Below are 288,358 nucleotides of genomic sequence, written 5' to 3'. Positions count from 1 at the left end.
TAAAGAAGGTAGAGGTGCAAAATTATTTCATGAAAGCCAATTACAATCTACCTTAAAGGAAAATCATAGCTAGTGACCATAACATTGAGGGCTGACCTACTAATGACAACCTCCGAAATACAAATACTTTGCAGATAAAAAAAAAGTACAAATTGGGCATTTTCCAGAATTTTTTACATGTATTTATTGTACTATAAAATGTACTTTTATATAAATGGAAACAAAAGAGCAATTGTGATTTCTCAGAAAGTGACAACTTCTCATTCCCTTACCACCGTAATGCTAGTGAAACCTTAGTTGAGGTAAATACATGTGCAGCAGAGGTAAGTATAAAATGCACTTACCTCCACAGTAGTGATGTCCCGAACTGTTCGCTGGCTAATAGTTCCCGGCGAACATCGCTTGTTCGCGTTCGCCACAGATGGCGAACACATGCGCTGTTCGGTCCGCCCCCTATTCGTCATCATTGAGTAAACTTTGACCCTGTACCTCACAGTCAGCAGACACATTCCAGCCAATCAGCAGCAGACCCTCCCTCCCAGACCCTCCCACCTCCTGGACAGCATCCATTTTACATTCATTGTGAAGCTGAGAGTAGGGACAGTGTAGCTGCTGCTGATTTGATAGGGAAATTGATAGCTAGGCTAGTGTATTCAGTGTCCACTACAGTCCTGAAGGACTCATCTGAGCTCTGCTGTAAGGGCAGCACCCCAAAAAGCCCTTTTTAGGGCTAGAACATCAGTCTGCTTTTTTTTTTCTGTGTAATGTAATTGCAGTTGCCTGCCTGCCAGCCTGTGTGTCAGGCTCACAGCATATACTGTGCCCACTTGCCCAGTGCCACCACTCACTCACTGGTGTCCCAATAGCTTGCATTTAAAAAAAAACTAAACTTTTTGGACTGTAATATAATAGCAGTCAGTTTCCTTCACGAGTGTGCGTTTCAGGGCCTGCCCAGTGCCACCACTCACTCATATCTGGTGTCCCAATAGCTTGCATTTAAAAAAAAAAACTTTTTGGACTGTAATATAATACCAGTCAGTTTCCTTCACGAGTGTGCGTTTCAGGGCCTGCCAAGGCACAGTGTCACACCAGTGCCACTCATATCTATTGTCACAGTAGCTTGCACGCATAGTACCACTAATCGAAAAAAAATGACAGGCAGAGGCAGGCCACCCCGCAGGGGCTGTCGTGGTCGTGGGGCTGTGATTCCCTTTGGCCCTAGAATAATGCTCAGTGTTCAGAGGCCACGTACCCTGAACTTGAAAAGTTCTGAGGACATAGTTGACTGGCTAACACAGGACACCCAATCTTCTACAGCTTCCGCTCGGAACCTTGACGCACCATCCTCCTCCAGCTTAGCTCCGGGCACCTCTCAAGTTACCTCTCGCCCGCCTGCCACCACCACCAACACTAGCACCACAGCCGCTTCACTTGATCTGTCAGAGGAGTTATTTACACATCAGTTGGAAGAGATGAGTGATGCGCAACCATTATTGCCAGATTATGTAGATAACATGGATATGTCTCAGTCAGGCAGCATTACACACGTACGGTGTGATGATGATGATGTTGTACCCGCTGCTGCTTCCTTTGCTGAGTTGTCAGATACAAGTGAAGCGGTTGATGATGACAATGCGTCCGTGGATGTCACGTGGGTGCCCGCTAGAAGAGAAGAAGAACAGGGGGAAAGTTCAGATGGGGAGACAAAGAGGAGGAGACGAGTTGGAAGCAGGGGGAGGTCGTCGCAAGGAGCTAGTGGCACAGTCAGACAGCATGCATCGGCACCCGGGGTCAGCCAGACAGCATGCCAATCAACGCATGCTGTTGCCACCACCAGAATGCCGTCATTGCAGAGCTCAGCAGTGTGGCATTTTTTTTGTGTGTCTGCCTTTTGACAACAGCGATGCCATTTGCAACCTGTGCCAAAAGAAACTGAGTCGTGGGAAGTCCAACACCCACCTAGGTACAACTGCTTTGCGAAGGCCTATGGGATCACAAACGCCTATGGGATCAACAAATGACTACAAGCAGCACACAAACTCAAAGCCGCCATCCTCCTCCTGGTCCAGCATCTTCAGCCACGTTAACCACTGCTGTCCTCCTTGCCCCCTCTCAACCATCCGCCCCTCCGTCTCTCGCCTTGAGCAGTTCCTGCTCATCTGCCCACAGTCAGGTGTCTGTCAAGGACATGTTTGAGCGTAAGAAGCCAATGTCACAAAGTCACCCCTTGCCCGGCGTCTGACAGCTGGCTTGACTGAACTCTTAGCCCGCCAGCTTTTACCATACAAGCTGGTAGAGTCTGAGGCGTTCAAAACATTTGTAGCTATTGGGACACCGCAGTGGAAGGTACCCGGCCCAAATTTCTTTGCACAAAAGGCAATCCCCAACTTGTACTCGATTGTGCAAAAGGAAGTAATGGCATGTCTGGCACACAGTGTTGGGGCAAGGGTCCATCTGACCACTGATACCTGGTCTGCAAAGCATGGTCAGGGCAGGTATATCACCTACACTGCACATTGGGTAAACCTGCTGACGGCTGCCAAGCATGGAATGCGTGGCTCTGTAGAGGAGTTGGTGACACCACCACGACTTGCAGGCAGGCCTGCTGCCACCTCCTCTACTCCTCCTACTCCATCCTCTTCCATAACCTCCTCGGCTGAGTCCTCTTCTGCTGCTGCGTCTTGCTCCACATCAACGGCACCCCCCCAGCTCCCCAGGTACTGTTCCACATCCCGGATACGGCAGTGTCACGCCGTCTTGGGGTTGACTTGCCTGAAAGCAGAGAGTCACACCGGACCAGCACTCCTGTCCGCCTTGAACGCACAGGTGCTAAAAAAAATTATGCTTCCTTGGGTATTTCTTCCAAAGTGCAATTTACTATCACATAAGCAATGTTTCCCAAAATAGAAAGGCTTGTGGAGAACCCGGTGCTAAATCATTCATTGACAACCTGATTCTGGATAAGGGTTTCATGCATAGCAAAGCAACTACTTCAATGTGATCTATTGAAAGTCATCCTTTGAACATCCTTTCCTGCTTCTCCTTGGAAAGGTCTGGTTGTCGGATGGGGTTAAAAGTGGGATCCCCATTGAAGGAGCTTTCCTTGTTTGTCTACCTGGCTGTGGGGCCCCTTGACCTGGAGGCTGGCAGTCTAATTTGTATCTGGTGCTGGAAAGTCCCTAGTACTTGGATCCTGTCATCTTGAAAGATCTGCAAGGGAGAGGGAGGGAGGAAAGCTTAGGAGAACTGGCCTTGATATTGACACACGTCCCATGGGGCAACTTGACCTAGAAGGTGACAGTGCTGTTTGAAAAGAGTGCATAACAGACCCAGGCCATAGGTCTTTAACTGTTGAAAGCCCAGCTGTAGAAGGGGATTAATGCAATCAAGGAAAGTGGTGGTCTAACTGTGGTGCTCTTTCCCTGGGCAGAGCTCAAACGTGTTTACTGGTATGGCTGGTAGTGCTACACTGGCACAGATATGAATCATTTTCCCATCCTATGCTACCAAGCATGACTGGTTGACTATTCCGCAATGTGGAGGCTTTCTTTTCTAGAAATTACTCACTTTTTCTTGATAAAAACTCCTCAGTGAGGGGAAACATTGCTTGCTTAAGTATTACTTGCTATTTTGTTTCCTTCATTTTGGTTCTAAAGATATGGCCACAGTATTAGTGCAACAAGGATGTACTTGATCCATTTATAGTTGACATACAGCTGCCAAAGAAATGGAGCGCAAATGGCATTACCAAGTCACCATGCAAGGTAAATCACCCTGTGTTAGCTAGGTCTTAGAGACCCATGGAATAAGTGACTCAGTCATAGAGAAGTTGTAGACATATGTGAGAGAGATAATCCCTGCCAGCTGCATCGAACGAATCAAATGCTTGTTAATCTATGTTCAAAACCATTAGTTTGTCCATAGATTAAAAGGAATTTGGTTCGTTCAACGTAGCTGAAAGCAATTTTTTGCAGAAGTCTGATAATTATTAATTATACACAGATGGAAAGGACAGCAGTCAGTGGCCACTGCTAGGAGTCAAAGACGGTATTGTTAGTGAATGCATATGAGAGAGTAGTGGGAACTTTCTGGGCCACGTTTCTTTTTTCTAAGATAGGCCTTAGGATATTGAGTTTATACATGGATAGTTTATACATGGATGTGGGAGGAATAACAGTTACTGTTCTGACCCAGCTGGTGTCAACTAAGACTTTTTATGACAGGGATGAGTCTAAATGACTAGTGAGAATAGAAAAAAAAAACTCCTAAAAGAAGAGATTAGCTAAATATTAAAAAATAGTAAACGACTTTATTAAGTACTAAAGAAGGAACACAGTGTGCAATTAAACATAACCAATGTGTGAAAGTGAACATTTAAGCTCCGACACACATATATGCCAAGTAAGCTGTGGGGAGCATGCCCGGTTAGTAGTCACCGTTTACCTATGGGAATTTTCACACACCGGGTAGGGTGAAGCCTGGTTTATGGTTCCTGGTATCCAGCAACGCTAAGGTGCACAGCATGCCTCTCTTCACTGACCATTCTGTGTCTGACTTTCCTATTCAATTCTACCACCTTCATACGTGTGTGTGATTTCAACTTTAAAATGAACAGAGTAATTTTCCACATCAAATAAACTGAAAAAATAACATAATATTTAAAATGTATGTATACCTTCTTTGGGGGGGGGGGGGAAGCACCAACAATATATCACTTGTCAATCATTAAAGTTAACATTTAAGAGCTTTATAATGAAACGAGACTCAAAATATATATTTTCCTTTCCTGTTGCACCATCTAGTGGCAAAAAGTGAAGTTATTCCCAAGCAAAAAAATTAATAAAAATAAGACAAGTTGTCTAAGAAAACTGATCTATTTCTATTGAATTGGTTTATTGATTAATAGTTGATCAGTTTTATGAATTAAATCAAGTAAAAAAAAAAAGAAGTGCAAGTGATTAATAAAATTAAATTATTCAATCAAGTGCTTATGCTACAGTGTATAATGTATATAATAACCCCCTCATCTAAGAGTGAAGAAAGCAAGCGGGATAGGAGACAGATTCCTTTTAAATCATTTTGTAGAGACATTTGTCAGATGCCCCTGGAATTGATTATATTACTTGTATCACTATTTGGTTGTTTTGGTCATTTGCCCTATATAACAGTGTTGAACTACCCAGTGATTTATTTATTAACTTGTGACCTGGAGGTAAATTGATATAAATTGAAACAATGTCTTATTATCTATGAAATACACATGTAATTGAAATGTAGATACTATTAAAAAACACACATACATTTCACTGTTTAGTGACTGAATCCCGAAGGCCAGGATGGATAGATAAATAAAACTTAAAAGAAAGATTGTGAACCAAATGGTTTTGGGTAATCTGTACAAGCCATCTGAGATAGGTAGCAGGATCAGGTTTGTTAAAGATATTAAATATATGTGTTTACTTTTCAAGCAGGATACAGTTTAATTGAGAATGTGTGCACCCATATTTGCAAGAAGAGAAACTTGTGACAGTTGTGGGGGGTTTGTGAGAATCTGGATATTAAAACACAACCAAAAGGCGAGAACATGTTATAAGAACTATATTGCCCATTCTTTCCTAAACTAAAACTCTCATACCTGGTAACACATAACAAGGCCATTTACTATAGAGAAAATTCATAGTGAAGTCAAAGATAATTTCAAATTTAAGTCCAGAGCAGCTGAACTGAAGGCAAAGCTGACTTACAGAATTTTTCTAATTCATCTATTTTGACATTAAATTTCAGATTCATTTTGTATTCTCTTTGAAATCAAACTAAAAACTTTGTCGTGGTTCACTGGCCTTTAGAACACTACTTAAAGTGGCTCTGTAAAGATGCCCGATGGTGATGTCACCACTTGGGGATTGGTAGCCCAAAGGTTACAGCAGTGTTGCGTTATACTTACCTCTAGCTGTTCCCCATGTGCACCGCCATCTTTGTTTTTCAGCTTCTGGCACTTATCCGCCAGTAGCCCACATCAGTGCAGTACTTTTGCATAGGTATGACGTCAATGGAGAATCCCACAGGAGACTCTATAGATATTGTCTTGCGATGAGCGAGATTATGCCTTATTCTCACAGCCGTCACAAGTGATGGCTAGGGGAAGTCAAAAAACTTTGACTGTGCAGGTTTTAACTTTATGATTTATTTTTTTCTGGGTGGCAGAGCCACTTTAAAACATTCCCAGTTTGAATACAATTGTGTGGTTTGATGCATACTCTCTTCGGAAGAAGTGTATCAGGGTCACACGTATGTACATAGTATGTTACCAAATTTGCAGCTTGTTAGCAAAACATGTTTCACTTCATAATTCAGGTGGTCCTTGTTGTAGTGGTTAAAGTGCCAGGACTGCTCTTGCACACTGCCAGAGAAATTTGTCAAACCATTTTAGAACAGTTTGACAACTTACTTGATCCCACTGGGCACCCATGGATGCAGCAGGATAATCCAATTAGCTCCTCCAAGCTAAGCAGGGCCATCCAGGGTCATGGTCATTGGCTGAGAGCATAATCTAGTCCTGTATTGGATGTAGTTAGCTCACTGAAGACATCCAAACATGTGGAGAGAAATCTGATGTGGCGCAGGCACCTGTAAGAGCATGATAAATTGTCAAACTACTCCAAACCAGATTGACAAATTAGTCCAGGAGGATGCCAGGGCACTTCTGATTGCATACCCACTACAGTAGTTATGGTGCTCGGAGTGTTCCTTAAAGAGACACTATAGGCATAGGGGTCCCTGCCCCCCTTAGTCCTGCAAGGTAAAACATTGCAGTGTTAGAGAAACTGCAATAATTACATTGCAGGACTAAGACTGATTCTAGTGACTGTATATCAGGCAGTCACTAGAGGACCTTCCTGGATTGTAACTTTGACTCCGGTAAACAATGCTGGACATCCTCACACTCTGCATGAGGACATCCAGCATCAGTGAAAACACCTTAGGAGATCATTGAGGCAATGCTTTCATATGCGGAGGATTTATTTGCCCTGCTCTTTATCTGGTCACATGGAGACTCCTCACAGTCTGAAGGGCTGGACTGCTCAAGTACCAGCCCAGAGTAGATTTCCCTCACAGGCCAAGTTGACCAGATCCTGAGTAAAAGGATGGAGAATTTCTAATGTATCAGAACATTGTCATACATTACTATGGCTATGATCTGTTCCCCGGCACCAGCCAGAAAGAGCTCCAGTCCCCCCAATCACAGCCTCTTTTCCCCACCCAGCACCTGTGTGTCTCTTCCCCCTCTTTGTGGTCTCTTACTTTGCATGCCTACTTGCCTCCTGTTGTAGCATTACCTCATGGACCATGGTAGAGGGCTTTCTTTATACCCTACCTGGTCTAACAGGAAGGTGCTCACTACTTCCAGCAAGTAGCTTCCTATAAGACCAGATAGAGGATAAAAAAAAAGATACTCTACTGCAGTTGATGAGGTCACGCTATATGGAGTGAGTGGCAGTACGGGGAGGTCTGTGTGCCTCCTCAGGCCGGTTCCCCGGAAATTCCACTCCTTGGGTTGGTGCGTCCCAAGGCGGCCGTCTGTTTTGCCTGACGGTAGTGCCAGCCCTGCTGACAGTCAGGGAGGTGTAACAGTATTTTATTATAAAAATGCAGATTTCGAAAGAATGTGATATTTTTATAAAATGAAAAAAAAGAACAAACTCTACCAACATAAAGCATTTAAGAAAGTGCTTTATGTGTTTGGATACTTCTATTAACTGATATTTAGATCTTTGCAGTTCATGCGCCTTAATGCACTTAAATATTATCTATCTCTCTTTATGGATGAAATATAAATAACAAGCAAAGAAATAAGTGAGGTATTTACTCCACAATGAATTAGGTGAACAGAAAAACATATTGCATATTTCAAGCAAAAATAGCCAGAGTGAGAACATTTTTACAATTCTTCTAATAATGCATTTCAATTCTTTTATTCACCCCAACCAACTGTTTAGTAAAAAAAAAAAAAGAAAAAAAGTGAGAAACAATATTAAACATTTTAGAGTATAACATAAAAAGACATATCACAAGAGCTTAATAATGTCACATTTATATTTAATGCAGTAGTGAGCAAAATAACATATCAACAAGGCAGTGTACTCTCTAAGTATGACACAGCCCATCCAATCCCTTATCATATTACTCTTTTAAAGTTGTGTTTTAATGTGTTTATTCACAGCACACAGCTGAGTTGCATATGTTAGTTTATCTATGTGTTCTATTACTATGAATGAGATGAGGTCCAGTTAGGGTGTGCTGGTAAAGAAGAATTTAAGTTAATGCTTGCTTAGAGTTAGTATGGTTCAAAAGAATAAAAACAGATTCATAAGGACGGTCTATAATAAACTGTCATGTTTTACAGCTACTTGTTTCTATGGCAGGAGTAGTCAGGCAACTGTCAACACTCCAGATGTTATAAACTACATTTCCCATAATCCTCTTACAGTCATGATGCTGGTAAAGCATCGGTGGAGATTTAGTCCACTCCAACATCTGGAGTGATGATGGTTGCCACTACTGCTCTACGGTTTTTGAGATTTTAAGAAAGGTTTGTTTTTAGGGTCAGTCCTTGGGGTGGTGTTAGTGTTAGAAGCGTTCATATTTGGCTGTTTGGCGCAGACTCAAATGTGTAGTTTTTTAGACATCAATCGAATTGGGTGGTTGGAGGTGATTAGGGAGCAGTCAGATATGAATTCCCTGCCCAGTCCCTTCGTTAAGTCTTGGTTTTGAGGAGATACAGCACGGTGTAGATAGAAACATAATAACATGATGCCCCTGAGTTCTGACTGAGATTATATAAAGATACTGGGCAGGGAGCTTGAAGCAATAGCTCCACATCTGTGGCCCACCATCCATTTTTATTGGTCCTTTCAAATGCAGCCTCTTGGTTCCAAAATTACCTCCTAGCAGAGTAATCCTAGACAATTATGCAAACCTCTCTGGGATTTAAGTGGTAATCTGCCTGGGATCATTAAATGCTTTGGACACCCACAGAAAGAGAATGGTATACGGCATTGTATGCCTGATTGTGGAATGAAATATAAGTCTAATACTCTTTTGGGCTAATGGGATGTCTGGGAAAAGATTTCAACAGAGTCGAAGATTTCGGGGTGGAGTTATCTTTTGTCCATTATGTACCTTGTGTTCTTTAGTTTGTGGTGGGACTGGAAGGTTGAAATATGCTTTTCACCTATTTTATTCAGTGGGTGAGGAATAAAGGGTATCAGTTTGCATTCTAGTCTGTGCAACCACTTTATGAAATAACTACTCCATTCCAAGCCCTAGTGTATGTTCCAGTGTGTACCCTCATTAAATCCATAGAGCTTTGAATCCCCCAACATGCCACAGAAGACCAAAGAAAAGTGCGGTCTTACTTGCACTTTTCCACCCTATTGTTGATGTAGCAAAGCTCTAGTCCTGACAAGGAACTCTGGAACAAGGCGCTGTGTAGGGAATAGCTCTATCCCTCTACAGTAACTGGACGACACACAGTTATGTGAGTACAATTTAGCTGCCACACTCTGCCTTCTATGCACAGACCCCCAGCATGGGGTCTCCATTCAAGACAACACAAACCCCTCCCAGGCAGCCCTGTGTCTGGGAGATAAATGAGTCAAATACTGATAACGCAATTATCTCGAAATTACAGGGATCCATGCATCAAATACATAAAGCACCCCAAAAATGCAATCAGAATACACAGGAACCCCACACATATTATATCCCCTGAATAGCCCTGATCTGAGCGCCCAAGTTGTTTAAATAGCGCTCAGATCCATTAGGTAGAACGGAACCGCCATTCAATTCATCACTTGATGACAAGATGAATGCAGCATGCTATCAGAAAATACTGGCAGACAATTTGTATTATTCTGCGCGAAGGCTGCACATGGGATGCTCCAGCATGACAACGACCCTAAGCACAAGACCAAGTTGACCCTCCACTGATTACAACAGAAAAAGGTGAAGGTTTTGAAGTGGCCATCACAGTCTCCTGACCTTAATATCACCGAGACACTCTGAGAAGATCTCAAAGGTGCAGTTCATGCATGATGACCAATGACTTTGCATGACCTGGAGGCATTTTGCCAGGACGAATGGACAACTATACAACCAGCAAGAATTAGGGGCCTCATAGACAACTGCACGCTGTCATTGATGCTAAAGGGGGCAATACACAGTATTAATAACTATGGGTATGCAGACTTGGTACATATATTACCAATTCTCCAAGAGTATGCAAACTTGGACAATATATGTAAGGCTAACTAACACAACATTTCATGAATTTCCTTTGGATAGGTCATCTCATGGTATAAAAGACAGCACATTCTACCTCACCTTTCTTAAGCTCTGGAGTTACAACCCCATGTAAAGTTGTGGTCAGGCAGAAGTGTTCTAACAGAGTTCCTGGCATCAACAACCTGTTTTGGGGCATAACATAATTGAGAGGCACAGTTAGTTACATAGTCATTGTTTCCTAAATCCTGTTTCTAGCAGGTAAAATTATCTGATTATGTATAATACAAATGTAATTTACTGTACTTTACTGTCTGGGATCTTTGCACTTTATCTCTCTCGCCAGTTCCGTGAAAGCTTGCTTACTACCAATACAAGTCACCTTCTCCATAAATGTCCTGTTAGCCATGTCAGTTCTATGCTTATTAAATTACATTGCTCATACACTAGATGGCAGTGTTGCACAACCCTCATTTACCCTAACTCAATTTCACACATTGAAGAACAGAAATATATTAATACAGTTATGTCTAATGTCTAGCTGAGATTTCAGTTACTAGTTTATGAAGCATCAACATACATCATTCCTCAGTATTGTACAACGGGCAGACATAATGGACCGGCAGCTGGGGACATTGCACATTCTGTAAAAGACACGTGCAGGCTCTGAACAAGCTTAAAGCTATAGCTTATCTTTAAAATACCTATAGCAAGCGTTTAATGCATATGTTATCCATGTCGATTTGTGCTTTAAATGACTTGGCTCCTTATTGTGTTTCACCAGCATTTGCAGCCTAGTTGATAAAATGAATATAGGAAACAACTACCAGACGAACACTAATTGAAGAATGTCACCAATCTGACACTGACATTAAATTCCCTTTACCTCCCCCCCACCTGCACTTAGACAGGATTCAATGACATCATGAATAGCATCACCAGAGGACAGTTGTGTTTTCTGACTGGGTTGAATAGTTGACAGTAATGATCGATGGCACCGAGTGACTTCCTGCAAATAGATCATTTCACTAATGCCAAAAATCCCAAACTGTCAGAAGTGGATGTATCAGAGGAAAAAAAGGTTGTCAGTATAAAATTAAGAGTTCCATCTCAGTTCATTTGTAGAATTAAGTTGCAATAATTTACTAAGGTTCATATTCATACCCGAATTGCAAAATTTGGTTACATTTACAAACTTGAATGTAAAAAAATTAAATCTACTATGACTATTGTCTTTATTAATTGAATGGCAGTATAGCTTTATCTTGAGCTACTGAACTGAATGTCTAAATAAATAATTTGGACCAAAGATGACCAAAGCTGTACAAGAAAATTTGATAAGAATAAATATGTTTTAAAAAGTTCCCAATAGTAACCTGAATTGAGCCAGGACTGGCTTCTATCTTCACACTTGAATCCCAAAGGACATGAAGGTTGTAAAGAAGTCCAATCAGAAGTCCATTTCTCTCTTATACTTTTACCCTCAAAGTTATTCAATAAAGTATAAATGTAAAGTAAATTTTGGGCCATTATAGTCAAATTGGAAAACCGTCTCCAAATTTCCCATATTCAGTTTAGATGTTTTGGTCTAAAATTTTAGACTTACTTTGAATTCCTCACAACACTTTAGTGTAACATGATGAAAGAGCAATAAGATAAAATATCTTATCCGCCTCCAACAAAATAAAACATGGTTAATGGTTTGGGGACAACCACTATATCAAATAAATAAATTGAGCAAATTAACATGTACTAAATAAATAAACCAGGGAAAAGCTGGACTGAACGCTTAACATTTGCAACCAAATAGTCAAAATTAAGTGAGCACTCAAAAAATCCGATGTTGACCGATTGTGAGTTTAATTTTAATGGTAAAATACATTTTTATTCGGTTAGTAGACTGAATTTCAACCTGAATCAACTTAAGTAAATATATAATTGCTACCTCCCAGCAGGTATGCGCGCATTTGGCCAGCTGTGAACGCTGCTCAATTGTACCCTTTTCAATTACATTATAGGGTATATATTTCACTGATCTACACTTGCTTTTGTTTATTGTCCTGATGAAAAAGGATTTGTACACCCTTTGGTTCATCTGAAATGTTTTCCTGAATAGTTTGCAATAGTTTGCAAGGAGGATATTTAGTCAGAGCTGAACCTCCACATCAATGATATTTGGTTGGACCAAAAATGTTGGATAAAATGTGATCCTCAACCCTCTCCTCAAGGCACACCTAACAGTCTAGGACAGGGATAGGCAACCTTTGGCACTCCAGATGTTGTGGACTACATCCCCCATAATGCTCTTACACCCATAATGCTGGCAAAGCATCATGGGATGTGCAGTCCAAAACATCTGGAGTGCCGAAGGTTGAATATGCCCTGTCTAGGATTTAGGGATGACCTGAGTGGGTCTAAGGTGTTTTTTTTTTCTTTTTCTAAACATCTTAGACACACCCAGGTAATCCCTAAATCCTGGACTGTTAGGAATGCCTTGAGGAGAGGGTTGAGGAGTACTGACAGTAAAACCTATTTTTCCCATACACAAGCCTGTAGTTTTAATTATCAAAATGTATCTGCAGCCTGTCAATGTCCTGTCAATGTCAATGTCTACATTAGAATATTAAAACTCAAAGCTTCCCAAAAAATGGGGTGTATTATCTGTTATATTCTTTCAACATGTATTTGACTTTGTCCTGAAAATAGTTGAATACTATATCAATGTCACTGGCTTTTTCAGATGAATAAAATATAATAAAAAAAAAAATCAAAGTGGACTAAACTGCTTATATAACATAAATAAGAGAGTATTCCAACTGGCAAGGGGGCCAAACCCCAAAGAACCACAATGGAAAAGACCAAAAACCCAGCACACCCTGCAGTTTACTTAACTAGGCAGACTTTTATTAAGGAACAGTGTACAGCAGCATCGTGGACCTTTGACAGGCGTGTCTTCATATTTTTTAGCTAAGTAAATGTTATAATATATTTAACGTTTATATTCTAACAGCACTTATATTAAATATTGTATAATTAAACAAAAATAGATGTTCAACAGCAAAAATAGATGTTCAATAGATGTTGTTACATATAGTTACAAAGAGGCATGTGTCCATCAAGTTCAGCCTTCCTCACATTTGGTTATAATCGTACGCAGACAGGCATATCACTAGGTAGTGTTTCATTGTTATTCCTGTCCCCTGATTCACTCTCTTGGCAACTTTTTGCCAAAAGTTTGTTTGCTTGCTAATAAAAAACATGAAACGGGGGGCGGGGCCTGACAGCCAAGATGGCCGGTCGAGGTTTCTGAGAGCTCCTGGTCTAATGGTCCCAAACACGCTAATTTCGAACAAGATACTGGCTCCAACAGCCCGGGAAGCTCGGAAACTGAAGCGGAATCAAGCAGGGATCAGGGAGATACCTCTCCTGACCCGGTACACCAAGCAACTACTGCGACCGGCCATGCGGCCTACTGCGGAGCGGAGCCTAGCGCCTGGGGGAGGCGGCCGATCCCCTGGCGCGGGACACGCTCATACCCGAGAGCCCACTATAGCCCTGCTGCCCCCCCCCCTTGGACCGGCGGGGGTTATCCCGGTCCACACTGGGGACGACTAGCCCCACAAATCAGCTTGTACCCAAACGAACTCGAGACAACCCTGAAACTGCTGCCACAGTAGCACCCACGAACCCCAGGGCGATCACAGGGAACTCAAGCCCAGAACATACTACATACACTTCAAGGCTGAACGCGATTTTCCAGGCGTTCTGGGATGAGCTGGAGCGGCGCATGCAGCAGAATGCCACGCTTCAACGAGGCACCCGCCCGATACAGCACCCACATGGAGCGCATAAAATGGCCGCCACGAGTCGACCTCGGCACCAGGAGAGCTTGCGACACCGACCAACCCCACACGCTAAACAGCGGACTCACATGTATAATCGAAACAGCAGACTAACCTCCGGACGGAACACTCGACAGGACCGAGCACACACCCGATCCATGGGCCACCGCGGAAAGCGAGGCTCTTCCACATGCCAACCCGGCAAAGACTCACAAGCGGAGGTACGGAGGCGGGAACCGCCATGGATCAAGCACACGCCTGACAAGCTGCAGAGAGACCAAACTCTGGTAGCCAACCAACACTGCCTAGCATCTGGACCCCAAAGCCTGACATGCCCCAGTGCGGGCAGGGACTGTGCCCTACCGATACAAGGCATAGGGTGACTGTGGACAGGGGGATCCATCAGCCTTATTCGGCTAGGTGCGAGCTCACTGTCTTACTACCCCTGGATGCCACCAGTCTTGATGAGCCCAGCTAGGTCTCTTGGTAATGGACCTGGTATACGTTAATATACCACTTCAGCACAACCAATGACTCTATGTACCAATTTATGTCTGCTTAACTTGTTTGCCCCTATTCATCACCAGTGTGGCTCTTGTAATTCACACTAGTTTATATTTATGCCCCGGTCAGTAATATGCATGTTTCCAGTTTCTAGCTTGTTCACTTACTGTACCGCTGAACCTAGTTTCAGATTAGCGCACTAGCCCGCCGTCAGGCGCGGCCTGAGAGGCTGCTGTGTGGCTCATACTATTCCACGAGGGATTTGTTTTATTATTTGATTCTATTTTCGTTTATGTTTACACTTTTTGATGTATGCCTATAGCATATATGTTTGACTTAAAGACGACACAACCACACGCCACATTACTGGCAGCAACGCCCACTCACTCAACAGGCTCACTGACACCACGGCGTTGACCCATCACGCAGGTGCAGCTGACTTTAACTAAGCCTGTTCCTAATTGAACACCCAGAATTTACCCATCAGACACGACAACCCAGCCAACAAACATGACAGGCGTAATAAGTACACTGCAGCAACCACCTGGTAGCATTATCGCTCGCCTTTAATATTACCTTTTGTCCACAGCAGGTCCTCATCCTTTTCTTGCCAAGCGTGAGACGCAGGACAATGACTAGCAGGTCCATATTACCCAGGTTTTCTGGCAGTAACTGCTCACCCATAAACACGTTCAACCCACGCTGACACCAGTACAAATCCTAGCCTAATCACACGTTAACAATCACAGACAGACACGACCCATATATTGTTAAGTACATAACCTGTGCTAAGTTTCTTGCAAGCATGCTTATTATATTATAAAAATTGTGCAGTAATAACTCATGCCATATATTGTTTAATCCTGAATTGCTGGTATCTGCTGTTGTGGCAATATCGGCACGCTTGTACCCTCAATGCACAACAAAAATAAAGAATTAAAAAAAAAAAAAAAAAAACATGAAACGTTTTTAAAAAAGGAATTTTTTTACCTGATTGTTTTTTTTTTAAATCAACATTTTAACTAAAATTTAGATTGAATTTTCGGTGTGTGCTCAACTTAAATTAATGTTCTGCTCATTGCCATGGGTCTGTTATTTTAAGTATTGTTTTTATTTCGCTGAATGAAATCTGCCAAGGAGATGGAGAAGGTGAATGGACGAACATCCACCAATATTGCTTGACCTTCAATGAGGATACCCACGGAAGCCAAGTTCACAATATATAAGTAACAGATTCAGAAATGTTTCAACCACGATCAGGAAACCTTTAAGAATAATCTCCACAATAGTTTATTTAGTTTTCAAAGTGCTTACTAGGTGAGCAGTGGGAAGAACACCTTAAAGTAATAAAGAACACAACGCTTACTACAATTACTTCTGTTAAGTGACATGTAATTCCAAGAAAATGTGTTACAACGTAAGACAATTCCATCACCATCACTGATGCATGCAATACCCTCTGGCATTTAACAAGAAAATCAATCCAGCCATCTTTTAAGATGGAATAATTCTTATAAAATTAAATGATGCGGTTAATGGCAGAGGTTTTGAGCCTTTTGCAAAAATTGTTTCTTCAAAAAGAAAACAATAAGCAATTTAATGATAACATTACTTGTCCAGATTATTCATATCATAAAGCCACTATCATGCTGTCACATCATGTGACATTTAAATATGAATACCTCTGTTTTGCATTGTGTTCATTATTACAGAGGTTCTGTCACATAATAAATGCCATGAGGGTTCTTTAAAGAGCAAGAAATATTATGTATCTGTTATGGCAGAATTTTTTTTAAATTTTTTTTTTTTCAAGTGGGCTGTTAAAATCTTCGCACAGCTGGGATTTTCCTACCACACCATTTAAGTGGGTTTTGCAAACATATAAATGCACACGCAAAACACTGTCTTTGAGCCTCGTATGCATTGCATGTAAACCTGCTCAATATACTGTAGATACTTGAAAACTCTCCGGAGCTGGATTAACGTAGGAGCTAATGGAGCTGAAGCTCCAGGCTCATGTCCATGGAATAGGCTCATTGATGAAAAAAAAAAAAAAAAACATATATATTTATTTATTTTACTACTCTTCACATGCTTTGTGCAGAGGGAATTTAGTGTGAGAATTTAGAGAGGATGCAGAGGAATACAACTTGTGTAGACTAGCTGACTATAAAATAGTTAACATGAAGCTTACTTTGCACACTGTGCAAATGTTCTTACTGCTTTGGTCACTCTGCAGTGTGGCATGTCCCCTTTCTGCTACATTCACTACGTCCACCTTTTTCTATGTTTCAGACTGCATAACAGGAGCTTCTGCCTGCTAGTTGGAAGGGAATGAGAGGAGTGGATAAGTGAGTGCTGGGGGACACCAGGGAACTCTCCCCACAAAGTGTAGTGTTAGCTCATCATTAGACACTTTTGCGCCAAGCACAAAGTGCTGAAACAGTGCTGTGTGGATAATTCACCCTAAGTTCCCCAGCCTATGTGAATAGCACGGAGCCTGGCGTGCGTTCACAACAAGTTTACCTACCTATTCGTCAGGAAGACCCATCTCCTTTCCAGGCGGATTTGTCCCTCTGGGCAGTACCCGTCTGTGACAACACAAGGGGCATGTGTGGGTGCAACTGCCCCGGGTTGCCAGATGAAGAGGGTTGCCGCAACCACAGCTGGATACCCATACGTTCTGGCTCTAATCAGCCCCCCCAATTTTCAGAAGTAATCAACTTTCATTAAAGGTTTTTTCAGCAGTATGCAGTAAATATAATAATGAAAGTTCCCATTTGGACAAAGCTTATGCTTACCACTACATCTTAATGAAGTGGCTTTGGTGCAAAGCTCTGTCCCTTTTTCTCAGACAATGTAAAACATTGCCATTTCTGTCAATACCCACAAACATTGACATTTTGCAGCAACAGCCATACATGCACCACATGATATCAATGTTTCTTTATGAGAAACTTCTGATTACACCATAACAATTGATGATCTTACAGAAGTAGATTGGGCTGCAGTGAAGAGACATGTAAGTTTACTTTATTTTTTTTTTATTTTTTTTTTTTAAAAGGACAACCACTTAAAAGGTGGATACGAAACTCAGAATGAATCAAGAAAATAAAATGGAAATGGAAAATACATGCATTAATGTTGAGCAAGAAATAAAAAAAAAACAACAACAAAAAGAGTATAATTGTATCGGGAAGGCAGAAGAGAAAGTGAAGAGAGAAGAGGAAAACAAGCAGAAAAGAAAAAACAAAACAGTTGTGCACATAAGCAAAGATTTCTGTGTACAATCAATAATGAGGCATCTCTGCAAGATATGCATGCCATGCATACCAGATCATGTCATGGGTACCAAGGGTACCATTCGGTCTTCCTGTAATTTTCCCTAAATATTGTTGGCAAGGAGACTTAAGTTTTTCTTTGGTTCCTTAATAAACAATAAATTGGCATGTTGGGTACAGAAGAGTATCAGCATTTGCTGTTTCTTGCACAATGGAAATCTGGAAGATCATAGAATTTGATTGGCTGTTGACACCAGCTTTATTTTATTTTTATCAGCATCTGTTAAAAACAAACTGAGAGGTCTCTATGAGGAAATTCCAGCTAATCTTTACAACAGTTGAGATACATGGATGTCGGGATCTCTTCGCTTTCCACTTCCGTGCCCCCCCAGCGTTCTCTATGACGCTGCATGCTTGTGCGCCCTGGAGCTTTATGGGTGGCCGCGTTTGGGCATTAAAGGCTGAACCTCGTTCGGTTCAAAGTGGTGAATTCGCCAAACCGAATGCGGCGCCCAAAAATTACGTGTGCCATGCTAAATAGGGGTTCTATCATCCAAGAATCATACTGAACTCAAGTATGACGTGGACCAATAGGAATTAAGTTATACATATAAATACTCACCTTTCCCATTCCAAGTTGCCCTGTTGTGGTTCTAGCGGCCCAACAGTGCGTTCATTTATTCTCAGATTCTGGGTTTTTGACTTTTGTCCGTTCTCTCGCTTATTCTGAACTCTGGTATCCTTTGAATTTGGCTGGTTCTCGTTTATTCGTATCTCTCCTGTTCTTGACCTCAGCTTTCCTACTGACTATTCTACCATTTACCCAACCATTCTAAGGATCGGCTTACGGCTTGTCTATTTGTTGTGTTATAGGTTTGTAGGTATTGGTTTCCACACTGAGCTTGACAATGGGCCAATTATGATGCCTTTGGCATTATTAATATAAACTCATTTATGTAAATATATTTTAAGATGACAATGTCGCTTACAAGAATTGAGCCTGAGAGGGTTGTCAACATACATATATACCTAGAGAGACATTTTATATTGAGTACCTCTACCTTATATCAAGTATAATATAAAGTCAATGTTATCCAGTGCCTGTTTTGGAGTTGACCAAAGCTAAACTAGACCATTGTTGCTTAACAACGAATGCATGCTAAAAGCTTTTATACATTCTGTGCAATCATTAAATAACTCCCATAATTGGAAAGCTCTTAACATCACTATGCACCATTACCTTCAGAATAACCTTTATCTATAATTGCCTGAGATCTTGTTGTTTCCACTTTTAGTTGTGGTGCTTTCCATGTCCCATGAATTAATGTTTTGTGATCCATTCCACAGTTTTAGCATTTATTCATAGTTCTATTAATTTGAATAATATTTCAGTAATTCATTACTGTAGGTCTATTTCTGTTATACATGCCAGATGGTAAACACATGCACCTAAAATGATGGAACCTGGTTAGCTGTTTGTACAATAGACAAACCTCTATATATGTTTAGTAATTATGATAATCACAAAAAGCTTAAGTCTAACCGAATTACATTTAAACCTTCTTAATTTGTCTGATCCAGTTCCTCTGCTATGCATTAGGGGAGAGTTAAGTGTAACTCTAAGATCGTATAGTCCTCCTTTACCGTAACACTAACCCCATCTCACCATTACTGTATACCAATATCACAATTCTACACCCCTACAAAAACAACTCTTACCATTTGTGGCACCTTTTACGTTTCGCTGCTGTTCAGTTGTCATTTGATTTCAATTGGTCTGTTCTTTGTTTAGATCTATTTTCAAATAGATTCTACTGGTGAAATCAGATTTAACTGTAAAGCTCAGGGATCCATTCTATTAAGTCCTTTTTCAGTTTGGCTAAATATTAAGTTTTGTCATTATTTACTCATTATTTACTTTTTTTTTTTTTATTCTTTATTTTTGTAGTGCATGAATAAAATACAGGATTGTTAAGACACCTTAGCGTAAGCACGTGTAACAAGAAAAGTTGGTCTCACATGTCATAGATGCTGCACTTTTTTTTTTTTTAAAAAGGTAGATCAAACATAACAAGGTAAACAGTATGGCATTAGAATTAAATCAATAGGAGAGAAGCTGATATGCAATTATGTATGCCATATCGGATTAAGGTCCCTGAGCCCTCGGCATCATACAGCCAGCTAAACAAGCGTGGTTGTCCACTGTACTGGCTGCATGGAGAGTCACCCCAGACCCCAGGTAGAGATCCCCATCTCCCACCGCCAGTCGGTTAGAGTCCCCATTTTCAGACATCGGACAGCCATCAGTCAGCCTTGTTAACCCAGTCACTCCTCAGAGCCAGGTGCGGTGTGTCGCTTGAGGTTGTGGAGTGACTTGAAATGTCTCCATGAGCGGGTATGCCTATACTGAGGGTCACTTCCACCACATGTGCACATAGGTGCCTCGTTCCCCGCAACCGTGCCAGCATAGATCTGTGGAGGTGATCTGCATGCAGAATTGTTTTAATGATGTGGTGTACCACCTGAAAAGTGTTTTGAATGATTGTTCCTGGAGGGTGACACATATTGATGATCTGGCTGTGGCCTCCCAGATATCCTGCCAATCGGAGCCCTCTAACGTCTCACCTAGGTCTGTCTCCCACTGATCTGTGTATCGTAACTCCCCCCATTCTTTGGCCTCCCAGCGAAGATGAGAGTACAGTAATGATATAAGTCCGTTGGGGTGTGTTTCTTGGTAGCATATATTCTCGAACCAGGTGAGGGGGAGGGTGGCTATCTCCTTGACTTCTTTTGAGCTAGCAAAGTCTCGTATTTGGAGGTAGCGAAAGAAGTCTCTGGTTGTTAGGGGGGATTGTTCCCTGAGCTGGTCATAGGTGACTATTTGGTCATTTTTGTATTGATGGCAGTATCTCTGGATACCTGCTCTCTCGAGGCCACTAAAGTCACCTGCTGTAATTCCTGGTGGGAAGGATCTGTTCCGAAGTACAGGGGACATTGGGGAGGGGAACCTGCTTAAAGAGTACTTGGTTGCTATTTGGTCCCAGATTCTTAGGGAGTTTGTTATTGCTGGGCAGGTTACTCTGGGGAGTGCTCTGTGTGTCTTGTGTAACCAGGGGTAGAACTGTGGTAGATCTTGCCCCATTAGTGATGTCTCAAGTTCTACCCACCGTCGGGAGTCTGGTGTGGAGTGCCAGTATGCTATTTGCGCATTCTGCGCCGCTAGGTAGTATATGTACAAGTTCGGTAGTTTCCTGGCTATTCTGGGTCGCTTCTTTTGCCAAATGAACATGTCTATTGCTTTTTGGAGTGTGGCTAAGTCGCTTCTCTTGATCGGTGTGGGCAGAGCCTGGAACAGGAACAGTATTCTAGGGAGAATGTTCATTTTAACTGAGTGGAGTCTACCTAGCCATGAGATGGGTTTGACTGTCCACTGTTCCAGGTCTCTCAGGAGTGAACTAATTAATGGGGAGTAGTTTGTGTCGTGTAGGTGTTCGTGCTGCGCCGTGAGTTTAATCCCTAGATAGGGTATGTTGTTAGCCGTGGTGGGCAGGCGGTGTCTATCATGTATTGTAACTCTGTCCTGGGTCGGGAGGTGAAATGGTAGTGCCATGGATTTGGTGAGGTTCACTCCATAGCCCGCCAGGGTTCCGTAGTTGTCTAGGAGGTCTGTCAAATGTTCCATGGAGGTCAAGGGGTCTGTGAGAGTCAGCAGCATGTCGTCCGCATATGCGGATACTTTGAAGGTTTTCCCTGCTACCCTTATTCCGTGTATGTGTGGATGTTGGCGTATGGCTTGTAAGAGCGGTTCTAGGGAGATAGCGAATAATAGTGGGGATAGAGGGCAGCCCTGGCGTGTGCCATTGTGAAGGTGGAAGGGGGTCCTATTGGCCCCTGCTATTAGGGTTTGGGCTCTCAGGTTGGCATATAAGGCGCGTGTGGCCTGGATGTATGATATTCTGCACTTTTTGTATATATATTTATCATGAACGTAGTCCTAGAGGACGTGGGCAGAGATGACTAAACAGAAACATATTTACGTAGATCACCATTGTCATAGGCTAGGTACGTTAGCAGCAGTATAAAAGTGATCTGAACTAGGTAAGAATGTGTTAGAACATATATACTAAATTTCTAACAGTGAACAAGCTAAAATCAGGATCAACTCAGTAAAATTAACGTAAAGTTGTGAGTAATAATATGAAGAGAGAACCAACAGAGGTAGGCAACAGTAATGACATTACCTTCGGTAGAAAGTATGGTATGCGCCAGAGCCTACTCTAGAGAGATAGTACCCCTAACCAAGAGGGCATTGGGAGGTGGGGGGTTTATGTGCTAGGTAATGGTACTCTGAGTATACTTGCGGGTCAGACCTGCGCTACCAGCAGCATATCCTAAGGCTTATCTGAAAAACAGAAACCTTGAGGCCTAATATGGATTAATCAGGAGCATAATGGGTAAACATATAAAAGCAGCAAAAAGCATTATACACGAGGAGTCAGCGTGGTTGCTAGCGAAACTTGAGAAGATGACTCTTTTAAGAGTGTTAGTCAAGTGGCCAATTGATTTTCCATCTCGGTTCTGGGCACAAATGCTATTATGGTTGTCAGATCCCATGTTTGAGTGGTGTTCTAGTCAGGTGTGACAACCGTTGAATCTATGATGCCCAGCGCTTAATGAAGTACAGGTGCTTTACCCCTGTAGTGAGTAGTGGGTAGTCCCATTGTGAGTAATGAGAAGGGGGATCTTGGTGACTCCCATCTATAGGCCACCCCTGCTAAACATAGGCGACTGATGATTGAGGTTAAGAATTTTCATTGCAGTGTGGCTTTAGTCAAGTCTTGAACGAAATTAAATTATAATTCTTCAAATAAAAGTGAAATCTTACTCCTCACCACTGCTGGCCTTTATCTTGAAGTAAGGAACAGTGAAGAATTACATCTCCAACAGTAACTGCAGAAGATTTGGTTGGTGTTGGAAGGCGATAAATCTAAGCAAGGGTAATTTTTTTGTGGTTATATAGACATTAGCCACCATACATAGTATGGCAATATTTCCCTAGTAATCACAGCCGGTATGGCTCTGATCTTAACATGGTTGTGACAATATCTATCTTCTTGTGCTGATAGTTGCAGGGAAAGAGCCTCTTGAGTAGTTTTTTTGCAGCTCCAATCCCATTTACACCTTCACACCCAGACACACACTTAATTCCCAGCACCCACTCATAGACACACACTTCATCCCTAGCACACACCGACTTACACTGCATCCCCAGCACATACACACAGATACAATGCATCTCCAGCACAAACACACAAACAAATTACATCACCAGCATTCACACACTGCATCACCAGCACTCACACACCACATTCCCTACACACACACCGCATGCCCTATCTCATTCTACATCCCTAACACAAATGCAATATATGCCTTACACATACTGCATTCCCAGCAAAAACACTATCTCCCCTACACACACACACAGTATCTCCCATACACACACAACATGCCCTATATACACAGTAATGAAATCTGCGCCGCACAAACACTCACACTGCAGAAACATGGACCTATCATCCATAAACCGATAAATTCCAAATGGAAGAAACATAAATGCTGGCCATCCAAAAATAGAACGTAAGTTGACCGTTATTTTTCAAAACTAGCCCAGTCTTCTAAGCCAGGAGCTACTTACACACACAACGCTATCAATGAATTAAAATAATATCGGTCAGAAATGCAACACTATTAACAGCCCAAACTCAATTTGTAGTGTTTTTGTATTCTTTATTAACAACCTGACTGCAGCACAATAGTCACAAAATCCTAAAGCAATTCCTGATAGGGACGTCAGGAGATGGGGGCACACATATTGAATTCCCTAGACACCCAATGCATTACCAACACAAACACATAACACATTCACTACACACATTACATTACCTATCTCATACAACATCCCAACACAGATACACTGCATCACTAGGACACACAAAGCATTCTTCACACACTGCATCATCTGCACAAACAGACTGCATTACCAGCAAAAGCACACTACATCCCCTTAACACATTCCCTCACATGTACACACACTGTGTCCCCTATACATACACATAGCACATCCCCCTACACACACACACACACACACACTATATTCCCCACACATGCACTGTTCCTTGGTTTAATATACTAGGTTTATGCATTTAATGCATTAATAGCATTCCGTAGCTGGAAATCCTTCAGAACGTATTTTACTAAATGCTGGTCAGAATGGGGAGATCTCTCTTATTGATTAATGATGAAGTGTCAACTGGGCAGGGTAATTGCTAACCGAGCTGCTCTCTACTTTTTACATCTAAATGCCCAAGTGCATAGCACTTTAATTATTTCTATTTAATTATCTTGTATGTCTGTCCACACATCGATTTTGTTTGTGTACTTGTGTCTATTGCTGATGTCAAATGGTGGGTTGGTAAAATTGCACTATGGGCCACTAAATTGTTTTAACTCCCAATAAGCCACAATTTGCCAGCCCTTCCCTGCTCAGGCCCCTCGCCTGTCAGCCCAATAAGAGTAATTTTGTATCACAGACGTGCCCCTATGAAATGTGGGCCCAACATTGTATATATAGGGGCTGCTTTCTGTGGGCAAAAAGTTTTTTGTTTTTTTTAAACTTTTTAAAATACATTTTCATTTTATTCTGCCCTCCCTGCCTCTTACCTGTAGCAAGGCAGTGGGGCACTACACTCCCTAGCGGTGCAGTGGCTCTCTGCATTCACTATACACACACACTGCACCTTTGTTGGCGGTCTCGGGTGCAGGTTCTGGGGGCCTAGACCTTGAGCTGTGTAAGAGCCTTAAGATTTCTGATGGCAGCCCTGCATGTAGCCATGGAAGAAGTCCTGAATAAAATTGTAGAAATACGCTTCTGGGAACAAATACACAGTTGTCAAAGGTAGCTGCTCGCTGGCAATCGGTGAGTCAGAGCTACTATGACACCTGTTCTGTATGTAATCTGGGAATATGGTGAGTACCCAGCAGTATTGCAATATGCCTTATGCAGGGAAGCAATCCCCATACAGCTCTGCGTTATACAATGTCCAAAAGCTTCCCATATATAATACTATATATGGACCTGTACAGAAAACACCCTTTATCCAATAGATACATCCTACATGACAATTTCACTTACTCCTTTTGGTTTGTTATTGCTAGTGATTGACATAGATTGTACTTAAGGGACACTATAGTCACCTGAACAACTTTAGCTTAATGAAGCAGTTTTGGTGTATAGAACATGCCCCTGCTGCCTCACTGCTCAATTCTCTGCCATTTAGGAGTTAAATCCATTTGTTTATGAACCCTAGTCACACCTTCCTGCATGTGACTTGCACAGCCTTCCATAAACACTTCCTGTAAAGAGAGCCCTATTTAGGCTTTCTTTATTGCACGTTCTGTTTAATTAAGATTTTCTTATACCCTACTATGTTAATAGCTTGCTAGACCCTGCAAGAGCCTCTTGTATGTGATTAAAGTTCAACTTAGAGATTGAGATACAATTATTGTAAGGTAAATTACATCTGTTTGAAAGTGAAACCAGTTGTTTGTTTTTTTTCATGCAGGCTCTGTCAATCATAGCCAGGGGAGGTGCATACCTTAGATTCCCCTCAGTGGTCCCCTTTCCCACACTGGTTGGCTATTTCCCATTACCCACTATCATGGCTGCTCAGATTGTGCCAGAGGCTGACCTGCAGAGACTCCTGCAGTCCTATCTGGAGTTTCACGGCCAGGGTGCCCTGGACGCTCTGGTGTCGGGAGCATGGACCGTGGCTAGCCCAGCGGAGGAAGCGGAGGCCGGTCGGAGCGATGGACTTGGCGGACGGAGGGCCAAAAGGCCGAGGCCTCTGTCACGTTTATCCCCAAGCCCGGTGCAGCAGAGTGATCGGAGGAGAGGTGGGGGTGGTGGCCTGGCCGCGCGCACGGAGTGGCCATCGTGTCCAGGAGACGGCGGAGTCGGGCAGGAGAAGTCGGTGTGGAGCAGGCCCAAGATGGCGGCGGCAACAATGGCAGAAGTCCAGCCGGAAGATCGCACAGCTCGCGCGCTTCTCTTCTGGTCTAGGAGGAAGGGATGTCATTGTACACGCCACGCAGCGTGCGCACGTCGCAAGGCTAGTACCTGATGTCGTCGCACAGAAGAACGCGGCCGTCACAGGCCTTGCGTTCCACGCTGGATTCAACGGTGGTCTGAAGGAGGAGTTGCTAAAGCAGATTGCGGTCAGGCCTGGAGGCCAGTTGCGGGTCTGCCATCACCACTCCAGTGACAAACAGCTCCAGTTCCGGATTGGTTGTTCCTGCTCAGGATCCTCAGGCAGCCAACCATGAGTATTGAGCCAGCGCTTAGGACGAGCTGGTTGGGGCTAGAGGAGGGGGATCCCAGGGTAGTGTGTCTGTGTTTGAGAGCCAGGAGGTGCTGAGTTTACTTAGAGCAGTGTTAGATAGACTCCCTGGGGGGGGGGGGGTCCTCTCTTCTCCTCTGTGCAGATTCTGCTGGATGGCTTTTCCGTGGGGTTTTGGATACAATTTGTCCATTTGTATTCCCCATCGTTTGCTGGACATTTGCGAACAGTGATGGGCAAGGAAGCAATTTTGGAAGATAAGTTTCGGAAGGAAGTTCTGTTAGGTAGGATGGCCAGGCCATTCGACTTGTTGCCTTTTTCCATTTTACAGGTCTCTTCCCTAGGGTTGGTGGCCAAGAAGAACCCAGGGTCCTTTCATCACCTGTCCTACCTGTCGGGCGGGTCGGTGAATGATGACATTGATAAGGAGGTGTCTCGGGTCCGATATGCATCCTTTGATCAGGCGCTCGAGTTGGTGCGGGAGGCTGGAATGGGTGCTCAGCTGGCCAAGTCAGACATTGAGTCCGCTTTTTCGTTTGCTCCCGGTCCACCCTGACTGCTTCCACTTGTTGGGATGCCACTTTCAGGGGTCCTTCTTTTTTATATGTGTTTGCCAATGGGTTGCGCTATTATACTTTGAAATGTTTGCATCATTTCTCAAAAGGGTGGTTTCTCGGGTGTTGGGCCTGTCTTCACAGACTGACTATCTGGACGATTTTTTGTTTGTCGGTGCGCTGGAGTCGGAGGACTGCGAGGTGCTCCTGGATTCTTTTCATCAGGTTGCTTCGGACTTTGGAGTCCCGGTGGCAGGGAAGAAGACGGTTGAGCCGTTTAGGATTCTGTCTTATTTGGGGATAGAAGTCGATTTGCGGATCATGGTTTTTTGTCTGCCGGAGGATAAACAGGGTCACTTGTTTCAATTGGTGGACTCGGTGAAGGGTGCTAAGAAAGTGCAGCTTCGGCAGTTGAAGGTCTTGTTAGGGCATTAGAATTTTGCATGTGGTATTTTATCCATGAGCAGGGCATTTTGTCGACGGTTGTTCTTGTCGAGGTTGGGGTTAAGCAGCCTTTCCATTTTATTCGTATCACTCGACAGCATTGGGAAGATCTGCAGGTGTGGAGTTCTTTTCTGGGTATGTATAACGGGCAATCTTGCTGGTTACATTTTGCGGTGTCCAATGGTGAATTGGATTTATATACTGATGCGTCCGGCTCGGTGGGCTTCAGTGCCTACTTTCAAGGGTGATGGTGAGCAGAGGCGTGGCAATGCCTGTGGCAGGATAAGGATTTGTTGGACAATTTAACATTCTTGGAACTTTTCTCCATAGTGGTGGCAGTTGAGCTTTGGGGTAAAGAGTTGGCTAATCGGAAGGTGGTTGTTAACACGGACAACATGAGTGTGGTTCATGTGATCAACTGCTTCACGTCTGCGTCCCCTACGGTGTTGGCACTACTCAGGTGCCTGGTTTTGCTTAGTTTGTCACATAATGTGTGGATAGTTGCGTGTCATGTGCCTGGGGTCCTGAATGTTATAGCCAACTCTCTTTCTCGTTTTCATTGGGACCGGTTTAGAGAGGTGGCTCCGGAGACTGAACCTATTGCCCGGCAGGCGTATGGGACCTGGTTTCTGACATTTAAGACGGTTGGTGAGAGGTCCTTATCGGAGTCTTTGTGGAAGTCATATGCAGCCGTGTGGCGGAGGTGGTGGGAGATTGGAGCTTACAGGGATACTTCTTTGGATGCAGGTAGGTTGGCAACCTGATTCTGGTCATTCATCGCTCTAAGACAGATCGGGAGGGATTGGGTGCATGTGTTCGGCTAGGGGCTACAGGGGGTCAATTTTGTCAGGTTATGTTGCTTTGTGAGTTCCTAGCGGTACAGGGGTCGGGGGTCGGTTCCCTGCTAAGACTTCAAGATGGGTCTTCGCTCAAGCGCTTTCAATTTTCTAAAGTGCTTCGGTACTGCGTGGTGGGTATTGGTTTGTCTCCTGGGAAGTTACACAACTCAATCCTTTAGGATAGGGGCTGGTACGCAGGCGAGCTTGCTGTGACTCTCCGTGGAGGTGCTTGAGCGTTTGGGGTGCTGGCAGTCTGGACGTTTTCAACTCTATGTGCGCCCCACCTACTGTAGGTAAGCTGCTCAGCTAATGCATGGTTGTGTGTACTGTTATCGACACTCGTTCATTTATTCAGGGCCGGCGCGTCCATAAGGCGGCACAGGCGGCCGCCTTAGGGCGCACCGGCTCTGGGGGCGCAAAATTCCAGTGACCGGCAGGAGGGAAGTGCTCCCTCCTGCCTGGTCACCTCCTGGATCCCCGGAGCGGCGCTGAAGTGGATTAGGAGGCGGCGAGGGAGCTCTGATCTCTCTGACCGGCTCCCTCGCGTGCCTTTTGCTGATGCCGCGGGAGCCGGAATATGACGTCATATTCCGGCTCCCGCGGCATCAGAAAACAGCCTGCGAGGGAGCCGGTCAGAGAGATCAGAGCTCCCTCGCCGCCTCCTAATCCACTTCAGCCGCACGCCTCCCAGCAGCCTCACTGGACCACCAATGAGAGACCCACGCCAGCACTCCAGGTATGGAGGCTGGGTAGGAAATTTAAATTTAATTTAGATTATTAATTACTGTGTATGTGAGTGTGAGTGTGTATGTCAGTGTGTATGTGTGTCCGTGAGTTTGTGTGTGTCTGTCAGTGTGTGTGTGTGAGTGAGTGTGTGTGTGCATGTGAGTATGTGTGTCTGTCAATGTGTGTGTGTGTGTGTGTTCGAGTATGTGTCTGTGAGTTTGTGTGTGTGTGTGTGTGTGTGTGTGAGTATGTATTTTTCTGTATGCCTGTCTGTATGTATGTATCTGTATGACGGTATGCCTCTGTATGTATGTATGTATGTGTCTGTATGCCTGTATGTCTTGTACGTATGTTTCTGTATGTCTCTGTATGCATGTATGTAACTGGATGTATGTTTGTCTCTGAATGTCTGTATATATGTCTCTGTATGCATGTATGTAACTGTATGCCTTTATGTCTCTGTATGTACGTATGTGTGTGTCTGTGTGTCTCTGTATGCCTGTATGCCTTTGTATGCATGTTTCTGTATGTATGTATGTGTCTGTATGACGGTATGCCTCTGTATGTATGTATGTGTCTGTATGACGGTATGCCTCTGTATGTATGTGTCTGTATGCCTGTCTATATGTATGTGTCTGTATGACGTTATGTCTCTGTATGCATGCATGTATATGTATGTGTGTATGTCTTTGTATGCCTGTATGTATGTATGTATGTGTCTGCATGCCTTTATGTCTCTGTATGTATGTTTCTTTATGCCTGTATGTCTGTATGTATCTGCCTGAATGTCTTTGTATGTATGTTTCTGTATGCCTGTCTGTATGTATGTGTCTGTATGACGGTATGCCTCTGTATGCATGTATGTCTTTATATGCCTGCATGTCTCTGTATGCATGTATGTCTCTGACTGTATGTGTCTGTATGTCTCTGTATGATTATTTCTGTCTTTGTATGACAGTGTACCTGTATGACTTTGACTGTGTGACTGAAAAATGATGCCTGTGGGCCTGTGGCTTGGGAGGAAAGACACACAGGTGAAGATGCATTTTTTTTTTTTTAATGAGGGTTGGGGGCGCCAAAATGCATCTTCGCCTGTGTAACTAAAAATCCTAGCACCGGCCCTGCATTTATTGGGCAGCTAGGCAGGCTGAGGATAGACCATAGCGCTGTAGGCGAACCTGACCATTTCCTGTTTTTTAGGCATTTGGGCGGCATGGTGGTGAGGCACATTGAGCTGGAAGGGCTGAATGATAACGTTATGCGATAGGATGGAGTGCATTTGTCCCCCATAAGTTTGGACATCTTTAATGTGGGCCAGAAGGCAGGGATTGAGGCTGCGCTGTCTGTGGGAAGGCAAGATGCTTGTGTGGCTTAGGCATCCAATGGTGGGATTTTCCTGGACAGCGCAGTTGAAAATGGCACTTTGGGGAGACAACAGCCTGCACGGAGCAGATGGCGAGTAGCCGGCTGTTGGGACTCGTGGAACACAAGTTTGGGGTAACTGTCTGTTGGGCAACCACCCACAGCTGTCAGAGTTTGGATATCGTTTATGTTAAATAAAAGCTGTGGCTGTTGCCCTTATACACTATAAGAATGTGTCATGTGTGTTATTGGGGGCAGCGCTGGTATGGGTCAGCAGTCATGACATCTAATTTAGTGTGCATTGATCTAAATATGTTACTGGAATGTTTTGATCTAATCATGATCCTGATAAGTTCTATTTTAGTTTTAATTATCATGATTTAACATAATGGATGTGGGTGTGTTTTGGTGGGCGTGTTTTTTTTTTTTTTGGGGGGGGGGGAGTGGGGTGCAACATTTCATCCTTGAACTCAGGCAGCACAATGTATTGGGCTGGCCCTGGTCCTTGCTGCCCTCTGCTTATTGTGATCAGCTCTGCCTAAAAAAAACCATAATGCTGTCTCTATCATACGTGGGAAAGACTGTATTTGTTAAAAATTAAAAAAATTACAAATCCAGACAGCCTTTCATTTGCAAATAAAAAATATTCTTTAAGAAGATATTTCTTAACAATTTAGAGATAATATAATTGGGGAAAAAAGCTCAGCTGAGAAGGTATGTTTGTTTGTGATGCTTTATTGAGCTGACGTATTTGTTCACTCCAGTATATAATTAACTCAGAATATGTCTCTTGGAAGCTTTGTGTTACAGTAAGGTAGGGATCGTTACATTTCTTATTTGCAAAGTAATTTTTTTTCAGCGTGACAATTTTCTGGAGAAGTATATTGTGTGTATTGCTGAGCAGAGAAAAGTCAACGGCAAGATTAATTATATTTCCCAGAATAACCAACAAAATATTTTACATGATAATATATATATATATATATATATATATAAACATAGAATGTGATGGCAGATAAGAGTCAATGACCTTATATTATAGCTAGGATAGCGTTATGCCTATCCCACGCATGCTTAAACTCCTTTACTGTGTTAACCTCTACCACTTCAGCTGTAAGGCTATTCCATGCATCCACTACCCTCTTAGTAAAGTAATACTTCCTGATATTATTTTTAAACCTTTGCCCCTCTAATTTAAGACTATGTCCTCTTGTTGTGGTAGTTTGTCTGCTTTTAAATATAGTCTCCTCCTTTACTGTGTTGATTCCCTTTGATAAGTTCTATCAAATCCCCCCCTGTCTCGTCTTTCCTCCAAGCTATACATGTTAAGATCCTTTTACTCTATCCTTGGGTTTTTACATCCAAGATGCATTGTCTTGCACAATAAATGTCAGCTGCCACAACTCTGACCATTTTTTTTAGTTTACCTAAATCTTTGCCATTTGGCTTATCCCTCCTGGAACATCAACCCTGTTACATATCTTAGTATCATCAGCAAAAATGACATATCTTACCATCAAGACCTTCTGTAATATCACTAATACAAATATTAAAGAGAATGGGTCCAAGTACAGATCCCGGAGGTACCCCACTGGTGACTAGACCATTATTCGAATCTACTCCATTGACTACAACCCTCTGTTACCCATCACTCAGCCACTACCTTACCCATTCAACAATATTGGAATGCAAACTTAAAGATTGAAGTTTATTGATAAGCCTTCTATTTGCAACAGTGTCAAAAGCCTTACTGAAATCTAGGTAAGAAAAGTCTACTGCACCACCATGTTACATAGAAACATAGAATGTGACGGCAGATAAGAACCATTCGGCCTATCTAGTCTGCCCAATACTTTCATTAGCCTAATCTTTTAGTTAGGATAGCCTTATGCCTATCCCACGCATGCTTAAACTCCTTTACTGTGTTAACCTCTACCCAGGGCCGGCGCCACCTCTAAGGCGACCTAGGCAGCCGCCTAGGGCGCAACTTATCAGGGGGCGCCGGATTCCTGTCCCCGGTGCACCTCCTCATGCTGCGCCGCCTGAGCGCTTTAACAAGCCCCAAGTGGTGCAGCACTGCTGCATGGAGGGCGGCCGGGTTTCAGTGACCGGCAGGAGGGAAGCGCAGAGCGCTCCCTCCTGCCGGTCTCTCCATGTAGCGTGGCCGGGCGGCGCGGAACCAGGAACAGGAACCTCTGTTTCCTGTACCCGGCCGCCGGCGGACTGACAGGAAGTGTGAGCACTTCCTGTCAGTCTGCCGGCGGCCGGGTACAGGAAACAGAGGTTCCTGTCCCTGGTTCCGCGCCGCCCGGCCAGGCTACATGGGCAGGAGGGGAGGGTAAGGACCACTATGGGTGGGGGGGGTGGGGGGGTGAATAACGGACCACTATGGGAAGGGGGGTGGGGGGGGAATAACGGACCACTATGGGAAGGGGGGTGGGGGGGGAATAACGGACCACTATGGGAGGGGGGGTGTGGGGGGAATAACGGACCACTATGGGAGGGGGGGTGGGGGGGGGAATAACGGACCACTATTGGAGGGGGGGGGAATAACGGACCACTAGGGGTGGGGGGGGAATAACGGACCGCTAGGGGAGGGGGGGGTAATAACGGACCACTAGGGGAGGGGGGTGGGGGGGAATAACGGACCACTAGAGGGGGGAGGGATAAGGACCACTGGGGGTGGGTAAGGACCGGGGGGGGGGGTGGATAAGGACCATGAGGGGGGGAAAGGACCACTAGGGGAGGGGAGGGGAGGGAGGTAAGGACCACTGGGGGTGGGTAAGGACCGGGGGGGGCTAAGGACCAGGGGGGTAAGGACCATGAGGGGAAAAAAGGACCACTAGGGGAGGGGAGGGAGAAAAAGGACCACTAGGGGAGGGAGGGAGAGGGGGGATAAGGACCACTGGGGGTGGGTAAGGACCAGGGGGGGTAAGGACCACTAGGGGAGGGAGGGAGAGGGGAGGATAAGGACCACTAGGGGAGGGAGGGGGTGGATAAGGACCACTGGGGTGGGTAAGGACCAATGGGGGGGGTAAGGACCATGAGGGGGCGGTAAGGACCACTAGCGGAGGGGAGGGAGGATAAGGACCACTAGGGGAGGGAGGGGGGTGGATAAGGACCCCCCTGGGGGTGGGTAAGGACCAGGGGGGTAAGAACCACTGGAGGGGGTAAGGACCACTAGGGGAGGGGAGGGAGGATAAGGAACACTAGGGGAGGGAGGGAGAGGGGGGGATAAGGACCACTGGGGGTGGGTAAGGACCAGGGGGGTAAGGACCACTGGGGGGGGGGGGGGTAAGGATCATGAGGGGGGTAAGGACCACTAGGGGAGGGGAGGGAGGATAAGGACCACTAGGGGAGGGAGGAAGAGGGAAGGATAAGGACCACTAGGGGAGGGAGGGGGTGGATAAGGACCACTGGGGTGGGTAAGGACCACTGGGGGGGTAAGGACCATGAGGGGGCGGTAAGGACCACTAGCGGAGGGGAGGGAGGATAAGGACCACTAGGGGAGGGAGGGAGAGGGGGGGATAAGGACCACTAGAGGAGGGAGGGAGAGGGGGGATAAGGACCCCCTGGGGGTGGGTAAGGACCAGGGGGGTAAGAACCACTGGGGGGGTAAGGACCACTAGGGGAGGGGAGAGGAAGGACCGCTAGGGGAGGGGAGGGAGGGTAAGGACTACTACGGGAGGGGAGGAGGGAGACAGGACCACTAGGGGAGGGGAGGGTAAGGACCACTAGGGGAGGGGTGAGTCAGGACCACTGGGGGAGGGGGGTGAAGGAACACAGGGGGAACGGGGGTGGGAAGGTAAGGACCACTGAGGGAGGAGGAGGGGAGGTCCACTAGGTGTTTGGGAGAGGGAGGACCACTAAGGGGGGGAAGGACCACCAAAGGGGGGTAAGGAGGGAGGACTACTAAGGAGAGGGAAGGAGGGTAAGGACCACTAAGGGGGGGGGGGGAGATTACCACTAAGGGGGTGGTGGGAGATGGGGAAGGACTACTAAGGGGTTTGAGAGAGGGAGGACCACTAAGGGGTTTGGGAGAGGGAGGACCACTAAGGGGGGGGAGAGGGGAGTGAGAAGACCACCAAGGGGGGACTGCAGAGGGACATGGGGCCAAGGGAGAGCACTAAGTGAGACACACACACACAGAAACATACAATGCATTCCTACTCACACACAATACATCCCTTACGTTCTCTTACATAATTAATGCACCCCTTACAGACACACACTGCATTCAATTACATACACAGAAACAAACCTTGCACCCCTTACACACACACACACAGAAACATACAATGCATTCCTTACACGCAAACACACACTACATCCCATATAAACACACTACATCCCTTACACAAATTGCACACATAAAAAATCCCCAACTCATGGATGGGCCATGTAGGTGGATTTATGGGTGGGCATTGTAGGCGTATGCCCCCTGGGGGCCCAGACCTTGAGCTGTGTAATTGTTGTGAGCACTGTTAAAAACAGTCTCCAGAGAGCCTCTTCTACACCAGACCTGTGGAGCCAGACTGAGCCCATCATCAGCCTCTTGTCCTCATCTGGTGGTAAGTAGGCAATCCAATATATTATTAGTGGCACTAATCTCTAATTTACCTCACATTAAATGGATACTATAGTCACCAGAAGCACTACAGCATTATGTAGTGGTTCTGGTGTCTATAGCCTGTGCCTGTAGGCTTTTTAATGTAAACATACTGTCTTTTCAGATAAAAGACACTTTGTGAAGACTGGCGTTGGCCCATATGGCAGAGCATATGGGCGGGGCATTGTGATGTCACATGGTGGGCAGGACATATGGGGGGGGCGGCAAAATTGTTTTTGCCTAGGGCGGCAAAAACCCTTGCACCGGCCCTGCCTCTACCACTTCAGCTGGAAGGCTATTCCATGCATCCACTACCCTCTCAGTAAAGTAATACTTCCTGATATTATTCAACAATATTGGAATCCAAACTTAATGATTGCAATTTATTGATAAGCCTTCTATATACAACAGTGTCAAAAGCCTTACTGAAATCTAGGTAAGCAATGTCTACTGCACCACCCTGATCTATTATTTTATTTACCCAATCAAAAAAATCAATAAGATTAGTTTGGCATGATCTCCCTGAAGTAAACCTATGTTGTCTCTGATCTTGAAATCCATGTGTTTTTAGAGGTTCAACAATCATATCCTTTAACATGGTTTCCATTACTTTCCCCACTACTGAAGTAAGGCTTACTGGCCTGTAGTTGCCCGACTCCTCCCTACTACCTTTCTTGTGAATGGGCACAACATTCGCTAACTTCCAATCTTCTGGGACTACTCCTGTTAACAATGATTGGTTAAATAAATCTGTTGGGGCGTGGCTTGACCGTCGATGGGAATAGACGTGCCTTGCTAGAGCTCCGCAGCCCTATAGCCCAAAAGCTACAAAAAGCGACCTATTTCTTCGATTATTCCCCCCCGAGGTGCTAAGGATGGACAAGAAAGCCCCAAAGAAGCAACTGAGGCGGGCTACCGAGTCCGGGAGCACCGTCCTCGACCTCTTAACGACCAACAGGCCACCCAGGGCCGGGACCCAAGATGGCGGCGGAACCTCTCCACAGGGCTCGCCTCGTGCAGCCCCGGGGACACCCCCTGCAGACCAGGACCTTGTGCTGGCGAAACTCGCGGAGGTCAAGACATACCTGGCAGGGGAGATCGCACGGGCGATTACTGTCCTCCAGACCGACATCGGGGCTCTGGGCGAGCGCACGGCACGCTTAGAAGAGCGCATGGATGCCTCGTCCCAGGCCTATAACGACCTAGCCGACAGGGTGAACCATGTCACCAGACATATGGTGGACTCTGAATTGGCATTGGAAGATATGGAGAACCGCTCAAGGAGGAACAACCTCCGGATTCGGGGCATGCCGGAGGAGAAGGGCGAAGACCTGCAGGAGCTCCTTGTAGGCCTTTTCAAGCCACTTGTACCAGGGATTCCGGCGGAACACTGGGCCCTAGAACGGGCGCACAGAGCGTTGAGAAGACAGAGGCCCGACGCCAATACTCCGAGAGATGTCATCGTCCACTTTCTTTATTTCACCGCCAAAGAAGCGGTCATGAAGAGGAGCCGAGATGGCCCACTTAAATATAGGGGCTCTGTCTTGTCACTTTACCAAGACTTGGCGCCCTCTACCCTACAGAGAAGACGGGACTGGAGGCCTATCACGGGGGCCCTGCGGGATGCAGGCCTCAGATACTCATGGGGATACCCTTTTAAGTTAAATGTCTTTCGAGGCGACCGGCTACATTCCCTACTACCTGGCGGTGATCCTCTTCGTTTCTTCCAGGGACTGGACGTGCAACCTCCATCAGATGTTCCAACGGTATCCCCCTATCCGGATGATATCTCCCAGCTGAGTCTCGACTGGCAGGTAGCAGGCACCGCTGCCCACCGATGACGTCCCCTGGAGCCGTAAGTTGATGTGCCCGCTAAAACGGAATGGCCTCCGGGTTGGAGGGGTGAAATCCCTGTCCTAGTTGTTTTTTGGGTGGGGGGGAGGGGAGAGGGTACACGTTTATTGCAGGACGAGATTTGGGTCCCTTTGGACTGCTACGGCCACTTCCAGGGAGTTTTTTTTTTCTCCCGTTTTCTTGGTTTTTTTTGCTTGCCTTTTGTCCCCCCCTTTTTTTGCAGGACAAGAGTCACCCCCTCCTTCTATTGTTTCCCCAAGCCCGGGAGACGTACAGGCCCCTGAACCCCTTAAGTAATTTTTTCTGTATTTACCTTGCTACGCTCCCCTGAACGCCTGGTGCCCATTGTTTGCCCCCCCCCCCCCCCCAAGCATTGTTGAGATACAACTCCCCTGCGCCATCGGGGGGATCCCCCCACTCCCACAGCATTTGGGAGGGTTTTTTTTTTTCTGGGGGGCGGGGGTGTTGTGTGAGATAACCTTGGCGGACCCTCTTGATTTGGGGCACTGTATGGATAAGCAACTTGGTCAACGGACTGCCCATCTCACCCGGTGAACTGGGGGATATATACAAATGTATAAACTTATGGGACATGTCCATGATTGTTCGAGTAACTAATGGGGATATGCATGTAGGTGACGCTTGTATATAGGAAGGGGTATGGCTGTATGTACGTGCACTTATGTTATGCTACTACCACCCTCGGAGTGGGATAGGCTAATTTCACATGTAGGGGAGGAGCTTAGTATAAAGTTTGGAATGACCGGAAATTACAGTACTGAAGCCACTGTACCACCCTCTTTTCCCTCAAAGCCATTCACTCCTGAGCACCACCATTCTGACCCCCAGGGAAGGGGAGCCTCATGTCCCACAGATCATCCCCCACCAGACTAAAACCTGGGTTAAGGGGATTCATTTAGGGAGGGTAGATGTCATTAAGCGCGGAATTCGGGTGGTATCCACATTGTTAGAGGCCCTCACCGCCCCACTAGACTTTCCTGAGGGGGGGGGGTGGGCTGACACATCCCTACCCATATGACCGGACACTGCAGCCTTTTAGTCTTATAGACCTATGAGGGCACTGCCTGATTTTAGGGGTTGCCCACTCCTCCTCCCCATACTCGACACTCACAACCATTGAACCTAACTCACGCGACCAGATATGGGACATGTTGATTAATGACTCAGCAGCACTGACATGGTACAAGCGTAGTTAATTGTAACACAGAGTATTAATACATTAGGTTAGATATCTTTGCCTGCTATATTTTGTATGTTTATATCTTGGTTCCGTACATGCATGGGGGGTTGAGGGAGGGGAGATCCGGGCTACCGGGGGTCCAGGGAGGGGTCACCAGCTTGCAGTGGCCTGCGCTCAGGGCTCGGGATGACCCTTAGAAGCTTCCCCACAACCCCCCACCACAAAGGGAAAAAAAAATGAAAACGGAAAAATACAAAAAAAAAAAACAAAAAAAAACAAACAAACACACTATAACAAATCTCTCCTGCCAAACAGTGCAATTTAATATTAAGGATGCGCAACAGAGTGAGAGATCTCCTGTTATGTCCCTAACCCATGTGGGGGGTTCCATTATTTACATTCCGTTGTTTAAGTTCTGTTATTTGGGTTCCACTTTTTAGTTCTCGCTATTTCTAAGAGGCCAGATGGCCCGCCGGTGTTACCGACGTAGCACTATGATTTAACCCGAAGATCTATGGTCCAATAGGTAGTTAATTGGGCGTATGGGTGTAGGAGCCTGGGTTCCACTGTTCCTTCCGACGTTGACCGTGGCTGGGAAGTGGGCTCGTAGCCCCCACCCTGTTTTGGCAGGCGGTAAGTCCAGAATCCTATGGCAATGGACTCAGTCCAGATGCCACCTCTTACTTATCTTCATTCCCACTCTTTTTCTTCTACTTTTCTTTCCCTTTACTTTTCTCCTTCTATACCTCACTCTGAGGGGATGGGGGGGATGGAATGGGGGCCCCACTGAGGCTTTGGGAGTGCGGAAGAAGGGGTACCGGACGCATCCCCCAAATGCCATCTCTGTCTCCTCTTTCGTAACACGCATAGATATTACCTTTCGCGATGGGGATTAAGATAATTTCTCTAAACGCTAAAGGCCTTAACGCCCCTAAGAAACGCCGCCTCCTCTTTAAGGAATTGAAAAGAATGAACGCGGACATAGCTTTCATACAAGAGACCCATCTTCCCAAGCAGGCGCGGTTTCAATTGCGGGACCAAACGTACTTTGGCACATATGAAGCTCGAACCCAACGAAAACGTAATGGTGTAGCTATTCTGATCAGACGCAGCTGCCCATTTCACGTTACAGCCCATGACGTAGACCCAGAAGGCCGCTATGTTGCGGTCTCCGGCACTTTACACTCCCACACTGTGCATTTTCTGAATATTTATGCTCCAAATAAGCCGGACGTCGACTACTGGACAGTACTACGAGATAAGATAATGGGTTTGCCGCATGGCATGATTTACGTAGGGGGAGACTTTAACGCTACTCCTTGCCCAGCTGCTGACAGGAGCTCGAGAGACGGAGGACCACGTTCACAAGGACGCGGCGGTCAGGACCGCTTTCTTAAGCAATTCATGGATGATACCAGCCTAATAGATGTATGGCGAGCCCACCACCCAGATACTAAGGGCTACTCGTTCTACTCCGCTCCTCACGGTACTTATTCCCGGATAGATCTCTTTTTGACCAATGGGAGCGGAATGGCACGCGTTGTTGAGTCAACAGTGGGGGATATTTCGTGGTCTGACCATGCCGACGTATCTATAAGTCTGGGGAACCTGTGTATAGCCTCGCCGTGGAAGTGGAAACTGAACGCATCCCTCCTGCGGGACCCCTTAATCGCGGAACAGATAAGGACGGAGCTCACGACATATTTTGCCACAAATGACACCCCAGAAGTGAGCCCCAGCACGGTATGGGCTGCACATAAAGCGGTAATACGAGGTATCCTAATTAAACTGGCCACAAGGAAGAAACGGCTGAAACACCAACAGTTGGAAACTCTGTTGAACCAATTACGCACATTAGAACAGAAACACCAGTCCGCGCCTGACGGAGACTCACTCGCACGGCTCACCTCGGTACGAAGGTCTATCCGAACGTTATTGCTAGATGATACGGCTAAATCCATGACCTGGACCAGACGCACATATTTTGAAAGCGCGAACAAGATGGACACATTCCTGGCCAGAACGCTACGACCTAGGACCCACAGGCCACATATAGCGTCAATTAGATGCTCGGACGGTAAGACAACGTCCAAACCCAGCGAAATAGCCCGAGTCTTCGAGGACTTTTACAAACGACTTTACAACCACACACCTGAGAATGACTCGTCAGAGCTTGAAGAGGAACGGAACATCCTTGCTTACCTCAACGGCTTAGGGATGACCAAGCTGAGCAGGGAAGCGGCGTCTGGCCTGGCCGCAGAGATTACAGAGGAAGAGGTGAACAGGGCCATTTCCAGCCTAAAAAAACAATAAGGCACCTGGACCTGATGGCTTTGATGGGACCTACTACAAAGCCTTTCGGGAGGAATTGACCCCATATTTGGTTCGCCTATTCGCAGATTTGCGGGACGGAGGACACTTGACCTCTGACATGACCCTGGCCACGATAATTCTATTGCCCAAACCGAACAAAGACCCCCTCTGTCCTGAAAATTTTAGACCCATATCACTGATCAACCATGACCTGAAAATTTTGGCTAGGGTACAAGCTGACAGGTTACACCCACTCCTAACCTCACTTATACATGCGGACCAGGTAGGCTTCATACGGGGCAGGCAGTTGTTTGAAAACACCAGGAGGAACATCGACTTAATATGGAAACAAGCTACTGCAGCTGCCCCGACGTTGGTAGTATCTATTGACGCGGAGAAAGCCTTCGACAGAGTTCGTTGGCAATTCTTATTTACGGTTATGAAACACTTGGGATTCCCTAGCGAGTATATAGCGATGACAAAAGCGATGTATCACAACGTGAGAGCCCAGATACAGATATCGGGTGCCCCCTTGTCTCCGTTCCGACTATTCAACGGAACGAGGCAGGGATGTCCTCTATCTCCCCTACTGTTTACGTTGGCTCTGGAGCCTCTACTGCAGGCCATTCGCAGTAATTCAGGGATCCGTGGGGTGAAAGTAGGCGGCGAGGAATTCACCGTCTCAGCATATGCAGACGATATCCTCTTGACGCTAACGAACCCGGAGGACTCGATATCATCCTTGAGGACCGTGTTGACGGATTATGGGAATTATTCGGGTTATAAGGCCAATATGCAGAAGTCCAGCGCCTTACCAATAGGTATACCAGAGGACACCGTGAGAAGGATACGGGACACACATGAAATCCGGATCGAAAATGGGTCACTGACCTACTTAGGGATCCATCTGACAGCGGACGTTAGACGGCTATACACTGCCAATTATACCCCCTTGATCCGATCGCTGATTGGCGACCTGGAGAGGTGGGTCGACAAACCAATATCTTGGATAGGTAGGATAAACGCGGTAAAAATGAACATCCTTCCGCGTATCCTTTTCCTGTTTCAGGCCCTACCAATCCAGGTTGCTAAATCTCAGCTGGCTCCGCTACAAAAATCAATTGGAGATTTCATTTGGCATAACAAGAGGCACAGAATATCCAGACAGGTGCTTTACAGACGCAAAGATAGAGGTGGACTCGGCCTCCCGAATTTATACTTTTATTACCTGGCTGCACAACTGACGCAGATTGCAATGTGGCACTCACCACCCGCCGAGAGGAGATGGGTGGACATTGAATCTCTGATGGTTGGATCAGGTGTTCCCCAATTTACTATGTGGGCCTCCGCTGACTGCAGACCTATAATACGGACGACGTCCCCGGCTGTTCTAAACTCCATCCACATCTGGGACCGTAGTAGATCCAGATATGATCTCGCATCCACGCCGTCCCCTCTCACTCCAATATTGCGGAACCGTGATTTTCCCCCGGGAATGGCACAGAGAGATTTTAAACACATAGAGAGGACGGGACTACAAAGGATCCACCAGTTGTACCCGAATGGAAACATAATTCAGCTCGCAGACCTTCAACAGGGGGCCCATTTGACCCCCGCAGATTTCTTCCGATTCCTTCAAATTCGTGATTATGCCAGGCGGGCCCACGTCAAAGCTGCAGCTATGAAACGGATGACATTCTACGAGACGATGTGCTTGCGCGGAGTAACTCCCAAGGGATCGATCACGCTCCTATACGCCCACCTAAGCGAGAAGAACAAGGAATGGGGAAACTTGCCGTATACGGATAAATGGGAATCTGATCTGGGTGAGGTTCTGGAAGGAGTCGAGTGGCAAGAAATCTGGGAAGCAAACACAAAAGCTTCCATTTGCACCACTTTTCAGGAACAGTCGTGGAAGACCATGCTGCGCTGGTATACTACGCCCATACAACTTTACCATATGCACAAAACGGAAACAGACGATTGCTGGAGAGGCTGTGGTGAGCGTGGCACATATCTACATATGTGGTGGGAATGCCCGAAGGTCCGGGCCCTTTGGACGACAGTCAAAGACATACTGATACAGATCTTCGGCAGGCCGTTGCCCCTGGATCCTTGGACATATTTACTTAACCGATCTGCTGAGGGATGGACCAGGAGAGAACAGACGTTAATACACAAAGTGACCCTAAGTGCTCGCAGAGCAATTGCTACAGCATGGTTGTCACCAGAGGGCCCGGATATACAAACAGTGATCCCAAAAATAAAAGACTGCAGATTGATGGATGACCTGACGGCTAGGGTAAAAGGCTCAGTGGAGAAGTTCACGAAACTCTGGGAACCTTGGGACAATTGCGTTCTAGGTTCAAATAGAGATGGGGATGGATAGGTCCCTGACCTATGGCCAGGTGCGGGCGGAGGTGGAGGCGGAGTATGGTTTGTCGTGCGGTGGGCTCCCCCTTTTCTTTCCCTCCTCCTCCCCTCCATCCTTTATTACTCCCTCTATGCATTCCTCGTAGCTAGAATTCGATCCGTCCTCCTCTTTTTTCTGCTCACGGGAGGGGTACTCCCACCCCCCCCCCCACTCACTCTCCTCTCTCTCTTCCCTTTTTTCTCTATCCCTACTCTCCATATGTCTCGTCTTTTTTCCTTTTTCTCCCTAGCCTGATTGACGGGCCGGAAGGTGCAGCGGAGCCATTTGGCTAACTTAATTAGCTGTCACGGGGCTCCGACGACCCTGATATTGGGCTTATATAAAATGAAAAATTTTCCTCGATAGAGGGGCGACCCATGAGAAACCCGGAACCGGGTAGTGAAGGGGTCTGCCATTATGCCGGACCACGCCTAAGTTTCAAATATATAATGGCCGCACACATTGAGATAACCCCTGCATAAGCAACACTGGTCAGGATGCATTTACACTGCTAGAGGAACACGTATGACAATTGATAGCCCGAGATCATTGATTCGGGGTAGATTCCTTACAAAGCTGAGAGCAGATGTATTACTCGGACCGATGTTATTACTTGTATTTCCTATTTTGATTTATATTGAGTCTGGCTTCTGCGCAAGCCCTATGACTATGTTAACCTTGCCTTCAATGTCGAGTATAAAAATAAAGAATTTAAAAAAAAAAAAAATCTGTTAATGGTTTTGCTATGATACCACTAAGCTCTTTTAATAACTTTTGGTGTATTGCATCAGGTCCCATTGACTTATTTGTCTTTACTTTTGACAGTTGAAATAGAACCTCTTCCTCTGTAAACTCACATCTAATAAATGACTCATTTGTCCTATTTCCTAACTGTGGTCTCTTTCGTTCATTTTCATCTGTAAATACTGAACAAAAATATTCATTGAGGCAGTCAGCTAGACTTTTATTCTCTTCTACATACCTTACTTCTTTTGTTTTTAATCTAACTAATCCTTGTTTTACTTTCCTTTTCTCATTTATGTATCTTAAAAATGTTTTGTCACCCTTTTTTTACTGAGTGTGCTATTTTCTCTTGTGTGTGTGATTTGGAAGCGCTTATAACTTGCTTAGCCTCTTTCTGCCTAATCTTATAGATCATTATGTCTTCCTCACTCTGTTTTTTTTTAAATATAATTACTAAATGCTAACTTTTTGTTTTTTACTATTTTGGCCACATCTGCGGAGTACCACAGTGGTTTCTTAAATTTTTTACTTTTAATAACAAGCCTAATGCAATTTTCTGATGCCTTCAGAAGTGCAACTTTTAAATAATCCAATTTCTCTTGGACTCCATTTAAACTGCTCCAGTCGGATAAGGACTTCTTTACATATATTCTAATTTTAGAAAAGTCTGTTTTTCTAAAGTCTAAAACTTTTGTTTTTGTGTGGTGTGACTCAGTCACTGTTCTTATATTAAACCATACTGAGTGATGATCACTGGGTCCTAAACTTTTACCTAAAGTAATATCTGATACCAAATCTCCATTTGTTAACACTAAATCTAGTATGGCCTCTTTACGAGTTGGCTCCTCAACGACAGGTTTTAGAACAATCCCAGTACGGAGTTTAGAATAAACTGGCACAAGTAGCTATTTTGGTTTTCCAGTTCACATCAAGAAGATTAAAGTCACCCATGATTATAACTTCCCCCGTCATTGTCATTTTAGCTATTTCCTCAACCAGTAGATTATCTAACTTTGTCCTGGGGGCCTATAAATCACACCTACACGAGTTACTTTGTGATTACCAAATTCTAACACAACCCAAACGGACTCTATGTTTGCCTCACTAACTTTTATTAGGCTAGATTTTATGCTATTCTTCACAAACAGGGCCACCCCTCCCCCTTTCTTGCCTTCCCTGTCTTTTCTTTATAAAGAGTACCCTGTTATTGCTATGTCATTTTTCTCATTATACCATGTCTCAGTAACAGCGACTAAATCTACATTATCAGTTGCCATTATTGCCACAAGCTCATGGATCTTATTCCCTAAACTGCAAGCATTTGTCTATGTGTATAGTATATATATATATATATATATATATATATATATATATACACACACATATATATATATATATATATATATATAAATATATATATATAAAATAGCAGAAGACCGGCACTCAAGGAATTTAATCAAAAATATTTACTGTTCAGAAGATTCAACGTTTCAGCTCCTCTAGGGAGCTTGCATCAGGACATACCTGATGAAAGCTCCCTAGAGGAGCTGAAACATCGAATCTTCTGAACAGTAAATATTTTTGATTAAATTCCTTGAGTGCCGGTCTTCTGCTATTTTCTACATTTGAGCTACCAGAGCACCAGGTATACATTTTTTCTTATTTGGAGTGCAGGGAGTTTCTATTTTTTTTGTATATATATATATATATATATATATATATATATATATATATATATAATTTGTGGTTGGTGCAATTCAGTAGTGGTGTACTGAAACCAACATACGAGTTGGTCTGTAAGTAAAAGAGGGCTTACCAAGATATAAAATTAAAAAGGAGAAAGGTGAGGTGGGTGAGATGACCTGTATGGTATGGCACAGGTAAGAGGGAGGTAAAGGGTTTATATAGGAACACTAACTCCTCCCACAAATACAGGCCTCTGGCCTTAAACTTGTGGTCGGCAACATAAAAGCTGTGTGATAATACCAGTGATGGTGCAAGTCAGTAGTGGTATGTCGAAACCGACATATGGGTAAGCCTGTATATAAAAGAGAGAAAAAAGCATGCAATGAAACTCACTTTATTACACATAAATTTTTAGAACAAGATTCATTAAGGCTTTCCTCAACTCTTTTTCAAGTTGAGGAATATACCTGTTAAACACTGACAATTTCCAATGTCCTAGCCTTTTAATAATATGAACTGGTGATCAATTCTGAATGAATGACCAGAGTAAGAGGCAGGATTAAGACCTTAGTCTTAGGCATAACGTCCAAATGTAGAACATAAATGTATAGGTGGTGAGAGGACAACCTTGTAATGTGAGTAGGGGTGAATTAGGTGGGTTGTCGATGCTGGTATGTCGGAATAAGTCTAGGACCTTTACAGGGCACCAATTATTCCAGGTACAAAGGTATTTCTAAAGGCTGGCTAGTTTAGTTGGACTTGGAATGACTTTGTAGTATTGTGTAATGATCATTGCATTTCTTGATGTCGTTTATCTTGAGACAAAAATGTGTATCTGTCATGGCTACCATTGTAAATTCCCTACGTCTTAAAAAACGTAAAATGCTAAGTAGCTGGCAGCTTTGATGGCATTGGTAGTGGGAAAGTCGAAAGGCTGAGTGTCCAGTATGTCAGACATAACTTGGAATTTAGGTCCATATATGTAAAGTCTTTTGTGTGTAACAGGATGGTCTACTTTGTTAATACATTTCAGAATATTTTTTACAAGATAAGGACAGGAATGGATTGTGGTTTGGAAAGGTGGTCAGTGTGTGATGTTGCACGCCAGTTAAATATAGTTTTATGGTATTTTATTTATATATATATATATATATATATATATATATATATATATATATAAAATTTAAGGTAAAGGTGGCAAAATGCAGCAAACGCCACCATAGTTTGAATGAAAAATCTACTAATATGGAACTCAGTGGAGAATCGTGAAAATATGACTATAGCTCTGTGCTAAGTTTTTATGCTGTTAACAGATAAGGCGGCTTGAGACAGTATTCTGCCATGAGATAGTAACAGAGTCAACCCATTATTAGGTTGTGGAAAGCTAGGGTGCTGGGTATCTGCTGGCGGTCAGCCTGTGAATCAATTTCATAATGGTCAATGAGGAAGACCGACCCTCATTTGTTATTTCACAAGCTGTCATGTTATCTGTGTAACATTTCACCGCCATACCTGACAAGAGATTACCTAACATATATGCTGCTGCCACAGTAGGGTAAATCTCAAATAAGGCAGATGTCTCATGAAATGAGGGTAATCCAAAAGTCTCAATAGGCTAATTGTTTCTAAACCAATAGTCATAGTCATAAATTGCTGTAAAACCTGTGTGGGCAAATGCATCAGTCCAGAAAACAGGGGACTGGTCGGACAGAGGAGGAATAAACATAGAAATTCCATTCCAATGTGTGAGGAATCTTGCCACATGGCTAGGTTGGCCCAAGCAGGTGGGACCTGTAAAATGATACCGTCATCTGGAAGGACTGATAGTAGGCAAAGAAACAGAAGGAGTGAGAAGGGCTCCCAGTGGGAACGGGGTCCTTAGTCTCACAGCCACTACCCCCAGTCTTAATATCAAAGCAGTTAAAACAAAAAAATAACAAAGACTTTAATAGGACAAATATTATCCAAAATGAAGAAAAAAAGAAGTATAATATCAAAAAACACACCACCTATTAAATCACCCCACACAGTGAGGGTTAAAAACAAAATGATAGTAGTCTGCGACTATAAATGTAAACTGGCGGACCAGTATGGCTGGGAACCTAATGGAATACAGGCTGCAACAGCAATCAAAAAAACTGCTAGTGTATCAAATTTCTAAGCAAGATTGCAATTGTGGAGATACATAGTTGCTAGTACAGCCTCCCTTGGAACCTCAGCCTACCTGTCACTAGTATGTGCCAGGAGACAGCAAAAAAACCGAGGGATTCCCCCAATTCAAACAGTCCCAGGAACAGCTAACATTCAGTTGTCTCTATAATAACTTTCGATAGTCCTAAAGTGTGCTCAACTTAAGTCCATTGTCAAAATACCTGGCGTGTCTAATGCACCAAAAGGAAGTAAATCGAAAGGAAAGTGAGATCAAAGAGTATATAGAGAAAACAAAGTAATGAAAGGGGCTGAGTTTAAACAGAGTTAAGCGAAAAATTCAGTTACCATAGCTGCTCTTAGCTCAGAGTAGTCCCTTAAGTCTGTACCTAAGACTGTGGGATATCCCTCAGGCTGTCAAAGTAGTCGACATCAAAAGTTTGTCTATGTCCAATGACAAATTCATGTGGAACACACTGCCCAACGCGCGTTTCGGCGGTCTCACCGCCTTTCTCAAGGGCAAATAGTAGTGCATAGTGTGCCTTCCCTTACTTTGTTTATATACCCAAACCGCCCACTAATCCAGTGGGAGGTGGGGTATCAAAGTATCCACCAGCCGAGTACACTAATTACCGCTGGTGGTGTGCGCATGTCCATTTCCCCGGCGCATGCGCGGGAACTTTTCCCCCTTCGTGGGTATAGAACCTCCTTTGCTTGCGCATGCGTCGGGACTCAGTCTCCGGGCCAGGTAAATGGCTCGCTCATGGAGATGCGCATGTCCGTCACTTAGATACCGGCGCATGCGCGCGGACTTAGATAACAGCTAAATGTCCGTTTGATCGCGCATGTCCATTTACTTTGATACCGGCGCATGCGCCCGGACTTTATTAACAGCTAAATGTCCGTTTGATCGCGCATGTGCCGAGATAGAGTAATAGACCGGCTGTGTGCCGGAGTAGCCTCTAACAATTTCAGCAGAGTCTGAGCTCTACAAGAGCCCAGATAAGGCTACCCTAAGCAATATTAAGGATCCACATCGGTTAAACCATGTCTGTTAATAGGTATCCGTGATTAATCTCTATCATAGTGCGATGGAGGTAACTATAGAACGGCTTGATAATCCAAATATCATATAATTCAGTATCTAGTGAGGTCATACATTTAGGGGAGGCACAATTTATGGTAAATGACATAGTCTGTAACACTAGGAAAAAATGAGTAAAATTAAAAAAGTCCAATCAAATGTTATGAACTAAGTCAATTGTATACAATGAAAGAGTGGTTCATGAAACAAGAAAAGGCATGGTTCAAAAAAGCAAAAGGACTAGATATTTAGTCCATATCAGAACAATACAAATATAAATCCGAATCAAAAAATTAATTAAGAGAATATAAAGACAAGTCAGATGAATGGGGCAAAAGAGAAGCCCTCATTTAGGCCTCTAGGTTGGAGTGTCTTTAGTCGATAGATCCATTTAGATTCTCTTTGTCTAAGGATTCTATCGAAATCTCCCCGTCTTTGGTTCCTTTTTACTAGTTCAAGGCCGCAAAATCTAAGGTTATTAGAATCACCATGGTGATGTTCCTTTAAATGTCTAGATATTGGTGTTTCTAAACGATTCCTTGGGGACCTTATATGCTCCATAATTCTTGCCTTGAAGGCCCTGAAGGTCTTGCCTACATATTTCTGTCCACAGGAGCAGGTTAAAAGATATACTAGTCCCTTGGTATTACAATTGAAGAAATCTTTTATCTTTATAGAGGTTTCACCTGTGCTATCAGTTACAGTCTTGGAGCTTTTAGAGATGTATCGACAAGCGACACATCTACCGCAGCTGTATGAGCCACAGGGTGGGGTACCTAGCCAGGTGACTCTTGGTTGTGTTGGAGTAGAGAAGTGACTTGGTACCAACATGTCTCGGATATTACGGCCCCGTCTAGCCGTAATGTCGATGTGAGGGCCAAGGACCTGTTTTAAGTGGACGTCATTCAGCAATAGAGGCCAAAATCTGTCCAGTGACTTCCTAACCTCGGGCCAGCCTGCATCATATGTCGCAATCATGCGTATTTTACCGGCTTCCCTATCATCCTTGTCAGGTTGGTCACTAAGGAGTGCACTCCTCTCGGTCCCTAATGCCCTTTTGTATGCCCTCTTCAAGCAGCGATTCGGATAGCCCTTAGCCTTGAAGTGGGCTCTGAGTTGTTGTGCTTTAAGTTTGAAATCTAGAGTATCGCTGCAATTCCTCCGGAGACGGAGGTATTGACCCGTAGGGATACCTGCCTTCAAAGGTCTTGGATGATAACTACTCCAATGGAGAAGCGAGTTTGTAGCAGTTGGTTTTTTGTATAGTGTGGATTGAAATGTACCCCCCTCATCCATGGTGATGGTCACGTCTAAAAAGTTAATGGAGCGTCCCCCAAATTCAAAGGTAAAGCGGAGGTTCTCTTCATTATGGTTAAGAAGAGTCACCAAATCAGAGAATTCCTGGGGGGTGCCCTGCCAAACAATTAGAACGTCGTCGATATAGCGACCCCACCATAGGATCTTGGGTAAGTACTCTGTCATATTCTCTAGAGTAGATATCCAACGTTCCCACCAACCCAGGTGAAGGTTCGCGTACGATGGAGCACACGCTGTGCCCATGGCGGTACCCCTCACCTGGTGGTAGAACTTGGAATTGAACAGGAAGTAGTTGTGTGACAGAATAAAACCCAATAAGCGCAGTCCTTTTGCTTTTTTGAACCATGCCTTTTCTTGTTTCATGAACCACTCTTTCATTGTATACAATTGACTTAGTTCATAACATTTGATTGGACTTTTTTAATTTTACTCATTTTTTCCTAGTGTTACAGACTATGTCATTTACCATAAATTGTGCCTCCCCTAAATGTATGACCTCACTAGATACTGAATTATATGATATTTGGATTATCAAGCCGTTCTATAGTTACCTCCATCGCACTATGATAGAGATTAATCACGGATACCTATTAACAGACATGGTTTAACCGATGTGGATCCTTAATATTGCTTAGGGTAGCCTTATCTGGGCTCTTGTAGAGCTCAGACTCTGCTGAAATTGTTAGAGGCTACTCCGGCACACAGCCGGTCTATTACTCTATCTCGGCACATGCGCGATCAAACGGACATTTAGCTGTTAATAAAGTCCGGGCGCATGCGCCGGTATCAAAGTAAATGGACATGCGCGATCAAACGGACATTTAGCTGTTATCTAAGTCCGCGCGCATGCGCCGGTATCTAAGTGACGGACATGCGCATCTCCATGAGCGAGCCATTTACCTGGCCCGGAGACTGAGTCCCGACGCATGCGCAAGCAAAGGAGGTTCTATACCCACGAAGGGGGAAAAGTTCCCGCGCATGCGCCGGGGAAATGGACATGCGCACACCACCAGCGGTAATTAGTGTACTCGGCTGGTGGATACTTTGATACCCCACCTCCCACTGGATTAGTGGGCGGTTTGGGTATATAAACAAAGTAAGGGAAGGCACACTATGCACTACTATTTGCCCTTGAGAAAGGCGGTGAGACCGCCGAAACGCGCGTTGGGCAGTGTGTTCCACATGAATTTGTCATTGGACATAGACAAACTTTTGATGTCGACTACTTTGACAGCCTGAGGGATATCCCACAGTCTTAGGTACAGACTTAAGGGACTACTCTGAGCTAAGAGCAGCTATGGTAACTGAATTTTTCGCTTAACTCTGTTTAAACTCAGCCCCTTTCATTACTTTGTTTTCTCTATATACTCTTTGATCTCACTTTCCTTTCGATTTACTTCCTTTTGGTGCATTAGACACGCCAGGTATTTTGACAATGGACTTAAGTTGAGCACACTTTAGGACTATCGAAAGTTATTATAGAGACAACTGAATGTTAGCTGTTCCTGGGACTGTTTGAATTGGGGGAATCCCTCGGTTTTTTTGCTGTCTCCTGGCACATACTAGTGACAGGTAGGCTGAGGTTCCAAGGGAGGCTGTACTAGCAACTATGTATCTCCACAATTGCAATCTTGCTTAGAAATTTGATACACTAGCAGTTTTTTTGATTGCTGTTGCAGCCTGTATTCCATTAGGTTCCCAGCCATACTGGTCCGCCAGTTTACATTTATAGTCGCAGACTACTATCATTTTGTTTTTAACCCTCACTGTGTGGGGTGATTTAATAGGTGGTGTGTTTTTTGATATTATACTTCTTTTTTTCTTCATTTTGGATAATATTTGTCCTATTAAAGTCTTTGTTATTTTTTTGTTTTAACTGCTTTGATATTAAGACTGGGGGTAGTGGCTGTGAGACTAAGGACCCCGTTCCCACTGGGAGCCCTTCTCACTCCTTCTGTTTGTTAGCTATATATTCAGGGTTAAGCCCTATACTACCCCTGTAACCCCTCCTTAACTATTGGTCAGAGTTTGCGCTTTGACGGATAGTTCTTATGCTTATAGTAGGCAAAGAAGTCTAGATTTGAAAGATCTACCCTGTGGGATAATGCGTATTGCGAAGTTGAAGGAACCCAGTAGGGACTGAAGATCCTTACATGTATGGGCTCCTAAATTCAGGAACCAGTCCAACTCTTCGAGAATATGCAGGAGTTTATCTTCTGGGAGACAGGACTGCATTAGAGTGGAGTCCAAGATAATCCTCAAAAATACCAATCTGGTAGTGGGGCCAATGGTCTTGTCGGGTGAAAGTGGGATGCCCAGTGTAGAGACTAGAGTTGTGGTGCCAAGATGTTCTGGGGAATGTTACAACTATCTTCCACCAACTAAATATCATCCAAATGATGGATCACCATGGGACATCTGGCCACATTCAGCAGAGCGTCTTGGCGAATATATAAAAAAGTGTGGGGCTACTCTTGACCCCAAACGTGAGCCTTGTAGCAAAATAATAATTGTCTCTCAACTTGATACTATGGATGTGCCACAAAGAAAAAAACATAGGGAGCAATTTGAAAGCGTTAGAAATATGTTTTGCTGAGCAATGTGGCCCTACCTTCTTTCAAGGTTGCCTGTATGGCACAATTCATGGCAGCATAGTGGAGAGAAAATTCAGAGGACAGTTCAGAGAATTTAAGCTTGATGTGGATGATGAATGAGGAGCTGATAGGTCAATAATCATGCGGGTTTTTGTGTATTTGAGCGTTTGTTAATGGCAATTCCAGTGGGGTTTGTTCACCAAGATGAAAAGGGGAGGAGGAAAAAGGACCCAACATAAAACCTTGGTGGGTTTCTTTAGCAATCAGAGTGTCAACAGTGAGGGGATCATTGGACGGTGTTGTGTTTGTGGGGACTGTGTGTGGATTGTTTGTATTATTTATACGAGGGGAGACTTCTGTCTATCTAGCAGTGTAGGTGGCTATCCTGGGGTTAAGTGGGGACCAGGCTGGCCAGGTACAGGAGCTGTGATCACTGCAGCTGGTTGCTCTACTCCAGTGCGAATTCCCATCCACAAGTGCTGGGAGAAAGAGTTCTGAGATCACTTCTTCTAAGTGCTGCAATGTGTCAATTGAGGCCTGCCCCTCACCGCCTGCAATCACAGTTCAAGTTGCGCATATCTGAAGTTCCACTGGAACCCCTGATAGGTCAGAGTCTGTTTGGGTCAGGCAGCCTCTACTGCCATGCATGGCACACGTGCCGTAGGTTGCCGACACCTGCAACACACTTTACATGCTGGCTGACATTCATTTCAAACACAGACAACCCTGTACCTATTATTTAATGTCCAAAGTGTTTTGAACATTTCTCTGTAAAGGAGAGCGTTTACTTCCCAGGATGTTCATTATTATGTTTACTTTTTCCCTAAACATTGTTTAATTGTTTATTCAATATTGTAATTTCCAGAGAAGTGACAGATCCCTTATTTAGAAATCCATACCATGTTAACGGTGCAGACAGTGCTAAAAATATTGAAATAATGAGTTATATTCCAGTACATACAACATTTTCCAGTTAGAACACTCATAGAAAATGAAATAATGGTTCCAATAACTTTAGCAGTAACACCGTAATCGGAGGCAGGCTGCACTGACAGTAAAGAAGATCTGGCCAGAAAAGTAAACATTTATTCACTAAACTGGGTTCTGTCTTATGTGAATAACAAAAATATCAGAAAAACAACAACAACCCAGGTTATTTGGTCTACATTTTGCAACTTGCTCCACCACAGATTTGTTTAGTGACTAAACCCTTTATTGACGCATCAATGGGTTAACTTACTATGGAGCTCTACTGGCTGGCACAGTAAAGGCTGGCACTGCTACACGAATGGTTGGAAATCAGCCAGGGCTGTCAATCACTATTCCGCCTCTTGGCACGTACTAGAATGATGACTGATAGCTGTGTTCTCCCACCTGTTTCTGGAGCAGCTTTTGCCTTTTATTCCTGCTCGAATACCATATAGAACTGCAATAGCAAATGTATTAGCCTGAAATATTGATTAGATATAACGATTCAAAGCGGTTATATACAAAGCAGATTGTATTGTTAATGATTATTAGCATATTTCGTACAGCAGTCAGGGAGAGGTGTATAAATAGTATTGCAGAGCTGCTACATAAGCCAAAGTTCTTTATCTTATGTTTTAAAGAGAAATAGATCAGAAAGGAAGAAAAGAACAGATTCTGGAAAAGGAAGAGAAGAGCAAACAATAGGAAAAAGGTCACTTGAACCGCTTAAACCTGTTTTATTTATAACACCTTGAACATGCATGTGTGTTTATGAACTTTTTTTTTGTCACTTTTTATGTTTTGTGCTTTGTTCCCCAAAACTCTATTCCTCAACACTGAGTTTTAGTGGGAGAGTTGGGTCCTTGACCTTTTGGCCACCATATCTCTTCTAGTCCTTTAAGGAGATTCCTTCTTTGGACGTGAGGAGGCAATTTATGGAGCAGTCAGTTTCCTCGCTGCAAGCAAGATCCAACCTTTCTGTATGGTCAGTCTGGGGGAAATGTGGGAGCCTCAAACCCTCTAAGGGTTGTTTCCTGAAGATTAGACTTGGATGTCCATTAAGGCTCCTAATCTATGGAAGTTTGGAACAGGTCACGCAGCATTGCTTGAAGGAGAGTAAAGGTGTGCAGTGCAGCACTTGATAAAACACACCATAGGCATCAAAATAAATGTAATTAATATCAAGTGTAATATCCACATAACATGCTGTGGGACAGAACACTAATACCCTGGCCATGGCCTTCTAGCTCCTAGTACCCTGAAAGCTTCTCAAGTAAAAAGAGGGAAAGAGGGGAGAGAGAGGGGGTGGTGTGGTGTGGTGTGTGTGTGTGTGTTTATACACACACACACACACACACACTTTTCATTCCACTTGACTTGACCGCTTTTGGAAGCTGAGTGCTGGTGCCAGCAATGTCCTTATTTAATTAGAGAAATAAACCAAATGTGCTGTGTCAATATAAGGCGCTTAAAGTACATTTACATAAAGAATTCAAAAAGCAGCTCAACACTCGTGTTAATACCTCTAACTTAACACAGTAACATGCAGACCAGATAGTGGAATATTATTTGAGTGGGAAGAACCAACCACATCAAACAAAAAACAGTGGAGCACCGAATATGTATACTTACCCTAAAATAAGGGAATGAAATACAACAGAATGCCTGAGGGAAAGAAATAGACAAAATGTGGTGCAGTATGTCTTAAACAAATAGAGTAATATATTATCCGTATAAAGCACACTCACATGGTGCAGAGCCTTAGGGGGGATAGGCTCAAATCTCATGCGCAGAGGTATTTATAGTTAATACCAAAACTTCTTCAGTGTAGAGATGTGGAATACTCAGGAATAAAAAGAAAGATAAGACATATACAGTGCGTTATCTTCACTAAAACTGTGAATAAAATATAGCAGTCACTGCTCACCTTGTTGAGAGCCAAAGTACTGGGCTCTCAGGATAATGCGCACTGTGCCTTTAAGAAGGCACAACTCTTCTTTACAAAATAAAAAAAAATGTGTTAGAGTGAGTGTGTGTGTAAGTCTGTTAGTGTGTGTGTCTGTTAGTGTAAGTGTGTTTGCCTGTGAGTGTGTGTCTGTTAGTGAGTGTCTCTGTGTGTCTGTGTCTGCTAGTCAGTGTTTGTCTCTGTGTGTCTGTTAGTGAGTGTGTCTGTTAGTGTGTGTATGTTTCTGTTAGCTAGTGTATGCCTATCTGTCAGTGAATGTGTGTGTGTGTATTTAGAAGGCAGGGCGGGGGGGGGGGTTGGGTGGGAGTGGCAAGGGGGTGGGGGAGGGGGCGCCTGAGTTTTGTCCTGCCTAGGGCAGCACTAAACCAGGATACACCACTGGCTACATCCAACAAACAAGTTGCCACTATTCACCTTGGCTTTTAAATGCACCAAAAGCACAATTACTTAGGGTAAAACACAATTGCACAGACACTGTGTTCCAAAAACAGGCTCATAAAATTATTAAAGACTTTTCTAAAAAGGGATATGACAGACAACTATTACAGACAGCTTACCATCAAACATCACTCAGAGACAGAGAGTCCCTATTACAATACAAGCATAAACCAGCTACATTTGAAAATAATGAGATACCTTTTATATGCGATTTTAATGCTCAGGGCAATCAAGTAAAGAGAATAATCTCTAAACATTGGCCCATTTTGAAAAGTAATGAAACATTGAATATACTTCTACCAGACAAACCCAGAATAATATACCGGGGAGTACCCAATTTACGTATCAGTCTTACAAATAACTACATGAACACAAAGACTACTAATCCATTTAACGAACCCAAGGGCTTCTACGGCTGTGGGGTATGTGGAGCTTGTAGAAGCACAAATATTAAAAAAATAGAAATTAGGGAATTCCTACACCCAAAAGACCCCTGTGACGGTACAATCCGTTACTCCGTCAAGCATTCCCTTCTTCCCATAAAATAAAATCACCAAGTAATCCACAGAGTAATAACTTGCTGGTATCGCCAAATAATCCACACATGAGCCAAAGCTTAATGCTGGAACAGGACTGATTTACTGACACACAGAACTCACAATTTATGCAACACAAAACTCCTCCTCTGGGCCAGGCTAGATAATTCAGTTTTAGCAATATACATAGCTCAATTATCTGCTGGCAAGAACATTTACAGTTTAACATACTTTTTACCTAACATTCATAACTCTAAAACCATACATCACATTCACATACAACTTACATATTCACAATCAATCCATTCAGGGGAACAACATATTAAAAAATGGCATGAATAGGACCAGGGGTTCAAAAGTTAGTAAAAGTATCTTTTGTCCCTTACTGGCAGCATGGCAATCTGGTTTAACCCCTTAAGGACCAAACTTCTGGAATAAAAGGGAATCATGACATGTCACACATGTCATGTGTCCTTAAGGGGTTAAGCAGGTTTTACAGAGGCCTCTATCCTGGAGACAAAGGGGAAATTAATCCAATTATCCAGGGCTAGAGGCAGACTCCATTAACCACATGGTTACAGAAAGACATAAAATTCTTTAAAAATACATACAGTCATCTTTTACACATAACACACAGACATTTCACATATCCCCAGATAGCTGGGATCTGAACGCACAAAACTACCGAATAGCGCTCAGATCCTATTCACACAGTTCAATTGCCATGGAGCTAAAGTCTTTCCCATAGTCTTTCATTATATAAATAGGCTCCATGGCATAGCTATCTGGGGGTATCACCGCTCACACAGGGCAAGTACCGAATGGCCCCACTGTGTTTAAAGGGCCAGAATGAGTGACATGCACTCTGTTAGGGCCGAATACTGTTTTTAAAGGGCCCAATCTCCCAGGGCCATAGTCCAAAGGCAGGAGGCGGGCAGCCAGGCTTCTCCAATGCAATGTGGCGAGATTGCTCTCGTCACATCTCTCCCCTTTTCCAAACAGACTAACAGGGTATCTGACCTCCTGCCGGTCAGTGCCCTTGTTAGTCCAGCAGCCCACCCACAAAACAGAAACAGCAATACAGCCCACCCACAATAACTGGTTACTACACCTGGGTAGAGGAGAAATTTGTCCATGTCCAGATGCCTCACCATGGCTGTGTGGGGGACTGGTAGGCTGCCTTGGTGGGTTGCTGTGTGGGCAGAGACCAGTGGTACTCTGCCCGGATGCCAGCACTACCAAGGGAGTAGTCTGGTTGAAGCCTGGTTGCTGTCTCCCCTTTAGCTGCACCACTCTGCTGCTGGAGACCGACTGTCTCCCCTTTAGTTACACAGCTCTGCTGCAGGAGACCGACTGTCTCCCCTTTGGCTAAACAGCCCTGTCGTGGGGGGGCAGGACCGACCGTCCCTACCCCCTGGGCTGGAAGTGCAGAGACCACGGTCCCATCTGCACAGGTGTGGGGCTTACTGTCTCCCCCTGGTATGTTAAGCTGCCGCTGGGGAGAGGTGGTAGCAAGCTCCTCTCCCATACATACTTCCAGCCTCTGTGGAGGGAGACCGACTGTCTCTGCTCCCAATACAGGGTCCTGCTGCTGGGGAAAGGGGACTGTGCTCTCTATTCCCGGCACATCACTTGGCCGCTGGGGAATGGAGACTGGGCTCCCAATTCCCGGCACATCACTCGGCCGCTAGGGAATGGAGACTGGGCTCCCAATTCCCAAAAAATTATGCTGCTGCTGGAGGGCAGGATCAACTACCTCTGCCCCCTTTAACTCAGCCTGCCGCTGGGGAGGGAGGACGCTGCTCTCCTCTCCCTGCACTTCACACTGCCTTCCCGGCATATCACTCTGCTGCTGGAGGGCAGGAACAACTACCTCTGCCCCCTGTAACTCAGCCTGCCGCTGTGGAGGGAGGACGCTGCTCTCCTCTCCCTGCACTTTACACTGCCGCTGGGGATCTGGGCCGGGTACCCAGCATCCCTGTAGGGCCGGTGGAGAGACCTTGGTCCCATCTCCACCTGCCATCTGTGTGTGTCTCCTGGTTGCTGTATGGTGGAGAGATCTACCATCACCTCCTCCCGGAACTCAGGCCGCCGCTGGGAAGGGAGGTCGCTGCTCTCCTCTCCTTGTAACTCACTCTGTCGCTGGAGACGGGGTGTCAATACCCCCAAACTCCACAGTTGGTACTCGAAGTTCCGTGCTTCTTGGTTCTCAGCACTCAACAAGCGCATCACGTGATGGACCACTTCATCTGAAGGGTTTGGGCCAAACCAGACCAGCCGCGCCTTTACTTCCTTCATGAAATCAGCACCCTCATAGTACTGTGACAGGCGGTTTCCAATTCACTGGCTGCTGTCCAGGGTCTTGCTAGCCCCATGTTGCTGCAGATAGGGACGCTGCCCATAGCTAGCTCTATCCCTTGAGTTCCTCCGAAGCCAGGGTCGCTGCACGAGTGCTAGCGTTGCCCTCCATGCACTATATACCAGTGCTTTCCTTGAATCCTCTGTGCAGGGAAAATCCCGCCGCTTGCCACCAGTTGTTGCGGACCGTTTCACACACAAGAGGATAAAACCCAGTTTAGGCAATAATCCCCTTTCAGATAGACCAGCAGCTACTGCAATCACCAATCTCCCGAACTCCAAACTGTATGAATCTTCCAACTCCCGAACTGGAAACACACGAACCCTGGAATAGCTGAACAGGAAAAGCATGCAATCCGCATACACTCCTGGCAGTCAGCATACAATCCAATTCCCCCAATAACGAGATGACACTTCGTTTTGAGGGTCAAGTAGGAACTGAGGCTGGTACACCCAGCCTGGTTTTTATTACAGTTGTTGAGAATACAGGACCGCCCACAGGGAGGGACAAAACAACCAATCAATCTGTACAATACACACAGACACTCCCACACAAAATCCTCCCCTCTGCCTGTAATATGATTACTGAACACAATGGGTAATCTCATTATCACAGGCAGAAGAATACAGTTTTATAAAACATATCACAGGGAACCCAAAACATGCAATAACCCCATATAAAGTATATCCTCAGAACCAGGGGATCTGGGTGAACCACATTTCCAAAATTCACCCAGATCCATTCAGTAGTTTGGAAGATACATTTTCATGCAGATTCCGCAGAACATATACAGATTATATAAAAAATAATTACTGTATAATGTGTCCCCTGTTGTATAGTTTGAAACTACTGCACAATGTCTTTGTGTACCAAATACCGCCGAGATGGCACTGTGTAGAAAAGTCACAACAATGTCTGTGAGTTAAAATGGCCGCCATCCATTGTTCTCACCATGTGCTTCATCCATTGTTCTCACCATGTGCCTCTGATACATGAAATGGTGGCCACCCAGTAACTCCACAGTATGTCTCCAGATGGTTCTTAAAGGGCCAGAAGCAGCATAATATAATACAACATGCCCAAATCAGTTTCTTAAAGGGCAATCTATCCCAGGGCCGTAGTCGCAGGGCAGGAGGCTAGCAACCAGGCTCCTCCAGTGGACAGTGGCGAGGTTGGTTTTGCCACAACCCCCCAAAAAGTTTTAAAATTAAAAGCATTATTACGTGCCATTCTAAGAAAATAATATACATGATCACTTGTCCACGTGGACTGTTATATATTGGACATACTATTCGTCCCTTACAAATGAGAATACAGGAACACAGAAATGCGAGGAAGTTTTTTTAAAACACAGCGTATCCCTTCGCTTTAAGAATTTCCATAATAGTGATCCAAGTAAAATACAATTTTTGGGAATTCACAAAGTGACCCCTAATTGGAGGGGAGACGATTTAATAAACAAAGATGGGACAAGCAGAGATGCGCTGGATATTCAATTTAGATACTTTACATCCTTAGTGGTTTGAACAATGATTTCAAACTCTGTCATTTTTTATAATATTTTTATGTTTTTTATAATATTTTTATAATAACCATTTTTTATGGATTTTGTTATCTCTATGAAATAAACTAATTATTTAACATATAAAAATGTTTTTTAAAATGTATCATACATTTTTTCAGATGTAGATGGCCCTGTCATGTGGTCCTTTTGGAAAGCTTGATGATTTCTTGATGTGACACTTTGTATCTATAAGATTGATTAGGTGAATGAGGATTAATGTTTTTATTGTTCTTTCCTTTTATTATGTGTATTTATATATATACTATACAGCCTAATATGTATTTTGTATTATGGTTAATGCTTCTCTGTTTATTATGTGTATAATACAGTTTAATACCATTTGCAATATTTGTCATCTTATTACCATAGTTACTATTTCTTCTTTATAAGAGTTACTAAATTCTTCCTCCATATATCGCACTTACATAGTTACATAGCTGAAAAGAGACTTGCGTCCATCAAGTTCAGCCTTCCTCACATATGCTTTTGCTGTTGATCCAAAAGAAGGCAAAAAACCCAGTCTGAAGCGCTTCCAATTTTGCAACAAACTAGGAAAAAATTTCCTTCTTGACCCCAAAATAACAGTCAGATGTCTCCTTGGATCAAGCAGCTATTAGCCCACTAATTAGAAATTGTATCCCTGTATTTTATGTTTTTGCAAGTATTTATCCAATTGCAATTTAAACATCTGTATAGACTCTGACAAAACCACCTCTTCCGGCTATGAATTCCATATCCTTATTGCTCTTACTGTAAAAAAAACCTTTTCTTTGCCTTAGATGAAATCTCCTTTCTTCAAGCCTAAATGTGTGACCTCGTGTCCTATGTATAGCCCTGTTTATGAATAGATTTCCAGATAATGGTTTGTACTGGCCCCGAATATATTTGTATAATGTTATCATATCCCCTCTAAGGCGCCGTTTTTCCAAACTGAAGAGATTTAAATTTTTTAACCTTTCTTCATAACTAAAATGCTCCATTCCTTTTATCAATTTTGTAGCTCGTCTCTGCACTTTTTCTAGTGCCATGATATCCTTCTTTAGAACAGGTGCCCCAAATTGCACAGCATATTCAAGGTGTGGTCACAAATCCTTCTCGTGTGTGGTTATCCCTAGTTCACTACCATTTAGGGTGTAAATTGCTTGTGCATTCTTAACCCCGAAGTGCATAACTTTGCATTTTTCTACGTTAAATTTCATCTGCCATTTTAGTGCCCAGTCCCCCAATCTATCCAAATCCCTCTGCAGCAAGGCAATATCCTGCTCACATTTTATTACTTTACAAAGTTTTGTGTCTTCCTGTGTTTCCTTTCCTTATTTCTCGTTATGGACGTTATAAATTATTGCCTTGAGTTACATTGCCGGCTAGCGTTATGACAATACACAATATGGCAATATCGGAAAACCAGAAGTGACATCGGAGATTCTCCGATACGTCACTTCCAGATACACGAAACTTACTGCAAACAGCTGATCCGGCCGACACCCACTCAGACTGGTAAACGATTGGATGAAAGACACATAGGGGGACCAATCACAGACGAACCGCCAGGTATAAAGCCTGTACAACATGCACAGAAGAGGACACCGCTTGAGAAAGCCTGTTGGTTTCGGCGAAACGCGTCTTGGACTGCTTTTGGACGGCAACATTCATTTTTGGGACTTAATACCTGTGGTATTTTTTTTTTGTTGTTTTTATATACCTAATATTTTGGTTAAAAAATGTTGTTAAATATATATCTAAGTCCCATAATTTGCCATTATCCTCTGCTGTAAAGAAGAGTTGTGCCATCTTAAAGGCACAGTGCACATTATCCTGAGAGCCCAGTACTTTGGCTCTCAACAAGGTGAGCAGTGACTGCAATATTTTATTCACAGTTTTAGTGAAGATAACGCACTATATTTGTCTTATCTTTCTTTTTATTCCTGAGTATTCCACATCTCTACACTGAAGAAGTTTTGGTATTAACTATAAATACCTCTGCGCATGAGATTTGAGCCTATCCCCCCTAAGGCTGTGCACCATGTGAGTGTGCTTTATACGGATAATATATTACTCTATTTGTTTAAGACATACTGCACCATATTTTGTCTATTTCTTTCCCTTGAGACATTCTGTTGTATTTCATTCCCTTATTTTAGGGTACGTGTACATATTCAGCGCTCCACTGTTTTTTTTTTTTTATTTGATGTGGTTGGTTCTTCCAACTCATATAATATTCCACTATCTGGTCTCCTTATTTAATTAAACTGCACTGTGGCTTGTGCATGTGGGACCCTATTTTAGCGTATCCACTTTGCTTCCTGTAACCCCACATTGGGTGTTTAGCTATCTGACTGTGACCACTATCTGAAGACCTTTAGCCCTCTCCCCTCTCGGCAGAACAGGCGATCCAAGGTGCAGCTGTTCCACTGACAGATAGCATCAGCTGCAAAGTCCAAACTTCTTGCCTAGTTTGGACATGACTCACACTGGACTTATGTCATAATTGAAATCATTTTTTTTTTTACATTTTTTAAATGTTAGGTGGAGCATGTGTGTAATGCAAACAATTTTGAACTCCCAGATGAGTCGATGAAAGCAAGGTGTTTTAGAAATCCATCAATTAAAAAAAAAAAACAAATTGCTTAAAGATTTAAAAGTAATCATTACAAGGTAAATGGAGCTTTAAAAATCTGGTAGTTCAATTAATGGAACACTATAGCCTTAGGAATACAAAACTGTATGCCCCTGTCCCTAATAGTTAAGGTTCCTCCCAGCGCATGAAACGGTTAAAAACCTTTTAACACTCAACTTATCAACTTAATTCCAGCGCTGAGTTCCCTCAATTCAGAAGTGCTCTACTCCTACTGCAACGTTACGCCAAAGCGCATTAGAGCTTCCCCATAGGAAAGCTTTGAATCAATAATTACCAATGTGAATGTCATGCATAGCGTGGGGACATCCAACATAATTTCACTGAGTTAGACTTCGTGAGAAGCCAGGAAGTGCATCTAGTGTCTGTCTGGAAGACAGCCACTAGAGGTGGACTTAAAGGAAAACTAAAGGCTAGGAATACAACATTTTATTCCTAGCCTATAATAATCCCCCTCGCAGCGCAGAAAGGGTTAAAAACTTGTTACCTGAATCCAGCGATGATGTCCCCTGCTGCCTTCGCTGCTCCTCCCTCAACATCTGTAACCAAGTGCCCATGCGTGGCAAGCATCACGATCGCATTAGGACTATTAGGACCCATTAGAAAGCATTGAATCCATGCATAGCGTGAGCTCATCCAGCGTCAGTTAGGCAACGTGGTAGCACCTCTAGTGACAGTCACTAGATGTGGAGTTAACTCTGCAAGGTACAGTTTCTCAATAACTGCAATAATTACCATTGCAGGGTTAAACTGACAGGGACCCTGCACCCAGACCACTTCAATGAGCTGAACTGGTCTGGGTGCCTACAGTGTCCCTTTAAACCTGGAATGCAAACATTACAATGTTTTCTCTTGCACGTTTAGGAGAAATCGGGGCTTCATCAATTATATGAAGTGGTGTGAATGCCTATATTGTCACTTCAAAAAATCAAATGACAAAGCCACTTTAAAATGTTTGTGTGTTAATTTAAATATTATTAATGCATACCTCCCAACTCTAGTGGAAGGATGGTGAAGGGGGCGGGACACTTTTGAGTTTGTCACTAGCCACACCCCAAAGAGGCAGACACTCTTGGAAAAGGGGCATGTCAGCACAAAAAAAGGACAGCTCTGCCCAAGTGAGTGGCAGAGTCAGCCTGGAGTGAATGCATGTCAGGTTGCCTGTCCATTACTCAGGCCATCCCACAGAGAGGACATAAAGAAGTACTGTTCAGCGCAACCTGTATTGCACTCGCGGTATGATTGTTGGTGATAGTTCCATGGTGTTCCCAAAAGCTGGACCATCAAGGAACTAAGGCAGTACAGGACCGACAAATTGTGAGTGTTAAGCCAAAATCAGGAAGGTTGGGAGGCATGTTAATGATTGAGACAAATTCTCAAGTTAAGACGGGATCTGATCAAAAACAAGCAGGTGGGATGAGATTGGTAGGGCTGAAAACAAAGCAAAGCTCTCTAGTCCCTGAAAATAAAACTTGGCATGTAAACTACAATTCTTGGAGCCAGCTCTGTCAGGGTTATATGCTAGAATAAAAAGTGAAATTGAAATGTAAGGCCAAAGTGGAAACATAGACTCAAATGAATGGAATGAGGCAAAAATCTGATTCTTTGTTAAACTAATTTGCAAATGCCCACCCAGAATCCTTTGCAGTAGTAACATCACTGCAAATTTGTGATTTATGTGGGAAAAACAAGTCTTATGGCTTGACCAGTGTGCAGATTTTTGTTAAACATTGTAATATATATATATATATATATATATATATATATATATATATATATATATTACACACACACACACTGTATCTCACAAAAGTGAGTACACCCTCACATTTTTGTAAATATATCTTTTCATGTTACAACACTGAATAAATGACACTCTGCTACAATGTAAAGTAGTAAGTGTACAGCCTGTATAACAGTGTAAATTTGCTGTCCCCTCAAAATAACTCAACACACAGTCATTCATTTCTAAACCATTGGCAACAAAAGTGAGTACATCACTAAGTGGAAATGTCCAAATTGGGCCCAATTAGCCATTTTCCCTCCCTGGTGTCACGTGACTCAGTGTTGCAAGTTCTCAGGTGTGAATGGGGAGCATACTGGTCACTGGAAGTTCAACATGGCACAGAACTCTGAGGATCTGAAAAAAAAATATTGTTGCTCTACATAAAGATGGCCTAGGCTATAAGAAGATTGCCAAGACCCTGAAACGGAGCTGCATCATGATGGGCAAGACCATACAGCGGTTTCACAGGACAGGTTCCACTCACAATAGACCTCGCCATGGTCAACCAAAAAGTTACATGCTCAGTGTCATATCCAGAGGTTGTCTTTGGGAAAATGAAGTATGAGTGCTGCCGGACAAACAAAACCAAAAATACATATAAACAAACAGATTTGAGTCATCATTCTGAAGAACACCGTGAAAACATCCTTGAGATTTTTTTCTGGATTTGCCATCATCTTACCAGGATTTAAAACTTTTTGGTGCAAATACTTCAAAATGTGCATTATTTACAGCTTTTTATTCAGTATGTAAATGCTAATATTTAAAACACATTACAAAGCACTTCAGTAAAAAATATTCTACAGGTAAAAGTATGGAAGTAGGAAATCTTGTTACCACAGTTAACCAGTTGGTTTTGCATTGAATTAATAGCTATTGCAATATACAGAGATTAAGCATGAACAGATGGGTAAAAAAATATATATAAAAAAAAAAAAACAATAAGCTAGTGATTCTCCAATTTCTCTGGACATGGAGGAAGACCAAATGAAATAAAAATAAAGTACAATTGTTTTTGAATTGCTGTCTAGTGTTTCTGCATTGTACAATAGGGTTGGGTGAAAGTTTCACTCACACTATCCCTCCAGATTCTAAGTGGGTCATTCCTACTCAAGTAGTTGCAGGAGATTAACAACAATACATTTTCATTAAAGGGGGAAACTGCCTCTTTGGGGCCTGATCCTTCTCCACTTCCTATCCTAGTATGACTCTATTCCAGAAGATCCATTATTTGGGTTCTAACGTATTATTAAAAAGGGACATGCATGACTTGACAACTATTTTTTTAAATCAGGTAGCAAACCCTTTTAAACTGATATACAAACCAAAATAAAGCAAGATAAACTTTTAAAAGTATGTAATAAATGTTTCTAAACTTGGTCAAAATGCATTGTTGAGCACACTTCTCAGCTAGAGAAGTTTTTCCAGCCTCCCCATTACCTTACCTCCTACCTACAAATCATTATGCAGCAGCACGAAAGAGATCTCAGACACCGAAGCCTGCATATATCTCTCTGATCAGACTCCTCCTCCCCCTGTTAGATTGTTGCAGGGCAAAGAGATCTTCCAACGGCACATCTTTAAAACTGTCAAACACACCCAGTGCACTTTTCGAGCATTCCTAGGAATAGGACATTGATTGGTGTCCTAAAGCTATTAAATGAGATAGTGGTCTCACAGTAATGCATGTCCCTTTAAATACATAAATAAAAATTACCTAAAGGTTCTGAAATAGACATGTCCCCTGAATAATACCTGCAGACATTTTTCCTTGTCCATTTGAGATATTAAGCATATGGTATTGCATTAGTGGTGACTGTGTGTACTCTGGAGCTCTCCTATTTGTATGACACATTTTTAGTTATTTGATTTATATCAAAGTATATTCCATAAAAATGCACTACTGTAAAATACAGATTTTAATAGTTTGCTCAAATATATGGTTCTAGCTGAAACAATGATGCTTTTAGGAGTGTTTGTGTAATTATTTGTAGTAATTGCCTTAGATGTCTTTTCACCCAGACCTACTGTACAACAATATTTCTAATAATGTGTGAGCATTTTGGATGGGTACATTTTACAGCAGCATGTGCAGTACAGTTTTAAAAGATGTTCAGAATATACACAGGTGAATCACACGTTCATCAAGAACCATCACAATTGAAAATTGGACACAAATTAAAAATAAATGTGGTCAGGAAAACACTTTCTTGAAAATAAAAAGGACCCAGAGTTTGGCTTTATGTACAGTGTATTTTTGGGACTGTCCAGTGTTAAATAGGAACCGTAAGTTCAATTTTTTTTATAGCGTTATCACTATGATCTCGTGCCAGAAGTTTTAAATCATCTGAAGGTCGCGTTTTCTTAGTGGCTGACATTTGATATGGCTCATTTGAAGACAACCGGAGCAAGTTATCAATGAACCGTCTCAAAGGTATAATTACCAACAGAGTCTGTAGGCCTGAAATTAAGTCTTATGAACAAAAGTTGTAAGTCCATTAAACTAGCAGTGTAAACCTCCCTTAGTTTGACTTTGGGTAAATTTTTTCATAGAAAAAGTTTTGTGCCAGGATATACAGCTCTCCATCTTTTTCTCGAACTGCGTGTGCCCTGACAAACTGAAACTGTTCTAGAGCAAATTCATAGAACTCGTTCTCCATCTTCCAGATGTCAGATTGCTGGAGCTTTGCTGTAGTTTCTTTAGAAGGTGCCTTCTTCTCTGTTGTTTTTCGAAGATGGGACTTCTTTCCTTTATGCACAAATGAGAAAAGACGAAAAATAACTTCAGCTAGCTTAACCAACCTAACATTTACACATTCCAAGGTTAAAATACATTGTGAATATACTCATACATGGAAGCCTGGTATGTGTGTATGAAAGATATGGGCATGTCATCCAAACCACATCATTAAAGGATCACTATAGTCACCAGAACAGCTACAGCTTAATGTACTTGTTCTAGTGTGTATAACATGCCACTGCAGGCGTTTTAATGTAAACGCTGCATTTTGAAATTCATTTTTTCAAAGAAAAGGTTTTGTGACACGATATACAGATCTCCATCTTTTTCTTGAACTGATGTTTTGTGTGGGTGGAGATGGTGAATGCTCCCCCTAGAGATGTATTGATTCAATGCATCTATACAAGGAGATGACGATTGGTGCTATGCTGCATTTGCTATGGGAAAGTATTGGATTTCTAAATCTGATGATCTCAGCCATAGTGTCAAAGTGGGGGGTTGAAATAAGGGGAGTTTAACACTTTTCTAATGCAGGGAAAAGGGAACCTAAGTAGCGCTTTTAAAACTATAGTGTTTGTAATCCTGACACTATAGTGTTCCTTTAAGATTAAGTGGTCTGGGTGCCTATGCCATTCCTTTAAACCCTGTACAGGATTATTATCGCTGTGTAATCTATAATTATTAGCTAAGAACAGTTTCATACATTTGTGTGGCAGAAGCAGCTTTATGCACAGCTGCACTAGGAATATACCAAACACCTGCTGGAAGCCAAGTTGGGGGTGGTAAACCTGCGTAACTCAACACCCCGAACATCGGCATTTAACAACAAAAGACTAGACTAATTTCCATACCAAAGTGCTCATTAACACAATTTCAGAAATATATGCAAATTGAACCAAGCAGACAAAATCTTACTGATCTTAGTAAACCATTATGTTTACAATAATCAGTACCCATGAAGCAGAACCCATGGACTGAATTAAAGTAAATGTCACAATTTTTTTTAAATTAAGAGAGAGTGTTATCAAACAATCTGCCACCTTTCTATCATCTTTACGCAAACCTCTGAATGCACACATCTTCTTTGTACCTTCCCCACCATTGTGAAACCTGATCTGTCACAGCTCAACATACCTGTCCATCCCATTATACCATTATCCCATTATTCTCTAATGCCCAGCAGTGTGGTCACCACCTAGTCTTCTTCCTGCCCAGTGATGCAACCCTTCCATACAAATTCAAAATGAACCTGGGCATTTTCCCTAACTAGGTCAATTCTGGTCTACAATAAAGACTTCAACTTCACCTTCGATTCTCTGCAGAGCCACTTGACCAAGGGTCCCTCCTGACAGCTTGCTTGTAATTTCTTTGTCTCTATCCAGTACTTCTTTTATAGTTTTTTTTTTTTTAGTGACTGTAAAGCATTGCTTATTATAGACTATCTTCATTATACGGAATACTAATTGTTAAGCAGTACTCCCTACATTGGCACAATCATGGACACATTTCTGTTACTTTACAATTGTACCCCTCACCCCCACAACCTTTTGTCTCAATGCACAATTTCCCTCTAGATTGTAAGCACACGGACAGGTTTCAGAGTGCCCAATTATAAATCCCGTTTGTAGAATTGTTATTTTTGCATCTATCTATAGATAGAGAAGGACTCTATATAACAACAGTTAAATAAACATCACACATTATATTGATATTTCCTGACTATGGAGAGGGTACACACAGTGTCTATACATACATTGATAGGAAAAGTCAGCCAATTGAATATGAAATGATGATTATAAGATAGAAAGAGTAGTAATATTGTTAAACTAGAAGTTTGAATTAACTTCCTAACACAATCTGATTTTGATGCATTGGTGATTTACTAATTGAGTTTTCTGTTCTGTTCTTTTAGAGATACCTACTATCAGCATGTCTGGACTTACACCCTGCATTTAGTCAAGTCTTTGTGACTTTTATTGGATTTAAAGCACTGTCCACCTTTCCTTTGTGTCTGCCCACTGAACAGAGCTGTGAACGGTTTAGATGGAAATTATGGCATGGTATGGTATGTCTGACACAGGATCTGAGGAAACGTTACATAGATTCATACATTACATATATAAAAAATACTTAGAACACTTAGAGCACTTCTTTAACCCCTTAAGGACACATGACATGTGTGACATGTCATGATGCCCTTTTATTACAGAGGTTTGGTCCTTAAGGGGTTAAGGGACAGGAAAAAATATAACGTTTAATCTGGGTCTCGTTTACTTGGAAATGAGGGACAGTGAGTTACAGCAGTGTTGCTTTTTTTTAATGAACTGGACAGTACAAATTCATGATACCCATTTCTTAAACCAAATTACCTGAACGGTAAAGCTCAGTTGCACCTCTGAAGAAACGGGGCAAGGCTGCTTCCAATAGCATGATGAAATCTTCAAGTTCTTCTGTGACTCCCACAAGAAAGTATTCATTAATCAGGTTGTATTTGGCTTGATCTAAGGCCCATCTGCTTCCCACATTCCTGAAATGACAGATTCATTAAGGACATCTTTTCATATCTCAGAATAGATTCTTAAATAGCTGAATTTACATAGTGGAAAATCAGACACAGAAAACCACATCATAAGATAAATGAAATGAAAAAAATAGCTATGTATTTGTTACTATAGTAACTATTATACAAAAAAATAACATTGAAAAGAGATGATTGCTGTAATATATGTTATATATTGTCATTTTCAAACTGTTACAAACATGTTTTTTTGTGTATTTTTGGCATACTGATATAGCATATTAATTTGTGTGTGCATTACATGTACTGAGAGAAGGGTGTACTTTTATTTAGGAATATTATAATATTAGGAATACGGTTTTTATTCCTAACCTTATAGTGTCCATTTACATACTGAATACTGGTGGTAGCAAGTCCTGTATTAAACCTAAAATTAGTGAAAGGTAAATGCTGTGTGTCATTGGCCATTAGTCAGATGTTAAAACAGTGCAGTGATGCATTTGAAAGCTTGTAGAAGCTAAATGCAGCATGTGTCTGCGGCCATTTGTCACATGTTAAATCCTTCCAAATATGAGCAAATATACGATAGCCAAACCTGTACTTCCTGGTTAAATCATTTTATATTGTTCATGTTGCACCAGCAACATGGTTTTATTACAATTGTGGTGTTAAGGAAGAATTTTCCCAATATTGCCATTTTCATTATTCATATCATAGAAACACATTAGGCCTTTAACCCCTTAAGGACCAAACTTCTGGAATAAAAGGGAATCATGACATGTCACACATGTCATGTGTCCTTAAGGGGTTAAAGAGTATCATATGTCAACTATATAGTGTTCCAGCCTACTTGCAAATGCATACAATAAAGGATTTGAAGAGTTTCGCTAAAACCAAATCTACTGGAATATTAAATTAAACTACATACATGGAGATTGAAGCTTTCTTTTCCTTGGGGAACACACAACAAAATTCCATTCCACACCTCAAAGAAGAGGGGTTTTGTGTGGCTTTCCCTTACAAAATGTCTACTATATGCATAACAATATATCTATATTTCTACTGCATATTTCTATTATATGTGAAAATCAACAGTGACTGCTCTTCCGTGCATACTTAAAAATGTGAGAAATCTCTTCACAATCCTTACTGGTTAAAAAATAAATAAATAAATAAAAAAAAAAAAAAAAAAAAAATCGGAAAACTAATGCCAATACACAACATCAGATTAGGCATGCCTATTCATCAATTGCCAAAATAATAGGTAGACAAAATTAAATTATTTATTTTGTTTAATATCTACCAGTGCCAGTGTAGTTCTCCAGCTAATCTGTACTACCGATTGACACAGCAGGTTGGTATCGAAGAAGAGTCAATGCATGGTCATTAAAACAAAGTACCATTCGGCTGGCTAATAGTAACATCAATACCTCAGGATACACTTGAAAACAAAGAAAGATAAATGTATTCTTTCTGGTAAAAGAAAGTAATATGATTAGTGGTATCATTTGAGTTATTTAACCCTTTGTTTGATATTTACATTCACTATGAAATCCAACCTTCAATCACAGAATTAGAAAAGTCTGTTTAGCTTCAGACATAAAGGCTGAAAGAAACTGGGGAATAAAAAGACTAATTGCAGATGTTCTCTACCGTGCATGCTACTTTTGGGTTTAAAACACTAGAATTTAACAATAAAAAGCAGCCACAGTAATGTTATTAATTCACCCTCCGGATGAGAAGAACAGGCACGCAGCTGGATGCAAGGTTGGCTATGAACAAGGGAGCAAATTCTTTCCACTTATTTTGAGTCTAATGAATCGCTTGATCTTCTCATAAATATTTAATGACGTTTTAACACTTTGACTCAATATCCCGCTGTCTATTTACAGTGAGTTTCAGCTAATTAGTAAATTCCCAGTTCTCCAAATAAAAAGGTTTCATTCTATATAGTCTTATGCTGATTAGCAGAAGTCTTTTACAGAGCCGCTTACAGTATATTTAACCTGCCACTCATCCATGAAGTGAATGGAAACGTCTTATGTTCGCGCCATTCATGGTTTTATATGAACAGATCTTGCTGCAGTCACACACACATACACAAGACGAGGACTAATATGTACCACAAAAACAGCTGTACCACTATGGGAAAATTGGGATATATTTGCAGCGTTAACGTCCAACCCCTTTCACAGGTTTGCACCTTACCTACGGTCATTCAACTAGAAGGGAGTTCTTGCAGCCTGCTTTGTTCACCAGCACAAAGTGTAAGCCTATGCTTCTCATAGAAAACCAATAGAATCAATGCTTCTATGGTGCTTTATAAGGAGCACTACAGGCAAGTGTGTGGATTTCCCTGAGTCCCAATGCTGTTCTATGGTTTTATAGCATTCTATTGGCTGGGAGATTAGTACTGATGACCCCCAGTGGGAGGACTAAAGCTGCCACATGCGACGGATTCAAAGCAGGATTAGAAGTTAAAGTGAATCTGTCAAGACAGATCAAGGTTTGTAGATTTCTAAACATCGAACTTGACTTATGTTTTACAGTTAAGTATTTATTTCAGGAATACTATTAAAAGCTGATATTTTTTTTTTCACTTCCATTACCCGTGTATCCAGCTTATCAATGAAGTTTTCATTGGGTGCTAAGCTTACTGTAAGACACACCCCTCTTACATACTCCTGTTTGGGAAGCACAGACTTGAATCCCATAACTGGTTAAAAAACGCCAACATTTTATGTTGACTTTTTATATATACACATCTGTTCTCTCTCTCTGTTATCAATTTGCTTTTCAAAGCTGCTGCAATAAATTTCAGATTCTGTCCACGTTGCTTTCACGCAGAGCCTGCCTCTCCTCCCTACTTCCCCCTAGGCTTAAATCGAGAAGGAGGAACGGCCAGAGGAGGGATTCCCTGCAGAGCACAGATTTCTTATCTCTGTGCTGATTGGCACATTGGTTGTGCCAATCTGATTGGAAAGAGGTGAAAAGGGATGTTTAACATCTACACATTTGCTAGCAATACTGAGAGTCAGACTCAACAACACTCCAGCCTTATTACAAAATATAATTATAATGCTAGAGTGTCCCTTTACAGTGAACCTGCCATGACCTAGCCATAGATAATTAACATCCAATATTTTTCAAGTGAATATACAACTTATTGATACAATAAATGATACCGTATACTCACCTTTGGTCCAGCGTCACCATAATATGATGAATATTCCATAACAAATCACTACAATCACAATGTATTGATGAATTTAATTTTGGTTTCCCTTGCATACACCTTGTGCTGATGTCTATATAAACTATAAAGTGAAACTGCCTTTCCCACCCATATATTTCTAGGAAGTCAAACATGTTCATAAAGACGATGTTTGTTTATGCACACTTTTAAGGGGTATTAAATAAATTAGAACTGCTGATAAGAGATTAGTTTTGGCTATGCAGTTTGTATTTTAGGAATACTCTATATCAGGGTTTATTCACTATAGAATCAGTTTAAAATGTATACCAAAATAAGTCTGTACAAAATAGCTCTCTTACCATTTATTTTAACCCCTATAAGAAACAAGGACAGATCTCACTCTCCATCTATTTATATAATCCCCATTGAGGACTATCACCTCAGTTGTCACTAAAATGTACTCTATAAAAAATGTGATTGACTCGATAGCTACTCTTGTGGCTGCCCTAAAGCTGTGTCACTGTCAAAATCAACTTCACCATGTCTTGTCAAAATCAACTTGTTCCTCATCAGATAATAAAGGTCTGTTGCAATAGCTGCAAATTTCCCCATAATCCGCTACAATGCAGACCCCGCCAAGGTCAACGAGAACCCAGCTTATTAATGCTGTAAGCAAATTGGCCAGTAGCGTTTCTACATAGAATGCAAAGTTCAATTGAGCTGAACTTGTACTATCATTGAACCACATTTTAGAGAATGGAGTAGTGAGTTAAAACAACCCTTCACAAAGCAAATTAAGACAAACATTAGTTAAACTCTTAAAACAAATGAAATGCATCACTCTTCTTTAAAAAGGCAACTTTATTGTGATATCATTATGTGTTGGCATAGTTAAAGCGGCTCTGTCACCTTCTGGGATCTTGCCATATTTTGCAAAGACCCCAGATGGTGAAATTGCCGCTTGCAGTGAGGTGGCCTAAAGGAGCAGAGAAAAGCGAGTTTTATTTACCTGAACCTGTCCCTCGCAACTGCTACCATCAACTTCCTGCTAACCCTTTTGGGCTTGTGGCGCTTCATCTGCAAGCAGTCGATGTCAGTGTTGTACTCTAGCGCATACCCAAGAATGCAACGACATTAAAGGTCACTGGAGAATCCCACGAGTTTCTCCGTAGACCGTGCTTTTTTCCCCATCAGCCGTCACTAGTGACAGCTGAGGGCTTGACACGAAGATTTTATCTTTAGGAAACATTCTTTTATTTTTATGTGTGTGTGGAGGGGGGGATGGAGCTGCTTTAAACTGATCAAAATAGGAAGAGAAAATAAAATATTCCACCAAATAACTAAAGACAAATGATACATGGTAAAATATAAAACATACCATAGATACAGGTTTCAATAAACTAGTTCTCAATGTATGATTGATACAGTAGAGAAATGTGAAAAACATACAGAGTATGCAGTCACAAGCGGGCAAGTACCACACAAATGAAAACAAATGAATGTATTAGTGTGTTAGTTTCAACTTAAATATTGTTTTATATTCATATAGTCCACTAGCACCAATGGAAGTACAGTTTTGTGTTTAATGGATGTGGAATAAAAGCTAGTTTTATTAAGTTGTGTAGAGTCTGCAGAATTACGTTTATTTGTGCTTTGGAATTGAGGCACAGCTCATGACCAATTATGAGCGTATCTTGGGAGGTTGACAACTGATAAGCAGTTGTTCAAGTACTTCAGCACCACATGTAAGCATGCTGTGATTTGTTTGATTGTGAAACATTTTAACATTGGGCATCAAACTCTTGTCTAATTGCACAAGCAGTCAGAGAATTCTGTGAAGTTTAGTTCAACGATGCAAAGCTTGGGCATCCAGATGAAGATTAATGCTGAAAAAAAATAATTGATGACCATTTAGATGGTTTTGAACCATTTCTGCTTTTATTTTTGCAAAGCAAAGACTGGTCAGTAATATACACCTTCTTATACTTTTTGTATTTCAGGAAGTAATAAAGTAGACCTTTATGTATACATGGTTAGAGGTACTAGTTGTGAGGACGCGCCATCAGATCCACAAAACTAGCACTTTTTGGGGGATAATATTGACAATTATCTTGAATAAATTAATATATTTGAATCTTTTGTCACATGTGCCAAGTTTGTTGTGTGTGTTAGTCTCAGTGACAAAACTTTGTGCATGAACATAACACAGGCAAGGTGCGAGAGCACACTGTGGTTTATTATCTTAACCAAAAACTGTGGAAATTTCACAAGGGAACTGTAAATAGTATGCCAAATAAGCGACCTGAAATATAGAGTATGTGAAATTTTCCCAACTCTACATTATTGAGAATGCAGATTTAGCAAACAAACTCCATAAATACGTTCCAAAGAGGTCTTCGTGTCACTTTGCACCAATTGCTGCATTGGGCGTATTAATCAACTATAAAATGGGTCATTTAAATTGGTATATGGAATAGCTCAGCTTGTTATATATAGTGCTAGATGATGTAATATGACTTTAAAGTGTATTAAAAGAATATATGTTGTGAATGTGTATGGATTTTAACATGAAACCTAACAAGCACAAATGTTCAGCGTTCTCTTGTACCTCTCATGCTGAAAGGAAGGAACAAAATGAATGGATGAACTTTAAATTAAAGAAATGCTAGCGATTGTTTTTGAATCCAGCCAGTCACTCCTCTTTAATGTCCCTCTCCTCTCCAGTACAAATTCAAATTTGTTAAGTATAGATTACAGTGATAAGATACTTCATTAACAAGGTAAGCCAGCTTTATCTTCCTACCAGCATTCTGAGCTGTGGCCACAGAAGAACGGGATCTGAAGCCAAAGTTTCTCTGGAGCGCAGTCAGAGCCTCCAGCTGCTACACATTCATCAAAGGTCTGGAAGAAAGATAAAGATGTACTGTGAGACATTAATTTCAATCTAACATTTCACAAACCGCACTTCACCGACATATAGCAGGGTCATGGCAACACACTGCAGGGGAATGCCATTTTTCTTTCATGCATATTCAACATAAACTTTAATTAATTCTGCTGTCAAATGACAAATTGTGAATTTGTTACTAGGGAATACTTTTTTTTTTAGTTAATCCTGCCGTGAATCTAAGCAAAATACAAGAGCATATTCATTACAGTTCGCAGACTGCATCACAAGAACATACCATATGTTCTACATTAATTCTTAGCCCAAACAACTTTATATTTTTTCTTGCTGATTATAACATATTTAACATCTTGTTGGGGAATAAGGGTAGGCAATTTTCAACATCACGTGAATTTCAATACCAAACTTCATTCAGCATAAGCCAATACAGGTTTACATTTTAGGTAAGATTGACTATATTGCATGTATTTTGCAGAAAAGTAATGATGGTCCAGGCACTTTTATTGAGCAGATTTATTGAAGCAGATGAAAAGCAAAGTTTCAGCCCAACACAGGGCCATTGTCAAGCGTGACAAATACTCTGTGGAGAAATCTCAGGCACTCACTGTGAGATGTTCAAGGCAGTTTTTATTGGATCTGCAACGTTTCGACCTGTACCCAGGTCTTTATCAAGCTTGATGAAGACCTGGGTACAGGTCGAAAATGTTGCAGATCCAATAAAAACTGCCTTGAACATCTCACAGTGAGTGCCTGAGATTTTTTCATTTATGTAGATTGTATGGGGTTTGCTGACCCATGCTCAGTGCACCCAGTGTTCATTTTTTGTGATTGAGTGCAACCCTCTTTTTTTTCTAAATTCTCTGTGGAGGGCTGAAACGTTACTTTTCATCTGCTTCAATAAATCTGCTCACTGGATTTATTGTGAGGATTAGCCAACCTCAGGCAGGGGTTGCACCCTGGAATCCAGGAGAGTGCAGTATCCGTTACGGTAATTATATTGTATGTATTATCATTTTATCTAAGTGTATGGGCCAACACCTCCTCCACCCTTCACATACAAAGATCTTGCCCTTTGCCGATTCAGGTGTACCTCCACCCCCAGTAGTGTCACTAAGGCATCATTAGCCAACCCAAAAAGAACAGTTCCAGGCTGGGTAATGTCAATTCTGTGCAAATTGGTATTCTGTTGTCAACACACACAGAATGCTTGTGACAGATGTCCAAAGAAAATATTGTATTATAATACTGCAACACTTAAAACAGACAGTACCTGCCCCATTTACATTTTGTGACACATTTATTAAATATCTATTAGACATGAATTTAACTATAGAACAAACTACAAAATGAGCCCTCTTCTTACTAGAGGTCATGTTTTCCCAAATATCACCAGTTCAATTCACACTGGATAAAAGTAGTAACTTATCTTTTTAAAATGGAGATCTCTATGTTATCAGACCTCAAAACAAAGTTTTTCAGCATCTTTTAATTTCTTACACGAGTTTAATTAGCAAATAATGTTCTCCCAACCAATGATATACTTCACTGTCTAAGATGGATTTAACGTTATCAACCCAAGGAGCTTTGTTTGTTCTAGCTCAGATCGCCATATTTGGTGAATCTTCTAAGGTCATGAAGGGAAGTTACATATGCAAGGAGACAATATGCAATATTCCTCTATGGCAAGGTTCAACAAATCCAAGGTGCCAGGTCACCATGGCGTGTAGGATATGTGAGGCAGTTACCCCCGAGGCACATTGCCGCTGGGGGGATTGTGGAGGCAGACAGCTGGCTCTATTGTTGCTGGGCAGTGAGGGAACTGTAATGTGTCTGATCTGCTCAGTCGTGCGCAGGTTAGTGAGGCTGGGGATGGAATAGGATGTCATATACCGAGCCCAGCCTCACTAAGCCGCGCGCAAGGGAGCGGTGCAGGGACAACACAGCTCACTAGCTGCCTGCCTACTATTCGCGCAGCCAGTCACCCACATCCACAATCCTCCAGCTTGCCGCCCGCCTCCACAATCCCCCACAGTTTAAACCAATTTTATAAAAAATGTAAAAAACACAATGTGTGAGTCTTTGTTTCAGTGTATGTCGGTCTGTGTCAGTTTGTCTCTCAAGGTATGGTATGGGATGTGTGTCTGTCTGTCATTGTTTATGTGATGTGTCTCACTTTTTTTTTTTTTTCCATACTCACCTTTTTTTTCCATGCAGTGCTGGTCTCCCCTGGACTTGCCCCACCTCTATGGCTGATGTCAGCCAGTCCAATGGTTTCCCATGGTATATAGAAAGTATTAGATGGCTATTGCGCATGCGCTGCAAAACGCTGCACCAATCAGCATCTCTTTTTAGAGATGCATTAAATCAATGCATCTCTATGGGGAATGTTCAGCGGGTCTACACAATTGTGTAGACGCTGAACACAGGAAGCACCTCTAGTGGCCGTTTGAGTGACTGCCATTAGAGGTGTCACTAGGAAGCAATGTAAACATTGCCTACATTGAAAAGCTTGCAAGGACAGGCTATAGACACCACAACCACTATATTAAACTGTAGTGGTCCTGGTGACTATAGTGTCCCTTTAAGAATTTTATGTTTGCCATTTTATATAAAGCTTTGCAAGTTTAAAACAAAACCTTTTTAGCTGGCAACTAGATTCAAAGCAATTTTTCAAGTCCTGCTCTATGGCAACAATAACTGTAAATATAGAGGCCCAGGTAGGCATGCATCTATATTTCCTGATAAAGTATACCTTGTAGAGTCTTCAACAAACTACATAACTTGGCTATTATTGTATTACCTTTATTAACCCACTAAATCAAGAAGATGAGTGATGTTCACTTTGTATTAGAACTTCAGCACAGTCTTAAGGACGAAAGCGACAACCAACGACCTAAATAGTATACATGCGCTTTTTTTTTTATACATCTAATATTCTCAAAAGGCATGAAAGAACCAGATGTGTGGGCAAAAATATACATATAAATATATATAATATAAACGATTTACCATCACATACCTTTTTATCTCCTTGTTTTCTTCTGCGTAGACCTGGTCGATAATCATCACCAAATCGTAAGAAATAGTAATACGAGACAAGCCTCTCAATAGGATCTCTGATTACATTAATATAAATGGGTTTCTTTTTAACACCAAATCTGAAACACAAAAAACACAGGTTAACTAGCGTCTCTATTACAGAATCCCTTTGAATTAATACTACTACGAAACATAAAAAAAAGATGTCAAACTAACCATTGCATCAAAACACAATTAAATAATTCATTATGATTGAGGTAAGTCATAAAACAAATTGAAATGGACTGCTTATGGAGATTGCTTTCCAAATAGGATTCCTTTTGTGGCTAGCCTTCTGCAACCCTTTTCTAATAATTAACATATTTTGTCTCACTAGGGGCCAGTGCTACCCTGCTTCACAAGAAGATTTTTGTTGTTGTTGTTGTTGCAGAGGTTTTAAAATCATTCTACAATGCCTACAAGCCCTAGAGTAAAGAATAAAAAAATGAAAAAAAAAGTAGCTTATGAATGCATATTTTCAAATCTCTGATGTGGTTAAAATCTAGCATGCTGTTAAAAAGACAATAATGGGGAGGGGGTGGGGGAGTGTAAATAAAACAAAAACAAAAAACCTTACTTTGCGAAGTCCAGATAAGAAATGTGTCCATGATAGAAGCCTGGTTTCATCTCTCTCCAGGAACTAACATTCTTTACGAATCGCATCTAGTAAAATAAAATAACCATTTCAATTTAGGGATTAAAAGACAGAAGAAAGGAGCAGAAATGCTCACAGGTAGTCATTTTTTTCTGCTTAAGATGTTCACAGCAAGTATTTCCAGCATTTGTACCCAGGCAAAATTCTATGAAATATAAGATAAATGTTAATTTATTTTGTGCCACTGGCAACAGAGCTAAAGAGGCAAGAATAACTGAACTTAAAGGGACATGCAGCACGTTGAAGCCACATACTCATTAAAAAGCTTTAGCTTGGATTGAGACCATTGCCTCACTCATTCTGAAGGCCAAAAAAAGCAGGTGTATATGATTTTTTTTTTCCATATTTGCCTACTTCTTCTTCCTACGCTTTCCACAATCAGTGTCCTATCCCTAGGAATGCTGGAAAAGTGCATTGGACATGCTTGACAGATTAACACATGGGCAATTGAATGATCTCTTCACCTTGCAACATCCTGACAGGGGCAGAAAAAAGGGAGTCTGATAAGTAGGATTTCGTGTACAACAGTCTACTCTCTCCTGCTGCTGCACAATGATGCCCTGTTACTGTCATTATTGGGCTGGTCTGAAACGGAGATCTGGGGGAAGGGAGAGACTGAAGAAACTCCTCTAGCTGAGAGGCATGCCCAACAATGAAGTCTGACCAAGTTTATAAACATGTACTTTTCAAAGTTTTTCTTGCTTTATTTTGGATTGTATATTTATTTTAAAATGTTGAGTAATGACATGCATTACTTTAAAAGATAATGGTTGAGTTATGACATGCATTACTTTAAAAGGACAATACAAGGTGGATAAAATAATACTCATACTCCAAGGAGCACTATGGGGTTAGAAACACAAACATGTACTCTTGACCCTACAGTTTTAAAACCACCATCTAGCCCCCCTGGCCCATCTTGCCTCCCTAAATATAGTAAAATCTTACTTGTATTCAAGTCTGTAGCTGCTGGCTCTGCCCCTGTCTGCCTCTGACCTGCCCCTGTCTGCTGACATCATCAGAAGTGGTGGTCTAAACCAATCACAATGCTTCCCCATAGGATTGGCTGAAACTGTCAAGGAAGCTGATCTGGGATAGAGCCAGCACAAGGCAAACACAGCCCTGGCCAATCAGCATCTCCTCAGATGAATTAAATCAATGCATCTCTATGAGGAAAGTTCAGTGTCTGCATGCAGAGGGTGGAGACACTGAATGACAGTGCTGCTTACTCTGCAGCACTGCCCAAGCAAGCAGCTTTAGCAGCCATCTGAGGAGTGACCAGTGGAGTTATCACTAGGCTGTAAGGTAAACACTGCATTTTCTCTGTAAAGTCCGTGTTAACAGCAAAAAGGTAATAATTCTACTCACCAGAACAATTGCAATAAGCTGTAGTTGTTCTGGTGACTCTAGTGTCCCTTTAAGGGCATGCTGAGGCAGCTGCATGATGCATACAATATGTAGAGCCAGTTGCACTGTGTTATGCTGGATCAGTTTTCTTTCTTAATGTAGTTTCTGACCATCACTCCCAGCCTGCCAGGTTTCCCATTTATTTGCTCCAATGACAGCTGTAGATGATGCCATTGCTTAGGTTTCTGAGACTTGTAGTTCAACTGCTCTACTTGCACTTCAACGTACTACAAAATATAGGAACATATTGCACTACTGGCTTTCTTCTTTGTTTTATTTTGTATATCTATACGGTGCCCAAGACACTTTAGATCCAGTATCTCTATATAAAAAAAAATGACTAAAAGACTCCTCTATGGGATTTGGCTGCTAACTTTGCAAGTTTACACACTGACTCTGGACTTTTTCTTTGTTTGTTTTGGTGTTTTAATATTTTAAACACATTTGTTCATAATTGCAGCAATATTCTATTTCTGTTGGGTCTTTAAGGGAGCCCCGTCTTTTAGGTTCGCTATTTGGTTGTACAGCGCTGATCCTTCTATTTGCGTTTTATCAAAACTGGGCGAGGCACTTCCAAGTTTGGTGATAGGCAATTGGAGAAGCTACCAAAGTATACTGAATAAATTGCTGTATTGCAAAATATAGAGATCATTTATACTGCGATACACAGTTTGTTTGTTTTATTGTTGTGCATAGCATGACAGGTACACTTTAACATTGTTCATATTTACTCATTAAAATGTGAAGTGTGACAATGTGACAGCAAAATTCTAAATATAGGTTTCTGGGTAACAAAGTTTTATTTCCATTGCCCTAAAGTTGTCAGTCATTTAACTCAATTCGTGTTTAGTATATAAATACTAGGCCTTTTTTTCCCGCTCAAGACTATGCTATACATAGAATTCAAACAAAATAAGCAGCATTTCATTAAGTTTCTTCTCACATGCTAACTTACTATTTGCTTATCCCCTTAAGGACACATGACATGTGTGACATGTCATGATTCCCTTTTATTCCAGAAGTTTGGTCCTTAAGGGGTTAAAGGAAACCAAGAACTACCCATGTGTGATGCTCATTGATTTCTGTTTGATAAATGATATGTAATCTGATAATTAGGCAAGATAGCAACATTTTTAAAGCAGCTATTACACTTTATTTATTTTTATTTTTTAAATAATCGGTATATTTACATTCCTCATCTTAGCAGCCCTCTTTTTTTCCTTCGAAATTATGCTTTTTTTTCTACATTTATAAACAAGGAAAAGTAGAGACTACGCTTCCTTATGTATAACCGGCAGGTTAACAAAAGTTGACAAATGGTGGATAAGTAAAGCTCCACAGCCTCTCTCAACTTTGTAAATGGTCTTCCTGCTTTTATCCAGCGGAGCATCACGGATCCTCAGTGTTAACTCTTGCTCAATCGCAAGAGTCAACACAGATCTTTCGGTGTACTGTGTATGCATAGGATTTTACGCTCCTGCCCAGGGAAGGGCAGAAGATAAGATTTCCAGGTACCGCCATCTTAGACACATTACATGTATGACATGTCATGATTCCATTTTATTTCAGAAGTTTGGTCCTTAAGGGGTTAAAAGAAGATTCAGGACTATCGAATGCAACTGAACCACAGAAGTATCTACGCACTGCTTTTGTGAAAAATCATGGGGACCACTGCACTAAAACCACTGTTTTGGGTGGCTATAAATCTCCCTGCAATTTAATAAAATGAGGATGTAGTCTACAGGAATTAGACTAAACAATAATTGTCAACAAACCATAACTGTGCATTGTGTGAATGATCACCAAATACGCAATACTGTAATATTTTATAACTGCTCAAAAACATGAATAGTAAATGTGCTGGTATTTTCACATAGCACGTATTATATTCAAATCTACTTCAAGATTACTGTCCTTGTAATGGAATTTTATTTTGGGAAAAACTACTTCACTCCAATAAACCACATGAGCCTAAATGTCTGCAGGGGGTCCATTTAGCTAAAAGGGTAGGGGGTCCATTTAGCTAAAAGAAAAGTATTACAATTACGAAAAATGCCCTTCTCACAATGAAAGGTGCTGCAGTTAAAACTCTTTATATGGATTAAAAAGTCACGGTATGGAGATTGTGGAACAAAGTAGATTTCAATCAGGTGGGATGCTGATCTAATCTAAACACGTCTTGGTGAAAAAACAACAATTCATTTGAAATATTAAGATACTGAGATCAAGGCGGCTACAAAGAAGACCAGAGTAGCACAGAGTGGGGAATATCTCTTCAATATGGGTATTTTAATATCAGGGCCGGTGCAAGGATTTTTGCCGCCCCCCTCACAATGTAATGCAGCACATGTCTGTAAGGGGTGCATTGAGTGTGTGTAAGAGATGCATTGTGTGTGTGTGTGTGTGTGTTTGTGTAAGAGAAGCAGTGTGTGCGCGCGTAAGGGATACATTGTGCGTTTCAGTGTGTGTGTGTGAGTCAGGATGCATTTTGTGTTTCTGTGTATGTGTAAGGATACATTGTGTATGTGTGTAGTGTGAAAGAGAGGGTTTGTGGAGTATGATGGGGCTGGTAGGGGAGCAGCTCTTTATTTTTAATTTTTTTATAGTGCTCTCCCATCCCCTCAATTAGTGATCTCCCCTCCCCTCCCCTCCTGTCCCTCAGTGTTCTCCCTTGCCCCCCTGTCCCTTAGTGATATCCCCTCCCCTCCAGTCCATTAGTGCTCGCCCCTCCTGTCCCTTAGTGCTCGCCCCTTTCCCTCTGTCCCTCAGTGTTCCTCTCCCCTCCCTGTTGTCAAAGTTAGGTTCCCCCAACACGCTAACTATAGGACTAACAGGCAACCTAAGCTAGACGTATTACCAGTCCTTAAAGTGGCCGGACTTAATGTGAGGAAATGTAAGGAGAGTAACAGAATAATCAGACAAGCAGAGGTCAGGGCAGGAGAAGGAAGAAGAAACGAGAAACTAAGCCAAGGGTCAGGGAAGTCAGAAAATACAGATAACCAAAGACAAGCCGAAGTCAGATACAAGAAAACACACAAGTATACAGAACACACTCTCGGGTTACAATAGACCACGACAGGGCAAGGAAGTGATGTAGGGGGGAGGTATAAATAGGGCTAAGAGAGATCTGATAGGCTAGGGAAGAGAATAGATTAGAACATAAAAGGGTTACCAGGATTCATGAAATTATGGTAGCATTGCTTTAAGAGCTCAGCGGCAGGTCGCACACGCGCTGTCAGCCGGAATCCAGCAGAGCCTGGAGGAGCAGAGCGGACAACGGGACCGGAGCAGCGTGGGCCGTGAGGAGGTATGACACCTGTCTCTTAGTGGTCCTCCCTCTCCCCCAACCCACTTAGTGGTCCCCCCCCTCTCCCCCAATCCCCTTAGTAGTCCTCCCTCTCAGTGGTCCTCCCTCTCCCCCCGCCCTAGGCAACTGCCTAAGTCGCCTATAGGACGCGCCGGCCCTGTTTACTATAGGAGCTAAAGGTGTAGACTGTTGCCATAAAGAGATTGAAGGAATTCTCATAGCTTGAAGGGTTACTCTAGCAAAAAAACAGTGTTTTATGAAAACTCATTTTTATGTGCAGAGTAACCCTTTGTGAGGTGGTTAGCCCCACCTCCAACAGCTAAAGTAAGTGCAGTGTTTCATAGTGAATGCTGCACATATAGACTTTAGGCACCATGTCCAGTTCAAATTACTGAAGGTGCTTGGAGTAACCCTTTACAATAATATAGTCTATTCATCCCAGGAAATGCATATGAACTTTGTGTGCCATCATTTGGACTCATTCAATTTATTTTTCCACCATGATCATCCCCCTTTTTAATGCAATATATGAAAGCCTTCAGCATTTTAGGAGGGGTACGTCACCGAAATTACAGGAGGAGTAAGATGCTATAGATTATGTAGATGTTCTACATATTTCTGGCTGTACCTTTTCAGACATCAAGTTGAAATCACATAGATACCAACACACAAAATAAATGATTAATCATATAAATAAGTGGCAAGTTATAGCTACTTTAACCACTGTCTAATTACTCCAATCGTAATTGTACCAGAAATCCTTTATACTCTGCAATGTCTTCTTATAAGGAAAACATGTATATTTTACAAGCTAAAAAATAAACAGCAACAGATTAATAAGAAAAGATCTATCTGGATGATGTTTCTTGGTGCCTGAATTAAAGACTCCTGAAACTGTAATTAATGCAATTAAAACAAATGAGCTATACTAGTAGGTGGACTGAAATTTTATTTATCTGATATGCACTCATTGCCAAAATAAATATCTCTAAAGCACAGTGCAACTTCTGAATAGGTTACGGAAAAGCAGATTGAAAAAGCCAGGGTGAGCGAGAGTAATTGAATATTGTCTCATGCAGCGATCCTCTGCAGTCAATTTATTTACAGATAAACATGTAAATCATTACTAAAATGAATTCTCAAACAAAAAAAAACAAAAAACATTTTAAAAAGGGTTGTAATGTGATGCAGTGAGTTTGTCATAAAAACACCAAAAAGATTTGCGCTGTGCTTCAAATTATGAATATTGGGATATATCCAGTCTGAATCTCTGCAAGAATGTTAAGTATAACGTTATACCTAAAATAACAAAACTAATTTGGTTAAGAATAATCATTAACACAAATAAATGTGTCCCTTAGTAGATAAAGCCCCAATGGTAATCCACTCACATAACACATAGTCTCTATAACCTTTGTAATAAAACCTGTTACAAAACAAAAGAAAACAAACCCGATCATAAGGTATATATTGGCACATACTGGACCATTTTTGTGCGGTCATTGATATAAATATGGTATGCTCAATGCATTACCAAGATTTGTACAGCTTTCAAATTGAATTACATGCATTTTAACGGTCAAAAATGAATTGTCCTAGCTTAATAGACCAGAACAAATCTACTTGGAAAAAATGTAGACACAACCAATTCACAATTAAGGACAACCATAGACACTCCCTATATCTATAGAAGCGTATTTGGGGCGAACAGGTCAACGCTTTTACCCAGTAAGGAGTCAATTGCATGATCAGTCTGAAGGCATTATTAGTTTCACACCAACACTTGCTCCAGGGTGAATTCGATAAATAATTCAGTTTATGACACTGTGGTTTTCAAGAAGCACCAACAGTCCAGAACCTTAGGATTACCAAATTCAGTATAAATGGGGACATAGATAAACCTGGGTTGCCAGTCTAACGACTGGTTTGATAACACAGTCTTAACGTGCAGAAGAAGGCCTACGGCACATCATTCTATCGAGGAGGTGTGCAGTGATAAAAACTCGCTGTACTATAGTGATCTTATCAATGTGACAAAGGCATATCCACCTTAATGGTCATGTCTGCTGGCATACAGCACAGTCAATTACACAAGAGACCAATACAGATCGCATGCAAAGTAACATTCACTCCACTCGCAGTGTATGATTACTGCAAAGCTATAATTAATTTAAACAGAAACTAATCACTACAAATAAAAGCTAATTTCACTTTCAGCTTGTGCTTAAAGGATGTGAGGGATTCACAAGAGCAGTTTCACATTGCATTTTGTAATGTAACTAAAGTGTGCTACGACAATTCTTTCATACAGCAGCTTTAAGGAAGTAAACAGAAAATGGTTTGTTTATTCAATTAAAAAAAATTAAAATAAAGTTGACAATCATGCTGGAACGTTTAGGGCAAATAGGCCCGCCCCCCACCAAAAAACAAAACTTGAACTATGCTATTTTAGTCTAAATTAATCAATTTGCTTGATTCCCCACTGTTTCCTAAATCAATCCCTAAATGAATATGCATGTAATTATGTAACAACTTATCAAGACGCTCAACTGGGGGTAACCTTTTCTAAAGAACTTACAAATAACCCCATGGAAAGCATTATCCCCATAACTTATTTTTAATTGCATCTAAATTAAAAACTGATCAAATAAATTATTTAAATCACCATAACTTAGGTCTAGTTTTTAATATGTATTGCAATTAATGCTCGACAATTAGCTAGTTAATTGACTTGTTCAGGTATGCACATGGGGAAAATGAACATGTTTTGCCAAAGATTTCCTAATGTGTACATAACTGTTTAGAGAAATGTTAAAGGAACACTATAGGACCAGGAACACAAACATGTATTCCTGACCCTGTAGTGTTAAAAACCACCATCTAGTCCCCCCTAAATATCGTAAACTTTTACTTTTGTTCAAGAATCTCTAGTAGCCATCTGAGGAGTGGCCAGTGAATTTTCTCCAGTTGAACATGCAGCTGCATTTCATACTTATAGGGAAAATTACTCTATTGGTCTTTAAAGGCATACTATGGTGCAAGGAGTACAAATCTATATTCCTGGCACTATCGCTCCTCCTGCCTTTCCCCAACCCTGCGCCGCCCCACCCGGGTGAATTAAGTGTTAATAAGGGTTTACTTACTTACCTTATGTATCTTGGCGCTGGGTCGATGCTCTTCCCCATCCAAATACCGCGACGAGAAGACACTAATGCGCCTGCGCTGCAAATGCTGCGCGCATTAGACCTCCATATAGGAAAACATTGAATCAATGCTTTCCTTTGGGGGGAAATCTGATGTTGGATGTCCTCACGCAGAGCGTGAGGATGTCCAGCACCACATACCGGACAAAAGGTCCATTTTAATCCAGGAAGCGCTGGATAGGAGAAAGATGCACTCAGCATAAACTGTGTCTGGCATTGGGAAATTGCACCCAGACCACTTCAATGAGCTGAAGTAGGCTGGGTGCCTACAGTGTCCCTTTAAAAGTGGCATAGTAGAATTCAAATATTGTTTAATAAAAGATAAACAGTTATTAACATGTGAATACAAACATTGTTTCTAAATAAGCAACCATCTTCCTCTATTCTGACACAAATATAATAAAACACTATAAGCACATACAAATTAAAATAGCAGTTTAGTGCTAGGAGTGCCCTCCTCCCCCATGTAAACGCTCACACCATTTGCCTTTTGGGAGCTTTGCAAACGGTTGATTGCCATTAATGAGATAATAGCAGCGAAAAATTACACAGGGCAGTATCATACTCCTGCCCAGTAAAAACCATTTAAAAAGTGGGTTTTTGGTTTGACAAATAAATGCAACGAGAGTGGTAGAGTTTAATCTGATGGTGCTGGAGAGAGAGGGGTGGAGAGAGAGGGGTGGAGAGAGAGGGGTGGAGAGAGAGGGAGAGATAGGAATGGAGATAGAGAATTGGAAGAATGAATAAGGAAAATGCTAATTTTAGGTAAAAACTGAATTGGGATTTGTTTTTTATAATTCTGCTATTTTACCCCAATTTAGTAAAATTGCAATTCCTTTATCAGTTCTCTATTATTCCTACATTATTAACAGCATAAATACAGTATTCCTAAAGTGAAGGCTGAACTTGATGGACACAAGTCTCTTTTCCGCTGTGTATGTAACTATGTAACCAGTATGACCTTCAGTTTTAATTAAGTTTACTTATTAAAAGCCGACATGTTACGTAAAAAAATGTACAAACTATTTTTACTTTATTAACGATGCTGCTAAAATTTTGTCTTATTATTGCTAGGAGAAAGATGCACTCAGCATAAACTGTGACTGCACAGTAAGCCTCCCCACTGACACCAGTCACACACATCAAAAGATCCAGAATGTGGCCAACATTTTAAGCACAGGCAGTGTGAAAGAGTTCAGATATACAGATTATGGATATTCTTTTCTTATCCAAGGTAACAGGTTTCCATAAAAAAAGGGCATGGAATATTACATAGATCTCACATAAGGACATCAACAAGAAAACCACACATCTTGCACCGTTTACTTTGTGTAGTTCCAAGGAACATTAGGGCAGAGACACTGTTTTCACACTGGGAGTACAATTAGGGGCACCCTCAAATACAGGACTGGGTTTTTGTCTCTACAATTGGAGAGATTTATCAAAGTGTACTTTTAGAATACAGTGGCTAAAAGTGAAGCAGTTGCCATGGAAACCAGTGGAACCAAAAGGCAAATTCCCCATTGGTATCTCTTTCCACCTTTACATTTTTTTTGCAGCACTTTTCACAGTGGTTGTGTGGCTTCACTAAGCAGTGGCAATGTAAAAGTGCTTGCTACACTAAACATGTCAGCATGAGGTCACTAAATGATGGACTTTTGACAGAGAGTAGTCTTCAATCTTGATTGCTGTGCCAGCAATTACCCAGACCTACTGCTATCGACCACATGAAACTTCATACTGTTTATACGAGGCCTTAAAGCAAAACATGAGATTATTTAAAGTCATTCAGGTACGCAGTGTGGCATAACAACATGTGTTTTAAGAGAAAATACATGTGCACACAAAACTTAAAGTGGAAAAATTGATTAAAGGGTCAATTACACGTCTTTGGTGCAATGTTTCTCTCCTTTTTTTCACCTCCACAAGCTTTCGTCCAATAATCAGGGTCACATTTTCCATTAGGCAGAATAAGCACCTGCCTACAGGCCAGAAAGTCTGATGGAGGCACCTGTTCTGCATGTTTACAGTCCTTGTTAACACTGTTAAACACGCAAATACACAGATATAAACACACACATACTGCTACCAAAATTGATACCTACAATGTACATGATGCTGCTACGCATATATGCATGCACTATATTTACACACACTACTACACAACGTGTGTGTGTGTGTGTGTGTGTGTGTGTGTGTGTGTGTGTGTGTGTAAAATATATCTGAAAATTCTGTGCCTATAGGTTATTTTGATGTAAATCTGGCCCTGATCATAATCCAGCTGTATCTGATGGCATGATATATTATCATAAGAGGCAGCACTGCAGAGTCTCTGGGAGAGTTGTAATTCATCTGTCATGGGCAGTGTATAATAACAATCTGATACGTACAAATTCTGCCCTGACATTATTTTCTATAATCAGGATTCTCCAACAAAATAACTAACTGCTATACAAGCTACAATATGAGAAACAAGATCACAAAATGTTCTCTTGTAAACAATATGAATCAAAAGATTGCTGATTTGGAGGATAGATCCAGGATAAATAATTTAAGGTTCAGAGACATCCCAGAATCGATTACTCATGAAGAACTTGAATCATATATACTAGAGCTTATACAAACTCTTAGCATAGATATATCAGGATACAATCATGCCTTGGAGAGATGCCATAGGACCTTTAAACCTCCTGGAATTCCCAATTCTAAGCCACGTGATGTTATCATATGTTGTGCATCATTTAGACTTAAAGAGCAAATTATTAAAGCAGCACGAAATATTCAATTGACCTTGCCGTATGCAGAAATAAAGATTTTCCTAGATCTGTCCTACTACACTAGATCAGAAAGAAGACGTTATGCTGATTTCACAAAGTTACTACGGAACAAAGAGATAAAATACAAATGGGGCTATCCCACAAAAATAATCATCTCTTATGAATACAGTACAGTCGTGTGTGATTCACCCAAAAAAACTTGCCATCTGGCTCAAAGAGAAAAACCTCTAAAGAGAAGGCGAAAAACTGTGGGGATTTTTTTGCACCCTATTATAAGGAACCACAAAATTAGTCAGTGTTACACAGAGTATGAATGACCTCCTGATCAATGTTAGAATAACTTCAAAGAACTTCATATTCCTATTGGAGATGGAATATGTTGAAGGAATATTGGACAGAAGAGTAATTCATTAAGTATTCAAACACAGTACACTAGTTGAATTAGATTTAAAATGGTGAATGATTTCTTATAAAACTCTGGGATTTGAATATGTGTGGGTTTTTTTTAAATCTCTCTCTCCTTCTTAAAGAAATGAGAAACACACTCTCTTCAAAGTAGACCTCTGCTTGGGTTGCCATTTGTCAAATGGCAATTTTTTTTATGTCTCTTGTTCGGGTAAGGTACCCACAGAGATATCTTCGTACCCTTAGAATAATGTTTTTTTCTATGGTTTTAATGTATTTTTGTGGTTTGGTCTGTGGTGCAGTTGGAATTTTCATGTTTGGACTCGAGGCATGGTGACTCAGGGACTGGAAGAAAATAGTACATAGGGACTATGATTCGAATTATTACAAGTAACGTTCAGGGACTTAACTCTCCGTTTAAGAGATCTATCTTCTTAGAGTATTTAAGGAAACAGAATTGATATCTGTGGGGTACAGGAAACTCATGGGAGAAAGATTGATAATATTAATCTAAAACCTACACGACGATCATGTCCGCTTCCTTTGAACATTAAAAAAAAATAAAACATGGGGGTGCTATATTGATATCTAAGAATTAAAATTATAGAAATATCTATACAAAACAAGATACAGAAGGGAGATACATTATAGTAGTATGCAAGATTGATAATATTACATATACATTGACCAACCTTTATGCCCCAACTCACTCATCATTGCCATTTATAAGTAAGGTTTTAAAGAGAATAGAAATGGTTAAACAATGAAATGTGATGATTCTTGGTGACTTTAATTCTATATTCGATCCATTATTGGATAAAAAAAACATTACGGGCCAGATAAGAGATAAGGGAATAATAAGACGCGCTGACAAATTCAGGCAGTTAATTCAAAATTATTCTTAATTAGATATCTGGCGCATTTTTCATCCAACGGATTTAGATTTTGTGTGTTTTTCCAAATCTTATTATGCATATTTTCGTATTGATTTTATTTTGGGTGATATTAAATTAACTCATCAAACAAAAACAATAAAAATAATTGAGATTACATGGTCAGACCACAACACAGTTATCACAGAAGTTAGATATTCTTTTGAAATTCCGAACCGGAATGGAGATTAAATAATTATATTCTCTTTAAGCCAGAAAATATAGAATTTATTAGAAAACAGACTGATTATTATTTTAAAGAAAAATCAGACTGAAGAGACTTCCCCTTCAGTTGCGTGGTGCGCATATAAAGCTGTAACTAGGGGACTGTTAATTAAACTTGCTTTCAAATACAAAGAATATAGGGAAAAAGACCTGACTTAAAAATTCAATTATATAATCTCTCAACAGATAACAAGGTATCCCCCTCTGAGGCGTTGTCAAACAGAATCATCATCTTACAAAATAAGATTAATGATCTTTTAATAAATAAAGTAAGCAAAACACTTGAAAGACTAAAAGCAACATTCTACTATAGAGGAAATAGGGCAGACAGATTGTTGTCCAATAAACGTAAAGATAAAATCAAACACAAATGTTTTTCTAAAATGATATATAGAGATGAGACATGTCCATCACCAGAGAAGATTGGGATGGCCTTTAATGATTATCATCAGTTATATAATTTGACTTGTAACCAAACAGACCCTAGGGACTTCTTTAGAAATAAGAACCTCCCGAAGATCTCTAAGAAACAACTAAATGAACTGAATGTCCGGATAGAATTATTGAAACCTAACAAAGCACCAGGGCCAGACGGGTTTACGGGTATTTTTTATGAACTATATAAACTGAAATATCACCTTGTTTGAAGACTACTTTTAATGAAATTATGTCTAAAGCTAAAATCCCAGAAGAGTTGCTTAAGGGCAATATGGTCCCAATATTAAAATCTGTAAAGAACCCAGAGAGAGTAGACAGCTATCGTCCAATCTCTCTATTAAATGAAGCTATCTGCCTAGTCTGACTTCTTTTATATTGAAAACGCACTGACGATGCGTGTATGTAATACGGATTATACCGCCTCTGGCCTCCCATCGTTGTTTCTGTTGTAGGTATTACTTGGCTAAACGCTCAGACAACATTTGTCTAGGGAGACCGCTAAACGTAAAAGGGGAATGTCGGCCCCACTTATCTTAGAGGTAAATGATATAGGATGCCCAGGGAACGACCAGAATACTAAGCGGCCTCTAGCCGCCCCATAAGGCATGCCAGTCGTAGCAGACACAATACTGGTATGCCAGTACACAAACACAAATTGCCATTGCTTGCTTATATGGATTAAGACTCTAGACACACAAGGCCAATCTACTAGAGAAACAAAAAAATATAAAGTATATACACTAAGAGAAAACACGTATACTGAGGTAGTTTCAGGTGAACTTCACAACCACCTGTGGAAATATGTTACAAAGAGACAAAAGTGGAAACCACCCAGAATACGTATAATGAATGAAATACAAAGGGACAACCTGATAAGGATCCAATTCCCTAGAATGGGATCTGTGTGAAAATGAGAAACACTTTCATAGCGTAAAAAAGTAAATATAAATGGTGTTTAAGGTGAGATTAGAAATGCACTCACAAACAAACGATTTTTCAGGCCTTTCACCCTCTCAGGGGTAATAAGATGAACACAGAGGTCCTCCAGCACGATATATGTGGATATAAAAATGCAATAATAGTGAAGAATGTTTAGAAATATATAAATTCACATTTATTCATTGCACTTACAAATTTTCAGCATAAAAAAGGCATCTCTCCATAAACATATGGAACTGCTAGTGATGGTAATCGAGTATCCACAGTCCAGAGTCAGGAGGAAGATACAGCATACAAATAAAATAAAATAAAAACAATAATACATAAGTCAATGAGAAGTGTAGTGGTATCCAACGCGTTTCGTCCTATTAAATGACGGACTTCTTCAGGGATAGAGGTAGATCCACTTCTGAGGGTTTTTGTACCCTTCAACATCCTGATCTTCATCCGGTACAGCTGTTTTCGGGCGTGCGTTTCATTGTGGAACGCAGAAATCCGGCGCGAATACAGGAGGTTTTTTTCCCAAACAGTTCCGGGTAGTAGTGCGCATGCGCGTAATGTCCGCGCATGCGTCTATTGAAAAGACCACTGCCTGTGAGGGAAAAAAGACATAGAAAGGCGAAAAACGCCTGAGAGACAGACCGAACCCCTGAAATTGCAGATTCTAATGAAGTAAAGGAGTTTACCGAAATATTGCATCATACAAATTAATTGTACATATTAAATATGTTATTTCTAACAGAGTATATGTACACATATGTACATGTAGGCACTGAATAAAATATAAAGTGGACAGTTCATATATATGCATGCAGCCATATGTAAATATAAATTAAAGTTAAATTAAAGTAATATAAATAAGTACATGAAATGGAATCAAATCCAATTGATATAAATTTACTAAAGGGGACATATAACCCTATAATGGATTAATTAGTATACACCATACTGGATGTGATTGTTATTATAGAATTATTATGAGAAGAATAAAGAGTAAAGCTCAATTAAAGGGCCATATATACCCATCATATACAAAGAAAGAGTATAGATTAAAATGATAGAAGCTTGAATTAATTTGAGCTTCTTAATACGTGGATTAAAGATTGTAATGTTATTTTATTCATAGTGAAAAATAAAAATACTTAGAGAATATAAAAGAATATTTTATACATTTACATATAGGCTCATATATACATATAGACATATCAACAACGAAATTAGAGAAAATTGGTGACATCCAGTTATAGATATTTGGACAACAAAGAGTACCCTTAAGGAAATGATTAGATGAGACCCTGTAAATCTATTTCTTGATTAAGTCCCATATTCAAGGTTTTTAAATTAAAAATCCACCAAGCTTCCTTCCTGATTAGTTCCTGTAATTTGTCTCCCCCTCTCCAACCTGATTGAACCGAGTCTATTCCATAGACTTGCAGAGTATTCCAAGAGAATAAGGGGCAGGAATTACAGTGTCTTGGCACACTGTGGTCAGTTTTATTTTTGCGTATGTTGTTATAGTGTTCCAATATTCTGATGTGTAACTTTCTGGAAGTACGTCCGACATATTGAGCACCACAACTGCATTGCAGTAAATAGATTACAAAAATAGAGGAACAATGAATATAATTTTTTATTTTGTATGTTTTATTCGTGTATGTGCCAGTGAAATCTATAATTTTTCTTTTGAGATGTGTACAGGTAGAACAGTGGCCACAGCTGTAAAACCCTTGTACTTGGGTCTTAAAAAAGGGATTACAGGGAGGAGTGGTGGGTAATAGGCTGGGTGCCAATTTGTTCTTTAGATTGCTAGATTTTTTGTAAATTACTGTGGGTAGATTTGGTAATATATCTTTTAGGATCTCATCTCTCTTTAAGATGTACCAATGCTTCTTAAGGATTTTTTCTACCTGTCTAGCTTGAGAATTGTATTGTGTAATGAACGCAAATTCAAATTTGCTTTTAGTATCATTTTTGTTACTTTTACTTTTTCTTAAATCTGTACCATCACTTATCTCCTTATTTTTGCTTTTCCATTTGAACCTATTTTTTATTTTTTGCTCAGCTGTTAGTAGTTCCAGACCCTCTTCATTTTTGTTAGTCAATAGTAGTGATCTGTCAGAATTTAATACTTCGGATTTAGAAGTCTCCATTTTTTTCACATTGTATCCTTTATCAGTATATCTTTGTTGTATAATCTTAGATTGTTCTAGGAACATATGATTGTCTGTACAATTCCTTCTGAGCCGGGTAAATTGGCTCTTAGGGATGTTTGAGAGCCAAGGAGGATAGTGAGTACTGGAGTACTCGATGGCTGTATTACAGTCTGTGGGCTTGAAGTACGTCTTAGTTTTTAGTTTGTTTTGTTCTACATATATAGTTAGATCCAAGAAATTAATAGTGGAAACACTCGATGTGGAAGTGAATTTTAAATTATAGTCATTCTCGTTAACTTGACCCAAAAATAAATCAAGGTCTTCTATAGAACCATCCCAGATGATTAAGACATCATCAATGAAGCGCCGCCACAGGACCAAACCACCCCCACCTTGCTCCGCCAACTCAATGTGCCGCCGCTCCCAATGGGACACATACAAGTTGGCAAAACTGGGGGCGAATTTGGTCCCCATGGCGACGCCGCACCGCTGGAGAAAAAACTGACCATTAAACCAGAAGAAGTTTCTGGCGAGTACAAATTGAATACAACTCATCAGAAACTCGATCTGGGCATCCTCTAAAACTTGTGGTGATCTAAGGGTATCTTGGATACAAGTCATACCTTTCGTATGGGGTATGTTGGAATATAGGGCTGTTATATCTGCTGTTGCTAGAATATACGAAGATTTCCACTCTATGGATTGTAAATCTTGCAAAATATGCCTGGTGTCTTTAATGAAGGTATGGTGTAATGGAACGTACGGCTGTAAAAATAAATCCACATATTCTGATAATTTGCATGACAGGGAATTAATTCCACTGATAATGGGACGTCCTGGTGGTTTTTGTATGTTCTTGTGAATTTTTGGCAAAAAATAAAAAACTGCCACTTTGCAATTTGGGTTAAAAATGTATTTAAACTCCTCCTGGTTAATGATATTGTTATTTAGACCAGTGGACAGTAGTGTATGTAGTTCCGCCAAAAATTCAGGAGAAGGATTTTTATCCAAAATTTGGTATGTAGTGACGTCATGTAAAATATTATAAGCTTCCTGTAAATAATAGGTTTTATTCATAATAACAATCCCACCACCCTTGTCAGCTTCTTTTATAACCAAGTTGTGATTTTCTGTAAGTGTAGTAAGAGCTAGTTTTTCTTTTTTGGTGAGATTAGGTTTAAATTTTTTGTCCACCATTTTGTTTAAATCTTCCTGTACCAGGTCATTAAATACCTCCAGGAATTTTCCCTTGGCTGCCCATGGGAAAAAATTAGACTTGGGTTTTAAAGAAGTATGAAAAATTTTAGATTCTATATCGAGTGCCTTGTTCTCTATATTCGGATCTAAAGGAGTATTACTTAGACCAGGTTCTGAGTTTATCAAATTCATTTCTTTACTTCTGAAGAATCTTTTTAATGTTAATTTTCTTAGAAATTTCTGGTTATCTAAATACAGGTTAAAGGGATTACAGTTGGAAGATGGGGCAAAATTCAAGCCTTTCTTTAATAATGACATTTCTTGTGGTGAAAGGGATATGTCAGAGAGATTAAAAATGCCTGCAAACTGGTCTAATTCTGTCTGTATGAGAGGTGGAGTGGAGGGTCCTCCTCCTCCACCTCCAGGTGTGGTCTTTTCTTTGTAGGGGATTTTAGATGTTGAAATCTGTTTTGAGTATGTATGGAAAATTGATTTGTGTATGGTTTTTGGTTTGGCTCCTTGCCTAAAAAAACTTCCTGATTATTTTTAGAATATCTAGAATGATTGGGAGAATGGTTACCTGTTGTTCGTGTGGGGTATTTTTTATACTGTGTGGGGTTGACATTGCCATGTGAATTTTTTCTGAAAAGAGGTTTGGAGAATGAGTTAGAATTAGAGTTGGAAAAACGTCTTATGTCTGGTCTTTTATGATGGGGCTCTTGGGATCTAAAATTAAATTGGTTTTTGTACGGGTATCTAGATTGCCCGTGTTCAGGTTTTTGCCTAGGCCAGTTTCTTTGATTGCCTTTTTGGTAATCATCCTGATCCCTCCTGAACTTGGTGGACTTAGTATTTGAGATTTTATCATCAACGGCTTTAATTTTCTCCTTTAAAATTGCATAGTTGTTTTCTACTGCTTTTAGTTCTACATGCACAGAGAGTTCGTTTTCTATTTTATTAATTTCCTCCTCTAGTGCTTTCAGGGATCTTTTTTGATAATTAATTAGACCCGTCATGTATTTTTTTGAGCATTCATCATTGGCATTGTGCCAATCCTGCATTAGTAATTCATCCTCTAGGCCAAAAGCAGGCATTTTAAGTATTCTTAGACCCCGTGGGATGATATCGTAAGCTAAATATTGTTCTAAAGATGTAATTTCCCACCATTTGCGAGTTTCTTTCTCTAATAGACGTTCTAATTGTATAAATTTGTGATTTAGGGAACTGTCTATAGATTTGTTCTCCCCTCTAAATAAGGTATCAATCCTTAATTTTCTGTCATGTCTCATCTCATCATAAACATTTTGTGCGGCCATAACAATAGTGATATACAATAGTGAAGTGGTTAAATAATGAAACAAAAAAATATAAAGTATATACACTAAGAGAAAACACGTATACTGAGGTAGTTTCAGGTGAACTTCACAACCACCTGTGGAAATATGTTACAAAGAGACAAAAGTGGAAACCACCCAGAATACGTATAATGAATGAAATACAAAGGGACAACCTGATAAGGATCCAATTCCCTAGAATGGGATCTGTGTGAAAATGAGAAACACTTTCATAGCGTAAAAAAGTAAATATAAATGGTGTTTAAGGTGAGATTAGAAATGCACTCACAAACAAACGATTTTTCAGGCCTTTCACCCTCTCAGGGGTAATAAGATGAACACAGAGGTCCTCCAGCACGATATATGTGGATATAAAAATGCAATAATAGTGAAGAATGTTTAGAAATATATAAATTCACATTTATTCATTGCACTTACAAATTTTCAGCATAAAAAAGGCATCTCTCCATAAACATATGGAACTGCTAGTGATGGTAATCGAGTATCCACAGTCCAGAGTCAGGAGGAAGATACAGCATACAAATAAAATAAAATAAAAACAATAATACATAAGTCAATGAGAAGTGTAGTGGTATCCAACGCGTTTCGTCCTATTAAATGACGGACTTCTTCAGGGATAGAGGTAGATCCACTTCTGAGGGTTTTTGTACCCTTCAACATCCTGATCTTCATCCGGTACAGCTGTTTTCGGGCGTGCGTTTCATTGTGGAACGCAGAAATCCGGCGCGAATACAGGAGGTTTTTTTCCCAAACAGTTCCGGGTAGTAGTGCGCATGCGCGTAATGTCCGCGCATGCGTCTATTGAAAAGACCACTGCCTGTGAGGCAGTGGTCTTTTCAATAGACGCATGCGCGGACATTACGCGCATGCGCACTACTACCCGGAACTGTTTGGGAAAAAAACCTCCTGTATTCGCGCCGGATTTCTGCGTTCCACAATGAAACGCACGCCCGAAAACAGCTGTACCGGATGAAGATCAGGATGTTGAAGGGTACAAAAACCCTCAGAAGTGGATCTACCTCTATCCCTGAAGAAGTCCGTCATTTAATAGGACGAAACGCGTTGGATACCACTACACTTCTCATTGACTTATGTATTATTGTTTTTATTTTATTTTATTTGTATGCTGTATCTTCCTCCTGACTCTGGACTGTGGATACTCGATTACCATCACTAGCAGTTCCATATGTTTATGGAGAGATGCCTTTTTTATGCTGAAAATTTGTAAGTGCAATGAATAAATGTGAATTTATATATTTCTAAACATTCTTCACTATTATTGCATTTTTATATCCACATATATCGTGCTGGAGGACCTCTGTGTTCATCTTATTACCCCTGAGAGGGTGAAAGGCCTGAAAAATCGTTTGTTTGTGAGTGCATTTCTAATCTCACCTTAAACACCATTTATATTTACTTTTTTACGCTATGAAAGTGTTTCTCATTTTCACACAGATCCCATTCTAGGGAATTGGATCCTTATCAGGTTGTCCCTTTGTATTTCATTCATTATACGTATTCTGGGTGGTTTCCACTTTTGTCTCTTTGTAACAATCTACTAGAGATCCTTATCACATGCCATATTCAATAGCAGTACGAAAACCCTAGCTACCGAGGTCCGCTCCACCAGAGACGCCGGGTCCCATCTCCACTGATTTTCACATCTCATGCCTACTCATCACACAGCTAGTAAGATACATCACACAACTACTCATCACACATCTAGTAAGATACATCACACAACTACTCATCACACAGCTAGTATGTACCATATTTCCTGTCGTCAACCGTTAATGTTATTATGTTATGTTCTTACTCATAAAATAGAAAATGCGCAAATGTTTCTGCCACTGTATAACTTGTTACTACCTACGTGTACGCTGTTGTGGCGTTTAATTGATATGTTTGTACTCACCTGCGCAAAAAAATAAAGAATTAAAAAAAAAAAAAAAATGAAGCTATGAAGCTTTATGCAGGAATACTGGCAGATAGATTGAAGGGGGTTATCGGTCATCTGTTACATAAAGACCATGTGAGGTTTATCCCAGGACGACTTTCGACTAACCATACAAGAAATATGATTGGGATATTGGAACAGGCTAGAGATAAGTGCATACCCATGTTGACCCTGTCATTAGATGCAGAGTCAACTGGGCCTTTCTGAGGGAATCCTTGACATCTTTTGGATTCTCCGGAGGGATACTTGGAGCTATTATGGCACTATATAGAGGCCCAGAAGGTAGGATTGTGGGTCCTGGTATTAAATCCAATTGGTTTGGGATTACAAAAGGCACTCGCCAGGGCTGCCCATTATCACCGATATTATATATTCTTTCGATTGAATCTCTGGCAGCATATATTAGATCTAACCAGGCCATTATAGGATTTGGAAACAATTACACCTAAAAAATTAAGTTATATGCTGATGATGTATTGATAACCATTCAGAATCCTGGGGAGTCTATTGAATATGTTATGGATATTATTCAAGAATATAGCCAATTCTCCAAATATAAAATAAATGAGGAAAAATCCATGGCATTATATCTAAATATATCCCAAACTAATATTGGCAAAATAGAATACCAATATGGATTCAAAAAAGTCATTTTATTTTAAGTACTTAGGCATAAAAATTTCAAAAAACCCAAGGAAATGGTTGGAACTCAATATATTACCACTAATTAAAGAAACTAATATAAATTGAAAAAAAAGGAAATCCTTGGAAATATCCTGGTCGGGGCAAAATAGATACGCTGAAAGCATATTTCTTACCGAGATTTTTGCATATCATGATAATGATCCCTTTAAAGATCCCAGATAGTTGGCTGGATTTAACACAATCATGATTTACTAAATGTATCTGGTCAGGTAAAAAAAAACAGAATAATAAGAGAAATAATGTCAAGGAAAAAAGATGAGGAAGGTATGAGTATTTAAATTATCCAAGATTTAATAGCACACACTATAACTGTAAATAAGTTAGACTCTAGGAATGAAAACTGGTCTATAAGAGAACAGATTTTAACCATGGGTAATAAAGATTATAAGACCCTCTTGTGGTCAATAGATAAAGAAACTAACCATTATATTAAAACTTTTAACATTTTTCATGTTTGTCTTCTGTTTAAAAAAAAAAAAAAAAAAAAAAAAGGGTATTAAAAAGAAAATAATCCCAGGTATAAATCTAAACATTTTATCAAAACTAATGATAGATACAAACCTGGAACTCTGGACCCATAGGGGTTTGGAACAGATATCCAACTTTTTGAGAGGAAAAAAACTTTAAATCTTTTGAACAACTTCAAATTGAATACAGTTTACCATTTACTGAATGGTTTAATTACATAATGATATCTTTTTTGAAAACCCACTTGAGATTCAATTCTCTGGAACCCCCAGTTAAGATCTTGACAGAAATGCTTGAGCAAGCAGATTATACGCATTTAGTTAACAAATGCCAAAAACTAGTCTATAAAGCTCAGATAAAAATAACACCTCCGGCAATAGCAAAATGGAATCTCGATTTGAAAACACACAAATATGAAAGAATGGAATAACTCTCTTATGACATTGTATAAGACTTGTCATTGTTTAAATATACATGAAGTTCATTATAAGATATTAAACAGATGGTATAGAACTCCCAAAAAATAGCAAGAATGTATTCCACAGCCTCCTCCAATTGTTGGAGATGTTCTGAGTCAATAGCAGATTTTAAACATATCTGGTGGGACTGTCCGACAATCAGACATCTTTGGAGGTCAACAAACCTACCGTATATTTGTCAACCTTATTAGAAAAGAGGTTCAACTTAACCCCTAATATGGCCTTGTTACACATGGATATGGGGGTGATTAATAAGAATCTTCAACCCGTTATTCGACATATATTAATGGCTGTCAAAACATCTATAGCCAGAAATTGGAAGTCCCCCACGGTGGATAGCTGGTCTAAGATACTCAAAGTATTATACAATGTAACATGGAACGTGCTATTGCCAGGTGCTTCCCATTGAAGGGTCATCAATATAGTTTCTGGGACAAATGGATTAAAAAATTAGAACCAAGATAATTGACTTTGGGCGATTATAACAGACCAATTATATCCCTTTTACAACACCCGATTATCGGGTTTCCTCTTGCCTCGAGTCCTCCCATAATCTTGGACTTCTTTTTCTATAGTTATGTTTTTCAAACACTAAGACCAAACAACTGTTTGTCTATGTATGTCTTTTGTTTGTATGTAATAATAATTCAATTTACAGAAAGAAAATTAAAACAGAAAGAAAGGGTGAAAAAAACTAGGAGGAGAAAAAAAAAGAAAAAAAAGAAAGGAAAAGAAAAGTAAAAGCAAAAATAAATGATGATTTGATATTTGACATTGCCGATTCTGATGTCTATGAAATATGCAACAATAAATACCTCCTCTGATGTGATTTAGCAATTAATAACATAGAAACATACAATGTTTAACAATTCTTATAGCTGTAGAAAAGTAGAAAATGGAAAAGCAAATAATGTATTCACAGTAGTTGTCATGTCTTTTTTCTCTTAAGAAAAGCAAACTGTGAATCTGTTAGTATACAAAGACATTACCAAAGGTAAGCTGGTATTCTGAGCGAACATTCTTTTTGTTGTGTTTTTTTCTCATTTGGCATCAATCGTTCTCAATACATTTATACAATTCTGTGTTATGCAGTGTTTTATTTTGGGAAATGTAAATCCCAATTCACAGCTATGCTACATCTATATTACAATACAGTATGTACCAGTTCTATGCAGGACACGGGTTCAAGATGTACCAAACACAGAACCGGATATTAGTTCCAAAAGTAAAGAGGAGTGATGTTAATGATTAAAGGAACACTAATGAGCTATGAAAACAAACTGGCAAGGTAACGTTTTCCTTAACTTTGTACAGTGCCGAAGCAATGTTTTTTTTTATGGGGGCTTCTGTGTCATATGACGGAGTGTTACTCTGTGACTAGAAGCACTTCCGCAGCATTGATCATCAGTATGACAGCCAATAGAGCTGGACCTTATCCTGCAATGTTTAACATTGCAGGGTTAAAAGAACTGCACTGAAATGAAATTCCTTGGGTGCCAACAGGATAAACTAAAAAGAATGAGGTCACAGGAACCCAGGCAGAGAAGAACCCTGAAACTGCTATAACTCTACTGACTTTAAAATAACAAAATATATTATGGAGTAACAATAGATCAGTTGTTCATATATTCGAGTAAAAAAAAAAAAAAAAATTGGGAGTATGATAGAAACTCATTAACAGGTTTGAACACTTAACACTTAAAGTGTTAAGTGTCATCTAGCAATACAATGCTTTTAACATTATTTAACGTGCAATGTTAACGTTTTTCATGAAATGGAAAGAACTGTCTTCCTTGTAAGATATTTTCCTCAACTTAGAGTAATAATTAGCTTTACATTACCCTGATGAAGATGTTAAAACACACTGTTTTATTAACACGAACTACTCCATCTATTAATTTATTATTTCTGGTTGTAATTGTATCATCATTTTCTAGTTTGATTATAACTTACTTCCACCATTTACCGTATATACTCGAGTATAAGCCGACCCGAATATAAGCAGAGGCACCTAATTTTACCCCCAAAAACTAGGAAAACGTATTGACTCGAGTAGAAGACCAGGGTGGGAAATGCAGTAGCTACTGGTAAATTTCTAAATAAAATTAGATCCTTAAAAAATTATATTAATTGAATATTTATTTACAGTGTGTGTATATAATGAGTGCAGTGTGTGTGTATGAGTGCAGTGTGTGTGTTGGGGGTGGTCATTTTTATTATTCTTTTTTATTATTATTTTAATATTTTTTTGTTAAATGTTTTATTTTTTATAATTTATTTTTTTCATTATTATTATTATTTATATTTTTATTAATTTTTTCATCCCCCCTCCCTGCTTGATACATTGCAAGGAGGGGGGCTCTCACTCCCTGGTGGTCCAGTGGATGGGCACTGTGCAGGAGGGGGCTGTCAGAGCTCTTACTTACCTCTCCTGCAGCTCCTGTCAGCTCCCTTCTCCTCCGGTCCGGTCAGCTCCCTCTGCCAGCTCACACTGTAAGTCTCGCGATAGCCGCACTATGACCCCGCGGCTCTCGCGAGACTTACACTGGGTGCTGACGGACCGGCGTGGAGGAGGAGGGAGCTGACAGGAGCTGCAGGAGAGGTAAGTAAACTATCTGCAGCCCCCACAGCCCCCTGTCTGTATTATGGCAACATAAGTTGCCATAATACAGACACTGACTCGAGTATAAGTCGAGAAGGGGTTTTTCAGCACAAAAAATGTGCTGAAAAACTCTGCTTATACTCGAGTATATACGGTATATATTAATTCCATTCTTTGGTGACCACCAAAACAGACCTGTTCACTACCAAATAAAAACACCATGCATATTTTTTTAATTTTAAATATGGGAAATATTGCAATTAAGGAAAACAGATTAAACCCATTTTTGGTTGATCTTTATATGCATGCACAAGTTTGTATGTAGTATTTTTTATTTATACAGAGCATTTTGCAAACAGCTCACATACCAACAGCAAAAAAAATTATTTTATTGCATTATTAAAACTAATACTTTTTATTGTCAAATAAAGTCTTAAGAAGATTAGCACTAATACGTATCAACTTTTTTTCATGGTCTGTTTCTATTGAAGAAATGCAGAGTTTATTAACTAAACAATAAAGGGAAATTGTATAATATAGTCTAAAACCCCTTATCACCGACGTTTAGGTTGGACTGAACAATATCAGTAAATGTAAATTCTGCATTACCCAAAGATCTGAAGTCTCCACCTCCATTTTCAAATGAGCACAAATATTAAATAAATGCAAAAAAAAAAAAAAAGGTAAATACATGGAAACAAAAAAAAAAAAAAGGTGATCACCAGGTATTTTATTTTGTGTTCTCTTACCTGATCTTGTAGAGACATCACTGGGTTATTTTTGGTTGTGTTAATGTGCAACACATGATACTTGTTTTTTGCACAGAGGTCATAGGCAATGTTTGTAAAGGAAGTGCTGGCAGTCTTAGGAACTCTGTTATAAATAATCAAAATGTCTTCGTCATCATCCAGGGAGATCTCCTGCCTGGAGCCATCCATGGAGTGGCGCTGCTCGATTTCCCGTACTTCATGCCGTGCAATCGCTCTTTCTGGAGAAGGAGGGGGAAAAAAAAAAAAAGTTAAAAAAAAAAGTAAAAAAAAACATACAGGGCACCTGAGAACCAACAGGCATAAATTAAGGTAAGCAAGGAGCCATAACGCATACAAATATCAATATTATAATTTAGACTTTTCACTCAAAACTTTTATTTGGGAAAAAAACACTAATGGTTTCTTTATCTATTACTTATTTATGTATAAAAGCAAATACTTAATTTTGGATGCATACTGGTTTAAAGAGATACTACCGACATCAAAACAACTTTAGCTTAAAGAAGCAGTTTTGGTGTATAGATCATGCTATAAATGCCATGCCATAGTCAGGGGTGCCATTATAAGGGTGTTAAATCTTGTACAGTGCACCAATGTCATATATTTGTTTTCATATAGAGCAATGTGTGCCCTGGCAAAGCATGAACTGATGTAATTTTCAGATTCCCGTTTAGTCCAGTAATTTCTTAACCTTTTTGACAAAGACCCAATGTATGAACACAGCATAACCTTGGTGACTAATTTTTAGTTGCCAACTTAGCTAAGTGGCATATTCTTAATTGTGATGATTGATATTAACATTAAAAAAAGCACATTCAGTACTGTATTTCCAGTGTCTGTTTGGTGTTTTGTATTGATTTCTTTTTGGACTATTGAGCCATGATCTGTTGAATATGTACTTATTCCGAGCAATTGTATCTCCCTGTAAATAGCATAGGGGCAATGGCTGGACTGGCCACTGGCAAAAATTGGGCAATGTCAAATGGGCAGTAGTGTTCACAGGCAGATAACCATCTGGGTTGATAAAGTGATCTCCCCATCTTGCCTAATAAATGCTGTTGAATGGGCACCTTGTGTGGGAGGTACAGAGGTCTTGCAATGTTAAGTTGTAAAGCACAGGGTATCCCTGAACTTACACAAGATGACTTGCTGCAAACCGGTACTGATTTATCAATACTGGATCAGCACAAACCTCTTTAGATGACCATCAAGCACATCCACACTGTAAGGCAACTGCAGAGAGAAAAGGAAGCTCCTGCCAGTAGGTATATAATTACCAGATTTTACTAATTTCATGACGTAAAGTCATGATTTTATAAAGGACACGGAGGCGAATATTATGCTTATCTCTTTCTTTAATATACCTCAGCAGCAAAGAAAAAAGTTTTTAAACATTAAAAGAATCAATTAGGATAGGTATTCCAGGGGTTAACCTAGTATGCTATCCTTAGCCAATAGGAACAGTCCATGTATCCATGTCCACCCATGTGACCTCTCTTCTCCCTCTTTCTTTGATCATGCCGAAGCTTCAATTTCTCAACTTGCGTAGATACTGGGTCCATAACCTGTGCGTTGACCTTCATCTTCATAACCAACAATGAACTTTAACCAATTGAATTGAGATGAAACTCGATCAACCATATCATTTACTGTGATTCGTTAAGCTGAAAGGAGAGAAAAAAGAAATGGTAATGTGTGGTCTAGCAACTGTGTGTCGCAGTTATGAAGGTTAAATCCTATAGTATATGAACCTCTACAGACCATATGTTCTACTGTAAGCGATATTGTTTAAGAGTCATTCTAGTTCATTCATTACATTTCATACCAACCCACAATATTACTAGTCATACAATTACTGGGTGGGATTTCACATCTTTCTTGATATTCTAATCATGATTCGCGATACTTATCATGTTTGTTTCGCGATACTTACCGGGTGGGCTAATATTCGCCTCCGTGTCCTTTATAAAATCATGACTTTACGTCATGAAATTAGTAAAATCTGGTAATTTTATTAAAGGACACGGAGGCTCATATTATGCTAGTTCAAAGCTGAGCAATGACTGATGTTATGTGTTCTGTAGGGTGAAAATAGTATTCTTTAAACGTGGACTCCCTTGACCAGTCAGCCGTCCGCAACAGGTCTTCCAACCTGCATCCCAGATTAAATGCTTTAGTCGCCATAGCTCCTCTAGTGGAGTGTGCTCCAAACATGGATGTATCAATGTTAGCGGATGTCATCACCCATTTTACCCATCGGGCTATGGTAACCGAGGTTACTGGTTGATGTGGTGTGTTGATAGCTAGGAATAGTTCGTGCCGATTAGGGTTCCGAAATGGTTGCGTCCGTTTTTCATACTCTTTGAGACACGCTATTGGGCATAGGTTTGTATTGTGAGGGAATGCTGGGTAAGATACCGTAGTAATCTTTGTTTTTGTCCGTCTGGTAATATTAAAAGTAACCCCTGATGGGGTGAACGAACGTGCATCCACGTCCAATGCCCTCACATCGGATACTCTTTTACAAGATATCAAGCAGAAGAGCATGGCCAGTTTCGCTGATAGCTGTTTAAGTGTAAGGTCAGAATTCTGTGGCCATAATTCCAATAAATTTAGGACTAGGTTTACGTCCCACGTTGATGCATATCTGGGTTGTGGAGGTCTTGCGAACCTCACTCCGCGTAAGAGTCTACACACCAATAAGTGTTTCCCTATTGGTGTTCCTTCACAGCCTTGATGTCCAGCCGAAATTGCTGACCTATAGACATTAATAGTACGATAAGCTAGGCCTTGATCATATAAGTATGTCAGGAAACGTAGCAGGTAATTCACAGGAGCATATACGGGATCCACCTGTTGTTCCAAGCACCAACTACTCCAGGAGTTCCATGCTCGACTGTAGGATCTCCTGGTTCCTGGGGCCCAGGCTCCCGCCAATAATTCCAACGTTGTCTGTGGAACCTCCGGGACGACCCATGGTCCCCTGATAGGAGCCACGCTAACAGCCTGAGTTGCCCTTGCACCATCAGTGGGTGTGGGTTCCCTTCGGGGTCCGACAAAAGGTAGGGGTATTCTGGGAGTAGTCTGGGAAGATCTATAGACATCTCCATGAGAGAAGGGAACCATGGCTGTGTTGTCCAGAATGGTGTTATCAGGACCAATGTCGTCTGAGAACGGTAGAGATGTACTAGGGTTCGTGCTATCAGAGCGAATGGAGGAAACGCATATAGTTTTCTGGTCGGCCATGGCTGGAGGAACGCATCCGTAGCTATTGCGTCTGGGTCTGGGCTCCAGCTGAAGAATTTCGGTAGTTGCGTGTTCAAACGAGACGCAAACAGATCCATGTGCAGTGGGCCCCACAGATCCTGTAATCGTAGAAATACTCCGCGATTCAGGCGCCAATCGCTGGCGTCCCGCAGATATCTGGAATTCCAGTCCGCTACAACATTCGTGAGGCCTGGGATGTACTCGGCTCGTACCGATATGTTGCGGTCCAGGCAATATTGCCAGAATTCCGTGGCTAAATCTGCTAGGATTTTGGACCTGGTGCCGCCAAGGCGGTTGATATATTGCACCGCTGATATGTTGTCCATCCTTAATACGATGGAGCAGTGTGTCTTGGCACCTAAAAGGCTCTTCAGAGCAAATGCTCCTGCCATAAGTTCTAGGCTGTTGATATGCAGCATCCTTTCCGATTGGGACCATCTTCCGCCTGTTGAGATACGACCACAACGCGCTCCCCAGCCCTGTGTGCTGGCATCGGACTCTATTATACAATCTGGAGCGTTGCCAAAGATTGCTCTGCCATTCCACGCTTCCATGTGCTGCAGCCACCATTTGAGTTCCTCTTTGGCTGTGTGATCGAGCTGTACGGAGTCTGAGTAAGATTGACCTGATTGTAGTTGGGCCGCTTTCAATCTTTGTAGGGCCCTGTAATGTAGAGGTCCCGGGAAGATTGCTTGAATGGACGCTGAAAGTAGTCCAATAATCCTGGCCAGTTGTCTCACCGTGAGCATTGGGCGAGTTAGTGTTCTGCGGATCTCTCTTTTGATGGTTTTGATCTTTGTCTGCGGTAATTTCAAGGTTCCTTGGACCGCTTCTATGTTGAATCCTAGGAATTCTATGGACTGTGAAGGGGTCAAGACTGACTTCTCCCAGTTGCATAGAAATCCCAGGTTGTTTAAAAGTGTAATTGTCCAAGTTAGGTGTTGTTGGAGTAGGAGTGCGTCTTGAGCCATGATCAGTATATCGTCCAAATAGACTATCATGCGCACTCCTCTGCTGCGTAGCAGCGCCACTACCGGCTTCAACAGTTTCGTAAAACACCATGGAGCCGATGACAGGCCGAAAGGGAGGCAGCGAAACCTCCACATTTGAGCCTTCCATTGGAACTGCAGGAAGTGGTGGCATTCTTCCGCTATGGGGATGGCGAGGTAGGCATCCTGTAGGTCTAATTTGACCATCCAGTCTCCCAGCCTGAGGAGGTCTCGCAGGCAATGGATCCCTTCCATTTTGAAATGGCGATACCGCACATATGCGTTGAGTGGGCGTAAGTTTATCACTGGTCTCATACCTCCTCCCTTTTTGGGGATAAGAAATAGGTTGCTCAAGAAACCTGGAGAGTGAGGTGCGACTTGATAGATCGCGCCTTTCTCCTTTAATAATTCTATTTCCTTTGACACGAGTTCTCTGTCTTGTGGGGTAAACACAATTGGCCGAGGGACCGAAGTTTGGACTGGGGTTTGAACAAATTCTATGTGGTACCCCCCCACTGTGTTGAGGACCCAGGCATCGGACGTTAGTCTGTGCCATGCCTCGATGAATTGGGATAGTCTGCCCCCCACATATGGTGTATAAGAATGGGAATTCTGAAAGGTACTCACCATAAGGCCGTCGGCCGTAAGTGGCGCCTCTGCGTCCTCTGGGTTGCCATGCCCTGCCCCTGACAGGGAAGAAGGGTGAGGGGTTTCTGATTTCCACCTGTGGGAATCTTGGTGAAGAGGAGCCTCGGTAGCCCCGGTAGGAGCTCCTAGATGAACGGCTGGACAGACGGCCCCGTTGTCTGCCAGCCCCCCCAAAAACCTTTGGGGCGAACACACGCTTTAAGTTTGTTTGTGCTTTGTCCAGGGCTGTGAATGTATTAACGTAATTGCCTAATTCTTTGACAAAATTGTCTCCAAAAAGGAGGCCTTTCGCCTGCGGTCCAGGTTCAGACAATGCCATGTTGACCAGCTTAGGGTCGATTTTCATAAGAACCGCTTTGCGCCTTTCTGTACAAAGTGCCGCATTGGAATTGCCAATCAGGCATATAGAGCGTTGTGCCCACTCTCTGATGGCCAAAAGGTCCACTGGTGTGTCCCCTGAAAGTGCCGCTTCGACCATGTCGAATATTTTTGCACTGGGGCCTAAGGAATCCAGCACCTTGTCCTGGCAGTGGCGCAGAGAATAATCCAGCCCCTTCTTGGCTTTCCAGCCCGATTTACCTAGAAACTGGGCAATTTTGGGGTCCAATTCCGGTGTGGCGCAAGCCATATCCGGGACCGTGGGGCGTGGGCATTCTGCCCTCAACTTATTTCTGGTACCTTTGTCCAGGGGTTTCCTAATTCTGGCCGCTATATATTGGGCCACATGGTCAGCAGGAAACCATTCGGTCGACCTCGGGTGTTGGAGGTCATCAGGATTAAATAGGGGTTCCCCTTGCGGATCTAAAATAATTAAATCATCCGCTGGCTTTTGGCCTTTGTTGGCTGTTTTGCCAGTTAAACTGTGCTCTGGAGAAGAGTTCTCCGATTCCAATGAGCCCATCTCTTCTGGCTCGCTCAATACCTCCTCTTGGTCCGAATCAGTGTCGGATATTTCTGTTTGGGCTTTTGCCCATTTCCATGACCTCACCGTTTTTGCCCGGTGGGAGGCTCTCTTACGTGGGGGCCCCACGTCCTCATCAGTGACAGGGCGCAACCTGTCCGTAAAATCAGTTTTGGAGGTTTGTTTTCCCATATAATGGGTCTTTTTAGTAGCCTTGCGACCGGTAAGGGGGGCAGGCTTTTCATCTTGGGCCTTGGAGCTGGGGCCTCTGTGATTATGACCAGACGCCATAATGGCATTACTAATGGATAGGGTCAGATTGTCAGACATCGCCCCCATAGCCGTATAGATTGCTTGCGTGACTGATTTAGTCATGGTTGCATCTAATAAGGAATGGAACTCTTCAGAGTTCAATTGTTCCCCAGACGCCAACTCTTCCCCTAGAGGGGAGATAGGTTGTGGGGCAAGGGACCCACCATGTGTGGTGTCCTTATTGCTCGCAGCCGTCCTGGCACATTCTTGTTCCTTAGGCTGCTGCATTATATATATATATAATTAAGTCTGCTCCAAAAGTCACTAATTTTGCACAGTAATATTGGCCCTTGGAATAAACAATTTAATTATAACTGCTGTGATGCAGTACAATATTGTCCTTTTAATATTATTAATCAAGGACAGGGGAGAATTTACCTTAAAAGGTAACTAAAATTGGAGGAGATAGGGCAAGGCACAAACAAGCTGTCAGCTTACCTAGTGTTCCCTCCGAAATGGCTGCAAAGGGACACTAGGCTGGCTGACAGTTATTAGCCACTACCCCTTCCTCGCGCTCCCGCCCAGTGGGTTGGGAGCGTCGGGAGAAAAGCGCGGCAAATTTCTGCCGTTAGAGGGGAAAATGGCCGCCGCGCTATGCGACCGCGAATGCGCATGCGCGGGCGGCCCAGTGAAATGTCTGCACTGAAGCCGGCCGCCGCGGAAGCTATGAGGGAAATAAAACTTGACAGATTGCGGGTAATAAACTACCCAGCGGGATAGGGGAGGGGGGAGAGTGCTACTTGGACCGGAGGAAAAAGCCCGGTCCACAGTACGAAGTTAGGGGCATAAGCCCCAGTAAACACCAGGGCTGCCCCTCCTCTACCTATAGAAATCCCTATAAAGGGACACTAAAACACTACCTCCCTGAAATCAGCAAATAATGTACAATATTAATGTAAAACAGTAATATGAACACACATCAATCTATTACAACCAAAAATCAACAATAATTTAACTCAAATACAGAGAGCTAAAATTAGGTGATACTTAGCTGAGGCAGCAGCAAAGAAAGAGGGAGAAGAGAGGTCACATGGGTGGACATGGATACATGGACTGTTCCTATTGGCTAAGGATAGCATACTAGGTTAACCCCTGGAATACCTATCCTAATTGATTCTTTTAATGTTTAAAAACTTTTTTCTTTGCTGCTGAGGTATATTAAAGAAAGAGATAAGCATAATATGAGCCTCCGTGTCCTTTAATAAAATCTGGAGTCAGTGGTGTATTCTGGTTTAGTGCTGCCTTAGGCACGACAAAACTCTGACAACCTCCCCCCCTCCCCCCTCCCCCCTTCCAAATTTCTATTCCTGACAGACACGCCCTCGCTGATGCATGCACTGGCATACACTCACACTTTCACTGAAACATACAAATTCACAGACATACACACTCACTCATTCACAGTTACACACACACCTATACAATAACTGACAGGCATGCATTCATCAACAGACCTACACACTCACTAATAGACGCACACTCATGCAGTGTCAGACACACACACTGGCAAACACATATACTCACTGACAAACACACATACCGTAGCTGACAGACACACACTCATAGACACATGCATAAGCACTCTCATTAACAGACACTAACTTTTTTTTACTCACATACGTCATTTCCCGGCTCCGGCATCACTGCAGGTCGCGCGGGGAGAGTGCTCCCTCGCCGCCCACCTCCTACATCAGTGCATGCAAGCCTCGGGGGCCCAGAGGTGGCTAGCCAGCTAGCTCCTGGGTCCCCCAGGACAAGAGGTTGGCAAGGCATTTGCCAGGGCGTTTCGGGGTGGCTTTTTATTTATGCCCCCCCCTGAAAGTGCTCCCAAGGCAAATTCCTTGTCAGCCGCGTGCTAAATACAGCGCTGCCTGGAGTCGTCCACCAGGTCCAAAGAGAAAACTACAAGGGGCAGTTTGCCCAGAAAATAAAATGTGTTCATCTATTGTTTTTTTGCCACAGTTTGAACCTGTTCCAGTCGAACCCTCATCTTTGAGGCTGACAAAAGGGTTAAGGATCATAGATTTTGCCCATTTTCTATTGACATTCGATTTAACATGCTTGCAACTTTTACAAAAATAGATCTATTCCATTTGACTTTGCTCCTAAAGTGATACATGATCAGCTGCAAGTCAAACAAGACTTCACGAGCAAAATTGAAAAAGATCATGCCATATGTACAGTATGTCACTTGCAAGGACAGAACTTGTTTCAAAAATAATTTGACGCTTATAACTATATTGAGTTGGTCCAGTTTTTCCCCTGTTGCATTTAAGGTTTAAAGGGACACTATAGTCACCAGAACAACTACAGCTTAATGTAGTTGTTCTGGTGAGTATAAAAGCTCCCTTTGGGCATTTTCATGTAAACACTGTCTTTTCAGAGAAAAGGCAGTGTTTACATTGCCCCTAGGGACACCTCCAATTGGTTATTGGAGGGGCTTCCTGGCACAGGGTTGTACAGTAGGCAGCCCTGCCGTTTAGCGTCCCCACGCTGTGCATGGAGACGCTGAGTTTTCCTTATAGAGATGCATTTATTCAATACATCTCTATGAGTAGGTCCTCATTGGCAAAATGGCTAAAAATCAGCCATTTTAATGTCACAAAGGGGGCAGAGCCAGCAGACCCACGCAGCGCTGGAAATAAGGTGAGTTTTATACTTTTATAGGGGGCAAGCCACCTAAATAGTGATCCTTTAAATTATATAAGGCTATATCACATCTAAAGAAAAAGAAAGAACATTTTTAGAATTTGGTGTCGATTCACTTTGTTGGCCCCACACTTGACCTAAGTTGCATGCATTAGGAAAATTTTTGCAGCTCAGGTAAAATTCAATGTTGGCAAAACAATCCACCACTATTGTTCTTGTGTGGACCTATCAGGACAGCATAGGCCCAATGAGCAATGGAGCTGCGGGCACCACAGATAAACAAATCATATTGCAGATAACTGGGTGGGACTTGCAATCTTTTTACGTACCCGATACCTATTTGTGCAAGAAGAAATAATAATTTGAAAGATCCACTATAAGCACCCAGACCTCTGGGTGCAGAGACCTTGCCATTTTCCTCTTGCAATGAAAATATTGCTGTTTCCAAAATACAGCAACGTTTATTTCTTGGGGCTAAACACACCTCTCTGATATTTCTTTTTCAGAATAGAGTCTTGCCATTCACTGTCCTCACGTATTGCATGAGGACATCAAAGTAATTTAACTCCTAAAAGGCAGAGAATTGAGTGATGAGACTGTAGTGATATGATGTACATGGTACATACAACTTCATCAAGCTTACCATGTCTTGGTACTTAAAGTGCCCCTGTAAGCTAAACCACAACCTTACTCCTACATATAGGAAGTTTTTAAATGTCATCTAAATATTAATTTCATGACTATAAAATATATGGCTTTCTTATATTATCTATTCAAATGATGACACAATTATGAGGCTTGATCATGATTAAGCTACCACCTTTTTAATTATGGCTTGTGCTGTCACTTTCCTACTGTAGACCTCTGTCCACAGAAGACAACCCGTGAAATGTCAAACTTTGCTAGATGACATAAGATGCAGGAATATGTAAACAGCATATTGAACTTTATAAATCTGTTTTTCAGAAGGCAAGTACATTGTGACATTTTGCCTAGTAATCTGAAATCCACAGGAGAGCAAATTGCTGTTTATTGTTTACAGCTTGGTGCTCAATTACCAATAGATTTGACAGAAATGTTCTTTTCATTATGTGATGCACCCTTAAATGTATTGACAACAGTGAGACTGGACAAAAATGTGTAGGAGATTTTAAGCAGATTCTAGAAAACCAGACATTACTCATTTAGCGACACAAGCATGCAATAAATGGAACATTTTGCAAACAAAGTTTCTGGAGAAATCATAAAATAGACAACATGATCTAGAAGAAAAAGAAAATGGTCTTTAGATTTTTACATGTACACAGGTGTGTAAGAACTGCAGTTAAATACCACCTGGGAACCAGAATCCCTCACTTTAGATCCATAATGCAATGTTATTAGCCAGCTATAGAAGATCCAGAATAGAAGACACACACACACACACACACACACAAACTGCTGCAAGGAAAAATTAACATTTTTGTCATCAGGCCCTTTTATCTACTGATATTATTTCATCATTTCATGGTGGGGGAGGGAGTGGCACGGACGAAAAAATTCCAGAATTCAGTATCCAAAAACAAAAATCCATAGTAACACATATTTGTTGTCAGGGTTTAAAAGCCATAGGATACAATAACATTTGAGTTTGGTAGGCCTTGAAAAGAGGGTCCACCTATTGAAAGATATCAGGCAGACAAACCTGTAGACAGAACTTCAGGAAGAAGTGGGGGGGCGGGCTAGAAATAAGGCAGGCAGCCAACCCCTATACATACATACATACATACATACATACTTACACACACACACACACACACACACACACACACAGCACAGTCTGCAGTGCACACCCAGCGGAGCTGCAGACTGTGCTGGCTCTCTCCCCAGGCAGACGGGAGGGACCTCGCACCTGGCGGCACACAGGACAAGCCGCCGTGCCCGCTCTAGATTTTTGGCGGATTTGACCCTGTTCCGGACAGAATGAGAGAGGCATATTTTTGGGCAAAAATTTTGGCAGCCGAAATTTTAATGCATCCCTAATAAAAATAGTAATAGGATAGCACTCCCAGGCCTTCGTTTAAAATAAAATATTACTTTTTTTTGCTCAAAAGTAGAAAAATCAATGTTTCAGTCTGTATCCACAGACTTTCATCAGGATAAAGATGGATGTGAATATAGTGATTAAATCAAGTGATGTGAACAACGTGATCAAAGCAAACAAGTGATTAAGACAAGTGAAAAAAAGACTCGACAGTGAGTCAACTAGAAATCTTGTATACAATGCAGCAATGTCTGTCAGTGAGTGTGTGTGTCTGTGTGCGCGCCCGCAAGTTTGACATGCTTGCTGTACACGCTATCAGTGCATCCCTTTATCACAGAGCACCGGGCAGATGATGACCTCCTTTTTGTTTGTATGTTGCTTAGCAATGACATCGGCACTACAAGTGTCACCACGTAGATCACGTGTCCCGCTTGTGCACTTCCGGGTTTGAAGGGGATTCGGATCACTCACACACTGGATTGGTAAATATTTGTAATGTAATGCCACATCCTTCACTGTAATATTGATCTTGCAAAATACCCTTTATGGGTCGAAACGTTGATCGAGACAGATGTAATTTGTCTGGAACCAAAATAAAAGAACCACTTTGACACAAGACCTGTGAGTGCACCTGCAATTTATTTCAATATATTTTTTATTTATAAACAAAGGTAGCACCAAGGCAAGAAAACTGCATTATATTGGAAAGTGGTGAGTGCCAAGGTTGATAGATAGATAGATAGATAGATAGATAGATAGATAGATAGATAGATAGATAGATAGATAGATATTAGACGTATTAATTCAGTGATGTAGATGTAAAAAAAAAATAGAGAAAAAAAGTCGTATCTTGGGTATTTAGCATTTGTATAAAAAACTAATTAAAAATTCTGGTAGTACAATAAAAAAAAGGTATTACAAGATACGAATTTTACAGGGGTTTTTTTTTTTTTTTACACACACACACACACACACATACATATATGTGTGTTTGTATGTGTGTGTGGAAAAAAACAGATACAATTTGTATCTTGTTATATCTTTTTTATTGGACTTGCAGAATATTAATGACAAGCTTTCAGGGAACCTCCCTTTCTCAAGTCTGAAGCATTTCCGAGCAAAACAACACAGAATTCATACATACACACAAAAATCATATGTACTTACTTACTAAACCATTTTATTAAACTGTACCAATGCACAGATTCACACATTTCTTTATATAAATGTCCTAAATGGCAAATTTTCAGCTTGGATATCAAGGCATGGATCATACGCTGAACAGGTTCCTTTATTACAAATGTTAAACACCCATTATATGAGCTTGTGGCCCTGATTAAACTATATATTCAGCCTGTTTACAGCACCTTAATGGCTTTTTTTATACTGTGATCGTTAATTAATCAACAGGAACCTCACCAGAAAATAAAAATAGCTGCACTGCAAGCTCTCTCTTGCTAATTAGCAGTCTCCTGGTGCCAAAAGGTTAAGTCATAAAACCAGGACAGAACCATTATTTTTGTGTCTGCTTATTTAACATAAAAATATACACCAATGACACTTCAAGGGAGATATGGAACAAAGTAGCATGTAGAACTGTCATAACAACAAAAATAAATATTTTTAATAAATTAGGTGGCAAACCTTGGGAAGTAACAGATCATGTTGATAACTACTGCTGTGACATTTTGCAGTAGTAAGGGCTCATTCATTAACCACTTTATTTTACACTTCTATTTAACAGAAATGCCATGTGTACCCAATGTTAGAGGAGATATAACTGTGCAGCTTTCTATACAGATGCCACAGAGCAAAGCAGGGTGCATATACTAAGCCTCCCCCACAGTGAAGCAATTAAGACCATACCTATAATGAGTAAACATTGGAAGCATATAATAACAAGCAAAATAAAACATGCCTATATATGTTGGAGGGGAGGGAGGGGTTCACTCCCAAATGAGATTTCAAAGTGTTTTGTGGACTATGTTTAATCAAATCAATTGATAAATAGATTTTACAAAGCACAGCAGCACTCATTTTCACGAACGTTGGGATGATTAAAACATGGTGTTTTTTTCAGAATTGAATCATAGAGCATGGGGCACTGAAGTTTGAATAATTGGTGCATTAAATAACTGCCATACTATTATCTCAACAGGTATACTGGGGTTTGAGTGTGGCAACGTGGCCTTTACTAGATCCCCCAAAATGTTCTCATGGTCCGTGGAACATGATTTGCAGGGTGGGTTGGAGGGGTAATGTTTATATATATATATATATAAAAAAAAAGCCCCAGAGGAAATGTAATACAGTCTTTCTCCGAAAAGAATAACGGGTCTTATTTTAATTTTGGCCTCAAAAAATGCACTAGAGCTTATTTTCGGGGGATGTCTTATTTAGAAGAAAACTGGTAGCAAGCACGTGCATGAAAGCAGATCTACGTTCAAGAGAATTCCCCTGAACATAGGCCAGTTCACTAGGGCATGGAATCCTGCGATATTCAGGGAAAAAGATTAGCAAACTAGCGACTAGGGCTTATTTTCGGGGTAGGGCTTATATTACGAGCATCCCCCTAAAATAAGCTAGGGCATTTTTTCTGGGTATGGCTTATTTTCAGGGAAAGACCGTATACTGTCCAATAACCATGCCCAATGAGACAAAATGTGGACTTATTGGCCACAGCTTTTGTTACTAATTAAACCTGCAATATAATGGAATCCAGTAAACATTCACCACCTGTTTCCAGCAACAGCAAACATTACCTCTAGCCCGGTGTCACCTTAACATTACGGGGGGCACTACTCCAGCCCTGACATACATATTCATACCTCTGATTTAAGAAAAGAAAAACACCCAGAGGTCAGTTATTAATATTATTGGTATTTATATAGCGCCAACTAATTCCGCAGCGCTGCGTTATCAACACGGTAAGACTGTCACTTTAGACCAGGGGCAGTCAACCTTTTAATACCTACCGCCCGCTTTTGTAGCTTTGTTGATGGTAAAATTTCCTTCCCTCCCACCAGTGCCACAGTAACAAATTTTATAGCGCAAGTGCAATTAATTTTTATTTATTTTTTAAATCTTTTCAGTAAGCAGGGTTTTTGTTGTTTATTTAAATATATACTTAAATATAACTATTCTTTTTTTCCTTTTTTAACCCCTTCAGGACCGGCCTGTTTTTGCGATGTTTGTACGTTAAGGACCAGAGCAGTTTTAACACTTTTGTGGTGTTTGTGTTTAGCTGTAATTTTCCGCTCTCTCATTTACGGTTCCCATACAAGTTATATATTGTTTTTTTCACGACAAGAAGGGCTTTCTTTACATACCAGTATTTATATTATGTCATATATTGTATTTAAAAAAAATAATGAAATATGGTGAAAAATAAAAAAAAAAACATGTTTTTGGACTTTTACTTGAAAAATCTTTTACTTATCTACAAAAGCTAATGAAAAAAACTGCTAAATAGATTCAAAATTTTGTCCCGAGTTTAAAAACACCCAGTGTTTACATGCTTTATTGCTTTTTTTTGCAAGTTATAGGCCTATAAATACAAGTAGGAAATTGCTGTTTCAATATATATATATTTTAAATGTATCAATAGTGACATTGTTACACCGTTATCTGTCATAAATCCCCGAAACACACCTAACATGTACATATTTTTTAAAGTAGACAACCCAGGGTATTTAAAATGGGGTATGTCCAGTCTTTTTTAGTAGCCACCTAGTCACAAACACTGGCCAAAGTTAGCATTTATATTTGTTTGTGTGTTAAAAATGCAAAAACCGCTAACTTTGGCCGGTGTTTGTGACTAAGTGGCTACTAAAAAAGGCTGAACATACCCCATTTGCAATACCTTGGGTTGTCTTCTTTTGTAAATGGTATGCCATCATGGGGCTAATTCTCATTCCTTGGCTACCATACGCTGTCAAAGGCAACCTAACCAATCTGACAAATTTCAATAAAAAAAAAAAAAAGTAAAATCAAGCCTTATATTTGACCCTGTAACTTTCACAAACACTATAAAACCTCTACATGTGGGGTACTGTTATACTCAGGAGACTTCGCTGAACACAAATATTAGTGTATCAGAACAGTAAAATATATCACAGCAATAATATCCTCAGTGAAAGAGCTGTTTGTGTGTGAAAAATGCAAAAAACTTCACTTTCACTGACAATATCATCGCTGTGATATGTTTTACTGTTTTGAAACACTAATATTTGTGTTCAGCGAAGTCTCCCGAGTAAAACAGTACCCCCATGTACAGGATTTAGGGTGTCATAGAAAGTTACAGGGTTAAGCACAGTGCTAGCAAATTAAATTATCTGGACTTTTGGCCTGGGTTGGCAGGCAGGTCCCTCAAATTGCAATCATTAAAATTACTTAATTAGGTAAAAATATTACATAAATATGCACGTAGAATTTTAATATATATACATATTTATATATTTGACGTCTACGTGTATATTTATGAAATTATTAATGTAATTTTGTATGTGGACATATGTATATTTTGTATTATTTTTATTTATTTATTTATACATAGATATATATATCATTACATTCTAAGTGTATTTTGATATAAATATATATATATCAATATCAAAATACTGTTAGAATAAAATTGAATATATATATATAATTTTTTTTTAATTATTAAAAATTATTTTTATTTTTTGTTATTTATTTTTATTAACATATTATTTGTATTTTATAATAATATATATATACCATATATATAGTTATTATATATATTGTATATATTCGTGTGTAATTTAAATATAAGTGTATTTTTATATTAATATACGTATATATAAATATAAAAATACACTTAGTGTGACATTATATATTTGATACATATACATATATTATATATATAGATATAATACATGTATATATATCATATATATATACACATATTATTTTTTTTACACTGATTGTTTTTTTTTTCACTTTATTTTTTTATTTTACACTTGCAGGGAGACTGCCTGTCAGCACAGACAGTCCCCCTGCAGGCAGATACAAAGACCCCTATTGCGGTCATGTGATCGAGTGATCACATGGCCGTGGGGTCCTGATCTGCCGAGGGGGGACTGCCCGGGCAGACAGGCAGTCCCCCTGGACCGGGAGGAGAGCTGATCGCCGCCGTGGGACCGACGGCGATCAGGTAAGTAGCCCAAAACCGTTATGACGGTTCAGGACCGTCAGCGGTCCAAACGCACGTTTTGCCGCTGACGGTCCTGAACCGTCAGCGGTCCTGAAGGGGTTAAGGGTTTGAAGAATGCTGTGTGTGTGAGAGAGAGGTGCAGTATGTGTGAAGGGTGCAGTGTGTTTGTGTGAAGGGAGCAGAGTGTGGGTGAAGGGAGCAGTGAGGGGTGCAATGTTAGCAAGGAGGGCAGTCTGTGTGAGTGAGTGTTGTAGTGTGTAAAGGCTGCCTAGGGTCTATGCTGTGAGATGTGAAAATCGATTTTAATGTCTCCCCCTGCTTTCTTCTTACCTTTTACCAGCGAGGGGTGACAATGCTGCAAACCGTGGTTGTCCAGTGGTGGCATGCTCACTTGCAGGCTGACTCTCCTGTCCTCCTGCGAGCACAGCACTGTATAGCAGCATTACTATGGTAACACGCAGCAACGCTCTAACCAGCCTGCTCACAGAAGGAACACAAAGCCTCCCAAGCCGTTCCCTCCTTCTTCTGGAACTAAGTGCCAGTGGGCCGGGTGAAGGAGATCTTTGATCTCCTCACCAGCCCGAGAGGGCTTACAGGAAGGCTGGCTCTGCATGGGCCGGCAGGGGAGATTAAATTATCTCCCCTTCCAGTCTTGGTCCATGGCCATCGAGGCCCACCGTTTTCTGCAGAACCCACCACCGCCCAGCTGAAACCGCAAACCGGGTAGGGACCAGGTTGACTACCCATGCTTTAGACAAACCAAGTAACACATTGTAGCCGAGGACAGGATCACACAGCAAGCAAAGTAACCTTTCACAAAATATAAAAGGAAACTATTCAGCCTCGATGGGAACTATGCCTGGTGGGAGTGCATGTCTTCAGTGAGATACACTTTGGTACTCCACCTTCTAGGAGCAACTGCTACAGTTATGATCTGCTAGTGCATCAGTTTTCATGCTTAGAGGTAAACACAGGCTCTTTATAGACGAATTCATTAAAAATAAATACAATAAAAGTAGCAGCTGAAATATGCAGTGGTCAACACCTTTTGGGATATCACTGGTTATGACACGTTTAAGTTAGCAATTTAGCAGAAGCACAACATAAAACCTAAAGTAAAGCAAACACCCACATAAAAAAAACAAAAAAAAACCAAAAAAAAAACACTTCGTTCGTTAGATAACTTATTCACAAAATCCCTATAACAATAACTTTTTTTTTCCCCACATAAAAAAGGTGGCAATGTAAAAAAAATAAAATAAAATAAATTGGGCATTTTAAAAGAACATGTGTGATAATTGTGGTATTCTGACAGATTGCCTGATTTCACAGCAATTATATGCTCTGTATTTATCAGTTTTGATAAAGTGATAAGTAAATTTGATGACTTTGTTGAATGAGCATGCAAAAAAGACAAAGAGCAATTTTCCGGTACATTTAAGGTTCTCTCTTACTATACATGGAGCAGCAGAAAGTGTAACTGAATATATATGCCGGGTAGCATTTCATTGCTGGTGCCTATATTTCCAGCCATTTAATAGATTGTAAAAAAAATATATATATATATATTTTTTTTAAATGAAGACTAAATGAAACAGATATGTGCAATTGTGGCCGGGCTTGCAACAGATGTAGACAAATCAAAGAGATCAGAAATCCATGGTTCCTTTACTTTTAATACTTCTGCCCTATGTTTCTACCCATTTTTCTTTTTTAACTGCTTAGCTCCCAAGATATACAAGAATACAGACATGTCAATTCAAATAATGGACCATATAAAAAAAATTCCAGGCAAGTACATAGAGCATCTAAAATCTTAAACAGATATTCATGAAAGATAACTTTAGAAAGTTATACCTCTGGGCTGTAAGTAAAGAGAAACGGTGTCCAATAAAGGAAGCTGAATACATTGTCTTGGATGGAATTATTAAAATAAAGACCTGGAAAGATAGAATGCAGCAGATGAAAAAATAAAAATAAAAAATAAATAAATAAAAAGTGTGAAACCAAAACCTTTAACCAACATCCTAATGGCAGCCAGGGCATTACTCAACACGTATACAGTAGATCTGACTTGGCTGAAATTTAAAGGGTTACTTTAACCACTGCTGTTGTAAGGTGGTGGTGTTAGGAATCTGTATATGCAGCGATTCTGCTTGAGACACTACACATATAGAGATATTTTTACTTTGGTGATGGGGGCAAGTTGCACCCCTGGTACACGTGAATCAATGTGAATTCTGCATAAGGGTTACGTCTGTTAACAGCGAGCGCTGTGAGGTGGTGACAGACATTCCCACCTTTTCCCCTGGCAAGCAGTGGAGAACCCAATGGGTACAGAGTGTGAACCTACAGCGCATTAGTGACATGATGAAGGGACAGCCTCCATCTGTATAGTGAAATATAAAAGCTCGTGGATGAATTCTGTTATCAGGATTATATGTGACAGATGGGATGGTACGGATGTCTGAGAATAGCCTCCTTGTCTGTGACTGATTGAAAGAATAACGTTCCCTGGGAGTAGACACTGATGCCAAAGGTGATCAGACTCCTTTTGATAGCACCACTCTAACATGCTTAGAATTTAGAAGCATGAAAATAATCGCCATATGCTATGTGGCTGTTTAGTTGCATATATTTCTACTGCTTTCTACAGACTGACATGCTATGACCGCTCATGTCTTCCAGATTCTTATCCCTCATTAGAGGGGCTTAGGTTTCTTGGATAACATGGGTCAACAAAACTAAAGCAGGTATGACATGCATGAAACACTGGGTAAACTTGCGGAGAAAGAGAGCGCCCTGGCATGCATTTCCCTTGAGGAGCAAGGTGGAGTCCTTCAGACTAGGGTTGGGTGAGATCTACGTAAAACCAGTGCTTTGACTCACACTAGCTACCAGTACTGCAAATTATTGCAAGGTAAATATGCCATGGGATAGTCAGAATACATATGTTCTATTTGGTTAGCACATTGTAGAAGGACTTCCATGGCTAAGGCTGACCTCAAGATCTTTTATGTAAGGCCCTATTAAGAGGACACTGGTCAATTTTGTTGTTACAAATGGAACATACTACTCCTCTCTAACACACACCCCTTTTACCCTTGAGGAAACCAGGTAGTTTTAAGGAAAATCATGCGAGATTGGATGGACGGAGTATCAAAAGGTGGAGATTAAAAGACTATTTATAAAATGTACCGTATATACTCTAGTATAAGCAGACCTGAATACAAGCCGAGGCCCCTAATTTTACCCAAAAAAACTGGGAAAACTTATTGACTCGAGTATAAGACTAGGGTGGGAAATGCAGCAGCTACTGGTAAATTTCTAAATAAAATTAGATCCTAAAAAAATTATAATAATTAAATATTTATTTACGGTGTGTGTATATAATGAATGCAGTGTGTGTGTGTATATGAATGCAGTGTGTGTTGTAGAGCCTTGGTGGGGGGTGGGCATTTTTATTATTATTTTTTTATTATTATTATTTTAATAATTTTTTTTTGTTAAATTATTTTTTCCTTTTTTATTATTTTTATTTTGTATTATTATTTATATTTTTATTAATTTTTTCGTCCCCCCTCCCTGCTTGATACATGGCAGGGAGGGGGGCTCTCACTCCCTGGTGGTCCAGTGGATGGGCACTGTGTAGGAGGGGGCTGACACAGCTCTTACTTACCTCTCCTGCAGCTTCTGTCGGCTCCCTTCTCCTCCGCGCCGGTCCGGTCAGCTCCCTCTGCCAGCTCACACTGTAAGTCTCGCGAGAGCCGCACTATGACCCCGCGGCTCTCGCGAGACTTATACTGGGAGCTGACAGAGGTGCCGACAGGACCGGCACGGAGGAGGAGGGAGCTGACAGGAGCTGCAGGAGAGGTAAGTAAACTCTCTGCAGCCCCCACAGCCCCCTGTCTGTAATATGGCAATGTAAGTTGCCATAATACAGACACTGACTTGAGTATAAGTCGAGTGGGGATTTTTCAGCACAAAAAAATGTGCTGAAAAACTCGGCTTATACTCGAGTATATACGGTATGTCTTATTGGAAAACTCTGAAAAAACACAACATATTCAAATACACAATTGGTATCATATAGAATGTGCCATTTGTATTCAATTAGAAGGGGTTATTCCATTTGTATTCAATTAGAAGGGGTTATGTTTCCACTGTAATTAATGTAACGGATGCACTAAACTAGTTTGTTCAGTTCAGTACAATCATTTTGATTGTGAAAAGCAAGGCGGTATACAAGATTATTAATATAATTTCACACTGAAATTGTTGGGAATAATTTAATAATTTAGTTAACCTATATTATAATATACCTGTTAGATGAAGTACGATTTTTATTAACAGTCTGTAAAAGCTCAAGTAACATAAGCCTGCCAGATGTAAATATGTTTTGGCCCTAAAGCGTGCCTTTGTCAAGACGTCTTTGTAAGATACCTACAGGTATGCCCAGATAGGGTTTCTTCTAGCGAATTCTCTGGGGTTCCTGGCCTTTTTAATATGATTTGGAGTATTACAGAATTACAGTAATAAATGCGAGCATGAACCAGCTTGACCTGTGCATACGTCTATGGATTTCAATGACCACAAAAAAGGGATGGCAAGTTCCTTAATGATTTTTTACCATGAAAAACATCAAAAAAAAAAAAAATTACAAATATTTGGGACTTTAAATGCCAAAGGACTGTGGGAATGTCTATTGGGAAGGAGGAAGGGTTAATTGGCAGATTATTGTTACAATGTGAATGTTGGTGAGAATAGCTAATTGGCAACAGGTGTGTAGAAGGTGGAATATAGGAATGTTAAGGGGAGGAAGATTAGCAAGGATGTAAATGCAAGAGGATACTTAACATAGGGGTGTAAATGGAAGAGGATATGGCATGACATGTAAATAGATTGATCTGTGTACGTGAGCAGAGCAAAGCAAGATGTGCGAGTGTACAAGTATTAACCCCTTAAGGACACATGACATGTGTGACATGTCATGATTCCCTTTTATTCCAGAAGAGTGTATTATAATAAAATAAATATTTAATTTCCTTCCGGTATCTCATTAAGTTAAAAGTAAAAATTATTAAAAAAAAAAAAAAAAAAAAAGTTATTTACATTTTTAGGCTATCCATATAAGCAATCACAATCCCCATGCATATCCCATTGTTCTACACTGAGCTGCAGTGCTGCACTTACAGCGTTCTATGTCTGCCGAATTCTAGAATGCTAAATAATAGTTTGTGAAAACAAGCAAAAAATGATGCTGAAGTAATATTTGTTCTACAAATAGTAAATAAGCTTCACACGCCAAAGGACACACCTGGTGCTGTGTGTTACTGGTGTGCAGAGAAAGAAGGAAGACCAGTCAGGATTGAATTCCAGCTGGGCCTTGAGATCATTAACCAAAATCTAATGCAGCAGCTGTCTGCCAGCCTTGACCTAGTGAGGCTGAAAAACTGCTACTGTTTTATTCACATTTCATCCTCCTCTTGTAATTCGATATCTGCTAAACCATCATTAATTTTAGCACACAGTACACCGAGATGTGTCACTGCAGGACTCCTAGAGGTTTTTCACAAAATGACAGGTTTACTTTTTGATTTTATTTTTGTGCCATGGGATGTGGAGTGGATATCACAGCTTGACATACTACAATAAAAACACCTCCAGGCTATAAATGTAACACTATTCAGGCTCACCACTGCCTGTCCTTTGAAGTATGGTTAGCTCAGTTTAACAGTAACGAACCATAAAACACTGCCTTATGTCTTTGTCTACACGTCCACAAAAAATGTTTTAAAATGAGACGAAAAGACGAGTACAAGGTCTAACCATTGATCGATGTGTGAATTTCCAGTCTTGTATCTGAAGATTATTAGTGGATCTAAAAGTAAGCATACGCACAGTCCAACAATCATAACCACGAAATACTTATCATGGGGTTTACAGTACTAGTAGGAAATGGACGTCATTCAATGGTTCTGGGTCAAACCATTGGAGTGCGTCAGCTGTGTCATATAAATACGAACAAAATATGACATTATGAACGTGGAAGTGGAACTTCCCTATTACAATCCAGAAAACGGGGTCAGGCCACAGGTGCCTTGGGGACTTCTGATTTAGTAGGTTGTGGTTATATCAAACTGCACCTACAACCTACTGACACTATAACCACTATAGGGAAAGGGTCATGGTGCTTAGACAACCCCTTGAACAGATGGGTTAGGACATATGGCATTCCTGTGGGTCCCTATTGATTGGACAATGCATGTCATAGCCATCAGGCAAACCATTTACAGCAGAAGCACTGCCTTCAGTTTGATTGCAATGCAATGAAGACCCCCAAATGAAGCTAGGAAGGGATTGATGAGGGTTTGTTACAGAATTAATTGAAGATGGGATGCCAAGTTAATGTCATAGACGCAACTTATGCCCCTGTCCAAAAAGGTTAAAAACCGAATGGCATAAACAACTTTTTTTTTTTTTAAAACAGACGTTCAGTAAAATAAGCACTGCTTTGTAACAGCAGAAACAATATTTGTATTTTGGCATTAGAAAACACAAAGCTAATACAGGTGCTCCTCACTTACCAACAGGGTTCCGTTCCTACAACCGAGTTGTATAACGAATTGGTCGGTAAGTGAGGAGTTAAGGGATTTCCTGCTCTGCTGCGTTCTTCTATGTTCGGGGAAATGTCCCTTAACATAGACGAACGCAACAGGAGCAGGGAATCCTTCTAATCTATGTTCTGGGAAATTTACCCTAACATAGATTTAAGGGATTCCTTGCTCTGGTGCGCATGTCTGTGTTCAGGGATATTTTCCCGAACATAGACGAACGCACAAGAGCAGGGAATCCCTCTAATCTATGCTTGGGGAAATTTCCCCGAACATAGATTAGAAGGATTCCCTGCTCTGTTGCATTCGTCTATGTTAGGGAAAATGTCCCTAAACATAGAACGCAGCAGAGCAGGGAATCCCTCTAATTCCCATTTCGGCTTGCACTTACCACCCCGCGAGAGAGCTGGTCGTAAGTGCGAGCAGTCGTAAAACAGGCAGGTCGTAAAACGAGGGCCACCTGTAAAACATTACGGACCAGCTCAAGTATCTATTTTAGTTAGATTTGCAGCATACCATTAAAAAAAAAAAAAAAATGATTGCAAATCGTGTACATAGTAGCCACACATGTACTTTAAAACAAATAAGGATGCAGTTTATTTGAAAGAAAGAACGCAGATCAATACAACGTCGCGTCTGTTTTCACTTAAAAGCAATACAGTAGACAGTGTGGCATCACAAATTTGAAGACCCACATGGTTCCAGCATATAAAATTCAACTATCCACTTCCCAGCCAAGAAGCAATTGCCTTACAAGCAGCTGCTAAGAAAATGTAGCCTACAAGGGATCACAGATTTAATATCCTTTACAACCAAGGCTGATTTGGGAATAAATCTAGCCAGTTAAAAAGCATGCATACAACAAGAAAAAAAAAAAAAAAAAAATGATGCCATATAATGTATACAATGTTGTGTCCACAGCTGAACAAATACACATTGTTTATTGATGTGCTTCCTTATCTTTTTCCATCCCATTGATTTCTACCTATCAATGGGACACAGTTACAATGATTGTGCTGGCTGGCACAATTACTACAGTGTAGACTGTGCTGGCATTTGCTAAACGTGTAGTAATATAATAATAATAATCACCGCAGACTGAGGAGAACAAAGTCGCAGTGCAGTCCTTCATTACAAAAACCCTATTATTAATATTATTGGTATTTATATAGCTCCAACTAATTCTGCAGTGCTTAACAAAATAACAAAAGGGGATAATTTTACATTAAATGAGAATTACACAATGACAAACAATTGTTAGACGAGGACCCTGATCGAACGAGTTTACAGTCTAGAGGAGGTGAGGTACAAAAATACAGTAGGGCAGCAATGTTGACAGCCAACAAACAAGGTGGAAAAGTAGCGAAACAGGAGATGAGAGTGGAGTGTGGCTCTTCAGGAGGATTACAGTAGTCCATGCAAGAGATTACCAGAGCATGAACAAGCTCCTTGGCAGCATCTTGCGGGAGAAAGTGACGAATGCGGGTTATGTTTTTAAGGTGGAATCAAGAGGTTTTAGCAACATACTGGATATGAGGGGCAAAGGTGAGGCCAGGATCAAAGATAACGCCAAGACAACGAGCTTCCAAGGACGGACTGATGCACGTACGATCAACTTGCATGGGAAGTGAAGGAGGAGGATCAGCATTATGAGGAGGAAAATTAAGAGGCTTAGTTTTAGAGCGATTGAGTTTCAGAAAGCGGGAGGACATCCAGTATATAGTTGCTCGATTATAAGATGGTTTGTTTCAGAAAAATACTTTTGAAAAAACTACCTAGTTGTATAATCAAGGTCATCTTTTATTAAACCTCGGAGGTCTGAGGTGTGATTAAAACCGACAACTGACACCTTCCCATTCGAAGCACCTGCACCCCTTCACTAATCTTGGGCCACCAAGAAATGCTTGGTTACTGTGGGAAGTTTACGGTGTCCACTGTGGGGCAGATGAGGAGTGTGTCCCGGTGAGGGTGGTTGGTGGCAGTTTTCCTCCTCAGGTGAGAGAGTCCGGTCACGTGCTGGGTGATCCTTGGCATGCGCTCCTCTGCCTCTCCCCTTCCTGGAGGGCACGCTGCTGGCTGGGACTTGAGCGAGGGGACGGCAAGTCACAGGGCACCATCTAGCTGGCACTGATTCACATGTACAATAGGATTGTACACATAACTGCCAGTCTGCTGCCATAGTTGGATATATTCCAGATTTTTTTTGGTTCCTCACTGCAATGAATTTCATTCTTCTCAGACACTCAAAGTGCAAATACTTTGTTATACCTTAAAAAACAAGTTTCCATATATAGAGGGATAGATAGATAGATAGATCTGTGTGTCTGTATGTGTGTCAGTGTATCTATCTTTGTCTGTACATCTATGTGTTAATGTGTTCCCCTGTGTATCTGTATATATGTGTACAATGTGTGTGTGCATGTGTGCATATGTGTGTGTATCTGCATGTGTGCATCTGTGTATCTGCATGTGTGCATCTGTGTATCTGCATGTGTGCATCTGTGTATCTGCATGTGTGCATCTGTGTATCTGCATGTGTGCATCTGTGTATCTGCATGTGTGCATCTGTGTATCTGCATGTGTGCATCTGTGTATCTGCATGTGTGCATCTGTGTATCTGCATGTGTGCATCTGTGTATCTGCATGTGTGCATCTGTGTATCTGCATGTGTGCATCTGCATGTGTGCATCTGTGTATGTGTGTATTGTATCTGTCTGTATGTGTGTGTATCTTTGTGACCTCGTATCTACATGTGTGTCTGTGTATCTGCATGTGTTAGTGTGCATTTGATTTTTTTTCCTCCTATATTAGTCTTATATTTCAGGCCTTTTGTTTTTTTTCCCAAAAAAAATCCAAAATTAGGGGTGGTCGTTTTATAATCACGGCCATCTTATGATCGCGCAACTATGGTGTGTTCCGAAAAAAAATGCAAATTATGAATAATTGCAATAAAGTGTAAGTATGGACTATTGTTTAAACCTCCAACATACAAAAATCAACCAAATTATACATACTTATCAGTTAATATTTAGAAAGGGGTGGAACATCCAATAATCCCTCACTGCTTCCTTTGTTTAACTGCTAGATAATTAATGGGTTTGTTCTCAAGGGAGTCATTATTTGTATGGCTATCAGCAATAAATGATTTTAAGTAATATATACCAACTGACAGGTATTGATAAAGTAAGTCTGTTGGTTTTTCTGGCTTACATGGTAATATGTCAGATAATTTATTATTAAGGGTTTATGATGAACTTATGCAGAAATCACACCAATACCTGACTGCATTATGTCCCTGTGCATTCTTTCCTGAAGAGATCATAGCAGACACTTTATATGTGGTACTATGTACACACACACACAAATTGAATGATTACATGTTCAGAAACAAATCCTGCCTTAGCCCTACGGTAAAGGAAAAGATTGTACAGCAAATGCTGATGACAATCATTGATTATGGGGATGTATTATATGCATCTGCATCGCAATCCCACATTAATAAACTCAACATATTGTATAACTCGTTCTGCCGATTTGTGCTACAATGTAATTGCAGGACCCACCATTGTGACATGCTAAAATAACTAAACTGGCTGTTGCTGGAATCCAGACGCACCCTTCATCTTTCCAGCCTTGTGTTTAAGAGCTTTTCTGGGAAACTCCCACCCTACCTGAACACAATGCTTTCCCCGGCTGTTCCCACTTCCTATAACCTCCGATCCAGTACAAACACTTTACTTGGTCTACCTCAATACAAAAAGAAAGCAGCCAGATCCTCCTTCTCCTACAGAGCACCGCAATTGTGGAACGACCTCCCGCACAATTTAAAATCTTCCCTAAGCCTAAAGTCCTTTAAGAGATCCCTCTCTACATACCTCAAAACAGAATGCACCTGTCATGGTTGATTATATATTTCCTACCTGTTCTATGTTACATTTTGTATTTATTGTGTATTATTATTGTTTTTGTATTTTATTGTACCCTAACTGTAACAATGCAATGATTTGTTGACCCAGGACATACTTGAAAACGAGAGAAATCTCAATGTATCTTTCCTGGTAAAATATTTTATAAATAAATAATGTTCTATATTATCATAGTCTTTACATTAATCCCACTTATACTAAAAGGGATATTAATAATGTAATAGGAAAGATTGTGTCCTGGATCTGTTAAGATTTAAGAACAAAACATGTTAATGAACCAATAATTAACACAATTCACATCATCCACCGATGGGCGGGCAGTGTGTGACGTCGGAGCGCACGTAAGCCGCGATCCCGCGGACCAGGAAGTAGGGTAATGCAGCAGCCGGAGCAATCAGGGCGGTGAGAGCGCCGGGTCGCTGGAACGCCGAGAATTTGAAAGCAGCGTGGTACAAGCTACAGGCTGAGCGGCGGAGCAGTTAACTTGCCACCCAGTTCATCTGCTACGGACGGTCGTGGATCCTGTGAGCTGCTGCGGATGAATGAGGCAACATAGAAGCAACATAGATGCAACACTGTGACGCTGCAGCTGAGGTATCCACCTGCCCACCTGTCATCTCTTCCTCCGAGAAATCCTCTACAGGTTTGCCGTAAGTTTTACTAAAAACTCTATAGAGATACAAAGTAAAGCTGTAACTCTGGGGCACTTACCTGTCATTGATCCTTACCCCCCCCTGAAGTTCCTCATCTTGTTCAAAACGGGTCTATTACCGGGCTGTTTTTGCTGCTCATCGAGCGTGATTAGTATATACCTACAGTTTGATGGTACTTGTGCATGTATATAGAAGAACGATTTCGCCAGAGCAAAATTTCTCTCATCGTATATGAATTAACCATCTAAATAATTAATCTCCGCGGATAATAAACCGTATTTGGTCTCCTGCTTGCCACCAAACCTCTACTCTACATCTATATTTACATTTACATCTGAGAAATCAGAGCTAATTTAAAGGGGCAGCTAACTGCAGCTAACTGGTGCTGCAGTGGAGAGGAAAGACTTTTAAGAGATAACTTAAAGGGACATCCCCGGTATATTCGGATAAATAAGAGACAAATAAGAGATAAATTAAAGGGATATACATGGTATAGCAACCTGGAAAGGAACACCCGCTAAACACCCGCTAAAACCGACATAGGAAATACTTATTAGCAGCAAATTCCAGCAGAGCATAAAGTCTAAACTGGAAGTCCAGCACATATGCCTGCAAAAAAAGATAAAGATAAAGTCCAAAACATGGACAAAAAGAAGGCAACAATTGGCACATTTTATTCACCTAAAGTGCCTAGCACAGACTTAGAGAGGCAACGCAAGTCCCTACCGCTAGAAAACGCTCAGCTCTCCGCCCTTCAAATATCAAACATATCAGAGGACGACTCATCATATTTGTCAAAAAACCCGCAGGGATTGACACAACAACTGCTAACTCAAATGTTAGACAACTTATACAAAAAGATTCAAGCGGATATTGAAAACAACTCTAAAGATGTCAGAGCAGAAATTGCTACTCTCTCAGAAAAATTTACTAACCAGGCAATTATATTACAAAAAATCCAAGAGGAATATGAACAAATTAAAACATCGAATATACAGCTAGAAAAGAGATTGCAGGACACTGAGAAGAAACTGACGGACTTAGAAGATCGTTCCAGGAGAAATAACGTAAGAGTCAGAGGTATACCGGAATCAATCTCACAAGAAGAACTATACTCGCACTTGATCAGTCTATTCTCTAAAATACTACCTAGACAGACGCTGGGCCCCGAGACCTTGGAAAGATTCCACAGGCTGGCCAGACCTAATGGAACAGACAAATCCTATCCAAGAGATGTCATGGTTTGTTTCTCGAGTTTTTGGATGAAAAACCAAATAATGCAGAAGATACGGAACGGGATCCTCGATACGGAAGAATGGAGCCATCTAAAAGTCTATCAGGACCTATCCCCGCAGACAAGACAAGCAAGAAGAACTTTTTCTGAAGAAACGGTTATCCTCAGGAACAAGGATATAAGATACAAATGGCTGTTTCCGACGGCAATTATGGTCTTCTTCAAGGATAAACCACATATTTTCAGAGACAATTTGGCACTAAAACAGAAGATGATAAGTTTGGAACTCATCCCTTAGTCAAATCAAATTCTCCCTTCTCTTTTTTTTTTTTTTTCCCCACTAGAAAAGGTGTTAAAAGGTTTTGGCACGGTGTATGAGTCACTCACTCAGGCATACAATGTCTATAAATATAGAAGTCTATATAATTATAGACTGTCATACAGCACATATAGAGTAACAATGGTAGATTTGTATATATACTCACGTAAGGGAATATGAGCATAAAGTATAAGTCACACTTAATCTATAGCACAAAGTATAGATTAAAGCATAAAGTATAAGTTACATTTATCGCTACACCACAAAATGTATATGTGTAGAAAGGAACGAATGAAGTTAGTCTCACAATTGACACAACCTAATGATGATTTGTATATATAGCAACATAAGAGATATGAACATAAAGTATAAGCTACACTTTATAAACACACTAAAAAACGTATATGAATAGTAAGGAATGAATGAAACGTGTTTCACAATTGACACAAGTATGATGATTTGTATATAGAGTGTACAAAGCATAAGCTACACCAATGGACACACTATAAAATGAATATGTATAGAAAGGAACGAACGAGCGAGTTACACAACGGATAAAAGCTCACAATTATATAAAAGGAGGAGAAGGGAGATTATAGATCAAGACAAGAGCCAGGGAAAGGAGTATTAGAGGACAAAACAGGAGGATAGAACTGCTTGAGGAAATACAAAAGAGAAAAAAGGGGAAAAAGAAAAGGGGAAAGAAAGGGAAAAAGGGGAAGATATATAATAGAGGGGGGATAGATTTCGTGCAGGATAACGAAAGAATACAACTAAGCCTTCAGAGACAGACTTGACAAAAAGAAAGGGAAAGGGAAATGAAAAGGAGAAGGCAGAAAAAGGGAAGGAGAAGGGAAGGGGATGGAAGGAAGCAGATAAAAGAGAAGAGAAAGAGGGAAAAGAAGGGCAGAACAATACGAAAGTTAGAGGGACCATAACAAAGAACAAAAGGCCCACTTTCCTGGTCCAGGGTCCTGCGACGGCAGCAGGGTTAAATATGAAGACTACCCAGAGTACTTCATATTATGGTTTGAATGAGGCATTAGAAAGTTGGAGTTCCACTATGGGGTCCAAATCTATAGGACCGACCGGTGGGAGTATGAATGAGGTTGTGTGTCGGATACTACGTGAGGGGAGGATAGAGGGGTGGAGGGTGTGGGGTGAGCTGCGGTAATATGTCATTAAATATACTAACTATTAACGCAAGGGGCTTAAATTCAGGTCAGAAAAGAGGATATCTGTACAAATTACTGTCCGACAACAAAACAGATATTGGTTTCGTCCAAGAAACTCACTGGTCTAACTTAAAGCCCAAACTATGGAATTATAAAAAATTCCCAGTGGTGCATAGATCCAACCTGGTGGGAAAGGGCAAGAAAAGAGGGGTGGCAATCTTTTTTTCAGGTAGATTAAAATACGAGCTGATACACGAGGAGACCGATCCGGGGGGTAGGTTCCTTATAGTGATTGTTCGTATTAATGATATTTTGTATACCCTGGTAAACGTCTACGCTCCAAACCAATCCCCATATAGGTTTTTGGGAAATCTGATGCAAAAGATAGACCGCGTGTCGTCTGGTAGCTTAATTATAGGTGGGGATTTTAACTGCATTATAGATGATAAAACAGATAGGAATAGAAGCAAGTCCGCTTACATAGATGGTAAGCAAAGAACAGGCTTATCAAAGATACAGACTATTATGGCAAAAAACTGTTTATATGATGCCTGGAGAACGTCTAATCCAGACGCAAGAGATTATACGTTTTTTTCACACGTTCACCAGACATATACTAGAATTGATTATTATTTGGTAAAACCTGAAGTTCTGGAGCGAGTTAAGAAAGTGTCAATTGGACCAATAACATGGTCCGACCATGCCCCTGTAAGTTTAGTCATAAAAAACAACCCTGAATATAAATCTAGAGATAAATGGAGACTTAATGAAAATCTATTAAAATCAGAAATCAGTGTAGACGCACTGCGTACTCAATCTAAAGAATTTTTTGAAAGTAACGACTCAGGGGACGTCTCCAATGCCATGCTATGGTGTACCTTTAAATCATATATTAGAGGATGCCTCATAAAAATGGGTGCTACTATAAAAAAACAGAAAGGAAAAGAGCTTAATGAGCTTTACATCGAGCTGGCAAAACAAGAACGTCTACACAAATCTACCATAGACCATAAAACCTTGGAGGGCATTAAAGAGATTAGGGAAAAAATATTAATTAGAACTCAAGAAAGGATTGACAAAGCCATGTTAACTCTAAAACAGAGCTGGTACTACGGAAATAATAAAATAGGGAAAAGTCTTTCAAATAAATTAAAAAACAAAAATAAACTTCAATCTATAAATTATATAACCGTTGGAAGCAAAAAAATGATCTCTCCAACTCAAATTGCTAAAGCATTCGAAGACTATTATAAAAACTTATATAATATAAAATTTGACGAGCCATCCGAGGGTGAAACAAAACAGTTTTTGGAGAAATTAAGTTTGCCAACCATATCAAGGGAGAAATTAAGCCAACTAAATGCTCCTTTTTCCATTCAGGAGATTAGCAATACCATTAAAGCCCTAACAGCAGGCAAAGCACCAGGCCCAGACGGCTTTTCTTTAATTTTCTATAAAAAACTAAGTGGCATAATTTCTCCATATTTATTAAGAACATTTGAAGATCTCGCTAACCATAAAGCCATTCCAACGGAATTATTCCAGGCCACCATAATACCAATCCCTAAGTCAGATAAGGACCCTACGTATACCTCAAACTACAGACCAATTTCTCTTATAAATCTAGATATTAAGATATACTCAAGAATTCTGGCTGACAGATTAAAACAAATTATACCTAATATTGTACATATAGATCAGAGTGGATTTGTAGAGGGCAGGGGCACATCTGATAATATTAGGAAACTACTGAATGTCCTATACCATGCGGATCAAAGCTTGTCTCCCTTTGCGGTGGTTACCCTCGATGCCGAGAAGGCCTTCGATCGGGTCAACTGGAAGTACATGGAAGAAGTACTGGGGGCCTTCGGCATCGAGGGTTTCTTTAAGGAGAGCACATTGGCGCTATATAAGGATCCGCAAGCAAAAGTATCAGGACATATGTTTCAATCAAATTGGTTCCCTATTAGAAATGGGACGCGACAGGGATGCCCTCTGGCACCCCTGCTATATATCCTGTCCATAGAACCGTTGGCAGCCGCGATCAGACAGAACGTAGACATCAGCGGGTTAAAGGTGAATAAGATCGAGAATAAAATTGCATTATATGCAGATGATGTCCTACTGACCCTGGCAGATCCTACTAGATCTATCCCAGCCGTATTTCGGCTTATCAATGAATTTGGTACACACTCGGGTTATAAAATAAATATAAAGAAAACACAGATTCTGTTAAAAGGCCTGAGTGGACCAGGTCTAGATAAACTTAAAAAAGATTTTAAATGCGACTGGGAAACAAATAAAATAAAATACTTAGGGGTAAAATTTTCTCTAGATTATAGAGAAACTGGAGAACTTAACTACACTGATATTTCCACCTATTTCAGGAACACCTTAAAAAATTGGCAGGGATTGGAACTCTCTTGGTTGGGTAGGATCGAAGCAGTAAACTTTTATCTCCTTCCTAAGTTGACATACCTATTTAGTAATCTCCCGCTGAGGGTGACATACCAGACGATACGCGGTCTCCAAAGGCAACTATCAAATTATATCTGGCAAGATAGGAGACCTAGAGTCTCACTGGAAATACTACAGAGAGACTGGAAAGAAGGGGGGATCCGTTTCCCAGATATACAGAAATTATATATGAACAATATGGTGGCACACCTAATTAAGTGTGACAACTACACAACGGCTAGACCAAACTGGTTAGACATTGAAAAATTAGATCTTGGCGGTTTGGAACCTTTATCACTCTGGTGGTGCGACAGTGAACTTTTAAAAAACATAAGTTCTAGTTCTAGCAACCCAATGAATAATACAATGATTTACACCGTAAAACACTTGAAAAAGAAATATGGAACAAAAACATATATCATTAAACGCCCCACTAACAATCCTAAAATTCTATATAAAGGACATAAATATACAACAATGGGAAAACGGTGGCGTAGAAAGAATAGCGGAACTTTTAAATAACAATAAAATGCTGCCATTCCCAACACTACAAGCCAAATACAATCTCCCAGCGAAGGAAATTTTTAATTATTTAAGAATAAAATCCTTCACTATGGGGAAGGATTTCTCGGAAAGCTCCCCAATGGACCAATTTGTAGCATCTCACTATAAAAAAAAAATCGCTTCTAGATACAACCAATTTGCAAGAAGCCAAAGACAAATAGACAAAGCGCCAGCAATGCATAAATGGGAGCAAGAACTTGATTTTTCATCCTCAGTGGAGGATTGGCTGTTGGGCCTACAAGCAGTAAAAAAATACATACACGGGGTGAATATACAGGAAGTGTACTTTAAATTAGTATACCGTTGGTACCTGGTCCCTACCCGTCTTCACAGATTTCAACCCACACTCTTACCAGATTGTTGGAGATGCGGTAGGGAGCTGGGTACATTCTCCCACATCTGGTGGGACTGTGAGGAGCTGAAACCAATGAAATCATTTGTAGTGGAACTGGCAGACTCTATGTTTGACGTTCGGACTGAGATTACCCCTCAAATGTTCCTGTTCCACTTAGACCTTCCAAAAAGCAATACAAAAGTAAAAATCCTTTGGATTCACATTTGTATGGCAATAAAAATAGTTATGGCCAGAAACTGGAGACAAATGGGCGGGTTACAATGGCAGGAGATATGTATACAAATGGAATACCAACGCAACATGGAAGCTGGGATAGCCAAGATATCTAGAGAAAAATATAATGAGGTCTGGACCCCTTGGGTTAGATTTATCAACCACAATATAACCCCCCCCCCCCCCCCCCCCACAGAGATAGCTATCCGTAGATGAGAGAATGGGTAGGAGGTATGGTTAAGGTTTAGGAGATATGTATGACAAGTATGTCTGTATGAATGCAAGGACGTAAGATGTAAGACACAGCAGAATACTGTCCAATGAAGATGCTTACCAATACAAGGTCTGACTGGTACTTATAATTACTATTTATTGATTTGTCACTGGAAAATAATCTCTGGTACCGTGTTTAAAAACTACACAGTTGCAAGCTGTGCCTTCACTTGAATGAATTTGTATTATAAAAAAAAAAAAACGAAAATAAAGATTTATATATAAAAAAAAAAAAAAAAAAAAACACAATTCACATGTTCATCTTTTAAAGCAATGATCGGGACAGCCACGAAGCACAACAGTATGGAATGCTTGCTTATTGATGCAACGTATGCCGTTTTTACCCACATGCTTTTAAAGATTATCACAATGATATTTTTCATCCTGTAAGAGCAGATCTACTTTATATTGTTGAAAAGAATGATAAGCTTTGTGATATTTCACTTTAGTGAGAGAACAGCCACCACTTGTAGTTCAACTGATTCGATCTGATTAGTGAATTTGTTGAATAAGCTCCTAACAGCCATGCTGTGGCAGCAGCTATACAGCGTTTTCCCCATGTGGACAACTGCTCATACATGCAGACACAGCTCAGGAAGAAATGGGACTTGCAAAGCCTGCAGACACACTATGCATAGCGGGTGTACTCTGGAAAGTAAAGGAGGAAAAAATAATTAAAAAAATAAATAAAAACGCCTTAGTCTAGCGCTGGCAAACGTTTGCTGTAGCGAGTAAATTCTACGATTTGCTAGTAGCATAGGACTTCAAATTTGACACAAACGGAACATAAAATCTCTATTTAATAAGACACTCCATAGTCTAGATGATATTTTGTATTTCATTTAATGGAGTTATTTCATGGACATAAAGATACTGTAGCTGGCAAAGGGGCATTTGTTATAGAGTCACAAGTTTAACATTGCTGGGGCATAAAACCTGTGACTGATATAGTGCAGGATAGAGCATTTTTGTGTTCTGTTGTCATAAACAACTGTGTTCTGGCTGAAAAATCAAGACATTTGGAACTGAAATATATATTTACAAGAAACATCTCAATTTACCAACCTTAACGGAACAAGTGCTCTCAAGCATTTTAGCACCTTGTATTCACTATTCAGAATTGTAAATACTTCGCTTCGCTATAATACATAAATCTATTCATTAGATAAACTAGTGGGTCAAAAAAAACATGATACAGCTGCAATTTACTTGCTTTCACACTTGCAAAGAAAACTTCATCAGCATTGAAATACCAGCTTAGAGTCCAAGTTGTTATACAAGCCAAAATGTCTAACAATCTGCTCTCTGACGGACAGAGCTTGTAGGTAGAGCTTTCAGGACATTTTTCAGTGTTACAAATGTGTCAAACAAAAGCTGGCAAGGACATTGTCCTCGCACCATAACCACTCCAATAAATTGAAGTGGTTATGGTGCCTAGGCTGTCTTTTACATTCCTTTAAATGTCATAAAGAAGTCTCATTGACCACAAGACACGTCTGCTTCACTTTTAAAAGGACATAAGGGGTAAAAATTCTGATTCTACTTCAAATGGCAAAACGTAAAGTAAGCAAGTCATGAAAAATTGAGGATACTACATTCAAGCTAAATATTTGATGTACAACATAAATGCAAGATTGCAGCCATCAAAGGGCTGCACAGACAAAGAATTTTACTAGTTTACAACACACAAAGTCAACAGGCTAAATATAGATAAAAATTTAGGAATTACTGTCGAAATCAACATTATCGAAATAACTATTTTCAAAATCAAGCTATTCGACTAAACCAAAACTAGAAACAAACAAAAACAGTTTGTTTTTTTATGTCCACACAGTGGTAAATGTATAGTAAGGTGCATCAGTGAGATGCCTCTGGCTAATATCCCTCTACTCCTTACAAAATGGAAAACTAAAATTAATCACAAATTATAATTCCTCATCCTCAAATCAGTGGCTGCAAACACCTGGTTACACAGCCTAAGTAGACGATGGCCGAAAACACATTAACATTGTTAAAAAAAAAAATGAATTAAATTAGTGGAAACATTTTAAGCTTATAAAGAGAAAAATGTATAACAAGGTTGTGGCTCGCCTTCATGGTTAAATAGAAAAACCTCAACAAATATATATCAAACCGCTTCTATGCAAAAAAAAAAAAAAAAAAAAAAAAAAAAAAAAAAGAATAATCAACATACATAATAAAAAATATATAGCAATATTGTATAAACAAGGAGTGAAAACACAGGAGAGCCTGACATATATAAATACTGGCATATGAAGTTGTGTTGTAGCTCCTTGCAGTTTTAAAAGAAATTCCAAGTGGCGCACGGCTTTAGACACCTTTTTAGTTATCTTTTTTTTTTGGGGGGGGGGGGGACTTAAGGCACTATTCTAAACCCTATCTATGCCAATAATGACATTCAATGAACACTATAGCGTTAGAAATACACATTTCTTTCTTAACACTACAGTGCCTTAGTAACCATTTAAGTGACCCCTCCCAGGGTTTAAAAAGATATTACATACATTTTATCACACGCAGTGCTGCTCTGTCCACGCAATGAGCAGTTGTGATTGGCCTATCATAGTATCTTATGCTGGTATGAATTGGTTAGGCAAGAAGGAAACTTTAATCTCTGTGTAACCTGTGCCTTAACAATTCCTCCAGTAGTGGCAAGACTATGGGTGGCCAGAGACACCTTTTTAGTGTTTAAGTGCGCAAAAAATATTTGACAGTGGATGGTGAGACAGTACCAGTATCAAGTGATCTACCCAGTACAATGAGAGTGTAAGCTTGTTTAAACAGTGCTTTCTATAGTGTTGTGCTATATAAATGCCAATAATAGAAATATAAATGCAAATACAAATAGTAATATTGCTTTCTTGTCCCTTTAAAATGAACAGCAAGTTCTCATGCACCAAGTAGGAAGATATGGAGAAAATTGATAATATATATAGTGTAGTAATACTGCCTTGGCCTTAAAATCTCTCAGACCTTCCGTTTAGTCCCCCCAAACAAGTCATGTGTTCAGGATTAAGCCTACATCAGCTGTCACTTCTTAAAATAAAGAACACTGAAATAAGGTAAACAGAACATTTTAAAAAGACTACATCATGGAGGCATAGAAGTTCACACTACCGATATAAATAATGCTCAAGCTAAATAGTAGGGGGAAAAAAAAAACCTTTTAAAAACAACAACAAAAATACTGTACTAAGTGGATGCACTGAAACGCAATTTTCAATATGAAGTGTATTTTTGTCAAGACAGACATACAATTTACATTTTAAAGTAAAAATAGAATTGAAGTGCTCTTAAGAAAAGGGCAGAGATTAAATACAACACTTTCGATTTTAGAAGAAAAATGATTACATGTTAAACTGTTTTTGATAAATACAATAAAATCGCCTTGACACCAAATTAAATGTGAAAAAATGGATAAGGGCATTTTACAAGATAAAGCCTGTGCAGTCTTTCAGCTGCAATTGAAGAAAAAAAAATGTATTATCTTTCTGAGTTTAAGATTTGCTGTGTGACCATTTTCTACTGCACTGTGAAGGTAATAAAAATAGGCTTAAAATGAAATGACATCACTTTTTAAATGAAGATTGCTTTTACTGATGGGGGTAAAGCTTGCAAATAGAGATGACACATTTAACTGGATGACAAATAGGTCTAGCTCCTTGCTAAATGGATGAGCAGAGTTTGATTTGGACACACACACACACACACACACTACAATATCTTTCACAATCCAAAACAATATTTATTATCTATGAAAGTGGATACATAGCTGGAAACAATACAGAGGGGAAAGAAAGGGTGTGTTAAATAAATAAAGGTTCTAAACATTTCAATAGCTTGGGATTATTATTAGTTTATTATATAGCGCCAGCAAATTCTGTAGCACTTTACAATGGGTGGACTAACAGACATAATTGTAACCAGACAAATGGACGCACAGGAACAGAGTGGTTGGGGGCGTGGTCTGACCGTCGATGAGACTAGACGTGTCTCACTAGAGCTCCGCTTAACCGCGCATAAAAAGCTTACAAAAGCGACCTTTTTTGTCCGCAAAACTCCCCAAGATAATCCCTGCCATGGAGAAGAGACCCTCCAAGAAGCAACCAAAGAGGGGCACTGAATCTGGGGGGACAGTCCTCGATCTAATGTCGGCGCAAAGGCTAGGCCGACAAGGGACCCAAGATGGCGTCGACCAGTCACCGCAGTCTTCGCCTCGTGCGGGCAGAGAAGAATCCCCAAGGGGCCAGGATACCATCCTGGCGAAACTAGCAGAGGTGAAGGCCTTTCTGGCCGGTGAAATCGCTAAGTCCACCGCGGTTCTCCAGGCCGAGATCGGGGCATTAGGTGACCGCACCGCCAGACTCGAAGACCGCATGGAGACAACCACACTGGCCCACAATGCCGTGATTGAGCGGTTAAACCGGGTAACAGCACACCTGGTCGAGACGGACCTAGCCATCGAGGACATGGCGAACCGCTCTCGGAGAAATAACCTCCGCCTACGAGGCTTACCTGAGGGCCCAGATGACGACCTGCAAGGGCTTGTACTCACCATCCTCAAACCGTTACTTCCGAATATACCAGAGGAACATTGGCACATTGAAAGGGCACACAGGGCCCTGAGAAGCCAAAGGAACGATACAACTGCCCCGAGAGACGTAATTCTCCGATTCCTGCATTACAGGACCAAAGAGGCCCTAATGAAGAAATGCCGTGATGGACCCATACGACATGCGGGGGGAGTGATATCCCTTTACCACGATCTGGCGCCCTCCACACTGCAACGAAGGAGAGACTGGCGCCCCATCACTGACGCCTTGAGAGGAGCCGGCATCAAATACGCTTGGGGCTTTCCCTTCAAATTGATGGTGTTCCGTGGGGACAGGGCGCACATCCTGGCCCCGGGAGGTGATCCGCATCGACTGCTCCGTGGTTTAGGCGTCCAGCCGCCACCCGACCTCCCCAACGTAGCGATGTATCCGGAGGGCCTTCCCCAGCTGCAGACGGAGTGGCGCGAGTCAGGACCGAGAGGACACAACTAATTGCGGAGGGTATCGTATTATAGGGCCCCAGGATGCCACTCTCTCCAGGGGGTATCACGCCCAGGGGTGTCCGGGGGATGGCTATGTCCTATGGGGAGGGGGATATGTTGAGGGGTGCTCCTGATCCAGCCCCGGGCCATAACTTTTACACGACTCGATTATACTCAGTAACGCTCCTTGTACAATCCGAATACAGGGGCTACTGGCCATGAAGGCCTGGGTGGACGCCTCCGCTCCTTATACTCATGGGTTGCAGTGTGACTAAGGTAATATTCTGCCTTTATTCGGGGTCTTGCTCAGGCCGCAGTGGCACCGTTGGAGTGGTGTTCATTTGGGGGGGGGGACAGGGGGGATACCGCTCAAACTGCCCGAGTTTTGGTTCGCCCAGTCTGGGTACCGACACTCTAACACGAGCCATGGGGTTACATGTTGACTGACCCCCCAAGTGGGACTTTCGCCTACCATTGACATTGTTATGTAGTTTTTTGTTATGTGTTTTTCCTTTGCTTATACACGGGTTTGTATATGGGACCCCCATGGGATGCGGTCCGTATGTTAGCCATGGCCTTTACGTGACCTTTTGCCCACCTTGATTGGGAGCTTATAGTTATTAGTTAATAGTACGGCCGAGTGGATTGGGACCCTAGCATACCCGCAGGGTTTTTCAGCTTTGTTGACATTGTAGGGCGACCCTTAAAACACACATAAAAACGGAACATGTGAGGGGGGGAGAAAACAATCATAATACAAAAACAGTTAAAAAAAAACAAACAAAAAAAAAAAAAACAAAAAAAAAAAAAAAAAACATACGTATCAACGAATAAAGCGGTCTACGAAACTCTAAAAGCATAAAAATATATAAAAATAACATAAAAATATAAAAGATGTATAATGTCAATAAACATGATTTACAGCGCTATTACGACTGTTGCCAGAGGTACAGCAGACAGGGAAGGGAGGAGCAATCCTGCTATACTTCATAAGCTGTTTATATGAACACCAAACACTACGTTATACTGTTGCTTTGTTGGCAGGGGGGGGAGGGAGGGGCGCCCACAGGTAACACCTTACGTTGGCGGGGGGATAACACACGACTGTTCCGGAATTGTGGATATACGGGCATGTGCGAATCTAGTTGACACTACAATTCACCACATCCCAGATAGGCCAAGCATTAGAACCCTGAACTGCCCATGCTCCAAAATACACATAGCCGTAGCACTTACAGGATCAAAGGGGAGTTGAAACCTACAATATATCACCCAATATAGGCGTTAACCTTATGTCACTACCCATTATTTCCAAGTTGGATTCCGAGATACCCCTAATCCCAACGTCTGATGCTAGAGGCCCTATTGCCCGGCCCTGAACGGGAGCACCTTTGGTTTATTAAGGGAGATATGGGATGCCCTCAGACGAGTGGGGTGGTTGCCAAGGGAGGCCACTGGGAGGCGGGACACCTGCGCACTCACGACAGCCCTTGCAGAGGTCAAGCATAGCGGGACTGGGAACCTGGAGCACATCCTATTTGTTGGGACCCCTATTAAGGTAGATGGCACTGATCTTGGCTGCCTCAAAATGGTATAGGGACACTGCCCCGAATTGGGTAATATGTGTTCTAACGAAAAGGGGGCCTTGTGATAAATCATTTTAATATATGTTTCACCGAGATTATCGGGTTATGTTATACCTTCCATTTTTGTATTAATGACAGAGGATTGTTTTGAATATACTCAAGCCACGCATATGGTCACTGTTACTGTTTATACCTGATGAAGCACAAGATTAGGACCCTAGACCACCTGCCTAGTGTGAGTTCTAGGGGCCCCCATAGGTGTGAGGTGGGACCGAGTATAGAGGCGCGGGAGTGGAGGTGGAGCCTGGAAAGCCGCCTCACCTCCATATCCCCCTACTTTCCCCCTATGGGGAGTAGGGCTTATGAGCTTAGGATCCCCGGAATTTACTAAGCAACTGTCGCAATAGAGAGTAGTCACGTCAGAGGGGATGGGGATTTGCTCCTTGAAGCCTAGAGGTCAAAACCGTATGCGATGCGCGCGTAGGAGTAGGAGCTTTGGGGATCCTCAGTTTCCTCCTTGCGTTGAGCGTGGCGGAGACGTGGGCAAGCGCTACCCACTACATTCTGGCGATTAGTGAGTCCAGAATCACTGTTGCATCCGGCTCAGTCCAGATGCCATTATCTTTCTTATCTTCTCCTCCTTCCCTATCTTTTTCTCTCTCCTTTTCTCCCATTCTCCTTCTCTCGGGGGTGGCGTTCGGGGGGTTGGTACCTTGTGAGAGCCCTGGGGCGCGGCTGCAGCTCACCAGACGTCTGCAGAGAATCAGTAGCATTGTAGTACTAAACATACTCCATGATGGAGCTTAAGGTCACCACGTTGAATGTTAAGGGCTTGAACGCCCCCAAGAAGCGGCGCCTCCTCTTTCAGGAGTTAAGGAGGATGAACTCGGAAATAGCCTACTTACAAGAGACACACCTCCCTAAACAGGCCGCCTTTAGACTTCGGGACCATACATTCTCGGGTTCATTTGAAGCTAGATCACGACGTAAACGTAATGGAGTGGCCATCGTCATTAAACGTACTTGCCCCTTTCAGATGTCAACTCAAGATGCCGACCCGGAGGGACGCTATCTTTTTGTTTCTGGCACTTTGCACTCACACTGCGTACATCTAATTAATATATACGCACCGAACCAGCCGGACGCCGCCTTTTGGGATGGGATTAGAGGCAAGATTGCCGCACTGCCTCATGGACTGATTCTCATGGGAGGGGATTTTAATGCCACCCCATGCCCGGCTGCGGACAGGAGCTCGAGAGACGGAGGCCCGAGGTCGCAGGGGATGGGAGGGCAAGACCGGATACTGAAAAAATTTATTGCAGGTACAGGATTAGTAGACGTCTGGAGGGCACAACACCCAATGGATCGGGATTACACGTTCTACTCGGCCCCCCATGGCACCTATTCCAGGATAGACTTGTTCCTGGTCAATGCAACGGGGTTGCCCAGGATAGCTCGATCGGAAGTTGGTAATATATCATGGTCGGACCACGCGGATGTCTCCATTATACTTGGAAACCTATGTATAGCGAGCCCTTGGACCTGGAGACTAAACGCTTCTCTATTGAGGGACACTGGGATAATGGAACAGATTCGGAAGGACATTATAGAATACTTTGTCACAAATACCACCCCAGACGTGAGCGTTAGTACAGTATGGGCGGCGCATAAGGCAGTGATTCGGGGGAACCTCATTAAATTGGCCACAAGGAAGAAGAAACTGAAGCACCATCAACTCGACACTCTACTGAAACAACTGAGGAATCTAGAGCAGAAACACCAATCCTCGCCGGATGTTACGACATACGAACAGCTGGGGGCGGTTAGGAGGAACATACGCACCCTACTACTGGACGATACGGCCAGATCTATGGCGTGGTCGAAACGCACGTTCTTCGACAAAGCCAACAAAATGGACACCCTGCTGGCTAGAACGCTACGGCCTAGACAAACCCGGCCCCACATCACGGCCATTAGACACCCGGACGGCACGACTAAAACTAATCCGGCGGAAATCGCGCAGGTTTTCGAGACATTCTACGAACACCTATACAATCATACTCCAGATGACAACACCCGGGGGGAGCAGGGGGAGGGCGACATCTTGCGCTATCTGGAAGACCTCGGTCTGACCAAACTGACCGGAGAGGCAGCAGCTAACCTAGCGGTGGAGATCAGCGAGAAAGAAGTTGATAGCGCTATCTCGAGCCTGAAGGGTAACAAAGCGCCGGGACCGGATGGCTTCGACGGGTCATACTACAAGACCTTCAGAGAGGAGCTTGTCCCTCACTTGACTGCACTATTCAATCGCTTAAGACAGGGTGAACATCTAGGCTCTGAGATGGCACTAGCCACTATTGTATTACTGCCCAAACCTGAGAGGGACCCGCTCCAACCTGAAAACTACAGACCCATATCGTTAATAAACCATGACCTGAAAATATTGGCAAAGATACAAGCGGAAAGGTTGAATCCGCTTCTGAACTCTCTTATACATGCGGACCAAGTCGGATTCATTCCAGGACGGCAATTGTTCGAGAACACCAGGCGGAACGTCGACCTTATTTGGAAACAAGTGGCCACCGGAGTTCCTTCTCTAGTGGTCTCCATCGACGCTGAGAAGGCCTTTGATAGGGTCAGATGGCGATTCTTGTTCTCAGTATTGAAACATCTTGGCTTCCCAGAAGAATACATACAAGTCACCAAAGCGATGTATCACAACGTACGGGCACAGATACAGATTACGGGAGCCCCACTACACCCGTTTCAGCTGCACAACGGAACCAGGCAGGGGTGCCCTCTCTCTCCCCTACTATTCGTGCTGGCACTAGAACCCTTACTACAGGCAATACGTAAACGTCCGAATATTAGAGGGGTCAGAGTAGGGGATAAGGAGTTCACAGTCTCCGCCTATGCCGATGACGTCCTTCTGACAGTCACAAACCCGATCGAGTCCTTGTTAGCATTACAGGAAGAGATACGGGTCTATGGGGAACTATCCGGGTACAGGGCGAATATCCAGAAATCCAGTGCAATGTCAATAGGGTTACCGGAAGCTGATATCTCCCTGATAAAGGAAAAGTATCAAATCCGGATGGAATCGAACTCCTTAAAATATCTAGGCGTTAACCTAACGGCAGACCCCGGAAAGCTATACGCAGAAAACTATGAACCCATGTTACGGACATTGATAGGGGACCTAGACAAGTGGACGGATAACCCTATTTCCTGGATAGGGCGTATTAACTCCGTGAAAATGAACATTCTACCCCGCCTCCTATTCCTGTTTCAGGCTCTGCCAGTACGAATCACGAAATCTCAACTGGTGCCGTTACAGAGGGCGATAGGCGATTTTGTCTGGCAAAATAAGAGACATAGGATAGCTAGACAAGTCTTATATAGGAAAAAGGATAGAGGGGGACTAGGGTTGCCGAACCTGTACTTCTACTACCTGGCAGCCCAGCTAACCCAGGTGGCCATGTGGCACTCCCCAATGGGGGAAAGAAGGTGGGTGGAGATAGAATCCATGATGGTGGGTCTAGATGTCCCCCAGTTTACCTTATGGGTCTCGAAGGACAAAAGGCCGATGATAAGGGTAACATGCCCGGCCATACTTAATTCCCTTTACCTATGGGATGCTAACAGCGTCAAATATGGGCTTACTTCATCCCCCTCCCCTATGGCTCCGATACTCAGGAACAGAGACTTCCCTCCTGGGATGTCCCCTAGAAACTTCCGAAACATTGAAAAGGCTGGATTACAACGTATCCACCAACTATATAAAAACGGGGAACTTATACAATTCGAAGAACTTCAGCAAGGTAACCACTTGACCCCAGCGGACTTTTTTCGCTATATCCAGATACGAGACTTCGCTAGGAGACCTTGCATTAAAGCAGCAGCCCAGTGTAAGCTATCTTTCTACGAAAGATTATGTCTAGAGGGCACCACACCCAAGGGCATGGTCACGATCCTATACGCTCACCTTAGCACTGAAACTAAGGAATGGGGCAGATTGAAATACATTGATAAATGGGAAGCAGACTTAGGGGAGGCATTGGAAGGCATAGAGTGGCAGGAGATATGGGAAGCAAACAGAAACGTCTCCATCTGTGTTACGATGCAAGAACAGGCATGGAAGACCATGTTCAGATGGTATTCTACACCGGTGACCCTACACAATATGCGGAAAGTAGATACAGACGACTGTTGGAGGGGATGCGGATTAAGAGGCACTTACATCCACATGTGGTGGGAATGCCCCAAAATACAAGGCTTTTGGAAATCAGTAGAAGGTCTGCTGAAACAAACGTTCGGTAAGCCTTTGGTCATGAACCCGTGGATATACCTACTCAACAGGTCCATCGAGGGTTGGACGAAGAGAGAACAGAAACTGGTACACACGATCACTCTAAGTGCGCGCAGAGCGATAGCCACGGCATGGCTCTCACCCGAGGGACCAGAGTTCCGAGGGGTTATATCCAGGATACGGGAAAGCAGAGTCATGGATGACCTGACCGCTAGATTGAAGGGGATGGCTATATCTTTCCAGAGGACCTGGGAACCATGGGATAACAGTCTGGTGGGCTCCAGTAGCGACTGAAGGGATACGAACGAGTGAATAACTAGGTGCCAGGGCCGCGGGATACTGACGGTGTCCTAGACTCTGTTTACCTTGACCGGCCCTCCCCAGGCCCCCCCCCCCCTTTCTCTTTCCCTGGCTACACCTGCTTTTTCTCTTTTTCCTTCTCTCTCTCTATTCTTCTTCTCCTAGTCTTTTCTATTTTCTCCTAATTCAGTCCTATTTCAGGCCTTGATCTGGCCTATATGGGCTTCGGCCCATCAGTATATAGGGGTATATCTCCTTCTTAGGTCTCATTCCTCTTAGTATTTTTCCTTTTTTGTATATTATTTTATCTGTCTCCCGGGCATGTTTCAACAAACGGAGAAACGAGGATGCTTAAAGGTAGACCTGGCGCATAGAGTTAGAGCTCCATATTCAGCTACATAGCCTGGAATAATTATAAAACCCTAGATAGGTGGCGAAGAACGAAGAAACCAAAGAGAGGCTTATTTATATGTACTCTTGTGCACTATATCACTGTAAGATTCTATTCAAAAAGGGCTTCTGCGCTAGCCTAAACATTACTGAAATCTTGCTGCTCATATCTTGGGTAAAAATGAAGAATTAAAAATTAAAAAATCCTCGATAGGAGGCAAGTAATGTAGGAAGTATAGAGTGGCTAGTCAGGTGTGCTGATGTTAATCGTTATGGTTGCACTATTATTCTTTGTACTTCGGCTTCTGCGCAAGCCACACAGTTGTATTCCTCTTGCCTTACCTGTCGTGTGCAAAAATAAAGAATAAAAAAAAAAAAAAAGGAACAGAGTGGTTGAGGGCCCTACTCAATGAGCTTATATGCTAGAGATATCATTCTAATTATGTTAAGGGTATTTAGTTGGGTACCTTGGAACTATTTTTCTTCATAATAACACAATGTGTATCTCACCTGACAAATTTAATTTTGAGTGAAATGAAATATGACATAATGCATTAAAGGGACACTATAGTCACCAGAACTACAGCTTAATCTAGTTAATCATTCCCTTTAGGCTTTTTGCAGTAAACACTGTATTTTCAGAGAAAATGCAATGTTTATAGTACAACCTAGAGATACCTCCACTGACCACTCCTCAGATGACTAGTAGAGGTGCTTCCAGGGGCAGTGCTGCAGTGTGCAGCACTGCCATTCAGTGTCTCCACCCTCTGCATGGAGACCCTAAACTTTCCTCATAGAGATGCATTGAGTCGATTGGACAGGGCTGTGTCTGGCTTGTGCTGGCTCAGTCCCGATCTGCCTCCTTGACACTCTCAGCCAATACAATGCTTTCGTATGTGAGCAGCAGCAGACTGGAATGAAGGTAAGATTTTACTAGAGGGGCTTGATGGTGGTTTTAACACTATAGGGCCAGGAATACAGGTTTGTGTTCCTATCCATATAGTGTTCTTTTAATTCCCTCCCAACCAGAGAAGGCAGACAGACCCATAATGCAAAACTGAAGTATGTTCCTCCCTCTCTTGTTGCTCCTCTAAATTCCTCAGTACTATCTATAGCAAACCAGAAAAGGAGGAAAAACCGGGAGAAAGGGAGAGCACAGTTGAAGCACAAGGGAGGCTTGCTGGCCAGGACATAAGCCTTTGTGATTATGGACTTAAAGGAACACTACAATGAGTGAATAATGTATGTTATTTATTTTACTTTAAAACTACTTAGAAGATATCCCAAACAGACAGGATTTCATCAGTAAGAGACAATTTTGAGAATGACATTCCCTGGTTTGTTCCATTGCTTTCACAGAGACCAAAAGAGCATTAGAGACCAAAACATGCTGACACTATATAGCTTAATGTAGTTGTTCTGATGAGTATAATCATTGCCATCAGGCATTTTCATGCAAACCCTGCCATTTCAGAGAAAAGGCAATGTTTACATTGCACCCTAGGGACACCTCCAAGTGGCCACTCCTCAGATGGCCACTGGAGGGGCGTCCTGGGCAGTGTTGCACAGTAGGCAGCAGTGCCGTTCAGTGTCTCCACACTCTGCATGAGGATGCTGAATGTTCCTTATAGAGATGCATTGATTCAAAGCATGAGGAGGTGCTAATTGGCTAAAAAACAGTGTTTGACCCCACCCCCATGCCAATTTCAACGCCGGCAGTTTAGTTGCACTCCATGCATGCTCTGTGAGAGAGAAAGACCGTCAGTCAGCTTGGCAACCTGCTTTAGGTTGTCCCGGTACCCTCTGGCTAGCCTATTACTTTGCCTGCCACATCCGTCCCAGATGACGTGCAAGCAATATTTGCAACTAATCTTCACATACTTGATGCTTTCTCTCTAATTTACATATTTTCAGACTGTAAATGCATGTGAACAATGCTATTTTCTGAACTAGTTGATACTTGCATCGATCAGTCTGTAGCACCGAATATATAAAAAAGTTTCAAATGCTTTCCAAGCGGTCTTAAGGAAGTTCCAAAAAGGTGGCTTGCAAATACCCATGAGTGCATATGAAATCATATAAATGTATACATAGCATCTAAAGTAGTAAAAGGACTACTCAAAAATATGCACGATTAATGTTAAAAAACCAAACAAAAAAAAACCTGAGATTCACGACAGCACATTAAATCAGTATTTAGCATAAAATTCTAATGCCTCTGTAAATCTGTTGCATATTTTTACACCAGAAAGCTTTTTATCAAGCAATAAAATTGCTAAAACCTTCATAATATTCCCCTTGCTCCCAAGGGAAAGAGATTGTCATAACTAAAATGCTTGTGAATGTATCATTTAAAGGCTTAAGTAGTAGCACATCAAACCTTATTTAGAAATGTCATAACTTAATTACAGCATCATAATACGGGCCCTCTCTCCAGTCAATCAAAATGTTAAATGAAATCAGCAAATCTGATAACGATGTGAAAATACGAGGTGTATCTGTAATGAGAGGACATAAAGTGAATAAACGTACTTTTAAACTAAAATTTCTTTAACCCCTCAAGGACAAACTTCTGAAATAAAAGTGAATCATGACATGTCGCACGTCATGTGTCCTTAAGGGGTTAAATTATTTTTTGAATTGAAAGCAGAATACAAAAAAATATTTATATCATTATATATATATATATAAGAAAATCACAGTAATTAAAGTCTAAATACTACCACGTAGACAGAAAATTTTACCCTTTAACATTTGAGAACTGTTAAAAGTACTGTTTAAATGTGCTTCTCTTTCTAAATGCAGAATTCAGCACAGAGCTTTTATTACTTATTTTAAGCATATTTCAAATCCCCCGATTCAGAAATTTAAAAAAATTTAAAAAGGATCTATAAAACTTAAGACAAATGTCAAGCTTCAGCACCAAGTAAACCTAACAAAAAAAACAAGAAAAAATAAAAACAATATAACTATATCTTCTTCCCCCGTTGTTTTTTTATTTTTTTATTTATAGAAAAGAAACTAAAAAAATAAAAAAATAAAAAGACATATATAGTTTAAACGATTAAAGGCTTCTTAGAGGAACCCGTAGCAACACAATGGTAACATTAGTCCAGCTCACCACTGCCCGTCAAAGAAGCCAAGGTGGTATCAAATATATGGTCAACAGGGCCCACAATATCACATTAATCTTATTAACAACCTGGGTTGAGAGTCCTGCCTTTAATTTTTTTTGAGGTGCATGGTATAACAGTAGGCTTGCTCAGCCACAACGGCAGTCGCAAACAGAGTGATAATAGTTACATTAAGCGTGACATGGCATGAGAATAGACATCACAATTTTTGTTTATGATGATAATAGGGAGAGACAGTGGGGGGAGACAAAATGTATTGTAAGGTTCTGGCTTTTCCCACTGTCTATATTGGTAATGTAGGTTAAGGTTCAGCAATGATAGTACAAGGTAGTTAAATTATATGAACAGGCTTAGGTAGTTCAACGCTTATGGTGCGTGCTAGGCATGATAAAAATATGATGCTTAGATATGTATAGGCTAAGACATATTACATTACAGGCAGTGTCATTTCCAAACAATACAGCGTCATAGCATGTTGGGTTTGCCTATTTTAACCTATAAAAAAGGGTTTATTCAGGATGTGGACGTAGCCTGCTAATTAACAGGCTTAATCAATTACCCCATTGCTATCTTAGGCTTAACAGTGTACAATTAGTGTATGGTGACCTCAGGTTTTCAATTTAAGGGCGCAGAGGGTGAGACAGGTATGTGGCTCTCGACAATATAAGCTTAGTGACTAGTGGTTTTCTGTCTGCTAGCTACAGCCTCATCTTTAGTAGAAGCAAACTGACAGACTTAGCTGATGGGTGGTGCGCCATCTGGTCGCTTTAGCGGAGTGCAGCTCTTCGTGCGTCAAATTAGAGCGTTACATAAAGGTGTCAGTACTGTCACGAGTCGGATCTTCTCCCTCACTGTGTAGTCTGTGGTCATTTAGTTGTTCGGTATACCTGGGGGCTATTTACTGCAACGGGCAAGGTAGTGACCCCGGAATCGTGGCAAAGGATGCGGCTTATGACATTCCATGTCAGGAATTGTCGTGTCAGTTCTGCGCGTCTTAGCCTATCTAGGCTATAGCGGTCAGTGAAGGAGGAATCGCATGCATGGGGCTACACGGGAGCTTGTTGTGCTGCTCCATCATTAATTAGTAATAGTCTGTCAGGCAGCGTGGGGCAGTATTATGGTAGGCAGAAAGATTTCTTTGTGTCATATTCGAGGGATAACAGATGAAACCATGAAACTTATCCAGCTGTGCTAGAGCCCTAGTGATGGTTGGGGATGGGGCCGCCAGGAGCCCAAGTACATTAGAAGTGTGTTGGTCTGTTAACTAATTGAAGGTGTCATGTCTGCGAGCATCACCAGGTTAAATATAGTTGTGGGAGCGTGGTTAGGCAAGAGGACCAATAACTGTAACAATAACATAAAACAAACTTTAGATACTAGGTTAGGTAGGCCTCTTTTGAGATGTGCAACTAGTATATAGAAAATGACATGCAGGGCAACCCTTGGGTTGGGGGTAGTTAGCTCCTAATTTACCTTGTTGTTTCAAAGAGGACTAGTGCCTATTTTGTACGCTAGTATACAGTTAGAGCTACCTCTTAGAGAAGTTAGAGAAGTATTACAGGATAAATGTCCATCAATCAGGGATTATGAGATCTCCTATTTACTTTTAAGCAAATTGTGGTATACGTTATTTTATATTATTTTTTGTCCACCGTCTTTTTTTTTTATGCTGGAATACTCCGCGTCCGACCAATAGGTCGTCTCTTTACCGATCCATATGCCTTTCAGGTAGTGAGTGCCACGTAGTAGTCGGGTGTGTGACCTGTCGGCACAAACGGGATGGATCTCGCCGGGTCCTATGGGTGTTGAGGAGACGTGGCACTCTCTTGGCCTGTCTGTGCAAGGGAGTCTGGTGGTAGGCCCAGTGCCTGTAAAAGCGGCGTTGCGTCGCTCAGATCCCTGATCTGATGAGTGTCCGTTCCCTGCTGTACGGTGCGTGTGTGGATCATTTGCCATCGGTACTTGAGGTCTCTTTGGCGGAGAAGCGTGGTAAGAGGCTGGAGGGAACGTCTCCAAGCCAGAGTGCCTCTCGAGAGATCGGAGAAGAAGGTTAAAGTCATCCCTTTAAAATGGAATGGAGTCTTTCCTCTCAAGGCATTCTGGACTGCCGTTTTGTCTATTCTAGTTTGGAAGGTAAGTATGACGTCTCATGTGGCCCCGGTCGGCACCCTTGGCTGTTTGGGGATCCTGAATATGTTGGCAGGGGTAATCTTGTTGGCCCGCGTGGGTGGTAAGATATTTGCCAGGAGGCGTTCAACAGCTTGGGCTAGTTCTGCCTCGGGGATCACTTCTGAGATCCCTCTTATCTTCATGTTATCACGCCGCCCAGCATCCTCCTGCTCCGCCATGCGGTGGTCATAGAGTCTTTGTTGCCGTTGAATGTCTTGTACAGTTTGTCTGAGTTCCCCAATGTCTCGGGTAGTGGTTTTGGCTGTGTGTTCCAGTGTATTTAGGCGGGTTGTTATCCCTTTTAGGTCGCCCCTCAATGCAGCGATGTCGTTGTGCAGATCCTTGTGGTGGTCTGCGAGTAGCCGCGTGAGGGCCGCTATAGTCACCGGAGTGGTGTCTGGGTCTAAGCTAGTCGGCTGTGGCAGTCTCCCCGGCTTGGGTGCCAGCAGGTACTCCTCTCCAGAGAGGTCGTCCGAAAAATCGGAGCAACCGCCATGAAGCGCCGCCATGTTGGTCCCGCTTGCCCCGCGGGCCTGTCTCCACATGTCGCCAATTGTGAGTCCCGGGGTGTGTTTCTCGGTTGGCAGTTTGTTTTTTCGCCCCATGTCGCTCAGAGGGGGTGTATTGCGTCTTTGTGGTGATTTGGGGGTACCCAGCCTAGGTTTTCCCCAGTTTTTCTTGCGGAGTTTTCAGCGACTGCTTGTCTCGGTTGTCAGGCTCCGCCCCCTCCCTGCCTTTCATTTGTATGATATAAAATATCTACAGGGTAGACCGATTTGGTATATAAAACATATTACACTTCCAGAAATATATTTTTCAATCACAGAAAATCCAGATTAGGCTTTTTCCTTTTTAATCCAACATTTAATGGAAAATAGAAATAAGCACCAAAAATTGACACAATGTAGGAATAAACCCCAACAGCATAATTACGTAATCAATGACATTTAAAGGGACACTATAGTCAACATAACTACAGTTTTTTTTAGTTGTGCTGGTGAGCATAGTCAGTCCCTGTTAGCCTTTTGCAGGAAACATTGCCTTCTCAGAGAAAAGGCAAGTGTTTACATCGCTCCTTAGGGACATCTCCAGTGGCGGCTAATCAGATGGCTACTAGAGGTGCTTCCTGGGGCACTGCTGCACATTCTGCAGCACGGACATTCTGCGTCTCCATCCTCTGCACGGAGACACTGACATTTCCTCGTAGAGCTGCATTGATTCATGACGAGATGCTGATTGGCCAGGTTGGAGTTTGGCTCCACTCCCTGGCCTGCCTTCTTGGCTGTGATCATCAGAATTAATCTCAGTAAATCCAATGCTTTTCTATGGAATGCATATTTGAATACTAACAGACATATGGAATGAATGGATTGTTGGTAGAATTTAGATAGTTGGTAGAGAGTCCACAGGATTCTGCAGTGACAAGTCAGTTATCGATTTTATTAAGACACAGAGGCTCCTATTATGCTGCACTCTTTCTTTTTTCCCTCAGCAGCAAAGAAATATTTTACATTAAAAACAATATAGGAAACAGTCAGTAACATATCTTTCATAGCAACCAAACAGCCAATCAAATTCCACTCTCCAGCAGAATAGGCGGTGCTCTCTAAACTACTTCCTCTTTCTTTGCTGCTCCCTCAGTTAAGTACACTGATCCCCTGGTTTCTTAACTGTGGGATTTATATACACTTACATTTATATAAGTATCTATTTATAGTATTATGGTCTTATAGTGTTTTATAGTTACTATTGTTTTTGGTTTTATTTTTCCATAATATGGATTATATATTAGGCTTAGTATTGTGGATAAATACAATTTGTATTTGTTAAGTTTCCCCTTTCCGGCTTTTCTCAGTTTATAGTGTTCGCGCATGCGTACCATTCGGTACTTTTACAGTTCGTTGGTTTCTATGGTTTTTCTTTTAATGCGAACAAGCGTTTGTTTCACAACATTTTGCACGCTTTTTACCAGATCGTCTTGCCCCTTCCTGTCTAACCTTGTTGGGGTTTTGTAGTTTTGGCAAACAAACGGCTCTTTACGTTGTTGTGTTTGAAAATTGTGAGTTTATTTTCAGTATTTCTTCCTTTCTGGGTTACTTAACCCTCTATTCAGGTTATTGAATTGCTTATTATCATTACATTAATTCATTATGCAGTCCGACAGGGATTTAACCTTGCCCTCTGGGTCTCAGACGACCTCTCAGGCAATGGTGTATCCTGGTTTTGTGCTGCCCTAGTTAGGTATTCCCAACTTCTAAAGGACTTCAGCGATTGGCGTCTGGACCCCTTGATATTCAAGAACATTATTGACACTTGGGGACCTTTGATAATAGATCTTTTTGCCTCTCATTTGAATGCTCAACTGCCTCCTTTTTTCAGCTGGAGACCAGATCCAACAGCTCAAGCGACGAACGCCTTTACTGAAGATTGGGCCATTCCCCCCCCTCCCCCCCCCCCATTTTCACTTGTTCTTTGTTGCCTTCTGCAACTGCCTTATGGCCATCACAACCATGGTTCCTTCATCTATTGGAAATGGCAACAGACTTTCCCTGCCTTCTCACATTATGCTATTCGCTCCTCCAGGACCCGGACGGACAGTTTAACACGTTAATCCTCCAGGGCCTCCTTCGAGTTATGGCTTGGCTGATTTCAGGGGACCTTGGCTGATTTCAGGGGACCTTGGTCAATCGAGGGCATTCCGCAAACAACTCAGACATCTTAAAAATGCATGGGCACCCAGCACAAGACAAGCTTAAAGTTCTGCTTGGAATGCATGGAAAGAGATCTAGATCTCTTATTGGCTCCTTTATCTTCACTCTGGGACGTTTCTATTGTCCTCGATTTTCTAGAGGCATGGCCGAAGAATGTTTTGTTATCCCTCAAACAACTTTCTGCAATATTAGTCATGCTTTTCTGCCTCATCTCATGCAAGAGAGTCTCTGATGTACGAGCTCTTGACACAGACACTCGTTCCTTTACACAGGAAGGCGTCCTCTTTGACATCTCTAGAAGGACCAAGACCTCTTCAAAGTCTGTACTCTTCCCGGCATTTCCAGAGAAGCCTCTCCTGTGCCCACTGGCATGTCTACGGGAATATGAACTTTGTCCGGTTTCACTCCAGAAGCCTATGATTATCCTCAATTATTCATCACTTTCAACAAACCACCCCTTCCAGTATCCTCTCCTTCTCTGGCCAGATGGGTCAAATGGATTATGACATTAGCCAACATTGATACTTCTGTATTCTCTCCACATTCTTAACAAGGTGCTATGGCCTCTAAAGCTTCTGCGGTAGGATGCCGACTAGACTATATTTTACGAGATTTTTATTTTAAGCAGATTCAACATTTTGCTGGAGCGGTTATTTCACAGCTTTAAACTAGCATTATAGGAGCCTCTGTGTCTTAATAAAATTACCAGATTTGACTATTTACATGACAGTCATGATTTTATTAATGATACAGAGGCGAGTATTATCCCTCCCATCCATCCCTGGATGGTGGTGTAATCTGGATAAGTTACATACAGAAAGTTTTGTTGATTTGAGCTTTTCCAAATTAAGGTGATTTGGGTTTTGAACTTTCTAATGTCTGTCTCCATCTCCAACAATATGTTGACTGAATACAAATTTACATCAGATATTGCCAATTAGTTTGCACAATGTTATTTTATGCATGAATCCAGTTTTATATTTGGATATTACCATATTCTTCTCTCTCTTACAGATTGACCCGGAAACCAGCTTGTTATTGGCATTATTTGCTTATTGGAGTTCCTTTTCTTTTGGATGGTTGTCCTTGTTTGGGATCGCAAGAAAGAGGAAGTAGTTTAGTGAACACCGCCTATTATGCTGGAGAGTGGAATCTGATTGGCTGTTTGGTCGCTATGGAAGATATATGTTACTCACCGTTTCCTATATTGATTTCAATGTTAAACGTTTCTTTGCTGCTGAGGGAAAAAAAGAAAGAGTGCAGCCTAATAGGAGCCTCCGTGTCATTAACAAAAACATTGCTTTACGTCATGTAAATAGTAAAATCTGGTAACTTTGTACCATATTACATTATGTAAAGAAATAAACAGTTATTCACTAAAATGAAAAATTACAAATATTATACCAAAGGAGCGGATGAGAGAAAGCAAAGTTAGATCATTTTTTTCACCTTTGCCATTTACCCTAAAATGTAAAATTCACTTTGAATTTCTGACGATACATACTTTAGTAAATAACACAGTTTTTAAATAAAATATATATATTTTAAAAATCAAATAAATGAAAATCTTATGGAAAGCACATTTTGTATCCTAAGTTTCTTAATCTATAACATTTTCATCTAGTATTGTGCTATAGCTTCTTTATACATCTGATTAAGGAAAACACTGCACAGTTCAATCTCTTGATTTTTTATTATTATTATTATTTTATTATTATAGGTGTTTGCTCTTTTAATCAGTATGCTTCCAGTGTAAACATGTTTCAATTAAGAATGCTTTAAAAGATCAATTTATAAATAGCACATGACCTCTTTCTGAAAAGCACTTGTTTGTGATAACATCTTTAAGGAGTGCTGGTCTCTCGGTCTGCTACATGAAGTATTATTAAATTAGATGGCTAACAGCGGCATATGGGAATCACTAATCAAAACCAAAACTCCATGCAGTCCTTGGTTTAAAAGACATTATTTCTATAGACCAGACAAATGATACAATAAATAAACTTGCAGATAGTGCAGGAGTATTTTGAATGAATAGAATACAATATTTTCAATGCTATTATAACAACAAAGGCTGAGAGGGGAAGGAGTTGAGAAGGGGATGTGGATAATCAAATATAGAGTAGTTGATCAATGTATATGTCCACTTCAAAACTTACCATGACTTCTACCATGGAACCAGGTCTAGTTGCTAATGGGGTTTATAGCGGCTGTGTCACCTCCAACTTACCTTTCTCCTATGGTTTTCCTTTTCTATACTTCTTTCAGAATATGTTCTTTCAGATCAATTTTACTTTAAAACGTAAGACGGAGTAGGGACTACTTTGTTTCCTGGGTGCTTTACAATAGTGACAAAACGGCGGAGCTTAAGGGAAGCGTCATTTCTTTTGTCAAGCTAAGAATGAAGCTTATCTGTGAAGATTAGCAAACGTAGAAAATATACGTAAGCTGTAAAATAGTCCATACTTTGTCTTCTGTTTTTTTTTTTAATTCTTTATTTTTGTTTAGATAGTTATAGTGTTATGGTAGCACTCTATCATGGCTTACGCAGAAGCCTGAGTGTTGAGGACAGTCTCTCCGCAACGGTCTATTTTTCACATATAATATACATATATAATGTAACATAGTTAAAGAAAAGAAAAAAGGAAAAACAGTAAAACCTTTCACCGCCTAAGTAACAAGTAAGTTTGTCTTCTGTTTTAAAGATAAATAGATCAGAAATAAAGAAAAGAAGAACAAATTATGAAAGAGGAAGAGAAAAGGAAACAAGAGGAGAACGGTAAGTTTGAGGTGGCAGAGCCACTTTAAAGAACCATTAGGGTAGGCAGTAAGTCCACTGGTGCGGTCACAGATTCTGCGCAACCAGTAAATCCTTTACTACTGCTTGTCACATCCTGTTCCTAGCTGTGGATCATTCTGGCAATGGCTTCTGGTATCCAGTACCCTTTTTACAATTCTAGTTTTGTTTTTCTTGGTTTTTCTATTCCATGTCTGGTTTTCTTTATGCTGGGGTTCTGGGTTCATTCCTTTTATTCCATCCCTGGAATTCCCAGTCTCCAGGTTTCCTTTAAATGTTTGTTTTATGTTGCCACACTCGTTTGTTTTCCTACATTCCTTTTGTTTCAGTGTTCCTGGGGGCAGCTGCTCAAGTCTTCTGCCCTTTCTTGCAGGTAAGTACTATGTGTGTGTGTTTTCTTTGGTTGGTTTAGCTTGCATTAGGCAGAGTAGGACCTGCCAGATATGGGGTACATTGGCGTTGTTGGCAGGCTTATGCAATGTATGATCATATAATGTGACTAAATCCCCATGATTTTTATATATATAATACTTGGTTATTACTCCTCTTGTTTTAGTTTGTATTCCCAGTCCATGTACAGTCCTGTACAGTCCTGCCCATGTTAGGTCTATGTTTCACTTATGTATTGTGTACATGTTCTGGGTTTAGCTTCCTATCCTTCTCTGGTTCTGGGTTCTATTAGTTCTGTCTTGTTTTTCATGTTGGTGCCTTTCCTAGCCTTGCCTTGTTTCTGTACTGGATACTATCCTGCTGCAGAGCCTCCCTATCCAGCTTCCTAACTCCAAGTTCCTGGGATCCGCTGTAGCTGCATCAGGGTTCTGGTATGTGGCCGCACAAACGCTGGTGCTCAACACCAGGGGGCGTGCGGTTACCCTGCACCAGACCCTGCTAATCCACCTACACACTGTGACTCCTACTTATAACATCAGGCATACTGGGTTCCGGTCCTCATACCGCCGCCTGGACAGTGTCTGGGTCCCGGGCTCCGGACCGCCACCCTGACACTGCTGGAGACTGTGCTGTCTTATGCTAAAGGGTTGAACCATTTTTTGAAAGGTTTATCCTCAAATTGCAGCAAACTGTTTGCAGCAAACATTAGCGGAAAGTATTTCAAACACCCCAACCACCACAAAGTAGTGATGGTCCTTGGAAAAATGTTACCTATAACGTGCTTTACCATGTGACATTCATTTTTCTTTTAAAAGGTATCTTAAAGAAATAGTTGATTACAATCACAAAAACAATCCAGTCCACGAACAGCCAGGACACACATTTCAAATGAGAATCTTTTTATTTATTTTTTATTTCTCCTTTTCTCTTTAGGCTCTCTCTATGCTGATTGCTAGGTGCTTTATTCCAGTGACTGACAGACAATTAGGATAGGGATACCCAGTTGCAGGATAAAGAGGGAGGAGTATATTTCTACACTTAATTTAAATTTTTTCCACTGCTCATGAATACATACATTGTTAAAACTGTTACAAACAATGTTAAAGGAACACTATAGGGTCAGGAACACAAACATGCATTCCTGATCCTATAGTGTTCCTATAGTGTTAAACGCGCCATTTTTGCACCCCCCCCCACCCATACGCCCCTTAAAAGCATGAAAAACACCTTATTTCCCGCGCCGTTATTTCTCTGAAAAGGCAGGATTTGCATGAAAATGCCTGCATATAATGATTAGACTCACCAGAACAACTACATTAAGCTGTAATTGTTCTGGTGACTATAGTGTTCCTAAAAATCATGAAAAGTAACAATTTCCCTTTAACATAGCAGCCAGTTAAAAGGATTCTATAGTGTAAGGTATACAAAGTTGCATTTCTTACATTATAATTCCCTCTAGCCATCCCTCCATCACGCCCCACCCTCTCCATTCTCTGGCGCTGAAAGGGTTAAAAAAAAAAAAAACATCTTGTAACACTTAACCAATTCCAGCGCTGGGCTCCTCCGATGTGACCCAACAAGTGGGCGGGTGGCAGGGGAGGGGGCAGTATCGCATGCATTGCGAGTGCATCAGGCCCTCCCCAAAGAAAACCATCGCCTCAATGATTCCTAGGGGGATTTAACAGACGCTGATGTCCTCATGCAAAGCGTGAGTACATCCAGCTTCAGATTACCAAATGTCATCTAACAAAGAAAATGCCTCTAGTGGTCATAAGTCAGACAAAAACTGCAATGATTGACATTGCAAGACTGATGGGGACAGGGCCACTGCACCCATACCACTTCAATGAGATGACGTTTCCTGGGTCCCTATAGTATCCCTTTAAGGTGAAGACGACAAAATACTTATACAATGTATATTTCATTTTGTAAGTGAAAACAAATGAATGATTCAGCTTTGGTTTTTGCAGGTTTCTATAGAAATATTATTATCCTATTATCCCTGTCTCCGGTTTACAGAAAATAAACATTCAATAAAAACAACCTGTGTTTTAATACACAATGTCATTTAGACATTCACGCACTGCCCAAACAATATGAATTTGTAGTTTGCATTAACATTGAAAGTAATTGAACAACCATTCAGAAGCACATATCAAGTGACCACTGACCGTGATGAGAAGCTTGGATTTAAACTACTGAGGTAGACCTTTTGAAGACATTATAATTAGGAAGCCTGTGAGCGTTTACTTTTCCAAAGATTTTTTTACGATAAAATACACAACACAGCGAAACAAAGTTTTGCAAAGCCCACTTGAATTTCAGCCAGAACAGGCACTGTATTTAACAATACACTCTTATTATATGTAGTTCAAACCCAATGCAGAGCTTGGGAAGCCAAGAATCTAATTGCTGTGACAAAGACCAAACAGATTACTTCCCCTTTCTACTTACAAATACAGCTTGCAGCTGGTTTATTTTGCTCCTCGTATTGCTTCTGTTTGAAGCCAATAAAAGAATAAAGCCTTAAGGCCTGTTGCAATGAATTATCTCAAACCATTCATTTTGCCATGTACTCTGTATCTCTTAATTGTGGACAGAGAGTCAGAAAGGGATATATTTTTGAGTGATATGTGCATTAAAACATCATCTGATCACTTGAGTCCATCTAGAACAGCCAACCCTGGGCTACAAATAGCCTTAGTTGAGAGCAAAAATCTCTCCTCTCAGTAAACGTTCACGGGTCAAAGCATTTTGAGCTATTTTGGAGAACAGCTTATCAAAAGAACCCTACGCGCCTGTCCGCCACACAGCAGGTAACATTTGGATAGTAAGTAAAGCATTCTAGGGCAACCATTCAATTTATTTAGATTTTCTTTTTAAAGCACAAACATGAAAACAAAAAACATATAGACATCATTTTTAATAGAAGGTCATTAGACTGACTACTTTAATTGTATTTTTAACTGGTCGTCGGGGTATGTCTGTTTAAAGGGACACTGTAACGGAGCTCCCTGTACCCCGACTGGGTACCTCCGCCAAGAACCGCTTCCTAGCTGGAACAGGGGACAAACTGCAGCACTTCTGCCCACAGTCACTGTGGCTTGACTGGGGTCCTGGAACCGCTCCCTCCTGGAGCCGAATGGGGAATTCGCTCTAGACACCCCCAGGCACTGGACAACACTCAGTCCTGGAAGCTCTAGTCCTTACAAAGACTTTCCCTGTTGAATCCTCCACATTGGAACAGTGATTAAAGAATAGGCCTTTCCCCTCCCAGTAACCAGACGACACATCGTTCTGGGATTACAAGCTGGAATACTTTTAATGGCAGCCACAACTGGCCTTATGTGCATTTCCCCATGCAAGGGGCACTCCCACCTGGACCACAGTAAACCACAGTAAAAAAAAATACACAATTACATTGGCTCTCAGATCCAGGACACTCCCATACATAATCAGATAATCCCTCCTCTGTGCCTGGAGATAATTGGATCAGGAACTGTACTAATCTAATTCAATTATCTCCAAGCATAGAAAAAAACATACTTTTTACCAAACACCACAAAAGTACCCTAAAAATACATTAAAAACCTACAAACATCCCCTGATAGGTCTGATTTGGGTGACCAACATATCCAAAAATCACCCAGCTCAGTTCAGGTGTTCAGGAATTTCCTGGAAGTCATTTGTTTGACCAACCAACCGCATGCACTGTCCCATGCCCAAAACCATTCCAGAGAATCCGGGCTTGCAGTCGGTCTAGTTCGGTAGTTTAAAACCGAACAAACTATTGAACATAGTCAATAGTCTTACCCTGGAGCTTGTTCCCCTTGTTCGTGGGAACGTTTCCACCGAACAGTGCCCTTCTAAGTGTTGTTAAAAGGAATGGAACATATCAGCTATGAAGAAAGGTTAACAAATTTAAACCGCTTTAGTTTAGAAAAAAGTCGCCTGAGAGGGGATATGATAACATTATGCAAATATACCCAGGACCAATACAAACCATTCTGTGGAAATCTATTCACAAACCGAACTTTACATAGGACACAAGGTCATGCGTTTAGACTGGAAGAAAGAAGATTTCGACTAAGGCAAATGAAAGATTTTTTTTACTGTAAGAAAAATAAGGATGTGGAATTCTCTGCCTGAAGAAGTGGTTTTATCAGAGTCAATACAGATGTTCAAACAGCAACTATATGCATACTTGCAAAAACAGAATATTCAAGGATATAATATTTCAATGTAGGGTAATAGCTGCTTGATCCAAAGATAAATCTGACTGCCATTCCGGGGTAAAGAAGGAATTTTTATGCTAGTTTGTTGCAAAATTGCAGGAAAACTGATTTGTTTTCCTGGCACTGGAGAGTGCCTTTAAATTTTGCTTCCTTAGGCTAAAAATCTGAATTTGAGGGAATAGTTTGAACTGGAATGAAAAATAGAGAGATTGACAGGGAGACACACAGACACTATTCTTCAACCTCTTTAAAATGTTTCCTTATTTCATTTTGGGTCCTATGAATTGGTATAGACCAGCGGTTCCCAAACTGTGTGCCGCGGCACCCCAGGGCACACAGGGGAGCTGCAAGATATTCCCCAATGCTGCTCCCTCAATGGCCCGCTAGCACTGTAATGCTGGCAGCCGGCAGGGGAAGGAGGGAGAGAGGACCCAGAGAGAGGACCCAGGGGAGCTCTAACCTGTAGCTCTGCCGGGTTCTCCTCTGGCGAGCGCGGAGCATGCCGCGGTTACCACGGCAACGCTCCAAATCTCGCAAGAGTGAACTACAGCAGTTCCTGAGGCTGCTAGAGTTCACTCTCACCACTGGGACCACCAGGGCATCCCCACCGGACCACCAGGGTTTGCAGGAAATGTCCCTCCTCCCAGGCAAAGGTGTGCAGGGAGGGGGATATTAAAATAATACATTTTTAATTAAAAAATATTTATATATTCATAAATTTGCCCTCCCACCCCCACAGACCCCACACCACAACTCACCCAATACACAAACACACTGCCCCTCCATACAACCTGCCACCACACAAACACTGCCCCACACACAGACACTGCACCCCTCACACACACGCACACCCCTCCCACACACTACTGCCCTTATACCCTTCTACAGCCCCTATCCCAGCAGATCCCAGGTAGGTTATCAAACCGTTCTTAAACAGTTCTACTACTTACTTTGGGAGGGCACTACTGGCACCATAACCACTACAAACTGCTGTGGTGGTTATTGTGTCTGGATTGTTTCTTTAAATAATCTACAAGTGCCCCTCCCAAGATCAGGTTTAGTGACAGTTTTATAGCTGGTTTGATAGATTTTAATTAATTGATCAGTGATATTAAGCAAGAATATAAAGCAAAGTTCTCAGAACGCACTTTGCTGCGTAAGGACTTTACACCAAAAGAAGTGAAATGTACTACAGCCCAGATAAATAGCAATTTCTGATCTTCTATTAATAGAACCACAATCTGGTAATAAGATAAAACAAATGCATGCTATCCCAAGTAGAAAATATTTAACTGAAACACAGGCGATATAATTAACCCCTTATGGATCAAGGCTCTTGAAGTGCAATGCAACGCAAGTCCCTTTTGCCATGCATTCATTCAACCACAAGTTAACCCTGTTTACATGCACCCATAAATACAATTTTAAAGGATAAATAGTGCTTTCTCTTGATACCCTATATGTATACATACAGGGCCGCCATCAGGGGGTGACAACCATGACGGTTGTCACGGGCCCGGCGGCCCTGGGGGGCCCGGACTGCTCTGGCAGTCCTGGGCCCCACTTTCCCTCTCTGCACACATAGATAGCGAATATCGCTATCTATGTGTGCAGCCCCGGGCCCCCGGCTCCCTGTTACCACAGAGGGGGCCCAGGCAGCACACTTCCTGTTCTCCTCTCTGCTAATAACTCTCGCGAGACCCGGTTGCCATGGCAACGCTCCGCGGGTCTCGCGAGAGTTATTGGAACAGAGGAGAGAGGAGGCTGTGTGCTGCCTGGGCCCCCTCTGCGGTAACAGGGAAGCCAGGGGGCCCCCCACCGGACCACCAGGGATGGAATCTCCCCCCTCCCTGGACACAGGTAAGCAGGGAGGGGGGAGAAACAATTTTAATTATTTTTTTTTTTTTTATTATGTTAAAATGCCCCTTCCTCCCCCTCCCCCTCCCCCAGATTGCACATTTACACACACACTACATAAACTGACACAACACACACACTACACACACTGACACAACACACACTGACACAACACACACTGACACAACACACACTGACACAACACACACTGACACAACACACACTGACACAACACACACACACTACATACACTGACACAACACACACTGACACAACACACACTGACACAACACACACTGACACAACACACACTGACACAACACACACACACTACACACACTGACACAACACACACTGACACAACACACACTGACACAACACACACTGCATACACTGACACAACACACACTGCATACACTAACACAACACACACTGCATACACTGACACAACACACACTCTGCATACACTGACACAACACACACTGCATACACTGACACAACACACACTGCATACACTAATACAACACACACTGCATACACTAATACAAAACACACTGCGTACACTAACACACTGCATACACTAACACACACTGCATACACTAACACACACTGCATACACTAACACACACACACACACACATACTGCATACACTAACACAACACACACACTGCATACACTAACACAACACACACACTGCATACACTAATACAACACTCACACTGCATACACTAACACACAGTGCATACACTAATACAATACCCACACTGCATTCACTAATACAACATGCACTCTGCATACACTACACACTAACACACTCACCACATCCACTATACTGACACACACTCTGCATTCGCTACACATTAACACACTCTGCATTCACTACACTAACACACACTCTGCATCCGCTACACACTAACACACTCTCTGCATTCACTACACTAACACACACTCTGCATCCGCTACACACTAACACACACTCTGCATTCACTAAACTATACACACACTCTGCATTCACTATACTAACACACACTCTGCATTCACTATACTAACACACACTCTGCATTCACTACACTAACATACACTCTGCATCAACTGTACACACAGCATCCACTACACAAACATCCTGTATTCACAGTACACACACTACATCCACCACAAATTGAAACACTCTGCATTCACTATACACAGACACTGTGTCTAATACACACACTACATCCACTACAGACACTGCATCCACTAAACACATCTCATCTAGTACATACAAACACTACATCCACTACACAAACACACACTACATCACTGTACACACACTACATCCACTACTCAAACACTCTCTGCATTCACTACACATTAACACTCTGCATTCACTACACATTAACACTCTGCATTCACTACACATTAACACTCTGCATTCACTACACATTAACACTCTGCATTCACTACACTAACACACACTCTGCTTCCGCTACACACTAACACATCCTCTGCATTCACTACACATTAACACACTGCATTCACTACACTAACACACACTCTGCATCCGCTACACACTAACACACTCTCTGCATTCACTACACATTAACACACTCTCTGCATTCACTACACATTAACACACTCTCTGCATTCACTACACATTAACACACACTCTGCATTCACTACACATTTACACACACTCTGCATTCACTACACATTTACACACACTCTGCATTCACTACACATTTACACACACTCTGCATTCACTACACATTTACACACACTCTGCATTCACTACACATTTACACACACTCTGCATTCACTGCACACTAACACACACTCTGTATTCACTAAACTATGCACACACTCTGGATTCACTATACTGACACACACTCTGCATTAACTGCACACACAGCATCCACTACACAAACATCCTGTACTCACAGTACACACACTACATCCACCACAAATTGAAACACTCTGCATTTACTATACACAGACACTGCGTCTAATACACACACTACATCCACTACAGACACTGCATCCACTAAACACATTTCATCTAGTACATACAAACACTACATCCACTACACAAACACACACTACATCACTGTACACACACTACATCCACTACTCAAACACACTCTGCGTTCACTATACACACTGCATCCGCTACACAAACACACACTCTGCATTCACTGCACAAACAGTATCTAATACACACAAACACTACATCCATTACACACATTCTAATTCACTTCCACTATACACACCACATTCAGTCCCGCATCATTGTCAGCGGACTAGGTAGGGCGTGGGCGGGCCCGGGAGGGCGGGGGGGCGGGGGGGCCCAGACCTTGTGCTTTGTCAGGGGCCCCAAAATTTCTGATGGCAGCCCTGTATACATAACATTATATAAGTATAAATATTGTTTTAAAACCTAAAGAAAAAAAAAATCTGTTTTGTATTTGCGCAACAAAAGAAAACGAACTCAGGATTTCAATAAGTCTGTAGAACCGATCAAACAAATATAGAAAGGAGTGAATTACAGTTCTAAAGTAATACTTGGAATGCTGCGATTAAAACGTTAAAGGGCCACTATAGGCCAGACCACATCAGCTCATTGAAGTGGTCTGGATGCCCTGTCCCTGCACCCTTAACTCTGAGCAGTGAATTATTGTAGTTTTTAAGAAACTGCAATGATTACCTGCTAGGTCCACCTCTAGGGGCTGCCTGCCAGAAAGCCACTAGAGGGACTTCGGGGCTGTTAGGCGACTTTTGGCTATGCATGGGGACATTCAGTGTCACCCAAAACCCCATAGGAAAGCATTGAATAATGAAATCCTAACGCGAGCGTGGCACAAGCACATTAGGTCGAAGCTGTCTTGGATTCGCCCTCTCTCCTCCCCCAGCCGGCGGGGGAGGAGAGAGGGCAGACCCAAGCCAGCTCTGAGGGACATTGGCGCTGGTAAGTGACAGAACAAGTTTTTAACTCCTTCTGCACCACCTGGGGGTCCATGACTGAAAGGGAAGCTAAACAAAACCAAACCAAAAAAAATTTTGTTTTTGGTCACAGAGCCCTAAAAGTTACATAAACTGTATATTAAATTGTACAAAGTACATCCCCCAGGCTATTTAACATTTAACAGCATTTTGACACTTCTTTTAACCATTTTATCACAAACCCCAATCTATTGGCTACATTTCATTTTTTTGTAATTCTTTATTTTTCCGTGCATAGCGTACATAATACAGTGGTAAACAGTAGGTAGAAAACATGCTGTATGAGTATAGAGGGTTAACATTGCACTATTTTTATTTTGCAAGTTTGTGTAAGCCTAGGTAGCTTGTGTGTTGCGAGCGTGCGGAGTTCCTGCGCTGAACTAAGGGTGATGCCTCATCATGCTGAAAATGCCGGTGGAGGGCTACTAAGCTGGCTATTTGGCATATGTGCCGGTGTACGTTTGTGAGGTGAGGCAGCGATGAGCGCATATATGAGCAGTGCGGGCTTTGTTAGTATTTGGTCGTTGTGTTGGCTGGGCGGGTGCGTATGATGTGCCGTGGCTAGGTCTATGCGCTGGGTATGTTCACTCCTAACCGAGGGAGTGGCGGGGGTAGAAAGAAAGAAATCTATCGCCTCAGGAGGAGTTATGGAGTGTGCCTGTTGGCTTTTGAGGGCTGGATAGGCTTTACTTTTCGGGATATTCGTGGTTTATTAAGGTTGCTTGGAGGAGCCTGCAAGCATGGCGTCTGTTCAGGCTGGTGGCCAAGCTCAGACTCCGGTTACATTTCATTTTTATATTTTTCACTTTATATTTTTCAATTCCTTGCTGAAAAAGGGATGATCTCAATAAATCCAAGAAAGTATATACATATTAGACAAAATACATAATTAGACAATAATATATACCTTCCCACAGCCAAGAAGGGAGAATTGTGACAGGAAGAGCAGAATGGATCACCTGTGATGCAGCCTGCGTGACCAGTGATGCCCATAACGGGTGGGTCCATCAGTCCACCAGCCTTCAGGATCATGCCGGTACTAAAGGGCCTTAGTCAGTGATGCACTTGAGCTGTGCTACTGAGAGAACGTTCTATGGTTTTTCCCAACAAAGAACTAAGGCAGGACACAATGCCTTGTGTCTGCAAATGTCAGGCGGAGGAGAAGTACAGAGACAAAGTAGTCCCTACTTTGTCTCTGTATTTCTTTTTACTTGGTTGTAATTTCAGTGAACTTCCAACACAGCCATGATGAGTATTTCATAAAGATTCTAATTTTTAATATGGGGAGACAGTGTATCTTTAACCCCTTAAAGACCAAACTTCTGGAATAAAAGGGAATCATGACATGTCACACATGGCACGTGTCCTTAAGGGGTTAAAAGCCGTGTTAGCCGAACAGGACTTGAACTGTTAAGTGCTGAATATTTTATATTACAGATACATAAATGATAATAAAAATTGCTTTCCTGTGACACTACATTGCGCAACTATGAGCAGTTTTACAGGCACCAACATTGCCTTTAATATTGCACTAATGTCATGTAACACTGTTCACCTGCCATAAACCTTTTCTTTCAAAACTTTCAGGACATGTCAAGTGCCAAAATGTGGTCAACATTTTTCAAAGCAGCTCTACAATTTGAGTCAAGCTTGAGCTGATAGAAGCGGGGTGATACACAGAGGATAGTAAAATGCACATATTATTAAATTCAAGGTAAGAAAGCAGAAATCAGTACCCATGGACAGAACGAGCAACCTGTCTGTGCTCGGTTAACATGATTGCAAATGCTGGCTCTGGGAGTCCGGCCTAATGCACCAATAGCAGTTTGTACAAAGTATAATTTTTTTTTACGTCATAAATTTAGAGAGTTCCACCAAGTGACCACTAGTTTATTAAACTTTATGAATTGTTAGTTAATATACATCAGGAAGGTAGCTATATATTTCATGTATAACATGCTATTTCTGTTTATTTAGAATGGAATTCATGCTTACTGAACAACTACAAACATTATCACTTGATAATTGATGGGGTAAAGATACGGCAGCTGAAACACACCATTATTCAGTTTTTGCATTTGTGTGTGATAAATAAGGTAAAGTAGTAAAAAGATTAGTTTCATTAAAAAGCTAAAACATGACACGTGGTGGTTTTCGGCATGGATCTGAAGTGAAGATGTCGTTTCCTTGCTTACTTGTCACCATTCCCTATTTGTTTACAAAGATTTTGTTTCCATTGCAGTTTACTCTGCGCCCATCGTTACAGCATGGCATATAGTTTTGTCACGATATCAAACACATTATTTTGTCCCTCTTCCTGAAACTGTGTGTTTGCAAAAATGTTAGGTCAAGTGAAACATCTATCAAGTTCTAACTATACTTTATATTCCTCTGTTCTTGAATGAGACTCTAAAGGAAAATCATAGCAAATTACAGAAAACAAGATCATACTTTACTAGGCTTTTTTTACAGAAACCATCATTTTTTTGAGAACTAAACATGCTTAATCCAAAATAAAATATTCTTAAACCATGTGATGTGTTATTAGAAAGAAACCTGCTTAAAGACTGAAAGCCCAGTAATGATAGACTACCAATGTTTAGGTAATGACCCTCGAGTCCAAGAGGATTTTTCACTTGAGACCTAAAGTAAATCAACAGTGGTAATAGGTTGATCTGTTTAATCACAGTGATTGACATTTTCCTTCCCTTACCAGACACCGATCCTTGTCTCAGTCAAAAGCAGAGTCTCATTGGAAGCTTTGGAATTTTTAGATAGAAATTCTAATCTCTAAGGGTCAACAACATTCACGATAATTTGCTTTAAGCTGTGGTGTTGCCTTAACCTGTGTGACATTATTGCTGGAACATCTTGCTAGTTAATCTTCTTGCCGACCTAATAGCAGAACATTTAGGAGCACTTGAGAGATGACATCTAAAAACCAAAATGCAGAGAATTCAAAAAAAGGGAGTACGTGTGTAATTAGCATCCAATGTTCGATCTGCTCAGAAAGCAGAGGATTAACTGCAACTTGAGATACTGTGCCCCAACTCCTATACACTGCTAACCAGAACATGTTAAAGTTATAGATATGTATGGAAATATCTATCTATCTATCTATCTATATATATATATATATATATATATATATTTAAAACAGATCAAATTTGTATCTTGTAATACATTTTTTATTGGACTAACAGAATTATTTTCATGACAAGTTTTCTGGAGAACCACCCTCTCTCAAGTCTGATGCATTTCTGAGGAAGACGACACATCGAATTCAAAGTTGAGTTGTGATACAGGAGTTAAAGCGACATGAGTGCAGATAAGACACAAATAAGATATCACAACTCTAATTCTATGTGTCCTCTTGCTCAGAAATGCTTCAGATTTGAGAAAAGGGAGGTTCTCCCGAAAGCTTGTCATTAAAAAAAATTCTGTTAGTCCAATAAAAAAGGTATTACAAGATACAAATTTCATCAGTTTTTTACATCTACATCACTGGACTAATACGGCTACAATCTCTACTTGAACACACACATTATATATATTATATATATATATACATACATACACACACACACACACACACACACACACTATGGTGCATAGCTGAAGATAACACAAATAAAAAGAAGTGTCGGGGCCCTATAAAACAACACAACTGAGGAAAGAATTAATGACCTCAGCACCTAAGAAAGGATATCACACTCCTCTGCTTGGCGATGCATAAAGCTCAGACCAAGGTCATGTAAATTTGTTCTGGATACAAAGCATGCCAACTACATTTAAACATTGTTCAATAATGTTTATTGGATAAAATCAAAGAAACTGATCACTAAATGAAGACCGTTTAGTAATACCACTCAGCACATGCTTATTTACATCGTACCATTTTTCTAAGCGATCTTGCAAGACCACCAAGACATACACTGAAAAAAAGCTTAAAAAGGGACAGAAGACACCAAAGCATCAAAGAACATGTATAAGTTAAAGTATAGACCTTGTCTCTTTACTTTTATTATTCCATGATATCTATAGATTAAGGCAGAGAAAATGCCATTAGCTTATTTTTAGAAGTAGCCAAAATTTGCCCTGTAAGAATAATAGAAGACTATCACAATTATGCTCACATTTTTTTATCACATTTTTCTTTAAAAATAAAAATAAAGTTACAGTAATACTGTAAACTTTCAATTCAGTAAGTAAAAAAAAAAAAAAAAAATTCACATTTCTCCTACAACTTGTTACCTGATTTTATTAACATGGAGGACTTCTGGTGGCCGTAAAAGGTAGAATAGACTTACAATAACTCGCATATTGTGTTTTTCATAAATCCCTAAGGCTCTTCAAATGCGACATAATTAGGCGTAGGCGCATATGTATTTCAAGTTTATGTCAGTCTTTGTATTGTGTTGTTTTTTGGGGGTTTTTTTTTATGAAAGAATAAAAGTCCACAAGTAGTTCTTCATTTGCTGATCTATTTTTCTGCCTTTGTGCTTACATTCAGAAATATCACATTGTTTAAAAAGAATCTGCACTTTTTGTTTCTATTTAGCACATTTTAAAGGACCACTTCGGGCACCATAACAGCTTTATCAAAATGGAGGTCCCTGGCACTTTCTTATCTGAAGAGGATAACCTATTTTGAATGGGACCATCCTGGACCTGAGAGCCAATGTAATTGTGTGTATGTTTTTACTGTAGTCTACTCCAGGTCCAGGGGGGAGTGCCACTTGCATTGGGACCTGCATATATGGCCAGTTGTGGCCGCCAATAAACAAATTCCTCCTTACCCTCATCTCATGTGTGGGGGAAAAGGCTGTATCACTATATTCCCCTGAGATTATAATCACTTGCTCTCTTAAGAGCATATTGCAATACTCTCTGCATGGAGGCTCTAAATATTCCCTAGAGATTCACGGATTCAATGCATCTCTACGAAGAGATGCCTGTTAGCGCATTCGCAATAGAGTCCCAATGATTTCCTATAGAAAGGCATTGGCTTGGCTGATATCATAGAAATTGATCATCTCAGCCAGGCAAGACCGGCACAGAGGGGGTCCGCTCACCTAAACAGACACACACACTGACTGACCAACAGACACAGTGTCACTGATTTGACACACACACAATCTCTAACAGATACTCTCAGGCTGACAGACACATTTTCCCAAACATTTTGAGAGAGCCAGAGTGGATCCAATCCCTGGGCAGGAGCTTTTCATGTTCTGCTCCCCAGAGCACTGTTTAGTGATACTGGGGGTTGGAGTGATCTTATATCCCAGCTCCTGGCATCACTGCAGGACACGCAAGGGAGCAGAGCAAATCGAGCGGGAAGATAACAGCTCCCTCCATTGCCACCCTCAGCGGGCTTCCTCCGCTGAACATGCTGACAACTCCCAGGCACTGGGACAAATTTCCTAAATTGCCATGGCAACCTGGGATTTGTCGAGCCTTGCCATAAACATGCTAACATCCTCTGCTTGTTCTGGATTTGTAGCTCTAAACTGCCCTAAATTTCTTTAATACGTGTAGCATTCCATTTCTATATAGGATCTTTAAATGTTGGTTTGTTATGACAGGTCATAGGTCCATAAATGGTTAATCTATGCTTTACTACTACTACTACTACATAGTGTGTGAGTATACAAGTGTTACCCCACCAAAAATGAAAAATCATACACTTCATCTACACAACAAGTTTCACTGATTCCCCCTCAAATGTTCTAAGATTTGAGTGTTTGTATAGATTTTATCCTTTCTTGCATATGTCATGGTTGATTATATATTACCTACCTGTTCTATGTTAAATTGTGTATATATTGTGTATTGATATTGTTTTTGTATTTTATTGTACCCTATTGTGTCAATGCAATGTATTGTGGACCCAGGACATACTTGAAAACAAGAGAAATCTCAATGTATCCTTCCTGGTAATATATTTGATAAATAAAATAAATAATATTCCTCGATAAGTACCGTACATATTCTCAATTTAATTTCGTTGCTCCGTCAAATGATTAGCGGTAACTTGTTGCTGTCATTTTCCAGCTGCCCATTGTAATTAAAAGCACGTTCACATACAGTGCTCAGCTGTCATTTGTGTCATTTCTTGTCACAAAGATAATATTTATGTATACAGTATAACTGTGAAAAATAAAAAGGGTAAGGGAGCAGGCTACCTCTATAAAGTGTTCAATTTCCTCCCAGATTCACCAGGCTGCTGCAGTTACTGCTGGCAAAGCCCAGGGATCTCCTCTCAATGTCATGATTCTCTGCAGTTAAAGTATATATATGTGCCCTCAAAATGACTCTTCCACACAACATAATCCAATGTATGAAACTAGAAGCCTCATAAAACGCACCATCAACATTGTCAGGTCATAAAGACCTTGAAATGTGTGCCCCAGGCTCATTCTGACCACAGTAGCCTAGTTATTGGAGATGGGTAAATTTTACTCTGCAATAGAGAATTGTTCGTTCTACAGGTCATTGGATCGAGATAATTAAGTCTAATTAAATTACCATTTATAGACAGCACATTACCTTTTAACCACAAAGGTGCCAAGAAGATACAATGTCATGGATTTACCTTATCCAGAGTGTTGTGCAAAAATCAGCCCTTCATTCTACCGAGGTCGATAAAAGAGTATCATCAATTGGGTAATAACATCGATTATTCAGCTGCTGATTCGTTTAAGCCCAGGAGTGTGCATTAATATGTCTTTGAGGTGAAATAGCGCAACGTAAATAATTATTATTACTATTAAAATGATAAATGTGACAGAGCTCCTGTACTACAACAGGTTTGAGCACCTCTTCCACCAAACCAGGCTGCAGTGAATATTGCTCTGGAGACCCGCTCTCTTTTAGAGCAGTGACTATAGCCTTTCCCCCCACATATTAGATGAGTCTGTATATAGGGGGTAGGCTGACTTTATTGTACAGAGCACAGCTATTTATATGCAGCATTGTTGGCTCTTTCTGCAGTGGGCTCTCTATACAACGAAATGGAGAGTATAATTGTCCCTCCCAGCGCCACTGCAGACAAAAAGGCCTGCCATAACCCCTTTCCCTAAACCGTAGCCCCACACAATATGCATCCCTGTAAAGCTCGTCACCGAGCGCCCTAGCTGTCCAAATATCATCCTGATCGAAGAGTCTGCTCCCGAGTTAGAGTGCTAACGTTTAACGGGGTCGCAGCTATTTTCCGATCCGGTGAGGAGTTCCAGGCATGTGGCGGCTTAGTCCCCATCCCCAAAAGGGAGTTTCCAAACCTATGAGGAGGGGTGAACAATTAAAACCCCAAGTATTCTATGATACCTCATTGCTTCCAATCTCTGGAGAACACTGCAGTTTATGACTACATTAATATCTGTGGTCAGGTAGAGTTACTGTATTTCAGGCACAAATGTGTGTTCCACAGATTTGTTAAGCCTTATGTTAATTCAAATCTGTTCAGAATCATGAACTACTCAACTATGGAATGATATGATAATGACAAAATATGGCAGCACTCATACGGATATCTACAAAATGCTTTGCTAATGAACTGCATGAAGTTTTCATTACTATAAATCATTGTGAACATCAAAATAAAAATAAAATAAACACATTGATGAATTTGAGAGCTACTTGATTTGTCCAAATATCAATATGTGGGAATGTGCACATTTGTTTTGTAATATTTGTCCCCAAGTAACAAAAAAAAAAAAAAAAAAAAACTTACAAAAACACGGCTTCTAAAACAGGATGTAATAAAGAATCCTACAAGCTTTTAAAACCCAACAGATATTACTCTGTCATACTACTGATAAAAGGCTGCAGTAGACAAAAATGAAACCTAAAATGTTTCCATGGCAACCATCAACACTGTCTTCGAGAGCTCTCCAGAAAATGGGAATATAGTAATCAAATGCACAATAGAACTGCCCAGGCAGCTACAATTGCTCCAATAGCAATACAATTAGCAAAGAAACAGGCGGAGGAGTCCGAAATAAGCCAAGGCATTTGAAGTAGGGCACAGGAATCTAGATTGGTCTCAAGAGTACAGAGGGATATGAAGTGGATAAAGAGGAGGACAATGTATTCTGGGGGCTTAGTGAACAAACCAAGCGGTTAACATTTCAATTAAAATTAACAACTTATTAACCCTATAAATCTCCATCTGCGTAGGTTCAGTCGACCCTTTTACCCTTCACCTAATATGCAAAGGGATTATGTCCTTGCTAAGTGTGGTGTCTTCGCAGTGAGATGTCTACACTTTCATGGTAATGATGGATATGTTATGGATAGTATGGAATTAAAGACATGATGCACGCAGAAGCCTAGATGAGAATACATCTACAGGAACACATACATATATCATACATACTGTACTTCAGATTATTTCTATTCAGTAGGGAAAATACACATTCAGCATAAAGGGGTATTTAACGATACTTTATATTGCCACATATAATATAAACTAGTAGATACATAGATCCTGTGATGCAGATGCAAAATAGTATTGTAGCATCATATAACACTTTTTTATATAAAAAGATGTTCCCTTTATCAAGTCCAAAGCATTTAAAGACTATCAACAGAATCTCCTCAAAGCTTATTGTTTTTCATTTCTATTAGCCCAATAAAATGGAAACTGCAGTGATATCTATATAAATATATGTATACATACATTCATAAAACCTCCAAAAATATGGTCTATTCAAGAACTGTTTTTGCGCAAACACACACACACACACCCAGCGGATCCTGAATGGGAAGATAAGCAGCTGAGATTTCTGTGACAAAAACAATAGAGACAACATAATTTTGCTTTACCATGGAAACAACTTTTAAAATTCTAAACAGATGAGAGTCTGTATTGAAGAATAAATGCAGCTGGCATAGTGATTGGCAAGTGCTCAATCCACAGCTATTACCGGGAGGTTAAGTAGATCAGGATATGTGACAGGGCCAGCTGCCAAACAATTCTAAACTCCAAAAAGCTCAACTACTACATGTCTTTCTGCTACACGTCCATCAACGACAATGTGAAGTTGTACCACTAAATGCCACTGCAATCTATTTCAAACAATAATTTTACATATTAAGTAGTGGTTATAAGACAAGTTACAGCATTGCTAGACAGACACAGACAGACAGAGTCCAGTAAAGCCACCCGAAATGTAAACAGTCCATACAGAGAGGCTTTCTACTTCCTATTTCAAATACACACACACACAAAATTAAAAATAAATTCAGTATCACGAGATGTAAGTGGTTCCAAAATCTACTCCTTAATGTACTCCATTTAGGATTTAAACATTTTACAATACTGTTCCCCATGTGGATGTAGACAAATCCTGAACAACTCAAGTGCTCTGAGGAATGGGCTGGGAACCATTTATCTAGAAATCATGCATTGAAGGGGAACAGGGGTTTTATATATAACTTGGTAGCAAAATATCCAGCTGTAGTATCTTAGGATGAATTTTGCCTTTCAGCCTTTTGAGATTGCTGCAATTGTTAAAACAATACAACTGAGATGTGCAATTATCTATCTAAACCAGACGACATACTAAGAGACTACTGGAATTTAAATATATCCTCAAATATGACAAATGTTCTCAAAATAGGAACGTGATCTATTAAAATCTAGCGCATATTGCGAAATGTTTACTGCCTCAAAAGATTGTTGGAAACATCCAAAAACTGGATAGTGTGACGAGAACACAGATTTATGCACCATGTTCAACAATCATACACTGTACACAAATTAATAATTTATGAGTAATCTTGCCATTTTCATTAAGCCACCAACATATTGCGTGCTCAAATATGGCTTCCCCACTGTTAATGGATTCCTATTACCATAAATGTAAGCCAATGTGACCTTTAGAGAAGAATGAGCAATGTATACCAAAATTCAAAGGGCTGCAGTAGGTTCCTGAGTCTTTACATATATGAAGAAATGTATGAAACATGTGGTACATGTAAACTTGGATACTACCAAATCTAAAAAAAAAAAAGAACCTAAATGACAGTAGACTGGTAATACAAACTTTACTTTGGGAATAGATGAACGGGTTTCAAATAGTTGAATCTCTATAAAATAGTTTATACAGCTATTCACAGAGGAATTGCTATCTTAGGTCAACCATGAATTTAAGGCAATTGCCTTTACATGGGCCAGAGGAAATGCACCAGGAATCTTGAGCTTCCCTTTCACCAAGTCACCATAATATGACTCCAAACCACTTTACCATAAAACTACGCCTACCCCTTATTCTAAGAGCTCATTTAGTTTAAGTTCAGCAGGGTCTCTTTTCATAGAAATGTCAGATGTTTTCCAGTTGAAAATAGTTGGGGGGGGCGGGGCCGGGCCGCCGAGCCGAGCGGCAGCAAGCCATGTCAGCTCTGGCTCTGAGACGCCTAAAAACACAAAAAAACGCCAAAAAACTGCACCAAAACCCATCCGGAGAAGGGGCAAAAACAAGCCCTGAGCGGGGAGAGACACAGGAGCAAATTACAACGACACCCGCAAAGCCACAGCCGCACAACCCGACCGGGCTGAGCACATGGGACCTACCCGCACAAGGAGATGGCAAGAGCCACGAGATCGGATGGCTGAGAGAGAGGAGGGGGTCCGGCCCCGTCTCCCCCCCCTCGGGCCGGCGGGGGTGATCCCGGCCCACAAGTCAAATCTCCTGAGACTGGAGGCGGAAGGCCTGCACACTGGGGAGCCCTTTCCCACGTGGAGCCAAGATGGCAACTCTACACACACACTACTGGGAGTCAAGCGGGGTCGCCCTGACCTACCGGGGGGACTGTTCCCACAGATGGACCCCTCCGGGCTGCAGAATGGTCGACGCGGAGCCGGCTCTAACCCCTGGATTTGGTGGTGGTCCAGGGAGGCCTGCCCCCGACTCTGTGAGCCCTGTGGAGCCGGGATAAGCTGGACCCCCGGCGGACCGGTGGCTGGGGAGGTGAACACCGGCGACAAGTATGTGACCGGAGAGGGGGGAGGCACAACGGAGCTGGAGCTTCACCGGGGAACTGCAGGTGATGGGGAGGTGCAGGGGACGAGGTGCCCGAGGACTTTTCAGGGGTGGGAGTCTGCCGGGCTGCTGCTGTCCCTGAGTGCCCACAGCACTGCTACTCTCCGGGCCGACCGTCCAGAGCAGACCTGGAGTGGAACACATGGGGGGTTGGTCACACCGGGGGAGCAGGAGAGACCCTGCACTGAACAACCAGCAAGGCAAGCACATACACCCGGGCACAAGCCTGCAAGAGGCCACGGCAATGTTATACCGGATGGGTCTATTGGCCCCGCGCTGGACAGTGCTTCATATCAGGCATTACATCGCCACCTCCAGTGGAGAGACTCTAAATCTAGTTCTACGGAACGATAACTAAAGAAACACCTTAATGACCGAGCAACAGGACATTACACTGTCATTCAGTTTTTATTTACTTTGCTTATTTGATACCAATTTGCCATTACCATGTTAACTTAAAATGCCAAAAGAACCCAGTCTATGCTATAATGCCCCTAGGGGCCAAAGATCGATGCTGCCTATTGCCGCTTACATAATAGCTGCCAGCTACATGATAAGCTGTAAAGTCGCTAATCTCTACATACTAGACGACCAGATAGCTTCACTATACACTATGCCAGGCAATACCCAATAATTACAATGCGTTTGACCTGTTGGTAGCACTAGCACTACAGCTTACACTGTCTGACCCGCATATGTTCTTAACACTCTGCATTCGAAACTTTGACAGAGCAACTGTCTAGCTACCTGCTATTAATGGCCCTTACTATGGTCGCATAAATATGTTTGTTAAGGTTGATTTTTAAGCAGTATGCCTCCTTTATTATTGCATGCCTGCACCATGGCTATTTAAGAGCTGCTGCATGACAAACAACTAAATCTTACTATGGCCACTGACATGATACAGTGCGTTAACTATGCACATGCTGTTAATGATGCAAAAAGGATAAGAGATGATGCTTATACATTGTTCTGTTTATTGGCGCTGATTCTTAGTTTATCTGCCCTCGTTTACCCGCTTATCTTATTATTGCCTACTGGCTCCTGGAGGGAACACGCTCGCTTGTGATACTGTATTAACTGATGTACAACAATTGCAAAGATAACCAGGCCTCTGCGCAGGCCCTAACCCGCATTAAGAATATTCTGTTTGCAATGAAATATGTTATGAAACTAATAAACATATTTAACACAAAAAAAAAAAAAAAAAAAAAAAAAAAAATAGTTGGGACCTCAATGAACCTCATTAGAAAGACATCCAAGCTGAAATGTACCCAGCCATACAAATGTGGCTGAAATTGTGAGAATTTTTTTTTTTGCTAGAGGAAACCTGAGCAAGCTTCCGTATATGTATTTCATTATTATATGGACTAATCACTCACAGTGAGCGCATTGAATATTAGGTGATTGGCACAAATGCACCCCGTCATTATTTTTTGCAGATGCTATAGAATAGCTAATTCCAAAGTGAGGTAAGGCAATGGTTAGATTCTAGGCGTAGCACAGGGTTGGAAACCCTATATTTAATAATATAATACTACAGTATTTAAAAGGGGACCGGTCATACTTTAGTGAACTTTAGCTCTTTTTAAAAAAAAAGTTTTAAATTCCATCTCTACATTGTTCTGGCAGTTTTGCATGCAAATTTATAGATTTGGAGATAACCAATTTAAAAATTGGTTGTTTTTTTTTTCGGCCATCTTGGCAGACAATGCAGAGGAATTGAAAGCCAAAGGAAGTGAAAGGAGAACAGAAGAGACCTCCCACAGGATGTGCTGTGGTTGCTATGGTTACTCCCCAGCTGGCACCAATAGTTGAGATGTAGGCACTTTGGAAACAAAGTCAGCATGTTGGCATCATCGAGGAGGTTTGCCGCGCGTTTGGAAGTGTCACCAAGAATGGCAATTCCAATTAGATCAGAGGAGGAGATCGGGCAGAATGGAGGAGGGTGTTACAGAAGTTTAACACCCAACTCTTTAACCCCTTAAGGACACATGACATGTGTGACATGTCATGATTCCCTTTTATTCCAGAAGTTTGGTCCTTAAGGGGTTAATGAGTTTGCGGCGGCAGCTGAGCAGTGAGCCAGATAAGATGACAGTTTGTCTTTTAAGTAGTTTTGTTTAGAGGAAAACTATTAGCATAACATTTGAAGACGTTCTTTACTTCATTATGAAAAATGCTTTGGTAAAATTGCTTTTGTTCTAATCACTATATTAAACGTAGGTATCATCTCCAATTTAGCTTCTCAAAAGGTCAGCATATTTTCTATATTTTTAGAGTCACTGCAACATCAGTCATTTTAAAGCCTTCCCATCAAAATAAAATTCTTGCCGATACTAGATCTATGTAATAATAAATCAGGACTTTAAGATAAACCATAAAATTAGATTAACAATTACTTTATAAATATATATATTTGTATTGATACCATTAGAATTGTCCAGGTGGCTTTAGATTAGTGGGTTCCCATTTACAAACTAAAATAAGACACTCACCTCTCATCCAGCCACATCTGCTTCACTGGGACAATCTAATGTATCTGTATAGTTAAGCATTGCAGGGTCTTGCTGCGCCAATTGGATATTAAATATATAGAGGCACACTGACCAGAAAATGTTTAGAAGCCTTGAGCCTGAAGGCACAGCAACTAGGCACCAAGACTACTACATTATGCTGTCGTAGTTTCGGTGCTCAGAGTCTCCATTTAAGGAGTTGTGAATTATTTTTTTTTCAAATATTGGGTAAAAGAGCAGATTTGGAGATTTTCTGCCCATGAACTTATAATTCCTGAGTAAGTGAATAAACCCTACCTGGTCCATGAATATGGCATACCATATACTGTATAAGAGTGTGTGAATGTGCTACATGTAGTGATTTTACTTGTGTTCACTAAATCAATACGACAAGACCAAATGAAAAGCAAGTTCGAAAGAAAATACCTTATCTGAGTAGACACATATGAAATTATAAATCAATAAAGTCGCTTTGTAGCCACATGAAACATTACCATCCAAGCAACCATTTTACATGCATTGCCGTTTCACAGGCAATGAGAGTGCTCTAACCATTCCTGTCCGAATGGGTGTAAATGCTGAGTTAGTGTTATTTAAGCTACGGTACTTACGGGACAAAACCATTGAAGAACTATCTGAAAATTCCTGAAATAGCCTAGGTTTTATCTTCCCTTGTCTGGCCACTCTATTATTCTATTAAAGTAGAGTTCTATAAAAATATATAGAGATAATAAGCTGTACTCAGGGTTTATCAGAAAGGATGCCATATGTTAAAGAATTCATTCTATACTTTGTTGTATTATTTGCTTGCCATAGTAATTAAGTTGTATAATTATTCTCTCACCACCAATTGGTATACTTTTGAGAGAAATCCACTTTGCGTTGTGTATTAATAGTGAATGTAATATCCCTGTATCACTGCTTCCAAGAACATATATCTTTATCCCCTTGTCCAGATAAATATATGACTAGCGTTACTAAGGTATTCTACCCGATATTACAAAAAAAAACAGCCAACACCATAGTTCTAACCAGAGAGAAAACTTTACTTAGAATCTGCCCAGTTAAATATTACAGAAGAATGTTACATAGTTATAGTATTACAGAGTTACAATGCATTCATAACACTCTCACATTCCATCTAATATCCAATTGTGTATGAGCTGTGAGAGGTGTGCAGGTCTTACCAACCTAGTCTCATGTGATGTCAGTATCTTCTATTTTTAAAGGAATTTGCTCCCATGTTGTAAATAGCCAATTCCTCAGCTCAATTGATATGTAAATGTGATTTCCTTTCCCAAGGCCCAAAGTGTTGTCTGTCCTGTTATTTTATTTACATGTGAACTCTCCCAGCCATCTCCTTGCCTCTTACCGAAGGTGTGTTTTCCTAGAGACTCCTTTGAAGACTAGTTGATATGTAAATATGATAAACTTTCCCAAGGATGTAGCGGAGCCTTTTAGGTGCTGTATTTTTCCAAATATCTAAACAGAATTTCCCTTTGAAGATAAATCCTGATCTCCCATACACACAGATTTAATCAAATATATATATATATATATATATATATATATATATATATATATATATATATATATATATATATATATATATATATATATCCCAACACTCCCCCACTTAAATAAGATCTAATAAGGAGATTATCCACATACAACCCTGCCACCCACTCTGATTTCTGCATATTAAAAATCAAGGTAAGACATGAACCCACACATATTTTATATCCCTAAAATTGATGTGAGCTCTATTTTTTCTGCTTAGTATGGATTTTTTTTTTTTTACTTCTTTCCTCCAACATTTGTGATCTGAAAAGTAATGTATAGATGTATTTTTCAAATACACACAAACAAATATGTATTATACATTATTACGGGAAAGGTTACTCCAACTAAAACAGTGTTTCAATAAAACACTTGCTTTTATATTTAGTAACCCTTGCTGGCAGGGTACCTTCTAGTCCCCATATCCCAGAAAATAAAAATCCAAAACTTACCTGCAATATAGTCCAATTTGCCTTCCATGATATCAATCTCACGTCAATGCTGGGGAGGGGATGTGAGGCAGGCAGAGGCCTTGTACAGTTATTGTAGTGTGTTTCCAGTATGCTAGCTGCTTCCACGGCAGATGCCATTTACACACAGGTTTAACATTAGCATGGAACTCTTGTGCCGGGCTGGTTGTGATGCTGCAGGAGGTTGAATGACAACTCCAGCAGCAAAATGTTTTAGATCTGCATGTGATTCTGTACTGTAGCACTGTGCATGCAAACTCCAAGCACCATGACCACTTTGAATCCGTAATTGCATTGATACTAAGCAGACAGTGGAAAATAACTCAAATAGATTACAGAATTATGGAGTTAAAGTAACACTATGGCCCAAATACAATAATAAATTAATAAAAATCATGGTTTAGTGCGTGCGCCATAAATTAAAACATGCATGTATTAAACCAAGCCTTTTTTTTATTTTTTTATTATCGGGGGTAGATCTAATAACCATATGCAAACGCTGCATAGCTCTAGTCTAATTTGAAATTGGCACGTTTATATATAAAAAATAAAAAAAAACACATACTCTTCACACAAAACAGTTCAACAAGTTAAAGTGCTTTAGGGGTCATGATTGTCCCTTAAAAGACATAGGTGTTTACAGTGTTTTATTTGCAGGTTTTACAACAGGGTTAAGATATAGATGCATACTTATGCACATTAAAGGATCACCATAGGGTCAGGAACTCAAACATGTATTCCTCACCCTATAGTGAAAACCCACCATATAAGTGGCTTGCCCCTCTTCCTCCCCCCACCTTTGCCCCCCTAAGAATGGGCTAAAACGCACCTTATTTCCAGCTCTCCACGGGTCCGCCGTGCTGGTCCCGCCCCCTTGGTGACATCAAAATTGCAGATTTTTAGCCATTCGGCTAAAATCGGCAAGGGGGTGGGCAAAATGCTGTTTTGGCCAATCAGCACCTCCTCATAGAGATGCATTGAATCAATGCATCTCTATGAGGAAAATTCAGCGTCTCCATGCAGAGCGCGGGGACGCTGAACGGTAGGGCTGCTTACTGTGCAGCCTTGAACCTGGAAGCCCCTCTAGTGGCCATCTAAGGAGTGGCCACTTGGAGGTGTTCCTAGGGGCAATGTAAACACTGCCTTTTCTCTGAAAAGGCAGTGTTTACATGAAAATGCCTGAAGGGAGCTATTATACTAACCAGAACAACTACATCAAGCTGTAGTTGTTCTGGTGACTATAGTGTCCCTTTAATTAAAGCAGAATGAAGGACAAAAAGAGGAGCTGGTCTAAACAATGAAACATGTCACCTAACACCAGTACCAGTGATTACACAGAAAGGGTTCCTTCTTCCTTTCAGTATTAGTCCTATATTTGTTGACAATTTTTTTGGGGGGGGAATTAAAATGCTCTTATAAAGCTGTATTTTTGTGAACAATGATACTGATACATTTTGCAGTATGGTGCTATATTTTTCCAACCTTCATGATAATTACTTTAAATAGTATTATAATCTCATCGTATATGGCATTTTCAAATAACATGGAATCATTCAGGGAATAGAATATTGATTTATACAGCATTATACTCTGTTTTGAGGGGTATGCTTTAGGTTAGTTTTGTTCAAGCCATGTTTCTTACACGCTTGTTTTATTTCAGGTCTCTGGATGAGGCTTCATATACCTGACTGAATCTAGGCCGCATTCGCACTTGTATAGTTATTTTTTATTTTCCTTGATAAAAGTAATCTTATTCATAACAGTCTCATCTTCTAACGGTTTCCAATGAGGTTTATACACCAGTCATCTAGCTTAAAATCTCAATGTAAGCAGCGTTGTTTAAAGTGATATGTTTGCACTTCATTATCACAAAAGTAAAAGACCTCTGCCCTTTATACAGAATATTGATGATCGGTAATGACCACAAAATGTAGATAATTTACAGGGAAATTGCACATTTTAGTGTACAATAACCAGCATGGAAAAATTATTTAACATATTCCACTGTTTTGAACGTTTGGTTATTTTCCACTATTACAGGTTTAGCCAATAAAGCTTATTCCTTAGGACTAAAATGCAAAGATTTGGGAGTTTACACATGTTGACATGAAGACATTTATTTTTAATGTATTCACCCCAGAATTCTAGCCTTTCTGTAATTCTTGTTTATCAATATACTTTAGGTAGCCATATTATTACAGGGTCTTTCAACACAAATCTATTTTTGTCCTGTTTTTAAATAGGCACACAATATTATATAAGTAATCTCATATAGGGTCTGTTTTTTACAGCTTGTATATTGGTGCTTTCTAAATAAACACGAATCATGACCTACTTTTTTTATTTTGTGTAAACCGCTTAAGAAAGCAATCTAACATTTCAAAGAAGCTTCATACAGATTTATATAAACTCTCAAATAAATGTGAAATAAAATGAATTTTGTTGTGGAGAGTTTCTCATACAAATCTATTAAAGATCAGTAATCCAAAGAAATCAAATGTGAAAACTGGTATGGGAAGAGTAGAAATGGAAAACCCCTAGGGGCCTGAGACATATATATTTGATTAGAATGCTAAAACTCAAATGTTTCCACATCTTCCAAACAAAACAAATATAAAGAAATTTGGATCACATGAGGTCGAATGGCAACAGAGAGAGTCCTTAAAAATAAATAAAAATAATCAAATGTATTCTGCAATGCAATTAGTTAAAGGGACACTCCACTGCCCTAATACAAAATAAATAAAAATCACTATTTAGTTCATATACCCCAAAGGAAAACATGCATGCATTTAATTACGCATTTTTTTCCACTTTGCTAAACCTGCAGATCTCTTGTCTGCGGCCATTGCAAGCCCTCCCCTTCTACCCCAGCCCAGGCTTTTTGTGGCTGTCCAATCACAGACTATCCAATGCAGCACAATGAGAAGTATTTGCAAGGCAAATGCTCTGGGCAATTGCAGCCTCTTGGATTTAACTCCACTGTGCTAAGCATACCAGGAAGTAACAGGGTCTGCTTTAAAGCCAAGGGGGTGTAACCAGGTCAATTTAAAAAAGTGAGTGTCGATTTCTACTCAAATATACACTTTTTGCTAAATTAAAAAAGGAATAAATTATTCACTCTTTACACAAAGCTCTTCAGCAAGCTAAAAAGTGTTCTTTGGGTCTGGAGTATTAAATCTGAGGGAGGAAGAGGGCAGTGTATTAAATTGGGGGAGGGAGTAGGCAGTGTATTAATTTTAGGGAGGGGGCACTGAATTAATTTAAGGGAGGAGGGCAGTGTATTAAATTGGTAAGGGGGGCAGTGTATTAATTTGGGCGATTAATGGGGGCAGTATTAAATTGTAGGAGGGAGTGGGGCAGTGTGTTAAATTGGGGGGAGGGCAGTGTATTAAATTAGAGTGCTGGGAGGAGGGGCAGTATATTCAATTGGAATGAAGGGAGGAGTGTCAGTGTCAGTATTAGATTAAGGGGTATTAAATTGGGTGAATGGGGCAGTATATTAGAGTGGGGGGTAGTGTATTGGATTTGGGGACCATGTATTGGATTTGTGGGCACTGTATTAGAAAGGGGGGAGGGGCAGTGTATTAGATTGGGTCTGCATGGAGGCGTAGCTTTTTGCTACACACTTTTCCTATGGAAAAGCATTGGCTTGGCTGAGATCATCAAGTTTGATGATCTCAGCCAAAGTGAAGAACACACTCGTAGGACTTCAAAATCAACAAGATAACGTCATTTGTTTTTTTTTACAGCTGTGCAACAGCATACATTCACCATTTCAGTCCCATTACCAAACTGTTCTTAATATGTCAAGGTAGTTGGGCTGAAACATTGGTTATATGCACATATATATGTCCTTAAAATAAATTTGCCCTTTTAATTACTTTGAAGCCCTACGAGCGTGAGGACGTCCAGTGTCAGTTAGGGAACTTTTTTTTTTTTTTTTTTAAATATACTGTACTCAAAATAAACCTACGTTTGTATGAAAACTGAAGTTTTTGGTTTTTTTTTGCAGGCCAAATAAACTTAAACCTGGTTTATTTGGCCCTTGTTAGCCTTTGAGTTTGACATGCTTGCATTAAAATGTTTATGAAATGTAGACATTTCAGAGCTGGAAATGAAGACTAGACGCCTGCAAAAGTATTTTTACATTGTTATCCAGATAAGCACAGGTGTTGTATTTCATTAGAACAGCTTTAACTGTAACAAAGACTAAAATTCATACATGATACCCAGACCTACTGTCAAAATCATTTTAATACAACAGCTTTGTCGAGGCTTGTAACCTTTCCCCTCCAGGCTAATAAAATGTTAAATAGATATAGTGATCTTTTCCCAGGCCTGGATGCAGATCACCTCATACTGCAAAAACAGCTCCATCGAAGGACATATATCTTTAATTATTTATGGTATTAATAAACAAACAACTGTGCTTTACATCAATGGATTGATCGAATCACACTAAGGAATATGCACCAGGCCAAAGCCAGTGTGCAGATCTTTTATGTGAAAATAGCTGGAGGATAATAAATGAACAGAAATCTTTAACATTTACCTTGAAGTGGCTTTGGAGGTTTCATTGTTTAATAAAAGTGACAAAAGATTTCGTAGGGAGGAAATGTTGAAACAGAATTCACTAATTATGTTAAAAGGAACAGTGTGCTAGCCTAAGCCTAAATAGATAAAATGAAAAACTAAGAATTTTCTATTTTGAAAGCTGAAAACATATGTTTCCACTTGAAGGGACACTATAGGCACCCAGACCACTTCATCTCATTGAAGTGGTCTGGGTGCAGTGTCCCTGTCTCCCTTAGTCCTGCAATATAAAACGTTGCGATATTAGAGAAACTACAATGTTTACATTGCCGCACAAAGACAGCCACTAGAGGTGCTTCCGGGAGTTTACTGGACTCTGGGTCACCTACATGACGCTGGACATCCTTGCGCTCAGCATGAGGACATCCAGCGTCAGTGAAATCCCTATAGGAAAGCATTGAGTCAATGCTTTCCTATGGGGAGAGCCTAATGTGCTTGCGGCACATTATTGGATATGTTGGTCACCCAGATCGGGGCTATCGGGAGATGTAACTTTAAGGTGGTTTTATGTATTTTTAAGGTACTTTTGAGGTGTTTGGGAAATGTGTGTTTTTTGTGCCTGGAGATAATGGAGTTTAATACAGTGCTTGACTCTAATCTCCCAGGCACAGGGGAGGAATTATCTTGTTTTGGATGGGAGTGTCTTGGACCTGAGAGCCAATGTAATAGTGTATATGTTTTTACTGTATTCTACTCACAGGTCCAGGGGGGAGTGCCACTTGCATTGGGACCTGCATATAAGGCCAGTTGTGGCGGCCAATAAACGTATCCCAGCTTGTACTTCCAGAACTATGTGTCGTCTGGTTACTGGGAGGGGAAAGGGCTATTCTTTAATCCCTGAACCAGTGTGGAGGATTCAACGGGAAAAGTCCTTGTAAGGACTAGAGTTACCAGGACTGTGTGTAGTCCAGTGCCTGGGGCTGTCTAGAGCGAATTCCCCACTTGGCTCCAGGAGGGGGGGGGGGGGTTCTAGGACCCCAGTCAAGCCAAGGCGACTGTGGGTAGATGTGCTGTGGTTTGTCCCCTGTTCCAGCTAGGAAGCGGTCCTCGGCAGTGACTCAGTTATCCAAATAAATACAATTGAAGAAACTGAGTGCCTGGATCCTCTTTCTACTACGGATATCTACTCCCTGGGGCTGGTGCGGGCCCTTGGTCCAATTTAGCACCCGGATCTCTACGTGATTGGAGTGCGGTTTGTTTCTTTTCTCTTTTTGCAGACACTAATGAGGATGTCGAACGTAATTAAATCTTAACAGTGAAGAAACACTACAGCATTAGAAATACAAATTTAGATAGTGTTCCATTAAATAGTCATAGAGTTGTGTGACAAACAAGTACGTATAACCAAATATTCACTTGTCCCAAACTACAAGTGTTCATTTTTATATCTCGTAAATTTAAACCATTGCAATAACGAAAATCAAAGAAAAAAAATTAAAACAGGGAGTGGGAAATGCTGAAGGGATTTATTTTCTCACTTTGCCATGGATATACATTTGAAATTACAGAACAGTAGCTTAGCAAACGGAAGGGAGATACCGGTAAGTAACTGTACACTTCAGTCAAGCTCATGATTCACCATTAGTGATTTTTAGGTTCCAAGATGCAGCAGTCATTTAAACAGAGTATTTGGCCTAATTAGACAGGCAATGCTTGGGAGACATGGATAAGCAGAATACAGGTTAGCTGTAAATCGAATCAAACATTGATGCATAAAAAACAAGATTTTCGCACTATTCGTAGTTGCAAATGGTCCCTTATTCAATGTTGGAAACAAAACAGTTTATTTGAAAGGTAATAAATTGAGGACTGAAAGTGGTAAAAGTGTCAAAAACGAAAATGTTGGGAAATCACAAAAAAAAAATGTTGCATATATCTGGCACTTACAACTTGTGACCTCTTTACACGCTCTTTTGAACTACTTAGAGGGCACTTTTCACATTTACCATATTATAAAATTTGCTAATTTGACACGTAAAGGGACACTCCAGGCACCCAGACCACTTCTGCCCATTGGAGTGGTCTGGGTGCCAACTCCCACTACTCTTAACCCTGCAAGTGTAATTATAGCAGTTTTTTTAATAAACTGCAATAAGTACCTTGCAGGGTTAACTCCACCTCTAGTGGCTGTCTAGTAGACCGCCACTAGAGTGAACTACCTGGTTTCTAGCACAGGAAACCTGTGCTAGAGCATCGCTGGAAGTCCTCACACTGTGCGAGGACCTCCAGCGTCGCTCATTTCATAGGAAAGCCACCAGCCGACGCAATCAGAGGGAGGAGGGGCGCAGAGGAAGAAGCAGCGACGTGGGACATCTGGTAAGTGACTGAAGGGGTTTTCACCCTTTCAGCAACCGGGGATTGGGAGGGGGAGGGGACATGCAGTGCCAGGAAAACTTATTGTTTTCCTGGCACTGGAGTTTCCCTTTAAACTTGAAAAACGGTGTTTAAATATTTTTGGCACCTACATTGTTTACCACTTTTAGTCTTCAATTATATCATGGATTAGATTATTTCCTCTAGGGAAGAAATGTTACAAGGTTGAAAAATAAAGCAAAACATATACGTACAGTTTGAGCTAAAAAATATAAATAAAAAATATTAAGGACACTTTTCCATGCTCAAGGAATCTAAAATTGCCATATTCTGTACACAAAAGCATGCATTTTAGGAAATAAAACTTATTTCAGCATATTATATAAGTATAGTTACTGCCATTTACGCGTTTTTTTCAAGCGTACTATACTAATATAAAATTCCATAAGTACGAGGTTTCTTTGCCAACACAACGGAGAAGTAGTTTCTAAAATAAACTTGTCATCGACATCGCAGTGACAGCAGCTCATTTTGCAAAGCAAATTCCAGGTCCTAATGAATGCACAGGTGGACAGTGAATGCACCCAGGAGAATTCCTCCTCTTACTACTAGCAGAAAGCAGACGGGCATCTAGAGCAGAAATACACACTGCAGATGTTAAATGCATAATACAGGCAGGCTTTAATTCAACCATTAGGGAGAGAAACGTGAGCTTGAGACTATAGATCTCATAAGAAATATATGCTCTTCATTAGTGGCCTAACTTAAGACAGTTATTAGAAGAACAATATAAATGTTTTCCATTATAATACAAACACAGATAGACAGACAGACAGACAGAGAAAATAAAAGAAGGAAGGGGCAAAAAATAGCAATTTACAATGCAGCTTCAAAAACAAAGAATAATGGGTTTAACAGAAAAAAAACGATTATATCAAAAGTTTGCCTTTGAGGTTTTGTTTTCTTGTTTGTTTGTTTTTTAATTATGAAAGTTATTAATAACTAGCCCTAAAGACCATTTTCTATTGGACTCACTATTTTAAAGACATTACTAGCCAAATACTTTTTAAGGCAGGTCTTTACAAGTCTACAACACCACAAAACAAAAAACAAAACGCAAACACAAGACAGGCACCTAATATTTGTCTTCCTGTTAGGTGCTGTTAGGAAAACAGTTCTTTTCCTGGCACTGCAGCTCCCTATAGTGCCCCCCCTCCCCCATGTTGCAGAAGGGGACCTCTTCTGTCACTTAATGGATTCCAGCACCAATCTCCCTTGGCAGAGGAGACCTAATGCATAGCAATAGCAATGGCCGCACACGTATTAGACCTCCCCATTCAATGCTTTCCTATGGGGAAAATCTGACGCTGGAGGTCCGTGAGGACGTCCAGTGTCAGATAACGGACCAAAAGTTTGTTTGGATTCTGGAAACGGCCACTGGGGGCAGACTTAGAGTTTACATTGCAGCACTAGGTGCAAAAGGGTCACAGCACCCAGACCACTTCAATTAGATGAAGTGGTCTGGGTGCCTACAGTGTCACTTTAAATAAAAGGTTTGATTTCGCACACTACATGTAAAGAACGATGGTACTGTTCTTTTTTACATGTATTGCTCGGACACAAACCTTTCTTTCATACCTGTAGAATTGCTAGTAACTGAATAAATCTGTAGGGAAGGGAAAATAACTTGAGGGCTAATGGATCATGATTGGTCTAAATATGAGCAAACCTCTATTTTTATATTTCATTGGGATGCCAGCAAGGTGAACAGTAAAGAACTCAACACAGAACGCATCTTTATTGAATACTTACAGTATTTGTAACTGGGAGATCATCAGAATTACGGACTACAAATAATTTGTGGCCATGATTATCCTGACATAATGAGAAACGATTGTGTTAAAATTAAGTGATCTTATTTGCAATGGTGGAAGACATTTCCTACGTTGTAATATTCAAAAGAGACACTTGTTTTAGGGACTTTGACACATGTAAACAGAGATATTTACATTCCAAAGAAAGACGTGCATCAAAGAATAACAGGGAGCAAACAAATGCTGGCCAGACCAGACAAGTCCTAGCCACCTCACCTTCCAGCCATGGACTTTAAAAGGTATGTGATCTGTTTTGACAGTGGTGAAAGCCAGAATCCACGGGTTCAGTCTAATAAGTGATTGAAGTGAGAGAAAACAGCTTCCAAGTGCAGTTTACCCAATTGCAAGCTCTGTTGAGCAACTGTGAAATGAAATGCCACAAGTACAATGGGATGGATAATAGCATTCCAGGACATGTGCAGACAGTTTAAAGAATTTACAGAAACCATTCCTGAAAAGTCTGATATCCACGGATGAATATTTAAACATGTATTTGCCTCCATTCTACAACTCAACATTATAACTAAAAATGTACTTTCTAGTGTTGGCTCAACAAACGGTGCTTGAATTGCTGTGGCATTAAAAAGCTTGTAAAGCCACAGGGGAATTGCTATAATCTTGGAGAAAACTATGATACATTTTTAAGAATACTGTTTTTGCTTATTCTCACTTGGAGGTCAAAAGAGACTAAGAACCCTATAGCTAAACTTGTTATTATGCATGGAGATCTCTAATTACTCAAACATCTAAAATATTTCATCTTTTTGGCTAGGCTACAAACAAAAAGGTAAAACAAAAATAAGTGTCTCGTTTTTGTATTTTTTGTTTTTACCTTTTTCATTCCACTTTTCAGCGAAACTTGAATAAGGAACACAGGCGCCGCTGATTGGATTAGAGTGTCAGCTGACACTCTAATCCAATCAGCGGTGCCCCTGACCGAGGATTGTTTTATTCCCTTGGTTTAACACCCAAAGATAAGCCGGTGCCAGGGACCTCCTGGCACCATAACTTCATTCAGCTGGAATCTCCTTTAAATGAGACTTTCCATGTGTTATTCAATGGTGTACCTACTTGTGTGCCTGGTTACACTATGAAACAGACAGCACTTTTTTTTTACCTACAATTATGCAATGGTTCAAACGAACAAAGCAAATAATTCGTGACATGGTGGTGTGTGCTATGATGATTTACAATAAAAAGAAAATTAAAAAAATAGTTCTCTATATATTGATTAGCAAATTAATTATAGTGATATTATTCCTTTAACTTGGCTCTGCGCTATTTGGGGCATATACTTCCTTCTTTATCACTGCGAACATGTAACTTGTTAAAGTACAGGTTAAAATAGCTTAGCATTTATGTTTATTTTTTTTTACCAAACAAACAGGTGAGCGGTTTGACCCGTCAAGCTATGACCTATTCATGGATGTCCAAATTAAAAGGAAAAAAAAAATGCACACCGACTTCCAATACGTAATTGCCTAAACAGACAAAAGGATGATTACATGTTAACTAAAAAAAAAAGTTTTTTGCATCAAAAATGAAAAATGCTGACTTCTCGGGAGAAAAGGCTTTTCACAATCTTTGTTGGAGTTATTTTAATCATTCATGATTTTCTATATAACCCAAGGGCATTTCTTCTATCATGTAAACTACAAGATAAGCAGTCATTTCAAGGAATAAGATATGCTATTCATTCCAGAGAAATCACAAAAATACTATTACATTTATCAGCACAAGCTTTGCGTACAAAAATATTTTACAAAAAAAATAAAACTAAAATCTGGCTATATATATATATTTCTCTTGAAATGGGTTTGTTAAAGACACACTCTAGAAGGATGTCAGAGCATGCTTTGCAACATAACCACAACAGTGGTATGTAGTTGTTATGGTGCACTGTTAACTGGTGCAGAGTCCAGTTAAGAGGGTGGTAAGTTTAGTTCCACTATGTTAAAAGGTGTCCATAAATAACCAGTTTCCTAACACACTACACAAATACATCAAATATGTTTATGTTTTAGCCCTAAGATTCCAATCATTTAAATCTATAAAAATCCCACGGAGCTTCCACAACCTTACCCTATGTTCCTAAAAGTTGCAAGAGCCAGATCAATGTTAATTTGCCATACAAAACACACTATAGTGATCAGGCCGTTAACATTTTTAATGGACTTTTAACCCCTTAAGGACCAAACTTCTGGAATAAAAGGGAATCATGACATGTCACGTGTCCTTAAGGGGTTAAAACAATACATGGAATGGTATTTACCAATGTCGCTGGCGTTTGCTTACAGTTGAATGATATTCTCTGTGAGAGTATAATGATTGGATACAAACTAACTGCCCAAGAGCTAAAAGTAGTTTGTAATGCCATTTCCAAACTTACATGACAAATCTGACCCACCAAGTGTCCTTGACAGGTTTATTTATTTTTAAGTACCGTAATACCCATAACGGGTAACCCATAATTAAAGAGTTAAAAGAAGCACATCAAAAATATGTTATTATATTTAACCTTGGAAGGCTTTCAAAGCAATACGGTGTCTAAACACTACCAAAGTTAGAATGCTGCGGTGACATCTTCCTTCCCATCTCATAATTTTCAAAGTACTTCAATTTGAAGCATGAAAAACACTTAAGATCTATTATTGGCATTTCCTCTAAGAGCTAATATTCAATATGCCATATCTGACAAGATTCATGGAGAGGTATTCTAACAAGCCATGGCTATTTTCCTTCCTCTAGCAAAATGGGTTTAAATCAACCTGCCTTCAATACTCAAGCAGAATGTCTCCATCTAAATCAATGAGTTTAATCAACTTTTCCGTTCGTGCTATATTAAATATGTTCTCAAAGATGTATACTTATTGATGGCTATAACCATTAAATACAAATTTACAGCTAAATAAACTCAGGAGATTGGCCACATATCTCCTTTGCAGAGATGTTACACTTTTATTAAATATACTAATTCACTGAGTCAATACAATTTGTGAACAAGTGACAATAACTTATTTATTGTTACTCTCCCCAACCCCCATTTACAACATTCCTACAAGACCCAAGAGAAATTCAGAAACCATAAAAAAAAAAAAAACACACACACACCTTTCGGCAGATATCAAATAAAGTCAACAATTTAAAATTCAAGAAATAAGAAGTGCCATATATTCTAGAGAAGCCTGTGCATATTGTTCGAGTTATTATTATTTTCCAACTGAATTAAACTATATCTATAGACTTTCAGGGCCAATGAAACAAGGAAATGTAAACTCCCCATATTACCCAAAACGCAGACATAGATAGGGCTTTATGTGCTGGGAGATCTTCAGTGATTTTCTAGCCACCCAAGGAGAAAAGCACTTAAAATATGATTTGCCCCATAGCGACTGCAATGTTGTAGTGATTATGGTGCATGCAGTGCCCACATATGCCTATATATGTACACATTTACACGTAAAAGCCATATTAGGCTGGTTCTCCAATTTATGTTTTTTGCCTAAAATTTGTTATTCCATTCTCAATTAACTGGAATTCCAATTTTAATGAATAAACAACAGAATCCCATTCCATCTTATGTTACGTCTCCTTTAATTAATGAATCATTTTTCAATCTATTCTATTTACTGTAACACACTGCCAAGCGGGACTGCAACTGTGCTAAACAATATTTTTCCAGGAACCACCTTACCAATTACCTGAGATTTACAGCCCATCCTTTCTATAATGCTGAGTCCTCTGAGTGCATAATATAAATTGCTGCCCATATTGACATTTTAACTCCTACTCAAGGATGACCTTTCAAAGATAATTAGACCTGTGATTAAAACGAGAGTGAGGGGCATAATTGCACCTGCAGACTATTTCAACACATTTTGCTGATCAAGAAAAGATGGTTTATATATTGCATACAGATATTACCAGAATAATCAACTATCAAGTTAAATGTACCCCTAAGATTAGCCTTCACCCTCCAATTAGAAACCGGTTTCTTGTGTAAATAACATAGGGTGGCAAGTAAGGTTCATTATAAAATGTGTACCATGCATAGATATGCACATACCAACTGTCCCAGAAACATCCAAAGATCAGATTTACTATTAAGCATAATCCCTTCCAACTGGTAGATATTTAGGATTTAGTTCAGTATATTGGAGAAACATAGGATAAAGTCCACTTTGGTACCCCAAAGTAGAGAATAGTGAGTACCCAGCAGTTTAAATAGAAGTAAAGGACCTGGGCACACAAGATCGTTTCCAAAAGGCAGAATTTATTTCGGAAACCGATAAAGCAACGTTTTGGGCAAATAACTAAGCCTTTATCAAGCACTTTAGGACTTAAAGGATCACTATAGGGTCAGGAACACAAACAAGTATTCCTGACCCTATAGTGTTAACACCACCATATAGCCCCCCATGCCTCCATAAATATAGTAAAACTCTTACTGTATTTAATCCCGAAGCTGTAAATCTGCATGCTGTTAGAAAAACAAGCAAGCAGTCTGCTGACATGTGGTAGCCTGATCCAATCACAGTGCTTCCCCATAGGATTGGCTGAGACTGACAAAGAGGCAGATCAGGGGCAGAGCCAGCATGATTCAAACACAGCCCTGGCCAATCAGCATCTCCTCATAGAGATTAATTCAATCGATGAATCTCTATGAGGAAAGTTCAGTGTCTGCATGCAGAGGGAGGAGATACTGAATCACAGGATGCTGTGCACAGTGCTGCCCTGTGCTCTGCTGACAGCAGACAAAAGAGGCATATTATGCCTCCATCAACTCCGAAGTCCCTCTGGTTCACTCTGAGTGACTGCAACTGGAGTTGTTCCTAGCTTTCAATGTAAACACTGTATTTTCTCAGAAAATACAGTGTTAACATGAGAAAAGCTAGAGGGAGCTATAGTTCTCACCTGAACAACCTCATTAAGTTGAAGTTGTTCAGGTGACTATAGTATCCCTAATCATAAGAATTCATTCAGAATTAACATAATCCACTAGAGGCGCTTCTGCAACACTGGATGCGAAAATCGCATTCAGCGTGCAGAACATCCATAGGAAAGCATTGAGAAAGGAGAGGTCACCAGCGCCGAGGGAGCCCAGCGCTGGATTAAAGTAAGTAACTGAAGGGGGTTTTAACCCCTTCATTGCCAAGGGAGGGGGACCCTGAGGGTGGGGGGGCATAAGGGTTATATAGGGTCAGGAAAATTAGTTTGTTTTCCTGACACTATAGTGATCCTTTAAGAGTTTGTGCTCAACTTTCAAACAATACAATTTCATATAAGTAATAAAATAAACACAAAACAGACTCGCACCGCAAAAGTTGGGAATGTCTAGAGTTCCACATAAAAAATTAGGTCCCCCCCAAAGTAAGATAATGGCTTAGAACAGCAGTGTGGCAAATCTAGAATAGCTGCAAGAATGTACCGCATCAATTTATTTAATGAAAATACTGTTCTCTGTATTCTTTGAAATACTATTGTATTGCAATTTAGCAATGACACTAATTCCGGTATGATTCACCAATTATACACCAACTTTAGCAGTCGGAGCAATGAAAGCCTTATAATTACTACCCTAGGGAAGGAAAACAAATAACGTTACATGTCCTGCAAATAGTCTTGTCATCTAGTAAATTAGACAATAACCATTTTAAATGGTTCCTAGATTTTCATGTTCACCAGGTACATATAAAACTTGCTTACACAGGCATTATGTGGATTCTATGTGCTTGCAAGGGACATTTGATAAACTCAATAAGCCTACGGTTTTTAAAACATTCTGTAATTAGAATAATTAATGTATGAATCGAGATTGACTTATATAGGTCAAATTTTAGGACCAATGTACAGTTTGTGAAAAACATGACAAGTGCATGCTAAGGATTTTGGAATAGTTAAAGGAGCACTATAGGGTCAGGAACACAAACATGTATTCCTGACGCTAGCCCCCCTGTCCCCCTCATGCCTCCCTAAATACAGTAAAATCTTAGTTGTATTCAAACCTGAAGCTGCTGTGTCCCTGTTTCCTTTAGACCTGCCCACTGCCTGCTGACATCAGCAGAAGTGGTAGCCTGATCCAATCACAATGCTTCCCCATAGGATTGGCGGAGACTGAAAAGAGGCAGATCGGGGCAGAGCCAGCACAATTCAAACACAGCCGTGACCAATCAGCAACTCCTCACAGAGATGAATTGATTCAATTCATCTCTATGAGGAAAGTTCAGTGTCTGCACGCAGAGGGAGGAGACACTGAATGTTTGGATGCATTTTAGGCAGCCATGACCCAGGGAGGATCTCTAACAGCCATCTAAGGAGTGGCCAGTGAAGTTATCACAAGTCTGTAATGTAAACACTGCATTTTCTCTGAAGCAAAAAGCCTGAAGGGAATGATTCTACTCACCAGAACAAATTCAATAAGCTGTAGTTGTTCTGGTGACAAGGGGTTAAAGGGACGCTATAGTCACCAGAACAACTACAGCTTATTGAATTTGTTCTGGTGAGTAGAATCATTCCCTTCATGATTCCCTTTTATTCCAGAAGTTTGTTCCTTAAGGGGTTAAAGGGACACTATAAAGGACCAAACTTCTGGAATAAAAGGGAATCATGAAGGGAATGATTCTGCTCACCAGAACAAATTCAATAAGCTGTAGATGTTCTGGTGACTATAGCGTCCCTTTAACCCCTTGAGGACCAAACTTCTGGAATAAAAGGGAATCATGACAAGTCACACATGTCATGTGTCCTTAAGGGATTAAGTAAGGATATCTGGGTGGGCAGATATACTTCTACACACAAAGTCTCGAAGGAAGTGGTTGTTACCGTATTTTTCGCTCCATAAGACGCACTTTTTTCCCCTCAAAAGTGAGGGGAAATGTCTGTGCGTCTTATGAAGCGAATGTGAAAGTTTACTTACCTGTCTTGAAGCGTGGGCCGGCAGCACAGGGCGCACCGCGGTAATGGAACTTCAATTTCATGTTCCGGCGGGACTGAAAGGAAGTGCGCACTCAGTGTGCACACTTCCTTTCAGTCCCGCCGGAAACCGGAACCTGAAATTGAAGTACCAGTACCGCGGTGCGCGCTGTTAAGCCGGCCCACGCTACAAGACAGGTAAGTAATTATGGGACACTATGGGAGGGAAAGTGCACTATGGGACAAGGGGAGGGGGGGAGAACACTATGGGAGGGAAATCCACTATGGGACAAGGGGAGGGGGGGGAGAATACTATGGGAGGGAAAGTGTACTATGGGACAAGGGGAGGGGGACACTATGGGAGGGAAAGTGCACTATGGGACAAGGGGAGGGGGGACACTATGGGAGGGAAAGTGCACTATGGGACAAGGGGAGGGGGACACTATGGGAGGGAAAGTGCACAATGGGACAAGGGGAGAGGGGGAGAACACTATGGGAGGGAAAGTGCACTATGTGACAAGGGGAGGGGGGGAGAACACTATAGGAGGGAAAGTGCACTATGGGACAAGGGGAGGGGGGACACTGTGGGAGGGAAAGTGCACTATGGGACAAGGGGAGGGGGGAGAACACTATGGGAAGGAAAGTGCACTATGGGACAAGAGGAGGGGGAGAACACTATGGGAGGGAAAAGTGCACTATGGGACAAGTGGAGAGGGGGACACTATGGGAGGGAAAGTGCACTATGGGACAAGGGGAGGGGGGGAAACACTATGGGATGAGGGGGTGGGGACACTATGGGAGGGAAAGTGCACTATGGGACAAGGGGAGGGGGGGACACTATGGGAGGGAAAGTGCACTATGGGACGAGGGGAGGGAGACTACTATGGGATCAGAACACTATTGGACAAGGCGATGGGGGTTAAAGAACACTATGGGACAGGGGAGGAGGGGTTAAAAATCACTATGGGACAAAGGAAGGGGGGGTTAAAAATCACTACGGAACAGAGGAGGGGGGGTGGTTTAAATTACTATGGGACAGGGGAGGGGGATTAAAGGTCATTATAGGACAGGAGAGGGGAGTGGGTGGTAAGGAACACTATGGGACAGGGGAGAAAAAAAATATTCTGAACAATCTGTCCCATAGAAAGAAACACTATGGGACAGTTTGTTCAGAATATTTTTTTTCTGGGTTTCCTCCTCTAAAAACTAGGTGCGTCTTATGGTGTGGTGCGTCTTATGGAGCGAAAAATACGGTAATTAGGTGAGAATAGTTGGCACAAAGTAAATATAGAACTTTTATTATCTAGATTAATTTTAACACCTGATGTAGAACATGTAATTTATATACTTGGTAGGAATAAAGTGAAGTTTAATAACAATTTTCCACTTTACCCTTTCAATATAGTATAAACATTTGTATTTTCATATATTTTGCAGTATATATCATCTTCAAAGCATGGATCACCCTCGTGTATACTCTAGTTATGACGACCAGCCTATAAAGGAATTAATTTCTCTGCCAGAAGCCACTAGTTACGGATATAATGAATGCAAATGTGCTGAAAAGGTCAGCTCATCCCATTCTTTAAAACAGTACAGGAAGTGTCACTGGGTGACACCATTCACACATTCAGGAGTGAATGATCTAAACCTTTATTTTAGAAATATATAAGTTACCTGTATGTAGTGAATGTGGGTATTATGCTCAAATACAGACATTATGGTTATATTCTTTTGCAATTTTTAGCCTTTAGAGTTCTTATAAATACCTATAAGCAAGATTTTTTTTTTTTATTGATTTTTTTTTTTAACATTTTTACTTATATTTTGGTAAAATCTTCTGTACGTAATAAAAATAGCACTTGCTTTACACCAACATTCCAGACTCTGTTCTTTTTTATGCTAGCTATACATCCCTTGCTTCAGATCATTTATGCCAATATTTGCCAAAAAGTGCTTGTTAGTGACATTTAACTTTATATTTAAACATGTGAATAGGAAGGGATTAACATATAAGTTCTGTTCAGAAAAAAAAAAGCATAAAAGTAAAAATTAAGCACATACAGTATTTTTATATTTGTCTCTTTTCGTTTTGCATGGAGAATGAGGCAGAATCCTTACACAATACCGCTAGAGTGATATACGGTAATTGGAAAAGAGCAAAAACCTGCACCGATAAACAAAAGTGTGAAGTTTTTAGTCTTTATATGAAAATAAAAATTATAAAAAAAAAAAGAAATAAAAAAAAAAAAAAAAAAAAAAAACTTACCCAGAACTTTTTTTCCTCCTTGTAAAAAAATAAAATAAAAGAACCCCAAACTCTACACATTGAAAGAGTTTGAAAATGTAGGCATTTCTGCAATGCCCTCCATGCCAATAAAGAGGAGTTGTTCAAGGAGCAAAAGTAAATGAAGTAAAGAAACTATTAGGGACAGTTTTTAAATTTTTGAGCTACAGCACAGTGTTTTAAATAAATGAATTAAATCTGACTTTATACCATATGTTATAAATCCAAATTTTTCAGCTGTAAATGACAAGTATTTCATCTCATCAGGAATGCAAGAACTGTGGCAGGTACTTTTGATTATTTACCATCAGGTATGGAGAACCACGGTTCCTAGACACGTTTTAACTGTGCATGCAAACCACAACAGCTCCTGCAGGGCCTGGCAAAGCTCAGCTGCAAACTTACCAATTCCTAAATTACCTTGTATGAGCATTCCAGCTTTACATTAACACAAGGGCTACAGAGCTGCTACTGCAATCAGAGTGGAATCAGCAGCTGCAAGCAAAAATGTAGAAGAACACAAGCAGTGTTGAGAGCATTTGCACCCTCTCTTAATTAGCTGTGCAAGTGAAAATAAGAATATAATACACAGCTTCTCACAGCCATCCCGCATTACAGATTGTTTAAAAAGAAAGAAAAAAAGATCCAGAGTAAAAGCCAGGGAAGATTAAGCCAGTCCAATTAGGTTTTTTTCCCATTCCTTTTTTTTTTGGGGGGGGGGGGGGTGGATTTACATTCAACACATTTGTGTTTATGGCTTTTGTCGTCTCCAAATACAAATATGCTGGAAAGCAAACTCATTTTAAAGAAAGCACAAATATGTCAATTTAAATTAGTTTTATGCAGAAAAATACAGTTTTCTGAAATCGTAATAACTGTAGGTTTATGTAAAAGCTGGCCTCACGTTTTGTATTATACAGATAATGGATTCCAATAAACTGCACACAAAAAAAACAAAACGAAATTTAAAAAAAATTAAAAACCTTGAATATCATTAAAGTGTCCCTCTGTGCCCTGCATAGTGGGTATACCCGTGTGCTGTGGGCAAATCTTCCCCACACCACCCAACCAGGATGAGACACTCCAATCAAGAGCATTGTATTCAAACCTATAAGGGATACTGATCTTACTCCACAAAGTATTTTCCAGCAGTGAATAAACTATTGTCCAGTATATAGGAATAATAGATGAGCCCCCAATGCACAGCAAGGAGTGAATGGAGGATGCCATGGTGCTCTATCGTCCAGGAGTCGCTAATTATAATCTGCTTCCCTTTACCAGACTGCACATCATTCATTCCACAATTATAGAGTAGACCATCTCAGCACTCTGAATCGCTCATAATGCTCTACAACATCTGGAGTGCCAAAGGTTGCCTACCCCGCAGTAGACTATCAAATCGCTACTCTGAGCTGCACCTACTCAGATACTGCAGTGGATACCGGACCTAGACATATCCCATTGGGCCACAGTGGGTCATCTTTACATTGGCTCGATGTCTCCGATTTAGACATGCTGTCTTTTACATTTTTGCCAAGAGTCAATTTAGTGACTGTTAAGAGGTCTTTGAGTGATGGAAAACAGGTTACAGAAAGTAAGAGGAACAATTTTCTTGTGCTACCACATGGTTCGTTAACACATGCTCCCTTACAGGCCAGCATGTCAAACCAGCTGGTCACTAACTAGTCGCATTTACCCAGGTGTATCTAGACTCTGTTAGAGAGAGCTTTGGCAGACTGACTCTTACTTCCACGTGTAGTGGAGATGCACCAACCTATTTGCAGTTTGAACTTTCATCTATACAATACAATTATTTCCAATATTTTTTAAAATCCATCATGGAAAACTTCACTTTCATCAGCTACAAGACATACGAAACCTAGAATATACTTTTTAGGTAGCTTCTAACCCCTCCAGATGTTTGTAAATATATGGAGAATTTTTGGATCAGAGTACACACATAATTAGAATGATCTGAAACCTCCATGTGCAAGGTATCTACCATACTGACTAAGCCAAATTAGTTATGTCACTTTGTGTTTGGTATTCTTTTAGTTTTGCCTGTCCATATTACTGTAATAATGGCTTTCTTGTAAAGATTTAAAAAAAAAATGAGAATTAACCATTAAGATTGCTAATGTCATATCAAAATAGAGGAATCTGAAACTCCTTTTCAAGCTCACCTATTAAAATGTGCAACTCTCTAGTTCAGGGGCAGGCAACCTTTTAGTAGTACTGTGCCAAAAAAATAAAAAATAATAATTTTGATGTCTCTTGGTGTGTTTCTTTTTTTTTTTTTTTAAAGTGTGGTGTGTATGTTGTCGTATTGTGCTTGTGTTATTTATGGGTGCTGAAGTTGCTCTGTAGCGTTGTATTTGTGTGTATGTGGGCAGTTATATTCTGTATGTTCATGAGTAGTTTGTGTTATTGAATGAATCTGGGCTGCTTATGGAATTGTGTGTGTGGATGATATGTGTGTTTGGTGGTGTGGTGTTTGTAGGGCCTGTGTGTGTGTGTGTGTGTGTGGCCTTTTTATATTATTTATACGAGGGGAGGCTTCTTCTGCAGCTCTGTCTCTACCTAGCAGTGTGGGTGTCTTTCCTGGGGTTCACTGGGGACCAGGCTGGCCAGGTATAGGTCAAGGGCAGGAGCTGTGATCGCTGCGGCTGGCTGCTCTACTCCAGTGCAGATTCCCCCTCACTGGTGCTGGGAGGAAGAGTTCTGAGATCACTTCCTCTAAGTGCTGCAATGTGTCAATTGAGGAGTGTCCTTTACAACTTGCAATCACTGCTCGAGTTGCACTAGCAGATATCTAAAGTCCCATTGGGACTCCTGATAGGCCAGAGGCTTTGGCTCTGACAGCCTTAAGTGCCCTGTAAAGGCACCTAGAGTGCCATAGGTTGCTGACCTCTACTCTACTCTAGTTAATTATCCACTATTCCCAGCTTAGCAAAAAACACCATTAGTTGTCCTGGAATAGTCCTTTGCACTACCCATTGCAATTTGTATCTAAAGCTACCTAAAGGTGATGTGACAGTCTCTTTGCCGTTGTTTGGCTACCCCTGTAAGAAGCCAAACAGCAACGGGACTTCTTTTTAAGTAAAATTTAAACAATAACAAATGCCATTACTGTAAGAGCAGGGTTTGGGGAGAAGGGTAATCTAAAACGGTGGTATCCTTAATGGGTTAAAAGAAGAAGAAGAAGAAGAAAACCAAAACAAAAAAAACTCCAAGCAAGGTTTAAATATAGTGACAAATATGATTTCTACATATATTTTGGTCCATGATCACAGTATAAATTATAATCTCTATATTTAAAAAAAATAATTTTTTAAATTCTGTCAAACGAGAATTACAAAATTATTTGTTCTAAAAATGCATCATAATAAAATGCAACTACCATTGCTGCCAAGAGAGGAAATGTCTTTCACCTCACACATAAAATCACCAAGAAGCTTTTTTTCTGAAAGCCATGTTGCACAATTTCCAAGTCATCAAAACGCGCAAACATGTTACTGTCATCTGAAATGTAGGCTTAACTGAAAGGGTTTATATAACAACTGTCATTGTTTGACAGATGAAAGATTTACGATTTCTTCAAACTGTTTGGACTACCACCAACATTTCACACTTTAGTATGTCCTGTAAATAAAAACCAGACACAAATACTGCTGCACTTGGATTACGAAGAATGAAACTTGGAATTCTACTGGGTGTTGGATTTGAGGAAGCAATAACTGCTATGTAAAGAGAGAAAAAAACACTTATGTCAAAGTATCATTTTATTCACTTTATAACAGGATTCAACAAGTTATGACAAACCTTCCACACAAAAAAAAAAAAAAACACACAACATGGAAAATGTTAGTGCAAACAAAAACTAATGAAATAATACAAACAGAAAAATGCAACCCTTACTGAATTAAATGTTAAATGTTATTACCATGTTACTTATGAAACATACAGGCTCCTGTCATATGCGGGGGAGGGCTAGCAAAGGGAGTATAGGATCTATTGCCTCCACATGTCTTGGGATGTCAGTTGGAATGGTACTGCAGGAGAGAGGCAGCAGGTAAGAACTGTGTAAAGCAGAGATCAGCAACCTATGGAACGTGTACCATGCATGGCACTCGAGGTGTCTTTACACGGCACTGAAGGCTGTCAAAGTTTCTGGCCTATAAGGAGTCCCTTTGGGACTAATTGTACAGCACTGCAGAATCTGTTGGCGTCTCATAAATACCAATAATAATAATAATAATAATAAAAAATAATAATATCTACTAGTGTAACTAGAGCAGTGATTGCCAGTTGTAAAGGATAATCCACAATTGACACGTTGCATCGCTTAGAATAAATCTCAGAACTCTTCCTCCCAGCACTTGTGAACGCAAATCTTCCCCCGGAGTAGAGCAGTGCGCAGCAGCTATCACAGCTCCTGCCTTAGACCTGTACCTGGCCAGTCTGATCCCCACTGGACCCCAGGGAAGATACTCACATGCAAAATGTCAAGTCCTGTATCAGTGAGTCACTGCTCCTCTCAGACTGCAAAAACACAGCTAGGGCAGAGTATTCCATTTCCGGGAACCGCCATCTTAGATACGAGATGATGGCAGCGCCTAGATAGAAGACCCAGAGGGATTGGCACTCCAGAAATAATGGTAATAAAGCCAGGCTCAAGGTATGAACATGGTTGGGGAGGGCATCGGATGCAAGAAAAGCCAAGGCACATGTGTGAGTACAGATCCAGTTTAACTATGCAGAGTAGGGAAAAAAAATTTTATTTTTTTTTTTAAATACATACAGCGCTATATGAATTAACGTAGGACCAGAATTGATGAATAGCTTTGGCTGGCTGGCTGCCTTACTGGCTCTAATTTGAGACCTGGCAGGTGAGCAATAACAAAATTAAAAAGAGGCAGCAGATTAGACACATTAATCAATATTGACCTGGTATAAGCGTGATACTTATTTTGTATACAATTCTGACCTTAATCATTTTTGTAATAGTTGTGGATTTGAAGTGTCATAGATTTGAAATCTTTAGTTGGAAAGAGGTTAATTGATCCCATAACCAGCAACACAACCATTTCGCTTCTGATTTTTCAAAGAAAAATCCCCTTTGTAAAGCAATGGTTTTGTAGGATATTTTGAATCCTATATTTTAAATTTATTGAAACCAGACTGTTGTGTTAAAGTTGTGTCAGCAAATGTTGCTGATTCCTGGGGCTAATGCTCGATTAAAACCTCTGTGGAAATTTAACAGGTGCATGTCAAGTGTCTTATTTATTTTTTTTAACCTGTATCACTTCATGTGACCATTTAGTTGTTTAAGAAAAAAAAAAGTTGCAATTGTAAGACACAAGAATTCAGTTTTTTTTTATTCCAGACAAAATGAAAAGCTTTATCTTAACAGCTTTGTAGGAATGAAGAGGGAGGGGGTAGAGAGAACCCTGCATACTCTCTTATCTTGCAGGGACATAAAAACATATTACAGCAGCAAGTTGAAGAGGAGTTATCCAAAAAAAAAAAAAAAAAAAAAGAAAACTTCTACTGCATAGGGTTTTAAGGCCCCCAGATACCTGGCCCCCAGATACATACAAAACACTCCTGATTGCAATGTGTATCAAAGTTGATCAACAACCTTTCCTGTCTCAGTAAACAGAGTAAAATGGAGGGGGTCGGGGGCAAATGCCCACACCAGATGTAGATAACTGTGAACAGACCCTGATTTACAGATTAAAGAGCTTCAACCGTCATCGCATACATTCTAAGTCACTTGAGTGGTGGAAAAAATATGCATTTTGGTCATAACAGCACAACACCAAATTTAATATGGACTGTACACCCAATTCACCGATTGGCAAAAGAGGCTGCTCTTTGAGCTATCAATTTAAGTAAACATTTGTGGAAAATCAGGATAACAAATATTGCTTTAAGAGATACACACAGTTTAAAACATGCAAGATCTTATGATCAGATATAGACACACAAAAGTATAAGCAATACTAAAGTAGAAAGAGGCAACAACCAACCACGCACGCACTGAAATCTAGACCGAAAATATAGATTTAGTATTTTTTTTTTTTTTTTTATAGAAACAATATAATATTATAGAAACAATTGTGAAGAGCATCTGCAAAACTATGTGTTTCAAATAGTATCTACATAAACAAGCATTGTGGTTTGTTTTTTTTATTACTTTTGGGAAAGAAACAAACAATCTCTTTGCTGATTAGAATATTACACAGATATTTTGCTACAACAGTTAGCAAGCAAGACCATATGCACGCAGTTAATATTTATGTTGGGATTTTAGATACAAAGTGAAAATAGCTGTGTAGACATCACACAAGCATCTTTGGAGTATAAAAACTACAAATAAATTTTAGAGGAAGGAAAAAATAAATAAAAACTATTTTGTTCTGAAAAGACAACGCAGGACATAAATAAATTAATGATACACTGGCAATGAACAGATCTAAGATAAGCATGGTATATATTTAAAATGTGTGCAGAATGATAACATCACAAATCATGGTGTAAGTAAATCTATGTAATTTAAATTAAAACAAAAATTTAAAAACCAAACTTTGTGATACAGTAAAGGATGGCAGAGTAAAATAAATATATTACAAATGCAAAGCTAAATCAGAAATATTTTATTATGAAATACATATCACAAATGTGTATAAACACAGGGTAAAATTCTTGTGTGTTATATAAAAAGTTCCATGTATGTCTTAATTTAATAAAATAAGTAAGTACTAATCAGTAACTCTGCTTTTGTGTTTCGACTATAAAATGAATAATCATAATAATATTGATGGATATATTGAAACAATAAGACTGTGAAAAGAAGAGGGAAAGAAACAAACAAAAACAAAACAACACTTCTCAGCAACATTACAAATCTGCATTCTAAAAACCTAATGCTACTTGTTTTAACATAACCATTAAGGGAGGTTCTAAGCAGCCAAACCATTACATCTTTGAGGCTGGTGTTTAACAAGTGAGTGCAGAAGATGGATGTTTTGTGAATTGGCACGAGCAGCACCCCTATGAAACATAAAATGTTTAGGTGAATGTAGGCTACCTGGTGTCATATGTGTATATTTAGGAGGCCAGGCCATCTTCCTTGGATTTGCTTCCACACCATCACTATTAAACCTTGCACTGCAAAGAGTCCGAGGAGGATGGATTTGCCAAGTACGTGGGTTAACCTCATCAGAACAGCCATTAGGTTGCTAGAATAGAACCCGATATAATCTAGCTACACTGGCATTGTTGCAGGCTTCCTCAACCAGTTTTGTAAGTGGAGAGCTACTAATTGGCTTAGAGTGGTCAGCTGATACTATGCCAATCAGAGGTGCACGCCTTGCTTGTGGCATGCCAAGGCTTCAGTTTTTAAGATTTTTCAGAAAGCAGATTATGGAGGGGGCAGAGCGAGCCACATAATCCCTAAATGTAAGCCAGCGTCAGGGACCTCCTGACACCAGAACACCTTAATTCATAAAGATGCAGTGGCACACAAAAGGTCACTTTCAATTTTGTTAGTGAGTGAGGGTGCTGGAATTTGGATATTGTATTACATTTTAATGTAGTGGTTTTGGTGCACAGATGCTGTCCATTTTATTGGACAATGTAACACAGCAATGTTTACATTTGTCTGAGAACATACCTCTAGTGATTAACAAACTCACAGACACAAAGACTAAGAACTTAGAGTTTTGAATACTGCACATTTGCCATCATTACGCAATTCTCCAGGGGAAGCATTCTATTTGCAGAATTACCATAGGTTCTCAATGTATCTCTGTAAGGAGCATGTGATTGGACCAGAGATAATTGATAGGATATTTATTTACCACGGGCACAGCACCTAAAGTATCTCCCTGTCTTTTACTTGCCTTGGTATAAACCCCCTCGCTAAAACGTAAACCATCCTTGAAAGAGTGCACTCAAAGGTCTTTGTTTAAAAATTATTATTCTGCTTTATATTGCAATAAATTATAGGCAGAGTGTGTTGACTTTTCAGCCCATCAACCAACTTTTTTCTCAATTACTAAATGAAGTTCAAAGAAAGATCTATTCAGCTATTCCTAGGACATATTGCTTTAGCTAGCTGAATACTTCTTTCAATGAAATTCATTTACTAATTGAGTATCGGTAGTTGTAGTACACTAAATACCAAATTTATAGTCTAGAGATCATGTAACGGAGCTGACAGATTTAAATTCATATTGAGCCTCTCACACTTCACTCTCTATGCCCCGCTCTGCTGCCCTCTTGTGTCTACCCCTTCCTCCTGCCCTGTTTAGCCAGCTTTTTTTTCTCAATTTCCTTTTTGTATAGTTTGGTTTAGATCCAGCAACCCAAGTGACTTTTGCAGACTTTATTACTCTCTCTGCTTTGTCTTGCAACTAACTACACAATGAAATTTTCCAAGAAGGGCTTTACATAGAGGGGGTGGTGGAGATTATCACCTAAATTGTTATTTCTTACCTCCTAATGTTTTCTCCCATCAGGATATAGACTCTAGCTGCTTATATAATAATAATAATTATTATAATAATAATGCATTTAAACCAGGAAAGGTACATTCAGATTACTCTGGTTTTCAAGTACATCCTGAGGATGTTACTTTTGCACATTGGTGTTGCTTCCCAGTTTACTTCTATACATCTAGTGCCAGCTATTCCTGCATTTTATTTTATGGGGAATCCATCTTTGCAGCTTAGTCATGCAGTATGTTACTCTTACAGCCACACTTAAATATTTGCAACATTGTGCCATTGGCAGCACACTTTTAAATATTTGCAACATTGTGCCATTGGCAGCACACTTTTAAATATTTGCAACATTGTGCCATTGGCAGCACACTTTTAAATATGGCAACATTGTGCCATTGGCAGCACACTTTTAAATATGGCAACATTGTGCCATTGGCAGCACACTTTTAAATATTTGCAACATTGTGCCATTGGCAGCACACTTTTAAATATGGCAACATTGTGCCATTGGCAGCACACTTTTAAATATTTGCAACATTGTGCCATTGGCAGCACACTTTTAAATATTTGCAACATTGTGCCATTGGCAGCACACTTTTAAATATTTGCAACATTGTGCCATTGGCAGCACACTTTTAAATATTTGCAACATTGTGCCATTGGCAGCACACTTTTAAATATGGCAACATTGTGCCATTGGCAGCACACTTTTAAATATGGCAACATTGTGCCATTGGCAGCACACTTTTAAATATGGCAACATTGTGCCATTGGCAGCACACTTTTAAATATGGCAACATTGTGCCATTGGCAGCACACTTTTAAATATGGCAACATTGTATATTTCATAAAAATGGTCTCACTAGGTGAATAATAGATCTTTTGAGGTTTCCTTTTTGGGGCTATCTTTTAGCAGATTAACGCACACTGCAATGTGAGTAAACTTTTTATACTTGTAGGAGAATAATAAATGCTTGTGGAGTTCTATAGTGTTTCTCCTGTCTTTTTGAAACATAATGTGCATGCCCAGGATACACCTAGTAGTATTCTGCTGATTTTAGTGTCTAAATGTTTACTTCGGCATTTTCTCTTAGTTATATCAACATATTCTTTAGTGTTGGAGGGTTCCTTTAATTTAGAAGCAGAAGTTGATAGTTTACCTTGGCTTATGTACTCAAAATAAAAACTGCAAACAAATGCATGAAATGTTTGAAGCATATTGAATAAACAATTTGTTAATCACATGAGTCCACTGGAATAAAAAAATGGGACCACCGAGAAAACATTTTGGGATACAGAATTAAAAAAGTTTTGCTAATCATCCTATTGGCTCAGGAATTTAACCCGGTGGACGGGATAAATAAAAGTACACTACTTTTCATCAGAGTTTATTAATTATATTCCAGTATTTCATCATGACAAATAAATTGACATTTTCGAGGAATTTCCTTGAGAGTTGGCCATTCATTGTTTTGTATATTAATGTAACTTCCCAACTATATCAAACATAAATTCCAGAAATACAGTTTATATTGAACTAATGGGAAATTAAAATCCGGTAATGATTTAGTCACAAGCCTAACCTCTGGCGCTACTGCTGGAAATGGTGCTTGATTGGCTAAACGTCTACATTCTGGTATGTTAGAGTTCTGCTTATTTATTGTTTTGATAGGGGGAGGGGGCTGTGCAACTCCAACCTGGGATATACTGGTAATTATAAAGCCCTCTTACCTATATATTTTATAAGAAGCAAAATACAAGCAAGGTTATTCACTAAAGTGTGAATCATTGGGAATGTATGGCCAAAGAAGCAGAACTGAATTCAAACATTGCTAACGTAGAGAATGTCTCACAATTTCTGCTTGAAATTCACACTAAATTCCTGACTATTCTCATTTTAGTCAATAATTGCCTCTGAAATTGCATTACAAATTTTAGGGGAAAAAATAGGAAAAGAGAGAAAAAAAAAATTGCAAGTAAGCTATTTTCCAGTTTGTCTATCATGGCCTAAAATGTGAAATTCACTTATAAACTTGACTTTTCACACTTTTGTGTGAAAGGCTGTATATGTATGTGAGTTGCAGTTTTACTATGGCTTTTATGTCTTGGGGACAGTAAGCTCTCAGCATCAGGAGTGCAAAAGACTTCACTACTGGTGTCATTCATATATACACACACACGTTTCAGTCCTCGTTTGGGACTTCACCAGGATCAGTTCCAAGCGCGGACTGAAACGCTGATCCACTTTTGTAGATGTGATTTAAATACTGAGTTTTTTTGTTTTTTTTTAATAAAGAAGACCGTAAGTGCAACTATTCTATTAAACTTCCTATTTATTGGTAATACTTCAGACACGAGGAAGAGAGGAAAACTCAGGAAAGCTGGTCTTTAAGTATTGTGTTAGTCCTATAAAATAAAAATGTAATTGCACACTGCAATTCTCTGGTATTTTGGTATCTTGTCTACTGGATGTGTTAGTCTAACCCAAACATATGAGATAGATAGATATATATATTATTTTTTTTATTGCACACACACACACACACTTCAACCTGAGGAAGAGAGCAAAACTGTGGAAAGCTTGTATTTTAATTATTCTGTTAGTCCAATATAAGAGGTATCCATTGCATGCAGCAATACTCTATATTTTGCCATTCTATATACACACACTACTGTGTATATCTATATCATTTCTATATTTTGCCATTCTATATACACACTGTATAGACGTATATATATATATGTATATTCTATATTTTGTCATTATAGATATACACACACTGTATATATCATTTCTATCATTGAGGGCCAGTGTCCCCGGGCTCCATGCACACAGTGTTCAGCTATTAGGCTGTGACTGGAGAGGCTGCGGCTGACCAGGCTGTATGATGACAGGGCTCGATCCCCCCCTGACTTACCGAGCTTCCCCCTGGAATCCTCCAGTTTCTGGATCTGGTTCTCCAGGAAGAGCATGGCGACCCCAAAGGTCAGCACCGCCAGCAGCTGCAACTTGGGCGGCATCATAATCCGTAAGAGCCCCATCAAACTGGTCTATGGCGACATAACGTGGGCATCGGGCAGTGTGCGGGAGGAGCGGCACTGCGGCGACCTGCTGGACTCCCGCCGGGCCCCTGCCGCGGAGCCGGGGAGCGCGGGGGGAGGGTGAGAGCGGGCGGAAAGGGAGCGGGGAATATAAAGAGACAGCGCGCACGGGCTGCAGCGTGAACCACCTCTCAGGATACACTGAGCATCCGCCGCTCTGCCAGCACCCTCCGCAGCATCAGCGCCAGCCCCCGGCGTAACACGTCAAAGAGACACGCCCCCACGGCGTGCCATGTCCCCCGACGTCGCGTCAAACGCTGGTAGATCGGTTGCTTGGCAACGTCACCCTGAAGCATGCTGCAACGCGATTGGCTCTTGCGCTTTGACGTCGTTCTCCAGTAATATTCATGCGGAATCCTGGCATTGGATAGAACACCGGTCTCTGGTTACACTCAAGGACCCCAACAGAAAAGGAAATGAGGTGTCTTCAGCGCGCCTGATAAATAAAGTTAGCATAGTACGGGGGAGGCGGAATGTATTACAACCTACTGGCGATTTCTGACGAAACGTTTTACAGTGTTTTTTTATATTTTTTATGCATTGAATAAATCGCACTGCAGTATCAGAGATAACGTTGTCCCTGACGTCATGACGGAGTTTGGTTTTTCAGGCAGCGCCGTGGGCAGCCCGTTGCTGGTCCTTGCAGTAAGCAGCGCCGGCTGGGCTGGAGAAGATGGCGGTGCGGGAGATGTTGGTGTGGTTTGTCGCCGTGCTGCAGGCGGTAAGGGCGGCTTGGCTGGGGGCAGTGTGTGCCAGTTATGGGTGGCGTGTGTGTGTATTCCTGGTCCGGGCCGCTGAGAGCTGGGGAGGGGCCGCTGAGGCTGCAGCTAGTTCGGCTCTGTTGTGATGACGTGGCTCTGGTAGCTTCCTGCTTCAGCTTTAACAAGTGGAGCTCCACAAGGCAGATCATTAATGCTAAGACTGGTCAGTCATTACTGGGACGGTCAGGGCTCAGTAAAACATACCTTACACTTGGCAGGAACAATACAGTCTGAAACCTGCAGATATCTTCATTAAAGTGGGAAATTCACATTATATCTGAAAATAGGAGAATAATTAAAGACATAACTGAGATGAGAACTACTGTGTAATGAAAGTTTAAATTAAAGAGACACTATAGTCCCCAAAACAACTTTAGCTTAGTGATACATTTTTGGTGTATAGATCATGCCTCTGAAGTTTCACTGCCATTTAGGAGTTAAATCACTTTTGTTTCTGTTTATGCAGCCTGCATGAAAAAATGGTTTCACTTTCAGTCAGATGTTAACTTGATTTAAAAGTTATATCTTGTTCTGGCTCATGCAGAGTCTCGAAGGTTATTAACAGAGAACGAGATTTAAAAAGTCGTAAATTCCTCAGCAGAAACTTTTAACTCTTCCCGTGCTAAGCCCTTCTAATTGGCTGAGATTGTCAACATTTTGAACCCATTCACTAACAAAGAGTTAAAAAATTCCACTCACTGGCAAGTTGTCATAGATGGGGAATTCCAATTGTCTGACACGTGTAGTTGCCATGGCTGGGAGGGGACATTGGAGTTGTCATGGCAGGTAGTGTAGACCCTTCCTTCACTTTCCAGTGCTCACTGGGTTCCCAGTCTGTATTCTGACTTACTGAGTGCCAATGCAAAAAGGACTGATTACTGTGATCTGAAGGTGCAAACTACATGCTCCCTCACAGGTTGACTAGGGTCTCTTTTTCCGCTAGATAACATGAGTGTTGAAGGAACACTATTAGGTCAGGAACACACACATACTCCCGACCCTTTTGTGTTAAAACCACCATTTAGGTGGCTTGTCCCTTGTTAGCCCCCTTAAAAGGTAATAAAACTTACCTTACTTCCAGCACCTTGCACATCTGCCGGCGCTGGATCCCACCTCCTTGCTGACGTCATAATCTATAAGCATTGGATTGGCTGAAATCGGAAAGGAAGCAGGACGTGCGGGGCCCTTCTCATAGAGATGCATTGAATCAAAGCATCTCTATGAGGAAAATTCATCATCTCCATGCAGAGCGTGCTGCGCACTGCCCCAGGTGGCACCTCCATTGGCCATTTGTGGAGTAGCCACTGGAGGTGTCCCTAGACAGTAATGTAAACACTGTCTTTTCACTGAAAATGCCTGCAGGGTAGGGATAGAATATTCCTATTTTGGCCAATATTCCTATTTTTGGAAAATATCTGTTTCAGCCATTGTTGATACTGATATTGCCGATAATGTGAGAGGCGACAGTGACCCAGAACACGCATGGCCATCGGACGGAACACGTGGTCACAGGGCGTACCGGCTCTGGGTGCGCAAGAATCGAGTGACCGGCAGGAAGGAAGCGCAGAGCACTCGTGTAGCGTGGAGGAGAGCGGTCCGCGGTAAAGGAGCTTCAGTTTCTTGTACCCGGCTGACTGACAGGAAGTGCTCACAGAGAGCACTTCCTGTCAGTCTGGCCGGGTACAGGAAACTTAGGCTCCCGTACCGTGCTCCGCTCGGCCATGCTACAAGAGAGGTAATGCGGCACACCAGCAAAGGGAGAGGACCACTATAGAGAGGGGAGAGGTACATTAAGGGACGGGGAGAGGAGCACTAAGAGCAGGGAAAGGAGAGGAACACTAAATATTCTTGAAAACAAAAAATATGACTAGCATGTATATTTTGTGCATTTACCACTTAATAAAAAAAGATTTATAAAAATAGATAAATAATCAACATGTTCAGTTAACAGTAGATTTGTGTAGAATTTTTTTTTTTTTCAAAAAGTAAGTTATCAGCCTGAAAGTTCAGATTATTGATATCGGTTGATCCTTACTGCAGGGAATGAGTATGCTCACCAGTACAACTACATTAAGCTGTAGTTGTTCTGGGGACTATAGTGTCCCTTTAAATCTTCACAGTGACCATAGCACCACTTTCTGCAGAAAGTGGGGGAGCACAAATGCATAACATACAGCCAGCATTTACACACACAAAACAATTGCCACGCACCATTTGGTCAGCAGATGATGAAAAACTCATGGATATTCACTTAACTTTTTTTGCAAATTATATCTGAAAATGGAAAAACTGTGGCAAAAAGTTGTGACTGTGGCTGAGTTGGAGATTTAATTAATGAGGCATTTTGTGCTAGACTGTAAGGATTCTGTTTGTTAATAAAGCATTTTCTCTTTGCTGTTTTAGATCTCAACATATGGAGCTGAACTTTCTTCTGAAGCCTGCAGAGATGTCGGCTTCTCTAGCAATTTGCTGTGCAGTTCCTGTGACCTACTTTCACAGTTTAGCCTGAATGAAATATCTTCATCTTGCAGGCAGTGCTGTCAGGAGGAAGCACACTTTGAATCTAGAAAGGTATATTTAAAGATCCGTGTGTACTTTCAATGTGCTAGACCAGTGATGGCGAACATTTGTGAACCCGAGTTCCCAAACCGCAATACAAACCAACTTTTTTTCCTGAATGTGCCAACACGGCAATTATACACACTGACACACACATATTCACAGATACACACACACACACCCTTAGTGCTCTCCCATCCCCTCCTGTCCCTTAGTTCTCTCCCCTGTCACCCTGTGATCTTTCCTGCCCCACTGTCCCTTAGTGTTCTCCCCTACCCTTTGTCCCTTAGTACTGTCTCTCCTCCCCTCCCTTAGAGCTGTCCCTTAGTGGCGTGGTCTCTCCCCTCCCCCCCTTAGTGGTCTCTCCCCTCTCCCTCCTTAGTGGTCCTCTCCTCTTCCCCTGCCTAAGTTGCTTATAGGAAGTGCCGGGCGATCTGGGACACGTGGGCACCTTACCGGCGACCTATGTCTGCATGCTCACAGAGAGGGCTCGGCGTGCCAGCTGTGGCACGCGTGCCATAGGTTCGCTATCGCTGTGCTAGACTATCCAAGCTAGTTACTCCCAACAACTATCTCTTTGACTGTAATGTAATAACTTAAATGTTTCACTAAATTTCAGGTAAAACGTTTTTTATGATGTAGTTGCGTTTAAAAAAATATATATAATTCATTTAATTCTACAGACAGCATATTTAGTATTTATATGATACCAACACAGTCATAATGAGTATTTGATAACGATTCTATCTTCATAAAATGCCAATTTTTCTGAGGGAGAGTAACAGTGCTGCTTTAAAGGAACACTCTAAGCACCACAGTAACTCTAGATTAAAGTTTATGCATATACCCCTGCCTTGTCACTGTATAAGTGATATACACCTCTAAAGGTGTGTATGTGTATAACTGCTTGGCACTCTCCTTATGCCTTACAATACGCTGTATACTGCATGGGGACCACTCAGTGCAACTAAGAAGTCATGTGAGGGCACCCTCTATTATTGTGTGTGTTTCCTATACACGTGTGTGTGTGTGTGATTCACATGGCCTTCATTAAAGTAAATGTTTCATTTTTACAGCACAGTGTGTTTACTTTAGGAATTTAATCTTCTGCTCCTATAATTGAACCTTAATCACACATAAGGCTGCTGTAAGCGCTAGCATGCAATTAACAGAACAGGAGATGCATTCTAAATTAAGCAAATTGCACATTAAGAAAAGGCTGTGTGAGTCACAGGAAGGGGTGGTGTGATTATGGCTTCATAAACAAGTGACTATTAAACGGGAGAGATTTAAGCAGTGAGGCTGCAGGGGCATGATCTGTACACCCTATTTAATACAATATACATGTATAATTGTACACACATATTACATGACTGTATAGCATTTTTTGTTTCTTCATGTGAGTGCAAGCAAGAGTTTTTCCATACTGTCAGCGGCAGTACTACAGCAGGGATTCTTTGCATTTGTCCCTTTGTTTTTTTTTTTCCCCTTACCTGCAGTAGGGGTGTCTGCAGGGGTGCAGAATAAGGTAGCTGCACTATAGGTGATGTACTTGCTGCGGAGCCTGCACTACCTGTGAAGCTCTCTGAGTTCTGGTCTGGTCAACGAGGTGGTCATTGCGCCTCAGATGCTGCAAAATCTTATTGGAATGATGGAATTATAGTCATGGTGTGTGTTTCACGTAACTCATTCTCAATAGCCTCACTTTCGCCGGAAATAGAGTAGGAGCCAGCAACAGGTCATGGGGAGGATTGCATTCCACTGATGATATGCTTATGCAAATGGTCTGGGGGGGTTAACTTGGCACCTAAACTTGATTTTTTTAAGAGTGTCTAGACCGGCAGATGCAGTTCAACACGCAGCAGCCCCGCTTGGTGACTCCTTAATATCTGTAATATTTATAACAATACTGCTAAGGAAGTTTAAAATAAAAATAGATGAGGGGCATTCACCGGTATTCAAATGGTGCTTTTTTTTTTGTGTCTTCAAAAATCAGCTTTGTTACAAATGACGTTTTAACCCGTTCGGGTCTTTATCAAGATTCAATACAAATGTGTACATATATAAGAAAATACATAAACAACTTACCAATCAAGTGATAGGACAGCCTGAACACTGATTCAACCCGGAAGTGTCGGGAAAACAAAGTCGCGTGAACTAGCATGGTTGCTAGGTAACTATCCCCTCTGAATAAACATTCGTATACCGTGGTTGCTAGGTGAAGGAAAAACAAAGGTTACGTGAACCGGGTTCTGGCACGAAGGATTAGTCATAGTGCATGTATATACATAGAAGAGATTGAGTGGTATGAGGGAAAGTGAAAAACAACAGTGTACCAAATCCAAAAATGTTACTGCAATATGTAAACACACAGAAACGTAAAGTGCAAGTGGCTGAGAGTGATAGGAAAGGGATAGGAGAGTCAAACAGCCCCATTCTGGTAAATCCAAAGAGACTATGGTGTGTTATAAACACAACGTCTCGGGTACATATTTCATAACCTGTACACGTTTACACATTATCAAATAAATAAAACAAACATAATACACACTTAGCATTGTATTCAGTTCATTTAGAATTGGGTCTATAACCCCTTAAGGACAGAGCTTCAGAAGCTTGTCTTTCACTTAATGACAACGGCATTTTTTGCATTTTTTGCTATTTGCGTTCAACTGCAATTTGCTTTTTACTTATTCATTGCACCGACACATATTATATACCGTTTTTTAAAGGACAGAAAGGGCTTTAATTTGATGTAACACATATATATATAAATGCTTATTTATTATTAAAAAAAATACAGAAATATGCAAAAAAATGAATTTTTGTGTTTTTTTTACAGTTTTTGCCATAATAATGTGTACATAATTAGTGCAGGTTAAGGAAAGTAATTAAAAATAAATTCATTTAGTTGTTCTGAATTACAGAATATATAATGTGTCTGGGATTTTCAGTTTTTTTTGGTAGTTACAGGTCACAAAGCACAAGGAGTAAAATACACTTTTTATGTGGAGCGATTTTAGAATTTGGTATGTTTGTCTTGTAAGCCTAATAGCCATAAAAGAAAACAAAATTGCCACACAAAAGTATATATTTATATAAAGTAGACACCCCAGGCTATTTACCTAAGGTTGTTTTGACACTTTCTACGTAGCCATTTTACCGCCAACCTCTGCTAAATATTGGAGTAAAATTGTGTTTTTTGGGGGTTTTCGCACACAAACTTATAACAAAGAACTTCTCATGTGTATTTTGTAAAGTTGGTGTGTGCTATTCCTGTACAAAGTTTTATTATGTGTTCAGTTACTTCTGCTGAGTACAACGGTACCCCCATTGTATGTCTTTGGCACTATTTCGTGAAGCTACAGTGCCATATAGGAGACCTGTCCTTTTCAGTATTCACAGTAGAATTTTGAGAGACGGATTTAATGAGCCTATGCTTCCATTTGGGGTATTATAACAGTCTGTCTGTTCGAAAAAAAAAACCAAAGGCCTACCATTTGTAAAAGTAGACACTCCAGGGTATCTCATAAGGTGCATATTGTGCCTTAACATGCCCCCATTTTTTTACCAATACATGCCAAAGTATGTGGTAAAAAATAATTTTGTGCGTTTTTTACATATGGATTGCATTTGTGCTGGGCATTTTGTATATTTCACATGTGCCACTAAGTTCAAACCCCCCAAATTATGTTCAGCTAAGTCTTCTGAGTAAAATGACACCCCCATTGTATGTCTTTGGCACTAGTTCGTGAAGCTACAGTGCCATATAGGAGACCTGTCCTTTTCAGTACTCACAGTAGAATTTTGAGAGACGGATTTAATGAGCCTATGCTTCCATTTGGGGTATTATAACAGTTTGACTGTTCAAAAAAAACCCACAAAGGCCTACCATTTGTAAAAGTAGACACTCCAGGGTATCTCATAAGGTGCATATTGTGCCTTAACATGCCCCCATTTTTTCACCAATAGATGCCAAAGTATGTGGTATAAAATTATTTTGTGCGTTTTTTACATATGGATTGCATTTGTGCTGGGCATTTTGTATATTTCACATGTGCCACTAAGTTCATACCCCCCAAATTATGTTCAGCTAAGTCTTCTGAGTAAAATGACACCCCTATTGTATGTCTTTGGGACTATTTTGTGAAGCTACAGTGCCATATAGGAGACCAAGCCATATCAGTTTTTACCGAACTTTGAATTTTGACGCTGGGCCTATGTGCAATTTCCAAGCATCTTACCAGGTATTAAATTCAAACTACCCCACAAAGGCCTACCATTTCTTAAAGTAGACACCCCAGGGTATTTCAAAAGGTATATTCTAAACCTTAGTGTAGGATCATTTTTTTGTTAGTTTGTACCAAGTCTAGTTGCAATTAGCATTTTTTCTGCCTTTTTGACACACACTTGGAGATGTTACTGTATATTTTGCTATCCTTATGTGTGCTGCGGCAGTATAACACCTAATATGTTGCTCAGCTATGTCATCTTAGTGCAATGATACCCCCATATACAGAATAGTTGGGGTAAACTTATCCGGGGGTAGTACACAGTTATCTGCGTCCCGGGCAAAGCTGTCATGGATTCCGAAACCAAAACACAGACAGACCACAAAGAGAGAGAACACAGAGAGAGAAACTTGTAATACCGGTCCTTAGAATGGCCGGGCTATACAAGCAGAGAATTGTCAAGGTACAAGCCGAGGTCAAAGGAGTAAAGAGAAACGGAACAACGATAGGACAAGCCGAGGTCAAGGATCAGAGAAGACAGGATAAACGGTAGACAAAGCCAAGATTCGGTAACCAAAAATCACACCCCAAAACTGGTCTACTTATTCGGCCTGGGTGTGAAAAATTTTAAAACAATGGCCAATACATAGGCCGGGCTGAGAGGGGCAATCAGGGCAGTAATAGCTGGTCTCAACTCTTACGCCCCTCTTGTAACACACCCTGCACCTTTTCTGGGGGTTTTGTTTTTTAGGGGTTGGTGGAATCTTAAAGCAGAAGTGACCTGCCTCCATTCTTCTGCTAGGCTCCACTGATGGTCTCCTTGTGTGGCATTCTAGCAGCTTAGAAATTAGCTCAAACTGGAAAGAAAGAAAAGTGCTTTTCAGCCCAGCATTTGCCTTTTTAAAAATAACAAAGGCATTGTGGATTGCCATCTGCAAAAGGTATATGCCCACTTTTTTATACCATGCCCTGGTCTTTCTCATGATCAAATATGGCTGCATCAGTTGATCGGACAGGTCAACGCCCCCCATATGCCGATTATATTGCCTTATGCAGACTGGCACCCGTTTATATTCGTCTCTGCCACGAACTGCGACCCTCCGAGTGTTTTCACCATGGATGGTGGTTAAGATGAAAACATCCTTTTTATCCCTGTACTTGAGTGCCAGCAGTTCATTCTGGCAGAGAGCTGCTGTTTCCCCCCTTTTCATTTTTTTGTTCGCTAGAGCCTTTGGGAAACCTGTGCGACTCTTCCGAATAGTGCCACAGGCCACGGTCTCGAAGCAATACAACATTTGTAACAGTGGGATGCTATTATAAAAGTTATCGATGTATAGATGATAACCTTTATTAAGTAGTGGCATTATTAAGTCCCAGACAATTTTTCCACTTGTCCCTACTGTATCTGGGCAACCTGGGGGATCAAGGTGGCTATCCCTTCCTTCGTATACACGGAAGGTGTATACGTAGCCACTGCCACTTTCACATAGTTTATAAAATTTGATCCCATATCGGGATCTTTTGGATGGGATATATTGTCTAAACCCCAGTCTTCCCTTAAACTTCATTAGGGACTCGTCAATGGAAATGTTTTTATTGGGGGTATATATAGCGGCAAATTTACGGTTAAAGTGGGCAATTAAAGGGCGTAGTTTGTAAAGAAGATCATACTGCGGATCACCTTTTGGGGGGCACTTGTTGTTATCACTAAAGTGCATAAATCTTAGTATGTCTTCATATCTTTCCCTTGTCATTGTCTCGGCAAAAATAGGAGTATTGCAAATAGGATGTTTAGCCCAATACATCCTAATTGTGGGCTTTTTAATTAGCCCCATTAACATGGTCAGTGCCCAGAATTGTTTAAATTCTGGCACACTGGTTGGGTACCATCTCTCTTTCCTAGAGATAAGAGAGTCTGGATTGCGTGCCAGATATTGCTCCGCATAGAGATTAGTCTGGGTGACTATCTCCCCAAAAATCTCATCCCCCAAGAACAGCTGCATAACATCCAGCGCACTATAGGCAGACAGGTCCGCCTGTATGCCAGGATTGCCTGTAAACACTGGGATGTCTGGGGAAAAATTATTAGGGGGTACCCAGTCATCTGCGCCATGGTCAGCATTAGGGGAATCGTCGATTTCTCCTGATGGTCCTGCAGTATCTGGCACATAGTCCATGTCCCCTGCATCCCCTGCGTCACTCCCTGCTTCACTCTCTGAGGCAGTGTCAGTCGCCTCTGAGTCTGCCGCTAACAGGGCATAAGCCTCCTCCGCGCTATACTTTCTAAACATTGTTAATACAGCTAACACAGCTAACAAAACTCTAACAAAAAAAAAAATTTTTTTTTTTTTTTTTTTTTTTTTTATACCCTAATTCCCACTAAATTCCACCCACCAAAATAACTAAATCACAAATTAATAAAATCAAATAATAAAATTTAACCCCTTAGGGTTACAAAAAACCTAAAAATTAACCCTTGAAAGTAAAAAAAAAAAAAATAGATCACAGTAAAGTACTGTGACCTGTATATTGATCACTGCTAGCAGTGATCAAGCAGCAGGGAAAGGGTTATTTTTTTTTTTTTAACTCCACAAAAGTGAATTTTATACTTAAGTATAACTCTGCAATAAATCAGGGACACAATGTAGCACCGATCCGTCTCTCTCCACTTCACAAACCCACACGAGGTGGAGGGAGGCGGATCAGATATCCCAGCAGCATTGTGACCGCTGTGACTGGCTATCACAGCGATCACATGGGCTGGGATATCCGGATTTGCTGCTGCCGGTCTGCCCCTGACTCGGAGGGACCCAGCAACAGCATTAACCCCGCGATCGCCGGCACTGCGCGATCGCGGCGTTAATTTTAACGCGTGACGGACGAGGTCCGTCACTTGTCATTAACGCATTCCCCCGTGTGACGGACCTCGTCCGTCACTCGTCGTTAAGGGGATAAAGATCCAAATCTCCTATCTCATGTACTTCACGTATTATGATTCAAACCAGGTGAAAAAAAGAAAATATAACTAACAGATTTTTTTTTTTATATATTATTTAACTGGTCTACATAATACTCAAACTAATTCACCAAACAGTTGGAATAACCAAGAGTACGGTTGTAAAGGACATGAAAGGGGGTGGGTGGCAAGACTCTGAATGCTTCAAATTAAAATGTGTCCAATGACCTAACATGCAAACACTATCCATAATCTGGGAATAGGGTAACATACCAGAACCTGGAACTAATAACTCATACTATATGTCTACTCCTTGCCTATTCTTATGTTTATGGACAAATTACCGGTATATCGGGACAAATAAGTCTCCGTTCCAATTCTCTCCATGTAGGATAATGAATGTATATAACAAGTGCTAAACAAAAAACTATAATGAATGATAGTCTAAGGGATGATTAAATGAAATGATGGGCAAGGGTCTAAATACTAAAGGAAATTTATGATAATGACTAGATAATAATAAAAATAAAATGATGTATACATAGACAAATACCTACTAAAATAGAAACAAGTGTAAACAATAAATTAATGAATCAAAAATAAGAATAAAATGAAAACGAAAAACTAAAAGTGTAAATAATGAAATTAATAAAGAATATAGACATAAAAATAAGAACTAAAAATAAAGAATAATGAATGAATAAATACCCAAAAATTACTTTAAAAATAAATAACATAAGAGGAATAAAATAGAATGAAAAATAAATGAGACATGAGTTATGTTACCAAGTTCATAGTTTGGACCTGTTAAAGGAACATTGAAAATACCAAATTACCAATACATGGGACAGTTACCTAGCAACCACGCTCTCACGACACATGGGTTTCCATATGTTTTTGCATATACAGGTGATACTCGAAAAATTTGAATATCGTGCAAAAGTTCATTTATTTCAGTAACGCAACGTAAAAGGGGAAACTAATATATGAGACGCATTACATGCGAAGCAAGATAATCCAAGCCGTGATTTGTCATAAGTGCGATGATTATGGCTTACAGCTCATGAAAACCCCAAATCCACAATCTCAGTAAATTAGAATAGTACATGCAATCAATAAAACAAGGACTGTACATAGAACAATATCAGACCTCTGAAAAGTATAGGCATGCATATGGAATCAGTACTTGGTTTGGGTCCCTTTTGCAGCAATTACTGCCTCAATGCGGCGTGGCATGGAAGCTATCAGCCTGTGGCACTGCTGAGGTGTTATGGAAGACCAGGATGCTTCAATAGCGGCCTTCAGCCCTTCTGCATTGTTCAGTCTCATGTCTCTCATCTTTCTCTTGGCAATGCCCCATAGATTCTCTATAGGGTTCAGGTCAGGCGAGTTTGCTGGCCAATCAAGCACAGGTGCCAAATCTTGCTGGAAAATGAAGTCCGCATCCCCATAAAGCTAGTCTGCGGAAGGAAGCATGAAGTGCTCCAAAATCTCCTGGTAGACTGCTGCTTTGACCCTGGACTTAATGAAGCACAGTGGACCAACACCGGCAGATGACATGGCTCCCCAAATCAACACAGACTGTGGAAACTTCACACTGGACTTCAAGCATCTTGCAGTGTGTGCCTCTCCATTCTTCCTCCAGACTCCGGGTCCTTGGTTTCCAAATGAGATGCAAAAGTTGCTGTCATCAGAAAAGAGGACTTTGGACCACTGAGCAACAGACCAGGTCTGTTTTTCTTTAGCCCAGGAAAGACGCTTCTGACGTTGTTTGTTCTTCAGGAGCGGCTTCACAAGTGGAATATGACATCTGAAGCCCATGTCCAGGATCCGTCTGTGTGTGGTGGCTCTTGATGCACTGACTCCAGCCTCAGTCCACTCCTTGTGAAAGTCCCCAACACTTTTGAATGGCCTTTTCCTGACAATCCTCTCCAGGCTGCAGTTATCCCTGCTGCTTGTGCACCTTTTTCTTCCACACTTTTCCCTTCCACATAACTTTTTATTAACATGCTTTGATACAGCACTTTGGGAACATCCAACGTCCTTCGCAATTACCTTTTGTGGTTTTCCCTCCTTATGAGGGTGTCAATAATGGTTTTCTGCATAACTGTCAGCTGCAGTATTCCCCGTGATTGTGATTCCTACTGAACCAGACTGAGAGACCATTTAAAGGTTCAGCAACCCTTTGCAGGTGTTATGGCTTACTTAGCTGATTAGAGTTGGACACTGTGAGCCTAGAATATTGCACCTTCTCACAATATTCTAATTTACTGAGATTGTGGATTTGGGGTTTTCATGAGCTGTAAGCCATAATCATCGCACTTATGACAAATCACAGCTTGAACTATCTTGCTTTGCATTTAATGCATCTCATATATTAGTTTCCACTTTTACGTTGCATTACTGAAATAAATTAACTTTTGCACGATATTCTAATTTTTCGAGTATCACCTGTATTTAATGTGAGACTCCTACTTTATTTTTGTTTTTGCTGGTGAAGTGCAAGTAATATATATATATATATATATATATATATATATATATAATGCGCGCGTGTGTGTGTGTGTGTTAGTCCAATAAAAAAAGATATCATTGCATAGCGCAATACTCTGGAATTTTGGTGTGTGTGTGTGTGTGTGTGTGTGTGTGTGTGTGTGTATGTATATATATATATATATATATGCACACACACCAAAATTCCAGAGTATTGCGCTATGCAATGATACCTTTTTTTATTGGACTAACATAATATTTCAAAGACAAGCTTTCAAGAGTTTTCCCCTCTGCCTTGGGTCTGAAGCAATACTGATCAATCTGACAGGCCATAGACACCAGAACTACATTAATCTGTTCCTTTAATCATTATTCTCTCTCCGTTGCCACTAGCCTTTTATTTGTATTTCATATATTTTCTACTCTGTGGGGGCACTCTGTAGCTAAGAGCAGGCCTTTTGTTGTTCTCTGACCCTGATGTTACTATTTGCAATTTTTTGAGATTGATATTATGCATGGATTGTGGGTAAATGTGATTGCTTTAAGCCTCGCCCATTTGTCAAGTTCTGCCAAATTCACTGTTTCGCAAAAGGAAAACTCGAGCAGTTAAGACACAGGGAGCTATATTGAAGCAGATTAGATCAGGTCCATTTTTTGTATTTTTGGTGAAATAGCCTCTTAAAAAGAGAGAATGATGAACTTTAAAAAGACCTAGACTGTTACTTAAAAAAACTGGAGACATAATATGACATTTGTCGGTACATAAACCAAACAAGTGTAGAAACTAACTATCAATCTCAATACCAAATGAACAAAAAAAGGCCTGGGTTCTTAAAGGGATACTAGGTTCTGGCACTATCCCCAGATTTACATTACTGGGTTAAATACAGCTCTTCAGAAACAAGAGCTTAATTTTTTTTTTATCAATATTTATTTTATTGAGCATTAGAATAGTTCAGATAGTACAACAGAGATAATTTGCAATAAATAGAAGGATAGTTCAACTATCACAGAATGACTGCTCGTTTTAATAAATGATACCGGATATCAGTAGCCTAGCAATTGTGGAAATTATACATGGCACAAGTAAACAATCGGCCTAGTCTGAAATTGGTACCATAATGTTGAATAATATGATGCTTAATGGTACTTGAGTGAGAACTATAAGGACCAAGAGTGGTCAAATCAACACACATGTGTTGACACCAAGATAGAGTGAGAGCAGAGAAAAAAAAAAACATAAGACTGGAAACCAATAAATAAAATACAAAATAGATATTAAACCGTAACACAGTGCAGCAAATGTGGTTTCATGTTTCACAGCCATATCACAAAAGTAAGACGAAGAGCATGTGCTCGTTATCAAATACATGTAGAATATAGAGGGAAATATCTAGATGGCTAGTGTGTTACAAGGGAAGGAAGTGGCCTACTCCCCCATCTACATCTAGATTAGGCCACAGTCACGGGAGCTGTAGTCTCCTCTCGGAGGAGCCAAAACTCAAGATGAAACTGTTTGGAGAATACCAACCTCTAAAGCCTGGACCCCTGCCAGAAGGTGAATATTGCGAGTAACAGTGCCAGTAGACAGCCACTTGGACAAAAGATCAGAGGAACTTTTAATGTATTTTTTTAATTATCCATATCATGCTTTGTGAATGGGTGCTCAAACCCACCCTGTGGTGTTTCTTTAAAATCTATCAATTATTTGTTCTGAAAGAGGTTAACATTATTTCTTACTAGTGCAGGTTTTCTGCTGCAAATGCAGAATGCTTGGGGTGTAAAATAAAGAACGATGAGTTGGAGGTGAAATTGTAGCAGTACAAAAGATTGCCCACATTTGAAAGTTTCTAAATTTAGCTAGTGGATTAAAGATGGAGATATCACCAAGTTGTGAAAGTTCTACCTTTATACCAAAAATGAAACCTTTTCAAATAAATCAGCAAATTTCTAAGAAAGGAATAGGTTTGGTTTGTTTGTTTGTTTTTTTATATTACAGTATAATAGAAGCAAGTAGGTGCAATTTTTTGTAACATATTTTACAATAATCTATAAAACTGTACAAATCTTGGGACATCATGCAACACGTATGGCCTGCTTATGGAAAACATCTATAGTAATATGAATGAAAAGTGCTTGTATAGTGCTTGTGCCTGGTGTATAGTTTTTCAACACGTGGTGCATATACCCCAGGGAGTATGCCAAGAGACAAACGGTTGGCCACCTTGGCATCCCATTCCATTCTCACTGTACTGTGTTAGGTTAATTATAAAATAACTGAGAACAATGTTGAGCAGGCAAGATTACTTTTGGGCCCATACATCACTTTTTTAGAAATGGGTGAACGGACCATAAACCAGAGTGGTTCTATATCTTATAGCATGACCTTTGTTGTTAACATGCGGGGGGGGGGGGGGAGGGGGGTTTCTTCTAATTTTTCCTTCTTGTCATGTAGTCTGGAATCCATAAAAGTAGCTTGGTGTATTACTCATTTAGAAGAAATTTCATTAGAAATTACATTAGTTGTTTTAAACCTCACCATTCAGAATTTTAAATGAATTTGATTGTATTCCCTTTAGTGAGAAGTAATAAAGCACAGCTGTTGTCGACATAATTCTCATCCCTTCTTGTTAGAACACAAGCATTCTTGATTATGTCTTCAAATACCACACTCAAAAAAAAAAAAATGCAGGCTTGCTGTATGTGATTCTTTTGTATTCTATAAACAGAACAGTCTAAAAAAAAAATAAACAAAGATGGATTGTTTTAATCGGATGCTGCATATGGTCAGGGTTTAAAAGGCAAATTACAATTCCTATTTAATAAAGGGATAGTTCATTTAAACTTAGAACCAGATCTGTAATTTGCTCATTACTCATCACATTTTTGGCAGTTAATCATATTATCCAATGGTAATGAGTGTTTTTTTCCCCCTTTTCTTTAGAAAGTGTGATCATGTATATATGATGGCATTTGTGTATCATTGTGCCAGAAAAAAAACCTGTAAGAACTGGTGACATTCTGATTCTCAGTTGCATGCAGTACAAGACCTCTAAGAATACATGTATCGGTACATTTAAGATTGTATCTTTGAAATCCTACACCCTGTATGTTTTATTTGATTATATTGGTGCTTAGGGGTACACCATTTAGTAGGTTGTAAGTTTTCTTCTTCTTGCATATAGTGGAGATATTGTACATAGCCTCGTTGTACAGTTTGCACATTGGGTCCTTTCTGGGGTGGTAGACCTCTACTTCTAACAATCTGGTGCTGAGTGCCTGTTCCTGTGCAGCTAGCATTAGTACCTCAGAGTTGTCTTTCAGTCCTGCTTCTTCCAACTACTTGTAGAATTTCGCGATGTGAGCCACATCCACAATCTACAGATGTTGCTTCTCTTATGGAGAGGTCTGTCTAACCATTGAACCTCTTCTTTATCCGTCGTGTTCAGCTCTTATCTTGACTAGGAACCGCACTTTAATAATAACCTTATTACTGGTAGGGCGTATGTGTTAATGGAATGTACTTGTAGCTGTTCTCTATGGCTCCGATTTGGCCTTCTGGCAATTAATGATTAATTGATGATTTTTCCTATCAAATGCCCATAGGTATCTAGTCTGGTTGCCAGTGCTGTCAGGTTTTGCTTGGTTGTTTCCAGAGCCTCTGGTATGGGTACACTCTTGTAATTTAGCAGTAGCCAGAATCTGTAATTTTTTTTACATTTTATTTTTTATCTTTCCGCCTCTGTGAAATGTATGGAGCTTATGAGTTGACTTTCTGGCTTCTTTTCTTGGTCTTCATGGTGGGCATTGTCTCTTTCATCCTGACCTTGTAGTTAAAGGGAAACTCCAGTGCCAGGAAAACAATCCATTGTCCTGGCCCTGGAGGTACCCTCTCCCTCCCACCCCCCAATCCCCAGTTACTGAATGGGTAAAAACCTCTTCAGTCACTTACCTGAGGCAGCGACGATGATGGGATGGGGGAGTCTGCCTGCAGAGCTATTTCTCCTACTCTTTCAGAGTGTCTTCAGTCCTCCCAGCCCGTGCAGTCAATAAGCTGGAAGGAAGTAACAGTCATTTCCTCCCAGCACTTTCTGCTCGGGAGGGACTCAGTATCTGCCTCTGCAGCCTTCCCTCCTTCATGCCGCACGATCTCAGTATGCATTCGCTCCATAAGACGCACAGACATTTCCCCTTACTTTTGAGGAGCTTTTATAGAGCGAAAAATACGGTATGTGTGGATAATAAAAGTGAATAATAATGGTTTTGATTGTAACATGTTATAAACATAGAATGTGACGGCAGATAGGAACTATTCAGCCCATCTAGTCTGCCCAATTTTCAAAATACTTCCATTAGTCCCTGGCCTTATCTTAAGTCTAGGATAGCCTTATGCCTATCCTACACATGCTTACATTCCTCACTGTGTTAACCTCTACTACTTAAGCTGGAAGGCTATTCCGTGAGTTCAGTACCCTCTCTGTAAAGTAATAATTCCTGAAATTATTTTGTAAACCTTTTCCCCTCTAGTTTAAGTCTATGTTCTCTTGTGGTGGTAGTTTTTCTACTTTTAAATAGTCTCTGCTTTACTGTGTTGACTCCCTTTATGTATTTAAATGTTTATATCGTCTCCCCCCTGTCTCGTCTTTCCTAGCTATGCATGTTAAGATCCTTTAACCTTTCCTGGTAAGTTTTATCCTGCATATATCAGCATATTTGTTTTTTGTGGCAAAAAAATATTTGTTTTTTTATCACAATAAAAAAAATAGTTTCACTCACTTAATTAACTAGACCTTAGTGTTGTATTGCGAATATAATATTTTATATTAATATATTCTACTTTTTTTCTCTTTTTCCAATATAGCGATATGCAGGAGCTATACTTGAAGTTTGCGGATGAAAATTGGGGAGGTTCCCCCAAGTCCAGGGTAAGTACGCAGTACAATATTTGATCATTTAAAAAAAATGACTCTTGTCATCACACTCTTGTGTATCGCAGTATCTTAAGTTAACAAATGACTTTTCTGTCCATTTAATTGTATCCAGTTGTCATTCATAGCAGTGCTTGGAACACACATAGTCATTCTCTCTCTCTCTCTCTCTATGGTCCTCTACATCCCTGTCTCCTAGCTTGTTATTTGGCTAAGTCTAACATTAGGGTTACATTACTTGTTTCCAGCTACTGCCTTTTACATAGAGAGAGAGTATCCTCTTCTTGTCATTTGGTCTTTGTTTTTTCAGTCACTCATGCACTGTTCAATGTAATGTTCTATCTCTAGCTGAAAAGTCTCGGCACCTCTCCAGGTTAATTAGTTTTATTATTTATAATTCTCCACTTAAATAAGTAGATTCAAAAGTGTACTGCTGCTCAGCATCTATATATCATCAACTCTCCCAGAATGCCATGCACAGTATGCAAATAAACATTAAAGGAGCACTATATGGTCAGGAACACAAACATGTATTCTTGACCCTATAGGGTTAAAACCACCATCTTGCCACCCTGGTCCCCTCATGCCTCCCTAAATATAGTAAATCTTACTTGTATTCAAGGCTGAAATTGCTGGCTTTGTCACTGTTTCCTTTTGACCTGCCTGCTGGCATCATCAGAAGTGGTAGCCTGATCCAATCACAATGCTTCCCCATAGGATTGGCTGAGACTGACAAAGAGGCAGATCAGGGGGCAGAGCCAGCATGATTCAAACACAGCCCTGGCCAATCAGCATCTCCGCATAGAGATGAAATGAATCTCTATGAGGAAAGTTCAGTGTCTGCACGCAGAGGGAGAAGACACTGAATGTTTGGATGCATTTTAGGCAGCCATGACCCATGAAGGATCTGGGGAGTGGCCAGTGAAGTTATCACTAGGCTGTATGTAAACACTGCATTTTCTCTGAAAAGACAGTGTTTACAGCAAAAAGCCTGAAGGTAATGATTATACACACCAGAACAACTTCAATAAGCTGTAGTTGTTCTGGTGACAATAGTGTCCCTTTAAATAGTACTGACAATTGCCTCAGCTACTCAAGTCAGTGGGATGTCCTCTATAGTTTGCTGTTACTGTACTGTCTTTTTGTCATTGCCATGGCCGTCCCTCCACGCTGTTTTACAGCAACCATTATGAAACTGTATCAAGCAACATTACATTCTGGTTTTGCATTCAAATAGCAGGCCAACTATTCAAGATGCTTTTCCCTTGGTGTTTTGTTTTTTGAAAAGGCACCTTTCCATGGTCACAATTTTCAGATAAGTTTCCACCCATTGTTTTATTTTTTTATTTTTTTTATTCAGTTAAACTTTAAGCTTACAGATATGAGTTATGAAAAGATTGTCAAATCTATTTGTTCTCTAATCTAGTTAATCTACATAGATGGCACGAGTAGGAGATATATCTCTTGCTTTGTTCATACCATCAGACATACTGTAAGCTAGCAGAGCATGATGGAAAATGTAGTGCTCCACAAGCCACTGCAAAGATAACGCTAGCCAGCCCTGTCATCTTCAGTTCTAGTCAACAAAAGACAAGAGAACTGCCATAGTGGCAGAATAGTTTTAATTATTTTGTGTCCTTCCGTTTCCTTGTTACAGCTGCAGTACTCCTTTGCAACCAATTCACCTTTTAATGTATCTTTCTTTGTCTGGTGTGTTACCATGGGGATTGAAAAACACATTTCCTGATGAATTGTGTTCTGTTTAATTATCTCATTCAGTTGCATGGTTTGTAAGACATTAAAAATAATTAGGTTTCCTAAAGAAATATGACCTGACCAATTAGTTAAAATCCCCAGTGTCTTATTAGAACAGATGAAGTTAGAATTGCTGGACCAAGAAGAAATATGTAGCCCAAGTCATTTTAGGACTTTGAAATGCTTCCATTACAATATCAAGGCTGCTTAGCATCCCACAGGGCCTAGCACATTAACATACTCTTTTGTATTGTAATTCACATCCGTTTTCCTGTAATGCAGCTTATCGATTAGATATCATTTGCTGCACCTAAATTTAAGTACATTTTTATATAACTACATTTTGAGAAGTTTCAATTCACAAATGTGAAAATGTAAGATATTTCTAGATTTTTATTTTTATTGCTCCAAGCTGCCACAAAGGTATCTGTGCATTTTCTTAGACCTGACTTTGAATCTAGTTCTTGTTGCATTCTAAATTGGCTTCTTCATGTTTTTTAGAATATTGCTTTAGTTGCAGGTATCGTATGGGCTATTGTTGTTTTCTTTTCTTTTTTGCCACACTCTTCTTCCTCCCCCTTTCTCTGTAATAATATAACTAACCAACAAATACATTATGGCACATGTGCCTTGTAGCTCAAAGGCCCCTGAGGTGGCACTTGCTCTCTGCCTTTAGTAGACATCTATACTGCAGACTTACTTAAGTGTGTCATGCGTAGGTGCTTAACTACCCATGGGATCATCATCATCATCAGACAACCTCTCAACCTCTGCAGAAAGAAATGAAAAATTCTACATGGGGAAAGGCTGCGAGTGGGGCAGTCAGTATTACTGCCGAAAGAAAGTATGCTGCCATTGAATGGTGTGATGCTAATATAGAGGAGGGTGGGCTGAGGTGACTGATGTTGCAATAGACACTGATATGGCAAGGGAGAAGAGATGGGGTTGTTGTGTTAGTAAAGGGGGATTTTGATCCATTCTAAAGAGTGGCAAAAGGTTACACACCTAGCATAAAGAGGTGTGTGGGAATTCAAGGGATTGAAAATTAATACTGAAACTGAACTGGAAGACAGAAAGAGAAAGGAGTATTTAATTGGTATATATGAAAGTGGAAGACACAATTGGTACAGAGAAGGGAAAGCATAATTAGAATTAAGGGAGGATGAATCTAGCACAAATAGGAGTCAAGACACTGATGTTGATGGAGGGACTGGATGCAAGAATGTAAGCACAGGGCTCACATATTGAGGGAAGCTTAGGAAATTAAGTAACAGGATAGGAAAGTGGAAACTGAGATCAGGAACATTTTATACAATGCAAAAATGGGTGTGCGTTTTCTAGGTTGAAAACATACTAAAGTCCATCAAGTTCAACCCTGAGACATCACGTGCAAAGTAACATCCACATGATTTTTTTTTTTATCAATTTGAGCTACTGTAGCTCTTCTGTGTAATCAGACCATACCGTCTAGCCTTCACTTCCCATGTGCATCACTGAGCCTTGGGCGCCCATGACACTGACTCCGGTTTACCAGTTGTCTTCCTTGCACCACTTTGGTAGGTGCTAACCACTGTATTTTGGGAACACTCCATAAGGTTTGCTGTTATGAATATACTCTGATCCAGGCGTCTAGTCATCACTATTTAGCCTTTTTTAAAGTCACTCAGATATATTCGCTTACCCATTTTTCCTACTTCCAACAGATGAAATTCAAGAACTGTTTGTTCACTTGTAACAATATAATCAATGCTATTCATTTAATTTGTCATTGGTTTTAATGTTGTGACTGATCAGTGTATTTCTGCTACTGGATTTCTGCAAACTTGTCACTCAGGCTTAGACACATTCAACTTTTCAATGTGCTATTATTCTTTATATAAAATCCATTCATAGTAAGGCATTACAAAACCTTTTAGAATTGGATTAGTACAATTGCATTTATTTGTATATATCTCTCCTGAAGAATTCATGGCAAGGTATGTTGTTGTTTTTTGTCTTTCACAGCTTTTGTCAGGAGTGAGAAGCCCAAGCTTTTCAAGGGTCTGCAGATTAAGGTACTTCTTCATTTTGTCCGGTATTTGTGCATCTATACACAACTGCTTCATTAAGCTCATGTAATCCAACACTGAGACTATCTCCTCTCTGTGGCCACTCTACTGTCTGTGAGATCACATTGATGATCTTGGTCTGTTCAACTCAGATCCACATCACATGTGCAGCAATTACTGAAATCTTCTAACCAAGAGCTTCTCTATGAGAAGCATTGAATGAGTTAGACATCATCGTGGTCTGTGTGAAGACTTTTTCTATTTTTAAATATTCTAAAGGAGGAAGTGCCTGTAGTGGCTTTCTGTCTGACAACCAGTAGAGGTGTATTCTCTGACAAATATAAATATTGCTGTTTCTCAGGGGAAAAAAACAACAATGTTTTACATTGCTAAAGAGAAGGAACAGCATCTATGCACCAAAATAACTCTGTTAACAAGTAGTGGCTCTGATGCTGATTGTCCCTTTAAATCTTCTTTGTGATATGACACTTTGATCTATCTCATGGTCATACTGCATTGTCACTGTTATTTTGCTTTTTCAGTATGTGCGTGGATCCGATCCTGTGCTAAAGCTGCTGGATGACAACGGGAACATTTCTGAAGAACTAAGCATTCTTAAATGGAATACAGATAGCGTTGAAGAATTCTTGAGTGAAAAGCTACATCGAGTTTAATTCCTTTTTTTTTTTTTTTTTTTTTTTTATTATTATTGATCCACAAATCCTGCTAGTGCAAACTATTGTGTTTTTCTTTGCAGCCATTTATGTTTGTATTTCTTTATGTGGTGATAGAGGGCAAAGAAAACAAAAATCAAACAAAAAACTTGTTGGAAGATCACATGTGGGACCAGGTGCAGTTTTTAAAGGTGGTAGGGTTGGTTGTAACCGCTCTATTCCTAGCTTAACCCCTTAAGGACACATGACGTGTGTGACACGTCATGATTCCATTTTATTCCAGAAGTTTGGTCCTTAAGGGGTTAAAGAGCCTCTGTACCGTCCTTTGAATAGAGTAGTTTACAAGCTACAAAAATTAAACAAGTGTAATGATACATAACCAACAATTTATCATGTATTTGACGTATGGCTGCATTTTAAGACACATTTCATTTAATGTTCATGTGCACAATGTCTCACAAACGAATTTATTTTGGTGAGGCAAAAATGATATACTTCCTTAATCAAATATAGCACAACCTCAGAGTTAAAATTAACAAATTTCTTCTATTTTATCTCGAAACGTTTTCAAACCTAAACTGTTGGTCAGAATTATTGAAACAACCACTTTTGTACTGTTTTTCAGTAAGGGAAGCAAAGATCTTTTTTTTTTTTTTTTTTTTTATAGGTGCACTGTGCCATAAACACAGGATGCTATTCATCAAAAGTGATTACTAGTAAGCTAGATTTAATGCAGAAACTGCCTTAACAATCTTTCCATGATCAGTTTTTGTTAGAAATGTGCACATTTGGTGCGTTGGGCAAGCAGTTGGGCAGTGTTTATGGCACTCGGGTAAAATTGAGCATGGTAGCTCTTTAGATGAATTTCACCCTGTCCTTTTAGTGCCCTTTTTGAGTTCATAATCATTTTTGTATTTCTGCTTTTTCTAGATGTTATTTACAGTATCTTGCAAATGCGGGATCTTTGAATGGACGTGCTGTTTTGTGATGATGAAAGGACTCTGTTCATTGCAGTAGATGTGACACATTGAGGTCATACACTTTAGTGAAGGCTACACAGAAAACCTTTTTTAAAAGGCTTGTGAATGTCTGATGTCCTGTGTAATGGCTCAAAATGTCTTGCTCTGCTGCATTAAATATGAGTTGGATGGACTGATATGTTAAAGAAAGATGGTTAAAAAAATAATAAAAATTTTCCACGTTTTCTGACATTGGGTTTCATTGTTGGTTTTGTGTGTTTTGCAACTTTCTCTAACGCGTCTGGGTTTATGCAGATAGTTTCAGCCTGGCAAAAGGTCAAAGCATGCCCTCTCTTTCTGGCAAAACTTTTCTGCAAGTACCAGAATGAAAGGATATCAAAGTACTTGGCTAATCGTTACATTTTAAATGGGAAAAAAAGACTCCACTTATTTTTAGCAGGAGACTCATTCTCCCTTTGCTAAGACTTTTATTTTCTTTTCTTGTAAGAATGAAGCTCTTGCCACAGGTTTATTTGTATTAAATGTGGTTTAATCTATCAAGTAACAAAACAATGGAAGAATGAATACAATGCAACACAAAACATTGTCATAGAAATATGTAAAATATACTCAAAAGCAGGTGAATCCTACTAAATGTGTGTGGGGGAGGGTGGAATAAAAAAGTATACCAGTGCTAAAATATATATATTTTATATATATATTACTAAAACAAGTGTCAAAAGTTTAAATAATATTCCTTGGTAACATTTCATGGGAAGTGGTTACAAGTATGCAAACCGTTATTGAAAGTACTCAGACTTGACAACACACTTTTCAATAGTGGGGCAATAAAAGCATGAATAGATCTGTATGTTATCGATCAGTATACACTCTATAAGTGGTAATGGTTGCCAAAGACACTATTGCTTACATTACAGTTCTAATCGACTTTGTAGCAGTTACCAACAGGAGCAGTTTCCACAATTTTATAACCATTCAGCTGGTAAAATGCCCAATACAAACACTCTGGTGGTGACAGTAAACATCCTATAGGGTTGCTCCAATCAAGCATTTGGTTTGAAATGCAGGCTTTCTCAAGATCTAACAGCGGACTCAAAGTTCACCATTCTTAATCAGTTTCATTATAAACTCTTGAAGGTAACTTCAACTTAATAAAAACATGTAATTTGTGACAGACATATAATGTCAAAAACATGTAATTTGTGACCGATCAATGCATACATGTTGAAATAACATAAAACCTTTACATATAATCGGAAATATCTATATTTATATACTGTTGATTTTCATACGGATATTTGCGGTTACCACATTATTACAGTAAATGGGTCACACTTGAAATGGTCAACTATTGCTGTTCTTCGTGAGGTATCACATTCTGCATTGGCATTAGCCATTGTCTAGCTGTTTCATAGTGCAAATAAATGTGGGGAGGAGACTCTTTAGCTGCAAAACAGATACATCTAATGACTGAGTGCTTTGATTCAGCAGCAGATGGTCTGTTTGCTATGTCTCTATAAAACCTCTGTAACTCTTGTTAAATCAATTACTGTAAGCACTACTTTCTGGAATTTCTCTGGCCTCAATAAAACTGTTATGTGCAACTTCCTGTGAGAAACTTAATTTAGAGTTGTCTTCCCCCAGCATCACATCATTCCCCTCAATTTTACATAAGTGCAATCCAAGAAATACTATGTATAGTGTCTGCACTAAGATGCAGCCAAGTCTTTAGGCAAATCCCAAATGCAGGCCTTGCATGCTAGCTCGAACTTCTCAGGTTTCTGTGCCAGACTTAGAGAAAATACAAACAATCTTTCACTATATCACAGTGAATTACAATGACTTGGCTGCATGTGCCTTTAATAGACAAAAAAAATTGCTTCTAGTGAATTTAAAGAGCATATAGTGCTAAGTTACTATTTGACCTCCCTTCTAGTTTAGGATTAACCCAAAGATCTCCTCAAATCTTCAACCAACGTACACAAAGTATATGGGTGGATCCGGCTTCTGTGCCAGACTGTCAGCAGCTTGAGACATTGGGCCCATCAAAGTCCTTCTGTTCATTCCAACATTCATTGGAGCTTATTCACAAAACTGAAAATACAGGGAATTGAAAATCGATGCTCTGCCTGTACTGAGTGCCTCGCTCCCTCTCCCTCCCCATGTAGTTACCGATCACTGACGTTCCTCTGCCGGCGATCGGTCTTCTTCTGAGGGGGACTGTCTATGCTCAGCCCAGACAGTCCTGTTCTCCAATTTAGACCCCCCACCCCCCAGGGGCCATTATATGGCCACAATAGGTGTCCACAGTGCTGCCAGCAGGGGGACTGCCTGAACTGACTGCTACTTGTACTTATTGCCCTATAACATTCCAAAAAAATGTTAACATTAGGTATTTTTAAACTTGGGACAAAGTTTTGAAACTATTTAGCATGGGTGTTTTTTGGCGGTTGTAGATGCGTTACAGATTTTGGGGGTCAAAGTTAGAAAAAGTGGGTTTTTTTTAACATTTTTTCATTATATTTATAATTTTTTTTATAGTAAATTATATGATATGATGAAAATAATGGTATCTTTAGAAAGATAATTTAATGGCGAGAAAAACTGTATATAATATGTGTGGATACAGTAATTGAGTAAGAGAAAAATTACAGCTAAACACAAACATCGCAGAAATATAAAAACAGCCCTGATCCTTAACGGTAAAAAAATGGAAACATGGTCTGGTCACTAAGGGGTTAAAGCATCTCATTTATATATATATATATAGTTCCTGTATTTTGATATTAATATACCATGATATATATGTGCATCAAGGATACTATGTAGCGATAGAACTTCATGGTATAGCATATTGCTTAACAACATAACAAGAAGTAGCATAGGCCAGCATGAGCAGGTTTAGTCTAAGTATGTCTAAATATCACGTCAGTGCCCTTAAGCTTAATCTAGGTCGGTATAGGCGTCAATTTAATAATTAGGCATTATAAAAGTTATGGTAGCCACTTGTGGCACAGGTTTCTTGTGTTATTTGGCCCATGCGGTCCATCACGGCTTGTAAACTGATCTAATGCATAATCAAGCTTATTCGGCTAAACAGTAATAACTTAGAACTGAGCAGAGCATAGTATAGGTTACGTCAGGTTATAGGAGAAAGTTGTTCCCGCCTTCTAAGAAGTGGAGACATAGAGAAGGGAAAAGGGCGGAGTGTATGCCAGCGCTCCAAAGGGCCTTGTGCCGTGCTCGCCTTTGCGAGTATAACAAGACACCCTGAAGTAAAATAATAAAAGAAAGAAAATAAGAAAAGGCAATACAGATATCAAACATGCTCCCCCCTCCTTCCCGTCCACCCCATTAAGAGATAGCAGTCCATGGGAATCAGGTGTAAGCAAACAATGGCAGGCTGTCTGCAGTATGGTAGCTTTGGCCCTCGGAGGTTCCAGGGCCCCCTTCCAGATTCCCCTTTAGTCTCAACCCTCCAGCAGAGTATTCTGTGGTGAAGTGGGCACTTGGAAATTGAAACAGTCTGCTGGGCCCCCCCCACCTAGGGTCCACAGGCCATCCATCTCCTGCACCTCCCCTGCACCTTCAGGGCCTCAGTGAGGCGTCGTCCCCTGAAATGTCTCTCCCAGTTCCGGCCACACACTTGGTTCCGCCGTGCTTCACTCGCAGCCACTGGTATACCGCTGCTCCACACTGTCTGGCTCCACAGGGCTCGCGGCGTTGGGGACAGGTCCCTCCAGGCCCCCCTCAAACCTGGAGGCTGAGGACAACATGCCTCCAGTGGGTAGACATTCAGGGAGGCTCCTTCCGCGGGCCAGCAATCTCCCAGGGCCCAAGGTCAACATGTTGCAGCCCTTCACAGTACATGAGTATTGTGGCGGAACCCACCTCGCCACTGGACATTGGAGGGGCCTGGCTGCCTGCCTCTTACCCGCTGACTATGGCCCCTGGAAAACTGGTACATTTAAAGATTTATATTTGGGCTTGTTATACTGTATATTGCTGCTACTGGCCCTTTTAACAGCATCTATGGACACATTGGGACTTTTGGGACTACTGTCCCTTTAAGACTGTGAAGCATATTCGAGTGTACTGCCTGTAATATTATATATGTATTTATATATGTGTTAAGTTTATCCTGGGGGATTTGTATGCAGCATTCAACTGATTGTTCGGTAGAATCACTCCATTCAGTATATTGAGTGAAACTACCGAACAACCAGACCACCCAGGAATGAGTGTGCCTCCAATTACCGTTTGCAACAATGTTGCAAACGGGTAATTGGCAATCAGTGCAGTGTGGTCTGTGTCCTCTGGGTGGCCGCCATTCGGGAGCCGAACACGTGGCGGCGGCCATCTTAAACTACTGAACAGCGGTGTTTTGCCGTCGAGCGTCTGGAACTAAAATCGGACACTCGACTAGGCAAACACCGCTGAGACCTCCTGACTTCCAGGATTTCGTGGGGAAACTACCGAACGGCCCGCCGTTCGGTAGAAAGAAACTCACGAACTAGGGGATCCATGCGAATCCCCCTTAGTCTCTATAACACCAGTAATTCGTCTGTTTCATTCACTTGTTTGTGACCGACCGCAGGGCCAAAATGCATGGAACTGTTTTCGGATACTTTACCCATGCGGTCGGTCAAATCTTTGGAACCTCATATCTCCCGAACCATTCATCCGAATGACTTGAATTTTGGAAATGTTGTCCCCCTGAATAAGGGCTATCCAGCGATGCTGGATTTAAAGGTGTACCCCCGGTTTTTGGGGTACATCCAGAACTTGGCTGGAAAAGTGTACCGGATAATTGGGTTTAATGTTATCTGAGGGGAGGGGATGTGTGGGCTGAACCATGTATGTGATTGGTTAATATCATCCTCCCCCTGGGAGTGTCCTGTATGTATCTGTTTGTAATAAAAGCCAGGCTGGATGTGCCAGTCAAGAGTTCCTGTTTTACCCTCAAAGTGATGTGTCGTCTCATTATTGGGGGGAAGGATTTATTGCATGCTGTTCCAGTTGACTGCTAGGAGTACAAGCCTATTCGTATGGTTCCTATTCAATGGTCTACAGCATTCCTATGCTTGAGAAGGTTCATATGCTGCATCGGTTCAGTGATTGTGGTGTCTGCCAGAGTGCTTGGAGTCCTCAGGAAGCACTAGGAGCATCCATTAACGGAGGTACCAAGTCGGGGTGCCAGGTGATCCGTTACAAGTATATCCCCATATATCGCCACCTCCAAGCATAGGGTGATAGATGTTCGTATCCTATGGCTATGGCAGGAGGAGGGGAGATCGCTTTCTTTAGCTGTGAGTCAGGTTGTGGTCAAAGTCTCAGCAGGCTCCAGCCGACTGGCCGGTATAACCCCCACCGCCCAGGGTTGGGGGAGGCCGGGCCGGGCCTCTATTTTCCGCCAGTTATATGCCCTGACGGGTTACGGGCAGCTACCACAGGCAGGAATTATTTTTTTTTATAACCTTTATAAACATTTGCAGATTAGTTCAATCCACACTCCAAAGTAATTTTAAAATATTCTATGGAAAATGTAAACCGTTTTTTTTTTATTTACATTTTACTAAGAAGAACTTTCTCGCCATAAGAAACATATATAACTCATTTCCATCTATAAAAATAAGAAAGATGTGACTAGTGGAATTACATGTTCAGTTGCCCATTTTTACGGTCAGTGTCCCAATAATTGATCTAATGTGTAGTAAGATTCTTGGACAGGTGGGTAGAATATGTTTAATATATTTTATTGATACAGTCAACAGGAATTAGTCTGCAATCTGAACTCTAAATTAGTAGGAAAGAGTCCACTCCAAGCATTGGGGTAGGAACCAAGGCAGATCTGGTGTTTGTGTATGTGTGCGTGTGTGCGTGTGTGGAGGGGGGTAGACAACATTTGCTAATTCTGCTGTTTAGCTCAATTTTAATACATACTCTATTTTTATGCACCTGGCCAGCCTGGTCAACACTGGACCCCAGGGAGGCTACCTTCACTGCTAGATATACACAAAAATGCAGAAGTCTCTTCCTCATACAAATCATACAAACACAACAGTCCCCACAAACACAACGTCACTGACAATACACGCACACAACCCCTCAAGCAGCCTCTCACATGCAATAACACAAGCAGCCCCACACATACACACCAAACATACAATGAGACATAACATATAATCCAGACACACAATTCCACAAGCAGCCCCCATACAGAACCCACATTCACATGTTTCATACACAATACCACAAATCTCTCATGAACAATATAGCAATATTAATATAATATAACATATTAACACAATTAATATAACAGCCCAAATGCAACATTACAAAGCAACTTCAGCACCCTTAAATAACACAAGCACAATACTGCAACATACACATCTCAATTAAAAAAATAAATATATAGGACCAGCACACCAAGGAACTTCAAGATTTTGTTGTGGCAAAGATTGATTTCTAAACACATGTATTGTAGTTTACTTATTTTAATGTAGTTTACATGATTACTAAAGGGTTGCCTACCTCTGATCTAGGTAATACATACCTCTCAACTGTGCGTATTTAGAAGGAAAAGTCTCTTTTCTGTCCATCTTTTCTGCCCTAATGTCCCTCTTTTCTAGGAGCTCCAGGTTGTTGGTCTGTCGTAGTGTATAACAGAGCTCCATAGCAATAAAACTCACAGTAATATGTCTTTAAACTTCAACAAATGTGTGTAGACATCAGTCTGTGTAAATAAGATACATTGTTCTTCTAAATTGCATTTTAACTGCATAAATTGTTATTATTGAGTCACCTAAAATTTCTCAGAGAGGCACAGCCTTTTACCACACCCCTAAAATGAAAGTGTTCCCCTCTTTCCATTTGAAATGTTGGGAGCTATGGGCAACTATTGCAAGCTAAGATTTCATATAGCCCAATAGAAAACATGCAAATATAATTCCATTCCGTGGGTGTATATCTGCTAAGTTGTTATATTTCAATTTTTTAAATGGAGTGTTCCTTTATATGAAAATCTATTCAAGTCTAGACTGAGTGGAATCACGCAAAGCAGATAACAATGTATTAATGGAACAGTGTATTTGCTGCCATCTGCTGTTCAATATTTCAAATGTGTTTATTTTTTTTAAGTTTTTCTCATACTTTCAGGGTTATTCACTAAATTGGGAATCGTCAGGAATTCAAAATGAATTTAAAAAGTTTGAGCAAAACAGCCAATGTTTTGCATTTGAAATTCACTCCCAGTTTCCTGCAATATTTCCTTTAGTAAATAACCTGCCTATTTGTTTTCTAAATGAGGATGCAATCACAATCAGGGTTATTTCTTAAAATGAGAATTATGGGGAGTTCAAAGTAAATTCAAAGAGAATTTCACATTTAAAGCCAAATTAACCAAACTGTTAATATTTCCTCAGGTCAATTCTGCTTCCAATTCAGCTATTTTTGCCCTCAATTTGAAGTTCACTTTGAATTATTTCAATACATTAAAAAAGGAATTATTAACCATTAAATAAGTAATACAAATATATATTCCTGACATTATAGTGTTTAAAAACACATTTAAGGCTACAGACCCCTCTTGCCCCCCTTTAAAAACATAGAAACTTACCGTTATTCTATCACTGCGTGGGTCTTGTCGCAGCTGACTCTGCCCTAGTTCCGCCTCCTTGGCTGAGATCATCAAAATTGACCATCTCAGCCAATTCATCTCTATGGAGAGCGTTCAACATCTCCATGCAGAGGGTGAAAACTCTGAATGTCAGTGACGCACATTGACTGCCACTAGAGAGGACAAACTGAAGAAACCAAAACAACTAAATTATGCTGTAGTTGTTCCGGTGACTATAGTGTCCCTTTAATGGTGCTGACACACTCGGAATTACATCTCCCTTTTGTTTTTGTTTTTTGTTATTTTTTTTTGGCATTTATTATTTAGTAAGAAACAGACCTATAGCTTACATTAATAGTCAGGCTTAAATAAGCCCTAAAACGCATTCAAGCATTGCCTTACTGAAATGTTTTATGTTTGAAGGGTGTGTCCTCTGTTGTTCGTTTTACAAAAAAGCAGATTTCAATAGACACTGACACTTTTATAAATTAACCTGGTTACCCCCTCTGTCTTTCAAGCACACAACAGGACCAGTTACTTCCTGGTTTGGTTAGCTCAGTGGAACTAAACTCAAGGGACTGCAATTGCCCAGAGCACCTGCCTTGTTAAGACTTCTCATTGAGCTGCATTGGTAAATCTGTGATTGGACAGACACAGAAAATATGTGCTGGGAACAAGGGGAGAGCTTGCAAAGGCAGCAGACAAGAGAACTGCAGATTTTTGCAAGCTGTTTTTATATATATATATCCAATGAAAAAAAACACATAATTAAATATATACATGTTTTCGTTTGTGGTCTATGCACTAAAAAGTGATTTTTGCATATTTTTGTATTTTGTTAGTGGTGTGTCCCTTTAATTTAACCATCAAATGGGCGATTGAACCCTAGTAGATGATTTGTTTTGAATATGTTTATTGGCATCACATAAAGGCATCTCAAACCTGCGATTAAGTGTGCTGTTGCCTGCGCAGAGGCTCTTTATAATATTAATTGCAGTGTTGCCCGCGCAGAGGCTCATTGTGCTGAAAAGTAATCACTTAAGAAGCTGGTGCCTACGCAGAGGTCCAGTATAATTTTACAGGATGTCACTACCTAAGCATTTAAGTTCAGTTCTGCGTTCATGCGCTGCTGGTCACTTTATGAGCTGATTTTTAGCCACTTGTAATCAATTTTTCTTGCGAATGGATCGGAAACCTTAAATAACATTCAGTAAGATCAAATAATATAAACTTAATGATATCTAATGTAGTCACCACGTAAACCCTTCTCAGGCGTACACCCTTGCCAAATACACTGTATATGTGAACCCCCCCCCCCCCCCCCCCCCCCAAAAAAGGAAGAAAACCAGGCCATATATGTTTCACATGGACTCAAATAATTGCTTAAGCGTATGGTGCGGTAAGCACATTTGGCAGAGGTATTGCTCAAGTCAGGTAATAGTAGATCATGTCTTGTAGCAATATAACAATGTCTTATCAATTGCATCGTAGGCATGGTATGAAATAAAAATACATGAATTAAAATAAATTAAAATAAAAACTGTCTAACTTTTGACATAAGGGGCATAATCGTTTTTTACGCTGTGATGGATTGATAAGGGAATCTTTTAGGCAAACCCATAGTTCCTGACCAAATTAGAGATGTTTAAATTGCGTATACGCAGAAGTAAATTCACACTGACACACGGAGTTCAGGTTAAAAGAACTTCGAGGAAATTTATTGGCATCTGTTAAAAAGCGGGCTCGCAGGCCCTTTTAAAGGCAAAATTACATCATTGTAAGAAATCAAGATAGAAGCAAGAAAACATTGTCAATTGGCTCAAGTGCAAAGTGGTTAGTCAAATGCCCTCCTTGTTGGGTGTTACATCTTTATGTCATAGCTGACATCATGACGAGCTCCTACAGGCTTCGGCTCCATTTTGCTGGGCACGAGGGAGCTTCCAGCTTACTCGATGGGAGGGGGCTTTGGCAGCTATCCATAATGAGTAGCTGGTACGTTAGTTCGTTCAAGGTTAGTATCCTCAAGGCCTTTTTAGCAATTATACATTCTATTAAGACTATCTGCTACAGTGTTACATTTAATCAGAAGATTCTATCATTTCCTGCTGACATGCTATTTCTACGAACAAAGCAATCTTGTAAGGTTTAAACTATGAGGCCTGAGAACTGAATATGAGAATATAGTATTAAAGGGGCCCAGTAATGGTTATAGTTTATAAGGGGCCTAATAATTCTACAACAGGATTACTACGTGATGTATCAATCTGGCTATTAAGTATGCGGTAATAAACAACTTTACAGCCTATTATGCAGCAATCAGTTATTATGTGTGCAGCAATAAGTAGCATCAATCTTTGGCCCCTAGGGGCATTATAGCATGGACTGCGTATTCCGTTGGCATTGTAAGCTACCATGGTAGTAGGGAACCAACATCAAATGTTCGAAATAAGTAACAACTGAACATGCATAACGGGTGTTTCTGAGATGTATTACCAGGGAACCTTCTCTTTGTGAACGTCTAACGTTTTAGGCATAACGAATCCTAATGTGATAGCCTAGCAATCGCTTAATTTGCCGCCCTGTACAGCGCATTATAGCTGAGTATGCATTAACTAAGGAGCAGTATATTGTGAAGCAGTAGTATAGGGTATGAACATAGAGGGTATGAGACAAAGCTTATACTTTGCTAAACTAGGATCCTACATGTTTCGTTAGGATATGGGAACTGATGCAGTGTTCGTATATGGAGGTAAGGACGCATATCTTGATGAGGTAACTATGCATTGCTGGATCGTCATGTCGGCCTGCATGGCCGTCTGTGAGGAGTCTCTCACTGTGTCACCATCGCACTGTCCCTGGGTCGCCAGACCTCCTTTCGTCCCCTCCCAGCCGACCCCCGTCCGCCAGCTGTGTCCCCCGCTACACTGTGGGCACTCAGGAGCACAAACCGTCCTTTGGACCCAACCACCAAAATCCGCGGGTCGTCCGCTCCCTGCCCCTCCCCAGCTTCACGTGAGCCAACTTGGAGCGTGCACTCTGCTGTCTCACCCGGTGCCGGCCACATATTTGGAGCTGGTGGCTATCCCCCCCGACCACCGGTCCGTCGGGAGGGCAGCATCGGTCCCGCCCCACCGGGTTCACTGCATCAGGGACAAAAGCTCTCTGGGGACCCCACAGACCCAGAGGTTCAGACGTCCACTCCACTAGCGGTCGGGAGCTTAGCACGGGCGGTCTGTCCGGCGCCCGGCATCGCCAGGGCCAGCACGAGGTGCCCCGGTCAGTCTCCCTTGTGTAGTCCTCTGCGTTCTCTCTCCATTAGGGTAAGTCTGCAGGCGGGCCCCAGTTTGGTGGCCTTTGCCTGTGTAGGGGATCGGTATAGGCCCCATGTGATATCTTCCGCCCTGGAGTGTGTCGTCCCCATGTGGCCGGGATTACCCCCACCGGCCGGGGGGGGAGGTGGGGCTGGGCCACCTCTCACGGCTTTGCTGTCTTCAGTGAAGATTTGCCGGGATTCCGTCTTCCCTGGCCTGTTGGGCCATTATCTGTGCGCCTACAGGTGCCGTACATGTCCAGGCTCAGTATGTTGCGTAGGCCCGCATTAGGAGTCTCAATGTTCCCATCCCATTACCGGGTTCAGTGTGTTATCGTCAGATAGCTTATGCGTTCCTCTTCAGTAATATGCAGAGAAATCCAGCTTTATTGTATTCTGTGTGCTGTTTTTTTAGCAGTTTTCCAGGGTTCAGGCCAGGAGACCTGAGGTTCTGCTCCTATGCAGCCTGGCGGCCCGGCCCTGCCCCCCCTCCACCCCCCCCCCCCCTCTAGTAGATGATTTGTTTAACAGAAAATGTCAAAACTTTGATGGACCTACTAACACCGGATAAAACTTAACTATTATTAAAATAACATTTATTAAATATAAACGCTAAAAATCTTTCCCTCGGGGGGCGGGGCTTGACCTCCAACATGGCCAGACGTGTATGCCTGTAGCTCCCCATGGTCTGGGCCTTTATTGCTCGAAAACGGCACATATCTCGGCAGAAAGAGACCCTAAACTACAAGCTGACACCCCAAACGCCGAGCATACCTTTCGGAGACAAAATCGGAGAAGCTTGAAGGGCATAGCCCGTGTTAAAGTCTGGGGCCTACCGCATCTGGCGCGCTGACGGTGTGGAGACGCGGCCGATCTCCTACCAGAGGGCGTGCAACTCAGCACTAAATGCTCAGAGCCCCGTTACCCCCCCCCCTTGGACCGGTGGGGGATATCCCGGTCCCTACTAGGGTAGCAAGCCTGCTCCTGGGAGATAAGCAGAAGAATCTTGAAGCCACGCGGCACATCCAAGATGGCCGCCGCAACGACATCTCAGCACGATCAAACGAGCCTATCAGACCAGAAATGGAGAGAAAGCTTTGATTCCAGATTTGAGGCAATATGCCAGGCCTTCTGGGATCGTCTCGCCAAGCGGCAACTCACACTATCCTCTCAAGTGCTGCAGACAGCCTGTGAAGCAGAATCGGATGCCTGTGCCTCTTCTGGGCTGGGGACCCAATCGGAGTTCCCTCCACGCCGTAGTCCAAATGCCCATGGAGAAGTGCTGGACCGCAAACAGAGTGGAGCAAAGGTGATACCCTCGGGCACAGCACCACAGCGTACTCCTACTGCTAATCTCCAGGGACCTCCCAGGCTGAAGGCCAAGAGGGTGCAGACACACAGGCAGCACCAACGCAAACGGAGACGCACGCACCACAAGCAGATGCGGAACACCAGGCCCTCCGGTACCCCCGCACGGGGAAGACACTCGGACTCTCATAGCCACCGGGTGAGTGGCACAGACATACCGACTCATACAACAGCCTGGGGCGGGAGGGACACCCCCACTCGCACCTACAACTATACCTGCACCACGGCGGCACCCAGAGGCACGCAGAATGCAGCTAGGGATCGGTGGAGCAACCTGCTCAAGTCTGCTGGCACCCAATTACCCAGACTGTATCTCACATCCTGAAGGCATCGGCTGAGTGAGTTAAATGCAACCTCTACAGCAACACTTGTGATACCACTTTTACTTTGTTGTAGCCTGTAAATTTAATTACGTACAATGTGTGCTGTAGCCAAATTAAACCCCACTAGTGGCAATAATAGTCTGATAATCCCCTCATGCCTTGTACGCTGCTGAGGTTACCTTCCACTGCAACCCCCGCTAATACATAGAACAAGTTTATAGCTACTAGTCACCATTTTCGTGCACAGTGCCACATTAATTTTCACTTTCATTATAACCCATCCTTGCTAGGCACCATACCCTGCCATCTCCTATCATAATTTAAAAAAATTGTGCAGTACCTCAGACAGGCATAATGTAACCTTGTTAATATTCATTCATGTCATACTATGCAATGTCTTGATTACTCTGTGAATTCTGCTATGCACATCAAAAATAAAGAATTAAAATAAAAAAAATCTTTCCCTCAAGTATTAATGTATTGATTTCTATTCATATAACATTGAATACGTATAGCTTATAATAATTTATAGCACAAGCACATGTAAACTAAAACACAGATTTTTTTTAAATATTGTAGATGATAAAAGTTGTTTTATTGAGTTAGTTTTGTAATTCTATTAATCACAATTACTTCAGACAAGATTTATGATCACTAACAGATCACAGAGCCATTTTGCTTTAATAAGTTCAACAGCCAGAAGGACTTGATTAACAATTCACAAAACTTTTTAACAAATGAATGAATACCTAAAAAATGATTGAAATAATAAAGCTTTCAGGTCAAGGAATCTTGTTCCCATTTGCTAGCAGTTGCACAATTAATTTATCGATAGAGCCCAAGAAACACTCAATGGCTGGTTAATGGGTTGATAACCTTTGACCTGTGATGTACTCACAAAACCAGCAAATCACCCTCTTGTTTGCTGTTAACCTTGCAGTTTTGGCATATCAATCTTGAGATCATATGATTAACGACAATTACATAAATAAAGTGTTAAATTAAATTGCTAATGATATCTAACTTTTGGGAAATTACTGACATGAAACGGTTAAGCGTTTTTGTGTTGAAAACAGTCATGCAATAACAGACAGTTTACAAGTTAGTATCAATCAAACACAAGAACATATATACAAAAAGGTGTATCTACAAAATATAAAAAGGACAAATACCACATAGGGTAATACATAAAATACACTTAATAAGTTAAAATTCAAGGTTTAACTCACACGTGCACGATAAAAAAGGCTCATCTCTAACTGATGGTGTTTTCAGTGATGCTAATTCTTTCATTCTCCCAGAAGTGCATGTAAGAAAAAACAGTAGAGAAATATAGTGCAATGCTGTCAAATACTGAGCAAGTTGCTTTATTGTGCACACTTACAAGATCAATGGTAATAAAAAGCCCATCAGCAAAATCTCTGAAGTCACTGGATCAATGGTAAAGTGCAAATGCTAATCACACATGATCTTGCCAAACATCAGATGAAAAATGCAAAAAATGGCATCAAGATATAACAAAACCAATTAATAAAATATATGTGACAAACCCAACACGTTTCTTCTCATATGACACTTCCTCAGGGGTATTAAAATCAATATGTCCATAAAACAAATCAGTACTAGAGTGAGTGTGTTATTGTCACGTTTAAACATTTGTTATGAAGGAACACAACTGCAGATTTCGTATAGTTGAATTTTTATTAACGAAAGTAAAAGGAAAAGACTTTAATTCCAATTTACAGGTACTGAAGCTTTAAGTAGTAAATGATAACTGAAGTCCACAGTTACAGGCACTGTAGCTTTAAGGAGTAAACGGTAGTAAATTGCAGACACTGAATCAATAAAGAGTCTCTTAGTAGAGTTAACGGTTTAGGTGATAAGTAATTATAATAGCTGTTCCATACTTTAACTGAAGCAAGACAGATGCAGATAACTGATATGAAGTATGAATTGAAGTTAGCTGTAACGGGATTGTTTTTTCCGAAGGACTTTTGGAGACAGGTAATAACAGCTTTTAAATGCAACTCTTATCACATTGGTTTTACTTAGCTTCCGGCACATAGAACACTGGTTCCCGAGATCTCCTCAGAGGCGTATGAAGAGTGTTTAATCCTTAGTCGTGGATGAGGAGAGGTGAAGGGAACTTTGCAGAGTCTTTCAGTCCGGTCTGGTAGCAGAGGCTTTCACCATGAAGTTGTAGCCGGGTTGTGAGTAAGGAACGTAGTTCAATAATCCAGCCCTGATCAGCTGGTGCAGTCAGATTAAATAGGCAGACCGTGTCATAAAGGGGTGTGGCTAGGCTCCGTGGAACCAGGAAGTAAGAGGATACCATAGTTAAGGCATGACAGTACCCCCTCTTTAATGAGCAACCTCTGGGTGCTATTGACTTGGTTTAGAAGGGTAACGCTTGTGAAAATTGGAAACCAATTTGTCAGCATGAACGACAGAGGAGTTTTCCCATGTATCTTCATCAATTCCATATCCTTTCCATCTGATGAGGTATTGTAAGGAGCCACGATGGATCCTTGAATCCAGTATACTTTGAATTTCGTATTCTTCTTCACCCTGGACCAATATGGGATCAGGAGAAGTAGTGACATTTCTTTGGAAAGGGTCAGGATGATGAGGCTTCAACAAGGACACATGAAAAACAGGATGTAGCTTTAAAGTTGGTGGAAGTTTCAATTTAACAACATTACGGTTGATAACCGATATTATTGGAAAAGGACCAAGGAAAAGAGAACTTAACTTCTTTGATGGACGATTTGTAGAGATGTTCTTTGAGGAAAGCCAGACAAGATCACCAATTTTATAAGAAGGTGAAGGTTGTCTTTTTGTATCAAAAAACTTCTTTTGATTGGAGGAGGCCAATTCTAGATTCTCATGCAATTTCTTGAATAAAGAGGACATATGAGAGATTTGATTCGAATCGGAGAGATTAGATGAAGAAACTGTCTGAGCAGGAAATGAAGAAGGATGAAATCCATAATTGGATAAAAATGGAGTCATTTTACTGCTGGTATGAAAAGAGTTGTTGTATGCAAATTCTGCCATAGGTAACCAAGTTATCCAATCGTCTTGTAAGTGAGAGCAATAACATCGTAGATATTGTTCTAAGCATTGGTTGACTCTTTCAGTTTGTCCATCTGTTTGAGGATGATATGCAGATGATAGTTTACGTTGGATATGAAGAGTGGCACATAATGCATTCCAAAATTTGGAGGTAAACTGAGTTCCTCGGTCTGAAATGATTTCGTCTGGCAGTCCGTGAAGTTTGACTATGTTATCAAGAAATATTTTCGAAAGTTCAGAGGATGTGGGTAACTTCTTTAAAGGAATGAAATGAGACATTTTCGTGAAGCGGTCTACCACCACTAAAATGGTGGTATGATGATGAGAAGGAGGTAATTCTACCAGAAAATCCATAGAAATGGATTGCCAAGGTCGTTCAGGAATTGGTAAATTCAATAATTGACCAAATGGTTGATGATGGGCATGTTTTGATCTTTGGCATACAGAACAAGATTTGACATAAGATTCAATAGTTTGGTCTTGACGAGGCCACCAATAGTATCTTTTAGACAATTCAAGGGTCTTTTTTATACCTGGATGACCTGCCAGAGGAGAATCATGAATAAATTCGAGTACTTTAATTCTGAAAGAGGGAGGTACGTAAATCCGGTCTTTGAAGTAGTAAAGACCGTTTTTCTTGGATAATTGAATTGATTTAGGAAGTTCGAGAGCATCTTCACTGAGATCTTTAATGTCATCAATAAGAGAAGATAAGATTCCAATGACTTTAGGCGAAGGAGGTTCAATTTGAGTGTCTTTATGGATCCTGGAAAGGGCATCAGCCTTTTTGTTTCTAGACCCAGGTCTAAAGACGATTTGGAAGTTGAACCGGGAAAAAAAGAGATTCCATCTCACTTGTCGAGCAGACAGTGTTTTATTGGAGTGAAGATATTCGAGATTTTTATGGTCAGTATATATGATTAAAGAGTTCTGAGCACCTTCAAGAAGGTGTCTCCAGGTTTCTAAAGCCACTTTGATACTTAATAATTCTTTTTCTCCTGTAGGATAATTCGTTTCGGCGGAAGATAATGATCGTGAGAAGAAGGCAACAGGATGAAGAGGTTCTTGAGGAGTTTTGTGTTGAGAAAGGACAGCTCCAATTGCAATTTCCGAAGCATCCGTTTCAAGGACATAAAGATATGAAGGATTTGGAAGTTGAAGAATAGGAGCTGTTGTAAATTTTCTCTTTAATTCAGTGAAGGCAGTTTGAGCCTTCTCGTTCCAATTGAAGGGATGTTTTTTACTGATAAGTTGATTGAGTGGGTGAGCTATTTCAGAGTAGTTTTTAATAAATTTTCTGTAGAAGTTGGCGAACCCTAGAAATCGCTGTAATTCTTTTACTGTAGAGGGAACAGGCCAGTTGATGATACAATCGACTTTTGAATTATCCATACCTATTGAATGAGGGGAGATGACATAACCTAAGAAGGTTATTTCTTTGACGTGAAAAACACATTTTTCGGGTTTAGCGAATAATTTGTGAGTTCTGAGTCTTGATAATACCCATCTGACATGTTTTCTATGTTCCTCAGGAGTGTTGGAGTATATGAGAATATCATCTAAATAAATGATGACACAGACGTCCAATAGGTCTCTAAAGATATCATTTATGAAATGTTGAAAAGTTGCAGGGGCGTTGCAGAGGCCAAAAGGCATCACCAGATATTCGAAGAGGCCATATCTTGTTCGGAAAGCAGTTTTCCATTCATCATTAGCCTTTATCCTGATGAGATTATATGCCCCGCGAAGGTCAAGCTTAGTGTAGATGGTAGCAGTTTTCAATCGTTCAACCAGTTCATTTATGAGGGGAAGAGGATAACGATTTTTAACTGTTATTTTGTTTAAGGCTCTGTAATCAATGATAGGACGTATAGTCTGGTCTTTGTTTCTTACGAAAAACATACTTGAGGCAGCAGGTGAACTAGAGGGTCTAATGAACCCTTTCCGTAGGTTTTCATCTAGATATTCTTTGAGAATTTGTAATTCAGCCTCAGAGAGAGGGTAGATGTGCCCAAAAGGTACTGGGGCACCAGGTATGAGGTCTATAGGACAATCGTAGGAACGATGAGGCGGGAGCGTTTCAGCTTCTTTTTTACTGAAGACATCTGAGAAGTCTGAATAACAAGAAGGTATGGTTGGTTCTTTGGAGATTTGAAAAATAGGAATTTGCTGTAAACATGTTTCTTTACAATAATGTGAGTTAAAGGTGATAGAGAAAGGAGACCATGAAATTTGAGGGTTGTGGTTCCTTAACCAATTGATCCCTATTATAACGGGATAGAGAGGTGATGGAATAACATCAAATACTAGAAATTCAGTATGAATATGATTGGTGGTTACCTTTAGAGGGATGGTTTCATGAAGAATCGGTCCCGAGGAGATAAAGGAGCCGTCAATCACTTTAACAGGAACAGAAATGGCTTTTTGAACACAAGGAATTTTATTCTTTGTTACAAAGGTTGAATCGATGAATACTCCATGTGCACCAGAATCGATGAGAGCTTCAGTCACAATTCTCACCTTATCCCACTGTATTACAAGGGATACAGGTGTGAACGGAGTGGTCGATGTTGAGGGGGGTGCACTGAAGATCGCAGAGGTATATGCTTGTCGACCGGCCTTTGTCCGTTTTAGTAAGGGACAATCAGAGACCAGATGATCTTGAGAGGCACAATACATACATAGGTTTAATTGACGTCTTCGGTTCTTTTCTGCAGGAGTGAGAGGACTTCTTATTACCCCTAATTCCATGGGTTCACTTGGTAAAGAAGTTTTTGCTGGAGCTTTTGAGGGAGTAAAAGGTTTTCGGTCTTTAGAATGAAAAAGGGCTTTTTCTGCCTTTCTTTCTCTTAATCTTCTGTCAATGCTGATTGATAAGTGAATTAGAGCGTTCAAAGTAGTAGGGAGTTCTGTTCTAGACAGTTCGTCTTTTACAGCTTCAGATAACCCAATTCGAAATTGATTGCGCAATGTGATGTCATTCCATTGCGTTTCAACAGCCCATCTTTTGAATTCAGCAATATAATCTTCAACGGGTCTATTTCTTTGCTGTAGTGTTCTGATTGTTAAATCAGCTGTAGCTTGTTTGTTAGGATCTTCATAGAGAAGAGACATGGCTTCAAAAAATTCATCCAGTGAGCCTAGGATGGGGTCATCATTGTCCAAAAAGGTATGGGCCCAGAACATAGGTTCACCTCTTAAAAAGGAAATAACTGAAAAAACCTTAGATCTTTCTGTGGGATAAGCTCTAGGTTTTAAAGCAATCAATAGTTTGCAGGAATAAAAAAACTCCTTATATTTGGAACGATCACCATAGAATTTTTCAGGGTTACATACAGCAGGATCGCTAGCCGAGAGCAGAGTAGTATGAGGAGTACGAGTTTGTAATTCTCTGACATAAGTGAGAAGTCTCTCGTTAGTGACTTGCAGGTCTTGCACACCTTGGGTTAGTGTATCAACTCTTTGATTCAGCGTAGTTATAGTAGAATCGAAATCTGCTGGATCCATTACAAGGGCTGGATTATTCTGTCACATTTAAACATTTGTTATGAAGGAACACAACTGCAGATTTCGTATAGTTGAATTTTTATTAACGAAAGTAAAAGGAAAAGACTTTAATTCCAATTTACAGGTACTGAAGCTTTAAGTAGTAAATGATAACTGAAGTCCACAGTTACAGGCACTGTAGCTTTAAGGAGTAAACGGTAGTAAATTGCAGACACTGAATCAATAAAGAGTCTCTTAGTAGAGTTAACGGTTTAGGTGATAAGTAATTATAATAGCTGTTCCATACTTTAACTGAAGCAAGACAGATGCAGATAACTGATATGAAGTATGAATTGAAGTTAGCTGTAACGGGATTGTTTTTTCCGAAGGACTTTTGGAGACAGGTAATAACAGCTTTTAAATGCAACTCTTATCACATTGGTTTTACTTAGCTTCCGGCACATAGAACACTGGTTCCCGAGATCTCCTCAGAGGCGTATGAAGAGTGTTTAATCCTTAGTCGTGGATGAGGAGAGGTGAAGGGAACTTTGCAGAGTCTTTCAGTCCGGTCTGGTAGCAGAGGCTTTCACCATGAAGTTGTAGCCGGGTTGTGAGTAAGGAACGTAGTTCAATAATCCAGCCCTGATCAGCTGGTGCAGTCAGATTAAATAGGCAGACCGTGTCATAAAGGGGTGTGGCTAGGCTCCGTGGAACCAGGAAGTAAGAGGATACCATAGTTAAGGCATGACAGTTATATGGTTAAATACAAGAACATGACTGCTGACTCCTTCCTTCACCAAATCCCGTTACCCTTCTATTACCAATAAGTACCGTAACATGTTAAGTGGGAAAGGGTGATGGCCACAGCTTTATTTAAACCAGCATATCCAAATACTGTCAGCTGCTGGTTTTAACCAGCACACCGGTACACTTTAAACTTCTTCCAGAGCCTCTTCAGCTTGTCCTTCGTCATCAACCAAATTCAGGCTGCGACTGCCCAAGCCCATCTGGGCATTATTCATTTACCAAACTTGCTGGAGCAGGAAACCCTCAGCTGTGCAAAATTAAGAAACAAGGAAAAAACACAACACAAATCAACAATTCCAGAACAGAACCATTGGGGAGGGTGGGTGGGTGGGGAAAGACACTGCCAGGCTCCTTCAGCCGCATTCATTAGTAGTCTGGTAATCTTCCCAGAATTCGCTGCTTCTAACTGTAACATAGAATGTGACAGCAGATAAGAAACATTCGGTCCATCTAGTCTGGCCAATTTTCTAAATACTTTCATTAGTCCCTGGCCTTATCGTATATCTAGGATAGCCTTATGCATATCCCACACATGCTTAAACTCTTTCACTGTGTTAACCTCTACCACTTCAGCTGGAAGGCTATTCCGTGCATCCACTACCCTCTCAGTAAAGTAATACTTCCTGATATTATTTTTAAACCTTTGCCCCTCTAATTTAAGACTATGTCCTCTTATTGTGGTAGTTTTTCTTCTTCTAAATATGGTCTCCTCCTTTACGGTGTTGATTACCTTTATGTATTTAAATGTTTCTCTCATATCCCCCGTCACGTCTTTCCTCCAAGCTATACATGTTAAGATCCTTTAACCTTTCCTGGTAAGTTTTATCCTGCAATCCATGAACCACTTTAGTAGCCCTTCTCTGAACTCTCTCTAAGGTATCAATATCCTTCTGAAGATACGGTCTCCAGTACTGCGTACAATACTCCAAGTGAGGTCTCACCAGTGTTCTGTACAATGGCATGAGCACTTCCCTCTTTCTACTGTTAATACCTCTCCCTATACAACCAAGCATTCTGCTAGCATTTCCTGCTGCTTTATTACATTGTCTGCCTACTTTTAAGTCATCTGAAATTATTACCCCTAAATCCCTTTCCTCAGATGTTGAGGTTAGGACTCTATCAAATATTGTATACTCTATACTTGGGTTTTTCCGTCCAAGATGCATTATCTTGCACTTATCCACATTAAATGTCAGTTGCCACAGCTTTGATCATTTTTCTAGTTTACCTAAATCATTTGCCATTTGGCTTATCCCTCCTGGAACATCAACCCTGTTACATATCTTAGTATCATCAGCAAAAAGACATACCTTACAATCATGACCTTCTGCAATATCACTAATAAAATATTAACGAGAATGGGTCCAAGTACAGATCCCTGAAGTACCCCACTGGTGACAAGATGTTGCTTCGAATGTACTCCATTGACTACAACCCTCTATTGTCTGTCACACAGCCACTGCCTAACCCATTTAACAATATTGAAATCCAATCTTAAAGATTGTAGTTTATTTATTAGTCTGTAAGCTCGTTTGAGCAGAGTCCGTAACTACCTATTGTTCCTGTTACATTTTGTTATTGTCTCATTTGGTAAATTCCCCTTTTAATGTATAGCACTGCAAAATAAGCTGGTGCTATATAAATACCAATAATAATAATAATAATTACCAAATTCTAACGTAACCCAAACTGACTCTATGTTCGCCTCACTAACATTTATTAGGCTAGATTTTATGTTATCCTTCACATACAGGGTCACCCCTCCCCTTTTCTTGCTTTCTCTGTCTTTTCTATATAAAGAATACCCTGGTATTGCTATGTCCCAGTCATTTTTCTCATTTTACCATGTCTCAGTAATAGCGACTAAATATACATTATCAGTTGCCATTATTGCCACAAGTTCATGGATCTTATTCCCTAAGCTGTGATCATTTGTCGACAGGACTCTAAGCTTATAATTTTTTTAACACACTTGCTACAGGCACTTTCTGTCCTTGTTTTGGGGGGCAATGTTGTTTCGCCCTTTTTCTCCTCCCCCACTCCCCCCCAGTTTAAATACATCCTAGCAAAACCTCTGAACTGCTCACTGAGAACATTTTTTACCTTTTGAGAAGATGCAAACCATCTTTTTTGTACAGTTTATTTCCATTGCAAATGGAGCCAAAGTCTTGCTCCCAGCATTATTCAGCAAGCCACAAGTTAAAGTCCTTAATACGCATCCGCCTGTCGTTCTAAGTGTTATGCACAGGCAGAACTTCAGAGAATGACAGTGTGGAAGCAACCTGCCGTATATCATTGGCAAAAACACAAAAAAACTTGCTTTACCTCTGAAACCTCATTGCAAGCCAAGTCATTTGTCCCTAGATTGACAAGTGCATTCAATTCCCCTTCCTGCTTTGCTTGCTTAACCATATTAAAAATATGTTTCCTGTCTCTGCGAGCAGTAGCTCCAGGAAGACATCTCACAAGGCCGCTATTGTACAGTTCAGCACACCTCTTGATAGAATCCCCCAACAACAAGTTCTTTCTATCAGGCCTCACCTTTTTGTCATTGGTTGGTTCCACAAACTTGGTGCCTGAGCCTGTCTTCACAACACCACTACACTTGGTGCCAGAACCTGTCTCCACAATACCACTACACTTGGTGCCAGAACCTGTCTCCACAATACCACTACACTTGGTGCCAGAACCTGTATCCACAATACCACTACACTTGGTGCCAGAACCTGTCTCCACAACACCACTACCCTCTGAAAGTGCTGAAAATTAATGCATGTGCATGTGTACAGTAATGCATGTGCCATTCCTATGTTATTTCTTTGTCATTGGCTTTGCAACAGTCTCAGCCTGAGTTTGTTTAACAGATAATTTTCAAATCTCAGACTTCAAAAATGCAATCTCCTGCTGCAAAATAGAGAACTGTCTACAGATGAGACAGCATCCAAATCTCCAAAAAGTGAACGTGAAACAAATGAAAAACAACTATTACACTGAACTAAGTATGCCATTTTAATGAGGTTAGTAATTTAAATCAAACAAATCAAATCTTACTTTTATTTATTTTTTTCACCTCCTGTATACCTCAGATTACCACCAGTTAATCTCCAGAATATCTCCAACCACACACTTAGAAGCCGCACTTAGAAGCAGCAACCAAGCTATATTAGCAAAGCTAATGACCACAACCCTTATATAACTCCTAAAATCACCACCCACTAGGAATGTTTAACATCTGGGTAGGCCTATGCTTATTTGCAAACAATAGCTAATTAACCAACAATCAATAGCAATCACCTAGCTAATCAAATCAAATGCCTTATAATTACCAACAGGAAATCAAACCCTGTGCAATCAGTAACCTTTTCCTATAGATTAATCTTACCTGTAACAGTAAAAAAGAAAACTCTTAGCAAAATCTTAGACAGTTGAAGACTCTGTAAAACTCTCCAGAATATCTCGAAACACACACTTTGAAGTAGCACTTAAAAGTAGCAACCAAGTTATATTAGCCAAGCTAACAACAACCCTTATATAACTCCTAAAATCACCACCCCCTAGGAATGTTTAACACCTGGGTGGGCCTATAATATACAAAATATGGAGAGAACACTCAGTAGTACAAATAGTAAACGGTTGCTAGTGTCAGGGCTCCGCGGGCAGCGGTGAGGGGAGGCTGCAATCCTCTCGCAGCACTCACCCTCGGTCCGTCGCCGCCCGTGGTCCCCTCTCCCCTTACCAGTAAGCGAGCGGCGTCCTCTCCTCTTGACATGCCGCTCGCGTCCTCCTCTCCTCCTCCCAGCGGCAGCATGTCTAACGCTGCACGCTGGGAGCCGGCACTGTCATCAGAACGCCGGGATCACTCACGTGACCCGGCGTTAAAGCTACAGCACAACAATCACAGTGGGGGGTATAGATATCCCCCACGTGTGATTGTTAATTCTGATTGGAAGTTATCCAATCAGAATTAAGATAAGGTTATAAATACTTACCTTTTCTGTCTCTCAGTGCCCTGTTGTGGTCTTTGCTTTATAGTATTGATTCTGAACTTGTGTTTCTGGTTACGTACTCTCTGGCTTGTTAAAACTGACTTTGTGACTTTCTCCTACCCTTTGACCTCGGCTTGTTTCTCGTTATTCTGTCTTCTGGTTCCCCTTACTCGGCTTGTCTCCTGACTATTCTGTGTGTGCTTAGCCTGGCCACTCTAAGGTCCGGTACGGCACCTTTTCTGTGTGTGTGTGTGTGTGTTAGCGTGTTGGGTTTCCCGAATCGTGACAGCTAGGGTGCTATTCAATGCTGGTACTCCCCCAAATACCAAAATAACCAATAGTTAAGTCAAAAAAGAATGCACACAATAAAAACATTAGAAATCTCTATCTATATTTATTAAATCACTAACAAGTATACAATACTAGTACAACAGTCAGTGACACAATATAGGCTACAAATAATAAACAATATTAAATATTTACCACAATTCACAAGCTTAATCAGGCAGAAACATGAATCAAATAAACAACCCCCCCCCCCCCCCCCCCCATCATTTCGGCTCCTCCTGGTAGCCTTTATCAAGGGTGTCTATATCAAACACTTACCACGGAAACTTTTATATAGCTATACCCACAGCTGATGACCATCAGTAATAATGTGAAAGTCCTGGGTGGGCCTATGCTTATTAAAATACAATCAATAGTAATTAGCAAACATCTAACTAATCAATTCAGATGCCAAATCAGATTTATAAGTAAATCATGCATGCTATGAATTCTTAATCAACAGAATGCTAGATTGATAGGTCTATCTAGCAGTCATCAGTTCATAATCATTTTGCCGATACATCCATAGATATAGAATAGAATGTAGGGGCATATATATATATATACTTTCAATAAGAACTTTATACATCGGGAAATGTATAATTATGTTTGCCCAGATAACAGTGGAAGTTTTATTACTAAGCTGTCTATATATATTGCGAATCTTCTGTAATTTACCCTAATTGTGAATGCAATTGGAAGATGTGGTTTGAATCTGGATGCACAGGGTTACCTGGCTACATTATCTGCTGTGAGAACTAATGTTACATAGTTACATACAGTTACATAGTTCAGCCTTCCTCACATATGTTTTTGCTGTTGATCCAAAAGAAGGCAAAAAACCTAGCCTGAAGCGCTTCCAATTTTGCAACAAACTAGGAATAAAATCCTTCTTGACCCCAAAATGGCAGTCAGATATCTCCTTGGATAAAGCAGCTATGACCCCACTAATTAGAAATTATATCCCTGTATGTTATGTTTTTGGAAGTATTTATCCAATTGCTGTTTAAACAACTGTATGGACTCTGATAAAACCACCTCTTCAAGCAGAGAATTCCATATCCTTATAGTTCTTACTGTAAAAAAACCAAAAAACTTTCATTTGCCTTAGATTAAATCTCCTTTCTTCTAGCCTAAATGTGTGATCTTGTGTGCTATGTATAGCCCTATTTATGAATAGATTTCCAGATAATGGTTTGTACTGGCCCCGAATATATTTGTATAATGTTATCCTGCCTCTCTGAGGCGCAGTTTTTCCAAACTAACGAGATTTACATTTTTTAACCTTTCTTCGTAACTAAAGTGCTCCATTCCTTTTATCAATTTTAGCTCCTCTCTGCACCTTTTCTAGTGTCATGATATCCTTCTTTAGAACAGGTGCCCAAAATGGCACAGCATATTCAAGGTGTGGTCTTACCAGTGATTTATAAAGAGGCAAAATTATATGTTCATCCTGAGAATGTATGCCCCTATTTATCCATGACATACTGGCCTTAGCAACTGCAGATTGACATTGCATATTGCTGCCTAATTTGTTGTCTATAACAATTCCCAGATCCTTCTCGTGTGTGGTTATCCCTAATTCACTACCATTTAGGGCATAAGTTGCTTTGCATTTCTGTACATTAAATTTCATCTACCATTTTAGTGCCCAGTCCCCCAATCTATCTAAATCCCTCTGCATCAAAGCAATATCCTGCTCACATTTTATTACTTTACAATGACAACTCATTGTACTCTAACCTTAAGCCAATGTTCTACCTGAGAACAGTTCTTTGAAGAAACTTAGTAACTGACTAAAGAGTTGTGTAAGAATCAAGTCCCACGATCCTGACTTTCTCCAAGAGTGAACCTAAGATGAATAACCACCTCATCTAACAGTTATTATTATTATGATATTTATATAGCGCCATCAAATTCCGCAGCGCTTTACAATGGGTGTACGAACAGACATGTAGTTGTAACCAGACAAGTTCGACACACAGGAACAGAGGGGTTGAGGGCCCTGCTCAATGAGCTTACATGCTAGAGGGAGTGGGGTAAAATAACACAAAAAGGTAAGGATAGTATTAGACTAATGACAGTTGCAGACGAGGAATCAGTCAGGAGCTATTAACAGTTTAATTGATACGCTTTTATGAAGAAGTGGGTTTTTAACAATATTTTTAAGGAGTGGAGACTAGGTGAGCATCTAACGGAGGAGGGAAGCGAGTTCCACAGGAACGGTGCAGTCCTTGAGAAATCTTAAAGTCGAGGTGGGAGTACGGACAGAAGATGGAAGTCTTCAGCAGATCAGAAGGGCCTTGACGGGACATACTTGTGTATAAGGGAGGATAGATAGGTGGGAGCAGCATTATGTAGCGATTTGAAAGCAAGAGCCAGAATTTTAAATTAAGCTCTATATTTTACAGGAAGCCAATGTAGGGACTGACAGAAGGGTGAGGCATGGGAGGTGCGGGCGGACAGGAAGATGAGCCTCGCTGCCACATTCATTATGGATTGTAACGGCGCAAGTTGGGAGCACGTAAGACCACTGAGAAGCGGATTACAGTAGTCAAGGCAAGAAAGGAGAGTGGAATGGACCAACACCTTAGTCGCATCTAGCGTTAAGTAGGGGCGGATGTGCGCAATGTTTTTGAGATGGAAATGACAGGATTTGGTGATAGATTGAACATAAGGCTTGAAGGAGAGGTCGGAGTCAAAGAGAACACCTAGGCAGTGAGCCTGCATGGTGGAGCTGATGGTAGCACCATTGACTTGGAGGGAGACAGACACAGGAGTAACAACACTTGAGGGAGGAAAGACCAGAATTTCAGTTTTGGTCAAGTTTAGTTTAAGGAAGTGGGCAGCCATCCAGTTAGAAACAGCAGAGAGGCAGTCAGAGACACTAGTCAAGAGGGACGGGGAGAGATCAGGAGAGGACAGGTAGATTTGCGTGTCATCTGCATAGAAATGATATTGGAAGCCAAAGGAGCTAATGAGTTTACCAAGGGAGGCAGTATAGATGGAGAACAGGAGGGGACAAAGGACTGAACCTTGGGGGACACCAACAGAGAAGAGTTGGGGAGAAGAAGCAGAGCCAGAGAAATAAACACTGAAAGAGTGCTGGGAGAGGTAGGAGGAGCACCAGGAAAGAGAAATATCTTGTAGACCGATATTGCGGAGGATGATGATCAACAGTGTAAAATTAGGATAGAGTAGTGACCATGAGATTTTGCAGCGAGTAGATCATTGGATACTTTGGTCAGTGCCGTTTCCACAGAGTGCTTAGCGCAGAAACCAGACTGAAGCTGGTCTAGCAGAGAGTTGAACTTGAGGAAGTCTGTCAATCTCGCATACACCATTCTTTCAAGGATCTTGGATGCAAAAGGCAGTAGTGAGATAGGACGATAGTGTCACGTCTAAACATTTGTTATGAAGGAACACAACTGCAGATTTCTTATAGTTTGAATATTTATTATAAAAGGTATTGACTTTAATTCCAATTTACAGGTACTGTAGCTTTAAGTAATAAACGATAACTGAAGTCCATAATTATAGGCACTGTAGCTTTAAGTAGTAAACGATAGCAATTAGCAGACACTGAATCAGAAAGAGTCCTTTAGTAGTATTAATGAATTAGGTGATAAGAAGTTACAATAGCTGTTCCATAGACTTTAACTGAAGCAAGATAGATGCAGCTAACTGAGACAAAGTATGAGTTGAAGTTAGCTGTAACGGGTTTGTTTTATCGAAGGACTTTGGAGACAGGAAATAACAGCTTTGAGATGCAACGCTTATCACAGAGGTTTTACTTAGCTTCCGGCACATAGAACACTGGTTCCCGAGATCTCCTCAGAGGCGGTTTATCCTGAATGGTGAGAGTTCAGCTTTAGTCGTGGATGAGGAAAGGTGAAGGGAACTTGAAGTCTTCCATTCCGGTCCGGTAACAGAGGGCTTTCACAGCGATGTTGCAGCCGGTTCGTGAGTACGGAACGTAGTTCAATAATCCAGCGTCGATCAGCTGGTGCGGTCAGATTAAATAGGGAGACCGTGTCATAAAGAGGTGTGGCTAAGCTCCGTGGAACCAGGAAGTAAGAGGATATCATAATTAAGGCATGACAGATAGTTGGATGGGGAGTTAGGGTCAAGATTGGGATTCTTTAGAATTGGGGTTACAGTTGCATGTTTGAAGGGCGATGGCAATATACCAGAGGAGAGAGAGAGATTGAGAATTTTAGTGAGAGGTGGAGAAAGACAAGAAGACAGAGTACGGATGAGATGCGAGGGAATTGGATCTAGGGAGCAGGTGGTGGGGTGGGAGGACTGGAGCAGAGCAGAAACCTCTTCCAATGTAGCGGGTGCGAATGAACATAGAACAGCAGAGGGAGTGAAGTTAGGTGAAGTATTGTAGGGGGAAGAAGAAAGATGATTGTAGAGATCTTGTCAGTGAAGTGAGTTGCAAAGTCTGAAGTGGTCAAGTTGGTAGGTGGAGGAGGAACAGCAGGGCGAAGAAGAGAGTTAAATGTGTGAAATAGTCGTTTAGGTTCGCGTGAGAGTGTGGTTATGAGGGTATTGAAGTAATTAACTTTGCAGAGGAAAGAGGCAAACTGTATGAGCTCAGCATCATTTATAGTGGAGAAAATTAGATGCACAGTGAGACTTTCTCCAACAGCGTTCAGCAGTTCTGGAGCATTTTTTGAGGTATCGAGTGAGCTTGGTGTTCCAGGGTTGTTGTTGGGGGCGCCTGCGTCATTTAAATGTACAAAGTGCCATGATGTCTAGTTGAGAGGAGAGGGTGGAATTGTAGAAGGAAGTTGCAGAACTAGGACAGGTGAGGTTTCAGATAGGTAAAAGGAGAGCTTGGAGATTAGTGGAGAAATGCTCTAGGTCAAGACATTGGAGGTTTCTGTGAGAGTGATGTTCAGACGGTGGTGTCAATTGGGTCTTAGCTATGCCAATGTCAAAAGTCAGCAGATGGTGGTCAGATAGAGGAAAAGGAATAGAGGCAGTACAGAGGTTGGTGAAGGCAAGATCAAGAGTGTTTCCCGCTGTATGGGTTGCTAAATTGGACCATTGCGTAAGGAAAAAGGAGGAGGTTACAGAGAGCAGACGAGAGGCATCAGTGCAATTGGGGTTGTTGATTGGGATATTGAAATCCCCAAGTATAAGGGAAGGAGTGCTATATGAGAGGAAGTGGGGAAGCCAGGAAGAAAAGTGCTCAATGAATAGTCTAGGATAATCGGGGGGCGGTAGATGATAGCAATTCTTAAAGGAATAGCAATTTCTCCAAGAGTGAACCTAAGATGAACCACCACCTCACCTAACAGTTGACAGCTTGCTCCTTTTAGGGGAGTATTTCGGGATTACTAATTATTTATTAAAACATAACATATTAGCTGATCCTGGACAAGCATCTCGTCTTTTCTCATTCTATTAAAAGTCACATGAGAAAATCTTTCCTTTAAATCTTTGCATTTTGGCTTTTATTTGTTTCCAGTACAGAAATGAATGTACAATAGAAAAAAAGAGAAGAAAAATTAAAAATACACTTACACAATGCACAAAGTGTGCAGGGACCATAACCCAGGTTAGTTTCTTCTGAGCAGTATTCTGAGCAGTATTATATGAGAGAGATTGGCATGGCACTTCTAAGTTTATACTATCCATGATTTAAGATTATCCCCTATGGTTTTAAATGATGTGCCTTTTAGGGGAGTTAGGGTTAAAATATGTTTGGGTTAGGTAAGGTTTAGGTGGAGTTTAGAGTTGGGATGTTTAGGGCAACAGTTAAGTGGGTGCTTAAAATTAAAGGATAAAGGAACATTGCAACACTCAAAACCCTTAAAGCATGAAACATGTAACCATGCATTAATAGGTCTGCATCCTCTGTCACTGCTTCATATAATTTGTTTTATTTACTGCATTAGAAGCAATTAGTGGGTGCTGGAATGTCACATCACATGATCCTTCCCTCTTATTCTATGCAGAGATCAGAATAGACAGTTGTCAGAGCACAGTCTAAACCAAAATCACACCACAAGTAAAACCACACTCTTGGAAAAGAGAGACCACAACAGGACAAAGAGGAGTGGTCACAATGGCTTTTCTGTAGGTGCAGGTTGTATACTTTTGGCCTGCTCGACTATGAACACACTATTGACGTGCGTTAATTGTTGCAGACTAGAGTGGCATCATAAAATTACGCAGGTGTCAGAGAGTGCAAAAGGGAGACTCCAGCATCAGTATTGACACCAGAATGATAATTGGTGCTGGTACACTTAGAATTGTCAGTGTGAAAAGGAATGACGCACAGTGTCAATATGTGTGTGTCGGTGCCCAGAGAACACTGGAACCATTATGGTTGGTAAGGTGCAGTGACTGGCTCCATGGATACAGTAGCTGTTCTAATACACTTGCCACCAATGATAAAAGAGAGGAATGTGCTGCAGGTTGCCTCCTGACACAGAGCTACACCACAGTTACCATGGTCATTTCCGTGAAAAGATATATCTAGGACTTGGTGCAGTTTTGCTCTGAACATGGCTCCTAGTTGTTTTCATTACAGCCTTCTCCTCTTGGCTCTAATGAGAATCGTCAAGGCAAAAAGTGAGAAACAGCCCCCGCCTTTGCGTTCTCAAAAGTTTGCCCAGCAGTTCCAGAAATCCAACACCTTTGATATTTTGGCAACCTTGAGACTTGGCTAGAATCTTCTTCATAAAGCTGGCTTTTATGAGTTTGTTATTTTGTTCTTGTGCGTGTGGACTTCTTCGTTGAGATGACAGATTCTGTCGGTTGACTGTACACTTACTCATTTATTTATTTTTACGGCCAACTACTTTCTTTTTTCTTATCCACAAAATTGATTGGCACACTGTACATTGGTTGTCACTTGTTCAGTTGAGTGTTTTTTGAAACTTATTTAATCTTGCCAATCATCCATTTAAAAAAAAATATTAAACCGCAATATGTTTTAACCCATTATAAAACATTTATCTCTCTTAGTACTGAAATAGTTTTGAGATGAGATATTGAAAGAGCTAATTGTAGAATTTGAATTATTAAAACATTTGTACAAATTAATTGTAATTAATATTAGCCCCCATTTTACAGGAATATTTCCATCTTTATTGTGTGTGTGTTCACAGTTTTTCAATAAAGCTGCATGCTGCTCTAATGTACTGCAGGTTTAAATAGAAGGCAAAATACAATTTATAAAATCTGCAAACATCTGAGGTGTTGCATGAACTACATGGTAGGTTAATATGGCGTTTTTAATAATTCTTTAGTTAACGTTGGGTACATTGCAGATAAATAAACACAGCCCAAATATTTGTCACAGTTGTGAGTGGTTTTCCACCTTAGTTAGTATCAGGATCCTGTCCTTACAAGCAAGACGTTTGTTATGTGTATCCTGGCTGAGTTCCTTCTCTTAGAGCAGGGGTAGGCAACCTTCGGCTCTACAGATGTTTTGGACTACATCTCCCATAATGCTTTTACAGCCATATTGCTGGCAAAGCATCAAGGGAGATGTAGTCCACAACATCTGTAGAGCCGAAGGTTGCCTACCCCTGTCTTAGAGTCTTTAACCTTAGCATAGTGATACCAACAGTTTCCTTCAAGGAAAATTGCAACAATTGTATCCTACAGATTGATCACATTATTATATCTACTCTATTCAATATCTTGTGTCGACTGGGATTGCCAGTTTTAGTTTTACTGGCATCTCTTAATATACACTAAAAGCTTTTTATATTTGGGCTCAGCCTGCAAGTCCAGCAATATACAAATTGATTATCAACTAATCTAACACATATTTTTCTTTTTACAAACATCTATCATCTTATATGTTCTTGGATAATTGGTATAAGTTTTTTCTTTTGTTTTTTGTTTTATATTATTGATAGTCTTATAGTCAATCAATATTTTCTAGTTAACCTATTGATTTACCAACAGTAATACTTTAATTCAATATATTAAACGTTGATGTCGGTGGGGGGAGACCTAATGCGCATGCGCGGCAATGGCCACACGCATTAGACCTCCCCATGGGAAAGCATTATGCATTGCTTTCCTATGGGGATTCCGGCCCATGAATAGAGAGGCCAATAGCATGCCTCCACTCATGGGCAGCAGGCTCTGCTAACCGAATGGCAACTTAATGTAAATTCCTGAAATTTCTTCTTAAAGGACACTAGGCATGTGCAAAACCTGCTCAAACAAGGCATATTTCAAACCAGCCCCATTTTATTTGCATGCCTAGATCCTCTAAAGTAAGCTTCTCACAAACAGATTCCAATGAGAGGGGAGGGGGCCTACAGAACTGAAACCTATTACAGAATTAAAGAGATTAATTTTTTCCCACAATTTTTTTTACTTTTGGCTTACCTCCATCCTATCCAAAATAAGAATCTCAGTGTTTCTAAACTACTGCAAATAATTCCTCCCAACCCCACACATAAAAATTGGGGAGTCGCTGCTCCAAGTTCCTTCACTGCCCTGCTGGTATCTTTACTGCATGCCGGTCAACGCCGTCACTAGGTGTTAAACCCCTGCACTGCATGCCAGCATAGACCATCATGTGATCCTTAAGTGGCTAAACTCCCAAATGAAGCAAATTAAAATCCAAAAAAAAAGCAAAATTCAGGCTAGAGTAGCCAGGCTGTGACTTTAGCGTAATTGGAGAACTGTTCCAGATGAGCTAGTTTTGCCTTAACTTGACATTTGTAATTGATTTGCTGCATTTTGGACTTTAATGAAAACCACTGACAAGAATAAAGCAGACAACAATAATAAACAATAAATGAAAGTTAGATCTTTCCCCCAACAGCCTTGCACCCTTTCCCCTCTGCATTCCACATGACTACTTACTGTCTTAAAAGCGTTAGAGAATAACGTAAGAGCTGGCAAGATAATTTAACCAAACTTGTTTTAGGGCTGTGTGACAGCTCCTGAGAATGGCAGCTTGTTCCTTCATCGAAAAAGCAATTTGCACGACACAGATGCATTTTTATTGATTCATATGTATTCAAGGATGGGTGTCTGTAAACCCTGCTCAATTAGATTTACGTTAGGGAGCAGTGTTCTAGAATATTATTGGCAACATATTGTTTATTAGACTGTACACGAGCATATAAAGAAAAAATATATTGCATCTATAATCTTAGATGGCAGAAACATAACTGTATTTGTACACAGAGAAAATCAGAATAATAATGTGATCTCACATCTTTTTTCCAGACTCAGTGGTGCTATTAAAGGGCATAAAAACTCATTTGATACCCATTATCTTAACTGCAGCTCACATATTTTTATTGGGTATTATTTTATGACTTAGTTGCAATTTACAGCTGTATAAAGCACCCACGGTGATATGTAGGCGGCTCTGTGCATTGTTGCAGTTCTTAAAGAGAAATTTGCAGTGGAATCGAACAAGTTCTGAAAGCGCTGCTAAAAGTGATTTCTGAAAACATCGATCAGAACGCATAACTAGGCAGAGATAGTACAAATTATTCGATAGCAAGGATTTTCTAGTTTGTGTAAAAGTAGCAATTCGGTTGAAATGTAATTGAAAGAAAGGTGTGGAGAAAGTATTACAGCACAATCAATTTAGAGGTACATCATTTTAAAAATGTTTTAGTCATTTTTTTTAAATAATGCTCAATATAGTTCGGTGTAGAGAATTCTGCAGGCATTGATAACTAAATATACAATAAAACTTGTTTCTAATATCTCAAGCTTAGGACATGTTTAAATGGCACTGTTACTAAAGATGTCTATAGATTTTCAAGCTTTTCAACAATCACCACCCCCACCCAGAGCCGTCCTGTGCATGGGTCTCGATGGAGCCATGACCCCCAGGTACCACGTTCTGCCGCTCCGTATATTATACCTAATCTGCAGCAAGCATGTATCTGCCTGTCTGCAGACCGCAGATGCGGTAGTCTAATTAGGTGAGTTAGGTGACTGCCTCTGGCGGCTGCATAATAGGTGTTTGGGCAGACTGCTTGTGTTTGATTTGTCCATTGCAAACAACTGAAAGTCTGTAAATTGTGAGAATAAACCTGATTTTCGATGGGGGCTAAATACATTTGATTACCATACATTTGAGTACCTGTCCACTGGGTGCCTTGAGTATACCTGAATGTTGGAAGCCTGAAAGACACCTGGAACCAGAAAGTATCTGCGTTATGTTGACTGGGAAGCTTTGGCATCTGGACCCTGTAAGATTCTTCAGCATCTGGACCCAGAACACTGGTGAATGCCTGGGAAAGGAGAAGGACACTAGGGCACCACAGGCTTCCAGACATTATCCTTTTCAGAGCGCAAAAGGATTATTTTTATTTGAATTCTTTATTTTTTATGTGCATAATAATATCAAGGATAATACTACAGACACTGACAAGTCAGCAAGGAAACAACATCCATCAGATTATGTGTACATAAGAAATAGCCCTGTTTTTAAAAAAAAAAACATGAAGAAGCATACAGTGCTAGGTTTGGGTATCTTAAGAAAACTAGATAAGCAGGTCATATGCACTGAGAGTAAATGCCGAAGAGTAAATGCCTCACAGGAGGCCGTCTAATTACGGGTTCGACCACGAAAGGGGTTAACCAACCTTCACACAGCTCTCTCCATGGTCTCTCAGGTAAACTGCCTGTCGGCTTACTTGGTGCTGCGGTGTCATCTATCTTGCAGACTTCTGAGTACCTGTTTCTCATACTGCGGTAGTGTCACTTGCCCTCAGTTCACCCCCACCGGTCCAAAAGGGGAGAAAACGGGGCACCAAATAGCAGTTCGGTTCAGGAGCAAAGATCAGTTGTTTCTCCACTCCCCAGATGCACTAGGCCGCCAATCCTGATCACAGCTGACCGGCAGCGTGTGCACCCGAAGACATAAGAACATGCTTCGTTACATCTCCAATTGGTCCCCATTCACCATAGGAACAATGAGGATTGTTGATGGATTTACAATCTGCAAGAGTATTTCTTTATTGCAGATGAGGTGCCGGAGCTCACACTAAATGTATCCTTCCTGCATGGCAGTCAGGCCCCCTCCTACCCCCACAAGGATGATTTTTATATTTTAGAGCTAGATATAAAACATGAACTGTAGACTTGTGCATTTGGTTTCAGATGAATATGTATTCTTTTGACTTTTGAGAAATTCCCACATTCTTGCAAATCATGATTCAAACAAAATAAACGAAGAATGCTTGGATGAAAATCCTTCCATAAAAGTCGTTCGTTATTTGTTTACTTAAACAAGAAAGAGCTACTAGCTTCCTCCTTGTAATTACATTATTTAAAAATAGAAATCACGATTTACAAGCTATTTAACAATCACCACCCCCACCCAGAGCCATTCGATGGAGCCATCACCCCCATTTCTAATCCAACACTTCTATTTTCTATTTAAAAATAGAAGTGTTGGATTAGCTCTTCTTCCACAGCTTCCTTCTCCCAATCATCCAGCCTGTGGGATGGGGGTACAATTTTAAATCCCCCCCCCCCCCACCCAAGGTCAAGGGTGAAGCGTTCGATCAATACTGCCAGCTAAGTTCAAGAGATATCTTCTGAAATAAGCAACAAATAAAAGCCTATCGGGTCAATATGACCCCCAAAGTTATATAAGGGAGAATTAAAACCACTCTCATGCCCCCATCTTCCATTCCGCAAGTATTGGCATTTTACAAAACAGCTGTTGCTGTCATAAAAGATTACTAATGCAATAAAGGTGGGACCTGGCACATCAGGTGTCTTCTATCTTCTTAAAACTTATTTTCTTCAGCCCCCAAAAAATGACAAATAGAAAAAGTGTTAAGTACTGTCATTGAGAGTTTTAAGAAGATAGAAGATATCATATGGTAAGTTTAATTTATTTTATTCAGAAATTTAGTTTATTAAGCCCCTACCATACCATTACTAATTCTTCGAAGGTAGCAAGGGTATTTTATTTGGGCAGTGGCTAGGTGACCCCAATATAAAATAGCCACAATTTTGGGGGAGGGTGGACAACAGTATCCTTCTAGTATCCAGTGGCAAGTGGCGGTCCACCAAAGTTATTATATTCACAGTTCTCACACATGCTGCTCATTGGTTTGGGCTGAGGGATTACGAGATCCCCATGTTCATATTATTTCATAACCTCCTCCCTGTTGGCAAAAGGTGAAGGCACAGGGTGTGACACAGAGCGTGGGCGAGATGCACGTTCCTTCCACTTTATTATTTTATTAATTGCTGCACTCTGGGGTCATGGGACAACCTCAATTGGATTAGCATTTGGGCAGTCGCTAGTCTTTTTATGTTTAATAGACTGAAATGAGTGAAAGGTCAAAAATTAAATCGGTCTGACCAAATATAATTTGAGGCTAAAAAATGCTAACAAAATTCACACAAATCCTAATTACTTTTCAATGAAATGATTTTGATGAACCAAATTGTCCATCCATGCACAAGTCTAATGAATTGATCAAGAAAGAACGGTGTTGTTAATCCCTGGAGGGAAGGGCAGTACTTCAAGCCATAGTTCCCCAGAGGTTTCCTCCACACTTTTTTTTCTCCTCTCCTGAATGCTGAAGGATGACTCCTTGTGAGCCCAGGGCTAGATTTCATTTGAATTATTTTGTGGCCTAGTTATTTTCCAGCATAGTCTTAATTTAGGCCCATTTTTTACAAAGTTGTTAATTTCAGTGATTATTATCACATACAGTTTTTTATTCTTAACATTGAATTTGCATTTTGATTCTCGTAATAGTTATGTGCAACTGTTTGCTAACTGAATTAGTTAAATAAAGGAATTTTATATCTTCTATATTTTTCAAAAACATTGACTAGCTGTTGTTGTTCTGGTGATTATAGTGTCCCTTTCAGCTCTAAGATAGTGTTGGAAAGGTGGAAGGATAGAATAGATAAACATGTGCAGCACATATCATTAGTGTGTTCACACAGGTCATTTTTTTGTGAAAGAGAACATTACTCAGTTACCAACGATATTCAATTTTAGTCATAAAACAAACATTTAAAAAAAAATTACCAGCTACAGTTTACTATAAAGATAAAGCAACACTCCACGCAACATAACAAATAAAAACACGCTGTAGTGGAACTTTTGCCTTTAAGTACTATAAGGGAAAAGGCAGAGAGCAGAGAACAGAGGTTGCCAAGGCACTACTGGCAACATAACCACTACTGTGCGCTGTAGCAGTTGTAGTGCTTTGAGTCTTTCTTTTAAAATTGAGGTAAGAAAGAGGCTGTGTAAAAATACACATCAAGATAATGGGTGACGAGTTATGCAAATTGTAAGTAGACATTAAGGCAAGCAGTTTGCACATGTCTTTAGAAAGTCATATATTTTAGGAACTAGCAAAATAAATTTCCACTATAGTAAAAAGAAAGGTAATTTTCAGGGTTTTCCCATCTAGCATAAATCATCATCATCATCATCATCAGTACTTGAAATGAACTGAACAACTGAAACGAAAGGCCTGCCCATACTAGAGTGAAACAGCATGCTCTAGTCTAGAACAATGTTGTCTAAGCTGCAATTCTCTGATGGACTATCTCACTTTGCCATAAAGCAGATCATTTTAAAGCAGACCGTGGTAATAAAATAAAAAACAAATTGGAAAATTGTAGACCAAAATAGTCCTTTTCGAGAATATGACTTAAAGGGTCACACTAAGCACCATAACAACTTTGCATTATTATATCAGTTATAGTTGCCTATAAACCCCCTGTCAAGGTATAGTGTGTAGAACCCACCTTGTTACTGAATACCGTGAATTATTAACTAAGTGGTGGAACTACCAGGGCCCAGCGCCAGGTGTTTTGCCACTGAGTCTGCTGAGTCTAACTGTAGCTGCCTGGTAATAAGCCCTCTGGAAAGTGATGGGCCCCCTCCAGAGTTCAGGGTTCAGATCGCTCAGGGAGCCAAGCCCAGAACAATGCAGAACACAAAGATTAATCTTTATGAAATACTTATTAAGATTGCATTGGGATAGCATTGAAATTACAACGCAACCCAAAGGTATCATAAGTCGTAAAGCCTGAGGTTGACAAAAGGCAGAGTTCCACCGTCAGCTTTTGTCAAATACCAGCAGCCATTTCAAATGACAGTTGTGGGATTCAGGCTTTGTCTATGCAGGGTCGAACTGTCTTGCTGGATCCTCCATAGGTCCTCAGTGTTGTGGGAGAACTCTCGTGCATGTGGGAGAGCACTGCACTGACATGGCTCCTGCCAACTGTACCACCAGGATCTGAAAAAGCATGCTGCATGAAGATGGTACCAGCCTCAAGGGGAAGCATGAGGTAAGTAAAACTCACCTACCTACCCTGACTCCGCAACCACTGCACCCACATAAGTTCTGTCCGTTTTAGGGGTCTTTACAATTATGTATGCATGTTTGTACCTAATATGGTAGAAAAAAACTATTTCTGTACGTGTAACTAATCACATACCTCTCAAAACTTGGAGGGATGAAAACTGGACAGTGGGTGGGCAGTCCTAAAGGGACATGTCACATGCATCACTGGCAATGCCAAAATGGTGTTCTGTCAGCCTGGATTGAATACACACCAGGCTGACTGACAGTCTCGAGCAAGCCCCACTCAGGGCAGACAAAGTATAGCTATGATTGCCACCTGGCCAGTATTTTACCAACACTGGTGTATTTTACATCCCCCCTCACCCAAACTGGACAACATAATCTGTGGCAACTGGACAGGATGAAAAAGAGTGGAGATAACTGAATCCAGTATGTCAAAATGACAGGTACATACATTGACACACACATTCATACACCATATAAACACAGTGGAAGTCAATGCCACACAAACAGTATAAACGCAATAACACACTATCACACACACTCACAGTAAACACACAATGGCACACTAGTACACATATACATTCAGACACAGTATACACACCAATGTATAGATACACACACTGTGACACTGCCACAAACACACAGACACAGTATAAACACAATCATACTACACTCACTACTACACACTCATGATTCTATAATGCTCCACTCACAGAGGAAAGGGCTGTGATGCTGATGGCCTGCTGCTGAGTCAACTGAGTTAGCACTCAGGAGGGCAGGCTCGTCAATCTGATTGCCCTAAACCTCCCAAATGTCACTTCCATGGATAAATTATTACTTGTTCAAATTAGCATCGCAATTTTTTTTTTCTTCAAGAAAGGTTACAGATCTATACATAAATGAGTCTAGAACAGTGAAGATTAACTTTCTTTGTAACTGCATAATGTGTTTAGCTATAATATCACTCTTTGGCAGCTCCAAGGAGAGTATGGCTACAGCGAGCATGTGACATTAACAACCATTCATAATCTATGATTTTGGTGAGCAGCTAACAACGTTTTACTGAGTAAGAAAAAGGCAAATGTTCTTAAGCTTTCCTATGATGCTGTGAACCCAACATACTCATGATAAAAATATTGGTTAGCTAGAAGTTTTTTTTTGTGCTTTTACAAAGAAAACTATGCCGAGCATATTAAAAAAAGGCAAATATAAGATTTGGCAGTTTTGCAAAAAGGTTCTAGTGGTACATATACAATTTATATTTCAAGAGCCTTCTAAAAGGGAATCTTCACTTTTCTGGAAAATATACAACTAAATAAAACATTGAAAAGTACTTTTGACTTGTTTTGACTTTCTTTCATGTGATGCTCAATTTTCTTTTAAAAATATCACAATCTGGTTCGTTCCACTTCCTGGTTTTGCAAGATCACACATGGCACTGGAGGATGAAATTTGCCAAGTTTAATGACAGAAAAAGTTAGAATATAATAATGAGTAACATGAAGGCAAGATGGAGTCGCTAATCAGGACAGAACTAAAGAAAGTTGTGTGGATTTTTACATTTAATTTTATTTTTCGGACCTCATAAACACATCTGTTTTAAATATAAAAGATAAGTGGACATAATATTAAATGGACACTATAGTCACCTGAACAACTTCAGCTTAATCGGGTTGTTCAGGTGAGTACAATAGCTCGCTGCAGCCCTTTCCATGTAAACACTGTATTTTCAGAGAAAATACAGTGTTTACCTTGGTAGCTAGGAACACCTCCAGTGGCAGTCACTCAGAGGGCCACCAGAGGGACTTCCAAGTTAAGGGCAGCCTAATTCACATTCATCACGTTTGACGTCTTCACGCTTGGGTGAATACATCAAACGTGATATCAGGAGACAGGAGGCACTGTGAACACGCATCCTGTGTCCTGTAGTAACCTGGAGCCTGTCAGCAATCAGAGCCAACAGTGTGGGAGGTAATGATCTCCTGCACACAGCGTGGGCTCTGGCTGACAGGCTGAAGGTAGGAGACGGAGCAGGAGGATCTACTGACTTCAAAACGTAAGTAAACCTATTTTAAAAATGAATGAGAGAGAGTGAGTGTGAGAGAGTGAGTGAGCGTGTGAGATTGAGAGAGAGTGTGGGTGGGAGAGTGAGTAAGATTGAGAGAGAGTGAGTTAGTGTGGGTGAGAGAGTGAATGAAAGAGTGAGTGTGTGAGATTGAGAGAGAGTGAGTGTGAGTGAAAGAGTGAGTGTGTGAGATTGAGAGAGTGGGTGTGGGTGAGAGAGTGAGTGAGAGTGTGTGAGAGTGTGAGTGAGTGAGGGAGTGAAAGAGATTGAGAGAGTGAGAGAGTGTGAGTGAGAGTTAGAGAGTGAACGTGTGAGATTGAGAGAGAGAGAGTGTGAGTGAAAGAGTGAGATATTGAGAGTGAGTGACAGAGAGTGAGAAAGATTGAGAGAGAGTGAGTGTGAGTGAGAGATTGCGTGTGAGAGAGTGTGAGTGAGAGAGTGAGTGTGTTAGATTGAGAGAGAGTGAGTAAGGGTGAGAGTGAGTGAGAGAGAGAGGGATGGATGGATGAGTCCATCCCTCTCTATCCATCCATCTATCTATCCCTCTATCTATCCATCCATCCATCTATTCCTCTCTAGCCATCCATCCATCCACCCATCCATCCCTCCCTTTCTATCCATCCTTTCATCCATCCATTCATCCCACTCTATCCATCCCTCTATCCATCCCTATCCATCCCTCTCTATCCATCCACCCCTCTCTATCCATCCCTCTCTATCCATAGAGATGGATGGATGGATACAGAGTGATAGAGAGGGGTGGATGGATTGAAAGGGATAGAGAGGGATGGATGGATATAGAAGGATTGATGGATGGATGGATGGATAGAGAGAGAGAGGGGGGGTGAATGGATAGAGAGGGATGGATGGATAGGGATGGATGAATGGATAGGGATGGATGGGATGGATAGGAATGAATGAATAGGGAGGGATGGATGGATAGATAGGGTTAGATGAATGGATAGGGATGGATGGATGGATGGATAAGGATGGATGGGGATGGATAGGGATGGATGGATGCATAGGGAAGATGGATGGATAGATGGATAGTGTGTGTGTGTGTAAGAGGTATCTCTATATATAGTGTTTGTTTACACATAAACTTTAAGGTTAGGAGGGGGGTGGGCATAGACAGCGAGCTGAGCTGTCAGTCAGCTCAGCTCGCGAACACGCATACCGCACACATGCACAGTGTACAGTGTTCATTCATAGAGCGGCATTCAATGCTGCTCTATGAAGAACATGATTGGTGCAGCGAGAAGCTGCGCATGCGCACCAGATCGATATGACACTACTCCAAGAGAAGCGTCTGATTGAGCCCTGCTATTTCGTAATTTTTAGGGAAAATAGGGGGTGCGGCCTGCTGAGGATCTCGGAGCTGGAACGGAGGTAAGTTTTTGTTGTTGTTTTTTTAAGGGGAAATTAATATAAAAGCAAGGAAGAAAGCTAGGGGACCTGTCTGTCTTGTTTTATATGTTATAAAGCAATGGAGGTCCAGGCACTCATTGGTTCAAGACAGGTACTTTATTAGGAACCACAACAGCAACGTTTCGACCCCAAAAGGGGACATAAAGTACCTATCTTGAACCAAGGAGTGCCTGGACCTCTATAACTTTATTAATTTTTGGAAATCTGGTGTTTGATTCTGGTTCAGCCATCACCCTGGCGCAGATCTATGGGAGTAAGTGCAGTTCCACACACATTACTATTGCTTTTATATTTTGACTGTAGTGCTCCTTTAAGAATCGTGATAAGTGACAGTTTCCCTTTAAGTGTAAATAAATCGGATGTTTGACCTCAATATTGCAAGATGCCATCTTATCTTCTGTAGCTCACAAGAAACAGCAAATTTCTGTAAGTTTTGTAAAATTTCATACCATGCAACATGTAGATAATGAAGCTGCTGTGCCATTTAAAAAAAAAAAAAAAAAAAAGACCTCACTGCTCTGCGGTAACAGATAAACATTAGAGTCAAGTATAATTTCGTATGTCACACTTCAAAAAGCACCATCATTTGAAAGCCAAAGGTTAATTTTCTGAAATACATTGTTTTGCAGCTTATGTAATGTTGAGTTATGTCAATACGACTAATGTATATAAAGGTCACAGCCAGCTCGAATCGTGTCATTTCTTTAATGGAATCAGACTTTTTTCCCCTCTACAACAAATTGAAAGGTGCTGCCCTGTATTTATTTAGTGAAATGACCTGTGAGACAGATTGCAGGTAGTAATCATTTATTCTGTCTGTAAAATGACAGGCTGCAAACAACATACAGTATAAACAATCGTCTCATCTAACAAACTTTCTCCATGGAACAATCTCAAAAAAAGTCTCTGGAAAGTTACCAGTTTAAAAGGAGAAATCGAGGCAATGGTAGAAATGATTAATAGTTGGAAGGACAATTATGGAATAATAGGAGGCATCATTATACAATTAATCGATCTAATCAATACAGATTGTCAAGCTCTAATTGGTAGTATCAGTTATGGACGAAATCACAAGCTAGACTTGTGCAGCCCGACCGCGTGCTTCATCCAAGGATGTCATAATCTTCTTCTACAAAAACTGGATGTAGGTGTAGAAATTTGAAAAGGCAATGAATATAAAATTTACATAAAAAAATGGATATTATAGTTAAAGGACAAAGGTCATCAATTTTTCACTTCTCGTTTATTTACATTTTTTTTCTTATGTTTAATGAAATTTAAAGGGACACTACAATTACCAAAGTAACTTTAGCTTAATGAAGCAGCTTTGGTGTATAGATCATGCCCATGCAGGCTCATTGCTTAATTCGCTGCTATTTAGGAGTTAAATCATATTTCCATGTAGCTTTAACCACACCTCCCCTGGCTGTGACTGACACAGCAAGGATAAAAAAAAGGTTTCATTTTCAAACACGTTAACTTACTTCAGAAGTTTGTATCTCTTGCTGTTTCAATTGAATTTTAGTCACTGAAAGGAGGATCCTGCAAGGTCTACCAAGCTATTGGCAGAAATATTAAAGGGACACACCAGGCACCCAGACCACTTCTGCCCATTGGAGTGGTCTGGGTGCCAACTCCCACTACCCTTAACCCTGCAACTGTAAATATTGCAGTTTTCATAAACTGCAATATTTACATTTCAGAGTTAACTCCTCCTCTAGTGGCTGTCTACTAGACATGCGCATTAGGTCTCCCCCGCCGCTGGCTGCGCATGCACAATAGGTCTCCCCCGCCGCATGACGTTGGCAGGGGAGCAGCGTGGGCGGACCCTGAACCAGCGCCAAGGGACATCGGCGCTGGATGCAGGTAAGTCACTGAAGGGGTTTTAACCCCTTCAGCAAGCTGGGATGGGGGGTGGGAGGTAGAGGGGACCTGCAGGGCCAGGAAAACGGGTTGTTTTCCTGGCACTGGAGAGTCCCTTTAAATTAAACAGAATTTGCAATAAAGAAAGTATAACCAGTAGCTGAATCTTTGCAGGAGGTGTTTAGGAAGGCTGTGTAAGTCACATGCAGGACAGTGTGACTAGGGCTGCATAAACAAAGTGATTAAACTCCTAAATTGCAGAGAATTGAGCAGTGAGACTGCAAGAGCATGATCTATACACCAAAACTACTTAATTAAGCTAAAGTTGATTTAGTGACTATTATGTCCCTGTAATTATATTGTTTTTATAATTATGTATATTGATTTTAATTTCACATTTTATTTAATTTTTTTGCATAAAGTCATGGTACAGATATCACTTTTTTGTATACATAGAATATTGAGAAGTAACACTTATCTGTATGCGTCAAAAAATAGAAAACAAGAATTTGTTGATAACAATTGTCTGTATGGTTTGTGAAACAAAATGTGCTTAAGTAAATACAAAAACAAAGAACAAAGATAACCCTGGTAGAATGGTATGGAGTGTATGTTGGACGTTTTCCCCTTCGGTTAGCTTGCCCATGCTATTGTGTCTTGCCCAAGGATGTGTGTGAGATCCCACCTCATGGGGAATGCTGAAGGTACATGCACCACCAGGACCAGATAGATGTGTAAGAGTGGTATCTGTCTGAGAGGGAGTAGCAAATTTCCTCCATATTCCTAGTGGTTTCCATTCTTTGGATCCATTGGTTAATTGGTTTGCCGCTGTTATCAAATGTAGGAGTAGTTGAGTTTTTTCTTTGGGAAAGTTTGGTGGTGGGAGAAGGAAGATGAAAGAATCTGGGGTTGGGGTCAGTTTTTCCCCCAGTATCGTCTGTATGAGGCTAGAAATGCGCCTCCAGTAGGTTTGTATTTCTGGGCAGGACCACCAGATGTGTGATGCTGTGCCTGAGGGGTGATGGCATCTCCAACATTGATCAGAGGATTGGGGGAATATGGCTCTTAGTCTCGCTGGTGTATAATACCATTTAACTATTCTTTTATAGTTACTCTCTTGGGTCTCTGTGTTTCTAGATGTTTTTTGAATAATTCTAAAGATTTTGCGCCACCTATCAGGTGGTGTGGTGATATTGAGCTCCGATTCCCATGCAGAAGTGAAGGCCTGAGGGTGTTTGGGCTGTATGGAGAGGAGAGTGTGCATGACAGAGATAAGCTTCTTTTTTAATATGTGCCCCTTGCAATACTTTTCAAAGGGTGTTAGTTCTCGGAGTGCCCTCTGAGCCAAGTGTCCTTTCTTTAAAAAGTGTACCATTTGAATGCATGAAAACATTTGCATTGCTGTGATATCAGTCTCCGGTAACAATTTGTGTAAAGGTTTGCTTTCATTCCCTTCAATTACTGCCTCCACTGACAAGTATTGTGAGTTATGATATTGTTAATTTCACTTTTTATCTGGACTAAGTTGCTTGCTGCACCAGTTTCACATAGAGCTTTCACAGCAGCATGCAAGTCAGGTTGAGCATCAGTTGGTTAGACCATGGTTCGTCAACCTGGTCCCTACCGCCCACTAGTGGGCGTTTCAGGATTCCAGGTGGGCGGTAGGGATTTCCAGGTTGATCGGGCGGGCGGGTACGAGCCGGCGGTACCCGTGCGACTGGGTACCAGCCGTGACCATTTGCGCTCCGGCCCGCGCGGTAAACCGCCGGGGCCGCCTTCCAAAGTGTCCATCGGGTGGCCCACACTGTCAGGGCCACCCGATGGATGCGGATTGTAAGGGTGCCCGGTCAGCGCTGGGCGCTTTAACAGCGCGACCGGGCCCCCTATGATGACATCAGAGCTGGGAGGAAGTGATTCCCCGGTCACTTCTCCCAGCTAAAACTGAGACCCGCGCGGGAGGAACACCAGGGAGTCAGAGTGGGAACTCTGACTCCCATCCACCTGAGCCACCACTGGACCCCAGGGAAAGTCACCCTCCTGCACCTTAAAGGTAGGAAACAGGAGGGTGACTTAAATATAATGTGTGTGTGTGTTTGTTTGTGTGTGTGTCTTTGTAGGTATGTCTTGTGTGTGTGTGTGTGTGTGTGTCTGTCTGTATGTGTCTTTGTATGTATGTCTTGTGTGTGTGTGTATGTGTCTGTCTGTATATATATGTGTTTGTGTGTCTGTCTGTATGTATGTGTGTCTTGTCTTTGTATGTATGTGTCATTGTATGTGTGTCTTGTGTGTCTGCATGTGTGTGTGCATGTCTGTGTGTGTCTGTTTGTATGTGTGCCTGTCTGTTTGTATGTATGTGTCTTGTGTGTGTGTGTGTGTGTGTATGTGTGCCTGTCTGTGTCTTTGTGTGTGTATGTATGTGTGTCTTGTGTGTCTGTATGTGTGCCTGTCTGTGTCTGTATGTATGTCTTGTGTGTGTGTGTGTGTCTTGCATGTCTGTGTGTGTGTCGTATGTGTGTCTTGTGTGTGTGTATGTATGTGTCTGTCTGTATATATATATATGTGTGTGTGTGTGTGTCTGTATGTGTGTCTTGTCTTTGTACGTATGTGTCATTGTATGTGTGTCTTGTGTGTGTCTATGTATGTCTTATGTGTGTGTCTGCATGTGTGTGCATGTCTGTTTGTGTCTGTTTGTATGTGTGCCTGTCTGTTTGTATGTATGTGTCTTGTGTGTGTGTATGTGTGACTGTCTGTGTCTCTGTGTGTGTATGTATGTGTGTGTGTCGTATGTGTGTCTGTATGTGTGTCTTGTGTGTGTGTGTGTGTCTTGTGTGTCTTGTGTGTATGTGTGTCTTGTGTGTGTGTCTTGTGTGTATGTGTGTCTTGTGTGTGTGTGTGTCTTTGTGTGTGTGTCTTGTATGTGTGCCTGTCTGTTATAGTGGACTATAGTAAGTGGGCTACCTAGCTCAGCCTTCCTACTGGGTATTGCTATAAGGACGGTTAAAAAAATAGAAAAAAGGGGAAAAAAAGGTGGGGAGGGGAATTGAGGAGGGAGAGGAGATGAGCTGACGCACAAATGAGAAATCATATTATGCGCAAACAGAGAAGTCGTCTGAATATCACTGAAAGAGACCTTCGTTTGTTCCTTACGAAAATCGAACCAGATATCAAATATTTAGTCTCGCAGCATCAACCTCAAGGATCTCATTAATCACTAGTAAAGGTAATTTCAATTTACTTTATTGTTTTCTCATTAAACTTTATAAAGTTAAAAACCTTATGAACCTGCATTAAGTAGAAATAAAAAGATAAATGTACGTACATTTATTATTTTTTTTAAAACACCCTCCTTTCTTAAAAATATTCTGCATTTGCGCGAAAACTGGTGGGCGGTAAGGAAATGTTTTCAACCAAAAAGATGCATTAGTGGGCGGTAGGTAGAAAAAGGTTGACTACCACTGGGTTAGACAATAGTAGAGTCTGATCCCACATAGCTGCTATGCCAGATACAAAGTGAACTTTTCTCTCAAAAATAATTAATATACATAATTTGATGACAGTTGTCCTATAACTCAGTTACATTTTATTGGGATCACCCGTGGAATCTAATCACTTCAGTCTCTCCCCTAGCCTCCATTTATTACTCTCCCATTCATCCCAGTCCCCCACTTGTGACTCTCACCTGTCCACCCCCCATCACGTATGCTCTCTCCCAGTGCTTGCCACAAATGTTTAAACATTGGCTTGATGCTGACTGGTCCCTGCAGGCTGTTTCTGTCTCTCTTGCAACACTAAGATCTACGTGGAGGGGGCTGGGAATAACTGTCTAAACTGGAACTAGTTATGGATCAACTAACCACCTTACCATAAGAAAGCCAATATGCACTGTAACTTAAGGGGACACTCCACTGCCACTCCACCACCCAAAGAAATAAATAAATCACGGTTTAGTAGATATACCCCAATGAAAACATGCAGTAATTTCATTATTCAATTTTTATTTGGACGCTATATCGAGAAACTGATTGCAAAATCTGCTGCCTTTACAAACCCTCCCCTACTAACCTCTCCCAGACTTTATGTGGCTGTCCAAACACAGACTTCCCAATGTATCTCGATGAGAAGTCTGAGCTATTGCTGTCTCTTGAGTTTAGCTCCACTGAGCTAATCAAACCCGGAAGTAACTGTACGCGTTGTTTGATTGACAGTCAGGGAGGTGTAACAAGGTTAATTATAAAAAAGCCAATTTTTTTATTGAAATCTGCACTCTTTTTGAGACACAAAGTGAGTTTGCGCAGTATATTTTGCAAACCTTATGTGTGCTACGACTGTATAAAACTTTATATGTTACTCAGGCATGTCGGCTGAGTACAGCAATACCCCCGTATGTACCTTTGCCAGGTATATGTGGACATTGAAGGGGCACATTTGAGACGCAGCCATTTAGTTTTTTTCTAACTTTGAAGTTTTACACTTTATCCATGTTCCATTTTGGAGTAGTTTAGCTGGCTTCTTCAAACTTCCCCACAAACACATACTATTTACTAAAGAATACATGCTGGGGTAATTAAAAAGGCATATTTTGAACCTTAGCGTGGGATAATTTTTAAGCTAGTAAGTTCCAAGTATAGTGGTAATGAGCATTTTTTTTTTTTACTTTTTTAAACTTTGTTTACTTTTTAAAGCTTTTTTTTTAAACTTTTTTACTTATTACATTTTCTAAACTTTTTATTTTACCGTTAACTCCTAACTATCAGTAAGCAGCACTAACAGTAAATTCCCCACTTTCTCACAACTCCCACCCACCCCAGCTAGCAAAATATATAACTTTAACCCCTTCAGGACCGGCCTGTTTTTGCGATGTTTGTACGTTAAGGACCAGAGCAGTTTTAACACTTTTGTGGTGTTTGTGTTTAGCTGTAATTTTCCGCTCTCTCATTTACGGTTCCCATACAAGTTATATATTGTTTTTTTCAAGACAAGAAGGGCTTTCTTTACATACCAGTATTTATATTATGTCATATATTGTATTTAAAAAAAATAATGAAATATGGTGAAAAATAAAAAAAAAAAAACATGTTTTTGGACTTTTACTTGAAAAATCTTTTACTTATCTACAAAAGCTAATGAAAAAAACTGCTAAATAGATTCAAAATTTTGTCCCGAGTTTAAAAACACCCAGTGTTTACATGCTTTATTGCTTTTTTTTGCAAGTTATAGGCCTATAAATACAAGTAGGAAATTGCTGTTTCAATATATATATATTTTAAATGTATCAATAGTGACATTGTTACACCGTTA

General features: G+C 40.8%; 2 protein-coding genes across 2 annotated transcripts; one reads left to right on the top strand and one right to left on the bottom strand.

The window, feature by feature from the left end:
• Nucleotides 1-65,168: 65,168 nt before the first annotated feature.
• On the bottom strand, nucleotides 65,169-215,900 carry HS2ST1 (heparan sulfate 2-O-sulfotransferase 1). The gene is made up of 7 exons (XM_063428360.1): nucleotides 215,526-215,900; nucleotides 104,842-105,080; nucleotides 79,466-79,551; nucleotides 78,830-78,968; nucleotides 75,706-75,803; nucleotides 69,558-69,715; nucleotides 65,169-67,197 (listed from the first exon to the last, which is right to left on the bottom strand). The coding sequence occupies exons 1-7, from the start codon at nucleotides 215,647-215,649 to the stop codon at nucleotides 66,971-66,973; spliced, it is 1,071 nt and encodes a 356-aa protein (XP_063284430.1). The 5' UTR covers nucleotides 215,650-215,900; the 3' UTR covers nucleotides 65,169-66,970.
• Nucleotides 215,901-216,345: 445 nt separating this feature from the next.
• Nucleotides 216,346-238,772, top strand: SELENOF (selenoprotein F). The gene is made up of 5 exons (XM_063428359.1): nucleotides 216,346-216,430; nucleotides 218,874-219,041; nucleotides 233,572-233,635; nucleotides 237,398-237,447; nucleotides 237,984-238,772. Exons 1-5 carry the CDS (start codon nucleotides 216,383-216,385, stop codon nucleotides 238,113-238,115), a joined length of 462 nt encoding a protein of 153 aa, XP_063284429.1. The 5' UTR covers nucleotides 216,346-216,382; the 3' UTR covers nucleotides 238,116-238,772.
• Nucleotides 238,773-288,358: the final 49,586 nt, after the last annotated feature.

This window comes from Pelobates fuscus, chromosome 7, assembly GCF_036172605.1.
Source record: "Pelobates fuscus isolate aPelFus1 chromosome 7, aPelFus1.pri, whole genome shotgun sequence".
In the NCBI taxonomy this organism is placed as follows: domain Eukaryota; kingdom Metazoa; phylum Chordata; class Amphibia; order Anura; family Pelobatidae; genus Pelobates; species Pelobates fuscus.
The sequence above is the reverse complement of the archived record's forward strand: the minus strand, read 5'-3'. Positions and strand labels throughout refer to the sequence as shown.

Coding starts and splice junctions, on each gene's coding strand:
- HS2ST1 (XM_063428360.1), bottom strand. CDS start 215,649: ATGGGGCTCTTACGGATTATGATGCCGCCCAAGTTGCAGCTGCTGGCG. Junction 105,081..215,525: donor GGATTCCAGGGGGAAGCTCG/GTAAGTCAGGGG, acceptor CTCCTTCTCCAG/AAAGAGCGATTGCACGGCAT. Junction 69,716..75,705: donor GGCCACAGCTCAGAATGCTG/GTAGGAAGATAA, acceptor CTGTCATTTCAG/GAATGTGGGAAGCAGATGGG.